The sequence below is a fragment of the Taudactylus pleione genome, unplaced genomic scaffold, assembly GCF_031769625.1.
Source record: "Taudactylus pleione unplaced genomic scaffold, aTauple2 ptg001003l, whole genome shotgun sequence".
Lineage (NCBI taxonomy): Eukaryota > Metazoa > Chordata > Amphibia > Anura > Myobatrachidae > Taudactylus > Taudactylus pleione.
The window spans coordinates 241,680-493,997 of NW_028285404.1; the positions used below are offsets into that span (position 1 = coordinate 241,680).

The 252,318-nt window shown below is 46.2% G+C and overlaps 4 protein-coding genes and 1 pseudogene across 5 annotated transcripts; all 5 read left to right on the forward strand.

Moving 5' to 3' along the window:
- The first annotated feature begins 1,965 nt into the window (after positions 1–1,965).
- Positions 1,966–18,335, forward strand: LOC148454340 (uncharacterized; annotated as a pseudogene). The gene is made up of 5 exons (XR_015874814.1): positions 1,966–2,128; positions 9,470–9,629; positions 10,278–10,469; positions 11,407–11,530; positions 16,700–18,335. The product of XR_015874814.1 is annotated as an uncharacterized LOC148454340 (transcript).
- Positions 18,336–27,676: 9,341 nt separating this feature from the next.
- LOC148454341 (gastrula zinc finger protein XlCGF66.1-like) lies at positions 27,677–34,156 on the forward strand. The gene is given in 7 exon segments (XM_088461011.1): positions 27,677–27,770; positions 29,518–29,614; positions 29,720–29,840; positions 29,843–29,883; positions 31,787–31,975; positions 33,243–33,366; positions 34,152–34,156. Coding segments are annotated over 5 exon segments (393 nt in total). The 5' UTR covers positions 27,677–27,770; positions 29,518–29,614; positions 29,720–29,806.
- LOC148454342 (uncharacterized) lies at positions 33,502–48,915 on the forward strand. The gene is made up of 3 exons (XM_088461016.1): positions 33,502–33,580; positions 34,152–34,242; positions 43,038–48,915. Exons 2-3 carry the CDS (start codon positions 34,182–34,184, stop codon positions 45,974–45,976), a joined length of 3,000 nt encoding a protein of 999 aa, XP_088317142.1. The 5' UTR covers positions 33,502–33,580; positions 34,152–34,181; the 3' UTR covers positions 45,977–48,915.
- Positions 48,916–80,286: 31,371 nt separating this feature from the next.
- On the forward strand, positions 80,287–148,539 carry LOC148454343 (uncharacterized). Its single transcript, XM_088461012.1, is given in 14 exon segments — positions 80,287–80,386; positions 82,759–82,905; positions 83,544–83,735; positions 84,337–84,460; positions 84,577–84,674; positions 85,011–85,101; positions 105,355–107,515; positions 108,242–108,413; positions 125,762–125,887; positions 135,402–135,491; positions 135,654–135,744; positions 141,698–143,023; positions 143,026–143,046; positions 143,049–148,539. Coding segments are annotated over 13 exon segments (4,722 nt in total). The 5' UTR covers positions 80,287–80,386; positions 82,759–82,836; the 3' UTR covers positions 143,210–148,539.
- A 2,557-nt stretch (positions 148,540–151,096) lies between these two features.
- LOC148454344 (uncharacterized) lies at positions 151,097–216,073 on the forward strand. Its single transcript, XM_088461013.1, is given in 21 exon segments — positions 151,097–151,192; positions 154,335–154,498; positions 154,626–154,817; positions 155,689–155,812; positions 155,931–156,028; positions 156,191–156,278; positions 171,445–172,991; positions 188,785–188,827; positions 198,735–198,934; positions 199,495–199,649; positions 200,470–200,590; positions 200,668–200,728; positions 202,237–203,192; positions 203,991–204,249; positions 208,295–208,579; positions 208,990–209,342; positions 209,485–209,593; positions 209,772–210,038; positions 210,242–210,456; positions 213,730–214,323; positions 214,326–216,073. Coding segments are annotated over 20 exon segments (6,726 nt in total). The 5' UTR covers positions 151,097–151,192; positions 154,335–154,405; the 3' UTR covers positions 215,292–216,073.
- The last annotated feature ends 36,245 nt before the right edge of the window (positions 216,074–252,318 follow it).

Here is a 252,318-nt window from a genome sequence, read left to right on the forward strand (position 1 = left end):
TTAACTGTTTTTATGCTTTTTCCCAAAAAATACAGATCCAAAACACAAAACCCAGAACCCAAAACACAGAAGGGTGGTTTTGGCAAAACCAAGCCAGATCCAAAACACAAAGAAAGATCCAGATCCAAAACACGAAAAGTGGCCGATGCACACCCCTACAAAAAACAAGCTAACCCATATCTATACCACTGTCGCGCTGCCTCCTGCCAGCCGCAGAGCCTCCCACAGAGCGCACGGACACCATGGAGCATAAGATTATATGCATGCTGTGCTCTCCTCTCACAACCAGTCGCTGCCCGGGTGACCCCGCCTATCACCTGCTCTCAGAGGCTCCGCCCCCATGCCTGCCCTCAGGGGGAAGAGGATCTAGTGTGCACCATTGTGCTGGTCGCATATCGGGCAGGAGGCGGGCAGACTCCTTTATGTGCCGCAGTGATGCCGGTTTGTTTTACCACTTGGGGCCGTATTCAATTTGGAGCAAAAAGCCGAAATCGGCGAAAAAGTTTTGCCGATGACGTAATTTTGCCAGGCAGAAAAGTATCGCCGTATTCAATTTAAAAGACTTTCCGCCTAGGCGGAAAGTCAATGCAATATAATAGACGAAAAAGTTTCACTTATGAATAGCAGGCGAAAAAAAGTGCAGAATTGGGGTTTTGGCGTGCAACGTTGCGGGAACCCCTGTGCAGCCTTCAGTCAGTCCCCCAAAGGTAAACTGCGTCCAAAATGTAATTACAATGACTTAAGAACACCCCAAAAATTTACTTTAATTTTGGGGGCGAAAAAAAAAAAAGTTGGGGGACACAGTTAAAAACTAGCAAACTAGACTCCAGGGAGGTCCCCAAGTATGCCCCAGGTGTTTTTTTTTATTGCGGGTGTTTGCGGCAGGTGGATTATTCACGTTTTTTAAACTTTACATTAGCAACTTTAAAATATGCTGCCCCCCATTTTCAAGTACCCAAAATTTGCTGGGATAAGTTATATCCAGCGAAAAAACCTCCAAAATACTATTCTTCACCACTTATGCAAAAACGTTATTTAGCAGCTATTGAGCCCGTTTTAAAAACACCAAATACCTTCAGCAATCCAAATCGGGGGGTACCATAGTGAACCCCCATGTCAGAGCATCTTTTGGGGGGTATCAGGCTGATTTCCCCAAATCTGACAGGACTTTTCGCTTGTTTCAGTTTCGCTGGGTCCCGTTTTTGCATCCTTTCAAATTGAGTACGGGGATACGCGGGGACGCGCGCGATACTTTTCCGCCTGCAAAACACGCAAAGTAGGGGAAAAGTCCGGGAGGCGAAAAAGTATCACGGGTACGAATTAAATTGAATTACGGGCCTTTGCCAACAGGAAAGTTTGTGTCTCTGCGTTACTACATAATAACCTATAATAAGAGAGAGAGACAGCGAGAGCTGCAGCACATAACACATACATACATGCATGAGATGTGCTGTACTGTGGGGCTGCTCTGTACTCACTAACAGGAACATTCCCAATGATAACATATATGATGGCAGCTTAGGTGACAGCTGTGTATAACACAGAGACCTCTTATCACATCCTATCTCTGTCACATAGCTCCTGTTATTACACCAGGGGAAGCCAGCCCAGCTGCTGGGGAACTACACATCCCAGCATGCCCTGCCACACTACTGCTGTTATAGAGCATGCTGGGATGTGTAGTTCCTCAGCAGATGGAGTGCCACAGGTCACCTGCCCCCTGGTGTAGAGATCAGACAGACACTGACCACAACACAGATACATTACACACATCACCAGCAGGAGAGGATCATGGGTAATATTGTATTCTCATAACAGCCAATCAGCAGCCACACAGACGTCTTATACAATAAATGCAGCAAAAGAGAAAATGTTGGTCACGTGATGTCTCCTGTGCAGGCGCCATTTTGTGTAAGACCACTTATGTTTCACAGTGACTGATGGTCTTCAGGAAAATGTCCGAAATCTGAGCCGGATTAGGTGTTTTATTTTGGTTGATGCTAGATCCTACCACTAGTGTTTAGATTTAGGTCCTCCTACATGTCTGATAGCAAATGTACACAGACAGCTTTACTTACGACCCTGAGAGAGACCCCATCACCTGGATTTAGGAGCTCAGTATTAACAGGTGTAGTACCAATGTGACCTGTGTATAGTGATCAGCGTGTGGTACGTGTGACCTGTGTATAGTGATCAGTGTGTGGTACGTGTGACCTGTGTATAGTGATCAGCGTGTGGTACGTGTGACCTGTGCGTTGATCAGTGTGTGTTACGTGTGACCTGTGTATAGTGATCAGTGTGTGGTACGTGTGACCTGTGTATAGTGATCAGCGTGTGGTACGTGTGACCTGTGCGTTGATCATTGTGTGTTATGTGTGACCTGTGTATAGTGATCAGCGTGTGGTACATGTGACCTGTGTATAGTGATAAGCGTGCGGTACGTGTGACCTGTGTATAGTGATCAGCGTGCGGTACGTGTGACCTGTGTGCAGCGATCAGCGTGAGATACGGGTGACCTGTGTATAGTGATCAGCGTGAGATACGGGTGATCTGTGTATAGTGATCAGCGTGCGGTACGTGTGACCTGTGTATAGTGATCATCATGAGATATGGGTGACCTGTGTATAGTGATCAGCGTGCGGTACGTGTGACCTGTGTATAGTGATCAGCGTGTGGTACGTGTGACCTGTGTATAGTGATCAGCGTGTGGTACGTGTGACCTGTGTATAGTGACCAGCGTGTGGTACGTGTTACCTGCATGCAGCGATCATCGTGAGGTACGCGTGACTGTGTAGTGATCAGCACGTGGGACATGTAGGGCACAAGTGTGTAGTAATTAACGTGTCCGTATAACGCTAAGCCGCACTGCCAATTCCAACCATAATACAGTCCTGCAAGCGGCCACCCACTAATACTTATTTGTACAGCCCTGATATGACAATGTCAGCAGCGCTAACCATGAATGTTGTGTATAACAATTACTATTGGCCCCTGACCCATATATGCCACTGTGTGCCCCTTTATGCCACACTGATTGTGTCTGACGCACTGTAGCTGGTGCTAAATGCACACAAGCAGCTTTGCTATTCCCTCCTTGCTATTATGGTAATGCAGCAGGATACGTCATGCCTTCTGCATGCATTATTGATCCGAGCTGCCTCCACGGACGCAGCATCGGATAATCTGCGTGATCTTTGGCCGGCTGAGTGACCATGGGGTAACACAGGCCGGCCATCGCATATGTCCAAAAGAGGCCAGGAAATATCCGTAGGCCGACTGAGATTCTGGCCTCTTCCCTCCACTGACATGCCCCACACAGGGCACACAGGATGGGTCCGGCGCAGATTCCCAAATATCAGGTATCTGCTTTCAGCAGCGCATGTCTGAATGTGGCCCAGAGACCGTTACTAACTGTACTGTCACTGTAAGACTGTTACCAAGTGTGTCAGTGATCGGTGATAGCTATAGGGAGATCATGACCATGTATGTTACACTCTGGCCTGTATTCAATTTGGAGCGAAAAGTGGGTGGCGTGCCCGCGTATTCCCGTATTCAATTTGAAATTGTCGAAAAACGGGACCCCGACGAATTCGTAATCAGCTAAAAAGTCCTGTTATTTTTGGGGAAATCAGTCTGGCACCCCCCAAAAGATGCTCTGACATGGGGGGTAACTTTGGGGACCCCCGAATAGCCCTGCTAAAGGTATGTGGGGTCTTTAAATGGTCTCGATAGTTGCTGTTTTGCGTTTTTAAGACGGTGGTGAAGAATAGCATTTAGGAAGTTATATTTTACAAAATAAGTAGTCCGATCAAATTTGGGGTACATGAAAATGGGTGCTAGCATATTTTTAAGTGGCTAATGTGAATTTTGATAAAACGTAAAAAATTCACCTGCGTCAACCGCCTGCAATAAAAAAAAACCCTGGGGCATACTTGGGGACCCCCCCCCCCCGAGTCTATTTTGCTAGTGTAGAGGTTTGTCCCCCAACTTTGTTTTTTTTTCGCCCCCAAAACTAAAGTACATTTTTGGGGCCTTCTAAGGTACTTTTTAAAAATTTTTTTGACACAGATCACCTTTAGGGGACTGTCCAAGGGATGCAGGGAGGTTTTTGGAAGTCTGCACCCCAAAACCCCAATTCTGCACTTTTTCTCGCCACCTATTCCTAAGTGATACTTTTTCGCCGGGTCGGATGCATTGACTTTTCGCACCGGCGAAAAGTCGGCCAAATTGAATACAGGGAAAAGTGGAATGACGTCATCAGTGAAAACGTTTAGCTGAGAACGGCTTTTCACTCCAAATTTAATACGGCCCTATATGTGTCAGTCATTATAACAAAGCCTAACAGCCAATAAAACACTAGTAACAGTGATAACTATAGGGAGATCATGACCATGTATGTTGCACTATATGTGTCAGTCATTATAACAAAGCCTAACAGCCAATAATACACTAGTAACAGTGATAACTATAGTGAGATCATGACCATGTATGTTGCACTATATGTGTCAGTCATAACAAAGCCTAACAGCTAATAATAAACTAGTAACAAGGAAATGATACAATGTAGCACATTAGGAAAGGGGACAATGGAGGAAACTGACACCTCTGTGGTTACTGAGCACCATATATGTAATCGGCACAATAATCACAGAACTAATCCAGCTACATGTATGCTACCTATGTAATACAATGTCTAATTGTTACATGTGAGTCTACAGTTGTAACCATGTGAGGCTGAGGGCCATATTTATCGCAATACACATTTTTAATGCGGATGTCATCAATCATTTTTGCCTACACTTGCAAAACGAAACTGTATATTTTCCCTGGAATTTAGCATTATACTCTTACCTGGAACACGGGCTTCGATAAGAGACCGTTGTGGCGAAAAGCTGGAAACAGAGGAATAGCGTCCAAATTCATCCCTTGTACTGTTAGCTGATGGAGAACGATTGTAAGTGTTGCTCTCCACTAAAATATACTATATAGTAGCCTATAGGCCAAGCTCTGGAAAGCAAAACTTGGTAAATCCTACAGCATAGCATCGCCCATAGACAGCTGCTGTGCAGACGGAAAATGGAGGAAACGCTGAGATATCTGCTGCGGCTGCTCTTTCTTAAATCCCTGATATTTTTAATATTTGCTGATAGTCACTGAAAACGCCCTTTCCACGATATCCCGCAATCATCCTTTAATAAGTAGAAGTGTACAATAACAGCAACAATATGGATGAAAATGACTTAATAAGCAGATGGAGCAGCATTCCTTGCACAGTGAGGCAAATAACAGGAGCCTCCACCGAATAAAAGCTCAGTGTTCATGTTATTGATCAAATATTTATTTCTCGATATAATAACAAATGTTTTAATGATATGTAATCTATTATCTGTAACCTCAGTGCATAATCCTTAAAAAGCAGACCTGAACTAATAAAATTTCTCTGTCGTCCTATCTGGGGGACATTGCAGATTGTGGGGGAGGCTGAGTAGTATGCACTAAATAGTTAAACTATTGGAGTTTAACCCCCGCCCCTCCCCTCTAAGCCCTCCCATGTCCTCCAGCTAGCCAGAATTTTTGTTTTTTTTATGGAGAGGCATGTAGATTCTAGGTAGGAGATTTTGGTTTTAGCTCTAATAATTTTTTCCCTATATTGGATGCCTGAAACCTCTTCTGGGATCAGGCTTTGGGTAGCAGGTGTTAGGTCAGTGCCAACCGCCGGCGTCTGTCTCAACCGCCACAGCCCCCTCCAAGCTCCCTGAATACGCCTGCCCTCTGTCCACCAGGGGATCCTTGGGGGGGCACATGGCCAGTCATTTCCAAGGCTGTATGGCCATGGCATGCAGTGCAGATGGCCAGGTCCTTGGGGATAGGTGCCAGTCTGCTCCTGTTCCAGGACATCTGAGGTATCCTGTGTTGTGTGTATATTCTGGATTTTGTGGACTGTGCCGGTTCTTTGTCACCTCACAGAACCGTGTCAGGCAGGTTACCTCGCTGTGAGCGGTGCACTCTCCCCTGGCCTCAGAAGTGGGTGGTATTGGTTCCTACACATCAACCAGGGTTACAGGGTTTTACTCAAATTATTTTCTGGTGCAGCAACTGGCTGGATGTTTTTATCCCATTCTAAACCTGAAATGGCTAAATCCTCACCTACGGATGCAGAAATTCAAGGTGGATTATTTGCGTTCCTTCATAGTTTCCATGGATGGGGAGGAATTCCTCGCATCACTTGTCATCAAAGATGCCTATCATTTTCCCCTCTGGGAACAGGACCATGAGCTTCTTCAGTTTGCTATTGGGTCCCTCTATTTCGAGTGTCGGGCCCTGCCATTTGGTCTACACCAAGGTCATGGCCCTGTTATTAAACAAGGGGATCACTGTCATTTCTTGGACAACTTGTTGTTCAAGGCGTCTTCCGTGACACTGCTCAGCCGTCATCTGCAGCTGGTGTTGTCGACCTTGGAGTAACACGATTGGATTCTCAACTTTTCTAAATTCAATCTGGTTCCAGTCCAAAGGATGGTATTCCTGGGGCTTCTGGGCCTAATTCAGAGCCGCTCGAACGATGTGTATGCACACAGCAATGCTTTAGCACGTCCAGTATTTCTTAGAGAGCAAACAGAACACACAGTGGGCTTATGCGAGCGTCCATGATGATGGTCGCAATGGTCAAGACCATCGCGACCATCGGGCTTGCGACGAGACCCTTGCGGTAGGGTCTCGGTGACCGCAAGCCCTGGAGTGATTTTGGCTCTATCAGAGCCAAAATCACTCCCACTGACATCACTAGTGATGTCAGTGGGGCCGGACCCAGACGGTAGGCGTTCCCATGGGAACGCCTCCGTCTGGCAGCCACGCCCCCGGCACACCCACCAAAGGGGGCGTGCTGTCACTCACCATCGACAGCACGCCCCCATTGGTGCGAGACCCATAACGACGGCTACCCCGTCGTTATTCGGGTCTCGCGCATGCGCACGACGGAGCTCCCTCCGTCGTGCGCATGCGCACTAGGGCACCATCGACCCGCTTGCGAGTGCTCAGCGCTCGCGTACGAGTCTGAATCAGGCCCTGTGTATGCAGACACCCACCGACCTGTTTTAAGACTTGTACACATCATGTCCAGGAAGTGTATGCAACCATCGGTACATCGGGTAACATCGGATGCTATCGCAGCGCTTGAAGTTGACCATACCGAGCCGCAAGCACTGCGAGAACTTCAGTTTAAAAACAAGCCAGGTGACGTGTACTATGATGCTGTCTTACAATTACGTACACCTGTAAACCGCCGCTGAGATGCTCAGGCACGCCTGTGTTTGCACCTCCACTCCCCCGTTTTTAATGGCCAGCCCCTGTTACCACTTACAAACGGCTTCCCCTGTCGCTCACTCTGCTGGGCTGTCTATGTGCAGCGAGCGAATGCATTGTGAACTTTCGCTAAGGTATGCACATGCGCACAATGTATACACTGCATACCATCGGCAGCAGTGAGAGTATGCATCTTAGCGAGCGGGTCTGAATCAGGCCCTCTGTTCGACAAGTCGTGTCGGCGTGTCTTACTTCCAGAAGACAAGATTCTGGCCCTGCAATCTTTGCTGCGGTCTGTTTCGCACCCGCACCGGGTTTTCCAAACTGCGGTGTATACAGTTTCTTGGGAAGATGGTAGCTGTCTTCAATGGGTCCCCTTTGCTCGTTGCCATACCTGGGCTCTCTTCAGCGTCATAACCTGTGGCATTGGAAGAAATCAGATCCTCGCCTGGACATACAGTTATTCCGTCTGTCACTTGCGACCAGTCCTTGGTGTATTGGCCTCACTCCCCCAACCTGTGCAAGGGTTGTCAATTCTTGATCTGGGATTGGCAATGGTCACGACAGATGCCAGTTTCTTGGGCTGGGGTGCGGTAACCTGGTGTTCCAGGTCCTAGTCCTCTCTGTCCATCAGTATGCTAGAACTTTGGGCTGCCTTGGAATGTCTTGTCTCTGGCTCAGTGGATTCTGCGTTGCAAGCCTTTCCTGTTCAGTAGTCTTTAGGCCATGGCAGAGACTGCCAGAATCATACGGTGTTCCAGACATTTCTGCCGTACTCATTCCGAGTATGGACATTTGGGAAACCGACATTCTCAGTCATTGCAAGGTCCCTCCAGACGACTGGCTCCAAACTGAACAGAAAGCTACCATGTTACTGTGTGCAGGCTAAGGATCCTCACTTGGCATTAGTGGACACTCTGACCACCAGTGGTCTATTTATCTGGACTACCTGTTCCCACCCATCTCCATGCTGCTGTAAGTGATCCACCGCATGAAGAGGGAGAAGGCCTGTGTTCTATTCATTGCACTAGACTGGCAGTGGAGGGCATTGTATGTGGATCTTCTGACTCTGCTGGTCGTCCTTCTGATTTTGTTAGCCCTCTCCCCTTCTTGGATGTTGTCCGGATGTTGAAGTTTTATGTGGATAGGACTGCGTTGGTTCGGAAGTCCTACAGTCTCTTAGTCTTCTATGACACTCTCCAGTGGGGCTGGCCTGCCTCAAAACAGTCCTCGCTTGATCACTACTGCTACTTAGCAGACTTATCTTTGGGTAAGCCTGTGCCTGAACCTATTCAAGCACATTCTACTCAGACTGTGAGTGCCTCTTGGGCGGCGTGACTGGGTGTCTTGGTTGAAAAGCTGTGCAGGGCGGCTTCTTGGTCCTCTGTGCACATCTTCACCAAATGTTATTGCTTCCTATATGTTTGTGGCTATAGATACCAGTTTTGGGCATAAGGTTTTCTGCACTGCTAGGCCGGTGCATGACCCCCCTCACGAGGCTTGGTTTGGGAAGACCCACAGTCTACAGTGTCCCTAGATAGGACATAAGAGGAATGAGGATTTTTTTTGTTCTTATAGTAAAATCAGTTCCTCTAAATCGATCTTGGGGACACTGCATTGCTTTTTTAGTTGGTTGTTGTGTTGGTTGTGCCTGTTGCACGTTGTGTTCTCTTTAGGCTTTGTTAGATAAATAACTTGAGGACGTGGGATGAAGTTTCAGCTCCAATACATTATATTTTTTAGTGCTACTCCCTCAGCCTCCCCTCTAAACCCACAATCTGCAGTAATCACCAGATGGACCCAGGGGAATTGATTTTACGGTAGGTACAAAAAAATTCCTCTTTTTATATTGGAAAGATCTCACTCCTCGGTGCGTTGCCACACAATAACTTTTTTTTTTTGTCAATTTAAACTCTGCGCAAGTTTGGCAGCAGCACATCCAACCAAACAGTAACTACGTCAGGAAATAAGTGGGGACTGGATTAACGGAGAAACAAGAATGTAAGTAATAGATATGGCGATACAACAGCGATGCCTGCGACTGTGAATCGCATTAATGTGTGCGTTCAGCTCTAAAGCTTGAAGAGTGCGAAAAGTGAACTTGTATGCAAAATTGTGTGTTACATGTGTACTCTGTGGTGTTTATAATAATTATATTTATTCCTAGGTAGCTGAGCTGTGAGGAACCGGGGCGTCTCTACTAACAATCACGTAACGGTGACATCTGTCCTGTATAAGTCATGGATTCACCGGACAAGGACAGGAGCCACATGACTGAGAGGATATTAAATTTCACCCTGAATATCATCTACCTGCTGACTGGGGAGGTGAGGGAGTCTGGGAGTGTCACAGTGACATCACTATTATCTCTATTACTAACACAGGGACCTGACTGGAGAGGTGATGGAGTCTGGGAGTGTCACAGTGACATCACTATTATCTCTATTACTAACACGGGGACCTGACTGGGGAGGTGAGGGAGTCTGGGAGTGTCACAGTGACATCACTCTTATCTCTATTACTAACACAGGGACCTGACTGGGGAGGTGATGGAGTCTGGGAGTGTCACAGTGACATCACTCTTATCTCTATTACTAACACAGGGACCTGACTGGGGAGGTGAGGGGGACTGGGAGTGTCACAGTGACATCACTCTTATCTCTATTACTAACACAGGGACCTGACTGGGGAGGTGAGGGAGTCTGGGAGTGTCACAGTGACATCACTATTATCTCTATTACTAACACAGGGACCTGACTGGGGAGGTGATGGAGTCTGGGAGTGTCACAGTGACATCACTATTATCTCTATTACTAACACAGGGACCTGACTGGGGAGGTGAGGGAGTCTGGGAGTGTCACAGTGACATCACTATTATCTCTATTACTTATACAGAGACATTACTGGAGAGATGGGTGATTTTAGGAAAGTCACAATCTAGCCACATTTATATGTTAATGTCTCTCAATATACAGGATTACACAGTAGTGAAGAAGACATCTGGGGAGTATGGGTCACCCTGCAGACATCCCCATGTGTCAGGAGAACTGAGCAGGTCCCAGAGCCTCACCACGATGCCTCCACCTCACTCACTGATACATAAGAGACACAATGACCAGAAGATCCTGGAACTCACCAACAAGATCATTCAGCTGCTGACTGGAGAGGTGACTGCTGGGAATGGGACATTATACAGTAACACCAGGGGATGTATCTGGGTGATGACTGGAGAGGTGACTGCTGGGAATGGGACATTATACAGTAACACCAGGGGATGTGTCTGGGTGATGACTGGAGAGGTGATTGCTGGGAATGGGACATTATACAGTAACACCAGGGGATGTGTCTGGGTGATGACTGGAGAGGTGACTGCTGGGAATGGGACATTATACAGTAACACCAGGGGATGTGTCTGGGTGATGACTGGAGAGGTGACTGCTGGGAATGGGACATTATACAGTAACACCAGGGGATGTGTCTGGGTGATGACTGGAGAGGTGACTGCTGGGAATGGGACATTATACAGTAACACCAGGGGATGTGTCTGGGTGATGACTGGAGAGGTGACTGCTGGGAATGGGACATTATACAGTAACACCAGGGGATGTGTCTGGGTGATGACTGGAGAGGTGACTGCTGGGAATGGGACATTATACAGTAACACCAGGGGATGTGTCTGGGTGATGTCTGGAGAGGTGACTGCTGGGAATGGGACATTATACAGTAACACCAGGGGATGTGTCTGGGTGATGACTGGAGAGGTGACTGCTGGGAATGGGGCATTATACAGTAACACCAGGGGATGTGTCTGGGTGATGACTGGAGAGGTGACTGCTGGGAATGGGACATTATACAGTAACACCAGGGGATGTGTCTGGGTGATGACTGGAGAGGTGACTGCTGGGAATGGGGCATTATACAGTAACACCAGGGGATGTGTCTGGGTGATGACTGGAGAGGTGACTGCTGGGAATGGGACATTATACAGTAACACCAGGGGATGTGTCTGGGTGATGACTGGAGAGGTGACTGCTGGGAATGGGACATTATACAGTAACACCAGGGGATGTGTCTGGGTGATGACTGTATCATTGTGTGTGTCAGGTCCCTATAAGGAGTGAGGATGTCACTGTCTATTTCTCCATGGAGGAGTGGGAGTATATAGAAGGACACAGGGGTCTGTACAGGGAGGCGATGATGGAGAATCACCAGCCGCTTACATCACTGGGTAAGAGACCCTCATATATTATAAAGGAGATTGTGCAGCTAATACTTAGATCCTCAGATCACCATGCTCTATGCCAACGTTTTCCTTGGGTGATAGGTCACCACTATTGGTCTTGGGAGCAGCAGAAACTCATTCTCTGGAGTGACTAATCACGCTCCACCATGTGGCAGTCTGATGGACAAATCTGGTGTTGGCAGCTGCCAGGAAAATGCTTCACGCATGAATGTGTACTGCCATCTGTGCAGTTTAGTAGAGAGGAAAAGTGGTCTTGAGCTTTTTTTTTTCAATGATATTCAAGATAATTGTTTGCTGAGTCCCCACCTTTGTGTCAACCGTTTGGGGAACCACATTCCGGCTGCTCAGATCCTTATCCCCTTCCTCTCCTGCTAGACTCTGTCCCGTCTCCCTAACAGACAGAGCCTTGGTACATGCGGCCCGGCTCCCATTGTGCATGCATGTTGGAGACGGGACAGACCCTAGCAAGTATTATATATTAATAAGCTGCTATAAATACAGGATAGTTTAAAAAGTCTGTGAATCATAAATTGTACTATGAAACATCTTCACTTTACTAATTGGATGTTAGATTGCGGAGACCTTTGTGTAGTAATTATTGTAATTTTTTTTCTTCTTCCTACTTCATGGCAGCCATTACTCTGAGATTACATCCCTTTCCCCTAGTATTAGGAAGCTTTTTTCCCTATAGGGTCCGCCCACTTTGGGTATAGAGGTCCCCTCCCCCAATCCCTCCTCAGTCTTTTACCTGTCTCTTAGTTAGAGAGAGTTTAGGAAGTTTGTTGTTTTGGGGACTTAACCTCCTTTTATAGATTATTAATAAAGAATGGCAAAGTGTTGATAAACGTCTGTTAAAAGAATCGATAGGATGTATCCTCTGAAGGATGGAGAATTCTTGTCCTGGTGTACTATTCCTAAAGGTGATGCAGCTGTTGCTGAGGTTGTTTCGGAAACTACTATCCTTTTGGAGGATGGAGCACGGATGAAAGAATTGAAAGCTCTTTAAAGAAATTGCATAGCTCGGTAGCAGTGTCCCTGAAGTCTGGTATCGCCGTAGCGTCAGTATCCAGAACCTTGAGACTACGTGCAACTTGTATGTATCCGGATCTAGAAGACAAAATTTCAAGGAATTATATACAGAGGAGTATTTCTATTATGAGTAAAGCTATTGAATATCTGTGCGAAGCTTCGCTTGATATGATAGTTCTCTGCAGAATCTTTGAAGGCAGGTGTGAAGTCAAGAAGAGCTTGATGGCTGCGCTCTTGGGCAGCCGATATACATTCAAAAAAATTGGAAACAATTTTATTAAAAATGACGGGAAGCAATTCTGTAAAATTACTAGAGATGTGCAGGCTCGGATTAGTTCGGATTTTTCCGCCAAATTCAGATTTTTCCCGCCAACAATTGGGTCTCAGAAAGAGGTAAAACGTCATCTTTCATGGACAAGCCTCATCTTTCTTGGACATTTGTCCATGAAAGATGATGTTTTGCCTCTTTCTGAGACACAATTTTTGGCGGGAATATCCAAACTAATCCGAGCCTGCACATCTCTAAAAATTATCTCAGGATAAACGAAGTAGGTATCCTATGCCATCTGCGAAGCAGCAGTATAAAAGAGCCAGAAGTTATAAAGCTGGGTGGCAAAACAGTGGCAGATACTTTTCAGGGATGACGAGACAATACTTTCGCCAATCCTACAGGAGAGGCAATCGGAGACCATGACTACTACAGGATCCCGACACGTGCCTGAAGGGGGTAGACTTCTGGAATTCACCAGTCAGTGGAAGAAGTCTGTTAGAAACTGTTGGGTTCTGGAAGTAGTGTCACAGAGATACAGGATAGAGTTTTTAGAAACACAAATTTGTGAAATCAAGGGTTCCAGGGTCAGCTTTGGAGGTCAAAGTTTTAGAAGCGAGCAAAGGAAAATTGATCCGCTCGAAAGCTGTGGAAGTTGTCTCTTGGTCGGAAGAGGAGAATGATTTGTTTTGGTAGAAAATGCTACAGGAGGATTCTGAACCATTTTGGATCTCAGACAATTGAACAAATGTGTGAGAGTAAAACAATTTAATATGGAAACCCTGATATCCATTTTGATATGTATAAGACAAAACAATTTCCTATCAGTAGAGCTAAAGGATGCCTATTTTCACATTCAGGTATGCAGCAAATATCGAAAGTTTCTAAGAAGCTGCATTCAAGGATAACATCTCCAATGTACTTGCCTACCTTTCAGTTTGGCTAAGTCTCCAAGAACATTTACAAAGGTGCCGTTAAATTATTTCTTGCCTGAGAACACAAGGTATAGCAGTATGGCCATTTCTAGATGATCTACTAATTGCCAGAAGTTCAAGAGAAATAGTGAGAGAAGCCGTGCACAGAACCATAAAGTTTCAGCAGTATCACAGCTGGATAATAAATTGGGAATATAGTCATCTAATCCTGTCACAGCATACAATTTCTAGGTGTGCAGATAGACACTCGAAAAAACAATATAGCACTGTCAGGAGAGAGATGTGCAAAGATCAGAAAACTGGCTTAGCAGAATACTGTTACGTCTAGGGCTAAGCCTATTGGGAATGATGTCATCTACCATAGATATAATGCTGTAAGCAAGGTGGAGACTGAGAAAGTTACAGTGGAGCCTATTTCAGTACAGCAGGAAAGGGTTTCCTCTATATTTTTTTGATAAATATACATCAAGACGCAAGAGATTCTCTAAGTTGGTAGATAAGTACAAAAATAAACTCCAGAACAACATCATTGTCAGAAACCCAGTATTTGGTTCTAACTACCGACTCAAGTTCGATGGATGGGGAGCACAGCTATTGGCACAAATCTACAAGGAATCTGGAATGCCAAAGAAAGGTTGATGTCCCCAAATCAGAAGGAGATGTGGGCGATTTGGAATGCTATAAAGGTTTTCCAAGATCACTTAAAAGGGAAACATCTGAAGGTATTTTCAGACGATCTAGCATTAGTGGCATATCTGAATCGTCAAGGTGGTAACAGAAGTTGAGTCCTAATGGAAGAAGTGTCAATTCTGAAATGGGCAGAAGAACATCTCTGTTTTCTGTCAGCCATTCATGTACCAGGGAAGGACAATGTCGTTGCAGATATCCTCAGCAGACACAAAGTGCTACCAGGAGAATGGGAACTGAATGCCTAGGTTTTCCAGAGTAGAGTGATGAGGTTTGGTCATCCACAGATAGGTCTGAAGGCGACTCATCAGAACACAAAGGTACCACGCTTTATCTCCAGATACCACATACCGCAAACAAGCGGAATGGACTCTTTCTCTCTACCATGGAAGTTCAAACTGGGATATGTGTTCCCACCATTTCCAATGACTTCTCATATACTAAAAAAAGATCAAAGAAAAATGAGTAGAGGTGATAATAGTGCTTCCTTTTTGACCAAAAAAAAGTGGTTCCCGACAGTAGTGAGAATGGCAGTGGAAGATCTATTGGACCTTGCCAGTCATGCCAGGTCTGTTACATCAAGGGCTGTTGTTACATCCGAATCTTCAAAGTCTTCATTTAACGGTGTGACAATTGAATGGGAACTACTAAGACAGAAGGGATTGTTTGAACAAGTGGTACAATTTCTTATGCAAGCAATAAAGAGAGCATATTTGGATATCTATTATAGAATTTGGAAAACATTTATATTTTGGTCTGGCAACTTCAACCATTAAGGCACAAATAGCAGCATTAAGTATTTTATTGGATGTAAGATTATCAGAGAAGAATCTTGTAAAAATGTTCTGCCAAGCAATGAAAAGAATACGACCTAAAGTGAGTTCGGCCTTAGCCCCGTAGGATTTGAGCCTTATACTGAATGCATTAATGGTAACTCTGTTCAAACCATTACATGAAATTCTGATAAAGCTACTGACTTGGAAAGTGGTCTTCCTAACCACTATCACTTCAGCAAGAAGAATTGGTAAACTTCAAGCATTATGGGCAGAAGAGCCTTCTTTAAATATCCTACCAGATAAGATTGTCCTCAGGACAAATCCATGTTTCTTGCCAAAAGTGCTATCAACAATTCATCTAAACCAAGAAATTACTTTGCTTTCATTTTTTCTGCAACCAAAAAATGAGAAAGAACAGAGACTGTATATGTTAGTGCGGGGGATTTCTGTCTAGACAGAATGAAAGAATTTTGGAAAACTAAACATCGGTTTGTCCTGCACACAGGTGTAAGGAAAGGTGGTGCACCCATGAAACAGACCATCGCATTATGGATCAAACAATTGATTACATTTGTGTATAAAGAAAATGGGCATAAAGGTCCAAAGAATTTGAAGGCACACTCGACCAGGGCAATGGCGACTTCATGGGCAAAGAAGGCTGAAGTATCGGTGAAAGACATCCGTGCAGCAGCTACCTGGTCATCTGTTCATACCTTCTCAAGGCATTATGCTTTGGATGTGTCAGAAGCCCTTTTTATAGTTCATGTTCTCCGTGGGGCAGTGGCTTGGATAAATTCAGTCATTTAAGCATGATATGTTGCTGTTGACTATTTTTTCCCCTCATATATAATATTAGGGATGTGCAGGCTCGGATTAGTTTGGATATTGCCGCCAAGTTCTGATTTTTCCCGCCAAAAATCGGGTCTCAGAAAGAGGCAAAACGTCATCTTTCATGGATAAACATCATCATTCCTGGACAAAAGTCCATGAAAGATGATGTTTGTCCATGAAAGATGACGTTTTGGCTTTTTCTGAGACCCGATTTTTGGCGGGAAAGTCCGAACCTGCACATCCCTAATTTAATTTAATATATATATATATATATATAATGCTTTGGTATATCTCAGAGTAATGGCTGCCATGAAGTAGGATGAAGAAAACAGCAAATTCTAATTTACTGATAATTTTGTTTCTTAGAAATACTTCATGGCAGCCTATAAATTAACCTCCCTAATGTGTTTTTTCCCTAAAAGGTGAGGAGACACTCAAAAGACTGAGGAGGGATAGGGGGAGGGGACCTATATACCCAAAGTGGCGAACCCTGTAGGGAAAAAATTTCCTGTCTAATACTAGGGGAAAGGCATGTGATCTCAGAGTAATAGCTGCCATGAAGTATTTAGAAGAAACAAAATTATCGGTACGTTATAATTTGCTGTTTTTATTAACTTTTTTCCTACAGATGGACCCAATAGTGGGAATCCCTCGGAGGAACATCTAATTTTCCCTGCAGTCTGTGAAACAGAAGATAATGACATCACACGAGATTCCCCAGGAGAAAACCCCATTACCCCAAATATACACCCAGTACTGCACAGTGCAGATACATCATCTGGTCCCTCTGTGCATGAGGAGTGTTCTCCTGAAAGCTCAAACACTGTTACACATAGCACAGCTCATAGAGGTTCAATAGGAGAAGAACACATTGCACAGAGTACAGAATATATCAGACCCCAGCCAACTCACACAGGGAAGAAGCAATTTCCATGTTCTGAGTGTGGGAAATGTTTTAACAAGAGATCAAATTATCTTGCCCATCAGAGAGCGCACAGTGGTGAGAAGCCATTCTCCTGTTCTGATTGCGGAAAATGTTTTACCAGGAAATCCACTCTTGTTGATCATCGAAGGCGTCACTTGGACGACAAGCCTTTTTCGTGTTCTGAGTGTGGGAAATGTTTTGTACGCAAATCTGCTCTTGTCAGTCATCAGAGATCTCACACGGATGAGAAGCCATATGTGTGCTTGGAGTGTGGGAAATGTTTTACACACAGACAATCTCTTAACATTCATCGAAGACTTCACACAGAGGAGAAGCCGTTTTCGTGTTCTGAGTGTGGGAAATGTTTTAAAAGCAAACCATATCTTGTTAGACATCAGAGAAGTCACACAGGTGAGAAGCCCTTTAGATGTTCTGAGTGCGGGAAATGGTTTAAACAGAGATCAAAGGTTCTTGAGCATCAGAGACGTCACACAGGTGAGAAGCCATTTTCATGTTCTAAGTGTGGGAAATGTTTTACATGGAAATCAGGTCTCGTTCATCATCAGAAGAATCGCACAATTGGGAAGCCATTTTCATGTTCTGAGTGCAGGAAATGTTTTCAACAGAAATCAAATGTTCCTGTCCATTAGAGAACTCACACGGGTGGGAAACCATACTCCTGTTCTGAGCGTGGGAAATGTTTCACATCTATATCCACTCTACATAACCATCGAAGACTTCACATAGACGACAGTTCTTTTCCTTGTTCTTAATGCAGGAAATGTTTTACACGCAAATCACCTCTTGTCAATCATCTGAGAACTCACACCGGTGAGTTTTTTTTTTCTGTGCACTGAGTGTGGGAAAGGTTTTACACACGGAGCAACTCTTAATAATCATCGAAGACTTCACACAGAGGAGAAGCCTTTTACGTGTTCTGAGTGCAGTAAATGTTTTAAAAGCAATGTTGTTACCCATCAGAGGAGCCACACTGGTGAGAAGCCATTTCCATGTTCTGAGTGTGGGAAATCTTATACATTCATAGCTAATATTTATAAACATCAAAAATACTCACAGATGGGAGAAATTGTTTTTGGTTCCTGAATGAGGGCAATGTTTCAGGCAGAAATAAAATGTTATTAGTACAAAGCTAATTCATGAACGTTTTGTGTTTGGAAATGGAAAGTGTTTCTCCTGCCACACACTCTTCATTGACCTCTCCTCCCCGAGCTTTTTTGCTATATAAATGTTTGCTAGTTAAATGCACTACTGTGTCTATGTATTACTGTTCTAGTTTATGTATTCTTCCATTTTTATCATTACTCCTATGCACTGTCACTGCACTCCACAATACAAGTCACTTTGTATGGCGGAGTGCGGTTTTTGGATTTGCTGCTCCCAAATGACACAAAAGAATGCAGGAGTTACAGTTATCAATTTGTTAACTAAGGATATATTTCTAGTAGCTAATAACAGGCCGTAAGACGCAAAATCTGACAGAACTACAAGTGCCAGCAAGTCTTCCAGGCTGGCATTCTACTTGGATACATAAAAACCCAGGAGATGCAACATATATATACTAGCTGATGTGTCTGTTTTCACCCGGGTAGACCTTTACATATTTTCATTTCCTTCATGCCATCATAAGTTATTTTATGCCTCTGGTGTATAGGACCATGCTAGTATAGAGATTAAGTGTGTTAAACCTCAAAGACGAACTTGAACAGTTGCCCAGCTGTCACCAGTTTGCATAAACCACCATAAGAAAAGGGTTAAGACATGTCAAGGAGGTACTCAGCGGAGTTGGTGTAGTCCCCCTTGGTGTCATGGTACTCCATGGAGAAGTCCTCCCTAGCCATTAACTTAGGGTCATACATGAGGTAAGAGAGGGGCCGGAACCGGCAGACTCCGGCTGCGTCTTCTGTGATGGGGACAAGGGTGTGAGGCACCATCTCCGCTTTAACATTCAAAAACTCAGTACCATGTTTAAGAAAAAGAAAGATCCAAATACAAGGCAAGTGAAGTATCCAAATGGAAAAAACCTAGTCAGTGTTAAGTCCTTAGCGCTGGCGACTCCAGAGGTGGAGCTGCAGTGCAGTCTAATATTCAAATAGTGAAGCCACACCAACTGCCACCCCAAATGCTGCCAAACATCACTGGCAGTTGGTGTGGTTCCCCTATGAGTATCGGACTGTGTTGCAGCCCCACCTCTAAAGCTGCTATTCTGCTTTGTCACCCAGACACCTCAGTCGAGAGGAAACATTTTACCACGTCACCCCCTTAAGGGGTTGAATTTCGATAAAACCCTGCTTACGGGATGGTTACGTCATGGAAGGAATATACTCCGGACACTGCACAGGGGGAGGAAAGATTTGGCCCTTTTCACCTCCTTAGGAGTCAAACTTCGAAAAATCCCTGATTAGTGGGCACCTACGTCATGGAAGGAATATACTCCCTGAATTACATGTTTTTAGGTCCACAGGTTTTGGCTGGGTGTTGATGAGTCTGTGTGTGTGTATACTCTGTAAAGCAGTGTCTTTTAATAGCAGCATACTCAGGCTTAGGCCTAGAGACATAGGCACATAACATAAATAGCAAACACAAAAAGACCCAGCACTCTTCGTGCCTAGCAGTCAGCAGTGGCTTGCAGCCACAATTGGCCATGCTCTCCCAGAATAGCCCTTGGTTCCTGGCACTACAACACAGCACAAGGCCTACTAAACTGGCCGCTAGTCAGCATCAGTGCCCAGAGCAGTGGGTTTGTGAGAGTTTTAAATGCTTCCTCTGCTGCTCAGTGATGAGTTGCAGCTGGGCCTGTGCAACCCAGAAAACCCAGAGTTCCAAACTACTATTGCAGCTGCAGAATGTGCCGGTCTTGTTTTCCTCTCCCTTTAACATTCAAAAACTCAGTTGCCATGTTTAAGACCATTGCAATCCAACCAGAATGTGGGCAATTCAGGTGCGAGACAATCCTCTCACCACAATATATGTATGTATATATGTAATGTACTGTATATATAGACAATGAAAAGCCATGGCACTCACAGGTCTTGTTTAGTCAGAAAAATACAAGTGACATTACCCTCTTGTCAACATTTCAGTTTTAATTTTTGTCCTGACGAAAGTTAATTAAAACTGAAACGTTGACAGGAGGGATTATTGGTGTAGTGTCACTTGTATTTTTCTGACTAAACAAGACCTGTGAGCGCTGTGGCTTTTCATTGTCTGCATACCCCATTATCGAGGGCACTCGGGCACCTACTAACAGTACAGGAGTTCCAGCCATTTGTTGCATATTATATATATTGTGATATCTTGGGGTAATTAGCTCGGCAGAGGGTGGGTTGGTGCAGTGTTTAGGTGCTTAATGAGGGTCCACACACAGCTTTCAAGCAAAACAAATGAGATGGTGCTTTAATTCCAGCAGGGAAAACAGGTACAACACAAGGAACAGAAAATAATAAACAACCTAGCCCCTGTGTAGGGCGTCTAACTCACTTCTTGAGCCCTCTCTAATGTGGTGCAGCTAGTCTGCCAACAAAGTCTCTGCCTACTTCTTGCAGGACTATCGCCGGCTCCAGCCTGGCTTGGCTTGGCTGCCACAGCTACACAAATAAAGTCAGTCCTGGTGGCCTTCCCTGTATCATACAGATATAGGCCCTGGCTTGCTCAGCCTGCAGTTTCACTGCTTTAATGTCACACAGTCTGAGAGTTTGTTGTCCCCCCTTGCCTCCTGCAAGGTCCAGACACAGGCCTCCTGGCCCCCAATGGCTCGCTCAGCTTCACTGGGCTCTCTGGCTGCCACAATCCCACATAGACTGTTTCGCACGGCAGTCTGACTGGTCTGCCTTCTCCTCACCCCACACCTGAGCTCTATCTACAAGGCAGCAATCAGGCATCTTCCCATAATGTTTTTCTAGTCTGTGTGGGCGGATCTCCCCTGCCCCACACAGAACTTGCTGCTCACCAGTGCCACCTCTGGTGATACTGCCACAATATATTGTCCCAAAACTGCCGGAACTCCAATGAAAATAATTACATCTGGCCCCGGTACCCTTTGTCAAGGTAGCATATACAAATCCAATGGAAAAGACAGGCACTCGGAGACACGATACATGATGCAAATTAAGTATATTTAAACTTCAGCGTTTCAGGGCATCGGCCCTTTTGTCAGGACACACTTGAATCACGACAACACGGAATGTACACTTAACCACAATAATACCCGAAGGACATGTAACGGCAGCCAGCCACATCCAGCCATGTGTAGCAGACATCCACGAGACACACACTTCTGGGTCCCGCCTGCATGCGTTGCCAGGCAACTGCCTAGTTTGCGGTCCAACAAGGAAGGGCTCCCCTGTCCAGCTCCACAAACGGCCAGCAGACATGACCACTAACATGCAAAACCAACAAATAATACATACAAAAAATAAGAAAAAAGTATTAAACAAGAATAATGTACCCCTGCGATATACATACCTTAAGCATATACAACATAATTACAACAGTCTACCTATAACGATGGCTAGCTGGAGTCCTAAAAAAGGGAAGAAGGAAGTTATAGCAAACTGTTCCAATTCATTTTTTCATTCAGACCTCTTGGGGAAACACAATCCAACCTAAAAATCCAATGAGCTTCAAGCAAAAGAAGAGCCTTGGGTCGATTTCCTTCTCTAGGGGACTTTCATATATTTTAATGCAGAGAGAGGATGTCCACAGGTCTTAAAGTGCTTGGCTACTGGCTGATCAATATCTCTACCTGTAATAGCCAGATTAATCGCCGACCTGTGCAATGCCATCCTATGATGAAATTTACATGAGGTCTGGCCAACGTAATGTAGACCACACGGACACCAGATAATGTACACCACAAATACAGAAGTACAAGTCAATACATGGCAGATAGAGTAACTCCTATCTATATGAGGGTGTCACTAGCTGACACTTGATACTTGCAAGTGGTGCAGTTATAGCAACTGTAACATCCTGGTGGCTTCATGTATACATTGGATTTGTATATATACAATGTTTCAGGGCATACAGTATATATGTCATGATCCGGTGGAAGTGTTCCTCTGTGGAGGACGGTGAGCCGGGGGGTTCGAGTGACTAAGGACGTGATTGAACTAGGTCTCCTAGTTGCGGCCGAACCCAAATTTGGCTAGACCTGCCCAGTGGCGCGGAGTCTAACTCACTTGGTGGTTTTCTCCAGTGACTCCTCCATGTGGGATTTGGTTTTCGCCGCACCAAGTGAGCAGGTCGCAGCCCTCTGGACAGGTACTTGGGAGTGGCAGAAGACCGGAACTATATTTAATGATGTAAATGCTAGGACACTGTAGAGATCCTAATAACAGGCTTGCATGGGAATACTGAAAAATGTACTGAGAAAACCAGGTGCCGATTTGCATAGACAAGACAGAGCAGAGTGAACACAGGCATATACTGGGAATGCTAAGAGATGCAGCTGGGAGCTAATTAGTAATAGCAGGTAATCTGACACTTCAGTAACACAGGGAAATTGCAGAAGAACTGGCAGAACATAACAAGACACACAGGCATGGAAACATACAAGACAGCAGTACTGGGAGAGAACTAAGTCTCAGACAGAAAATAGCATGGAAGCTAATGCAGGAATACTAGAGAACTGTAAGTGGGCTGAAGCAACACTCTGAAGGAAAAACACAGAGCAACACTAGTGAGAATCACAAGTCACTGGAACAGCAAAGTTGAACAGCAGTAACTGTTCCTGGGGTCAGACTTAAATAGCCCTCAGTAGCTGATCATTGGATCAGAGGATCAGCTGAGTGACCACAGGACTACCATTGGGAGAGACTAGTCAGGTGATATGAACCAACATGGCTGCGCCCATGCCCGGCACCCCGGAAACCAGGACGCATGCACAGAAGCCCTAGTTGACCCCAGGGAGAATACTCAGTCACCACTCACCCCCACTCCCAGCATCTGGACACCTAAGCCCAAGGACGCCAGCACAGAGGTGAGTAGCGGCCGATCCCAGGCCGCATCCTGACAAAATATAATAATGGCTGATTGAAATAATGAGACTGATTTTTTTCTATTTAGAATCAGATGACTCCACAGGATCTGAACGTTTTTTAATACATTTTTTGCAGAGTTTCAACGATTCACAGACGTGCAGGAGACGGTTTTGTGACATCACTTTTAGTGTCGCAGCTGTGGCAGTTTTCACTTCATCACCTGTTGAGAACTTCTTTCTGTGCAATTGTATTTTCAGGGTTGGAAATGACCAGAAATCACTGGGCGATACGTTTGGGCTATATAGAGGGTGTTCGAGTGCTGTCCCAGTAATTTCAGTCAATGCTGCCAATGCAACAGCAGCAACATGTGGTCAGGCATTGTCTTGGAGCAAAAAACACTATCTTCATCCAATGTGGTCTTTTCTTCCTCATGGCTCCACACAATTGGGATTTCAGTATGTTTGCATAGTAGTCACCATTATTTGTCTGTCCATGGGAGAACCCAGTGCTGTAGGATCATACCGTGCACATCAAAGAACAGCAGAAGCAGGAGTTTACACGTGGAAGGAATCACACAGAAGTTTTTGGGGAGGAGGCAAATTTGCGTGTTTCCATACACTGTTGTTTGGGTTTGGTGATCATAATGACGAATCCACGATTCATCACACGTCTCAATCATTGTCAGGAAAACGAGTATCCTCTCCGACATTCAAACGGTGTTCTTGCACGATTTAACTGATTGTTGCATCTGCTTTTCTGTGCTAAAGATATATGATAGCCCAGCCAGACCGCGGTGGAAAGGTGCGCTGGGCAGCGGGGAGGGGCCGGCTGTTAGACAGGGAAGGCTGCCTCCCTTGGCCAGCGTTTAATCCCCGGGGCGCTGGAGCGTCCCGGACTGTCCGCGTTGTTTGTACTTGATGGAATATTCTTTTAAAAACAAGAAATCTTCAGGGGCTGTTTTTACAGCCCCACTGCGTGTTAGTGACCCGACTCTGGCCGGGTACCCAAAGAAACTGAGGTGCCTCTGGCCCGGGGGTGGGGTATAGGAGAGAGGCCCAATGCATCCTGGGAAGAAAAATGAACTGCGTGGTGCCCGGAAGACTCCCATCATCATCATCTATACCCCCAAGGTCACCCTGTGGACCCTATGGACTTCGTAGAAAGAGAGATAACAAAGGTATGTTCTTACCATATCTCTCATTTTTGCCTCTCGGGCATATAATGTGTTCCGTATGATATATCCGATCCACATCAAAATTATATATCGTTCAATTAATCGCGTAGTATCTACCCATCTTTAGATACCCTCCATAATGATTAATAAGGCAACTCGAAAATTTTCAATTATCTTCATTAGTCCAATAATTACATGGCATTATTGCTTGTTAATAAAAAATACTCAAATTACCCCAAAGAAACTCTTTTTGTTAATTCATACATCCCAAATTTAATTAAACTATTTGATAAAAAAAAATTATTTTTTTTAAATGATTTTTCCAGTTTTCATTTAGTGTGTAGTTACGCAAATGAAATGAAATTTGTATTTTTTTTTTTACTTATAAAAAAAACACACAAATCAGACATTTAATGCATTTTTAAAGAACAATATATTTTTTGGGGGACAATAAACATTAATACCCAATTTTTTTATATATATTTTTGTAGGGTACAGGCTGTTTCCCATTTAAAAAAAAAATAAAAAATTCCTGTGGTTTTTTTTTCCAAACATATTTATTGTAAGACTGCAAAACATACATTATAATGCATATAAAATAAAATAGCTGAGTTTCACAGGTACACATAAAATACATTGATCTACAAAGATATTATGACAAATACATGACATTACCACAATTATGTAACACGATGTTACCCAAGACACATAATATAAATTCCACCACATAATGTCGGAAGAAATTTTCAATATATCTGACAAAAGAAAAAAGGAAAAATTTTTTTGTTCTATATCCTCTCTTTTAAATCCCGAGTCATATTTCCCGTGGGTTTTTAAAGTGAAAATAACTGCAACCATTTTTCTTCTTCAATTGGATTTCTTTTCAGTTAGATACCACGATTATCGGTAGTGTGGTAATGAAATATATATTGCAGTGACCGTGGAAATTTCTAATACAAAATTTGTGCTCTCAGTTGAATATGCCCCTGTGACTTCTCATCTGTCTTTCTGCCAATTCCTCCTGGGAGAAAAACTGATCCTGAGCCTCCCTTAATGAAATAATAAAATAAATAAAAGTTCGGGAGACTTGCCCACTTTTCTGGGCGTCCGGGAACGCCACACGATTTTCGGGAGTCTCCCGGTCATTCCCTGAGAGTAGGCAGGTATGACTAAGGGCCTGATTCAGAGCCGTACGCTATTTGCGGACGGTCATTCTGAAAAAGGGGCTGGCTATTTAAATGAAGTGCTCGCTCTTTGCGGTCTGTTGACGCCTCTATGTCTGAACGAGCGAACAAAACCTGCGGCTGCTATTTTGAGAAAAACGCCCCCTGGCCGCTCGCATCATACGTCATCTCAGGTATTTATTAGATTAATCGAGTACATCGAGCGGCGTCTGAACTGCTCGCTATTCTTGTGGTAGCATTTTCCTACCGCAATCATGCGAGCAGTTCTGGCTAAAAGACAACCAAGTGACGTGGTCAATGACGCTGCTTTGTTAATTATGCACTCCCATTAAACGCCCGTTTTGACCGTTTGGCACGCCTGCATTCGGGATTTCCACTCCCCCGTTTTCAAGCACCTTCCCCTGTTACCACCCACAAATGCCTCATCCTGTCACTCAAATTAGCAGGCATTCTCTATTTTGCGAGCACATGAATTTCGACCGCACTGACTGGTTCGCGCATGCGTATTACGACCCATACGCATGCGCAGTTGTGCGAACATCGCTCGGAACGAACGAGCGGCTCTGAATAAGGCCCTAAATGAGGTGCAGACCTTTTCTGGGTATTTGTTACCTATTATCCTTAATGGTAAATTTACTAAGGTGGGAATTTTTAGAAGTGAGTTTTAGAAGTGATGTTGCCCATAGCAACCAATCACATTCTAGCTATTATCTTCTAGAAGGTGCTAGTTACATGTTAGGTACAATTTGGTTGCTATGGGCAACATCACTTCTAAAACTCACTTCTAAAACCTCTCACTTTAGTAAAGTTACCCCCTAGTCTCAGTTATGTGCTGGTGGACAGGGTTTATCTCTCGCTGTGGCGTCAGTATATTTTACGATAGGCTAAACCAGAGCTAGCGGCTGCCAATCACATGGATCATAAATAATTTGATTTGGTCCTGGATCCCCAACTACCCACAATGGCCATGATAGCACAGTAATTTGCATTGGGATAAATGGAAGATAAAACATAGATTGTACTGTTTACTTAAGTGAATAACAGGTTTAAATAGTGAAAAACCAAGCTACCCCACATTTAATCCATTGTCGCAGAGCCTCCCACAGAGCGCACGGACACCGCAGAGCATCAGATTATACTGTATGCATGCTGTGGTCTCCTCTCTCACCATCAGTCACTGTCTGGGTGACCCCACTTAGCATCTGCCCTCAGAAGCTCCGCTCCCCATGCCCGACCAACGCCTGCCCTCAGGGAGAAGAGGATCTACTGCGTACGATTGCGCAGACCGCAGATTTGGCGGGAGGTGGACGCACTGACTGTCAGTAGTGTTGAGGCTCCGCCCCCATGTTATTTATTGACGCTGCCCATCTGGGATTAAAGGTCAGTTTTTTCAATTCCTGGACTGTCTGGAGGAATCCCGGACAGATGGTAACCCTAGCCCCGCTCCCTGCTGTAAGGTGCCGAGAGCCACGATGACATGAATGTGGCTCCACATCCCCATCGGAGAGAGTTCTACCCCCCACAGGACTCCCCCAGAGAGGCTGTTACAGACGTCGGCATGTATGACACATCTCCCTCCCTTACACATAACCGTGTCCCCTTCTCCTCCTGTATGTGCCGCAGTGACGCCGGTTTGTTTTACAACTTGGCCAACAGGAAAGTTTGTGTCTCTGCGTTACTACATAATAACCTATAATAAGAGAGAGAGACAGCGAGAGCTGCAGCACATAACACATACATACATGCATGAGATGTGCTGTACTGTGGGGCTGCTCTGTACTCACTAACAGGAACATTCCCAATGATAACATATATGATGGCAGCTTAGGTGACAGCTGTGTATAACACAGAGACCTCTTATCACATCCTATCTCTGTCACATAGCTCCTGTTATTACACCAGGGGCAGGAGAACTACACATCCCAGCATGCCCTGCCACAGTGCTGCTGTTATAGAGCATGCTGGGATGTGTAGTTCCTCAGCAGCTGGAGTGCCACAGGTCACCTGCCCCCTGGTGTAGAGATCAGACAGACACTGACCACAACACAGATACATTACACACATCATCAGCAGAAGAGGATCATGGGTAATGTTGTTTACTCATAACAGCCAATCAGCAGCCATACAGACGTCTTATACAATAAATGCGGCAGAAGAGTAAATTTTGGTCACGTGATGTCTCCTGTGCAGGCGCCATTTTGTGTAAGACCGATCATGTTTCACAGTGACTGATGGTCTTCAGGAAAATGTCCGTAATCAGAGCAAATGTATACATTTTATTTCACTGCTAGTGTTTAGATTTAAGTCCTCCTCCATCTGATAGCACATGTACACACACTACATAAACATCTTTAGTCTTTGCTTCCGACCCTGAGAGAGACCACCAGCATCTGGATTTAGGAGCTCAGTATTATCAGGTGCAGTATCAATGTGACCTGTGTATAGTGATCAGTGTGTGTTATGTGTGACCTGTGTATAGTGATCAGTGTGTGTTACATGTGACCTGTGTATAGTGATCAGCGTGTGGTACGTGTGATCTGTGTATAGTGATCAGCGTGTGGTACGTGTGACCTGTGTATAGTGATCAGCGTGTGGTACGTGTGATCTGTGTATAGTGATCAGCGTGTGGTACGTGTGATCTGTGTATAGTGATCAGCGTGTGGTACGTGTGACCTGTGTATAGTGATCAGCGTGTGGTACGTGTGATCTGTGTATAGTGATCAGCGTGTGGTACGTGTGATCTGTGTATAGTGATCAGCGTGTGGTACGTGTGACCTGTGTATAGTGATCAGCGTGTGGTACGTGTGATCTGTGTATAGTGATCAGCGTGTGGTACGTGTGACCTGTGTATAGTGATCAGCGTGTGGTATGTGTGATCTGTGTATAGTGATCAGTGTGTGTTACATGTGACCTGTGTATAGTGATCAGTGTGTGTTATGTGTGACCTGTGTATAGTGATCAGCGCGTGGTACGTGTGACCTGTGTATAGTGATCAGTGTGTGTTACATGTGACCTGTGTATAGTGATCAGCGTGTGGTATGTGTGACCTGTGTATAGTGATCAGCGTGTGGTACGTGTGACCTGTGTATAGTGATCAGTATACAGAGCCATAACTAGACTTTTTGGTGCCCTGGGACAGCAGCAGCATTGGTGGTATGCGTTTGGCATCCCGGCTGAGGGGATGCCGATGCTTACAATATCGGAATCAGAATACCGGCGCCATCATCCCGACCGCCGGGATGCCGAAGGTATGTAGCTGGGTGGGAGGCAGGGTTAGGTTTAGGGTTATGCACTAAGGCTGGAGGGTTAGGTTTAGGGTGCGGGGAGGGTGAGGTTGGGTTCAGGCACCAGGGATGGTGGGGTAGGGAGAGTGGGAGGGTTAGCATCTTGACCACCTAGTGTCGGTCTGTTAACCCTGTCGGTATCCAGGCGTCGGGATTCTGACTGCCTCGATCCCCTCTGTCGGTATTACAATTTTAGCATTGGCGCCTCCCTCATTTTCTGAATAGGGACATAAGACGTGTGGCCTCATGGAGAAAGGCCATGACGAATCTGATTTATCCCGTACGATGATGAAGGGGAACCGATCCCATTGTATCACTGTTATCCAGGTGTCACTGCTAAATACAGTGTGAATGAAATGGCTGCAGTGATGATACACAGTAATTATACAGTATAACGCACCAGCTGTAGATGTAGGAGAGCGCTGGTGAAGCTGCAGCTGGATTTGTCCATCAGACCAGCCGTGCACAAGCCTGGAGCCGGCAGTGTAGGTCACTGACTGACAGTATAGAAACAGCGCTGCTTGTAGGGTATATGCAGCAACTATCAGTGGTGGGAGATCTGTGTATGTACCCTGCGCTGGCACCTGAACTCAGTGACCAGGGTACTGGAGGTGTGCTGATAACACCTGGGTCGGGAAGTGGTGACTGTGTTCATTTACAAAGCTTTTATTCATAAGAAGCCTGCACAGATCAGAGTGATCTGTACAATGCTGCTCCCAAATTCACCTCCCTCGGACTGGTCTGTTTTTTTAGTTTTAGTCTATTTAAATTTGATTTACTGATAGTAAATGAGGGGATTCTGCAGTGGTCTATGTGACAATATCAATTTTGTTCGATTTTGCTAGGGATTTGATTTTATATTCGATTTTGTCTTCAGTAGATCTCTGATACAGAAAAATCAAATGAAAATCACCTACAAATAAACCAAAAACACTGATGCTTCAACCGAATAAAAGCTCCGCTTCAAATTGTGAACTGTGCGTAAAATCTATAGATCCGTCCGCAAAACGTACATCCATGCCAAATAGTCTGTTACATGTATACTCTGTGGTGTCTATAATAATTCTTATATTTATTCCTAGGTAGCTGAGCTGTGAGAAACCGGAGAGTCTTACTAACAATCACATAACGGTGACACCTGTCCTGTATAAGTCATAGATTCACAGAGGATGGACAAGGACAGGAGTCACATGACTGAGAGGATATAAACATCACTCTGGAGATTATCTACCTGCTGACTGGGGAGGTGAGGGAGTCTGGGACTGTCACAGTGATATCACTATTATCTCTATTACTAACACAGGGACCTGACTGGGGAGGTGAGGGAGTGTGGGACTGTCACAGTGACATTACTCTTATCTCTATTACTAACACAGGGACCTGACTGGGGAGGTGAGGGAGTCTGGGAGTGTCACAGTGACATCACTCTTATCTCTAGTACTAACACAGGGACCTGACTGGGGAGGTGAGGGAGTCTGGGAGTGTCACAGTGACATCACTATTATCTCTATTACTAACACAGGGACCTGACTGGGGAGGTGAGGGAGTCTGGGAGTGTCACAGTGACATCACTATTATCTCTATTACTAACACAGGGACCTGACTGGGGAGGTGAGGGAGTCTGGGAGTGTCACAGTGACATCACTATTATCTCTAGTACTAACACAGGGACCTGACTGGGGAGGTGAGGGAGTCTGGGAGTGTCACAGTGACATCACTATTATCTCTATTACTAACACAGGGACCTGACTGGGGAGGTGAGGGAGTCTGGGACTGTCACAGTGACATCACTCTTATCTCTATTACTAACACAGGGACCTGACTGGGGAGGTGAGGGAGTCTGGGAGTGTCACAGTGACATCACTATTATCTCTAGTACTAACACAGGGACCTGACTGGGGAGGTGAGGGAGTCTGGGAGTGTCACAGTGACATCACTATTATCTCTATTACTAACACAGGGACCTGACTGGGGAGGTGAGGGAGTCTGGGAGTGTCACAGTGACATCACTATTATCTCTATTACTAACACAGGGACCTGACTGGGGAGGTGAGGGAGGAGGAGAGGGAGTCTGGGAGTGTCACAGTGACATCACTATTATCTCTATTACTAACACAGGGACCTGACTGGGGAGGTGAGGGAGTCTGGGAGTGTCACAGTGACATCACTATTATCTCTATTACTAACACAGGGACCTGACTGGGGAGGTGAGGGGGTCTGGGAGTGTCACAGTGACATCACTATTTATCTCTATTACTAACACAGGGACCTGACTGGGGAGGTGAGGGAGTCTGGGAGTGTCACAGTGACATCACTATTATCTCTATTACTAACACAGGGACCTGACTGGGGAGGTGAGGGAGTCTGGGAGTGTCACAGTGACATCACTATTATCTCTATTACTAACACAGGGACCTGACTGGGGAGGTGAGGGAGTCTGGGGGTGTCACAGTGACATCACTATTATCTCTATTACTAACACAGGGACCTGACTGGGGAGGTGAGGGAGTCTGGGAGTGTCACAGTGACATCACTATTATCTCTATTACTAACACAGGGACCTGACTGGGGAGGTGAGGGGGTCTGGGAGTGTCACAGTGACATCACTATTTATCTCTATTACTAACACAGGGACCTGACTGGGGAGGTGAGGGAGTCTGGGAGTGTCACAGTGACATCACTATTATCTCTATTACTAACACAGGGACCTGACTGGGGAGGTGAGGGAGTCTGGGAGTGTCACAGTGACATCACTATTATCTCTATTACTAACACAGGGACCTGACTGGGGAGGTGAGGGAGTCTGGGAGTGTCACAGTGACATCACTATTATCTCTATTACTAACACAGGGACCTGACTGGGGAGGTGAGGGAGTCTGGGAGTGTCACAGTGACATCACTATTATCTCTATTACTAACACAGGGACCTGACTGGGGAGGTGAGGGAGTCTGGGAGTGTCCCAGTGACATCACTCTTATCTCTATTACTAACACAGGGACCTGACTGGGGAGGTGAGGGAGTCTGGGAGTGTCACAGTGACATCACTATTATCTCTATTACTAACACAGGGACCTGACTGGGGAGGTGAGGGAGTATGGGAGTGTCACAATCTATTCATAATTGTAGATTAATGTCTTTCAATACACAGGATTGCACTGTAATGAGAACAGCTGCTGAGCTTGTGACACCTGAAACCAGTTACCTTGTATCAGGAGGACTGAGCAGGACCCAGAGCCCCATCACGGTGCCTCCACCTCACTCACTGATACATGAGAGACACAATGACCAGAAGATCCTGGAACTCACCAACAAGATCATTCAGCTGCTGACTGGAGAGGTGACTGCTGGGAATGGGACATTATACAGTAACACCAGGGGATGTGTCTGGGTGATGACTGGAGAGGTGACTGCTGGGAATGGGACATTATACAGTAACACCAGGGGATGTGTCTGGCTGATGACTGGAGAGGTGACTGCTGGGAATGGGACATTATACAGTAACACCAGGGGATGTGTCTGGGTGATGACCGGAGAGGTGACTGCTGGGAATGGGACATTATACAGTAACATCGGGGGATGTGTCTGGGTGATGACTGGAGAGGTGACTGCTGGGAATGGGACATTATACAGTAACACCAGGGGATGTGTCTGGGTGATGACTGGAGAGGTGGCTGCTGGGAATGGGACATTATACAGTAACACCAGGGGATGTGTCTGGGTGATGACCGGAGAGGTGACTGCTGGGAATGGGACATTATACAGTAACATCGGGGGATGTGTCTGGGTGATGACCGGAGAGGTGACTGCTGGGAATGGGACATTATACAGTAACACCAGGGGATGTGTCTGGGTGATGACCGGAGAGGTGACTGCTGGGAATGGGACATTATACAGTAACACCAGGGGATGTGTCTGGGTGATGACCGGAGAGGTGACTGCTGGGAATGGGACATTATACAGTAACACCAGGGGATGTGTCTGGGTGATGACCGGAGAGGTGACTGCTGGGAATGGGACATTATACAGTAACACCAGGGGATGTGTCTGGGTGATGACCGGAGAGGTGGCTGCTGGGAATGGGACATTATACAGTAACACCAGGGGATGTGTCTGGGTGATGACCGGAGAGGTGACTGCTGGGAATGGGACATTATACAGTAACACCAGGGGATGTGTCTGGGTGATGACTGGAGAGGTGACTGCTGGGAATGGGACATTATACAGTAACACCAGGGAATGTGTCTGGGTGATGACCGGAGAGGTGACTGCTGGGAATGGGACATTATACAGTAACATCGGGGGATGTGTCTGGGTGATGACCGGAGAGGTGACTGCTGGGAATGGGACATTATACAGTAACATCGGGGGATGTGTCTGGGTGATGACCGGAGAGGTGACTGCTGGGAATGGGACATTATACAGTAACACCAGGGGATGTGTCTGGGTGATGACTGGAGAGGTGGCTGCTGGGAATGGGACATTATACAGTAACACCAGGGGATGTGTCTGGGTGATGACTGGAGAGGTGGCTGCTGGGAATGGGACATTATACAGTAACACCAGGGGATGTGTCTGGGTGATGACTGTATCATTGTGTGTGTCAGGTTCGTATAAGGTGTGAGGACGTCACTGTCTATTTCTCCATGGAGGAGTGGGAGTATATAGAAGGACACAGGGGTCTGTACAAGGACGTGATGATGGAGAATCACCGGCCCCTCACATCACTGGGTAAGAGGAGACTGTCATTTATTGTAATGGGGAGAGCAGCTATGGGGCCACCTATATACACATCATCTGATGATCACATATATACAGTGTAATCAGTCACTGTGTGTCTCCTACAGATGGGGCCAGTAACAGGAATACCCCAGAGAGATGTCCCCGTCCTCTTTATTCCCAGGATGATACAGAGGAGAATCACAGTGTCCCACAGGAGGATCAGGTAGGTGGGATTCAAGGGGGGTTCCGGACTATAGACAGACAGTAATTAGTTAGACAAGGATAAAAGTTCGATACAGACAAAAGTCAGACACAGACTAAAGTTAGACATGTAAAAAGTTCGACAGGTACAAAAGGTCGACAGGGTAAAAAGTTTGACATGAAAATGGTCAACACATTTTTTTTTTAGGGTTAGGCACCAGGAGGGAGGGTTAGAGTGAAGATTAGGGCTAAAAAAAATAAAAATAAAAAAAATAAAATCGACTATTTTTGTGTCGACCTTTTTTTACATGTCTAACTTTAGTGTGTCTGACTTTTGTCTGTGTCGAACTTTTATCCTTGTCTAACTATTAACCGTCTAACATCTGGGGTCTATCTAGACATTGTCTTACTAATTACTGTCTGTCTATTATACCACACCTATTCAGGGAGTTGCCCAATACCAAAGTGACGCTACAGTATATGACCTGTAGGATAGCTGTGCGGATCTCATACACTGATGTCTTCTGTTTACTCTGAATTAGATCCGTCATTATTATATGTGTGTTATTTGTATTTTCTTGTGGGATAATCAGGTTGAAGAACTTATTAAAGTAGAAGAAGAGATGTATGTGATGGGTGATCAGCAGTGTAAGGAGGAGGAAATCCCTACAGCTATCAGCACAGGTGAGTAATAATCACTAAGTACAGAACAGTCACATATTCTCCTTGTTCTGTCACTACAGCACTCTCTTATCCTACACCCTCCTCTGTCACTACAGCACTCTCTTATCCTACACCCTCCTCTGTCACTACAGCACTCTCTTATCCTACACCCTCCTCTGTCACTACAGCAATCTCTTATCCTACACCCTCCTCTGTCACTACAGCACTCTCTTATCCTACACCTTCCTCTGTCACTACAGCACTCTCTTATCCTACACCCTCCTCTGTCACTACAGCGCTCTCTTATCCTACACCTTCCTCTGTCACTACAGCGCTCTCTTATCCTACACCTTCCTCTGTCACTACAGCGCTCTCTTATCCTACACCTTCCTCTGTCACTACAGCCATCTCTTATCATACACCCTCCTCTGTCACTACAGCCATCTCTTATCCTACACCTTCCTCTGTCACTACAGCACTCTCTTATCCTACACCCTTCTCTGTCACTACAGCCATCTCTTATCCTACACCTTCCTCTGTCACTACAGATTAATGAGGGAAATGTTATCTGCCTAGTGGGATAGTCAGTAGCAATCAGCCCCTATTATACTCCTGCTCTCCCCCCTCACATCATGTCACTGTGTGTTACCAGCCCAGAGATCTGACCAGTCTCCTCCCCACACTCTCTGGTGTATCTCATACATCAGGATGCATCAGCCCCAATTATACTCCTGCTCTCCCCCTCACATCATGTCACTGTGTGTTACCAGCCCAGAGATCTGACCAGTCTCCTCCCCACACTCTCTGGTGTATCTCATACATCAGGAGCCATCAGCCCCTATTATACTCCTGCTCTCCCCCTCACATCCTGTCACTGTGTGTTACCAGCCCAGAGATCTGACCAGAAATATAACGGGGAGCGCTGCTAATTGGTCAAATTACGCTCACATTGTTCAAACAATTCTCAGATATTTTATTAATACACCAAAAATATGGCTATAAATTATTAAGAGTTGACAATATAATGAGATATACCCCTAAAAATTACCAATTCAAAATACGACAAACATACATACAATATTGGCTCAATCAGGTTAGTATAATACATTTATCTGAACTGTTAATTGTTCTTGTATCCAAACAACCAATATAATAGCTACCAATTAATTATAAAATAAAACTCCACAATTCTCTAAAAAGACATTGGTAAATACACATACAGGCTTTAAGTGCTAGTGCATATGTCTCCGTATTAGGCTGAAGAAAACACACAATCACATCTCCACCTGTCTGGTGACAAGGGGGTAAATTTACTAAAGTGAGAGTTTATAAAATGGTGATGTTGCCCATAGTAACCAATCAGATTCTACTTAACATGTAACTAGCACCTTCTACAAGATAATAGCTAGAATCTGATTGGGTGCTATGTGCAACATCTCAAGTTCTGAAAACTCTCACTTTAGTAAATTTACCCCTAGATGTCCATTTGTTATGGATTAATTCTTGTTTGAACGGATAAAACTTGTTCAGGAAATCTCTATAGAGTGCTTTTCTGCTGCTCCTTGGATAAGAGATGGTGATCCTTCTTCTCCCTTGTAATGCACTTGTTGACCGAGGAGTCACAAATAGATTGAAACAATGTTTTCACTGACCGTTTTCAAACTTGGATCACCTACCTTTTAGAGGGCAGTTAGTCTGCTCCTTCCTATTCGGTGTATCGATGTTAATTACACCAGTGGTTTGGTACAGATAGTCCAATCTATCAGCCCACTCTGTGGTTGTAGCCCACTTTAGTGGGATAGTAACTCAGTCCTCCAGTGACCTCTATGTCAATCAATATGATCATACTCATTAGGAGCTTTGTATAGCAGATTTTTTTTTTCCCTTTCAGCGGCAGCGCACTTGTAACGCATTTCCCCGCCTCTCTACGAGTCTCAGCGTTACAACTCCCACAAGTGTGTTGCTTTTATACTGTGCCTACCAGATTAGCGCAAAATGCTGATCTGTACTCCGGCTGTCCTGAGGTTGAGCCAGTGTCTCCAAGCTCAAGCCCTCTGCCCTCTACCAAGCACAAGACTGATCCATAGTAAGTGGCCAGTGGAGGATTTTCAGCCATCAACCTGGAGGTGTTGCAGCAGGGTAACCACTAATATCAAGAACCAAGCGCTTCCAGGTGCCGGTGTAGGAGCCTGGTGGAAGAAGCTGTTTGAGGTGCTGGTGTAGGAGCCTGGTGGAAGAATCTGTTTGAGGTGACGGTGTAGGAACCTGGTGGAGGAAGCTGTTTGAGGTGACGGTGTAGGAGCCTGGTGGTGACAGCGAATCCTCTCTGTACAAAGTAGTCGGAGGCGTCAGTAACAGGTGGTTGCTGAGGGAGCAAATCCATATGCCGCATGAGTGACAAAGTAACCCACTTCAGTTACTCAGGAATAAGTAAACCTCCCTGGAATCTGTATCAGCCAGCGGAATAAGGCTGTCTGGTTATACTTACCATAGTCTTGGCATTGTCTATAGATCATAGGACTTGGAGTATATGTGGGCTTATCTTTTGTTCCCTTCCTGCCTGTAAAATCTGAATATTGCATCTTCCAGATGGCTACTTCTGCATGCTTCGGCTCCAATTCATCCGAGACTCCAACTATCTGTGGTTGCTCACTCCGTGGAACCACATTGGGCCCAGGGTTTAACTCGCTTGGTCCAGTAGTTGGTTTAATTGTATTCCTTAATTTAGAAAAACTGCTGATCATTCTTCCAGGTGTTCAAGGGATGCACTGTTTGGAGAAGCGTTGGCACCAAGGTATACTTCAGTCCTGGGAGAGTTCCAATTCAGAGGCTTCCTCTCAGGTGAAGGACGATCTTTTAGAAGGTATCGGGTGTGGACGTTTCTTATGTGACCTGAGGAGGATTCTAGGCTGAACTACTGGGAGAAGGGCTCTGATACGGTACTTCACATTCTGACTTGCTTCTGTTCGTCGGCCATATCCAGCAATCTGCCTCTGGTTTGGGTGAGGTGGCTGTGGATGTTTGTTCTTTTCCAAGGTCTCTGCTTCGGCAGTTGCGGCTCGCTGGGATTTCTGGTGTAGGTTCTGACATGCTGATGTGGAGTCTAAATGATCCTTGGTGGCTTTTCCATTTGCTGGGGATCTCCTCTTGGGGCTGAAATTGAACAAAATCATTGCCCTGACCACAGGGGAAAAAGTCCCTTCACTTCTGTGCTTCAGACAAGCATTTTGCATGAGCGGTTGTCCCTACACACAGGTCATCCTATGGTGGTTACCAGTCCTTGTCTTTGATGTTTTGAGAATGCCTGTTTTCAGACATCTTCCGAATCCTGGGTAAGTGGTGTCCTATCTGTAGGTTACAGAATAATCTTTTTCGGTCTTGCTCCTCAGAGGGTGGTTGCTGGCATCTCATAAAAAGCTCTCAACGGGGGGATGTGCAGACTCTTATTTCTGTGGGTGTTGTGATCTCAGTACCCACAGACCAACAGCGATCGGTTTTATTCAAATCTGAATGGCTCTGTGATACCCATTCTCAATTTGAAGTTCCTGATTGCACTTTTATGATGGAGTCTCTCCGCTTGCTTATTCTCGGGATGGAGGCAGAGGAGTTCTTGGTATCCTTGGACATTAGGGATGCTTATCTCCACATTCCCACTTGGGATCCTCACCCATTCCTGCTGCAGTTTGCGATTCGATCTGCTCATTACCATATCAGAACTCTACCCTTTGACCTTTCAACAGTTTCTTGTGTCGTTACAAGGGTGATGGCGGTCGTGGTGGCAAACCACCTCTTTCAGGGTGTCACCATTGTTTCATATATAAATGTCCTTCTCATCAAGGCCCTTTCCTTTGGAGATTCTTCATTGCAGAAGATTATTTTCCTAGGCATGCTATTTTACACCTTTTTGGACAGGAGTGTGACCATCCAATCGCTGATTCATCTGGACTTACAGTGTAGGGCAGTTTCCATCCACCTCTGCATGCATCTCTTGGCAAAACTTGTGTCCTCCCATGAAGCAGTCCAGATGGTTCCATTCTCTCGAGCTCCAGTTGGAAAAGTTTTCCAAATTAGACTGCACACATCTCTACCTGTCCCTGATCATCCATGGCTCCCTTCAGACTCGTCTGTCCCTCCTTTGGAGGCTGGATTCCAGACATCTTAGTGTAGCTTGCCCCTTCGTCATTTGGTGACCATGATTGCCAGTCTCCGGGGCTGGAGGACTGTGGTTCTTCAGGTCCACATACAGGGAGTTTGGTCTTTCTGGGAGTAGGTTCCTGTCCATCAATGAGGTTCATGGGTGCAACCATGTTGTCTTTGATAGGGTAAGTACTAACCTCCAGTCTCTACCTGCTGCTGCGCTCACATGACTGTCTCCTCCTATCCCTGACAAAAGCACCCTATTTAAACCAGCACCTGAGACCAACGTGGTTCTTTATTCCCCCGTGATCTCACTAGTGAGTAATTACTACCTTCGATCCATTGCTGAACCTGCGCTGCTAACCGCTGGGTTCCTGCAAGTTGCTGCTTCTGAGTCTGCTCCATCTACTCTGCAGTTTTGTGCTGTGTCCAGCTTTCAGTCTTCACGTTTCCAGCCTGTGTGTCCAGCCCTGGTTCCAGTCTGGTTCTAGCCTGTGGTTATACTCTAACTAGCTGCTGTTCTCACCGGTCCCATTCTGGCTCAAGACTGTGGTTCCACTTTGGCAAGCTGGGAGACTGATTCATCGTGAGGTGCTAATTGGATTGCAAAATAAATTCGCAATGCGAATTTGAAGTGAAAATAGCAACTTGCACCTCGCCATTCGCACCTAATAGGAGTGACCCTTTAGACTCTTGAATTCAAGGTAATCTGGGATGAAGAGGCTCTCAAGCCTGTTTTCTGGCAAGGCTGTGCTGTGTGTCTGGAGCAGGACTGGAGACTATGTGCAGGAAGCTTGGTGGTTTAATTAGATACCTACGCATGGTGTAGGAAGGAACTGAAACTGAACAATGATAACTAAGACCTCAGGAGATATGCAGGATACGTGTGAGATAGCTGGCAAGAACTATGATCTAGGATAGTAAAAAAAGAGAATAGACTCAGGAATGCAGACCGGGCTGGGACCGGTAATGTGGAACCAGAATACTGGATTGGAACAGGAATGCACGCTACGCTGTCTAAGCAGGAAAAACTGAGTAGGCTGCAGAATTTTGTGACCCAAGTTGGTGGCTGAAAAATCAACATTGCACTGGCAACTGGCTGGTGCTCAAGGAAGTCCTTTTATTAATCATTGCTGACTCCTGCTCAGCTGACTGCACCATCAAATCGGAAGTGTCATGCAGACTGGCTGGGATGGAGCAGGTGACTGAATCTAACATGGTGGCACCCTTGCGTCGTTACTTGGGGGAACTCTGCCATGTAGACAGACTGTAGCACACTGCAGGGAAACCTGAGGCCAGCAGAGCCTGCGGACTTCATGGACAGCTGGGAGAGACAGAGAAGAAACAAGTAGCATGGCCTAAGAGCCCGGTGCATGACAACTCTATGAGCTCATTTCCATCTGTAACCGAGTAGACCTTCGATGTAGAGAAAGAGTATTAGAAAAAGGTAAACCAGAACGTTCCAAAGTTCGTCATCCTCCTACTTCTCATGCAGAATTAATCAAGATGAACTGATGCAATTGGGTAGATCCCGCCTCTCCCCAAAATAGAGGGTTTGCAGGATCAGCTCAAAAATTGCGTGTACTATGCTGCTCCTGAACATCTTATTCAAGCTTGCCCTCACAAACCAGGAAACACCACCTCCTTACCAATTATGAAGAGGTTGGGTTTGGAGTGGTACTATGCTCCCCACTAAAAAGATTGTATATTTTATGTGACGCTGAAAATTGGACAGGATTCTGTATATGTCTCTCTGCAATTAACTGACTCCGGAGCTGCTGGCAACTTTCTCACCCCTAAATTGACCAATCAAGTAGTCATTCTTATAAAGATGTCCTCACCAATCTTCCTGGTTACAGTGGATGGCAGCAGAGTTCCTGGGGTACTGTTAACCATCAATCCATTCCAGTCACACTCCAAGTTTGGGTGCTACATTCAGAGTCAATAGACTTTTTAGTCTTTCCCTGGCTACAGCATCATAATCCAAGTATAGACTGGTCTACACCCTAAGTCCTTTCTTGGGGTTCCAAGACTTGTCTACAATCTGTGGTTCCTCATTGTATTACCTCCAAAGAAGGTCACCTTCTTCCACTGCCTTACAGACTGTTTCAAGATGTATTTTCAAAAGATTCATCTGAAAACGTTACATCACGCCATGAATGGGATTGTCACATTGACTTGCTCCCAGGGAAGATACCTCCTTGTGGGAGAGTGTACCAACTCTGTCCCTGAAACGCAAGCCATGTCTTAGTAGATCTGTGAGAATCTGCAGCGTGCTTTTATTCATTCCTCATCACCAGCTGGAACGGGCTTATTTTCAAGAAGAAAGATGGATGCATATGCCCCTGTATCGATTACAGTCGCCTTAACGAGATCACAATTAAATGTCGTTACCCACTTCCTTTGATTATAGAACTGTTTGTTTGATCGTGTTAAAGGAGCTACCATCTTTTCCAAACTCGATCTCCAGGGAGCTTACAGCTGATCTAACTTCCCATTGGAAACACGTAAAGGAGGTTTTTCTACGTCTTAGAAAAAATAAACTCTTCTGTAAACTTGAAAAGTGCACTTTTGAGGTCTCTTCCATTCCATTCCTGAGCTACCTAATTTCTGGTACAGACTTCTGCATGGATTCTGCAAAAGTCCAGACAATTATTGATGGGCCTCAACCAAACACTTTGAAGTCAGTACAACACTTCCTAGGGTTATCTAACTATTACAGAAAGCTTATCCAGAACTATTCAACCATTGTAACACCTCTCACTGGTCTCACAAAGAAAGGTGCTAACACAGAGGAGGCTTTTTCGGTTTTCCAGAACCTCAAAAAGGACTTCACCTCCGCTCCAATTCTACATCACCTTATGTTGGCAGCACCATTCTTCCTAGAAGTGGATGCATCCTCCGTAGGAGTACTACTCTCACAAAAAGCCAAGGATGGTCAGTGGCATCCATGTGGATTTTCTAGGAAATTCCTTCCTGTTGAGAGAGACTATGCCTTAGGTGACAAGGAGCTACTCATCATGAAACGTGACTTGGACGAATTGCAGTATCTACCAGAGGGTACTCTGTTTCTCGTCACCATTTACAGTAGATGTTTCTGATCAGTGTATCTTAAACATGCTCAATCCTTGAAGCTCGGCAGACATTGTTTTCCTCTCATTTTAATCTACATGCTACATTCTGTCCTGGTGCAAAGAATCAAAACTCTGACTCTTTATCTCGCTTCATACAAGAGGATGACAGTTTGCCTGAGTCTTGACCTATCACCGACCCAAATATGCATCTCCATCACCAAGACCAATAAAGTCCCTCCTAAGGGAAAGACTTTTGTCCCTGATGAACTTCAGGAGAAGCTTCTCCAATGGTCTCATTGCTCAAAGTTTGCAGGTCATGCGGGTACTCATAAGACTCTGTCTCTCACCCATAGAGATTACTGGTGGGCAACCATGTCGCAGGATGTCCAACAGTTTAGACTCAGTAAAACCTCCTAGTGTGTCCTAGTCCCATCTCATTGCGATTTAAGACACATTTTCAGCAAATAAAAAAAATCCCCAATGCTAGAAGAGTTGCACGGGGCCTGGCGGCTCACTTGCGCCAGGCATTTCGAACCATGTGGCATATTGAGGCTAGAGGACACATCTGTATCTTTCACACCTCTATGTATTCTTTTGGTTTCCCTTATATGCTTCTTATAAAAGAGATCTTAAAAAGTTTATAAAGCCGGGTCTCGGCTATAGCCATGGTTCTGTTAATTAGGTTTAGTAGCAACTCTGATATTAATTGACCTTCCCCGACTTCTCCTAACTCATTGCTGGGATAGGCCTCATGTTCCACAGATGCAGTGTTTATATTTGCAGAAGTTCCTCTCACATACACCGATTCAGTCTCTCAGCGATCATCGCAATAGTATGAACTCGATATGACATCCTGGTACCTTAACCTGGGGTAGAAGAGGGCGTGTTACTATGGAGATGCGCTATTGTTACTTTTTTTTTTTTAACAGAGAATTATCCCCTGACCTCTGGCTGCCCTCCAAGAGGAGCATCGCAGGAACCCTCTAGTACTGGGAACCATTAAGGACAAACAAAGTAATAAACCCTACACTAAATATATAGAACCACCTCAATTCACACAGTAAAAAAAGACTTCAAAGCGAATGGGGATTAGAGGTTGCTGTAAAGGTTCAGACGCATGCAGGGAGAACTAAACAGGCACACAGAGGTAGCATCGTATGGGAGCGTCACCGATAGCGGCTGTGTATAGAGGTGCTCACCTGATGACATAGGAGGCCATACTCAGACAGAGACTCTGCACCTGGCATAGGGCTGGTACAAGTATGGTTGGTGTGACTAAAGAGGCACCAGACAGTGATGCAGTGTGTATAGAGGCTGCGAGTGGGCAATCTCAGTCCTTGCACATTGGGACGCACAGAGTCCTTGCACATTGGGATGCACAGACGTGCACCTGGGAAGGGCTGTGTGATGGCATAAAGTCACTGGTGCAACTGCTGCAAAATAGGCAAAGACTGTCACAGCTGGCTCAGAATCAGGTCCTATATATCTTCCCATGGGGGGGTTATTTGTTCCCATTTGTTTTCTCAACTGAATGAGGAGTTAATGCTGTGGAATGAATTGTACAATTACATTTTATGATTCTAACCTCTATATTTTTACCCACAGAACAATTTACAGATCCGACTACTTATACTAAGGAGGAATCAGTCTCATGTGATGGAGGAGACCTCACACACACTGACAATTATACTCCCACAGATCATACACAGTATACATCTACTCATACTAAGGAGGAATCAGTCTCATGTGATGGAGGAAATCTCACACACACTGACATGTATACACCCACATATCATACACAGTATACATCTACTCATACTAAGGAGGAATCAGTCTCATGTGATGGAGGAGACCTCACACACACTGACATGTATACACCCACATATCATACACAGTATACATCTACTCATACTAAGGAGGAATCAGTCTCATGTGATGGAGGAGACCTCACACACACTGACATGTATACACCCACATATCATACACAGTATACATCTACTCATACTAAGGAGGAATCAGTCTCATGTGATGGAGGAGACCTCACACACACTGACAATTATACTCCCACATATCATACACAGTATATATCTACTCATACTAAGGAGGAATCGGTCTCATGTGATGGAGGAGACCTCACACACACTGACATGTATACACCCTCATATGATACACAGTATACATCTACTCATACTAAGGAGGCATCAGTCTCATGTGATGGAGGAAATCTCACACACACTGACAATTATACTCCCACAGATCATACACAGTATACATCTACTCATACTAAGGAGGAATCAGTCTCATGTGATGGAGGAGACCTCACACACACTGACATGTATACACCCACATATCATACACAGTATACATCTACTCATACTAAGGAGGAATCAGTCTCATGTGATGGAGGAGACCTCACACACACTGACATGTATACACCCACATATCATACACAGTATACATCTACTCATACTAAGGAGGAATCAGTCTCATGTGATGGAGGAGACCTCACACACACTGACATGTATACACCCACATATCATACACAGTATACATCTACTCATACTAAGGAGGAATCAGTCTCATGTGATGGAGGAGACCTCACACACACTGACAATTATACTCCCACATATCATACACAGTATATATCTACTCATACTAAGGAGGAATCGGTCTCATGTGATGGAGGAGACCTCACACACACTGACATGTATACACCCACATATGATACACAGTATACATCTACTCATACTAAGGAGGCATCAGTCTCATGTGAAGGAGGAAATCTCACACACACTGACAATTATACTCCCACAGATCATACACAGTATACATCTACTCATACTAAGGAGGAATCAGTCTCATGTGATGGAGGAGACCTCACACACACTGACATGTATACTCCCACATATCATACACAGTATACATCTACTCATACTAAGGAGGCATCAGTCTCATGTGATGGAGGAAATCTCACACACACTGACAATTATACTCCCACAGATCATACACAGTATACATCTACTCATACTAAAAGCAACTGCAGCCCAAATACGTCTTGCTCTGGATGTGAAAAAAGTTTTATTCCAGAACTTGTTTTACATCATACAGGAGAGAGACCATATCCCTGCTCAGAATGTGGGAAATGTTTTATAAAAAAGTCACACCTTGTTAGGCATCAGATGAGTCACACAGGAGAATACAAATATTCATGCTCTGAATGTGGGAAAGGTTTTACATATAAATCAGAACTTTCTCAACATCAGAGAAGTCACACAGGGGAGAGGCCATATTCTTGCTCGGAATGTGGAAAAAGGTTTAGAAATAAATCACACCTTGTTGTACATCAGAGAAATCATACAGGGGAGAGTCCATATCCCTGCTCTGAATGTGGGAGGGGGTTTGCTAGTAAATCAGGACTTGTTATACATAAGAGAAGTCACACAGGAGAGAGACCATATCCCTGCTCTGAATGTGGGAAATGTTTTAAACAAAAGTTTGAACTTGTTAGACATCAGATGAGTCACACAGGAGAATACAAATATTCATGTTCTGAATGTGGGAAAGGATTTGCTAGTAATTCCGTACTTGTTAAACATCAGAGAAGTCACACAGGTGAGAGGCCGTATTTTTGCTCTGAATGTGGAAAAGGGTTCAGAAAGAAATCGCGCCTTGTTGTACATCAGAGAAGTCACACAGGAGAGAGACCATATCCCTGCTCTGAATGTGGGAAATGTTTTAAACAAAAGTTTGAACTTGTTAGACATCAGATGAGTCACACAGGAGAATACAAATATTCATGTTCTGAATGTGGGAAAGGGTTTGCTCGTAATTCCGTACTTGTTAAACATCAGAGAAGTCATACAGGTGAGAGACCATATTCTTGCTCAGAATGTGGGAAAGAGTTTACAAATAATGCACAGCTTATTGTACATCAGAGAAGTCACACAGGTGAGAGACCATATTCTTGCTCAGAATGTGGGAAAGGGTTTACAAATAATTCACAGTTTGTTGTACATCAGAGAAGTCACACAGTTGAGAGACCATATTGTTGCTCAGAATGTGGGAAAGGGTTTATAGTCAAATCAAAACTTGTTGTACATCAGAGAAGTCACACAGGAGAGAGACCATATTCCTGCTCTGAATGTGGGAAGGGGTGTAAAAATAATTCACAACTTGTTGTACATCAGAGAATTCATACAGGAGAGAGACCGTATTCCTGCTCTGAGTGTGGAAAAGGGTTTTCAACTAATGCACAACTTGTTAGACATCAGAGAATTCATACAGGAGAGAGACCGTATTCTTGCTCTGAGTGTGGGAAAGGGTTTTCAACTAATGCACAACTTGTTAGACATCAGAGAAGTCATACAGGTGAGAGACTTTGCTCTGAATGTGGAAAAGAGTTTAGACGTAAATCAGATCTTGTTGTACATCAGAGAAGTCACACAGGAGAGAGAACGTATTCCTGCTCTGAATGTGGGAAATGTTTTGCACTTAAATCAAGTCTTGTTAGACATCAGAGACATCACACGGGAGAGCAAACGTAGCTTTACAATGGAAGGCATGGCTGCGGGAATGTTCTATGGGAGAAAATCACCAACATTCAATCCAATTCTCTTCCATAAGAAATTACCTTTAAAACATTTCATTGGGTATTGGAGTCAATCCCGTTCCCCGTGCATTCTTGGTGGAGGGATTCGGTTATGTTCTCAATGTCCGTCTGCCTCGGGCGGCTTCTGCTGCTTGTCCATGTGATCGCTCTTGTAAGAAATTTCATTATTTTTGAAACTGCTGTCATGAGACTGTTACATTCATGTTTTCTGCCCCAATTCAAAATACCTAATTAATCCTGCTCAGTATGTTGTTCCTGTGTCAGTTCTTTACTACATCAACCTGGTGCTCATTTGCTATTGGGATTTCTTGTTTACCTGACCTTTTGGCTTGTCTCCTTTTCCTGATCATTCACTTAAGCCCTTCACCACTGTTTCTCCTGACTATTGTACCTGACCTGCCTGACCGTTACCGAACTGGGAGCACTGACACTTCTTGCTGGCTTCTGTCTTACCTGCATGTCACTTGCAGCAAAGCCGGTACTGAAGACCAGTGGGCACGTGAGGCTTCAGGCCTCTGCCCCAGTGTGAACCAATCCTAGCTGACCGTATAGAATCTGCAACTTCCTAGCATGTGAGTGACAGTATTGCAGTCATTCACCTTTCCCTGTCCAGTTTCCCAATTTTATGATAAATTCTGATATAATATATTTGAAGGTCATCTCATCATTCATGTTCAGAACTGAGATGCCATTGCTGTTGCTAGTCTTCTCCCCCCTCACTTCTTCAGCTCTCTCATTGGACTTCCTCTCCCACCAACATATGGATATTTCATCAGCCTCGTCTTCTCCCATCTCCAAACTATCCAACTGGCTCTTCTAATCTGTGATCGCAATTTCCTTTGACTCAACCTGTCCCGTCTCTAGACACCCACCTCACATAGAGCTATTTTTCTTGACCCTGCCATGTTTTCTTCCTTTTTTCTATCTCTAGAATTTATTGCCTTCTCTGTCTTCTTCGAAAAACACTCACCTATATCATAGACACCTGTGCTTCTGCCACCATCTTTGGCCAATAACACTTAGAACACCAGACCTAACACGCCCTGCTGTCCTATTACCTGGAATTGTCCTTCTGCATTGGTGGATTGCTGCTGCTGCAGGAAATATTGTGTATTATTAGTGCTGGCTTTATATACTGTAGGGTCACTCTTTTGTTGTACAGCCCTATACTCTCTCTCAGTACTTTGTCTCATTCCTGTACAGTTTTCCGAAACTAGTTTCCTCTTTATCACATTCATGTTCCCCTGTCACCTAACAGTCCATGAGTCTTGGCATCTACTCCCCCTTACCCCAGCTCACATGTTACTCTGCCTTCCCCACTCACCTCTAGCTTAGTAGTGGTAATCCCATAAGAAGCTAAGACCATTGGTCTTTATGATCCGATCGTCTCACTGTTATATACTAATGTAAATGTCTACAGTAGCCAAACACTTGTCATACAGGAATCACTCTCACCTTGAAGACGTGATCCCTCCAGACCAGTCAGAATGTAATAACTCAGATTACTGCCAAAGATCACAGTCACAGCTAAGGCCTCTGACACTGTGGAGTGGAATTATATTTGGTAAGTGATACACTGGTGGGACCTTGGCCCACTTTCTGTATTGTATACAATTACTATATGTTACACCATGGCAACTGCCCATACTGGCACTTCAGCCTTGGTAGCGTCGCTGACTCAGACATTGTGGGCCTGATTCCCAGTTAGATACAGACGCAGTCGCCCATCTGAGACTATATGCGAATGTTGCTACCAGGTCCTTCCCTGGTGTCTGTCTGTCCATGTGACTGTGCAAGGAATGAGATGCCCACTTTCAGCATAAGTATACACAGTGTAATACTCCCTGGTGCTTATTAAGTTTTTACCATCGGTCTCACCATCCAAACGTGCACCAACACTATGACAGGGGCAGATTTCCCATCTGAATATGGCCGCCCCCAATGTGATTTGAGCATTTGTGGATGCAAATACTTCAGCGACACACTCGCCGTACTCGCATAAGAGGAACCATCTCCGTGCATCTGTTTATCCATCTTCCAGTCACCGCCCAGGAAACCCCAGCACTTTCCAAGACATTTCTCATACTGCGCATCTCAATCACAGCTGTTCCTTAGTGTGTACACTATAACACATGGGCATGTGGTTCTGAATCAGGCAGTGTGTGTGTTTGAGGGAAGGCGGACATAGTAATAGAGGATGACCTGTTCCTATATATAGAGATGGGGGTGAGAATCTGACACTTTATGATCTTTTCTAAGAATATATATATTTTTTTTTGCTAACTTGAAATGGTGGCATCAATGGGCCAATCTCTGTACTTTTACCAAAAGGCAAAAATGAAAACTGTCCAGAATATAGTTTTCATATTTCTGTAATGTGTGTGATCAGTATATATGTATATGTGTGTTCAGTTGCAATCACCCATGTATACAATAGTCACACCTTGGACAATATCTCACCACTGTCTGGTGACTGACACTGTAACAATGTGATGATATCGATATTTGGTCTGTCAGTTATTGATTGATGTGGTCCTCAGATTTCCAGGCACACACACTACTTGTCCTGAGTTAGGACAGTCCTGTTAGAGACCAGGACCGGCGTACACAACTTCTTGTTCCCATGGCTGGAGTCTATAAAGCTCTTACAGGTCTTAATATAAATATGAAAACATGGTTAAAAAAATTTACTATTTATTGACACTGTTAAAGGATATGAGGCTGTATTATAGTGAAGCAAATATACTGACCATTTAATGGAAATGTATAACTAATATCAATAAACTACTTGTACAGGTTGAACCAAGAAAAATAATTGTTTTCCTATAATTAAATTCCTAAGAGTCATGATATACATAATAATAAAGACTTGTGTGTTACAGTTTGCATGTAGATTTGTCTTCATTTCAGATACCTTTTAATTTAACATACAGTAAATAACATTCCTTTTTACATAAGATAAATTAACATAATTATTGCATCTTTCATAACTATATAACTACTGTGTTGTATATGTATGTACATAACTATGTATAACTACTGTGTTGTATATGTATGTACATAACTGTACATGATGAGGATGTAATAGTTCCATGTGTGCGGTCATGGCAAGGGAGATTTGTTAAGTGTGGGAAGGGAAAAAGAGGATAAAAGGAGAGTTATGGTAAAATTACCCTTGTTAACTCTCTTTTTTCGAAGCCCATAGGGTCCACAGGGAGACAATGGGGTGTAGGTGGGACTTGGTGGACCAGACACCAATAGCAAAGCTTTTCAATCCCAGCATGCTTCGGCCCTTCCCCCTATACCTCGCCCGCAGCCTGAGGGCAACTCAGTTTTGTTAACAAGCCCAAGGCAGGAGCAGGATAGGAGAGAAGGAAGACGGGTACACTGAAGAATCACCCTCTCACACAGAGAAGGAAACAAGTGACCAAGAGAATAAACCAATAGAAGTCAGGGCAGGTGCCCTGTGGACTTCGAAGAAAAAGAGTTAACCAAGGTAAGTTTTACCATAACTCTCCTTCTGTAGGGTCCATACGGCTCCACAGGGAGACATTGGGGTTTTCCCAAAGCAGTTGTTCAAGGGCGGGGATGCACCTGAGAGAAGAACCCAGCACTCGAAGGAAGCATCATGAGGTGAATGTAACAAAGGCATAGAACCTAAGAAAGGTGTGAAAAGAGGACCATGTAGCCGCCTTGCATAGTTGTTCAGCAGAGGCGCCACATTGGGCTGCCCGCAGAGTGATTAGAATTAGTAGATACTGAAGCCGGCACAAGAAGTCCAGTCTGTGTGTAAGCCTATGAGATAGACATGCGAATTCATCTGGCCAAAGTCTGTTAGCTGGCCATCCCTTCTCATGGAATCCATAGAGGATGAAGAGGGAGTCAGATTTCCTGATGGAGCTAGTACAGTCCACGTAGATCTTCAGAGCACAGACCACATCCAAAGAGGCCTCACCAGCCGAGAGGTCTTTTGATAGAAAGGCCGGAACCACAATTTTCTCTAAAAGGTGGAAACGAGAAACCACCTTTGGAAGGAAGCCAGGGGGCGTTCTAAGAACAGCCCTGTCCGCATGAAAGATTAGAAATGGGGAATGACAGGAAAGCACCCCTAAATCAGATACCATACAGGCAGATGCTATAGCCAGAAGAAACAGTCTTCGCAGTGAGCCATTTGACATCTACTGAATCCAGGGGTTTGAATGGAGGTTCCTGAAGTGCGTGGAGAACCACTGACAAATCCCACGGAGCCATTGGAGGGACAAAGGGGGATTGTATACGTACAACACCTTGCAGGAAGGTGTGACATCTGGTAGAGGAGCAATTCTGCACTGGAACCAGATGGAGAGAGCATAGGTGTGCACTTTCAGAGATGCTAGGCGGAGTCCAAGATCCAGTCCAGCCTGAAGAAAGACAAGTATCTAGAAACCTTAAAAACTTGAGGGTTTTAGTTTCTGGGAGTACACCACTGGAAATATGTATGCCATATCCGGTGATAAATTCTGGCCGAGGCCGGTTTATGTGCCCTGAGCATGGTCTGGACCACAGAGCTAGAAAATCCCTTAGCCCTTAGGATGGATGTCTCAAGAGCCAAGCCATTGAAGACAGGCGGGCCATGTAGACAGGGACCCTGAGACAACAGGTCTAGTTGAGGAAGTTGAAGAGGAACATCTATGGAGAGACTTTGAAGGTCAGAATACCAATGGCATCTGGGCCAAGCCGGAGCTACCAACAGGACTGTGCCTCCTTCCTGTTTGAACTTCCGAAGAACCTGAGGAAGGAATATTGGAGGGAATAGGTACACCAAATGGAAGGTCCACTTCACAGATAATGCGTCCACAAAGGTCGCGTTGTGATCCCTTGTCCTGGCTCCATACAGGAAGTTTGTGGTTGTGTCTTGAAGCCAAGAGGTCCACATTCGGTAGACCCCATTTTTCCACGAGGAGTTAAAAGACTTCTGGATGTAGAGCCCACTCTCCTGCATGCATGTCATGATGGCTGAGGAAATTCGCTTCCCAATTGAGAATTCCTGGGATGAACACGGCAAAGATAGCTGGGAGATGGCATTCGGCTCATGTGAGAATGTAAGACACTTCTGCCATTGCTGTCCAACTTCGAGTGCTTCCTTGGTGATTGAGGTAGGCCACTAACATGGTGTAGTCGGACTGTACTTGTGCTGGCCTGCCCTGAAGAATATCCTGAGTCAGAGTGAAAGCTCTGTAGATGGCTCGGAGTTCCAGGACGTTGATTGGTAAGACTCGGCTGGAGTCCTGCAGCCTTGGAAGAAGTGCCAGCCGGTCACTGCGCCCCACCTGTGGAGGCTTGCATCTTTGGTAAGGAGTGCCCAGTCTGAGATCCAAAAGGGGCGTCCCTTGTCTAAGTGAGGCGTCTGAAGCCCCCAGGCTAGGGACAGGCGAACCTATGGTGAGAAGCCCATCATATGGGATCTCAGCAGATGGAGCAGCCCGTTCCACCTGGAGAGGATCAGGTGTTGTAAGGGCCTGTAGTGTCGAAGGTGGACACCATGAATCCCAGGGTCTGCATTGAAGAGTGAATTGACACTCAGTGACTGTGTAGTAGTCTGCTGTTAGGAAGATTCTCTGAACCTGAGAGTCCAGGAGGGCTCCCAGATGTACCATTCTTTGAGAAGGTGTCAAGGAAGACTTCTTCCAGTTGATCAGCCAACCGTGCATTTGTAGAAAGGCAATGGTTCCCTGTAGATGGTGGTGAATTTCTGGGTGCTGGCTAACAGCAAGAGATCTTATAGTATGAAGTATGGGAGCAGTCTGATCCCTTGACGACGAAGATAGGCCACCATTACTGCCATGATCTTAGTAAAGACCTGAGGAGCCGTTGAAAGGCCAAAAGGCAGAGCCTGAAATTGGTGTAGTATAGCAAAGCGGAGATATTGTTAATGAGATTGCGCTATAGGTACATGTAGGTAAGTAACATTTAAGAAAAAGAACCTGGCGCTAATTGAATGATAAAAAATGAATAAATATATATTTATTCATCAAAGAATCAGTGTGCTTGTGGTTGCACACAAACAAACACCTGTAAACCAGGTGTTCCACAATAACAGAAAAAAACCCTTGCGCTAATTGATAAATAAACTGGTACAGAAAATATAAAAAATTTAAAAATAAACACATTTATTATCACAAATCGGTCAATAATCTAAAATGGCACATATACATCAATCTCCCAATAATACGGATAACAGTTTGTTTAAAAAAACAATATAACCTCAGGATCCAAATATTATGAATATAAGTCACCCATAGTTTTATTATTTTCACACCACTCTTAAGGGGGGTATCCACTAGACTATTAAGTTGAACGATAACGATCGTTCAATCGTTTGCAAATCGCTTGCAAAAGTGTCTAAAACGACCAGCGATGCGCGTGCCCGCTGGTTGTTTAGACATCTATCATCTTTCAAACATGCTGGTCAACCTGACTATATCGTCAGGTTCAGCATGTCTCCAGATGATTGATGAGCCTGCACTGAACGTCTGCTCGTTCAGTGCAGGCTCATCACACGACTGACAAACGACTGAACAATTACAATGTCGAAATTGTGCAGTCGCTTACAGATCTTGTAGTGGATACCCCCCTTTAAGCTTTAAATAATAAATAAAGACACGACAACTGTATAAATTACAATAAAGAGGTCACAGCCAAATTTATTAATAACGAATTAGAATCAGAATTAAGCCTGGTGGTGAAAAAAGCAGTGCTCCCTCGGTCTACAGCCCATATAAGGATTTATTTACCAAAAATGGGGTGGAGTTTCCACCCCGTGCACAAACCATCCTGGGTAGGACCACTTCCCCTTAACTAGCCCAATGCTGGTCCCTCCTTAGGATGGAGACCTGGTCCTCTCATAAAGTAATGACCGACTCACCTCTCTCAAAGGGGGAATGCTAGCCAAGATCTGGTGCGCTAAATTGAGTCGCCGATGAGCACTGCTTTCCGCCACACAAACGTGGACTCTGACCACGTCACGCCACCAATACCCTAGAAACACCCCTGCTACACCAAACACGACAATGGCTATGACAAATAACTAGACCCTCCTCCGTCAGGTGAACCCCATCTGGCCTATTCAAATGCTCCTCATAACGAAGACGCGGGTGCCTCACAACAAACCCATTTAAACCAATTACAAACCTGGACACTGCAGCATTCAACTTTCTCCTGATCCGATCTAAAGCTGGCCCACTGTGTGTACCACGCCAAAACCTGCGCGAAATGACCTCTGACCAACAGAGCTTAACGTGTGGCCAATGTTCAGCAATTACCTTCATATCCCGCTTAATTGCAATAATCAACTCCACTCCTTTTCCAGGTACCCAGATCCATTACCACCTAAATGTACCACTAAACAATCCGGGACCCCCCACTTACTCTCTAATTGCCAAAGAAGGACCAAAAGACCACTCCATTTAAACCCTCTTAACCCGATCCAGCGGATTCTGCAAGGACCTGACCTGGGACAAGGGTGTCTGCTAGCCCAGAAAACAAAAGAATGTCCTACAATCCACACCCGACAATCTCTTCCCAAAAAAACTGTAAATGCGAAAATTTCTAACAAAGCATTAGTAACGTATAATCATTAACAGATAACCAAGGCAAAAGTTATTTGGGTGACCCAGATGGAGGTGAACGACACCAAACCTCTATTTCCTTTTTGAGGACAAAAGTGAAAAGAACTCCAAATCCCCCCTAGCGGTGGGTGGCATAAGGCCCTGGGTTTCCCAAAGAACAAACTCGCAGGGAGCACCGCTACTTCTGTAGTTTGTCGCTTCTTAAATAACTTTTGAACGCAGAAGACTTCCACCTGCCTAAAAGTTTAATCGACTCAGAGAGAACAACCTGACTCTGCCGCACATGTTGCCACCCCTTTTCTGAATGAATGAGTGCCGTACAGCTCAACTGGCAAGCCCAGAGCTATAATGGCAATTATTGAAAACGACCTTGGCCCACTTTCTGTATTGTATACAATTACTATATGTTACACCATGGCAACTGCCCATACTGGCACTTCAGCCTTGGTAGCGTCGCTGACTCAGACATTGTGGGCCTGATTCCCAGTTAGATACAGACGCAGTCGCCCATCTGAGACTATATGCGAATGTTGCTACCAGGTCCTTCCCTGGTGTCTGTCTGTCCATGTGACTGTGCAAGGAATGAGATGCCCACTTTCAGCATAAGTATACACAGTGTAATACTCCCTGGTGCTTATTAAGTTTTTACCATCGGTCTCACCATCCAAACGTGCACCAACACTATGACAGGGGCAGATTTCCCATCTGAATATGGCCGCCCCCAATGTGATTTGAGCATTTGTGGATGCAAATACTTCAGCGACACACTCGCCGTACTCGCATAAGAGGAACCATCTCCGTGCATCTGTTTATCCATCTTCCAGTCACCGCCCAGGAAACCCCAGCACTTTCCAAGACATTTCTCATACTGCGCATCTCAATCACAGCTGTTCCTTAGTGTGTACACTATAACACATGGGCATGTGGTTCTGAATCAGGCAGTGTGTGTGTTTGAGGGAAGGCGGACATAGTAATAGAGGATGACCTGTTCCTATATATAGAGATGGGGGTGAGAATCTGACACTTTATGATCTTTTCTAAGAATATATATTTTTTTTTTTGCTAACTTGAAACGGTGGCATCAATGGGCCAATCTCTGTACTTTTACCAAAAGGCAAAAATGAAAACTGTCCAGAATATAGTTTTCATATTTCTGTAATGTGTGTGATCAGTATATATGTATATGTGTGTTCAGTTGCAATCACCCATGTATACAATAGTCACACCTTGGACAATATCTCACCACTGTCTGGTGACTGACACTGTAACAATGTGATGATATCGATATTTGGTCTGTCAGTTATTGATTGATGTGGTCCTCAGATTTCCAGGCACACACACTACTTGTCCTGAGTTAGGACAGTCCTGTTAGAGACCAGGACCGGCGTACACAACTTCTTGTTCCCATGGCTGGAGTCTATAAAGCTCTTACAGGTCTTAATATAAATATGAAAACATGGTTAAAAAAATTTACTATTTATTGACACTGTTAAAGGATATGAGGCTGTATTATAGTGAAGCAAATATACTGACCATTTAATGGAAATGTATAACTAATATCAATAAACTACTTGTACAGGTTGAACCAAGAAAAATAATTGTTTTCCTATAATTAAATTCCTAAGAGTCATGATATACATAATAATAAAGACTTGTGTGTTACAGTTTGCATGTAGATTTGTCTTCATTTCAGATACCTTTTAATTTAACATACAGTAAATAACATTCCTTTTTACATAAGATAAATTAACATAATTATTGCATCTTTCATAACTATATAACTACTGTGTTGTATATGTATGTACATAACTATGTATAACTACTGTGTTGTATATGTATGTACATAACTGTACATGATGAGGATGTAATAGTTCCATGTGTGCGGTCATGGCAAGGGAGATTTGTTAAGTGTGGGAAGGGAAAAAGAGGATAAAAGGAGAGTTATGGTAAAATTACCCTTGTTAACTCTCTTTTTTCGAAGCCCATAGGGTCCACAGGGAGACAATGGGGTGTAGGTGGGACTTGGTGGACCAGACACCAATAGCAAAGCTTTTCAATCCCAGCATGCTTCGGCCCTTCCCCCTATACCTCGCCCGCAGCCTGAGGGCAACTCAGTTTTGTTAACAAGCCCAAGGCAGGAGCAGGATAGGAGAGAAGGAAGACGGGTACACTGAAGAATCACCCTCTCACACAGAGAAGGAAACAAGTGACCAAGAGAATAAACCAATAGAAGTCAGGGCAGGTGCCCTGTGGACTTCGAAGAAAAAGAGTTAACCAAGGTAAGTTTTACCATAACTCTCCTTCTGTAGGGTCCATACGGCTCCACAGGGAGACATTGGGGTTTTCCCAAAGCAGTTGTTCAAGGGCGGGGATGCACCTGAGAGAAGAACCCAGCACTCGAAGGAAGCATCATGAGGTGAATGTAACAAAGGCATAGAACCTAAGAAAGGTGTGAAAAGAGGACCATGTAGCCGCCTTGCATAGTTGTTCAGCAGAGGCGCCACATTGGGCTGCCCGCAGAGTGATTAGAATTAGTAGATACTGAAGCCGGCACAAGAAGTCCAGTCTGTGTGTAAGCCTATGAGATAGACATGCGAATTCATCTGGCCAAAGTCTGTTAGCTGGCCATCCCTTCTCATGGAATCCATAGAGGATGAAGAGGGAGTCAGATTTCCTGATGGAGCTAGTACAGTCCACGTAGATCTTCAGAGCACAGACCACATCCAAAGAGGCCTCACCAGCCGAGAGGTCTTTTGATAGAAAGGCCGGAACCACAATTTTCTCTAAAAGGTGGAAACGAGAAACCACCTTTGGAAGGAAGCCAGGGGGCGTTCTAAGAACAGCCCTGTCCGCATGAAAGATTAGAAATGGGGAATGACAGGAAAGCACCCCTAAATCAGATACCATACAGGCAGATGCTATAGCCAGAAGAAACAGTCTTCGCAGTGAGCCATTTGACATCTACTGAATCCAGGGGTTTGAATGGAGGTTCCTGAAGTGCGTGGAGAACCACTGACAAATCCCACGGAGCCATTGGAGGGACAAAGGGGGATTGTATACGTACAACACCTTGCAGGAAGGTGTGACATCTGGTAGAGGAGCAATTCTGCACTGGAACCAGATGGAGAGAGCATAGGTGTGCACTTTCAGAGATGCTAGGCGGAGTCCAAGATCCAGTCCAGCCTGAAGAAAGACAAGTATCTAGAAACCTTAAAAACTTGAGGGTTTTAGTTTCTGGGAGTACACCACTGGAAATATGTATGCCATATCCGGTGATAAATTCTGGCCGAGGCCGGTTTATGTGCCCTGAGCATGGTCTGGACCACAGAGCTAGAAAATCCCTTAGCCCTTAGGATGGATGTCTCAAGAGCCAAGCCATTGAAGACAGGCGGGCCATGTAGACAGGGACCCTGAGACAACAGGTCTAGTTGAGGAAGTTGAAGAGGAACATCTATGGAGAGACTTTGAAGGTCAGAATACCAATGGCATCTGGGCCAAGCCGGAGCTACCAACAGGACTGTGCCTCCTTCCTGTTTGAACTTCCGAAGAACCTGAGGAAGGAATATTGGAGGGAATAGGTACACCAAATGGAAGGTCCACTTCACAGATAATGCGTCCACAAAGGTCGCGTTGTGATCCCTTGTCCTGGCTCCATACAGGAAGTTTGTGGTTGTGTCTTGAAGCCAAGAGGTCCACATTCGGTAGACCCCATTTTTCCACGAGGAGTTAAAAGACTTCTGGATGTAGAGCCCACTCTCCTGCATGCATGTCATGATGGCTGAGGAAATTCGCTTCCCAATTGAGAATTCCTGGGATGAACACGGCAAAGATAGCTGGGAGATGGCATTCGGCTCATGTGAGAATGTAAGACACTTCTGCCATTGCTGTCCAACTTCGAGTGCTTCCTTGGTGATTGAGGTAGGCCACTAACATGGTGTAGTCGGACTGTACTTGTGCTGGCCTGCCCTGAAGAATATCCTGAGTCAGAGTGAAAGCTCTGTAGATGGCTCGGAGTTCCAGGACGTTGATTGGTAAGACTCGGCTGGAGTCCTGCAGCCTTGGAAGAAGTGCCAGCCGGTCACTGCGCCCCACCTGTGGAGGCTTGCATCTTTGGTAAGGAGTGCCCAGTCTGAGATCCAAAAGGGGCGTCCCTTGTCTAAGTGAGGCGTCTGAAGCCCCCAGGCTAGGGACAGGCGAACCTATGGTGAGAAGCCCATCATATGGGATCTCAGCAGATGGAGCAGCCCGTTCCACCTGGAGAGGATCAGGTGTTGTAAGGGCCTGTAGTGTCGAAGGTGGACACCATGAATCCCAGGGTCTGCATTGAAGAGTGAATTGACACTCAGTGACTGTGTAGTAGTCTGCTGTTAGGAAGATTCTCTGAACCTGAGAGTCCAGGAGGGCTCCCAGATGTACCATTCTTTGAGAAGGTGTCAAGGAAGACTTCTTCCAGTTGATCAGCCAACCGTGCATTTGTAGAAAGGCAATGGTTCCCTGTAGATGGTGGTGAATTTCTGGGTGCTGGCTAACAGCAAGAGATCTTATAGTATGAAGTATGGGAGCAGTCTGATCCCTTGACGACGAAGATAGGCCACCATTACTGCCATGATCTTAGTAAAGACCTGAGGAGCCGTTGAAAGGCCAAAAGGCAGAGCCTGAAATTGGTGTAGTATAGCAAAGCGGAGATATTGTTAATGAGATTGCGCTATAGGTACATGTAGGTAAGTAACATTTAAGAAAAAGAACCTGGCGCTAATTGAATGATAAAAAATGAATAAATATATATTTATTCATCAAAGAATCAGTGTGCTTGTGGTTGCACACAAACAAACACCTGTAAACCAGGTGTTCCACAATAACAGAAAAAAACCCTTGCGCTAATTGATAAATAAACTGGTACAGAAAATATAAAAAATTTAAAAATAAACACATTTATTATCACAAATCGGTCAATAATCTAAAATGGCACATATACATCAATCTCCCAATAATACGGATAACAGTTTGTTTAAAAAAACAATATAACCTCAGGATCCAAATATTATGAATATAAGTCACCCATAGTTTTATTATTTTCACACCACTCTTAAGGGGGGTATCCACTAGACTATTAAGTTGAACGATAACGATCGTTCAATCGTTTGCAAATCGCTTGCAAAAGTGTCTAAAACGACCAGCGATGCGCGTGCCCGCTGGTTGTTTAGACATCTATCATCTTTCAAACATGCTGGTCAACCTGACTATATCGTCAGGTTCAGCATGTCTCCAGATGATTGATGAGCCTGCACTGAACGTCTGCTCGTTCAGTGCAGGCTCATCACACGACTGACAAACGACTGAACAATTACAATGTCGAAATTGTGCAGTCGCTTACAGATCTTGTAGTGGATACCCCCCTTTAAGCTTTAAATAATAAATAAAGACACGACAACTGTATAAATTACAATAAAGAGGTCACAGCCAAATTTATTAATAACGAATTAGAATCAGAATTAAGCCTGGTGGTGAAAAAAGCAGTGCTCCCTCGGTCTACAGCCCATATAAGGATTTATTTACCAAAAATGGGGTGGAGTTTCCACCCCGTGCACAAACCATCCTGGGTAGGACCACTTCCCCTTAACTAGCCCAATGCTGGTCCCTCCTTAGGATGGAGACCTGGTCCTCTCATAAAGTAATGACCGACTCACCTCTCTCAAAGGGGGAATGCTAGCCAAGATCTGGTGCGCTAAATTGAGTCGCCGATGAGCACTGCTTTCCGCCACACAAACGTGGACTCTGACCACGTCACGCCACCAATACCCTAGAAACACCCCTGCTACACCAAACACGACAATGGCTATGACAAATAACTAGACCCTCCTCCGTCAGGTGAACCCCATCTGGCCTATTCAAATGCTCCTCATAACGAAGACGCGGGTGCCTCACAACAAACCCATTTAAACCAATTACAAACCTGGACACTGCAGCATTCAACTTTCTCCTGATCCGATCTAAAGCTGGCCCACTGTGTGTACCACGCCAAAACCTGCGCGAAATGACCTCTGACCAACAGAGCTTAACGTGTGGCCAATGTTCAGCAATTACCTTCATATCCCGCTTAATTGCAATAATCAACTCCACTCCTTTTCCAGGTACCCAGATCCATTACCACCTAAATGTACCACTAAACAATCCGGGACCCCCCACTTACTCTCTAATTGCCAAAGAAGGACCAAAAGACCACTCCATTTAAACCCTCTTAACCCGATCCAGCGGATTCTGCAAGGACCTGACCTGGGACAAGGGTGTCTGCTAGCCCAGAAAACAAAAGAATGTCCTACAATCCACACCCGACAATCTCTTCCCAAAAAAACTGTAAATGCGAAAATTTCTAACAAAGCATTAGTAACGTATAATCATTAACAGATAACCAAGGCAAAAGTTATTTGGGTGACCCAGATGGAGGTGAACGACACCAAACCTCTATTTCCTTTTTGAGGACAAAAGTGAAAAGAACTCCAAATCCCCCCTAGCGGTGGGTGGCATAAGGCCCTGGGTTTCCCAAAGAACAAACTCGCAGGGAGCACCGCTACTTCTGTAGTTTGTCGCTTCTTAAATAACTTTTGAACGCAGAAGACTTCCACCTGCCTAAAAGTTTAATCGACTCAGAGAGAACAACCTGACTCTGCCGCACATGTTGCCACCCCTTTTCTGAATGAATGAGTGCCGTACAGCTCAACTGGCAAGCCCAGAGCTATAATGGCAATTATTGAAAACGACCTTGGCCCACTTTCTGTATTGTATACAATTACTATATGTTACACCATGGCAACTGCCCATACTGGCACTTCAGCCTTGGTAGCGTCGCTGACTCAGACATTGTGGGCCTGATTCCCAGTTAGATACAGACGCAGTCGCCCATCTGAGACTATATGCGAATGTTGCTACCAGGTCCTTCCCTGGTGTCTGTCTGTCCATGTGACTGTGCAAGGAATGAGATGCCCACTTTCAGCATAAGTATACACAGTGTAATACTCCCTGGTGCTTATTAAGTTTTTACCATCGGTCTCACCATCCAAACGTGCACCAACACTATGACAGGGGCAGATTTCCCATCTGAATATGGCCGCCCCCAATGTGATTTGAGCATTTGTGGATGCAAATACTTCAGCGACACACTCGCCGTACTCGCATAAGAGGAACCATCTCCGTGCATCTGTTTATCCATCTTCCAGTCACCGCCCAGGAAACCCCAGCACTTTCCAAGACATTTCTCATACTGCGCATCTCAATCACAGCTGTTCCTTAGTGTGTACACTATAACACATGGGCATGTGGTTCTGAATCAGGCAGTGTGTGTGTTTGAGGGAAGGCGGACATAGTAATAGAGGATGACCTGTTCCTATATATAGAGATGGGGGTGAGAATCTGACACTTTATGATCTTTTCTAAGAATATATATATTTTTTTTTGCTAACTTGAAACGGTGGCATCAATGGGCCAATCTCTGTACTTTTACCAAAAGGCAAAAATGAAAACTGTCCAGAATATAGTTTTCATATTTCTGTAATGTGTGTGATCAGTATATATGTATATGTGTGTTCAGTTGCAATCACCCATGTATACAATAGTCACACCTTGGACAATATCTCACCACTGTCTGGTGACTGACACTGTAACAATGTGATGATATCGATATTTGGTCTGTCAGTTATTGATTGATGTGGTCCTCAGATTTCCAGGCACACACACTACTTGTCCTGAGTTAGGACAGTCCTGTTAGAGACCAGGACCGGCGTACACAACTTCTTGTTCCCATGGCTGGAGTCTATAAAGCTCTTACAGGTCTTAATATAAATATGAAAACATGGTTAAAAAAATTTACTATTTATTGACACTGTTAAAGGATATGAGGCTGTATTATAGTGAAGCAAATATACTGACCATTTAATGGAAATGTATAACTAATATCAATAAACTACTTGTACAGGTTGAACCAAGAAAAATAATTGTTTTCCTATAATTAAATTCCTAAGAGTCATGATATACATAATAATAAAGACTTGTGTGTTACAGTTTGCATGTAGATTTGTCTTCATTTCAGATACCTTTTAATTTAACATACAGTAAATAACATTCCTTTTTACATAAGATAAATTAACATAATTATTGCATCTTTCATAACTATATAACTACTGTGTTGTATATGTATGTACATAACTATGTATAACTACTGTGTTGTATATGTATGTACATAACTGTACATGATGAGGATGTAATAGTTCCATGTGTGCGGTCATGGCAAGGGAGATTTGTTAAGTGTGGGAAGGGAAAAAGAGGATAAAAGGAGAGTTATGGTAAAATTACCCTTGTTAACTCTCTTTTTTCGAAGCCCATAGGGTCCACAGGGAGACAATGGGGTGTAGGTGGGACTTGGTGGACCAGACACCAATAGCAAAGCTTTTCAATCCCAGCATGCTTCGGCCCTTCCCCCTATACCTCGCCCGCAGCCTGAGGGCAACTCAGTTTTGTTAACAAGCCCAAGGCAGGAGCAGGATAGGAGAGAAGGAAGACGGGTACACTGAAGAATCACCCTCTCACACAGAGAAGGAAACAAGTGACCAAGAGAATAAACCAATAGAAGTCAGGGCAGGTGCCCTGTGGACTTCGAAGAAAAAGAGTTAACCAAGGTAAGTTTTACCATAACTCTCCTTCTGTAGGGTCCATACGGCTCCACAGGGAGACATTGGGGTTTTCCCAAAGCAGTTGTTCAAGGGCGGGGATGCACCTGAGAGAAGAACCCAGCACTCGAAGGAAGCATCATGAGGTGAATGTAACAAAGGCATAGAACCTAAGAAAGGTGTGAAAAGAGGACCATGTAGCCGCCTTGCATAGTTGTTCAGCAGAGGCGCCACATTGGGCTGCCCGCAGAGTGATTAGAATTAGTAGATACTGAAGCCGGCACAAGAAGTCCAGTCTGTGTGTAAGCCTATGAGATAGACATGCGAATTCATCTGGCCAAAGTCTGTTAGCTGGCCATCCCTTCTCATGGAATCCATAGAGGATGAAGAGGGAGTCAGATTTCCTGATGGAGCTAGTACAGTCCACGTAGATCTTCAGAGCACAGACCACATCCAAAGAGGCCTCACCAGCTGAGAGGTCTTTTGATAGAAAGGCCGGAACCACAATTTTCTCTAAAAGGTGGAAACGAGAAACCACCTTTGGAAGGAAGCCAGGGGGCGTTCTAAGAACAGCCCTGTCCGCATGAAAGATTAGAAATGGGGAATGACAGGAAAGCACCCCTAAATCAGATACCATACAGGCAGATGCTATAGCCAGAAGAAACAGTCTTCGCAGTGAGCCATTTGACATCTACTGAATCCAGGGGTTTGAATGGAGGTTCCTGAAGTGCGTGGAGAACCACTGACAAATCCCACGGAGCCATTGGAGGGACAAAGGGGGATTGTATACGTACAACACCTTGCAGGAAGGTGTGACATCTGGTAGAGGAGCAATTCTGCACTGGAACCAGATGGAGAGAGCATAGGTGTGCACTTTCAGAGATGCTAGGCGGAGTCCAAGATCCAGTCCAGCCTGAAGAAAGACAAGTATCTAGAAACCTTAAAAACTTGAGGGTTTTAGTTTCTGGGAGTACACCACTGGAAATATGTATGCCATATCCGGTGATAAATTCTGGCCGAGGCCGGTTTATGTGCCCTGAGCATGGTCTGGACCACAGAGCTAGAAAATCCCTTAGCCCTTAGGATGGATGTCTCAAGAGCCAAGCCATTGAAGACAGGCGGGCCATGTAGACAGGGACCCTGAGACAACAGGTCTAGTTGAGGAAGTTGAAGAGGAACATCTATGGAGAGACTTTGAAGGTCAGAATACCAATGGCATCTGGGCCAAGCCGGAGCTACCAACAGGACTGTGCCTCCTTCCTGTTTGAACTTCCGAAGAACCTGAGGAAGGAATATTGGAGGGAATAGGTACACCAAATGGAAGGTCCACTTCACAGATAATGCGTCCACAAAGGTCGCGTTGTGATCCCTTGTCCTGGCTCCATACAGGAAGTTTGTGGTTGTGTCTTGAAGCCAAGAGGTCCACATTCGGTAGACCCCATTTTTCCACGAGGAGTTAAAAGACTTCTGGATGTAGAGCCCACTCTCCTGCATGCATGTCATGATGGCTGAGGAAATTCGCTTCCCAATTGAGAATTCCTGGGATGAACACGGCAAAGATAGCTGGGAGATGGCATTCGGCTCATGTGAGAATGTAAGACACTTCTGCCATTGCTGTCCAACTTCGAGTGCTTCCTTGGTGATTGAGGTAGGCCACTAACATGGTGTAGTCGGACTGTACTTGTGCTGGCCTGCCCTGAAGAATATCCTGAGTCAGAGTGAAAGCTCTGTAGATGGCTCGGAGTTCCAGGACGTTGATTGGTAAGACTCGGCTGGAGTCCTGCAGCCTTGGAAGAAGTGCCAGCCGGTCACTGCGCCCCACCTGTGGAGGCTTGCATCTTTGGTAAGGAGTGCCCAGTCTGAGATCCAAAAGGGGCGTCCCTTGTCTAAGTGAGGCGTCTGAAGCCCCCAGGCTAGGGACAGGCGAACCTATGGTGAGAAGCCCATCATATGGGATCTCAGCAGATGGAGCAGCCCGTTCCACCTGGAGAGGATCAGGTGTTGTAAGGGCCTGTAGTGTCGAAGGTGGACACCATGAATCCCAGGGTCTGCATTGAAGAGTGAATTGACACTCAGTGACTGTGTAGTAGTCTGCTGTTAGGAAGATTCTCTGAACCTGAGAGTCCAGGAGGGCTCCCAGATGTACCATTCTTTGAGAAGGTGTCAAGGAAGACTTCTTCCAGTTGATCAGCCAACCGTGCATTTGTAGAAAGGCAATGGTTCCCTGTAGATGGTGGTGAATTTCTGGGTGCTGGCTAACAGCAAGAGATCTTATAGTATGAAGTATGGGAGCAGTCTGATCCCTTGACGACGAAGATAGGCCACCATTACTGCCATGATCTTAGTAAAGACCTGAGGAGCCGTTGAAAGGCCAAAAGGCAGAGCCTGAAATTGGTGTAGTATAGCAAAGCGGAGATATTGTTAATGAGATTGCGCTATAGGTACATGTAGGTAAGTAACATTTAAGAAAAAGAACCTGGCGCTAATTGAATGATAAAAAATGAATAAATATATATTTATTCATCAAAGAATCAGTGTGCTTGTGGTTGCACACAAACAAACACCTGTAAACCAGGTGTTCCACAATAACAGAAAAAAACCCTTGCGCTAATTGATAAATAAACTGGTACAGAAAATATAAAAAATTTAAAAATAAACACATTTATTATCACAAATCGGTCAATAATCTAAAATGGCACATATACATCAATCTCCCAATAATATGGATAACAGTTTGTTTAAAAAAACAATATAACCTCAGGATCCAAATATTATGAATATAAGTCACCCATAGTTTTATTATTTTCACACCACTCTTAAGGGGGGTATCCACTAGACTATTAAGTTGAACGATAACGATCGTTCAATCGTTTGCAAATCGCTTGCAAAAGTGTCTAAAACGACCAGCGATGCGCGTGCCCGCTGGTTGTTTAGACATCTATCATCTTTCAAACATGCTGGTCAACCTGACTATATCGTCAGGTTCAGCATGTCTCCAGATGATTGATGAGCCTGCACTGAACGTCTGCTCGTTCAGTGCAGGCTCATCACACGACTGACAAACGACTGAACAATTACAATGTCGAAATTGTGCAGTCGCTTACAGATCTTGTAGTGGATACCCCCCTTTAAGCTTTAAATAATAAATAAAGACACGACAACTGTATAAATTACAATAAAGAGGTCACAGCCAAATTTATTAATAACGAATTAGAATCAGAATTAAGCCTGGTGGTGAAAAAAGCAGTGCTCCCTCGGTCTACAGCCCATATAAGGATTTATTTACCAAAAATGGGGTGGAGTTTCCACCCCGTGCGCAAACCATCCTGGGTAGGACCACTTCCCCTTAACTAGCCCAATGCTGGTCCCTCCTTAGGATGGAGACCTGGTCCTCTCATAAAGTAATGACCGACTCACCTCTCTCAAAGGGGGAATGCTAGCCAAGATCTGGTGCGCTAAATTGAGTCGCCGATGAGCACTGCTTTCCGCCACACAAACGTGGACTCTGACCACGTCACGCCACCAATACCCTAGAAACACCCCTGCTACACCAAACACGACAATGGCTATGACAAATAACTAGACCCTCCTCCGTCAGGTGAACCCCATCTGGCCTATTCAAATGCTCCTCATAACGAAGACGCGGGTGCCTCACAACAAACCCATTTAAACCAATTACAAACCTGGACACTGCAGCATTCAACTTTCTCCTGATCCGATCTAAAGCTGGCCCACTGTGTGTACCACGCCAAAACCTGCGCGAAATGACCTCTGACCAACAGAGCTTAACGTGTGGCCAATGTTCAGCAATTACCTTCATATCCCGCTTAATTGCAATAATCAACTCCACTCCTTTTCCAGGTACCCAGATCCATTACCACCTAAATGTACCACTAAACAATCCGGGACCCCCCACTTACTCTCTAATTGCCAAAGAAGGACCAAAAGACCACTCCATTTAAACCCTCTTAACCCGATCCAGCGGATTCTGCAAGGACCTGACCTGGGACAAGGGTGTCTGCTAGCCCAGAAAACAAAAGAATGTCCTACAATCCACACCCGACAATCTCTTCCCAAAAAAACTGTAAATGCGAAAATTTCTAACAAAGCATTAGTAACGTATAATCATTAACAGATAACCAAGGCAAAAGTTATTTGGGTGACCCAGATGGAGGTGAACGACACCAAACCTCTATTTCCTTTTTGAGGACAAAAGTGAAAAGAACTCCAAATCCCCCCTAGCGGTGGGTGGCATAAGGCCCTGGGTTTCCCAAAGAACAAACTCGCAGGGAGCACCGCTACTTCTGTAGTTTGTCGCTTCTTAAATAACTTTTGAACGCAGAAGACTTCCACCTGCCTAAAAGTTTAATCGACTCAGAGAGAACAACCTGACTCTGCCGCACATGTTGCCACCCCTTTTCTGAATGAATGAGTGCCGTACAGCTCAACTGGCAAGCCCAGAGCTATAATGGCAATTATTGAAAACGCTTGTGAACTGGAACCTAGATAGTGGATAAAGATCTGCATGCGCTAACCATTGTACCACTCCCTTAGGCCTGCGTTGGCTGTAAATGCCAGCCAAAGCTACTGGGCATATGCTCGGCTCCGGATGCGACGGGACAGAGATCCAACGCCCCCTCCCCAACTGAGTCTGTCTTTGATCTATGTATTATTAAAAGAATCAAATTCGATTTAACTATAACATCTAAAAGAATACCTGTATTAATGGACTTCTTATTAACTTCTGTTAACTCCACCACCCTTAAAGCCCCCAAAAATGCTAAGGCAGAAGCCAAACTAAACAAACTGGCCTCAAAATCATCTTTCACTATGCCGTATACTGCTACTTCCAAATCCTTTAGTATACCTGTGTCAATAGGCCTACGAGAATCACCCGACCTCATTTGTTCCTTTGCCCATCCCTTCAGTGCTTTAGAGATAATAGAAGACTTGGTTGGATCCACCAAACTATTTAAACGAGCAAAATAAGAAATTCCTGCTTAAGCGCCGGACAATAGACGCCTTTGAATGGCCGCTCTCGTGCCAACGCCAGACAAGCTCCAACATAACATCCTGAATGCTCTTACCCTCTTCTTTGCCTGCAATGAAGGCCTGCCATTGGTTCCAAGCTGCTGAATAGGATCTCAAAGTACCAGGAGCAAGTGCCCTCAAAGCGAGTCCTACAATGCCGGCCTTATGATCTGCCAAACATAATCAGGACAAGACAAACCGTGAACCGCCGCTGTAGGCGCAAACGCTCTAAATCTCTCCCATTGAAAATGAGATAACGCATCCGCAATCTCATTCTCAACTCCAGGAACATGTTTAGCTGTAAAATCCATATTACTAGACAGACAAACAAAAACCAAATGCCTGAGTAGCCTTATCACCTGCTGGCAAACCGACCATTGATCATTGATGGCCTGCACCACCCACAGGTTATCGCACCAAAATATGATTCTACGATTGCTAAGCTTTAAAGCCCAAATCTCCACCGCTACCACAATGGGAAACAGTTACAAAAGAAGTAAATTGCCCATCAAAGCCTCAACTCGCCATGACTCCGGCCAAGCTTCCGCGCACCACTCCCCTTCAAAGAACGCACCGAAGCCCAATGACCCTGATGCATCCGTATACAACTGCAGGTCAGCATTGGCCATTAGCGGTGGCAGCCAAATACGAACCCCATTAAATTTGCGTGAAAAACCTCAACCAAACCCTAAAATCGTCTTTTTTTTTTTTTTTTGAAAAACAATTTTTATTGAACTCAAAGAGGTCACGACAAGGACAATAATATCTAGTATTACATTCACAGCAAAAATTATGGTTGGCTAATACAATACAAGTTGGTTATACAGTCAAGATTGTATATTTGCCCTGTTCCTCATGAATTCTAATTTTATTTTATTCAAAATTTATATAGTTTAACTAAGCACCTTTTAACTGAGTCCAATTAAAGAAATTGGTGAAAAGAAAAAGGAGTCATCCACATTTATAGTGCGTTCAGGATATATTTTGTGATAGTAACCATGTGGTGTTTTCAAACACCTTTGTAATCTGCTCATAAGTCTGAGTGGGTAGATAGTTGAGGTAAGTTTCCCATTTGTTATAGAATCTAACAACACCTTTTTCAATATCATACATCGCCGTACGTCTGTCATAACAGAGTATATTAAGCAATTCCAATCTAAGCATTTCTAAAGAAGGAGCTACCCTAGATATCCATTTCTGCAGAATTAGGGCCTGATTCAGACCCGGTCACAAGCGCTGTGCGCTCGCAACCGGGTCGATGGTGGGCCAGTGCGCATGCACGCGACGGAGCCGGCTCCGTCGTGCGCATGCGCGAGACCCGGATAGCGACGGGCACTCCGTCGCTCCGGGTCTCGCAACAAAGGGGGCAAGCTGTCGATGTTGAGTACCAGCTCGCCCCCTTTGGTGGGCGGGCCGGGGGGGTGGCTGCCCAAACGGAGGCGTTCCCATGGTAACGCCTCCGTTTGGGGGTGGCCCCACTGACATCACGAGTGATGTCAGTGGGAGAGATTTCGGCTCTGTTAGAGCCGAAATCTCTCTGGGGCTTGACCCTACCACAAGGGTCTCGTCGCAAGCCCGATGGTCAAGACCATCGCGACCATCTTCCTGGCCGCTCGCTATAGCTGTGGGTGGTCACCCACAGCTATGCGAGTGGCCAGGAGGCCGTTCTAAAAAACAAGAAGGCCGGCCCTGATTCAGAGCGAGCGCTCTGTCAGACCGTCCGGCTCTGAATCAGGTCCTTATTTTCTTTGCTAGAGTAACCATTACAGTAAGAAAAGGTAACATTGAAGGGGGAATAAGTGTTGGCGACCAAGAGGTAACATCAGCAAAAAGGAAAGCTTCCCAAGAAAATGGTAATCTAACTCTAGCAATCTGAGTAATAAAAGTGTGTATTTTATACCAAAACTTCTTTATTTTAGGACACTGACAAATATTATGTAAAAAATTTGCTGAGGTTGCATGACATTTTGGGCAGTTTCTCGGTTCACCTGGGAGCATATGACTTCGCTGTGCTTGGGAAATATACGCTCTATTCAAAAACTTAATAGGAGTTTCCTGCAGTTTAGCCGAGCTGAGCCATTTCATAGTAGACGGGAATAAAGTCATAAATCGTTCTGGAAAGTTGAAATCTGGAAAATCCTGTTGCCAAGATGACCAGACTCGTTTCCATAAACCCAGTACATTATTAGATAGCAAATCATTGTATAAGTATTTAAGTTTATACTTGTTGCTAGAGACCAAAGTGTAAAGAGAATATAGAGGGGAAGGGGTAGATGGAGCTAGTAGTGATGTATATGAACCAGAAGGTATTTTGCTGTTGATATAATGTCTAGTTTGTAGGTATAAAAAAAATTGTGAGTTAGGAATATCATAAATATAATTCACTTGTTGGAAGGAATAAAGATTGCCTCCGGGGTCAAAAATGTTTCTGATAGCCGCAATCCCTTTTTGTTTCCACGACCTGTAATGGGATATTGGAAGGGGCGGTGGGAAATCTGGGTTACCCCAGAGATGTACTGTATGTATTTAGTAAGACGTGGGTTTGAGCCCAGACGTTTGTTTTTAGCGGACCAGGCTTTATAGGTGTCCATAAATAAAATGTTGTGGGTGATTCCTATAGGAAGCCTTGCGAGAGGACTATGCAAAAGGGCCGCTGGAGAAAAGGGAGAGAACAATGCCTCCTCCAATTGAAGATTAGTAAAATGGGATTGCGTCAGGAACCAGTCGGAGATGTATCTGAACACTGCTGCATATGAATAGGTCTGGATATCCAGTAGACCTAGGCCTCCTCTGTCTTTATTGTATAGCAGCCTATTTCTGGCTATTCTTAAAATCGTCTTTCATTTCCACGGACAGGCGAATCATGTAATGGGGCTTTTTTACACCCGCCGATGCTCGCTCCAACCTGCGATAAAATACCTTGCCCATTGGAATGACTCGTCTACACGCGAAGTTAAGTAAACCCAGTAAAGTAGGCAGCTGCTTCAAAGAGACCTTTTTAGCTGAAACCAAACTTAACAATAAATCACGAAGTTTCTGCACCTTACACACAGAGTAATCTGCACAGGCCCAAATCGGTGTTGACCTCAATACCCAGATAAGACAATCTAGTAATCGGCCCTTCCGTCTTTTTCCCAGCGATGGGGACTCCCAACACCGAGAAGAAAGCCTGAACCGAAAAAAGCAGCTCACTGCAAACATCACTATTACTTGGCCCTATTAGTAAAAAGTTGTCTAAGTAATGTGCGACACCTGACTGATTAGTACCCGCCTGAATACACCACTGTAAGAAGGAGCTAAAACACTCAAAAATGGAGCATGATATAGAACAGCCCATAGGTAGACATTTGTCTACATAGTATGAACTTCCCACCTTAAAACCCATATAACGAAAGGAATGAGGATGCAGGGGAAGCAACCTAAAAGCAGACTCAATATCTATCTTGGCTAACAAAGCCCCTTTCCCAAAACCCTGCACGATACTAAGGGCATCCTCGAATGACCGGTAAGCGACCCTGCAATCCGCTGAATCTAAAGCATCATTCACCGAACCATCCTCCGGGTAAGCCAGGTGCTGAATTAACCTGAATTTTCCAGGCTCCTTCTTTGGTACCACACCAAGAGGTGAAATACAAAGGTTAGACAATGGAGGTGAGGTAAAAGGACCACACATTCTACCCAATCTGACCTCCGAATTTATTTTCTCTGCTACCACCTCTGGTAAATCCCTAGCTGACTTCAAGTTTCTTTTGGCTACCACTAAAACCGGTCGAACTAAAGGCAGCCTAAAACCTTCTTTTAAACCCTGAAATAAAAATTCCGCCTCCTCCATAAGAGGATAACGGTTTAACCATCGCTCTAAAATGTCAACATTAATTGGAGACGTAGCTTTACTTAGAATTAGGGCGCTGGTCTCCTTTCCCCCCTGCGTTACCACCGCAGGGGGGAAAGGATTTGTGGTTGCAATGGCTGATGCCCCAACCCATAACTGAAATAAGCGGAACAATAGAAGCCCGGTGCGGGCATACCGCCCTGAACAAAATGTAATGCCTGCATCCAGCCTGACTACCTGCTGCAGCTAATAGAGGGGGGATCATGGGAGAGACAAAACCAGTAAATTGTGGCACAACTAGCCTGCGCAAGGAACCCCCACCCAGTAAAGAATGATGGCTGCCTAACTGCCCGACTGATTGGCCCCTGGCACACTGCTCATAGGGGATAAGTTTAAACCCCCAGCTCTTAGAACCGTGGGGGGGAATCTGAGGTTAAAACCTCCTCAGTGACAGAAAATGGCGCCCGTGACTTGGTGGCCGGGGCTTGCCGCCGGGGCTGTCACCTCCGGCGGTGAACAGTGAGGCCCGCGAGCGGGGAGTGCCTGTACCACCCGCCAATCCCCTAGCCAGCCAAGCCTACAGGCTGGAAGGAGAAGGGGACGGCGGGGGATGCCTGGGACTCTATGCAGCTGTTGCAGCCACAACGGCTGACGGGGCGGGGGCCGGCGTGAGCTGCTGACAGGCGCACACCACGGGTGTCAGATGAAGCAGCGGAGATCAGTAGGGGTCTCGCTGCTTCAACAAAGCGGTGGGGGGGGGCACTGCGCCGAGGACGGGGCATGGCTATCAATGAAAAGGAAAGAAAAGATGAAGGTAAGCTGACAGCAGAAAAAAAAAAAAATGGGGGGGAGGAAAAGGGGTGAAATATGAAGAATGAAAGGAAAAAAGGGGGGAAAAGTGAAGTAAAAAAGGAGGGGCAATGTACAAGTAGCTTAGCAAAGAAATATAGGGACAGACAAAAGAAAAAACACCACACAGTATATCAGCAGACGCAGGAGCTCATTCAGACCCGCTCGCTAGATGCGATCCCTCGCTCCGAGCGTATGGAAATTCGGCTAAGTGACATCAAGGCAGCCGCTCTCGGGGCAAGTCATAAGCACTCCCACTTTATTTTGGCGAGCGATCACTTTTTGTTTGTAGACGCCCACCAGCCTGTCTAAAGGCGCCCACTTGTGCACATCATCTCCAGGAAGTGCATGAAACCATTGGTACATCGAGCAGCTTCGGATGCGATCGCAGCGCTTGAGGTTGACTATACCCTGCCGCAAGCACTGCGAGCACCTCAGTGTGAAATTCCACCAAGTGACGAGTACTATGACACTGCCTGTTAAGTATGCACGGCTCTGAAACGGCGTTGCAAAACTCAGGCACGCCTGTGTTCGCACCACCACTCCCCCGTTAGTAGTGCCCGGCCCCTGTTACCACCCACAAACGGACTCTCCTGTCACTCATTCAGATGGGCTGTCTATGCTGGGTGAGCGAGCCCTTCCAGACCACTCGCAGTGGTTCACGCACGCGCATTGGGATGAATACGCAGATTGGAAATATCGGGCGCGGACGAGCGAGCGGCCGCTTACGAGTGGGTCTGAATCAGGTCCACAGTGTACTTATCAGACCGGATCACAATCAGGAAAGAGGAAGCTAAACCCTTCCTCCAGCCTTTAAATAGTACTGCTAAACCCCACCTAACTAGTCTTGCTCCAATAAAAAACAGTGGCCCTGATTCAGAGCCGGACGCTCTTTCAGAGCACTCGTTCTGAATCAGGGCGGGTTTTTTTTTTGTGTTTCGGCCTCCTGGCCGCTCGCATAGCTGTGGGTGACCCACAGCTTTTGCGAGCGGCTAGGTGATGGTCGCGATGGTCTCGACCATCGGGGCTTGCAACGAGACCCTTGTGGTAGGTCTCGTTCCTGCAAGCCCCAGTGAGCTTCCGGCTCTAAATAGAGACAGAAGCTCGCCACTGACATCACTGGTGATGTCATTGGTGCCTCCCACAAATGGCAGACATTCCTTCGGGAACGCCTCCGTTTGTGTAGCCACCCCCCCTGCCCGCCTCCAAAACAGGGCGAACTGTCAATCACAATCGACAGTCGTCCCGTTTTAGTGCGAGACCCATAGAGACGGAGCGCCCGTCGCTGGCCGGGTCTCGCGCATGCGCACGCCGGAGGCGGCGCATGCGCAGGGGTAAAACAACGACCCGCTTGCGAGCGCATAGCGCTGGCGAGCGGGTCTGAATCAGCCCCACTGTGCTTCTATCCTCTCAAGCTTATACAAGCATTTGAGTATTTTAGTTGTAGGAGGTGGATATGCATAAAAATGTATTAAAAAAAATGAATAAAAAAATATATAATGGCAAATGATCACTGTGCCCACACTGACAAACTCTTAGCAATATTACAAATGTCCTTTCCTTTGGATAGTAGAGTTTTTAGACTTTACGCGGATGCTGGCTGCAATTGATTAAGGACAAATGTCCGACATGTATCTCCAAATAATCCGTATTAAGGGACCCGTGTTGATGTAATTAGTAGGTCTCCTCTTTGCGTGATCCGCCCGTTCCCTCTAACACAGTTTGAGGGAGGAATATATTCGGGGAAGGAAAATGTCTTAACTCTAAACATGGGACCTTCCGAGCTCGTACCTGTCCAGTAAGAGTATCCTTAGGGGGCAGCAATGTAATCTCTGCCCCAAACCCTCCTTGTGCGGATCACGTCTGGCAAATGCAAATAAGCGTCTGTGTCTCCAGAGCTCCCAGGAACAGCCGCACATACACATACATGTATCCTCCAAGCTATACACGTCGTATTACACATACATGTATCCTCCAAGCCATACACGTTTCGTTACACATACATGTATCCTCCAAGCTATACACGTCGTGTTACACATACATCTATCCTCCAAGCTATACACGTCGTGTTACACATACATCTATCCTCCAAGCTCATACACGTTGTGTTACACATACATCTATCCTCCAAGCTATACATGGTGTGTTACACATACATGTATCCTCCAAGCCATACACGGTGTGTTACACATACATCTATCCTCCAAGCCATACACGTTGTGTTACACATACATCTATCCTCCAAGCTATACACGGTGTGTTACACATACATCTATCCTCCAAGCTATACATGGTGTGTTACACATACATCTATCCTCCAAGCTATACACGTTGTGTTACACATACATCTATCCTCCAAGCTATACACGGTGAGTTACACATACATCTATCCTCCAAGCTATACACGGTGTGTTACACATACATCTATCCTCCAAGCCAAACACGTCGTGTTACACATACATCTATCCTCCAAGCTATACACGGTGTGTTACACATACATCTATCCTCCAAGCCATACACGGTGTGTTACACATACATCTATCCTCCAAGCCATACATGTCGTGTTACACATACATCTATCCTCCAAGCCATACACGGTGTGTTACACATACATCTATCCTCCAAGCCATACACGGTGTGTTACACATACATCTATCCTCCAAGCCATACACGGTGTGTTACACATACATCTATCCTCCAAGCCATACACTGTGTGTTACACATACATCTATCCTCCAAGCCATACACGGTGTGTTACACATACATCTATCCTCCATGCGTTACATGTTGTGTTACGCATACATCTATCCTCCAAGAGATACAAGTTGTGTTACACATACATCTGTCCTGCAAGCTATACACGTTGTGTTACACATACATCTATCCTCCAAGCGATACAAGTTGCGTTACACATATATCTATCCTCCAAGCGATACACGTTGCGTTACACATCTATCCTCCAAGCGATACACGTTGTGTTACACATACATCTATCCTCCAATCCATACACGTTGTTACACATACATCTATCCTCCAAGCTATACACGTTGTGTTACACATACATCTACCCTCCGAGCTATACACGTTGTGTTACACATACATCTATCCTCCAAGCTATACACGTTGTGTTACGCATACATCTATCCTCCAAGCGATACACTTTGCGTTACACATACATCTATCCTCCAATCCATACACGTTGTGTTACACATACATCTATCCTCCAAGCTATACACGTTGTGTTACGCATACATCTATCCTCCAAGTGATACACGTTGTGTTACACATACATCTATCCTCCAAGTGATACACGTTGTGTTACACATACATCTATCCTCCAAGCGATACACATACATGTATCCTCCAAGCGATACACTTTGCGTTACACATACATCTATCCTCCAATCCATACACGTTGTGTTACACATACATCTATCCTCCAAGCGATACACGTTGTGTTACACATACATCTATCCTCCAATCCATACACGTTGTGTTACACATACATCTATCCTCCAAGCTATACACGTTGTGTTACACATACATCTATCCTCCAAGCGATACAAGTTGTGTTACACATACATCTATCCTCCAAGCGATACAAGTTGTGTTACACATACATCTATCCTCCAAGCGATACAAGTTGTGTTACACATACATCTATCCTCCAAGCTATACACATACATGTATCCTCCAAGCGATACACTTTGCGTTACACATACATCTATCCTCCAATCCATACACGTTGTGTTACACATACATCTATCCTCCAAGCGATACACGTTGTGTTACACATACATCTATCCTCCAATCCATACACGTTGTGTTACACATACATCTATCCTCCAAGCTATACACGTCGTGTTACACATACATCTATCCTCCATACGATACATGTTGTGTTACGCATACATCTATCCTCCAAGTGATACAAGTTGTGTTACACATACATCTATCCTCCAAGCCATACACGTTGCGTTACACATACATCTATCCTCCAAGCCATACACGTTGCGTTACACATACATCTATCCTCCAAGCCATACACATTGCGTTACACATACATCTATCCTCCATCTATACACGTTGTTACACATACATCTATCCTCCAAGCCATACACGTTGCGTTACACATACATCTATCCTCCAAGCGATACAAGTTGCGTTACACATACATCTATCCTCCATGCGATACATGTTGTGTTACGCATACATCTATCCTCCAAGCGATACAAGTTGTGTTACACATAATGCGACTTGTTAGTCTTTTCGTGCAACTTTTTCCCACTAAAAAGCGTCTTATTTGCAAAGCGATGCGAATAGGGCAGTAAATATCTGCATGCGAAATGCTACGTTCAGTATCAGTGGCTGAGAGATATGATTTCTAGACTTTCTGGAGGAATCTTAGATGGGTGGCAACCTTGGCCCTGCTGTAAGATGCTGTGAAACACGATGATATGAACGCGGCAATATGTCCCTTTGGAGCGGGTGTCCCTCTGGAAGTCCCTCAGATAGGCTTTTAGAGACATCAGAAAGTATGACACAGCTCCGTCCCTTAGAGTGGGTACATTTGCTTGATCTGGTATTCACTCACCTTTGTGATATTTCTGCCTACTCTAATTCCCCATACCCCTCTCTGACCATCACCTTCTCTCTTTTAACATATCCCTCTCTCCTTCCCCTCCTCTACCTCCGAAAACCACCATCACTAAGCATAACATTGAAGCTATCGACACTGCTTTCTTTTCTTCCCTACTGTCACGACCAAGGTTTCTCGGCATGGTGGTCGAAGGTTAATACCTGTGAGGTCGCTGTGGCGGGGGCGTCTGGCGGTGGCGCTGGTGTTTGGCTATGGGTATTGGGTGCGTGTGGTTCTGTGTGGGCACATTGTCACTCTGGGCTGGTGAGGCCTGGCGGTGCTTCCGTTCCATCCGGCATGGGCGCCGCCATCTTGCCTCCGGCCATGTGATTCAGTTGTCCAGTCCTGGTGGGTCATGTGCTCTCTCCGGGCCAGTCAAGGTGCGGCACTTGGTATTTAGGGAGGTCCATAGCCTCCCTTCATTGCCAGTGCAACGTGTTTCTCAGCGACAGCTGAGAGTTCCTGTGCTCGTTACCTGCCTCCTTGGAAATGCTACCTAGCCTGTTTATCTTGCCTGCTCCACCTGGTCGCTCGCATAAGCTGTGGGTGGTAACCCACAGCTATGCGAGCGGCCAAGAGGCCGCAACAAAAAAAAACAGCACCCGCCCTGATTCAGAGCGAGTGCTCGCTTTTTGCGAGCGCCTCTGAATCAGGGCCTCTGTACGGAAATTTGCTTCGATTTGGACTCGAGTACGTGCTTACTTGGAGAAAGCGTCCTCCCGCTACAAACATCAGGCAGATAAAAGGCGTAGGAAGGTGCCACGCATGCAAGTTGGAGACCAAGTCTGGTTGTCCACCCGGAACCTACGGCTTAAAGTACCTTCGATGAAGTTTGCCCCACGTTTCATCGGGCCCTTCTCCATCATAGAAATCATCAACCCAGTGGCTTATCGCCTTCAGTTGCCTCCTTATCTGAAAGTACCCAACTCTTTTCATATTTCCTTACTTAAACCCCTGGTACTGAACAAGTTCCACAGAGTCCTTCCTGTTCCCCCTCGTATCCAGACTGAAAGGGGCGTGGAGTTTGAGGTCTCCCAGGTGCTGGATTCTTAGCTTCGCAGAGGACCTTTGCAGTACCTGTTAGACTGGAGGGTGCACTTCAGTGCTATACCTGGACTATTTCTTTTGCCATATCCATGTCTTACTAAGTCACTCATTAAAAGTTCCACATTTTCATTTAAATCTGCTTCTGTGTCTGCTCCTGTCACCACCCCAACAAACACAGAACCTCACACACTGTCCCTTCTGCATTCAAGCATTCCCTTGTCTCTCCCATTCTTAAAAAACCTACCCTTGATCCTAACATTCTCTCTAACTACCGACCCATCTCTCTCCTCCCTTTTATCTCCAAACTCCTTGAGCGTATTGTTTACAACCACCTTACCACCTTTCTTTCCTCCCACTCTCTTCTTGGCCCTTTTCAGTCTGGCTTCCGTTCTCTCCACTCCATTGAAACTGCACTCACAAAAGTCAGTAATGACCTCCTCGCTGCCAAATCCAGGGGCCACTACTCCCTGCTCAATCTCCTTGACCTCTCTGCTGATTTTGACAGTGGACCACCATCTCCAGCTGCATATCCTTCACTCCCTTGGTCTATGTGACACTGCCCTCTCCTGGCTGTCCTCCTACCTCTCTGACCGATCCTTCTCTCTTTCCTCTCATGACTCCTCCACCCCCCCACAGCCTCTTACAGTAGGTGTTCCCCAAGGTTCTGTTCTTGGACCTCTCCTATTCTCTCTCTATATGTCCTCTCTTGGTAAAATCATCCGCTCTTCTGATCTCCATTATCATCTCTATGCTGATGATACTCAGATCTACTTTTCCTCATCTCATCTTTTCCCCTCTCTACTGACTCATATCTCCAACTGTCTCTCTGCTATCTCTTCCTGGATGTCCCAGTGATTTCTCACACTTAATATGTCTAAGACTGAGCTGATAGTCTTCCCACCCTCCCACATAACCTAATTTCCCACTATTTCTTTATCAATTGATGGCATAACTATCTCATCTTGTCCCAAAGTGCATTGTCTTGGAGTCATCCTGGTCTCTTCCCTCTCCTTCAAACCACATATTCAGAGCCTCTCACAGTCCTGTCATTTCCATCTCAGGAATATTTCCAAGATCAGACCCTTTCTCACCCAGGATGCCACTAAAACCCTCATACATTCACTGGTCATCTCCAGATTGGACTACTGTAACCTCCTCCTATCTGGCCTCCCCAAATCCCTTCTCTCTCCTCTCCAGTCTGTGCTCAATGCTGCTGCTCGGCTCATCTTCCTCTCCAAATGCTCTACATCTGCCTCCCCTCCCCTACAAGTCCTACACTGGCTCCCTTTCAGAACCCAATTCAAGGTTCTCACACTCACTTACAAAGCCCTCACCCATTCCTCTCCCATTTACATCTCTGATCGCATCTCCCTTCACTCTCCTGTCCGCTCTCTTTGTTCACTTAATACACACCGCATTTCATGCCAAGTGATTACTTCCTCCTACTCCCGCTTCCAAGATTTTGAGAAACTTCCTCCCTCCCCCATCCGACTCTGCACCTCTCTACAATCATTCAAACGAGCTCTTAAGACCCACTCCTTCATTAAAGCCTTCCAGCTCTCATCCTAACTTGCTGCTACATCTTCCTTCCTCCCCACCTACCTCATCTGTGTCACACGTAATGGCTGCCCCTCCCTTATAGAATGTAATCTCTTTCGAGCAGGGCCCTCTACCCTCTTATGCTTCTCCCTACTGTATTTTCATTAATCTCTTACTCCTCACTAGGGCAACTAACACTTGGCTGCTTATGTGGGTGTAAAGGTCGCTAATATAGCAATGTTTATTATCCATGTCCATGCCCTGCTTTGTATTATATAAGTCGCTGGTTACTTGTTTATATACTTTGTAAGGCGCAGTGACGCCGGTTTGTTTTACCACTTGGCCAACAGGAAAGTTTGTGTCTCTGCGTTACTACATAATAACCTATAATAAGAGATAGAGACAGCGAGAGCTGCAGCACATAACACATACATTCATGCATGAGATGTGCTGTACTGTGGGGCTGCTCTGTACTCACTAACAGGAACATTCCCAATGATAACATATATGATGGCAGCTTAGGTGACAGCTGTGTATAACACAGAGACCTCTTATCACATCCTATCTCTGTGTCATAGCTCCTGTTATTACACCAGGGGAAGCCACCCCAGCTGCTGGGGAACTACACATCCCAGCATGCCCTGCCACAGTGCTGCTATTATAGGGCATGCTGGGATGTGTAGTTCCTCAGCAGCTGGAGTGCCACAGGCCACCTGCCCCCTGGTATAGAGATCAGACAGACACTGACCACAACACAGATACATTACACACATCACCAGCAGGAGAGGATCATGGGTAATATTGTATTCTCATAACAGCCAATCAGCAGCCACACAGACGTCTTATACAATGAATGGGGCACAAAAGTTATTTCTGGTCACGTGATGTCTCCTGTGCAGGCGCCATTTTGTGTAAGACCGATCATTTTGCACAGTGACTGATGGTCTTCAGGAAAATGTCTGTAGCATGATCAATATAGACATTAAAACACACTACCTCTAGTGTTCACAACTTCACATGTACGCCCTCCTCCATGTCTGATAGCAAATGTTCACATACAGCTTTATACCTACTACGACCCTGAGAGAGACCCCATTAGCCAGACCAGCAGCAGCTGCATTTAGGAGCTCAGTATTATCAGGTGCAGTACCAATGTGACCTGTGTGTAGTGTTTAATGTATGTTATGTGTGACCTGTGTGTAGTGATTAATGTATGTTATGTGTGACCTGTGTGTAGTGATTAATGTATGTTATGTGTGACCTGTGTGTAGTGATTAATGTATGTTATGTGTGACCTGTGTGTAGTGATTAATGTATGTTATGTGTGACCTGCGTGTAGTGATTAATGTATGTTATGTGTGACCTGTGTGTAGTGATTAATGTATGTTATGTGTGACCTGTGTGTAGTGATTAATGTATGTTATGTGTGACCTGTGTGTAGTGTTTAATGTATGTTATGTGTGACCTGTGTGTAGTGATTAATGTATGTTATGTGTGACCTGTGTGTAGTGTTTAATGTATGTTATGTGTGACCTGTGTGTAGTGATTAATGTATGTTATGTGTGACCTGTGTGTAGTGATTAATGTATGTTATGTGTGACCTGCGTGTAGTGATTAATGTATGTTATGTGTGACCTGTGTGTAGTGATTAATGTATGTTATGTGTGACCTGTGTGTAGTGATTAATGTATGTTATGTGTGACCTGTGTGTAGTGATTAATGTATGTTATGTGTGACCTGTGTGTAGTGTTTAATGTATGTTATGTGTGACCTGTGTGTAGTGATTAATGTATGTTATGTGTGACCTGTGTGTAGTGTTTAATGTATGTTATGTGTGACCTGTGTGTAGTGATTAATGTATGTTATGTGTGACCTGTGTGTAGTGATTAATGTATGTTATGTGTGACCTGTGTGTAGTGTTTAATGTATGTTATGTGTGACCTGTGTGTAGTGATTAATGTATGTTATGTGTGACCTGCGTGTAGTGATTAATGTATGTTATGTGTGACCTGTGTACAGAGCTGTAACTAGACTTTTTGGTGTCCTGGGCCAGAAAGAGCATTGGACCCCCACTCATTTTCTGTATAGGGACATAAGACGTGTGGCCTCATGGAGAAAGGCCATGACGAATCTGATTTATCCCGTACGATGATGAAGGGGAACCGATCCCATTGTATCACTGTTATCCAGGTGTCACTGCTAAATACAGTGTGAATGAAATGGCTGCAGTGATGATACACAGTAATTATACAGTATAACGCACCAGCTGTAGATGTAGGAGAGCGCTGGTGAAGCTGCAGCTGGATTTGTCCATCAGACCAGCCGTGCACAAGCCTGGAGCCGGCAGTGTAGGTCACTGACTGACAGTATAGAAACAGCGCTGCTTGTAGGGTATATGCAGCAACTATCAGTGGTGGGAGATCTGTGTATGTACCCTGCGCTGGCACCTGAACTCAGTGACCAGGGTACTGGAGGTGTGCTGATAACACCTGGGTCGGGAAGAGGTGACTGTGTTCAGCGCTGCCATCAGACTTTGTGGGGCAGATAGCTCCATGTGTAAGGTGTTTGACTGCCATGTGAGAGGTGATAGGTTCAAGTCCCGGGTATGACAGTATTTTGAAATGTGTTTGTTAATAAATAAAAGAGGATGTGACTGAACGTGCTCGGGGAAGTGACCAGATGGAGGGGAAATCGGCCAGGGAAGAGATAGTGGATATAAACATATAATTAACAAGCCCAAACAGCTCCCCCTGCCCTGGCACAAGTCGCACCACCCTAGTTACAGCCCTGTCTGTGTATAGTGATTAGACTGTTTTAGTGGGTCGACGCACCCTGCTGTGTGCCCTCTTGCTTTGGCATTACCACCATGGATGGTTCTTGGTTTTCTATGCTTTATGGAAAATAGGGAGAACCCCACGCCAATTTTCCCCAATTTTACGTGACCGGACCAGGCTGCAAGGTTCAGGGCTTGTTATAGATTTAGGACGGGACCTCACACCTTGTTTTTAATGTTTATCATTTACAAAGCTTTTAAACCTAAGCAACCTGCACAGATCAGAGTGATCTGTACAGTGCTGCTCCTAAAATCACCTCCCTCAGGCAGGGCTGTTTACTTTTTAGTTTTTGTAGTCGATTTAATTTGATTTTCCGTCCGAGTGATAGTAAATGAGGGGACACTGTAGTGGTCTATGTGAAAGTATCAGTTTTGTTTGATTTTGGTAGGGATTTGGTCTTATAGTTTGACTTCAGAAGATCTCTGAATTAAAATATCAAATGAAAATCACCTACAAATAAACCAAAAACATCAAAATCAACCTTTAGTAAATATAACCCTAAACATGAGTCTACAATTGTAACCGTGTGATACTGAGAGCCCTATTTATCACAATCCTCTCGAAATTGTGAACTGATGCAAAAAATCAAAAGATCTGTTCGCAAAACGGACATCCATTCCAATATTCTGTTACATGTTTACCCTGTGGTGTTTATAATAATTCTTATATTTATTCCTAGGTAGCTGAGCTGTGAGGTACCGGAGAGTCTTTACTAATAATCACATAACGGTGACACCCGTCCCATAGATCACCGAGGATGGATGAGGACAGGAGTCACATGATATTAAACATCACCCTGGAGATTATCTACCTGCTGACTGGGGAGGTGAGGGAGTCTGGGAGTGTCACAGTGACATCACTATTATCTCTATTACTAACACAGGGACCTGACTGGGGAGGTGAGGGAGTCTGGGAGAGTCACAGTGACATCACTATTATCTCTATTACTAACACAGGGACCTGACTGGGGAGGTGAGGGAGTCTGGGAGAGTCACAGTGACATCACTATTATCTCTATTACTAACACAGGAACCTGACTGGGGAGGTGAGGGAGTCTGGGAGTGTCACAGTGACATCACTATTATCTCTATTACTAACACAGGAACCTGACTGGGGAGGTGAGGGAGTCTGGGAGTGTCACAGTGACATCACTATTATCTCTATTACTAAAACAGGGACCTGACTGGGGAGGTGAGGGAGTCTGGGAGTGTCACAGTGACATCACTATTATCTCTATTACTAACACAGGAACCTGACTGGGGAGGTGAGGGAGTCTGGGAGTGTCACAGTGACATCACTATTATCTCTATTACTAACACAGGAACCTGACTGGGGAGGTGAGGGAGTCTGGGAGTGTCACAGTGACATCACTCTTATCTCTATTACTAACACAGGGACCTGACTGGGGAGATGGGTAACTCTTGGAATGTCACAGTCTATACATTAAAGTCTCTCAATATACAGGATTACACAGTAGTGAAGAAGACATCTGGAGAGTGTGAGACACCCAGTAGCCGCCCCTGTGTGTCAGGAGGACTGAGCAGGACCCAGAGCCCCATCACGGTGCCTCCACCTCACTCACTGATACATGAGAGACACAATGACCAGAAGATCCTGGAACTCACCAACAAGATCATTCAGCTGCTGACTGGAGAGGTGACTGCTGGGAATGGGACATTATACAGTAACACCAGGGGATGTGTCTGGGTGATGACTGGGGAGGTGACTGCTGGGAATGGGACATTATACACCAGGGGATGTGTCTGGGTGATGACTGGGGAGGTGACTGCTGGGAATGGGACATTATACAGTAACACCAGGGGATGTGTCTGGGTGATGACTGGAGAGGTGACTGCTGGGAATGGGACATTATACAGTAACACCAGGGGACGTGTCTGGGTGATGACTGGGGAGGTGACTGCTGGGAATGGGACATTATACAGTAACACCAGGGGACGTGTCTGGGTGATGACTGGGGAGGTGACTGCTGGGAATGGGACATTATACAGTAACACCAGGGGACGTGTCTGGGTGATGACTGGGGAGGTGACTGCTGGGAATGGGACATTATACAGTAACACCAGGGGACGTGTCTAGGTGATGACTGGAGAGGTGACTGCTGGGAATGGGACATTATACAGTAACACCAGGGGATGTGTCTGAGTGATGACTGGAGAGGTGACTGCTGGGAATGGGACATTATACAGTAACACCAGGGGATGTGTCTGGGTGATGACTGTATCATTGTGTGTGTCAGGTTCCTATAAGGTGTGAGGACGTCACTGTCTATTTCTCCATGGAGGAGTGGGAGTATATAGAAGGACACAGGGGTCTGTACAAGGACGTGATGATGGAGAATCACCGGCCCCTCACATCACTGGGTAAGAGGAGACTGTCATGTATTGTAATGGGGAGAGCAGCTATGGGGCCACCTATATACACATCATCTGATAATCACATATATACAGTGTAATCAGTCACTGTGTGTCTCCTACAGATGGGGCCAGTAACAGGAATACCCCAGAGAGATGTCCCTGTCCTCTTTATTCCCAGGATCATACAGAGGAGAATCACAGTGTCCCACAGGAGGATCAGGTAGGTGGGATTGTGGGTCTCGCCAAATAACTATGTGACTGCCACTATATGATTTGCAGAGTATCTTATACACTGTTATGTCTCTGTTTAATGTGAACTAATTTGATTCAGATTTGTTATTTTTATGTCATGGCTAATTAGGGTGATGACCTGAATTACTTTAAGATAGAAGATATAGGTGGGATTCAGGGAGTTGCCCAATACCAAAGTGACGCTACAGTATATGACCTGTAGGATAGCTGTGCGGGTCTCATACACTGATGTCTTCTGTTTACTCTGAATTAGATCCGTCATTATTATATGTGTGTTATTTGTATTTTCTTGTGGGATATTTAGGTTGAAGAACTTATTAAAGTAGAAGAAGAGACGTATGTGATGGGTGATCAGCAGTGTAAGGAGGAGGAAATCCCTACAGATATCAGCACAGGTGAGTAATAATCACTAAGTACAGAACAGTCACATATTCTCCTTGTTCTATCACTACAGCACTCTCTTATCCTACACCCTCCTCTGTCACTACAGCCCTCTCTTATCCTACACCCTCCTCTGTCACTACAGCACTCTCTTATCCTACACCCTCCTCTGTCACTACAGCCATCTCTTATCCTACACCCTCCTCTGTCACTACAGCCATCTCTTATCCTACACCCTCCTCTGTCACTACAGCACTCTCTTATCCTACACCCTCCTCTGTCACTACAGCACTCTCTTATCCTACACCCTCCTCTGTCACTACAGCACTCTCTTATCCTACACCCTCCTCTGTCACTACAGCACTCTCTTATACTACACCCTCCTCTGTCACTACAGTAATCTCTTATCCTACACCCTCCTCTGTCACTACAGCACTCTCTTATCCTACACCCTCCTCTGTCACTACAGCCATCTCTTATCCTACACCCTCCTCTGTCACTACAGCCATCTTTTATCCTACACCCACCTCTGTCACTACAGCCATCTCTTATCCTACACCCTCCTCTGTCACTACAGTAATCTCTTATCCTACACCCACCTCTGTCACTACAGCAATCTCTTATCCTACACTCTCCTCTGTCACTACAGTAATCTCTTATCCTACACCCTCCTCTGTCACTACAGTCATCTCTTATTCTACACCCTCCTCTGTCACTACAGCACTCTCTTATCCTACACCCTCCTCTGTCACTACAGCACTCTCTTATCCTACACCCTCCTCTGTCACTACAGCACTCTCTTATCCTACACCCTCCTCTGTCACTACAGCACTCTCTTATCCTACACCCTCCTCTGTCACTACAGCCATCTCTTATCCTACACCCTCCTCTGTCACTACAGCACTCTCTTATCCTACACCCTCCTCTGTCACTACAGCCATCTCTTATCCTACACCCTCCTCTGTCACTACAGCCATCTCTTATCCTACACCCTCCTCTGTCACTACAGCCATCTCTTATCCTACACCCACCTCTGTCACTACAGCCATCTCTTATCCTACACCCTCCTCTGTCACTACAGTAATCTCTTATCCTACACCCTCCTCTGTCACTACAGCCATCTCTTATCCTACACCCTCCTCTGTCACTACAGCCATCTCTTATTCTACACCCTCCTCTGTCACTACAGCCATCTCTTATCCTACACCCACCTCTGTCACTACAGCAATCTCTTATCCTACACTCTCCTCTGTCACTACAGTAATCTCTTATCCTACACCCTCCTCTGTCACTACAGCCATCTCTTATTCTACACCCTCCTCTGTCACTACAGCCATCTCTTATCCTACACCCACCTCTGTCACTACAGCAATCTCTTATCCTACACTCTCCTCTGTCACTACAGTAATCTCTTATCCTACACTCTCCTCTGTCACTACAGTAATCTCTTATCCTACACCCTCCTCTGTCACTACAGCACTCTCTTATCCTACACCCTCCTCTGTCACTACAGCACTCTCTTATCCTACACCCTCCTCTGTCACTACAGTAATCTCTTATCCTACACCCTCCTCTGTCACTACAGCCATCTCTTATCCTACACCCACCTCTGTCACTACAGCAATCTCTTATCCTACACCTTCCTCTGTCACTACAGCACTCTCTTATCCTACACTCTCCTCTGTCACTACAGCACTCTCTTATCCTACACCCTCCTCTGTCACTACAGCCATCTCTTATCCTACGCTCTCCTCTGTCACTACAGCCATCTCTTATCCTACGCTCTCCTCTGTCACTACAGCCATCTCTTATCCTACACTCTCCTCTGTCACTACAGCCATCTCTTATCCTACACCCTCCTCTGTCACTACAGACTAATGAGGACAAAGTATCTGCCCAGTGGGGGGAGTCACGAGCCATCAGCCCCTATTATACTCCTGCTCTCCCCCTCACATCATGTCACTGTGTGTTACCAGCCTTAGTGTTTGTCATTCATCACTACAAGAGACATAATTCTGACCCATGAGCATTGGGAAGAGACTGTCTCACTTCTTCTTCAGGGTCCATAGGATCTACTTTGGAGTTATATAGCTGGAGAAAGCCATTGCACCAAACAGCTTACCGCTTTAAAGCTCCCAGCATGCACTGGTCCTCTTCCGTATATACCCCACCCACAGCCATTCAGTTTTTCTACTTCAGGGTCCACAGGGTGACCTTTGGGTCTAGGTGATGCAGAGTCATCTGGGCACCTTATGCAGTAAATTTTTCTCCCAGGATGCACTGCTATGCGGGGGGGGGCTGATTAAAAGCCCCTGAAGAATTTTTATTATTTTTAAACTAATTTGTTTTCAAGTGTGGACAGCGCGGACAGTCCAGGGGACGTCCACGGTGCCGCTCCGTCACCCCGCCGGCGGCGAGACACCGGTACGGATCCAGGGATCTCAGCGGGCCTCCAGGGTCTTGGCTAGCAGGATCTCCAGAGGATCCCTGGACAGCGGCCAGGCGCTACGGGACTAAGTTAAGTTAAAAAATGGGAAAAAATTGTTTAAAACTAGGGAAATAGGTTCAGGGCTATTCTGCAAGTATGCGGCAGGTGTATTCTAGAATAGATTTATAGCGGCAGGTGCACAATTGCAGAATTTTTAAAAACTTACTTTAGGGACATCAAAATATGCTAGTACCCATTTTCATGTACCCCAAATTTGATGGGACCACTTAAAAAAAACGAAAAAAATAACATAAGTGCTCTTCTGCAACACTTCTTCAATGTCGGCAAAAAAACACCTGCCGCAGCTTTTTGTGTCCTCGACTTTCATTTGCAGGCTACAACGGGGGTACCTATAGTGATCCCCCATGTTTTTACAGCTTTAGGGGGGTCCTACAATTTTTTCAAGGAAAATTTTGGTTTTTTTACGCAAATCCCACTTCGCAGGTTCCCGTTTTCGGATACTTTATCCCAGGAAAATCTCTGATGTGGAGCGAAAAGTCCAGCACAGATTTTTCGCTCCCATATTGAATACCCCTCTAAGTCTGTGTAGTTGTTCAGTAAGTGCCATAAAGTGCCTTGTATGTGACTGCATGCTAGCGCTGTCTGTCTGAGTTTCACTTTCTTCTGTCAGCCATTTTACTTTCCCTGTCTCTTTTTTTTTTTTTTTCTCACTGAGCTTTAATACAAGTGTTGTCAGGGTGCAGCCTCACAGTCTGTTATTCTGTGTGGTGGGTCACATACAGCATATTGGTAACCTCTTCACCATGTCTGGTAGTGCGAGTGCTATGCCAAATTTGGCTCCCGTCCGGCAGTTATGTAAAAAGTGTACAGCGGGATTAGGGGTGGGAGACATGGCCCTTGAGGGTTTATGTTTGAAGTGTTATGCTCCTCCAGGTCCCTCTACGGTCTCTGCCACTCCGCAGGAGCCCCCTTAGGCCTGCTTTGCATAAGCACTTACGGCCATTGCGGGATGTTTAACTGCCCCTCGTTTTCCCCGCTAGGGTTCAACCAGCAGCAGATTATGCCCTCTCGGAGCCTGCTTCAACCGGGCTGTACCCATGCAGGTGTTATCCCCTCTGTCGGTTAATACGATTCCCACTGCGTTCCAGAGTGTGGCTGAGGTGCGGCAGGGGGAGGCATCCCAAAGTAGACCGGCTAAGAAATGTTTGCAGTCGACTCAATATACTCTGTATGATGATGACGATATGTCATCTGATGATGGGGTACTCCTGGATGAATCTGACTCTTGAGTCCTCAACACGTGAGGTAGAGTCCAAGTCAAAAATATATATATTCCGGGTCTGATACAAGCTGTCCGGGCAACTTTGGTCATAGAGGAGGACGAACCTCCAGCACATACTGTAAGTCCAAACATGCATATTTCGAGGACATAAAGACGGCGGCGGCTATATTTCCTTTGTCTGACCAGCTGGTGGAACACCTGGAGGTGGCTTGGAAAACACCTGTAAAGTGCAGAAGCGTTTGGCCTATACCGAGGACTATTTACTAAATGGGAAAATTAGCCGGCGGTGGATTCCCATGTAACGTGCTTGGTTAATAGCACAACACTCCCTATGCCTTCCATGTCGTCCCTGAAGGATACTACAGATAGTGGAGGTTTGCCTGAAATCCATTTATTCCCTTTCAGGTGCCGCGTGCAGACCAGCCATGGCTATCTGCTGGGTGGCTCGGGCTATAGGCAAACACCCTGGAAAAGTCCTTGTCTTCAGATGCGACCAGGGAGCAGTTGAATCCTGTGGGCAACCTACGAGGTTCAGCTACCTTTTATTAACGAGGCTGCCTTGGATGTCAGCTTGTTGAATGCTAGGATTTCCACTGTGGCCATTGCGGCTCGCCGCTCTCTGTGGCTTCGCTCTTGGAGGTCAGATGCAGACTCCCAAGAAGGGCTTGGAGTGTTTGCCTTATAATGAAATCAATATCTCAAAAGAAATGAGAAAACAGAATGTCCTTTATAGGCGCACAAATACAAATAACGCATAAAATATAACCTTTATTGGTATATATTAAAACCTTATTATGTGAAATATAGTTAAAATAATATAGATAGAAGAAATAGTGAAAAAAGATAGAATGTGAAATAAAATATCAAGGCACTTGACTCACTGGGTGCTGCTATTCATATTATTACTATGATATTAGAGAATCTATGTCTCTTTTATATAGTAGTAAATCATAGACCTTATAAGCCTTCACAATAAATAATCGTTACTCAATATGTCTTATATTAATGTATATTCTGAAACATACCATAATATGTATTATAGTTGAATATATGTAACTTATATAGACTTAGTGATTATACCAGCTCAATTACACTACTATATATTCAATCAATACAATACATGGATTCCTTGTTTCAATATAAGATACATAATGGTAACCATAATAATCACATGTGATTATACTACGCTTTATGTTAATTACCAGCCATCTCCATTGTATCTCGTGTTGTGTAATTAGCTGGAGATCAGGTGCAGGTTACAATATAACTGAATGTTGCTACATAATTGCTAAACCTGTCAAAGGCTCAGAGGAGATACGTGACTACTTGTTATCTTATAATCATAAAGATTAGTATCTTACCGCTACACCTGTAATGAGTAGTTGAGAGACCTGATATATCAGTAATACAGGAGTTTAGTTTCTAACGGAGAACATCAATTAACCATTAAGCAATATAGTATGATCAACATTTACTCTGACCGGTTATCTTATATCCTCAGAAATTCTATATAATACCCTAATACGATCATTTCAGATCTCTAATTAGCTTATTTAGGTTCTACCCAAAGGACCCCAATACACAGTGTGTATTAGCATAGCTAGGAAGGAGTTGAATATAATACGCAGTAACTATAATTAATGTTCACAACTGTTCAACCGCAACACATGGAAATATGGTTACCATTATGTATCTTATATTGAAACAAGGAATCCGTGTATTGTATTGATTGAATATATAGTAGTGTAATTGAGCTGGTATAATCACTAAGTCTATATAAGTTACATATATTCAACTATAATACATATTATGGTATGTTTCAGAATATACATTAATATAAGACATATTGAGTAACGATTATTTATTGTGAAGGCTTATAAGGTCTATGATTTACTACTATATAAAAGAGACATAGATTCTCTAATATCATAGTAATAATATGAATAGCAGCACCCAGTGAGTCAAGTGCCTTGATATTTTATTTCACATTCTATCTTTTTTCACTATTTCTTCTATCTATATTATTTTAACTATATTTCACATAATAAGGTTTTAATATATACCAATAAAGGTTATATTTTATGCGTTATTTGTATTTGTGCGCCTATAAAGGACATTCTGTTTTCTCATTTCTTTTGAGATATTGATTTGGTTCTATTGGTTTGTGTCCCAGGCAGCACCCCCAGACAATTAAAATGTGTGTGAAATAGTCAATTGGGGTTTCATCATAATAGTTAGTGCAGTGGTTCCCCTCCCCTTTCCCGTCAAAACTGAATTTGCCTTATAATGGTAAGGTCCTGTTTGGCCCTGATTTAGAAAAAAATTGTGGATACATTGGCAGCGGCTAAGTCGGCTTGTCTGCCTTCTGCTCCTGCTCCCTCGGGGTCTAGGACTTCGTCCTTTTGGACTTATCGAACACCAGGTAAGGTTAGAACTCAGTCCTTTCCTAGGCCGTCAACCACCAAGAAAAATACCAAGCCTAAGAAACAGGCTTGGAGTGCGAGACGTCCGGCTGCTAAGCCTGACGACAAGCCCTCAGCCTGACGGAGCGCGCCTCCCCATCACAGGGTGGGAGGACGACTTCAGTTCGCCCAATGCTGGTGTAAGACTACCACAGACACCTGGATGAGAGAAGTGGTCTCTCAGGGGTATGTCCTCTTTAGCTATTCAGGAGGCAGTACAGTCCTTGCTTCAGGCAGGGGTCATTGTGCCGGTCCCGTTGTCCCAGAGGGGAACAGGTTATTATTGCCTTTTTCTGGTTCAAAAACCGAACGGATCCCACCGACCTATCCTCAATCTTCTGTCCCTGAACAAATTCCTCAGGGTGCCTTGGTTCGGGATGGAAACCCTACGCTCAATCATACTGGCTATGGAACCTGGGGATTTTATGGTGTCACTGGATATTCAGTATGCATACCTGCATATTCCGATTGCTTCAGCTCACTAGCATTTTCTCAGGTTTGCTGTGTCACAACAACATTTCCAGTTTCAGGCTCTACCGTATGGCCTCTCTTCTGCACCTCGGGTGTTTACAAAAATTATGGCGGTAATGGCAGCCCATCTGCGGCTGAAGGGGTTCTGCCTGTTACCATACCTGGACGACCTCTTACTGTTACCAGGGTCTCCAGAGGTACTTCACCACCACCTATAGCTGACAATATTTGTGCTACAGATGCATGGGCGGCTGATCAATTGGAGAAAGTCCTCCCTGATCCCGTCTCAAAGGTTTCTCTGTTGGATTCACAACAGCAGAGGATTTTTCTGACTGCAGACAAGATCTCCACTTTGCAAACGCGAGTGCGCAGATGCCTCCACAGTCGCCGAGTGTCCATACACTCAGCAATGCAGTTACTGGGATCCATGGTGGCGACATTCGACATGGTGGAATATGCCCAGTTTCATTCCTGGCCTCTGCAGAAATTGATCCTCTCCAGGTGGGACGGATTACCCCATCAGATAAGGTCACAAACGATGGTGCTCTCTCCGGAGTTGCGTCTTTCCCTGATTGGTGGCTGCAGTTGGTCCACCTCACCAGGGGGCGCCCCTTTTGGATTCCGGACTGGGTCCTTCTGATGATGGATGCCAGTCTCCGGGGTTGGGGCGCAGTAACAGGTCCACACTCAGGGACGGTAGACAGCAGAGGAGTCTGCTCTACCAATCAACATATTGGAACTTCGGGCATTTTTCAGGGCCCTGCAACAAGCCAGACTCGTACTTCATGGAAAACTCGTACAAGTTCAGTCAGACAACGCCACGACCATGGCTTACATAAACCATCAAGGAGGGACTCGAAGTCCGGCGGCAATGTCGGAGGTGTCACGCATCCTGACATGGGTGGAAGGCCATCTACCAGCCATATCGGCTGTGTTCATTCCAGGAGTTCTCAGTTGGGAAGCGGACTTCCTCAGCTGTCACGACGTGCATCCCGGGGAATGGTCTCTTCACCAAGAAGTGTTTCAGCTCCTAGTGGACAGGTGGGGCTTTCCGAATGTGGACCTCATGGCCTCTCGACAAAATCACAAACTGCCACTGTACGGGTCCAGGACAAGGGACGCCAAGGCTCTCTTGGTAGACGATCTGTCTCTCAAGTGGACCTTCCAGTTTGCGTACCCTCCAATCTCCCTCGAGTACTTCGGAAGTTCAAACATGAAGGAGGCACTGTCCTCCTGGTGGCTCAAACGTGGCCCAGACGTCACTAGTACTCAGATCTTCAGAGTCTCTCCATCGATACTCTGCTACTGTTGCTTCAACGTCCGGACCTGTTGTCTCAAGGTCCTTGCCTTTACCCAGACCTGGGTCATCCTGTCTTTGACGGCGTGGCTCTGAGACATCCCTGAGACATCTTGAGACAAGGTCCAAGGGTTTTTCCGGCTCTGTGGTTAACACCTTGTTCAGAGCAAGAAAACCTGCCTCTGCCAGGATTTACCACAGGGTGTGACATACCTACTTTGAATGATGTCGTCCCAGAGGTTACGACCCCCAGGTGTTTTTTCAGATATCCAGAGTTTTGGCTTTCTTGCAGGTGGGTTTGGACCTTGGTCTTCACTGAAGGTGCATGTGTCTGCCCTTTCAGTGTGGTTCCAGCGAAGGATCGCTCCTCTTCCTGATATCCACACTTTCCTACAGGGGGTCCTTCGCATTCAGCCTCCCTTTGTCCCTCCTGTGGCGCTTTGGGATTTGGCTATGGTTCTTATTGCCCTCTGTTTGAACCCCTGGACTCTGATTTCAAATGGCTTACTGCTAAGACAGGTTTTTCTTCTGGCTATTGCATCTGCCAGAAGGGTGTCAGATTTGGGGGCTCTCTTGTCGTTCCCCATTTCTGTTTTTTCACCAGGACAGGGCGGTGCTTCAGACTCGCCCTGGTTTCCTTCCTAAGGTGGTCTCTAGTTTCCACATTAATGTGGAAATTATTGTGCTGGCCTTTACTTCCCCAGACCTCTTGACAGGTGAAGGCCTCATTGGATGTGGTACGTGCTCTCAGGATTTATGTGGACCGTACCAGTTCCCTTCGGAAGTCAGACTCCTTGTTTGTTCTTTATGGTTTCCACAAGGGTTGGCCAGCCAATAAACAAACTTTGGCTAGATGGCTTTGCATGACTGTCTCTGAGGCTTACACTCATCCAGTGCTGCTCGTCGTGGCACCTCGGCTGTTTAGCTTTGTAAGGTGGCCACGTGATCTTCTGTCCAGACCTTTCTAAGGTATTATGCATTTGATACCTTGGCCTCTCGGGATGCTTCCTTCGGGTGGCAGATTCTTCTCTCTGCCCAGGAGCGTCCCTACGGTACTGCTTTGGGACATCCCCAAGTTCACCCTGTGGACCCCTATGGACCCTGAAGTAGAAAATGAGAGACATGGTAAGTACTTACCTTTGTTATCTCTCTTTCTACGAAGTCCATAGTGTCCACAGGGCACCTGCCCTGACGCACCTGTGCATCAGATGGGCTTCTCTCTGGTCACCGGTTTTCCGTCGCCTTCGGTGTGAGAACGTGATTCTTGTGTGTTCCAGACTTTCTTCTCTCTCTCTTATCCTCCTCCGGCCTTTGACTTGCTACAAAACTGAGGTGCCTCTGGCCCGGGGGCGGGCTATAGAGGGAGACCCAAGTGCATCCTGCGTAAGGTGCCCGGATGACTCTGCATCACCTGTACCCCAAGGTCACCCTGTGGACCCTATGGACTTCGTAGAAAGAGAAATAACAAATGTAAGTTCTTACCTTATCTCTAATTTTTTTGTTTGGTGCGCGGCAAGTATCCAGACGCACCTGGTTAACAGCGGGACTGCCTAGGCAGTCCCAGGCTTTTCTTTTTTGATTTACCTTTTAGTTTTTTGAACTTCTGAGTTGAGCGGTACTAAGCCACGAATAGGACGCAAGTACTGCGACTCCATCTACCGATGCCGAAACGCCAGTACCGCTATATATGCCCTGGGGATTTTGGAGGGCCCTAGCGCGGCTTAGCTAGCGGTCTCGCTGGGGTCCAGACTGCGATCGGATTCACGGAGATGGCAGGTAAGCGAATCCTCGTGAGGGGAATCATGCGCAACGTAGTCCAGACCTTCGTTGTAGGAGACGCACCAGAGACAGCTGCGGGTTAAGGCCTCGTGTAACGTGGACTCGCTAAGGCGCCCGGGGCCATATCGTCTGTCGCCGGGGATGGGTAGTAGATGCACTAGAGCGCACTAGTTAGCATCTACTACTACCGTCAAAATCGCAGCTAAGGGGAGATAGGCGCACCCCCGGCCGCTCCTACCCAGACACAACTTCCGGTTACGGATTCCCGCCTCTGGGTTGCTACTTCTGACCACCTCGTGTGTGAGACGCTTGCAGTAAGCAGTTGTGCGTACTGCTGCAGGCTGGATGTCTCAGAGCTCTGGTCTGTCTCCCTGTATACCTTTCCTCTGGGTCTGGTATTAGCGCTCTATATCCTGCCAATACCCCGGCGGGGCTGGTCAGTTGATTCAGAGTCAATTTGCAATAGCAATGTTTGTATTTATGCATTGTATGTGACTTTCATGCTAGCTGCTGTGTATATATACACTGTCTTTGTTTCAAACTGTCAGTTATATCTATCACTGTATTTCTCATCATCCCTCTGAAAAAGTGTGTGGGGTTTTCCATATGTGAAGAGGGTCACCTTGCTTTTATACTGTACACCTTATACTTATCACGCATTTGTCACGTCTGAGGGTAAAGGTGAGAAGGGTGAGCCTCCGGTGCTCAAGTGATGTAAATCCTGTTTGGCAGGCCTGTCTGAGCAGGATTTTGTGCAAGATGGATTGTGTAGTGCCTGTTGTAAACAGCCACCTTTTCTATCTTGTACACCTGCACCAGCACAAGAACCACCCTGGGTGGCGTCCTGGTCTTGGGTTTTGCCGCGTTTGGTGGACAAGGCCGCAGCATTGTGTGCTCCTGCCACAATATTGCCTCCTACTATGGGATACCCACAGCAGTTGCATCCTTTTATGTATATGTCCCCCATGAATCTCTGTTGGTTTGATTCTTCTGCTCACTCTAGTCAGAATATGCTGCAGTCTATAGCCCCTCAGTAGGTGGTGCAGGCGAATAGACCAGTGAATGTAGCAAATGGGAAGTTCCTCCATCAGTAGATGCTCATGTGACTAGATTGATCAAGAGCTCTACATTACCCATTCCTGCAGCATCCTCTTTGAAAGAGGATGCAGATAGAAAACTTGATAACTATTTAAAATCAGTATTTTCATTATCTGGGGCTATCACCAGGCCAGCTATGGCTGTAGCCTGGGTAGCCAAGGCTATGGAAGAATGGATGAAGTCTCTGGAGGAGAGCATGCCTAATGCTACCAGAGAACAGCTAACTTCCCTCTGTTAGATGCGAGAAGCAGTTATTTATATGGGGGAAGCGGTCATTGACGCATGTATCTTAGCTTCTAGGGTATTGGCAGCTTCAGTTGCAGCTCAAAGAACCCTTTGGCCAAAAACCTGGAAGGTGGATACAGGTTCCAAGAAAGCCCTGGAATCCTTGCCTTTTGTTGGGAAGGTACTGTTTGGACCAGAGCTGGATGACATAGTGTCTTCTCTGGCAACATCTAAATCTGCTGGGTTGCCATCTACAACTACTCCTAAATATAGGCAGTCGTCAGCTCGGTCCTTTCGACCACAGAGTAGGGCAAAGGGACAGTCTTCTTCTAGACAGGATAATTCCCACAGGAAATGGCAGACCAAGAAATCCTGGTCAACCAAGCGTCCTGCTTCCAAGCCGGACGGTAAGCCCACTGCCTGATGGGGCAGGCCTCCCCCTGGGGGGGTCCCAGGGCTGGAGGCCGTCTCCTACAGTTTTCTCAGGCCTGGCATCAGACCACGACAGATGCCTGGGTTCGAGAGGTGGTCTCTCAAAGTTATGCCATCAGGTTCCTGAGGCATCCTCCTCAAAGGTTTGATGGTACAACCCTGCCTTAGGCCCGGTCCGGTCCTCGACCTTCCGGGAGTCTATTGGGGCCCTCCTGAGGTCAGGAGTCATAATCTCCGTTCCTGTGACGCAACAGGGAAGGGGTTATTATTCAGCTTTGTTTTTGATTCAGAAACCAAATGGGTCACATCGCCCTATCCTGAATCTGAAGTCTCTCAACAGATTCATCTATGTTCCCAAATTCCGTATGGAAACCCTGTGGCCAATTATGCTGGCAATGGAGCCTGGAGATTTTATGATCTCCCTGGACATATAGGATGCATATATGCATGTTCCGATTGCACGATCCCACCAAAGATTTCTGAGATTGGCGGTAGATCAGCAACATTACCAATTTCAGGCTCTACTCTTCGAGCTGGCACAGCCCCTCGGTTATTTACCAAAATAATGGCAGTGATGACGGCTCATCTCAGATGACAAGGGGTCAGGATACTGCCATATTTGGACAACCTCCTGATAGCACAATTGCAGGAGTTGTTACAATGTCATCTTCAGATGGCCATTGTCTACTTACAAGAGCATGACTGGATAATTAATGGAAAAAGTCCTCTTTCTCCAACTCAGCGGATGGTGCACTTGGGGGCGCTGCTGGACTCTCTGGGCCAGAGGATTCTCCTACCATAGGACAAGATTGCAGAACTACAGTCTCGTGTGCGCAGTCTACTTTGTAACAGAGTGTCATTTCACCTGGCAATGCAGGTGCTGGGCTCCATGGTATCCTCATTCGATATGGTGGCTTATGCCCAGTTCCACTCCAGGTCCCTGCAGCAATGGATTCTGTCTCGTTGGGATGGTCAGTATCATCTGATAAAGTCGGATAAAGTCTCAGGTGATCCGCTTCTCGCCAGAGGTTCGGCTCTCCCTCGTTTGGTGGCTGGAGACAACTCCATTTAGACAAAGGTCGTCCGTTCTGGGTCCCAGATTGGGTACTCCTCACCACAGATGCAAGTTTGCGAGGGTGGGGAGCGGTGACAGGGCATCGCACCTTTTAGGGAAGGTGGACGACTCAGGAAAGTCACCTACAGATAAATATCTTGTAGCTTCGTGCAGTGCACAGAGCGCTCAGTCTGTCGCAGGACCTTCTTCATGGCAGGCCTGTCCAGGTACAGTCCAACAACGCGAGCACAGTGGCCTACATCAACCATCAGGTAGGCACACGAAGTCCGCAGCCATGAGGGAAGTGGCGATCATTCTGCTGTGGGCAGAATGCCATCTTCCGGCAATCTCTGCAATATTCATCCCAGGAGTCCTCAACTGGGAAGCAGACTTTCTAAGTTGTCAGGACCTACACGCCGGAGAATGGGCTCTTCATCCAGGCTTCTTTCAACTCCTGGTGGACAGTTGGGGACTACCAGACGTAGACCTCATGGCATCACGCCACAACCACAAGGTCCACAGGTGCGGCTCCAGAATGAGGGACCCCTCAGCCGCCTTCGTGGACACTCTGGCGTTGAGGTGGAACTTCAGGTTGGCATACCTGTTGCCTCCGATCTCCCTCCTCCAAAGAGTCGTCAGAAAGTTCAAGCAGTAAGGTTGGAAAGTTAATACTAATAGTTTCTGCCTGGCCCAGGAGACATTGGTTCACCGATCTGACATGTCTATCCATAGACAGGCCACTTCCACTGCCTCTACGACTGGATTTGCTAGTGCAGGGTCCCTGCCTATATCCGGAGTTATCTTGGTTGGCTTTGACGGCGTGGCTATTGATTCTTCCGTCTTAAAGGCCAAAAGTTTCTCTGCTTCTGTGATCCAGACAATGATGAGGTCAAGGAAGCCTGCTTCAGCCCGCATCTATCACAGGATTTGGCATTCATATTTACGTTGGTGTTCCCAAACAAAATATGACCCTAAGGTTTTCAGGGTTTCAAGAGTACTTGCTTTTCTGCAGGCTGGATTAGACAAGGGTCTTCGCCTGGCTACCTTTTTAAGGGTTCAGGTTTCTGCTTTGTCTGTTTTGTTCCAGCGCAGAATTGCTTCCCTGGCAGATGTAAAAACATTTTTGCAGGGGGTTCTCCGACTGCAACCTCCGTTTGTCCCTCCAGTAGCACCATGGGATTTATCCTTGGTTCTCAGGGCGCTGCAAGCTCCCCCCTTTGAACCCTTGGATAAGGTGGACTTAAGATGGTTGACAGTGAAGACACTTTTTCTCCTCGCTATCTCCTCCACTCGAAGAGTTTCAGACTTGGCAGCACTGTCCTGTTGCTCTCCATATTTGATTTTTCATCATAGAGCTGTCCTCCGTACTAGGGCGGGTTACCTTCCGAAGGTGGTATCCCGTTTCCATATGAATGAGGAAATTGAAGCCCCGGCTTTTGAGTCTTCAAACCTGTCTACAGGCTTCCCTAGATGTGGTTCGAGCCCTTCGTATCTACGTTGATCGTACCAGCTCCATCAGGAAATCAGATTCTCTCTTCGTGTTATATGGGTTTCACAAACGAGGCTGGCCAGCAAACAAACAGACTTTGGCTCGCTGGCTGCATATGACTATAGCTCAGGTCTATATACATATCCCTGTTCCTAACAAGGTGACAGCACATTCTGCAAGGCAGCCACATGGTCTTCCATCCATACTTTTATCAAATTCTATGCATTTAATACTTTTGCCTCCCAGGATGCTTCCTTTGGGCCGCGGATTCTCCTCTCTGCTCAGGAGCGTCCCCATCCTTAAGGGAACTGCTTTAGGGCATCCCCAAGGTAGATCCTGTAGACCCTATGGACCCTGAGGAAGAAAATTAAAGTTATGGTATAACATGCCCCAGTTAACGCTTTTTCTACAAGGTCCATAGGGTCCACGGGGCAGCCACCCTGATGCACCTGGCCTCAGTTGGGATCTGTTCTTTGCCTTTTTGTATCACTGATTCCCTCTTCATATTTTGAGTGTGTTTCTTGTGTACATTGTACTTCCTTCTCCTCTTTACGTCTCTTGCCGTTAGGCTTGTTTACAAACTGAATGCCTGTGGCTGGGTGTGGAATATATAGGGAGGAGGACTGGTGCATGCTGGGAGCTTCAAAGCTGTAAGCTGTTTGCTGCAATGGATCTCTCCAACTACATGACCCCAAGGTAGATCCTGTGGACCTTGAAGAAAAAGAGTTAACTGAGGTATGTCATACCATAATTCTAATTTTCCCAAGATCCTCCTGACATCACATGTGACATTACCCATGGACCTCTCTGTGCACTCATAGTAGTAATATCTGTACAAGAAATACTTAAATACATATAAGGATTTTCCTGATCTGGTCTGAGCTAAGCTATATACTAGCACTAATGTATGTTATAAATATGTAATCTCATGTTAAAGGTATGAGGTATGTAATCTCATGTTAAAGACTTGGAGCTGTGAGGAATGGAGTCAGGCTGTGTGAGAAATTATAACTTTCCTGACTCAATAGTGCATTGAACAGGGTTTATTCAGACCATGGCTAATACTAGTAAATGGGGACAACGTCTTACTGTCCAGAAAAGCGAAGATATATGGTAACTTATTAGAGCCCTCCCTCCCTCTGGACCCCATTTTTGACCAGGGGGAACAGGCTGGAGCAGACCTGGAAGTTTTCTAGTTGGGGATACAGATATAACATCCCCCACTCCTAGGCTTCCATCTTCCTGCTAAGGGCTGCGCTTTCTTACCAGGCAGCCTCATGTACAGAGGGGAGAACATTACCCTCTGTCCACTGGCCACCATGTTAAACCTCTGCAGGGGAATACACATGTACAATGAAATCATCACCATGCCTTGGTTAACGGGCATGGTCAGAACTGTACAAAATAAGGGCTCTGAGAGCTCAGATGTGTAGATCCTATGAACATCTAGAGGAGCGGATCATCTTCCAAGAACATCTGAATGATGTGATATTTCTTGTACCTCAGCTAGGAATAAAATGTCTCTTTAAATAAATTTTACAGGAGGAAATAAAGCTCTTCCTACCTCAAAAGATGCCTGTATATGCTTTTATACTGTGCCTACCAGCTTAGCGCAAAATGCTGATCTGTACTCCGGCTGTCCTGAGGTTGAGCCAGTGTCTACAAGCTCAAACCCTCTGCCTTCTACCAAGCACAACACTGATCCACAGTAAAAGGCCAGTGGAGGATTTTCAGCCATCAACCTGGAGGTGTTGCAGCAGAGTAACCACTCATACCAAGAAGCAAACCTTTCCAGGTGGCGGTGTAGGAATCTGTTTGAGGTGACGGTGTAGGAGCCTGGTGGAGGAATCTGTTTGAGGTGACCTGGTGATTGCAGCGAGTCCCCCCTGTACAAAGTAGTCAGAGGCAGAGGAGTTCTTGGTATTCATGGACATATGTTTATCTCAACATTCCCACTTGGGATACTCACCAATTCCTGCTCCACTTAGCAGTTCAATATGCTTATTACCATTTTAGGGCTCTACCCTTTGACCTCTCAACAGTTCCTTGTGTCTTTACAATGGTGATGGTGGTCATGGTGGCACACCACCGCTTTCTGGGTGTCACCATTGTTTCATATATGAACGTCCTTCTTATCAAGGCCCTTTCCTTGGAGATTTTTTGTTCGGTTGACATATCGGGTCTTGATCTCACGTGAATGGATTATCAATTTTAAGAAATACAATCTTGCACCATTGCAGAGGATGATTTTCCTAGGCATGCTATTTTATACCTTTTGTCTCTCTGCCCCAAGGACAGGAGTATGGCCATCCAATCGCTGATTCATCTGGACATACACTGTAGGGCAGTTTCCATCCATCTCTGCATGCATCTCTTGGGAAAACTTGTGTCCTCCATGAAGCAGTTCAGTTCAGATGGTACCATTCCCTTGAGCTCCAGTCGAAAGTTTTCCAAATTAGACGGCACACGTCTCTACCTGTCTCTAATCATCCATATCTCCCCTCAGACTTGTCTGTCCCTCCTTTTGGAGGCTGGATTCCAGACCATGAATGCCAGTCTCCGGAGCTGGAGAACTGTTGTTCTTCAGGTCCACATACAGGGGGTTTGGTCTCTCTGGGAGTAGGTACTTGTCCTTCAATGAGGTTCGTTGGTGCAACCATGTTGTCTTTGATAGGGTGAGTACTAACCTCCATTCTCTACCTGCTGCGTTCACATGACTGCCTCCTCCTATCCCTTACAAAAGCATCCTATTTAAGCCTGCACCTGAGATCAACACATTATCGGAACAATGTGGTTCTTTATTCCCCTGTGATCTCACTCTCTAGTGAGTAAGCCCTTCTGACTGCTGGGTTCCTGCAAGCTGCTGGTTCTGAGTCTGCTTCATCTACTCTGCAGTGTTGTGCTGTGTCCAGCTTCCAGTCTTCACCTTTCCAGCCTGTGTGTCCAGCACCGGTTCCAGTCTGGTTCTAGCCTGCGGTTCTACTCTGGCTAGCTGCTGTTCTCACCGGTCTCAGTCCGGTTCAAGCCTGCGGTTCCACTCCGTCGAAGGTACTATTACCACGGGTCCCATTCCGGTTAATGGCATCGCTTAATAATTCGGCTACTGTGCCGAATTATCTGGTCCCATTTTTCAACCAGTGCACAATCCATTTCCAGTTACAACCTACGCATTTTCCTTCTGCATACACTAAGACTGCATACATATTTTCTCTGCTAACCGGACAAGCCTTAGCTTGGGCTTTGCCACTATGGTAAATGTCTCACCCTATTCTATTCGATATTAAGAAGTCCCTTTCTATGTTAAAAACATTTTTTTGACGAGCCAATGAGGTCTACTTTTCCTGCTGCTGATATCATTAATGTATGCCAAGGTCACCAGACTGTAGTACAGTATGTTGTTAATTTTCAGACTCTCTTGAATTCAAGGTATCCTGGGATATAGAGGCTCTCAAATCTGTTTTCTGGCAAGGCTGTGCTGTGTGTCTGGAGTAGGACTGGAGACTGTGCAGGAAGCTTGGTGGCTTAATTAGATTCATACGCATGGAGTAGGAAGGAACTAAAACTAAACCATGATAACTAAGAACTCAGGAGATAGGCAGGATAAGCGTGAGATAGCTGTCAGGAACTATGATCTAGGGAAGTAAAAAATAGAGAATAGACTCAGGAATGCAGACCGGGCTGGGACCGGTAATGTGGAACCGGAATGCTGGCTACACTGTCTAAGCAGGAACAACTGAGTAGGCTGCAGACTTTTGTGACCCAGGTTGGTGTCTGAAGAATCAACATTGCACCGGCAACTGGCTGGTGCTCCAGGAAGTCCTTTTTATAGGGATTGCTGACTCCCGATTTGATGGTGCAGTCAGCTGAGCAGAAGCATCATGCAGACTGGCTGAGATGGAGCAGGTGACCAAGATAGCAGCACCCTTGTGCTGGTACTTGGGGAAACTCTTGCGTGCAGACAGACTGTGCAGCACACTGCAGGTAAACCTAAGGCCAGCAGAGCATGAAAACTTCATAGACAGCTGGGAGAGACAAGTAGCATAGCCTAAGAGCCCGGTGCATGACAATTGGATGACCTAATTTCTATATAGTCGTTAATAGTCGTTCCCGAGGCTTCCAGTCGGATTGTTTTTAGTCTTTCCCTGGCTACTGCATCATAATCCAAATATAGACTGGTCTACACACCAACTCCTTTCTTGGGGTTCCCAGTGTTCATCGAGTTGTCTACAATCTGTAGTTCCTCATTGTATTAACTCCAAATAAGGTCCCCTTCTTCCACTGCCTTACAGACAGTTTCAAGATGTATTTTCAAAAGAGTCAGCTGAAACGTCACACCTCACCATGAATGGGATTGTCACATTGACTTGCTCCCAGGCAAGATCCCTCCTTGTGGGGAGTGTGCCCACTCTGTCCCTGAAACGCAAGCCATGTCTGAGTAGATCTGTGAGAATCTGAAACGTGGTTTTATTAATTCCTCCTAATCACCAGCTGGAGCGGACATCTTTTTTAAGAAGAAAGATGGATGCATATACCCATGTATCGATTACCGTCACTTTAACGCGATCACAATCAATAGTAGTTACCCACTTCCTTTGATTATAGAACTGTTTGATCATGTTAAAGGAGCTATCATCTTCTCCAAACTCGATCTCTGGGTAGCTTACAGCTGATCTAACTTCCCATTGTAAACACGTAAAGGAGGTTTTTCTACGTCTTTGAAAAAATAAACTCTTCTGTAAACTTGAAAATTGCACTTTTGAGGTCTTTTCCATTCCATTCCTGGGCTACCTAATTTCTGGTACAGACTTGTGCATGGATTCTGCAAAATTCAAGACAATTATTGATTGGCCTCAACCAAACTCTTTGAAGTCAGTGCAATGCTTCCTAGGGTTTGCTAACTATTACAGAAAGTTTATCCAGAACTATTCAACCATTGTCACATAGTCTCTGGTCTCACAGAGGTGCTAGAAAGGCGCTAACCCTCGCACATAGTCAGAGGAGACCTTTTTAGTTTTCCAGAATCTCAAACCTCCGCCCCAATTCTACATCAGCCAGATTTGGCAGCAAAATTCTTCCTAGAAGTGGATGCATTCCCCGTAGGAGTACTAGCGGTACTCTCACAAAAGCCAAAGATGGTCAGTGGCATCCATGTGGATTTTTTCTAGGAAATTCCTTCCTGCTGAGAGAGACTATGCAATAGGTGACAAGGAGCTACTCATAATGAAACTTTCCTTGGACAAATGCAGTATCTACTAGAGGGTGCTCCAGTTTCCCGTCACCATTTACACTGATGACAAAAATCTACTGTATCTTAAACCTGCTCAATCCTTGAATCCTTGCCAAGCTTGGTGGCCATTGTTTTTGTCTTGCTCCATTCGAGAGGATGACAGTTTGCCTGAGTCTTGACCTAACATTGACCCAAATAAGCATCTCCATCACCAAGACCAATAAAGTCCCTCTATGGGAAAGACTTTTGTGTCTGATAAACTTCAGAAGAAGCTTCTCCAATGGTCTTATTGCCCAAACTTTGCAGGTCATGCGGGTACTCATAAGACTCACATCTGTAGAGATTACTGGTGGCCAGTGGCCATCCATGTGTTAGGATGCCCACCAGTTTAGACTCTTAAATCGCAATGAGATGTGACTAGTTACACACAAGGAGAATTTACAGACACATTTTCAGCAAAAAAATAAAAAAATATATATTTATGCCAATGCTAGAAGAGTTGCACGAGGCCTGGCGGCTCACTTGCACCAGGCATTTTGCACCGCGTGGCATATTGAGGCTAGAGGACACATCTGTATATTTCACCCCTCTATGTATTCTATTTGTTATCCTTATTTGCTTCCTATAAAAGAGATCTTGAAAAGTCTATAAAACCGGGTATGAACTATAGCCATGGTTATATGGTTGGTGTGACTAAAGACGCACCAGACGGTGATGCAGCGTGTATAGAGGCTGCGAGTGGGCGATCTCAGTCCTTGCACATTGGGACGCACAGACGTGCACCAGGGATGGGCTGTGTGATGGCATAAAGTCACTGATTCAACTGCGGCAAAATAGGCAAAGACTGTCACAGCTGCGTCTGGCTCTGAATCAGGTCCTATATATCTTCCCAGGGGGGGTTATCTTTTACCATTTGTTTTCTCAATTGAATGAGGAGTTACTGCTGTGGAATGAATTAGACAATTATATTTTATGACTCTAACCTCTGTATTTTATCCACAGAACAATCTACAGATCTGACTACTTATACTAAGGAGGAATCCGTCTCATGTGATGGAGGAGACCTCACACACACTGACATGTATACACCCACATATCATACACAGTATACATCTACTCATACTAAGGAGGAACCAGTCTCATGTGATGAAGAAGACCTCACCAACAATGACAATTATACTCCCACATATCATACACAGTATACATCTACTCATACTAAGGAGGAATCAGTCTCATGTGATGGAGAAGACCTCACAGACAATGACACTTATACACCCACAGATCATACACAGTATACATCTACTCATACTAAAAGCAACTGCACTTCAAATACTTCCTACTCTGCATGTGGAAAAGGTCTTATTCCAGAACTTGTTCTACATCATACAGGGGAGAGGCCATATTCTTCCTTGGAGTGTAAAAAAGGGCTTAGAAAGAAAGCGGACCTTGCTGTACATCAGAGAAGTCACACAAGAGAGAGACCATATTCTTGTTCGGAATGTGGGAAAGGGTTTTCTAGTAATTCCCTACTTGTTAAACATCAGAGAAGTCACATAAGAGAGATGCCACATTCTTGCTCAGAGTGTGGGAAAGGGTTTAGAAAAAAATCGGAACTTGCTGTACATCAGAGAAGTCACACAAGTGAGAGACCATATTCTTGCTCAGAATGTGGGAAAGGGTTTGCTAGTAAATCCGTACTTCTTAACCATCAGATGAGTCACACAGGAGAATACAAATATTCATGCTCTGAATGTGGAAAAGGTTTTACATATAAATCAGTACTTTCTCGACATGAAAGAAGTCACACAGGAGAGAGGTCGTATTCATGCTCAGAATGTGGGAAAGGGTTTGCTAGTAATTCCGTACTTGTTAAACATCAGATGAGTCACACAGGAGAATACAAATATTCATGCTCTGAATGTGGGAAAGGTTTTACATATAAATCAGTACTTTCTCGACATGAAAGAAGTCACACAGGAGAGAGGCCGTATTCATGCTCAGAATGTGGGAGAGGGTTTAGAAAAAAATCACACCTTGCTGTACATCAGAGAAGTCACACAAGAGAGAGACCATATTCTTGTTCGGAATGTGGGAAAGGGTTTTCTAGTAATTCCCTACTTGTTAAACATCAGAGAAGTCACATAAGAGAGATGCCACATTCTTGCTCAGAATGTGGGAGAGGGTTTAGAAAAAAATCACACCTTGCTGTACATCAGAGAAGTCACACAAGAGAGAGACCATATTCTTGTTCGGAATGTGGGAAAGGGTTTTCTAGTAATTCCCTACTTGTTAAACATCAGAGAAGTCACATAAGAGAGATGCCACATTCTTGCTCAGAGTGTGGGAAAGGGTTTAGAAAAAAATCGGAACTTGCTGTACATCAGAGAAGTCACACAGGTGAGAGACCATATTCTTGCTCAGAATGTGGGAAAGGGTTTGCTAGTAAATCCGTACTTCTTAAACATCAGATGAGTCACACAGGAGAATACAAATATTCATGCTCTGAATGTGGGAAAGGTTTTACATGTAAACCAGTACTTTCTCGACATCAAAGGATTCACACAGGAGAGAAGCCATATTCTTGCTCAGAATGTGGGAAAGGGTATGAAAGTAATGCAGACCTTGTTGTACATCAGAGAAGTCACACAGGTGAGAGACCATATTCTTGCTCGGAATGTGGGAAAGGGTTTGCTAGTAATTTCATACTTGTTAAACATCAGAGAAGTCACACAGGTGAAAGACCATATTCTTGTTTAGAATGTGGGAAATGTTTTAAACAAAAGTGGACACTTGTTAGGCATCAGATAAGTCACACAGGAGCATACAAACATTCATGCTCTGAATGTGGGAAATGTTTTACATGTAAATCAATACTTTCTGAACATCAGAGAAGTCACACAGGTGAGAGGCCATTTTCTTGCACGGAATGTGGGAAAAGGTTTAGAAACAAATCAAAACTTGTTATACATCAGAGAAGTCACACAGGTGAGAGGCCGTATTCTTGCCCAGAATGTGGGAAAGGGTTTCTAATTAATTCACACCTTGTTGTACATCGGAGAATTCATACAGGAGAGAGACCATATTCTTGCTCTGAATGTGGAAAAGGGTTTATTAGTAAATCTTGTATTGCTAGACATCAGAAAAGTCACACAGGAGAGCGACCGTAGCTTTACATTGGAAGGACTGGCTGGGGGAAATGTTCTATGGGAAAAAAATCACCAACATTCATGCCTATCCAATTCTCTTCCATAAGAAATTACCTTTAAAACATTTCATATTGGAATCAACCCCGTTCCCCGTGCATTCATGGTGGAGGGATTCAGTTATGTTCTCCATGGCCGTCTGCCTCGGGCAGCTTCTGCTGCTTGTCCATGTGATCCCTCTTGTGAGAAATGTCATTATTTTTGAAACTGCGGACATGAGACTGTTACATTTATGTTTTCTGCCGCAATTCAAAATACCTATTTAATCCTACTCAGTATGTTGTTCCAGTATCAGTTCTTTACTACATCATCCTGGTGCTCATTTGCTATTGGGATTTCTTGCTTACCTGACCTATTGGCTTGGCTCCTTTTCCTGATCATTCACTTAAGACCTTCACCACGGTTTCTCCTGACTATTGGACCTGACCTTCCCGACCGTTACCGAACTGGGAGCACTGACACTTCTTGCTGGCTTCTGTCTTACCTGCATGTCACTTGCAGCGAATCCGGTACTGAAGACCAGTGGGCACGTGAGGCTTCAGGCCTCTGCCCCAGTGTGAACCAATCCTAGCTGACAGTATAGAATCTGTAACTTCCTAGCATGTGAGTGACAGTATTGCAGTCATTCACCTTTCCCTGTCCAGTTTCCCAATATCATGATCATTTCTGATGTAATGTATTTGTAGGTCATCTCAACACTCCCGTTGCCAACTGAGATGCCATTGCTGCTGCTATTCTTCTCCCCCTCACTTCTTCAGCTCTCTCATTGGAATTCCTCTTCCACCAAGAAATGGAGATTTCATCAGCCTCGTCTTCTCCCATCTCTGCTCCAAACTATCCAACTGGCTCTTCTACTCTGTGATCGCAATTTCCTTTGACTCAACCTGTCCCGTCTCTAGACACCACCTTACATAGAGCTATTTTTCTTGACCTTGCCATGCTTTCTTCCCTTTTTCTATCTGTAGAATTTATTGCCTTCTCTGTCTTCTTCCAAAAACACTCACCTATATCTTAAGACACCTGTGCTCCTGCCACCATCTTTGGCCAACAACACTTAGAACACCAGATCTCACACGCCATGCTGTCCTATTACCTGCAAAAGTGCTTCTACATTGGTGGATTGCTGCTGCAGGAAATATTGTGTATTATTAGTGCTGGCTTTATATACTGTAGGGTCACTCTTTTGTTGTACAGCCCTACACTCGCTCTCTCAGTACTTTCTCATTCCTGTACAGTTTTCAGAAACTAGTTTCCTCTTTGCCACATTCATGTCCCTCTGTCACCTAACAGTCCATGAGTCTTGGCATCTACTCCCCCTTACCCCAGCTCACATGTTAGTCTGCCTTCCCCACTCACCTCTAGCTTAGTAGTGGTAATTCCATAAGAAACTAAGGCCCTCATTCAGAGCCGTACGCTCTGAGCAGAGCGCACGCTCTGAATGAGGGCCGGGCTCCATTTTCATGGAGCGTCCTCCTGGACGCTCGTATAGCTGTGGGTCACCACCCACAGGCTATACGAGCGTGCATTGTAATGGCCGCGATGGTCGAGACCATCGCGACCATCGAAATTGCGAGTCGGAGCCTGCGGTTGAGGTTTTCAACCGCAAGCTCCGGAGTGATTTTGGCTCTATCAGAGCCAAAATCACTCCCACTGACATCACTAGTGATGTCAGTGGGCCGGCTTCTGACGGGAGGCGTTCCCGTGGGAACGCCCCCGTCAGGAAGGCACGCCCCCGGCACGCCCACCAAAGGGGGCGTGCTGTCAATCAACATTGACAGCACGCCCCCTTTGATCGGACACAACGAGCGAAGGACTTTCCTTCGCTCGTCGCGTCTGGCGCATGCGCACGACGGAGCTCCCTCCGTCGTGCGCATGCTCAGTCCATAACATCGACCCACTTGCGAGCGGACAGCCGCTCGCGAGTGGGTCTGAATCAGGCCCTAAGACCATTGGTCTTTATGATCCGATCATCTCACTGTTATATACTAATGTTAATGTCTACAGTAGCCAAACACTTGTCATACAGGAATCACTGTCACCTAGAAGACGTGATCCCTCCAGACCAGTCAGAATATAATAACACAAATTACTGCCAAAGATCACAGTCACAGCTTAAGGCCTCTGTACGTGATACACTGGTGGGACCTTGGCTCACTCTATTGTATACAATTACTATATGTTACACCATGGCAACTGCCTATACTGGCACTTTTATATTCAGCCTTGGTAGCGGCACATGTCACGGCTGACTCAGACATTGTGGGGCTGATTCACAGGTGGGTGCAGACAGTCACCCATCTGAGACTATATGCAAATGTCGCTACCAGGTACTTAACTGGTGTATATCTATCCATGTGACTGTGCAATGACTGAGGTGCCCACTTTCAGCATCTATATACACACTGTAATACTCCCTGGTGTATATCTGTCCATGTGTGACTGTGCAAGGACTGAGGTGCCCACATTCAGCATCTGTATACACACTGTAATGTAATACTCCCTGGTGTATATCTGTCCATGTGTGACTGTGCAAGGACTGAGGATCCCACTTTCAGCATCTGTATACACACTGTAATACTCCCTGGTGTATATCTGTCCATGTGTGACTGTGCAAGGACTGAGGATCCCACTTTCAGCATCTGTATACACACTGTAATACTCCCTGGTGTATATCTGTCCATGTGACTGTGCAAGGACTGAGGTGCCCACTTTCAGCATCTGTATACACACTGTAATACTCCCTAGGTCATTTTTAGATCCCACCATCGGTCTCCCCATCCAAACGTGTACCAGCCCTATGACCGGTGCAGATTGATCCTCCAATGAGATTTGAGCATCTATGGATGCAAATACTTCAGCAACACAACCGCAGTACTTCCATAAGAGGAACCATCTCTGTGCATCTGTTTATACATCTTCCAGTCACCGCCCAGGAAACCCCAGCACGTTCCAAGACATTTCTCATATTGCGCATCTCAATCACAGCTGTTCCTTAGTGCGTACACTATAATACATGGGCGTGTGGCTCTGAATCAGGCCGTGTGTGTGAGGAAAGGGGGACACATTAATTTATGATGACATGTTCCTATTTATAGAGTGAGGGTGAGATTCCAGCTTTTTCTGATCCTTTGTAATAATCTTTATTTGCTGACTAGAAACAGCTCCATCAATGGGCCAATCCCTGTGCCTGTACCTAAAGGGAAAAATAACAGTGTTTTTGGATTTCTGTAATTTGTGTGATATGTATGTGTGTGTTCAGTTGCACTCACCCAATGTATACCATAGTCACACCTTGGACAATATCTCACCACTGGTGACTGACACTGTAACAATGTGATGATACAGATATTTGGTCTGTCAGTTATTGATTGATGTGGTCCTCAGATTTCCAGGCACACACACTATTTATCCTGAGCTAGGACAGTCCTGTTAGAGACCGGGACCGGCGTACACAACTTCCTGGTTACCATGGCTGGAGACTATAAAGCTCTTACAGGCCTTAATATAAATATGAAAACATGGTTAAATTTTTTTACTATTTATTGACACTGTTAAAGGATATGAGGCTGTATTATAGTGCAGCAAATATACTGATGACCATTTAATGGAAATGTATAACTAATATCAATAAACCACTTGTACAGGTTGAACCAAGAAATATAATTGTTTTCCTATAATGAAATTCCTAAGAGTCATGATATACATAATAATAAAGACTTGTGTGTTACAGTTTGCATGTAGATTTTTTTTCATTTAAGATACCTTTTAATTCGTGTTAACATACAGTAAATCACATTCCTTTTTAGATAACGGTAAGATAAATTAACATAATTATTGCATCTTTCATAACTGTATAACTACTGTGTTATATGTATGTACATTACTATGTATAACTACTGTGGTGTATATGTATGTACATAACTGTATAGCTACTGTGGTGTATATGTATGTACATAAGTGTATAATGAGGATGTAATGGTTCCATGTGTTTGCGGTCATGGCAAGGGAGACTTATTATGTGTGGGAAGGGAAAAAAGAGGATAAAAGGAGAGTTATGGTAAAATGACCCTTGTTAACTCTCTTTTTTCGAAGCCCATAGGGTCCACAGGGAGACAATGGGGTGTAGGTGGGACTTGGTGGACCAGACACCAATAGCAAAGCTTTTCAATCCCAGCATGCTTCGGCCCTTCCTCCTATACCTCGCCTGCAGCCTGATGGCAACTCAGTTTTGCTAACAAGCCCAAGGCAGGAGCAGGACAGGAGAGAAGGACGACAGGTACACTGGAATCACACTCTCACACAGAAGGAAACAAGTGACCAAGAGAATAAACCCATAGAAGTCAGGACGGGTGCCCTGTGGACCCTATGGACTTCAAAGAAAAAGTTAACCAAGGTAAGTTTTACCATAACTTTCTTCAGGGTCCATACGGCTCCCCAGGGAGACATTGGGGTTGTCCCAAATCAGTTCAAGGGCAGGGATGCTCTTGAGAGGAGAACCTAGCACCCAAAGGAAGCATCCTAAGAATGTGAATGTATCAAAGGCATAGAACCTAAGAAAGGTGTGGACAGAGGACCATGTAGCCTCCTTGCATAGTTGTACAGCAGACGTGCCACATTGGGCTGCCCACGAGGGACCCACAGAGGCTAGAATGAGTAGATACTGAAGCAAGCACAGGAAGTCGAGTCTGTGTGTAAGCCTATGAGATAGTCATGCAAATTCATCTGGCCAAAGTCTGTTAGCTGGTCATCCCTTCTCATGGAATCTATAGAGGATGAAGAGGGAGTCAGATATCCTGATGGAACTAGTATGGTCCATGTAGATCTTCAGAGCACAGACCACATCCAAAGAGGCCTCACCATAAGAGAGGTCAGTTGATTGAAAGGCTGGAAACACAATTTCCTCATTAAGGTGGAAATGAGAAAACACCCTTGGAAGGAAGCTAGGGTGCGTTCTAAGAACAGCCCTGTCTGCATGAAAGATTAGAAATGGGGAGAGACAGGAAAGTACCCCTAAATCAGATACCCTACAGGCAGATGCTATAGCCAGAAGAAACAGTCTTCGCAGTGAGCCATTTGACATCTACTGAATCCAGGGGTTCGAATGGAGGTTCCTCAAGTGCATGGAGAACCACTGACACCCCACGGAGCCACAGGAGGGACAAAGGGGGATTGTATACGTAGAACATCTTGCAGGAAGGTGTGAACAATCTGGTAGAGGAGCAATTATGAGCTGGAACCAGATTGAGAGCAGAGGTGTGCACTTTCAGAGATGCTAGGCGGATTCCAAGATCCAGTCCAGCCTGAAGAAAGGCAAGTATCTAGAAACGTTAAAATCTTGAGGGTCTTAGTTTCTAGGAGTACACCACTGGAAATATGCCATATACGGTGATAAATTCTGTCCGAGGCCAGTTCACGTGCCCTGAGCATGGTCTGGACCACAGAGCTAGAAAATCCCTTAGCCCTTAGGATGGATGTCTCAAGAGCCAAGCCATTGAAGACAGGTGGGCCATGCAGACAGGGACCCTAAGACAACAGGTCCAGTCATAGAGGAAGTTGAAGAAGAATGTCTATGGACAGACTTTGAAGGTTAGAATACCAATGGCATCTGGGCCACACCGGAGCTACCAACAGGACTGTGCCTCCTACCTGTTTGAACTTCTGAAGAATCCGAAGAAGGGATATTGGAGGGAATAGGTACAGCAAATGCAAGTCCACTTCACAGATAATGCGTCCACAAAGGTCGCATTGTGATCCCTCTTCCTGGCTCCATACAAGAAGTTTGTGGTTGTGTCTTGAAGCCATGAGGTCCACATTCGGTAGACCCCATTTGTCCACCAGGAGTTAAGACTTCTGGATGTAGAGACCACTCCTGCATGCATATCATGACGGCTGAGGAAATTTGCTTCCCAATTGAGAATTCCTGGGATGAACACTGCAAAGATAGCTGGGAGGTTGTAGAAGGTGGATTCCAACATGTGTGATCACTAAGGGTAAATGATTACACTAATCAAGCACATAGCTGCTGGTTTGAAAAGGGTCTCTAATGAGTTATATGCCACTCTTTGAAAAAGCCACCATCGTTGGTGCGAAACGCATCAGGGATATCTGTGCACCCTAAGATCAAGTCTGTGACACCTGTATGTGTGCTGCTGCTGCCGGAAGCTCTGGATGCTTATTTGCTTTTGCCAGACGTGATCCGCACAAGGAGGGTTTGAGGCAGAGATTACATTGCTGCCCCCTAAGTATACTCTTACTGGACAGTTACGAGCTGGGAAGGTCCCCTGTTTAGAGTTTAGACATTTTCCTTCCCCGGATATATTCCTCCCTCAAACTGTGTTAGAGGGAATGGGTGGATCACGCAAAGAGGAGACATACTAATTACATCAACACAGGTCCCTTAATACGGATTATTCGGAGATACATGTCGGACATTTGTCCTTAATCAATTGCAGCCAGAATCCACGTAAACTCTAAAAACTCTACTATCCAAAGGAAAGGACATTTTTTTAATATTGCTAAGACTTTTTCAGTGTGGGCACAGTGATCATTTGCCATTATATATTTTTTTTATTAATTTTTTTTAAATACATTTTTATGCATATCCACCTCCTACATCCTGTATTAATAATATTTTGTCGAAACTGGATTATTGGCTGAGACAAGATCAGTTTAAAATTGAATCGCAGCGACGCCATTTTGCGAAATGGCCGCCTAAGCGCCATTTTAGATAAACTCACACTTTAGTACATGTGGTGATAATACTATTAACATCATGCGAATGCATTTGTGACCATCGCCATAAGTTAGGGCGATTCACCAAAAGCCTATTTCATGACTTTACGTATTATAAAGGATATATTTCAGAAATGGCTTTACAGTATGTCAAAATTGGATTGCATTAGATGAATAGAGCAGATGGCCACGTGACAACTAGCCGGTGTGGATAAGCTTCCTGGATAGTGTCTGTTCTCACTACAGGTGGCCTGGCTCGAATACACACCTTACATTAGCAAGCTTCCTGCAATGAAATGACTTCAAAGACTAGAGTGTTATCTTAGGTCTGTCTCTTGTAGCTGGGCTATTTCCATTCACACAAGAGACTGGGAGAATAAAGAGTTTTTCTTTTGAAGCCTGGGAAAGGTGGGGGCCTGCTAACGGGGCATGTGGAACTATCAGGCTCAGCATGTCACATTGCTAGATGTTCACTTAGTGAGATTTAAGTGCATCATTTCCCATACACACATTACTATGCACAATTGCGCTGTTAACTAGTCGCATACTAGCGAATGCATAGGACTTTGTATGCGCACGCATCTGCCGCAAGTTAACTAGCGTCCTTATATCAAACCCCAAATACTCACACATTACATATTCACACATAAGGTTTAATAAGCTTTAAAGTATAAGATTTAAGTTGGTTCAGTTAGTTTAAATGCTGTGAAATAAAGATATTTGATAACTAAGGTTTTATACATGCTAAGAGAGCCGTGTTTGGTTTCGTACTGATGCATACTCTTTCAACAGAATTCCGGTACTATTGTTGTGGAGATCGCATCATGCATTCTCAACTTATGGACCGCAGAGACTACAAGCAACAAAATGTATATTTTATGAACAACTGTTAGGATGCAGCATGGGGGCGGGAGGGAAGAGACCCCCAGTTGTTAGAGGCTGGGTGGGTCTATTTGAACCAGCCTGTTAAATGCTCTGTAACAGATGCTTCTCCCCTGGGAACCAATGATATCAGCAACAAACTTCTCTATTGTCCTGTCTATTCTGGGGGGGTATAAACGTGTGCTCAAACACTGGGTCTTAGTCTTCATGCTGAATGCTGACGGACGAGGGGGATATCTAACATCTGGACCAGAGGCGCTGCGTATGTATACTGTACTTGGGTCTGTATAATTCCTTTGCGCTAAATTGTACACAGATCATAGCGTGTAACTGACTGTACTTTTACTTGAATAATACTTTGTGCTTTGGAACCACATGTTCTGAGTCTGGAGTCTCTATTTATTGTATGACTGCGTACGCAAATTAGCGTCATCCTTAGAGGTTTATAGGAAGGATTTTAGAAGATACAGGCAGGGTTATATAGAGGTTCAAATATAGCGTCCTTAATTTGGATCCTGAGGTTATATTGTTTTTTAAACTACTAATTGTTATACATCAATCTCCCAATAATATGGATATGTGCCATTTTAGATTATTGACCGATCAATGAAATTTATTCGAGTGTATTTGTGATAATAAATGTGTTTTATTTATTTAGAAATTTTTGATACTTTCTGTACTAGTTTATCAATTAGTGCAAGGGTTTTTTTCTGTTGTTACATGTTGGTAAGTGTCCTCAATGTCCAGAGACACCATAAAGTCCCCAGGCTCCAGAGCCAGGACAATAGAGCGGAGGATTTCCATACAACACCTGGGCACCCTGATAAACTTGTTCAGAGACTTGTGAGAGGATAGGCCGATGAGACCTGTTGAGCTTCTGCACCAAGAAAATGGTAGAATAATAGCCCTGTGAGGGGTACAGAATTATTACTCCTGAGAGCAGTAAGGACTGAATGGCCTTATGGAGCAGCAGGGCCCTACTTCGGTCAGATAGAGGTCCTGTGCAAAAGAACTGCTTGGAGGGTCGCCTCAGGAAGGAGAAAGCGTATCCGTGGGTGATCATTTTTCTCTTACCCAGGCATCTAATGTGGTCTAAAGCCAGAACTAGGCGAATTGAAGAAGTTGGCCTCCCACCCTGGGAGCCCCCAGGGAGAGGCCCATCTTGTTAGTCTGGTGGCTTGTTTTCAGATTTGGTAGGTGGACGTCTAGTAGCCCAGGTCTGTTTGGTCCTAGGCTTGGAGGCCTTAGTTGATGCCTAATGCCTTGGAATGGACTGACCTTTTAGCTTTTCCTTGAGGATGAAAGTATGACATCTGAGGCTTCGCATTATATATAGAGGGCAGGACTGCCATCTTGGAAGCTGCTAAGGTAGTCACAATTTTGTGCCAAACAGAATATCCCCACAATAAGGCAGAGACTCCAATGGCTTTTTAGAGTCCGAATCTGCCTTCCATGAGCGGAGCCAAACAATACGTCGGGCTACCATAGAAGTGACAGATGCCTTGAAAGCTAGGTGAGCTGTAGCCAGAGCTGTTTTACCTAAATAGGAGGCTGCATCTCTAATGTGAAATATGTAAGACAGCTGTTTCCTCAAAGCTTCAGAGAGAAATGTGTATTCTAGGGCCAACTCAATGGCTTTTGCCACCCAGGCCGTAGCCCTGGAGCCAAACAATACGTCGGGCTACCATAGAAGTGACAGATGCCTTGAAAGCTAGGTGAGCCGTAGCCAGAGCTGTTTTACCTAAATAGGAGGCTGCATCTCTAATGTGAGATATGTAAGACAGCTGTTTCCTCAAAGCTTCAGAGAGAAATGTGTATTCTAGGGCCAACTCTCAATGGCTTTTGCCACCCAGGCCGTAGCCCTGGCAGGACAAGTAATAGCTCCTGTAAGAGAGTATATAGTTTATAAACCAGCTTCAATCCTTCTATCCGTAGTCTCCTATATGGAGGTTGTAATATGGATAGGTAAGGTAGCATTCTTGACCAGACGTCATGTGGGAATCCACTGATAGGGGAACTTCCCATTTAGTGCAATCAGTAGCGGGAAGAGATTAAAAGGAACCTAAATGTTTAGGCAACTGAAATCTTTTACTGGGCATATTCCATGCCTCACTCATATGATCAGATAGCTGATCAGAGTGGGGAAACTCTGGTAAAACTACCTTTTGTCATTTAAAGAGTGGCTGTTTTGCATTAGGAGCAGGTTCTGTCTCTTCTATTTGGAGAATAGATTTTACAGCTCTCACAAGTGCAGGTGTATTCAATTTAGAGGGGGGTTCCTCATCTCCCAAGGGGAACAAAGAGTTAACAAAGGAATGTTATACCATAACTCTAATTTTCTTCAGGGTCCACAGTAAATAACTAAGTTATAGACGGAAGACCAAGTGGCTGCCTTGCACAGCTGTTCAGCCATGGTGCCATGTCTAACCGCCCATAATAGTCCCATAGTTGAATGTGCTGTCACCTTGTTGGGACAGGGAGCTCAGCCTGTGTATTGACCCGAGAAATAGTCATACACAGCCAGCGAGCCAAAGTCTGTTTGTTTGCTGGCCAGTCTCATTTGTGAAATCCATATAACACAAAGAGCGAATCCGATTTCCTGATGGATCTGGTACTATCCACGTAGATACGAAGGGCTCGAACCACATCCAAGGAAGCTTCACCTGTAGAAAAGTCTGAAGACTGAAAGGCTGGGACTACAATTTATATGGAAATGGGAAACCACCTCCAGAAGGTTACCCACCTTAGACATCTCTATTTTGATGAAAAATCAAATATGGAGAGCAACATGACAGTGCTGCCAAGTCATAAACTCTGCGAGCTGAAGAAATAGTGAGGGGAAAAAGTGTCTTCGCTGTCAGCCATCACAAGTCCAATGTATTCAAGGGTTCAAAGGAAGGAGATGGCAGTGCCCTGAGAACCAAGGATGATTAGCCAATGGAGACATTGGAGGGAGAAATGGAGGTTGCAGCTGAAGAACCCCCTGTAAGAATGTTCTAACATCCAGGCAAAGGGGCAATACTGGGTTGGAACCAAACTGACAATGCAAAAACCTGGACTCTCAAGGTAGCCAGGCGAAGACCTAAGTCTAATCCAGCCTGAAGAAAAGCAAGTACTCTTGAGACCTTGAAAACCTTTGGATCATATTTTCTGTGAAAACACCAAAGGAAAAATGAATGCCAAATTCTTTGATAGATGTGGGTGGAAGCAAGCTTCCTTGCCCTCAGCATCGTCTGGATCACAGAGGTAGAAAAACCCTTGGCCTTTAAGACGGAAGACTCAAGACCCATGCCGTCAAAGCCAGCCAAGGTAAATCCTGATATAGGCAGGGGCCCTGCACTAGCAGATCCAGCCGTAGAGGCAGTGGAAGTGGACTGTCTATTGATAGACCTGTCAGATCTGAAAACCAATGCCTCCTGGGCCAGGCAGGAGCTATTAGTATTAATCTGCTGCTTTCCTGCTTGAACTGTCTGATGACTCTTGTGAGGAGGGAGATTGGAGGAAACAGGTATGCCAACCTGAAGTCCCACCTCACCACCAGAGCGTCGACGAAGGCAGATGAGGGATCCCTTGTTCTGGACCTGTACCTGGGGACCTTGTGGTTGTGATGTGATGACATGAGGTCTACATCCAGTAATCCCCACTTGTCCACCAAGAGTTGAAAACATGTCTGGATGAAGAGCCCATTCTCTGGCGTGTATGTCCTGGTGACTTATAAAGTCTGCTTCCCAGTTGAGTACACCCGGGATGAATATTGCTGAGATTGTTGGAAGATGACATTCTGCCCACAGCAGAATCATTGCCACTTCCTTCATGGCTGCCAGACTTCGTGTGCCTCCTTGATGCTTGATGTAGGCCACTGCTGACGTGTTGTTGGACTGAACCTGGACAGGCCTGCCATGTAGGAGGTCCTGCGCCAGTATGAGCACTCTGTGCTCTGCACGAAGCTCCAAGATATTTATTGGTAGGTGACTTTCCAGAACCGTCCACCATCCCTGACAGGTGTGGTGACCTGTCACTGCTGCCCATCCTTGCAGACTTGCATCCGTGGTGAGAAGTACCCAACCTGGGACCCTTGTTTAAATGAGTCGTCTCCAGCCACCAGGCGAGGGTGAGCTGAACCTCTGGCGAGATGCGAATCATCTGAGACTTTATTCGATGATACTGAACATCCCAATGAGCCAGGATCCAAAGTTGCAGGGACCTGGAGTGGAACTGGGCATAAGCCACCATGTCGAAAGTGGATACCATGGAGCCCAGCATCTGCATTACCAAGTGAACTGACACTCTTTGCTTGCAGAGTAGACTGTACACACGAGATTGTAGTGCCACAATCTTGTCTTCTGGTAGAAGAATCCTCTGTCCCAGAGAGTCCAGCATCACCCCCAAGCTGAGTTGGAGAAAGAGAAGACTGTTTCCAATTGATTATCCAACCATGCTCTTGTAAACAGACAATGGTCATCTGCAGATGACTTTGTAACATCTCCTGAGATTGTGCTAATATCAGGAGGTTGTCCAGATATGGCAGTATCCTCACTCTTTGTCGTCTGAGATAAGTTTTCATGACTGCCACTATCTTGGTAAATACCCGAGGGGCTGTAGCTAGACTGAAGGGTAGAGTCTGAAATTGGTAATGTTGCTGATCTACCTCCGAAAAGCTTGGTGGGATCGTGCAATCAGAATATGCAGATATGCATCCTGTATGTCCAGTGAGACCATAAAATCTCCAGGCTCCATCACCAGCATAATTGACCACAGAGTTTCCATATGGAGTTTGGGCACCTTGATGAATCTGTCGAGAGACTTCAGATTTAAGATAGGGTGATGCAACCCTTTGAGTTTTTTAATCAAAAATAAATTTGAATAATAACCCTTTCCCTGTTGCGTCACAGGAACGGGGACTATGACTCCCGATTCCAGGAGGGCCCCAACAGACTCCCAGTAGGCCGAACTTCTGACAGGGTCTGAAGGAAGGGTTGTGCCAACAAACCTCTGAGGGGGATGCCTGAGGAACATGATGGCATAACCATGAGAGACCAGCTCTGGCACCCAGGAATCCATGGTTGCCAGGCCTGGGCGAACTGCAGAAGTCAGCCTCCAACCCTGAGATCCCCAGGGGGAGGCCTGCCCAGTCAGACCATGGGCTTACCATCTGGTTTAGAAGCAGGATGTTTGGTTGACCAAGATTTATTGGCCTGCGAATTCCTGTGGGAATGACTCTGTCTAGAGGAAAACTGTTTCTTTTTCCTACCCTGTGGGCGAAAGGACTGAGATGATGACTGCCTAAATTTAGGGGTAGTCGTAGATGGCAATTCATCTGACTTTGGTGTTGCCAGAGAAGTCATTATGTCATCCAGCTCTGATCCAAACAGTACTTTCCCTGCAAAAGGCAAAGACTCCAGAGCCTTCCAGGTTTTTAGCCAAAGGGATCTTCGAGCTGCCACCCAGTTTGCCGAAACCCTAGAGGCCAGGATACCTGCGTCATTGACTGCCTCCCCCATATACACAGCTGCTTCTCGCATCTGGCCGAGAAGAGACTGCAGCTTTATGGTCGCATCAGACATAGTATCTACCAGACATGAGCATCTATCATTGGGGGAACTTCCTATTGGTTACACACACCAAGTGGAAATGGGTACCGAGAGGTTATATTCCTTGTAGCATGGAAATGCTTACTAGGTTTACCCCATGCTTCCAGACATGAGATTCATCAGTTGCTCAGATTGAGGGAAATAATCCTTAGCCACCTTCTGACGTCTAAAGATCGGAGTCTTAGATGTCAGTGAAGCCTCCTCTTCCTCTATACTGAGGACAGATCTAACCGCTCTCACCAGAGAGGGGACATCCACAAAGGACTGATGGTCTTCTTCCACTGAGTAAGACCCAGAACTCTTGAGTATCAGAGTCTGATGAGGAGGCCGAGTCAGACTCCTTAGGCAATTACTGGTGTGAACCTCTTATGCCCCTGCTTTACCACCACTGGTTTCTCTACCTGCTGAGAGGCTGTAGATGGCAGTATACTCTGATTAGAGTGAGCAGCAGAATTAACCCAACGGGAATTCATGGGGGGCATATATATGGAAAGATGCAAATGCTGTGAACACCCCATAGCATGAGGCACCACAGCAGGAACCCGTGCTTCTGCGGCTTTATCCACTAAGTGTGACAAAACCTATGACCAGGAGACCATCCAGGGTGTCTCTAGTGCTGGTGCAGGTGTACCAGATAGCACAGGTAGCTGATAAGACAGGCCTGTCACAGGACTTACATGACCTAAGCACTGGGGGCTCAACCTTCTCACCTATACCTTTAGACATGACAAATGTATAAATGTATAAATGCAATGTGACTTTTATCAAAGAAAAACGATATGGACTCTGAATCAACTAGCCAGCCCCACCAGGGTAATTGTAGGATATAGAGAGCTATATACCAGACCCAAGGGAGAGGTATACAGGGAGACAGACCAAACCTCTGAGACCAACAGCTTCAGCAGTACACACACAAACGCTAACTGCGAGCGTTTCATACACGAGGTGGTCAGATATAGTAAACCAGACGTGAGAATCCGTAACCGGAAGTTTACATTTGGGGGGAGGAGCGGTCGGGGGAGCACCTATCTCCACTAGGCTGCGATTTTGATTGCCGGGTACGCTGACCTCACAGTAGTCAGACGTTGACTAGTGCGCTTTTAGTGCATCTTACTATCCATTCACGGCGACAGACGATATGGTCCTGGCCGCCTCAAGGAGGACACGTTACACAAGGCCTTCACCCACAGCCGCCTCCGATTCGTCTCTACACCAGAGGCTAGGACTACAGCGCGCAATTTCCCGTGAGGAATCGCTTACCTATGATCCGACTGCAGTCCAGACCTCAGCAAAAGCCGCTAGCTAAGCCACACCGAGGCCTGCCTAAAACCTCAGGGCATAGAGTGGTACTGGTACTGGCGGAGGTAGAAGGCACATGCATCATTATTGGTACCTGGCACCGCTAAAGCTAAGCTAAATCATAAAAGACAAAAGCTTGGGACTGCCTAGGCAGTCCCGCTGTATAACAGAGCAGTGTATATAGGGAGGAGGACCAGTGCATGCTGGGAGCTCCAAAGCTGTAGCTGTTTGGTGCATTGGATCGTTCCAACTACATACACCAAGGTAGTTCCTGTGGACCCTATGGACCCTGAAGAAGAAAAGCTGGATAAGATGGTCAGAGCACTGATCTGGTGCAGCAACATATGGCTGAGGAGGTCAGAAGCCAATTCCTGCACCTGTAACTAGGAGGCTTAGGTGGTTAGTAAATCATTCCGAGACCCGTAACGACTTGCTAAGTGAACCATTCTAGAACACAGAATGGCTGGCTAACATATTAATTGAATCATTCCTTCATGAGTCGGCTGGCTAAGGTCAGAATACCATTTTGGCACCCATAATGGCTGGCTAAGGTAGTCAGAGCACCGTTTTGTGGCCATAACGGTTGGCTAAGATGGTCAGAGACCTACCCAGCATCAGAATAGCTAAGGGTCAGAGCACTGTTCCAGCAACAAAATGGCTAGCTAAGATGGTCAGAACACTGTTCTGCTACCGTAAGAGCTAAAATGGTCAGAGCAAAACCACTAAGGTGGCCAGAGAACCATTCCGGCACCCAAACAGCTGGCTAAGGTGGTAAATTAACTTTTCCAGAACCCAGTATGAGTTGCTAATGTACACAGTGAACTATTCCAGTACCCGCTTGTCACGACCAGCCGGCCGATTCTCCAGATACCTCAATCTTAGAATTGCCACCAGTGATTTATGGTTACATCAGCACATGCGGCTAATCTAACACGGTACTGCCACCACCAACGAAGTTCACGGGAGTCGTTAGGTTCTCCCCTTAAATCTCAATATTGCACACTCACTTACATATAGGTATGTAGCTTTGACCTCACAGGCTCGTGAATTCGTCAAGGACACGGACAATACACTGGATTAAGAATATTTAATCCGAAAAATATTTCCAAGGTTATTGATTACAGAAAAAGGTAGTACAACTATGGACAATACAAATAAATCACAAATAAGTTTCAGAAAATAAAAGGAATTAAAATGATAGAAAACCCAGAGTCTTTACACTTCTTACACCCTGTTGTGAAGGAGACACATGAAGCATCGGGTCCAGGCCAGTCGTCAGGACTCTCCTTAGGCACAAGAACCCTTATCATTGAGGGAGAAGCACAGTTATACCCTCACAGCTGCACTAGCCCCCACCTTTGGGGTTTTTAACTTTTTCCTTGCTGTACACTGGACATAAAGAAATCGGACACCCTTTCCACATAATTGTCTATAGGAAGTAGGGGTCTTGAGACAGGGTGGATGGGATCTTAGAAACCAGTAAGCAGGTAACATACCATACATTCCTGTCATCTCCCTCCTAAAGGAGTTTATATCCCTTGACCAGGTCTGACCATCTTCATTAAGGATGTATCTCTCCCCAAACTCTATGGCCTGTAGAGATAAGAGATGGTTATCTGGATGCCTGGTTCCAGGGAGACAAATCTCCCCCAAGCCTTGTATTCCTACAGGTCAAATACAGGACACCGCCTGAAAACCATTTTGATACACACATATATATATATATATATTTACATTCACATGACATCATTCCTGGCGATTATTCTTGAGATAAACGCCACACCGCTGGTTACGGTGGTCAGTGCACCATTCCGGCACCAGGAACTGGCTACCTAAGATGTTAGTAAATCATTCCAGCACCAATAATGGCGTGCTAAGTTGGTCATTGAAGCATTCCGGCCCCTAGATCGGCTGGCTAAGTTGGTCTAAATACCATTCAGACACCCTAAATGGCTAGCCAAGGAGGTCAGAGAACCGTTCCAGAATGGCTGACTATGTTGGCAATTGATAAGATTATGGCAGTAATGGTGACACTTTTTTGTCGAAAGGGGTGATGGTTATTCCATACCTGGACAACCTGCTGATAAACATGAAGTCCATCCCATTTCTCCAGTCCCATATCCAATTCACAATAGAGACCCTGGAGCACATGGCTCGGTGATGAATTACCTCAAGTCCCACAAGAGTTCAAGGTGAAATAACTTTTATATGCCAAGGTCACCAAGGGTACTCTACAGTGCTTACCCTTAAAGATGGATGATGTCACAAAACCCCTCACATGGCATGGTTAATGTGCTCATCGGGTCCCTTCCGCATTGACGGCACCATTCCACTTCTCTATAGGGGCAGGCACATCATACTTTCGTGGTTTTAGTCTCATGCTGCGTACACGCAGCGATTTTGCTGGCAGATTTGAAATCGTTCACTGATTGTTCAGTTTTTGGCCCCTGCCAACCGCTGAACGATTAGCGATGCGTGGGCACGTATGGGCGATAGTGATATCGCCCATCGTCCCTGCATGCTTGACAACCTGCTCGATATCGAGCAGATTATGCTATAGGGACCCGCGATTCGTGATTTTGGGTGGCATGTTGGTGGTGTGTTGGATGATCTGTATAGATTATCCAACACACCAGGCACAGTGCGGAGTGATCAGCCAGTGATATCGCATCGTTGGCTGATCGCTTCGTGTGTACGGAGCATAAGAGTCATGTAACTGCTGACATCACAGAGCCAGGCTGTTCAAACAAGCTATTCCAATTTAAACTCCAAAATGGCTGCAGGAAGCTGCCAGGTACTCGGCTCACAACGGTGCTCCAGCTACTTTGTGACTTATGATTGTGTATGTTCAAGTGTGTGATCCTGCTAGTTCCCGACTACTCTCTGCATTACAACTGTAACCTCGGTTTATGACTATTTATGATTCCATTATCCCTGTGGCTTACCCATTAACTCCAGTGTACCAAACCCCAGACAGGAGCAGCAACAGCTCAGCCGTGAAGCTGTCAGCTACACGAGGTCATCACAAAACAGGACCACCAAGTGTCGAAAAGCGTAGGGTATAGAATTGCCTGTACCTGGTTGCAATACTACGGAATTCCAAACCGCCTCTGCATAAGAACTGCTCATTGAAAGATGTATTGGGTTTACACGGCCCAGAATCTGTGCACAAGCCTAAGATCACCATGCGCTATGCCAAACGTTTCCCTTGGGTTAGAGGTCACCACTTTTAGCCTCGAAAGCAGTGAAAACTCGTTCTCTGGAGTGTAATCACGCTTCACCATCTGGCATTATGATGGACAAATCTGGTTTTAGTAGATGCCAGGAAAATGCTTCCCGCACTAATGCATACTGTCATCTGTGCAACTTAGTAGAGGAGCTATCATTTTGTTTCATGATTTTCAATGACATTTAAGAGTCTGCTCCCACCTTTGTGGCAACAGTTTAGGGAACCACGTTCCGGCAGCTCAGATCTTTATCCTCCTGTCGTGCTAGGTTAGGGACTGTCCCATCTCCCTAGCAGACAGCCGTTAGGACATGCACTCCGGATCTCACTGTGAATGCATGTTGGAGACGGGACAGACCCTAGCAGATTATTATATATTAATATTCTGCTATAAATACAGGATAAAACATATTAACTTTGCTAATTGGATGTGTAGTAGTTATTGTCATTTTTTAATTTATTTTTACTCCCATCAGATGGACTCAATAGCAGGAATACCTCTGAGGAACATCTCATCTTATCTCCAGGGTGTGAAACAGAAGATAATGACATCACAGGAGATTCTCCAAGAGAAATTTAGCACTTATGGTATCTTGATGGACGTCAGAATACCGGCGTTGGCATCCCAGCTGCCGGGATCTCGAACGTTCGGACGGCGGTCAGTATATGCGCTTAGCCGGGGATGGGGAGGTTAGGATTAGGCACCCCTGGGGGGAGATTAGGGTTAAGGTGCATACACATAGTACGATCTGTACCACCAACGACATGAAAGATATCTATCAGTGAGTCATCCTGCCACATCTCTGAACAGGCAAAGTTGACGATATCGTCCAAGTTGGCCTGCATGCATGGACGATGAAAGATATCTTTATCGTCCATGCGGGAACACGCATCGTTGGTCATTGACAGGTTGGTAAGTACATAAAAAGGAATGATATGAACGATAATGATATCGTTATCATTCATATCCTTTAGTTTTATCGCTCCGTGTGTACGCACCTTTAGGCACCACCCGGTGGAGTTAGGCTACATGGACGGGGGAGGATAGTGTTAGTCACCCCCCCGGGAGGCTTAACTTTAGGGTGCAGGAAGAGGGGGTTAGGCACCATTGGGGGGTGGTTAGAGTTTGGCCCCCCCCGGGGAGGGTTAGGCTATGGGGAGGGGAGGGTTAGGCACCACCAGGGGAAGGTTATGGTTAGGCACCCCCTCGGGAGGGTTAGGTTTAGTGTGTGGGGAGGGGGGGTTAGGCACCATCAGGGGGAGGTTAGGGTTAGGCACCCCCAGTTGAGGTTAGGGTTAGACACCACTAAGGGAGGGTTAGGAGGTATAGGGGAGGGTTAGGGTACTTATCTGCCCCTGTCGCAATTCTCCACCCTTCAGGCTTTCACCGTTGGTATTTGAACGGGCGGCTGAAATCAGCCGCTGGCATCTCATACCGATTCCCACATAGATGACAGACCTTTTTATTGTTTTGAGTAGAGAAATGTGTTACACGCAAATCACCTCTTGTCCGTCACCTGAGAACTCACGCCGGTGATACGCCATTTTTGTGCTATGCATCTGTTAAATTTACCCCTATGACCCATGATTTTATCTGTGTGTATAACTGTCTTTCTGCCAACTCCTCCTGAGCCTTCCTTATTACATAACATAAATAAAGGTAGATAGAATCTGTGACTTACAGTCAGGTCCATAAATATTGGGACATTGACAGAATTTTCATATTTTGTCCTCTATTCACCACCACAATGGCTTTGAAATGAAACAAACAAGATGTGATTTAACTGCAGACTTTCAGATTTAATTTGAGGGTAATTACATCCAAATCAGGTGAACGGTGTAGGAATTACAACGGTTTCTATATGTGCCTCCCACTTTTTAAGGAGCCAAAAGTGATGGGACAAACTAAACAATCCTAAATCTAACTTTCACTTTTTAATACTTTGTTGCAAATCCTTTGCAGGCAATTACAGCCTGAAGTCTGGAACGCATAGACATCACCAGACGCTGGGTTTCATCCCTGGTGATGCTCTGCCAGGCCTCTACTGCAAATGTCTTCAGTTCCTGCTTGTTCTTGGGGCATTTTCCCTTCAGTTTTGTCTTCATCAAATGAAATGCATGCTCAATCCAATCGGATTCAGGTCAGGGGATTGACTTGGCCATTGCATAACATTACACTTTTTAGCCTTAAAAAACTCTTTGGTTGCTTTTGCAGTATGCTTCGGGTCATTGTCCATCTGCGCTGTGAAGCGCCGTCCAATGAGTTCTGAAGCATTTGACTGAATATGAGCATATAATATTGCCCGAAACACTTCAGAATTCATTCTGCTGTTTTTGTCAGCAGTCACATAATCAATAAATACAAGGGGACCAGTTCCATTGGCAGCCATACATGCCCACGCCATGACACTACCACCACCATGCTTCACTGATGAGGTGCTATGTTTTGGATCATGAGCAGTTCCTTTCCTTCTCCATACTCTTCTCTTCCCATCACTCTGGTACAAGTTGATCTTTGTCTCATCTGTCCATGGGATGTTGTTCCAGAACTGTAATGCTTTTTTAGATGGTCTTCCTGTTTTTGAGGCTCACCAATGGTTTACATCTTGTGGTGAACCCTCTATATTCACTCTTGTGAAGTCTTCTCTTGATTGTTGACTTTGACACATATACACCTACCTCCTGGAGAGTGTTCTTGATTTGGCCAACTGTTGTGAAGGGGTTTTTCTTCACCAGGGAAATAATTCTTCTGTCATCCACCACAGTTGTTTTCCGTGGTCTTCCGGGTCTTTAAGTGTTGCTGAGCTCTCCGGTGCGTTCTTTCTTTTTAAGAATGTTCCAAACAGTTGATTTGGTTACACCTAATGTTTTTGCTATCTCTCTGATGGGTTTGTTATGATTTTTCAGCCTAATGATGGCTTGCTTCACTGATAGTGACAGCTCTTTGGATCTCATATTGAGAGTCGACAGCAACTGATTCCAAATGCAAATGCCACACCTAGAATCAACTCCAGACCTTTTAACTGCTTAATTGATAATGAAATAACGAGGGAATAGCCCACACCTGTCCATGAAATAGCTTTTGAGTTGATAGTCCCATTACTTTTGGCCCCTTAAAAAGTGGGAGGCACATATAGAAACCGTTGTAATTTCTACACCGTTCACCTGATTTGGATGTAATTACCCTCAAATTAAAACTGAAAGTCTGCAGTTAAAGCACATCTTGTTTGTTTCATTTCAAAGCCATTGTGGTGGTGAATAGAGGCCAAAATATGAAAATTCTGTCAATGTCCCAATATTTATGGACCTGATGTATGTACTATATGTTATATGAGCCTGTAACAGGTCATGATGGGGAGATATTTGCTGATAAAACCTATAGGACCAGCAAGTCTGCAAAGGCAGTTTTCTACCCTGTGTTGCTCATGGCCCAAAATTAGGAAGACATGATACCGTGCCCCTGAGGAGGTGCACTAAGGGCCTGATTTACTAAGGATCGCAACTGTAACAGTGATTGTTGCGTGCTGTGCATGTGTATGTATCGCAGTGCACTAAGGCATCACTGTGATCACGTAGACCACGCAGAGCCATCGCAGAGTGAGTGACAGGCAGTGAGTGTTTGGGGGCGGTGATGGGGGAGTGGTCAGAGAAACGCAGCTATACACGTTGTGTTACACATACATCTATCCTCCAAACTATACACGTTGTGTTACACATACATCTATCCTCCAAGTGCTACACGTTGTGTTACACATACATCTATCCTCCAAGCTATACACGTTGTGTTACACATACATCTATCCTCCAAGCTCATACACGTTGTCTTACACATACATCTATCCTCCAAGCTATACACGTTGTGTTACACATACATCTATCCTCCAAACTATACACGTTGTGTTACACATACATCTATCCTCCAAGCTATACACGGTGTGTTACACATACATCTATCCTCCAAGCGATACAAGTTGTGTTACACATACATCTATCCTCCAAGCCATATACGTTGTGTTACACATACATCTATCCTCCAAGCTATATATGTTGTGTTACACATACATCTATCCTCCAAGCTATATATGTTGTGTTACACATACATCTATCCTCCAAGCCATACACGGTGTGTTACACATAATGAGTGAGCGCCATGTGACTTGATAGTACCGAGCATCTTTACGTGCAATTTTTGTCCTTTAAAATGCGCCTTATTTGCAAAGCGATGTGAAAAGGACACACAAGATTTTGCTGGTTAAACTGATTACTGCATGTGAAATGCTACATTACAGAGTCAGCGGCCGTGAGACTGTAACGTAGCATTTCTCATGCAGATACAGCCGCACACAGAATATAGGCATGCCGTGTATCATTTTACTCAGCATAAGCTGCTTGTGTGTCCAATTTGCTTTGCGAAATAAGACGAAGGGCTGTATAACGTACAAGGGGGCTAATTGTATGCGGACACATCTGTACATAGAGACTAAGGAGCTTATTCAGACCCAGTCGTTAGCTCTACAAGCTCGCAACTGGGTCGATGTTGCTCCAGTGTGCATGCGCGAGACCTGGCTAACGATGGGTGATCCGTCGTTAGGGGTCTCGTAGCAGACGGGGCGAGCTGTCGATGTTGAGTGACAGCTCGCTCCGTTTGCTGGGCGAGCTGGGGGCGTGCCCGGCCAAACGGAGGCGTTCCTGTCGGAGGAGGAAACGGGCGGCCCCACTGACATCATCAGTGGTGTCAGTGGGGAGCTTCCTGCTCAAACAGAGCAGGAAGCTCCCTGGGGCTTAAGGTTGATGAGACCCTACCTTAGGGTCTCGTTGTAAGCCCCGATGGTCACGTTGGTCTTGACCATCGCGACCATCACCCTTAGCGGTCGTTAGAGCTGTGGGTGTTAACCCACCGCCTAACGACCGACATGGAGGCGGCCGTTCAGGATGCAAGCGGCCGCCCTGTTTCAGAACGACCGCTTGCATCCTACGACCGCCTCTGAATGAGGCCCTAAATGAGGAGCAGACTGTTGCTGGGGATGTGTAGGATATTACAGTACAGTGGTCCCCAAATTTCCATGAATCACGGTGTACTAGAGTATCAGCATCTCTTCATGGCGCCCCCGAGACCAAAAGTTTATTATTGGGAAATGTATCACAAATGATTAAATGAAGAGTAATTGTGGTTACCTGTCATCCTTAGTCTCAGTTATGTGCTGGGGGACAGGGTCGCGCTCCTGTTTGTCCGTATATTTTATGATTGGCAGCCACTAGCTCTGGTCTAGCCTATCACATGGATCATTAATAATTCTATTTGCTCCGGCATCACCAACCCGTGGCCCTCCTGCAAGTGCCCCGTGGCAACCATTTTGGGAAACACTGCCATAGTAGTTATTCCCCAAATGGCCATGATAGCACAGTAATTTCCATTGGAATAAAAGGAGGATATAAAACAGATAAATTAAAAGATTAAATAGTAAAAAAAAAAAAAAGCTAACCCGTATCTATTCCATTGTCGCGCTGCCTCCTACCAGCCGCAGAGCCTCCCACAGAGTGCACGGACACCGCAGAGCATCAGATTCAATGCATTCTGTGGTCTCCTCTCTCACCATCAGTCACTGCATGGGTTACCCTGACCCCTGCCTAGTGCCTACCCTCAGAAGCTCCGCCCCATGCCTCACCAGTGCCTACCCTCAGAAGCTCCACCCCCATGCCTCACCAGTGCTTACCCTCAGAAGGTCCACCCCAATGCCTCACCAGTGCTCACCCTCAGAAGCTCCACCCCCATGCCTCACCAGTGCCTACCCTCAGAAGCTCCACCCCATGCCTCACCAGTGCTTACCCTCAGAAGCCGGGCTCTCTCCCCCATTCTATAACATGCGGCAACCTGATGACATCGTCAGGTTGGCCTGCATGTTAACCCGATGAACGATGATGACGAACGACCCGCGGGAACGAGCGTCGTCGTTATCGTTCATCATTTTTGTGTTAAAAATGGACGATAAAGTGGACGACTGAACGATAACGATATCGTTCAGTCGTCCACTTTAATCGCCCAGTGTATACGCACCATTAGAGTGACATATCGTACACATCATCTCATGCGCTACTGCTCACTCCCTCCCGCATACAGCTGCATGTGGCCATGACCGATATAGTGCGCGATCATACACACTATATCATTCAGTGTGTATGGCTGACCGACATATCATCCCGTCAGTCATGATACATATCGTTCTGATGTGTACCCGGTCTTAAAGGTCCTCCAGACAGATCTTCTAGTTTCTGGAGGAATCCCGGACGGGTGGTGAACCTACCCCAACTCCCTGCTGTAAGATGCCGAGAGCCACGATGACCTGAACATGGCACCACGTCCCCATTGGAGAGGGTCTCCCCCCTACAGGATTCCCCCAGAGGGGCTGTTACAGACGTCGCCATGTATGACACAGCTCCCTCCCTTACACATAACCGTGTCCCCTTCTCCTCCTGTATGTGCCGCAGTGACGCCGGTTTGTGTTACCACTTGGCCAACAGGAAAGTTTGTGTCTCTGCGTTACTACATAATAACCTATAATAAGAGAGAGAGACAGCGAGAGCTACAGCACATAACACATACATACATGCATGAGATGTGCTGTACTGTGGGGCTGCTCTGTACTCACTAACAGGAACATTCCCAATGATAACATATATGATGGCAGCTTAGGTGACAGCTGTGTATAACACAGAGACCTCTTATCACATCCTATCTCTGTCACATAGCTCCTGTTATTATTACACCAGGGGCAGCCAGCCCAGCTGCTGGGGAACTACACATCCCTGCATGCCCTGCCACACTACTGCTGTTATAGAGCATGCTGGGATGTGTAGTTCCTCAGCAGCTGGAGTGCCACAGGCCACCTGCCCCCTGGTATAGAGATCAGACAGACACTGACCACAACACAGATACATTACACACATCACCAGCAGGAGAGGATCATGGGTAATATTGTATTCTCATAACAGCCAATCAGCAGCCACACAGACATCTTATACAATGAATGCGGCAGAAGAGTTACTTATGATCACGTGATGTCGCCTGTGCAGGCGCCATTTTGTGTAAGACCGCTCATGTTTCACAGTGACTGATGGTCTTCAGGAAAATGTCCGTCATATGATCAAATATTTACTTGAAAATACACTACCTCTAGTTTTCAAATGTAAGCCCTCCTCCTCCATGTCTGAAAGCAAATATTCACAGCATACAACTTCCCCTACGACTCTAGACTACGACCCTGAGAGAGACCCCATCACCCAGACCACCAGGACCTGCATTTAGGAGCTCAGTATTATCAGGTGTAGTACCAGTATGACCTGTGTATAGTGATCAATGTATGTTTTTTCTGACCTGTGTATAGTGATCAGCGCGTGATCCGTGTGACCTGTGTATATGGATCAGCGTGTGGTACGTGTGACGTGTATAGTGATCAGTGTGTGTTATGTGTGACCTGTGTATAGTGATCAGCGTGTGGTACGTGTGACCTGTGTATAGTGATCAGCGTGTGGTACGTGTGACCTGTGTATAGTGATCAGTGTGTGTTATGTGTGACCTGTGTATAGTGATCAGCGTGTGGTATGTGTGACCTGTGTATAGTGATCAGCGTGTGGTATGTGTGACCTGTGTATAGTGATCAGTGTGTGTTATGTGTGACCTGTGTATAGTGATCAGCGTGTGGTATGTGTGACCTGTGTATAGTGATCAGCGTGTGGTATGTGTGACCTGTGTATAGTGATCAGCGTGTGGTACGTGTGACCTGTGTATAGTGATTAGTGTCTGGTACGTGTGACCTGTGTATAGTGATCAGCGTGTGGTACGTGTGACCCGTGTATAGTGATCAGCGTGTGGTACGTGTGACCCATGTATAGTGATTAGTGTACCCGCTAGTCTGTTTTAGCGGGTCGACTTACCCTGCTGTGTGTCCTCTTGCTTTGGCATTACCACCATGGATGGTACTTGGTTTTCCATGCTGAATGGAAAATAGGGGGAACCCCACGCCAATTTTCCCCAATTTTCCGTTACCAGACCAGGCTGCAAGGTTCAGGGCTTGTTATAGATTTAGGAAGGGACCTCACACCTTGTTTTTAATGTTTATCATTTACAAAGCTTTTAAACCTAAGCAACCTGCACAGATCAGAGTGATCTGTACAGTGCTGCTCCCAAAATCACCTCCCTCAGACAGGTCTGGTTACTTTTTTAGTTTTTGTAGTCGATTTTGAAAAAAATCTAATGATAATCAGCTACAAACACACCAAAATTGACCTTTAGTAAATATACACCTAAACGTGAGTTTACATTTGTAACCGTGTGAAACTGAAAGCCCTAATTAGAACTGCGAAAAATCAAAAGATCCGTCCACAAAACGTACATCCATACCAGATAGTCTGTTACATGTGTACCCTGTGGTGTCTATAATAATTCTTATATTTATTCCTAGGTAGCTGAGCTGTGAGGAACCGGAGAGTCTTTACTAACAATCACGTGACGGTGACACCCGTCCTGTATGAGTCATGGATTCACAGAGGATGGACAAGGACAGGAGTCACATTACTGAGAGGCTATTACATATCACCCTGGAGATTATCTACCTGCTGACTGGGGAGGTGAGGGAGTCTGGGAGTGTCACAGTGACATCACTATTATCTCTATTACTAACACAGGGACCTGACTGGGGAGGTGAGGGAGTCTGGGAGTGTCACAGTGACATCACTATTATCTCTATTACTAACACAGGGACCTGACTGGGGAGGTGAGGGAGTCTGGGAGTGTTAGAGTGACATCACTATTATCTCTATTACTAACACAGGGACCTGACTGGGGAGGTGAGGGAGTCTGGGAGTGTCACAGTGACATCATAATTATCTCTATTACTAACACAGGGACCTGACTGGGGAGGTGAGGGAGTCTGGGAGTGTCACAGTGACATCACTCTTAACTCTATTAGTGTTCACTTTAGGTCCATCACCGAGCAGGGTGCTAGACCTAAATAAAGGGCACTCCTGTGCACAACCGTGGGTGCTTGTCTGGCACCTACGGACATGCCGGGCTTACCCCTAGCGCTGCTGTTATAGTGAATAGCAGTGGCCGCTACTCCGCAGTTTTCCCCACCCACCGGACGCTATGACCCATGGGTGCGAACGGCACCGCTAAGAGGGCCAGGGCGCAATCAGCCCTTTAGAGACAAGGCACGAAGTAGCGCCCCGCTGAAACAGCCTGGCGGGAGCGCTATCTATTACTAAAACAGGAACCTGACTGGGAAGATGGGTAATTCTTGGAATGTCACAGTCTATACATTAATGTCTCTCAATATACAGGATTACACAGTAGTGAAGAAGACATCTGGAGAGTGTGTGACACCCAGCAGCCGCCCCCGTGTGTCCGAAGGACTGAGCAGGACCCAGAGCCCCATCACGGTGCCTCCACCTCACTCACTGATACATGAGAGACACAATGACCAGAAGATCCTGGAACTCACCAACAAGATCATTCAGCTGCTGACTGGAGAGGTGACTGCTGGGAATGGGACATTATACAGTAACACCAGGGGATGTGTCTTTGGGATGACTGGAGAGGTGACTGCTGGGAATGGGACATTATACAGTAACACCAGGGGATGTGTCTGGGTGATGACTGGAGAGGTGACTGCTGGGAATGGGACATTATACAGTAACACCAGGGGATGTGTCTGGGTGATGACTGGAGAGGTGACTGCTGGGAATGGGACATTATACAGTAACACCAGGGGATGTGTCTGGGTGATGACTGGAGAGGTGACTGCTGGGAATGGGACATTATACAGTAACACCAGGGGATGTGTCTGGGTGATGACTGTATCATTGTGTGTGTCAGGTTCCTATAAGGTGTGAGGACGTCACTGTCTATTTCTCCATGGAGGAGTGGGAGTATATAGAAGGACACAGGGGTCTGTACAAGGACGTGATGATGGAGAATCACCGGCCCCTCACATCACTGGGTAAGAGGAGACTGTCATGTATTGTAATGGGGAGAGCAGCTATGGGGCCACCTATAACATCATCTGATAATCACATATATACAGTGTAATCAGTCACTGTGTGTCTCCTACAGATGGAGCCAGTAACAGGAATACCCCAGAGAGATGTCCCCGTCCTCTTTATTCCCAGGATCATACAGAGGAGAACCACAGTGTCCCCCAGGAGGGTCAGGTAGGTGGGATTCAGGGAGTTGCCCAATACCAAAGTGACGCTACAGTATATGATCTGTAGGACAGCTGTGCGGGTCTCATACACTGATGTCTTCTGTTTACTCTGAATTCAATCCGTCATTATTATATGTGTGTTATTTGTATTGTCTTGTGGGATAATCAGGTTGAAGAACTTATTAAAGTAGAAGAGGAGACGTATGTGATGGGTGATCAGCAGTGTAAGGAGGAGGAAATCCCTACAGATATCAGCACAGGTGAGTAATAATCACTAAGTACAGAACAGTCACATATTCTCCTTGTTCTGTCACTACAGCACTCTCTTATCCTACACCCTCCTCTGTCACTACAGCACTCTTTTATCCTACACTCTCCTCTGTCACTACAGCACTCTCTTATCCTACACCCTCCTCTGTCACTACAGCCATCTCTTATCCTACACCCTCCTCTGTCACTACAGCACTCTCTTATCCTACACCCTCCTCTCTCACTACAGCACTCTCTTATCCTACACCCTCCTCTGTCACTACAGCAATCTCTTATCCTACACCCTCCTCTGTCACTACAGCAATCTCTTATCCTACACCCTCCTCTGTCACTACAGTAATATCTTATCCTACACCCTCCTCTGTCACTACAGCAATCTCTTATCCTACACCCTCCTCTGTCACTACAGCACTCTCTTATCCTACACCCTCCTCTCTCACTACAGCACTCTCTTATCCTACACCCTCCTCTGTCACTACAGCAATCTCTTATCCTACACCCTCCTCTGTCACTACAGCAATCTCTTATCCTACACCCACCTCTGTCACTACAGCCATCTCTTATCCTACACCCTCCTCTGTCACTACAGCACTCTCTTATCCTACACCCTCCTCTGTCACTACAGCAATCTCTTATCCTACACCTTCCTCTGTCACTACAGCAATCTCTTTTCGTACACCCTCCTCTGTCACTACAGCAATCTCTTTTCCTACACCTTCCTCTGTCACTACAGCAATCTCTTATCCTACACCCTTCTCTGTCACTACAGCACTCTCTTATCCTACACCCTCCTCTGTCACTACAGCAATCTCTTATCCTACACCTTCCTCTGTCACTACAGCCATCTCTTATCCTACACCCTCCTCTGTCACTACAGCAGTCTCTTATCCTACACCTTCCTCTGTCACTACAGCAATCTCTTATCCTACACCCTTCTCTGTCACTACAGCACTCTCTTATCCTACACCCTCCTCTGTCACTACAGCAATCTCTTATCCTACACCCTCCTCTGTCACTACAGCAATCTCTTATCCTACACCCTCCTCTGTCACTACAGCCATCTCTTATCCTACACCCTCCTCTGTCACTACAGCACTCTCTTATCCTACACCCTCCTCTGTCACTACAGCAATCTCTTATCCTACACCTTCCTCTGTCACTACAGCAATCTCTTTTCCTACACCTTCCTCTGTCACTACAGCACTCTCTTATCCTACACCCTCCTCTATCACTACAGCACTCTCTTATCCTACACCCTCCTCTGTCACTACAGCACTCTCTTATCCTACACCCTCCTCTGTTACTACAGCACTCTCTTATCCTACACCCTCCTCTGTCACTACAGCACTCTCTTATCCTACACCTTCCTCTGTCACTACAGCACTCTCTTATCCTACACCCTCCTCTGTCACTACAGCACTCTCTTATCCTACACCTTCCTCTGTCACTACAGCAATCTCTTATCCTACACCTTCCTCTGTCACTACAGCAATCTCTTATCCTACACCTTCCTCTGTCACTACAGCAATCTCTTATCCTACACCTTCCTCTGTCACTACAGCCATCTCTTATCCTACACCCTCCTCTGTCACTACAGCACTCTCTTATCCTACACCCTCCTCTGTCACCACAGCAATCTCTTATCCTACACTCTCCTCTGTCACTACAGCACTCTCTTATCCTACACCCTCTTCTGTCACTACAGACAGATCCTCCTGACATCACCACATGTGACATAACCCATGGTCCTCCTTGTGTGCTCCTAATTGTAATATCTGTGCATGAAATTCTCAGTGAGGATTCTCCTGATATGGTCTGAGCTAAGCTATATACTAGTACTTATGTATGGTATAAATATGTAATGCCATGTAAAAGTTACAGGTGTGTGCTAGTAATTGGGGACAATTTCTTACTCTGCAGAAAAGGGAAGATATATGGTAATTTATTAGACCTCGGGGAGTGGAGGCTTCTCATCCACAGATCTTGCTAGAACCTACACGCTCCTTGGCTTCTAATACTCTAAAGGTGCATACACACGTAACGATTTTGTAACCAACGATTTTCTGTCAGATTTTCTTTCAGATTTTCCCTTGAAAAAGTGAACGATTTTTCGAAATGTAATGAACAATTTTTTGAATGATGAACGAATAATGTTCCTTCCCTTAATGAAAATCGTCATGTTGGACAGCCTGACGATAAACAATAACTTCAAACGGCAGTGTGCATTTGTGATTATCGTTCATCGTTATAACTTCTAAATTGAACAATTTTTTTGAACGATTTAACGATCACAACGTTGTTATCGACAAATCGTTCAAAAAAATCGTTACGTGTGTATGCACCTTTACTGTGGCTGGGGACCTGTCCCGCATGAGAGTGAAATTGCTTTCTCAGAGTCTGGATGTCTGTTCTCTGGAGCCCATTTTTGACCAGGGGGAACAGGCTGGGGCAGACCTAGTGGATGTTTTCTAGTTGTGGGATACAGAGATAACATCCCCCACTCCTAGACTTCCAGCTTCCTGTTAAGGCTAAGGGCTGCACTTTCTTGCCAGGCAGCCTCATGCACAGAAGGGAGAACATTACCCTCTGTCCACTGAGAACCATGTTGAACCTCTGCAGGAGGATACATGTGCACAGTACAAGCATCACCAATCCTTGGTTAAAGGGCCTGTGTCAGAACTGTACAATAAAAGGGCTCTGAGAGCCCAAATCTCTAGATCCTTTGAACATCTAGAGGAGCTTATCATCTGAACTTCCAAGAACTGGTCCATAGCAGGTGGCCAGTGGAGGATTTTCAGCCATCAACCTGGAGGTGTTGCAGCAGGGTAACAACACACACATACCAAGAAGCAAGCGGTTCCAGGTGTCAGTGTGGGAGCTTGGTGGAGGAATCGGTTTAAGGTGACGGTGCTAGGAGCCTGGTGGTGGGAGCGAGTTCCCCCTGTACAAAGCAGTTGGAGGTGTCGGTAACAGGCGGTTGCTGACGGAGTGAATCCCTATACCACATGTGTGACAAAGTAACCCACTTGAGTTACTCAGAAATAAGTAAACCTCCCTGTAATCTGTTCCAGCCGGCGGAATAAGGCCCATCTGGTCATATTTGTCTATGGTTTAATTTTATTTATGGTTTAAATTTATTGGCATTGTCTATGGTTTAAATTTATTCTTTAATTTAGAGAAACTTTTGACCATTCTTCCAGGTGTTCGAGGGACACACTGTTTGGAGAAGCTTCGGCGGTTGCAGCTCACTGGGCTCTTTGGTTGAGGTTCTGACATGCTGATGATGTGGAGTCTAAATGATCCTTGGTGGGTTTTCCATTTGCTGGGGATGTCCTCTTTGGACTGAAATTTAAGCTCTTCTTGGTATCCATGGACATTTGTTTATTTCCACATTCCCACTTGGGATCCTCACTAATTCCTGCTCCAATTAGCGGTTTAATATGCTCATTACCATTTCAGGACTCTACCCTTTGACCTCTCAACAGTTCCTTGTGTCTTTACAAGGGTGATGGTGGTCATGGTGGCACACCACCACTTTCTGGGTGTCTCCATTGTTTCATATATGAACGTCCTTCTTATCAAGGCCCTTTCCGTGGAGATTTTTTGTTCGGTTGACATATCGGGTCTTGATCTCACGTGAATGGATTATCAATTTTAAGAAATACAGTCTTGCACCATTGCAGAGGATGGTTTTCCTAGGCATGCTATTTTACACTTTTTGTCTCTCCGCCCTAAGGACAGGAGTGTGACCATCCAATCACTGATTCAACTGGACCTACAGTGTAGGGCAGTTTCCATCCATCTCTGCATGCATCTCTTGGGAAAACGTGTCCTCCATGAAGCAGTCCAGATGGTTCCATTCCCTCGAGGTCCAGTTGGAATAGTTTTCCAAATTGGACTGCACACATCTCTACCCGTCCCTGATCATCCATGTCTCCCCTCAGACTCGTCTGTCCCTCCTTTGGAGGCTGGACTTCAGACATCTCAGTGCAGCTTGCCCCTTCGTCATTTGAAACTGGATTCTGTTGACCATGAATGCCAGTCTCCGGGGCTGGAGAGCTGGTTCTTCAGGTCCACATACAGGGACTTTGGTCTCTCTTGGAGTAGGTCCCTACCCATCAATGAGGTTCATGGGCACAACCATGTTGTCTTTGATCAGGTGAGTACTAACCTCCAGTCTCTACCTGCTACTGCGTTCACATGACTGCCTCCTCTTATCCCTGACAAAAGCACCCTATTTAACCAAGCACCTGACCAACACACTTTGGGAACAAAGTGGTTCTTTATTCCCCCATGATCTGACTTACTAGTGAGGAATTACAACCTCCGATCCATTGCTGAACCTGCGCTGCTGACCGCTGGGTTCCTGCAAGCCGCTGCTTCTGAGTATGCTCCATCTACTCTGCAGTATTGTGCTGTGTCTAGCTTCCAGTCTTCACCTTTCCAGCCTGTGTTCTGCACAGGTTCCAGGGAAAAATCCAGGCAATTATTGATTGGCCTCAACCAAGCACTTTGAAGTCAGTACAATGCTTCCTAGGGTTCGCTAACTATTGCAGAAAGCCTATCCAGATTTAATCAACCATTGTAACACCTCTCACTGGTCTAACAAAGAAAGGTGCTAACCCAGAGGAGGCCTTTTCAGTTTTCCAGTACCTCAAAAAGGACTTCACCTCCGCTCTACTTCTACATTACTTTAATTTGGCAGTACCAATCTTCCTAGAAGTGGATGCGTCCTCCGTAGAAGTACTAGCAATTCTCTCACAAAAAGCCAAGGATGGACAGTGGCATCCATGTGGATTTTTTTCTAGGGAACTCCTTCCTGCTGAGAGAGTATGCAATAGGTGACAAGGAGCTACTCATCATGAAACTTGCCTTGGACAAATTTGAGTATCTACTAGAGGGTGCTTAGTTTCCCGTCACCATTTACTCTGATCAGAACAATCTACTGTATCTTAAACCTACTCAATCCTTGAAGCTCAGCAGACATTGTTCCTCTCATTTTAAAATACATGTTACATTCTGTCCTGGTGCAAAGAATCAAAAATCTGACTCTTTTTATCTCGCTTCATTCAAGAGGATGACAGTTTGCCGGAGCCTTGACCTATCATTGACCCAAATATGCATCTCCATCACCAAGACCAATAAAGTCCCTCCTAAGGGAAAGACTTTTGTCCCTGATGAACTTCAGGAGAAGCTTCTCCAATGGTCTCATTGCTCAAGGTTTGCAGGTCATGCGGGTTCTCATAAGTCTCTGTCTCTCACCCATAGAGATTACTAGTGGGCAACCATGTCGTAGGATGTCCAACAGTTTAGACTCCGTAAAGTCTCCTTGTGTGTCCTAGTCACATCTCATTGCGATTTAAGACACCATTTTCAGCCAAAAAAAAAGATCCCCAATGCTAGAAGAGTTGCACGGGACCTGGCTCACTTGCGCCAGCCATTTCGCACAATGTGGCATATTGAGGCTAGTTGTGAGGACACATCTGTATCTGTACGCATGCAGGGAGAACTAAACAGAGGTAGCGTTGTATGAGAGTGTCACTGATAGCAGCTGTGTATAGAGGTGCTCACCTGATCACATAGGAGGCCATACTCAGACAGAGACTCTGCACCTGGCATAGGGCTGGTACAAGTATGGTTGGTGTGACTAAAGACGCACCAGACAGTGATGCTGCGAGTGGGCGATCTCAGTCCTTGCACATTGGGACGCACAGACGTGCACCAGGGAAGGGCTGTGTGATGGCATAAAGTCACTGGTTCAACTGCGGCAAAATAGGCAAAGACTGTCACAGCTGCATCTGGCTCGGAATCAGGTCCTATATATCTTCTTGTGGGGGGGGGTTATTTGTTCCTGGTCTTTCTCAATTGAATGAGGAGTGCCTGCTCTGGAGTGAACTGGACAATTATATTTTATGACTTTAACCTCTTTATTTTTACCAACAGAACAATCTACAGATCCGACTACTTATACTAAGGAGGAATCAGTCTCATGTGATGGAGGAGACCTCACACATACTGACATGTATACACCCACATATCATACACAGTATACATCTACTCATACTAAGGAGGAATCAGTCTCATGTGATGAAGGAGACCTCACACACACTGACATGTATACACCTACAGATCATACACTGTATACATCTACTCATACTAAGGAGGAATCAGTCTCATGTGATGGAGGAGACCTCACACACACTGACAATTATACCCCCACATATCATACACAGTATACATCTACTCATACTAAGGAGAAATCAGTCTCATGTGATGGAGGAGACCTCACACACACTGACATGTATACACCTACAGATCATACACTGTATACATCTACTCATACTAAGGAGGATTCAGTCTCATGTGATGGAGGAGACCTCACACACACTGACAATTATACCCCCACATATCATACACAGTATACATCTACTCATACTAAGGAGGCATCAGTCTCATGTGATGGAGGAGACCTCACACACACTGACATGTATACACCCACAGATCATACACTGTATACATCTACTCATACTAAAAGCAACTGCAGTCCAAATACGTCCTGCTCTGGATGTGGAAAATGTTTTACTCCAGAACTTGTTCTACATCATACAGGGGAGAGGCCGTATTCTTCCTTGGAATGTGGAAAATGGGTTAGAAAGAAATCACACCTTGTTGTACATCAGAGAAGTCACACAGCAGAGAGACCATATTCTTGCTTAGAATGTGGGAAATGTTTTAAACAAAAGTCACAACTTGTTAGACATCAGATGATTCACACAGGAGCATCCAGATATTCCTGCTCTGAATGTGGGAAAGGTTTTACATATAAATCAGACCTTTCTCGGCATCAGAGAAGTCACACAGGTGAGAGACCATATTCTTGCTCAGAGTGTGGGAAAGGGTATAGAAGTAATGCACACCTAGTTATACATCAGAGAAGTCACACAGGTGAGAGGCCATATTGCTGCTCGGAATGTGGGAGAAGGTTTGCTAGTAATTCAGAACTTGTTAGACATCAGAGAAGTCATACAGGGGATAAGCCGTATTCTTGCTCGGAATGTGGGAAATGTTTTAAACAAAAGTCACAACTTGTTAGGCATCAGATGAGTCACACAGGAGCATCCAAATATTCCTGCACTGAGTGTGGGAAATGTTTTACATGTAGATCACAACTTTCTCAACACCAGAGAATACACACAGGAGAGAGACCATATTCCTGCTCTGAATGTGGGAAATGTTTTGCAACTAATGTAGAACTTGTTAGACATCAGAGATTCATTCAGATGAAAAACCATATTTTGCTCTGAATGTGGAAAAGGGTTTAGAAGTAAATCAGACCTTGTTGTACATCAGAGAAGTCACACAGAAGAGAGACCATATTCCTGCTCTGAATGTGGGAGATGTTTTGCACTTAAATCTTGTCTTGTTATACATCAGAGACGTCGCACGGTAGAATGACTATCGCTTTACATTGGAAGGCATGGCTGGGGGAATGTTCTGTGGGAGAAAATAACCAACATTCATGTCTACCCAATCCTTTTCCAGAAGAAATTACCTTTAAAACATTTTATTGGGTATTGGAGTCAACCCCGTTCCCCGTGCATTCTAGGTGGAGGGATTTAGCTATGTTCTCCATGACCGTCTGCCTCGGGCGGCTTCTGCTGCTTGTCCATGTGATCCCTCTTGTGAGAAATGTCATTATTTTTGAAACTGCGGACATGAGATTGTTACATTCATGTTTTCTGCCCCAATTCAAAAGACCCAATTAATCCTACTCAGTGCTCAGTATGTTGTTCCAGTATCAGTTCTTTACTACAGCATTCTTGTGCTCATTTGCTATTGGAATTTCTTGTTTACCTGACCTTTGGCTTGTCTCCTTTTCCTGATTATTCACTTAAACCCTTCACCACTGTTTCTCCTGACTATTGTACCTGACCTGCCTGACCGTTACCGAACTGGGAGCACTGACACTTCTTGCTGGCTTCTGTCTTACCTGCATGTCACTTGCAGCAAAGCTGGTACTGAAGACCAGTGGACACGTGAGGCTTCAGGCCTCTTTCCCAGTTAGAACCAATCCTAGCTGACAGTATAGAATCTGCAACTTCCTAGCATGTGAGTGACATTATTGCAGTTATTCATCTTTCCCTGTCCAGTTTCCCAATTTCATGACAATTTCTGATATAATATATTTGTAGGTCATCTGAACGTTCATTGGCAACTGAGATGCCATTGCTGCTGCTATTCTTCTCCCCCTCACTCCTTCAGTGCTCTCATTGATCTTCCTCTCCCACCAAGAAATGGAGATTTCATCAGCCTCGTCTTCTCCCATCTCTGCTCCAAATTGTCTATCTGGCTCTTCTACTCTTTCATCGCAATTTCCTTTGGCTCAACCTGTCCCCATCTCCAGACGCCCACCTCCTATGCGTACTAAGTAGATAATTCTCTTCACCCTGCCATGTTTTCTCTCTCTCTCTCTCTCCCCCCCCCGTACAGTTGTCCAAAACTTGTTTGCTCTTTGCCACATTCATTTTCACCCTGTTTCCTAACAACACTTGTGTCCTGACCAGTCCATGAGTCTTTCCATCTACAGCCATGGCCAAAAGTTTTGAGAATGACACAAGTATTGGTTTTCGCAAAGTCTGCTGCTCCAGTGTTTATGAAGGCAATCTGCATATTGTCATGAAGAGTGATCAGATGAATTGCAATTAATTACAAAGTCCCTCTTTGCCAAGACAATGAGCTTAGGGCCCGATTCAGACCAGTTCGCTAAGCTGCATTCGCATGCAGTCGTCAGGGGGCCGAGTATGCAAATCCCGCGATCGCACGGCATGACATCAGGATGCCCACTATGTCTTGGCATACGGCGGTAGTGCGATCGCAAGCCAGTCTAATGACTCCTACTTGCCCTTCGCAGCACACTTCATCTCTAGGAAGTGTACTGAACAGTCGGTTACATCAAACCATCGGAGGCATACGCAGAGCTTATGGAAGACCCTACTGCAAGCACTGCGAATGCCTCAGTCAAAAATAAAGCCAGGTGACGTGTACAATGACGCTCCACTTTAATTATGCATGCCCAAAGAACGCCGATTTGACACTCAGACACGCCTGCGTTCGCACCGCCACTCCCCCGTTTTCCTAGACCTTCCCGTGTCACCACCCACAAATGGCACATTCTGTCACTCAAGTAGTGGGCCGTCTGTGTACTTCCAGCGATCGCTTCCCGATTGCATTAGACTGGCTCGCGCATGCGCAGACGAGCAACAATTGGCCATAGCGTGCAAACTCAGCCCAGCGAACGGGTCTGAATCGGGATCTTAATCCCAAAAACCTTTCCACTGCATTTAAGCCCTGCCACAAAGGAACCAGCTGACATCGTGACAGGTGAGCGTGTTGACGAGGACAAGGCTGGAGATCACTGTGTCATGCTGATTCAGTTAGAATAACAGACTTGTAGCTTTAAAAGGAGGGTGGTACTTGAAATCATTGTTCTTCATCTGTTAACCATGGTTACCTGCAAGGAAACAAGTGCAGTCATTCTTGCTTTGCACAAAAAGGGCTGCACAGACAAGGATATTTCTGCTAGTAAGATTGCACCTAAATCAACCATTTACCGGATCATCAAGAACTTCAAGGAGGTTCAATAGTTGTGAAGGAGGCTTCAGGGCACCCAAGAACGTACAGCAAGCTCCAGGACTGTCTCTTAAAGTTGATTCAGCTGTGGGATCAGGGCACCACCAGTGCAGAGCTTGCTCAGGAATGGTAGCAGGCAGGTGTGAGTGCATCTGCATGTATAATGAGGCGAACACTTTTGGAAGATGGCCTGGTGTCAAGAAGGGCAGCAAAGAAGCCACTTGTCTCCAGGAGGAACATCAGGGACAGACTGATATTCTCCTAAAGGTACAGGGATTGGACTGCTGAGGACTGGGGTAAAGTTATTTTCTCTGATGAATCCCCTTTCAGATTGTTTGGGGCATCTGGAAAAATGCTTGTCTGGAGAAGGAAAGGTAAGTGCTACCATCAGTTCTGTGTCATGCCAACAGTAAAGCATCATGAGATCTTTCATGTGTGGGGTTGCTTCTCAGCCACGTGAGTGGGATCACTCACAATTTTGCTTAAGAACACAGAAGAATGGTACCAATACATCCTCCAAGAGCAACTTCTCCCAACCATCCAAGAACATTTTGGTGAGGAACATTGCTTTTTCCAGCATGATGGAGCACTTAGCCATAAGGCAAAAGTATTAACTAACTGGCTCGGGGAACAAAACATTGCAATTTTGGGTCCATGGCCAGGAAACTCCCCAGACCTTAATCCCATTAAGAACGTGTGGTCAATCCTCAGGAGGCGGTTGGACAAACAAAAACCCACAAATTCTGACATACTCCAAGCACTGATTAGGCAAGAATGGATGGCCATCAGTCAGTAGGTGGCCCAGAAGTTGAGTGACAGCATGCCAGGGTGAACTGCAGAGGTCTTGAAAAAGAAGGGTCAACACTGCAAATTTTGGATCTTTGCATAAACAATGTAATTGTCAGTAAGCCTTTGATACTTATGAAAAGCTTGTAATATTACCTCAGTACACCATAGTAACATCTGACAAAAAGGTCTAAAAACACTGAATCAGTAAACTTTGTGAAAACCAATTCTTGTGTCATTCTCAAAACTTTTGGCCATGGCTGTACTACTCTTTGCTCCAGCTCACATGTTACACTGTCTTCCCCACTCACTTCTATCTTAGTAGTGGTAATCCCATAAAAAACTATTGTACTTTGTGAATCCTCTCGTCTCACTGTTATATACTAATGTAAATGTGTACAGTAGCCAAACACTTGTCATACAGGAATCACTGTCACCTAGAAGACGTGATCCCTCCATACCAGTCAGAATATAATAACTCGGATTACTGCCAAAGATCACAGTCACAGCTAAGGCCTCTGTACGTGATACGCTGATGGTACCTTGGCTCACTCTATTGTATACAATTACTATATGTTACACCATGGTAACTGCCCATACTGGCACTTTCATATTCAGCCTTGGTAGCGGCACATGTCACGGCTGACTCAGACATTGTTGGGCTGATTCACAGGTGGGTGCAGACACAGTCGCCCATCTGAGACTAGGGACCTGATTCAGACCTGCTCGCTAAGGCGCGATCGCGCTTTCTGAGCGATTTTCACCCATCTGCACATGCATATAATTCGCAGTGCGCGTGCGCAAGCCATTCGTTGCGATCTGATTTTGGTTCCTTGTAAGCCACTATCAGGTCGCTACTTTGAGTGACAGCGCTGTTTGTGGGTGGTAACAGGGAGGGTGCTTGTGAATGGGGCAGTGGATGTGCGAACGCTGGCGTGTCAGGCCGCCAAAACGCTGTTTAAAGGGCGTGCATAATTAGCAAAGTAGCGTCATTGTACACGTCACCTGAATGTATTTTAGCCAGCGCTGATCGCTGTGCTTGCGGCAGGCTAAGGCAACCCCAAGGGCTGCGAGCAGCTCCGATGGCTCACGATGGTTCCGATTAATCCTACATTTCCCGGAGATGACGTGTGTTGACCCGAAGCATACTGCAAAAGCAACCAAAGAGTTTTTTAAGGCTAAAAAGTGGAATGTTATGCAATGGCCAAGTCAATCCCCTGACCTGAATCCGATTGAGCATGCATTCCACTTGATGAAGACAAAACTGAAGGGAAAATGCCCCAAGAACAAGCAGGAACTGAAGACATTTGCAGTAGAGGCCTGGCAGAGCATCACCAGGGATGAAACCCAGCGTCTGGTGATGTCTATGCGTTCCAGACTTCAGGCTGTAATTGCCTGCAAAGGATTTGCAACAAAGTATTAAAAAGTGAAAGTTAGATTTAGGATTGTTTAATTTGTCCCATTACTTTTGGCCCCTTAAAAAGTGGGAGGCACATATAGAAACCGTTGTAATTCCTACACCGTTCACCTGATTTGGATGCAATTACCCTCCAATTAAATCTGAAAGTCTGCAGTTAAATCACATGTTTCATTTCAAAGCCATTGTGGTGGTGAATAGAGGCCAAAATATGAAAATTCTGTCAATGTCCCAATATTTATGCACCTGACTGTATATGTGTGTGATCAGTATATATGTATATGTGTGTTCAGTTGCACTCACCCAGTGTATACAATAGTCACACCTTGGACAATATCTCACCACTCTCTGGTGACTGACACTGTAACAATGTGATGATATAGATATTTGGTCTGTCAGTTATTGATTGATGTGGTCCTCAGATTTCCAGGCACACACACTACTTATCCTGAGCTAGGACAGTCCTGTTAGAGACCAGGACCGGCGTACACAACTTCTTGTTCCCATGGCTGGAGACTATAAAGCTCTTACAGGTCTTAATATAAATATGAAAACATGGTTAAAAAAATATATATTTATTGACAATGTTACAGGATATGAGGCTGTATTATAGTGAAGCAAATATACTAATGACCATTTAATGGAAATGTATAACTAATATCAATAAACCACTTGTACAGGTTGAACCAAGAAATTATTGTTTTCTTATAAATTCCTAAGAGTCATGATATACATAATAATAAAGACTTGTGTTTTAAAGTTTGCATGTAGATTTGTCTTCGTTTAAGATACTTTTTAACTCGTTAAAATACAGTAAATAACATTCCTTTATAGGTAACACAGATAAATTAACACATAATTACATTGTATCTTTCATAACCAAGTATAAAGCTGCATACACACACGATTTTCTGAACGATTATCAGATTTTTTAAAGTGTAATGAACGATTTTTTTTTAAACTACAAGCGATTTTTGCATATTCCCTTAATGAAAATCATTGAGTTGGTCAGTCTGACTGAACTACAAACGTGAATGATAATCGTTCATCGTTTTAACTTAGAAAGTGAATGATTTTTTTCAACGATTGAACGATAAACGATATCGTTAACGATAATCGTTCAAAAAATCGTGTGTGTATGCACCTTTTCTACTGTGGTGTATATGTATGTACATAAGTACATGATGAGGATGTAATGGTTCCATGTGTTTGCGGTCATGGCAAGGGAGACTTGTTATGTGTGGGAAGGGGAAAATAAAAAAGTTATGGTAAAACGTACCCGTGTTAACTTTTTTTTTTTTTTTAAGTTTATAGGGTCCAGGGGCAGGCAGGGCCGGAGGGCAGGGTGCCATTGGCTCCCCGGGCCGGTAAAGTATTAGTGGTCCAGGGCCTTCCGCAGCCATGCTCTGCATATACATAGCCGGAGCAGGCAGTGGAAGGCTATCAGCTGGGGCTGGTCCTCTCTGCTCCATCGGACGTCATACCTCTTGCTCCGCTTCCTGTTCTCCGTGTTGAGTGCACGTCACCCAGGGCCCCCCTCTCGCAGCGGGCACCTCGGCCATTGATAATTGCAGTTGCAGTCACGGTGCAGTTCGAAGGAGGGTCACACGGAGGCGGGGCTACACGGCAGTCAGAGGCCAGGCCAGCAGCAGCATGGGGGAGAGGAGGGGACAGAGTATAGACGGTGAGTATACTGTACCCTTCCTGGCAGTAAGGTGATAGAGAGGAGTCGGGGGGAGGTTCTGTGACTGTGTATGTATAAGTGTGTGTATGTACAGTGCATCCGGAAAGTATTCACAGCGCTTCACTTTTTCCACATTTTGTTATGTTACACCCTTATTCCAAAATGGAATACATTAATTTTTGTCCTCAAAATTCTACACACAATACCCCATAATGACTGATACTAGATGATTATTAATGATGCCCTGATAAGCCAGAGGTCACCATTTCTTTATCACATCACTGTACTTGCTCTCGTGTTGGTTGTCATTAGATTCGGTCATACACTCAAAGCCCATCACAAGTGGGGATCCGGTCTACGGATCTACAGTAATAAGGTCGACAATGTCTAGACAGACACCACATGTTAGATAGTCAGTATGTCAACTGGAACAAAAGGTCGACACACTAAAAGTCGACATGTAAGAAAGTCGGCGTGCAAATGGTCAACATTGTCAAAAAGGTCGACACCACAAAAAAATTGTTGTAATGTGTTTTGATTTTCTTTTTTTTTTAAGGGTTAGGGTTAGGCACTTATCCCGACGGTTAGGAATAGGCACCAGGAGAGAGGGAATCAAGTGAAATTGACCTGCATGTTCAGTTGATGGAGGAGACGATCAAACGACCAGCGGGAGCGCGCATCGTACATCGTTAGAAACAATTACTGCACGATTTGCAAACGATGTTTGAATGATTATCGAATGATTTTATCATTATCGTTCAATCGTTCAACTTTATCGTCTAGTGGATACCCCCCTTTAGGTACTTACCAGAGGGCTAGGCACCAGGAGGGATAGTTAGGTTTAGGCACTTACCGGAGGTTTAGGCACCAGGAGGGAGGGTTAGGTGTCAAACTTTTGTACCTGTCGACTGTCTTACCTGTTGACTTTTTGTCCCTGTCGACCTATTGACTGCCTACCATATGGTGTCTTATCTGGACATTGTCAACCTTTTCACTGTAGATCTTGCAATCCACACCCTCACACGTGGTGATGATCCTCTGGGCAATATTGTGAAACTAATTGGGGAAGTGGTTGTTCATTCCAGAGGTAAAGCTGAGGGAAGCTGTCAGACGCGGTAATGAATGTCCTTCATACGTTGTGAGTGCGCAGTAACATAAGGACACATTGCAAGGTGATGTCCATACTCGTTACTAGCCACCACTTCATACAAAACATCCTTGTGTGCAAGGTTTAAAGCTGGCCACACATGTAAAGATTTTCTGTCCAACCATCCAACTAGTTGATTGCTTGGAATGAAAATCTGGTAACGTATGGGAGTAACTGATGATCAGCAATTTGCTCCTAAATGCTAGAAAACAGATGAAAATGGCGTCAGACAGGTTTGTTACATGTTTGATCTAAACAATTTGTTCAAACAACAGTTTTTGTCCATTTTCCGGCATTTGGGAGCAAATTGCTGATTGTCATTTACTTTCATCCCTGACCAGATTTTCATTCCAACCAATCAACTAGTTGGCTGGTTGGACAGATAATCTTTAGATGTGTGGCCAGCTTTACTTCTGATCGCGCACCTACCCTCCAACATGACCCCTTCCGCTCCATACAAAATACTCTGCTCCTGGACTTCTCTCTTAATTATTGCAGCCACCTGTGGTGAAACACCTGTCTCATCATTAACTTGCTCAACACAGACATGTGGCTGCAATCATTAATTAGGTGGGAAGTCTAAGAGCAGAACATTTTGTACTGGGTGGAAAAGGTCATGTAGGAGGGTAGGTCACGTGATGCATCTAGTGTTCAAATGTAAGCCCTCCTCCTCCTTCATGTCTCTTACCAAATGTTCACATACAACTTTACCTACAAGTCTACAACCCTGAGAGAGACCACCAGCAGCTGCATTTAGGAGCTCAGTATTATCAGGTGCAGTACCAATGTGACCTGTGTATAGTGATCAGCGCACGGTACGTGTGACCGGTGTATAGCGATTAGCGTGTGTGACCTGTGTATAGTGGTCAGCGTGTAGTACGTGTGACCTGTGTATAGTGATTAGCGTGTGGTACGTGTGTCCTGTGTATAGTGATTAGCGTGTGGTACGTGTGACCTGTGTATAGTGATCAGCGCGTGGTACGTGTGACCTGTGTATAGTGATCAGCGTGTGGTACGTGTGACCTGTGTATAGTGATTAGCGTGTGGTATGTGTGACCTGTGTATAGTGATTAGCGTGTGACCTGTGTATAGTGATTAGCGTGTGGTACGTGTGACCTGTGTATAGTGATTTACGTGTGACCTGTGTATAGTGATCAGCGCATGGTACGTGTGACCTGTGTATAGTGATCAGCGTGTGGTACGTGTGACCTGTGTATAGTGATTAGCGTGTGGTATGTGTGACCTGTGTATAGTGATCAGCGTGTGGTATGTGTGACCTGTGTATAGTGATCAGCGTGTGGTACGTGTGACCTGTGTATAGTGATCAGCGTGTGGTACGTGTGACCTGTGTGTAGTGATCAGCGTGTGACCTGTGTATAGTGATCAGCGTGTGACCTGTGTATAGTGATCAGCGTGTGACCTGTGTATAGTGATCAGCGTGTGGTACGTGTGACCTGTGTATAGTGATCAGCGTGTGGTACGTGTGACCTGTGTATAGTGATCAGCGTGTGGTACGTGTGACCTGTGTATAGTGATCAGCGTGTGGTACGTGTGACCTGTGTATAGTGATTAGTGTACCTGCTAGGCTGTTTTAGTTTGCGCTGCTCCCTGCCTGCTTTTAAAATGCTACAATGCGCCCTTCCGTTATGGTGGTGCCCCGCTGAAACATCCGTGCCCACCCGCAGTCTCCCGCAGGGGGGAAAGTTCTGGTGAAACAATCACCAGCGAGTGAATAGATGCCATGTGCTGCTTCTCCCAATATCACCTCAGGCAGCTCTTTATTTTGGGATTTGAATGTCAGTTTTTTTTGTAGTTGATTTTATTTTGATTTTCTATCTGACTGTTAGTAAATATGGTGTATCTGGTCCTGATTCGGCATAGATCGCAAGCCTGCGTTCACACACACCCATCCGTGGCGAGATTGTGCTAATGTATACGTTTCATGGCCGTTGCAGCACAGGATGTAGACACCCAGCACTACATAATGCTGAACCCTAACCCTCTTCTCATGTCCGTACTGATGTGTAATATAATGCAAAATAATCGGTAACATCGGAGCTTCACGCAGAGCAGTGGTAGACCTGACCCTGCTGCAGAAGTTGCTAAACTTCCTACACGCCGAGGGACGCCACGCTGTGTATACAACGGCATTGGAACGCCCTGTCACGTCTGCGTTTTGCTAACCACCCCCAGATGCCATTTCCTGTCAATCTCCGATGGTTCTGCGTTCTCACTGATATCACATTCCCGTGAGCAGTTCGCGTACTCGCCGTGCAACGCAGACCGCAAACATCGGCCAACTGCGTGCAAACACAGACTTGCGTTCCTTGCTGAAAGTATCGATGTTCTATTTTTGTTGGGATTCGGTTTGATATTCGGTTTTATAGTCTATATTGACTTCAGGAAAATCTCTTAGTTGTATAATTGAATGATAATCACCTACAAATACACCAAGATCGACCTTTAGTAAATATACCCCTAGATGTGAGTCTACAATTGTGACCGTGTGAGACTGAGGACCTCATTCAGAGTCGGTCGTTGCGGCCACTCGGTCGTACGCCACCGATGTTCGCTAAACTGTGCATGTGTAAAGTTCGCAATGCGCGTGCGCAAACTAGCTGCTATGATCAGAAATTTCTCTCTCCTTGAACACAGCCAGGGCGGTAGTTTGAGTGACAGAATGAGGCGTTTGTGGGTGGTAAAAGGGGAAGGTGCTTGAAAACGGGGGAGTGGAGATCTGAACGCAGGCGTGCCTAATTGTGCGAACGGCGTTTTATGGGAGTGCATAATTAACAAAGTAGTGTCATGGCACACGTGACATGGGAGGTCTGTACACTGACTAGATCGTAGTGCTTAAGAGAGGGTATGGTCAGCCTTAAGCTCTACGACCAGTTTTGATGGTTACCGATGGTCTCGATTAATCCTCATATGGCTGGAGATGACGTGTAATGCGTACGACAAGGGGGCGTATTTTTTGTCTTACGGCCGCATCCTCCCCTTGGTCGGCCAGCTAACGATCCGATCTTAAGGACGCAACTTGCGAGTGCATCATTTGCATATCCGGCCCCTTTTCCCTTACGACAATGCGGCCGCAACGACCGACTCTGAATGAGGTCCTAAGAGCCCTATTTATCACATTCCATTCTGTACACAGTGAGGTAACAAATGACAGATGCTTCAACCGAATAAAAGCTCCGCTCCAAAGCGTCTCTATCAATAACTCAAAAGATCCGTCCGCAAAACGGACTTTAATGCAAAATTGTCTGTAATGTGTATTCTGTGGTGTTCAGTGGCAAAACTAGCAGCGGTGCAGTCGGTGGCTTGTATCGAGGCCTGCTGTGGTACAGGGGCCCATAGCCGCCGCTGCACCCACCGCTAGTGTCCCCCTGGCCCCACAAGTGTAGGGCAGACTGCAGTGAGAGCGGTCAGCACTACACAGTACGGCGGCTGTGTATTTGTTATAGCAGCCAATGAGAGTCAAACAGACTCTCATGACTGCTGCGTCCATGGAGGGAGCCGGCTGGAGCTCACTCATGAGCTCTGCCTTCCGGCTCCCCCCGCAGCGGGTGGTGGGAGAGACGTCATGATGTCTCTCCCATGGTGCAGAAGAGCGGGCCGGGAGGAGCAGACAGCGACAGGAGCGGGGATTCAGGTAAGTTGTGTTGTTTTTGTGTGCGTGTAAGGGGGCATGGGAACTGACACTGGCACAGGGGGGGCGCTACTGGGGGCTCTGTATAGGGGGGGTGGCCACTAGGGGCACTGTATAGGTAGGACTGCTTCTGGGGGAACTGCGTAGTGGGAACCGCTACTGGGGGCACTGTATATGGGGGCCCAAAGCATATTCTTGCACCTGGGCCCACCACTCTCTAGTTCCACCACTGCTGGTGTTTATAATAATTCTTCTATTTATTCCTAGGTAGCTGAGCTGTGAGGAACCGGAGAGTCTTTACTAACAATCGCGTAAAGGTGACACATCCTGTATAAGTCATGGATTCGCAGAGAATGGACAAGGACAGGAGTCACATGACAGAGAGGATATTACATATCACCCTGGAGATCATATACCAGCTGACTGGGGAGGTGAGGGAGTCTGGGAGTGTCACAGTGACATCACTATTATCTCTATTACTAACACAGGGACCTGACTGGGGAGATGGGTAATTCTTGGAATGTCGCAGTCTATAGAAAAATGTCTCTAAACATACAGGATTACACAGTAGTGAAGAAGACATCTGGTGAGTGTGAGACACCCAGAAGCCATCCCTGTGTGTCTGGAGGACTCAGTAGGACACAGAGCCCCATCACGGTGCCTCCACCTCACTCACTGATACATGAGAGACACAATGACCAGAAGATCCTGGAGCTCACCAACAAGATCATTCAGCTGCTGACTGGAGAGGTGACTGCTGGGAATGGGACATTATACAGTAACACCGGGGGATGTGTCTGGGTGATGACTGGAGAGGTGACTGCTGGGAACGGGACATTATACAGTAACACCAGGGGATGTGTCTGGGTGATGACTGGAGAGGTGACTGCTGGGAATGGGACATTATACAGTAACACCAGGGGATGTGTCTGGGTGATGACTGGAGAGGTGACTGCTGGGAATGGGACATTATACAGTAACACCAGGGGATGTGTCTGGGTGATGACTGGGGAGGTGACTGCTGGGAATGGGACATTATACAGTAACACCAGGGGATGTGTCTGGGTGATGACTGGGGAGGTGACTGCTGGGAACGGGACATTATACAGTAACACCAGGGGATGTGTCTGAGTGATGACTGGAGAGGTGACTGCTGGGAACGGGACATTATACAGTAACACCAGGGGATGTGTCTGGGTGATGACTGGAGAGGTGACTGCTGGGAATGGGACATTATACAGTAACACCAGGGGATGTGTCTGGGTGATGACTGGGGAGGTGACTGCTGGGAATGGGACATTATACAGTAACACCAGGGGATGTGTCTGGGTGATGACTGGGGAGGTGACTGCTGGGAATGGGACATTATACGGTAACACCAGGGGATGTGTCTGAGTGATGACTGGAGAGGTGACTGCTGGGAACGGGACATTATACAGTAACACCAGGGGATGTGTCTGGGTGATGACTGGAGAGGTGACTGCTGGGAATGGGACATTATACAGTAACACCAGGGGATGTGTCTGGGTGATGACTGGAGAGGTGACTGCTGGGAATGGGACATTATACAGTAACACCAGGGGATGTGTCTGGGTGATGACTGTATCATTGTGTGTGTCAGGTTCCTATAAGGTGTGAGGACGTCACTGTCTATTTCTCCATGGAGGAGTGGGAGTATATAGAAGGACACAGGGGTCTGTACAAGGACGTGATGGTGGAGAATCACCGGCCCCTCACATCACTGGGTAAGAGGAGACTGTCATTTATTGTAATGGGGAGAGCAGCTATGGGGCCACCTATATACACACATCATCTGATAATCACATATATACAGTGTAATCAGTCACTGTGTGTCTCCTACAGATGGGGCCAGTAACAGGAATACCCCAGAGAGATGTCCCCGTCCTCTTTATTCCCAGGATGATACAGAGGAGAATCACAGTGTCCCACAGGAGGATCAGGTAGGTGGGATTCAGGGAGTTGCCCAATACCAAAGTTATGCTACAGTATATGATCTGTAGGACAGCTGTGCGGGTCTCATACACTGATGTCTTCTGTTTACTCTGAATTCAATCCGTCATTATTATATGTGTGTTATTTGTATTGTCTTGTGGGCTATTCAGGTTGAAGAACATATGAAAGTAGAAGAGACTTATGTGATGGGTGATCAGCAGTGTAAGGAGGAGGAAATCCCTACAGCTATCAGCACAGGTGAGTAATAATCACTAAGTACATAACAGTGAGGAGAGTCTGGGAGTGTCACTGTGACATCACTACTATCTGTTACCACATAGAAAAAAAAGAGAGAGACCAGATGCACCATACAACCATTAATAATTATACATAATATACAAGGTTTTTGGCATAAATTTGGCCAAATTATGAGCTTACTCACCAGCGTCAAGATATTTCTTTTAAAATAAATTCCTTCTTTAGGGTCGATAGGGCTCCACAGGGAGACCTTGGGTGTAGGCGAGACTTGGAAGATCGGACACCACACAGTTAAAGCTTTTGCAATCCCAGGATGCAACGGTTCTTCCCCCGATACCCCGCCCTTGAGCCTGAGGCCAATCAGTTTTGTTGGTGTCCGGCAGGAGCTGGTTCACTGCTATCACAGTGGGTTGCCTTATGCAACTCCACAGCATAGCTTGCTAGGCGGCCCCGTGGAAGACCCCAGACTGCAACTAGGAAGCAGGGGACAGGTAAGGCGGGGTTACCGCTTTTGGTGGCCCGCAGATGGGCAGTCTTCCCGCCGGTCTCAGGGGACAGACCAGAGGCGCTGAGGGTGAACATCGGCTTCGTCCGCGTGATCCACTACACCACCAGGGTACATATGGAGTTGGGAATCCAGCGTCCCAGTGGTTAACAATCAGCATGGGGAGGTCAGCTTTCTATTACAGCGGCCCCTCCCCATAGCTCAGGGCACCATTCCTCTGAGGTCTGGCTTCTCTGTGCTGCTCTCACCCTCTGACCACGCCCCCTCAGAGGTCTCTGGCGGCCATCTTCTACAGGCTCAGCCACAGCTCTCTCAGGGAAACGCAGGGTCCGGTCCCCCTACATACCTTTCCCTGTAGACAGGTTATGTAGCACTATAGCCTACCAGCCTTTAAGGACATTTTTCGGCTACTGCATATGTATTTCTGCATTGTATGTGACTTATGCTAGCGCTGTCTGTCTATATATTCTCTCTATACTGTCAGCATATATCTTTCCCTTTTTCTCATCTTTGCCCTAACACACAGGTGCATTCAGGGTTTTCTGTACCTCAGATTTCTTGGATTTGTGAAGGATGTCACATACTGTTGGTTACTACACTGTGCCATATTTTGTGCTGTCCGATCCTGCAGCTTGCCCAGGCATAAGACAGGATCAGTATATTGCATTTCCACTTTTATATCATATACCTAGTAGTTGCATATTACTCAGTGCCATATTGTGTGCTATACTACTCGACAATGTGTAGCAGAGGTAAGAGTAGCAAGCAGGCATCTGCTCTTATGCAAAGTATGTGCTGCAGGCTTAAATGAGGAGGATTTAATACAGGATGGGCTATATGCCAGGTGTTATACCCCACCAGGCCAATCAGATCCCCCAATCCCAGCTGAGGAGCCCCCCATGGCTTCCTTTTCTCAGGTGTTGACTACTATTGCGGACCGTTTTGCAGTCCCGGCAGTAATTCCCCCTCAAATTGCCTCAACAGTTATAGGCAATACAGGTACCTCCTGTGCCTCTACGGGTAGACATGCTCTCTACATCAGTACAGAGTTTAGCGGATACCTCTACAGCCTTTCAAAATATGTTGCAAGGTGAGAAGCCCCTACACAGTAAGACTACTAAGTGTTCTGTGCTATCTTCACAGTCTACACAGCTCTCAGATTCTGAGGTATCACCTGAAGATGCTGATCTCTCTAACACTGAGAGATTCAGTGCCTGATTCAGACGCGCTCGCAAGCGGATCGATGGTGGCCCAGTGCGCATGCTGGCTCCGTCGTGAGCATGTGCGAGACCCGGATAGCGATGGCCAAACCGTCGCTCCGGGTCTCGTACCAAAGGGGGCGTGCTGTCGATGTTGAGTGACAGCACGCCCCCTTTGGTGGGCGGGCCGGGGGCGTGGCTGCCCAGACGAAGGCGTTCCCATGGGAACGCCTACCGTCTGGAGCCGGCCCCACTGACATCACAAGTGATGTCAGTGGGAGTGCTTTTGGCTCTGTTAGAGCCAAAAGCACTCTGGGGCTTGCGGCAACAAGACCCTACCACAAGGGTCTCGTCGCAAGCCCGATGATCGCGATGGTCTTGACCATCGCTACCATCATCATGGCCGCTCGCATAAGCTGTGGGTGGTCACCCACAGCTATGCGAGCGGCCAAGAGGCTGCAAAAAACCCCCCCAAAAAACGCCCTGCTTCAGAGCGGGCGCTCGTTCAGAGCGTCCGGCTCTGAATCAGGCCCTCATTCCAAACTTAATATATCGGCTTTAGTCCTGGCTGTTGGATCTATTCTTCAAATAGAGGAGGATGAGCCAGCCCCTAAAACAAAGCATCCACTATTTAAATGACAAAAAGTGGCTTCTGCAATATTTCCTCTCTCAAATCAACTAACGGAGCACATGGCAGCGGCTTGGCAGATACCTGGTAAGAGGATTCGGCTCCAAAAACGCCTGACCATCCATTTCCTACAGCTCATTGTGCAAAGTTACGAGATTGATTAAAAGCTCCACATTACCTATCCCTACAGCATCCTCGTTAAAGAATCCTACGTAGCTATTGCTCGCCCGACCATGGCTATTGCCTGGGTGGCTTAAGCAATTGAGAGCTGGGCAGACACTCTGGAAGAGTCTCTTCCCTCAGAGGCTTCTAGGGATCAAATGTCCTATATAGCTCACATATATATTGGTGAAGCTACTTTGGATGCTAGTCTCCTAGCCTCTAGAACTTCGCCCACATTTGGCTGCGGTCATGGAAGGCGCATACAGACTCTAAGAAGGCCTTAGAGGCATTACTTTACAATGGAGAAATCTTGTTTGGCCCTGACATAGATAGGACTGTGGCCACACTGGCAGCATCAAAAACTGTCTTTCTACTATCAGCAGCTTCTGCAAAGCCTTGGACAACGTCCTTCAGGACCTTTCGTCCTCAGGGCAAACCTTAAGGGTTAGTCCTTTCCTAGACAATCTGCTTCCACTAGGGCCACAAAGCGTAGGACCAAGCAGACCTGGGCCACTAGATGTCCTGCTTCAAAATCTGAGGACAAGCCTTCAACCTGATGGGGCGGGCGTCCCCCTGGGGTCACCAGAGTAGGAGGCTGACTTCTTTAGTTTGCCCAGGAATGGCATCAGACCACGGTCGAATGGGTAAGAAAAGTGGTCTCACGGCTATGTCCTCTCATTTCTAAGATGGCCACCCCACCAATTTTTCTACACAGGCCCTCTATCAGACCCGAACAAGGCTCTGCTGAGCCAGAAAGCCATTCAGTCCTTGCTACAAGCAGGGGTAATGGTTCCAGTCCTGCTGTCACAGCGAGGGAATGGTTATTATTCTACCCTGTTTCTGTACCTATAGAGCCCTCTCATCAGCGATCTCTCTGGTTTGCTGTACTACAGCAACATTTCCAATTTCAGGCTCTACCCTTTGGACTTTCTACAGCTCCACAGGTCTTTACCAAAATGATGGCGGTCATAGTGGCCCACCTGCTCTGTCAGGGAATCAGAGTGCTGCCATACCTAGATGACCTCTTGCTCTTAGCAAGCTCCCCAGAGGTTCTTCAACGCCATCTTCAGGTAACCATTGCCTTCCTGCAAAGTCACAGCTGATTAATCAACTGGATGAAGTCCTCCCTGAATCCTTCAGAGGATGGTCCATCTGGGAGCTCTTTTGGATTCTCAGGGTTAGAGAATCTCACTGACTGCAGACAAGATCTCCACACTCCAAATTCGTGTGTGCAAATTCCTACGCAGCCGCTGAGTGTCAGTCCACTAAGCAACACTGATCCATAGTAAGTGGCCAGTGAAGGATTTTTCAGGCATCGGCTAGGTGTTGCAGTAGGGTAACCACACATACCAAGAACCAAGTGGTTCCATGTGCTGGTGTAGGAGCCTGGTCAACTAATTGATTTGAGCTGATGGTGTAGGAGTCTGGTGGAGATATCAGTTTGAGGTGATGGTGTAGGAGCTGACTGGCTTGCTAGTGTTACGACCCTAGCTAGTTTTTCACTTTTTGCCTTGAAACTTACCCCTGCCAACTGTCCCATGGATCTGTATGTGTAATTCACTTGGGAGATCTGTCCTGATCATGCTGGCTGCAACACTTCTGTGTATGCATTTGGACTGTGCTCTCCTTTCCACATTGCTTATTCACCTGGGTCCTTTCCTGTCTGTGAACACTGCTAGTCTTGATTGGAATTGCAGGTGTAGTTCTGACTCTCAGTACTGCAGATATGTTTGCTCCCTCTGCATATTGTGCCCTCCACCACTCAGAGTGCTACTGCCAGACCACCTGACTGTATCCACCAATTCCTGCGAGACCCAGGGTATAAACATCCTCCTCTGATAGCATTCAGGGCCTGAGCATCTCGTTACTTCCTGCGGTGTACAGATTGTGCTATAGCTGTCTCTCTGTGTACAAGTGTATCCCAGGCTCCTGCTGGCAGCAACCCCTGGTGCATCTGGAAATCCTGCTGGTTCCCAGACCAGTTCATCTAGTAATTTTGCTAAGAACTATTCCTGGCATATCCAGAAATCCTGCTGGTTCCCAGACCAGTTCATTCAGCAATCCTGCTAATAGCTATACCTGGCGCATCTGGAAATCCTGCTGGTTCCTAGACCAGTTCAATTAGCAATCCTGCTAATAGTTATACCTGGCGCATCTGGAAATCCTACTGGTTCACAGTCCAATTCAGCAAGTCTATCTACTGGTTCTCAGTCCAATTCTGCAAGATTACCTACTGGTACCCCGTCCCGCTTGGCAAGCCTTCCTGTCAGTCCCAGTCCGGTTCCTCCAAGTTTACTACTGGTTCACTCAAACGTTACAAGTTTCCGGTTCCTGTCATTTATCATCAAAGGCAGTTCTCACTGCCATACAATTAATATGCAAATAGAGCTATTTACATAATCCATGGTTCCAGTTAAGCCGGCCTTTGCTGAATCCAGTTCAATACCTAGGTCGGGTAACTCTCAAGCACCAATCGTGACAGCTAGATCACTGATGGTCAGCAGAAGCTCTAATGGAGTGAGCTTTCTGATCTCTGCAGAGTCAATCACTACTTCTACTCATCCCAAAAAGACTGTGGCCCCACCAATTGGGTGGCCCTGGGCAGTATTCCCTCTGTATTTCCTGTGGCAGAGAGCCTTTTGTTGCCATTATGGTGGTTTCTCAGCAATGGGAAACGCCTGAAGAAATTGAGCTTTCCTTGGCAGAAATTGTTTTAAGTTGGTATTCAGTGTGCATATAGGAGATCATGCAGTACAGAAGCCACCTCTTTGCGTTGGAATAATATGTCATCTTCATACAACAGAGGTTTAACCAGATAACACATATTAATAGAACTTTTGGGGCAAACAATCCAGAAAAATGCCATCGACTATGTCTTGCCAGTGCTTTCTGTATATGTTTCTCCAACACCAGCCCCCTTGCGTTTCTCCACCAGCCCCCTTGCATTTCTCCAACACCTGCCCTTTTGCATTTCTCCAACACCAGGACCCATGCTCCCACATCGCTCCTGTGTTTCTCCAGATCAACCCCCTGCGTCTCTCCAGCTTGTTCTCTTGCATCTCTCCGCTGCCTTCTACCATGCTTCTATCTAGAGCGACCCTCCTGCTCCTCTTTAGTGCCATCCTCCTGCACCTCTCTAGCGCCATCCTCCTGCACCTCTCTAGCGCCATCCTCCTGCACTTCTCTAGCGCCATCCTCCTGCACCTCTCTAACGCCATCCTCCCACATGTCTCCTATGTGTCTCTCCAGGGTCATTTCTCTCCTATGCATCTATCCAGGGTCAGCCCCCCCCCTGCATTTCTCGAGACACCACCCTACATCTCTCCAGCTCACCCACCTGTGTCTCTCCAGCTCACCCCCCTGTGTCTCTCCAGCTCATGCTATTTCTGCACAGTGCCCCACCTGTGTGTCTCCAGCCACTTTTTACCTAGTCTTCTGCATAGTGCTTGGTGGCCTGTGCTTCTCTTTCTGGCAGCGCCTCGGCATCCTGATGTCATATATGTTACACCGAACAAAGAAGTCCAAGGAGCCTCTGGGACCTGCGGGGGACATGCTCTGACACACTTTCACAACCTGCACCATCTATTGATGTGGGGTGAGCACTCTGTGGGACTCCTCTGTGAAGAGCAGCCCGTTGCCTAGCTTGGACAATCACTGCAGGGCCGAGGCAGAACTAGTTCCACCATGTTTCAGCCCACTTTAACCCCTGCTCACAGCCACTTCTAACAGTATGAAAGGGCATATACATAAAGCAGTCATGCAATAGAAGGTCTTTTGTTGCAATTATCTGCACTTCCCAAGTAACCCCCCCCCCCCCCCCTTGTTATATTGCTTGGTTACGTAAATTGCCCAATAAGGGTTTTCTTGGCATTTTTATAAAATAAACTAAAATCTGATTGCCAGTCATGTTCATACACAGAAACCATAGAGCTTCTCCATTATGGGAGCAACACTTCCTGTTTAATCCTCACCACTAATCCAGTATCGGAGCCATAGGAGGGACCCACAAGGCTCCCAAGGGCTTCCAAACACTCTGCAGCGCCCCCTAGTGTCTGATACCACTGCACTTATTGGTAAAGATGACACAATAAATGGCTGTGCCAATAACATATGATGGAGGAGAGGTGATTGCCAGAAAATGGTGTGATGGGTCCTTATTTTTTTATACCAAAGATACAGGAAGGTTCTCCTTCAAAAAGGCTATAGCCCAGGTCAGGGACTGGGGTTTAAAATTGTCCTGAGCATTTTTCCCATGAACACACGGATGGGAGAAAGGGGGTGTGGCCCTGCATCAATGGGGCGTGGCCAATGCGACAAGTCACAACCCATCTAAACATGCCGGCCAAGCAGAGCGCCAGGAGGTAGAGTTGTTGAAAAGTTTATTGCATCAGCTGAGTATGCTAGAAGCACCAGAGCAGAGAGTGACACCCCAGGCAGGATAGAGGAACTGCACATATTTTGGTAGGTGCAGGGTGCTAGAATGAAGACCCAATTAACACATAACCAGAGCACAGACTTAATGATGTATCCTTGAATGTCCAGAGTTGTACAATCTTTCAAGGCTAAAGTAAAACAAAAGCACATCCTTGAATATAGGACAAAAGTCACATGACTGTTATCAACGCATGATAAGTTCCTTTATATGTTAAGAACATTTTTTGTCAAAATTAAAACATTTATGATAAACCTTCCCTGTTAACCACCATATTCTCTCACATGTATTCCACACACCGCTATCTAAGGCCTTATAGTGTAATTATGTGGTTTCACTTGGGACTTGGCACCAACTATTCCTTCATCAAGCATTAACCAAAGTAATACATGAATTTAGAATCTTACCTCACATTCAGTCCCTAAAGGCTGATCCAACACATTCAGAATTCCGGAACGGCCGACACCAACACATTCAGAATTCCGGAACGGCCGACACCAACACATTCAGAATTCCGGAACGGCCGACACCAACACATTCAGAATTCCGGAACGGCCGACACCAACACATTCAGAATTCCGGAACGGCCGACACCAACACATTCAGAAATCCGGAACGGCCGACACCAACACATTCAGAAATCCGGAACGGCCGACACCAACACATTCAGAAATCCGGAACGGCCGACACCAACACATTCAGAAATCCGGAACGGCCGACACCAACACATTCAGAAATCCGGAACGGCCGACACCAACACATTCAGAAATCCGGAACGGCCGACACCAACACATTCAGAAATCCGGAACGGCCGACACCAACACATTCAGAAATCCGGAACGGCCGACACCAACACATTCAGAATTCCGGAACGGCCGACACCAACACATTCAGAATTCCGGAACGACTGATCCAACACATTCATTCATAAGATGGTCAACAAGCTTATAACAGTCGTTTGAATAATTTAAACAATATCTCTTTTTTCTATTTATTTAATGTCCAGTGAAGAATTAGAAAATAAAAAAATACTTTTTCAATTCTTGAACAGAAACTAAGTAAAATACAACATAATACAAAAGAAAACATTTATAGTTATCATTTCAGCAGTATGCCATGCTAACAGTTCTATCCTCCGTCTTCTTCTGAGCCCATAGTTCCAATATTTATACCTTTTCTACAGATGATGTCCTCATGTGTGGATCCATGGGAAAGTCACCCTGACAGATCTATGTACCATGGGAAGGTAACCATCTGTGGATCCATAGGAAGATGACCTTAACATAGATCCATGTACTGTACGTGTCTTACTTCACTTGGCATATGTCCATTTTATTTTTCTAAAGGGCCCTTGTCCTTGGACCTTGGTGACCATTATAACTTATAATTTCATAAGTTTCTGGGAGCAAGTTTAAATAACTTTCTTGGACTTAGATAAGATACATGATATTTTAGTCTATATTTTCCTATTCTTCAATATCTATCCTTATGTTACCACATTCCTAGCCATAAATGTTTTTATTAATATGTAATCAGTATATGTATTCCTAGTACATAGTAGCATATGTATAAAACATATATTTTAACTTTAACACCAGTTATTATCTTACTTAAAAAAAAAATATATATATATATGATAGATAGAAAAGGGGGAATTGACTTTGGTCGACAATTCCGCATATTGTGTACAAAAGTGTTGTTATGGTGTATTCCAACCATGAGGTTTTTTTTATAAAACCGTTATGTGCAAAAAGTGCTTTTAGATAAAGTGCTTAGTTGTGTTTGAATAATTTAACATAAAATCAGTGCAATAAAAAGTGTAAATACCAATATAACATTAAAAGGTATACAGTTTATTCCGACTCCGGCCGGAGTTGGGTCACCCTTCGCGCGGGGGAGCTTTATTTTATTTTAAGAGTTTTAATTAATTTTATTAATTTTTTTACTAATCTTCAGAGCAGCAGCATCAGATTGTCCATTGGACGTCCAAGCTGCCGCTTCTACACCCCGCCGGCACTGCGACGCCAGTACAGATCTGGGTATCGCAGCGGGACCTCAGAGTCTATACTAGCCGGACTCTGGAGGAATCCCTAGGCTGCTGCCGGATTGCCGGAGATGAGGTAAGTCGCTGGTCAGCGCTTGCGGTGACCGGCGTGTGCATGCAGCCTTCTGCCTCTGGGGACAGACCGGAGGCGCTAGCAGTGGTGGCGGCCTCCCTCCCCCCCCTCCGGAGGAATACTAGACCCCCAGGGATACATTGTGGAAGCGGGGGTTAATTGATAGCCTTCCCTGCCTAGTGGCTCCTCCCCTCAGCTCAGCGCGCCTTTCCGCTCTGGTCTGGCAATGCTGAGCTGCATTCCTCCTGCGGCCACTCCTGCTCTGAGGTCTCCGGCGGCCATCTTCCCTGGCAGCATCGTAGATCTCTCAGGCAGCGTGCGGACCGGTCCCCCTGTGTACCTCTCCCCTGGTAGGACAGCGTACACAGCACTATAGCCCTCCCAGACACTGAATCTGAGCAGGTTGATTGTAGTGACAAGGTGCAGTGAGTATTAACTTTCTGCATTGTATGTGACTTTTGTTAGTGCTGACTGTCTGTGCTTTATTTCTACTTACTGTCAGTCTATACCTATCCCTTTCCTTCTCCTACAGACCTTGCAGGTGTGCGGGGGAGGGGCATTTCTTGGATCTCACTTCTATAAATTCATGTATTTGTGAGGTCGGTCACATACAGTTGTGTGCTACATGGTGCCATATTTATGGGCTTGTGTGCTGCATGCTTGTGGGTGCGCCAAGACTAAATTGAGCTTCCCTGTTTATTTTATTATTATTTATTACCAGTTATTTTATATAGCGCGCACACATTCCGCAGTGCTTTACAGAGAATATTTGGCCATTCACATGTCCCTGCCCCAGTGGAGCTTACACTCTACATTCCTACAACAAGCTCACACACATACACACTATGGTCAATTTTGTGGGGAGCCAATTAACCTACCAGTATATTTTTGGAGTGTGGGAGGAAACCCACGCACAGGGAGAATATACAAACTCCACACAGTTAGGCCCATAGTGGGAATCGAACCCATGACCTCAGTGCTGTGAGGCAGTAACGCTAACCATTACACCGTCTGTGCTGTCATGTTGTGTTGATATATATATATATCTGTATATATATATTTTATCATGTCTGATGAGGAAGTTGAGTGCTCTGTGGCACCCACTCTGCTCTCCTGCAGACGACGCGCTGCAGGGGGAATATGGAGGATTTATCACAGGATGGGCTGTATGTGAGGTGCCGTCAGTTACCTGGTCCCTCTAACCCCCCAACTTCGGAACAGGATCCTCCTTGGGCGGTGTTTTCTCAGGTGCTGGCTTCCATTGTGGACCATCTGGCAGTCCCGACTGCTCTCCCCATAGGGGGTTACCCCAAACAGCCATCCCCCTTCTCTGGGTATACCACAATTATTGCAGTCTCCCCCTGGGCCTCAGACTTTTAATCCATATATGGGGTCACCTATGTTTATTCAGTCTGCTCCGGTGACGCAGCAGTCCGTCATTCCCTCCCAGGGTCTCCCGCAGACGGGTCAACCACCATGGGTGTATGTGTTCTCCAGTTCAGTCCAGAGTTTGGCGTCCTCCTCTTCAGCCTTTCAAAATATGTTAAAGTGTGACAAGCCTCAAAAGGCATCTAAACGCACTGTTATGTCATCCCAGTCTGCGCAACTATCAGACTCTGATGCGTCAGGGGAATTGCCTGAGGACTCTGACTCGAATTCCCCCGTCGGGGAAGTGGAGACGAAATCTTCCATTAATGTGCCAGCATTGGTGAGGGCGGTGCGGTCCATTCTTGATATAGAGGATGACGCCCTGGCCCCTAAGTCCAAGTATCCAAATTTTAAGCAGGCAAAAGCGACTTTGGCTGTTTTTCCTTTATCTGACCAACTGACTGATCATATGGCGGAGGCCTGGCAGTCGCCTAGTAAGAGGTTCCAGTCGCAGAAATGTTTAGCATCTAGTTATCCGTTTCCTGCAAGTCATTGCAAAAAGTGGGAAATCCCGCCTGTGGTGGATTCTCATGTTACTCGCTTAATCAAGACTGCTACCTTGCCTATGCCTTCCATTTCATCCCTAAAGGATCCCACAGACAGGAAAGTGGAGACTTGTTTAAAATCCATTTATTCTCTCTCTCAGGGGCAGTGGCCCGTCCGTCCATGGCCATCTCTTGGGTGGCTAAAGCCATTGAGAGGTGGGCCAATGTACTGGAAGATACTTTTCCTGAGGAAGCTCCGGAGGTTCAGAGAGCTTAAGTGGGACAGATGAGGGATGCCGCTTCCTATATTGGAGAAGTGTCTTTGGATGCCTGCCTTCTGACTTACAGAGTTTCGGCGGCAACGGTCTCTGCTCGCCGGTCTTTGTGGCTCCGTTCTTGGAGAGCGGATGCGAATTCCAAGAAGGGCCTGGAGGCCTTACCCTTTAATGGGGAGAATTTGTTCGGTCCTGACCTGGACAAAATTGTTGATACCCTGGCAAAGTCTAAGTCTGCATTTCTGCCATCAGCAGCTGCGCCTTCTAAGGCTAGGACCTCGGCCTTTCGCACTCAGGGAAAGTTCAAAGGTCAATCTTTCCCAAGGCAGTTGTCAACCAAGGCTGCCCCTAAACCAAAGAAGCAAGCCTGGAGCACTAGACTACCTGCTTCCAAGCCATAGGATAAGCCTTCACCCTGATGGGACGAGCCTCTCTCTGGGGGATCCCAGAGTGGGAGGCTGACTTCTTCAATTCGCCCAGTGCTGGTGCAATACCACCACGGCTGCTTAGGTATGAGAAGTTGTCTCTCAGGGGTACGCCATTTCCTTCCGTCACAGACTTCCCCCCCAACAGTTCTTCTGCACGAGTCTTTATCAGGACAAGACCAAGGCCTTGCAGAATCAGGAAGTCATAGATTCCTCGCTGAAAGCAGGGGTCTTTGTTCCTGTTCCGCTTTCTCAACGCAGGAAGTGTTACTACCCTTCTGTTTCTGGTTCCGAAACCCAATGGGTCTCATCGGCCTATCCTCAATCTGAAATCGCTGAACAAGTTTCTCAGAGTGCCCACATTCAGGATAGAAACTTTGAATTCCATCATTCTGGCTATGGAACCGGGGGATTATATGGTCTCCCTGGACATCCAGGACGCCTACCTCCATGTTCCTATAGCACCTTCACACCAACGGTATCTCCGGTTTGCTATAGGCCAACTTCACTTCCAATTTCAGGCTCTGCCCTTTGGCCTTTCCACGGCTCCAAGGGTGTTCACCAAAATTATGGCTGTCATGGCTGCCCATCTGCGCAGCCAGGGTATAAGGCTTTGGCCGTATCTAGATGACCTCCTATTGCTGGCAGGCTCTCCGGAGGTACTTCTACAACACCTGCACCTGACGATCACTTGTCTGCAAGCGCATGGGTGGCTTATAAACTGGAAGAAGTCCTCCCTAATTCCGTCACAGATAATGGTTCATTTGGGAGCCCTTCTGGACTCTCATCAGCAAAGGATCTTTCTGACTCCAGAAAAGATTTCCTCCCTACAACTTTGAGTGAGCAGTTGTCTGAAGAGTTTCCAGGTGTCAGTTCACTCGGCAATGAGAGTTCTGCGGTCAATAGTGTCAGCATTCGACATGGTGGAGTATGCCCAGTTTCATTCCAGGCCCCTGCAGGGGCTGATTCTATCCAAATGGAACGGGTTGCCACACCGGATCAGGACTCAGATGCTGGTGTTGTCTCCAGAGGTGCACCTGTCATTTGCTTGGTGGCTTCAGACATCACATCTCACCAAGGGTCGCCCCTTTTGGATCCCGGAGTGGGTTCTGCTCATGACAGATGCCAGTCTCCTGGATTGGGGTGCAGTGACGGGTCCACTTTCACTTCAGGGCCGTTGGACGGTGGAAGAAGCGGTTCTACCCATCAACATTCTGGAACTTCGGGCCATGTACAGGGCCTTCCAGTTGTCTGGTCACGCTCTTCAAGGAAGGGCAGTGCAAGTTCAGTCCGACAACGCCACCAAGGTGGCGTACATCAACCGTCAAGGGGGAACTCGCAGTCGAGCAGCAATGTCGGAGGTGTCACGCATCCTATCTTGGGCGGAGTGCCACCTTCCAGCCATCTCGGCAGTCTTCATTCCAGGAGTCCTCAATTGGGAAGCGGACTTCCTCAGCCGTCACGACGTGCATCCCGAGGAATGGTCGCTTCACCCAGAGGTATTTCAACTACTCATGGACAGGTGGGGACTTCCGGAGGTGGACCTCCATGGTCTCCTTTCACAATCACAAGCTACCTGTGTACGGGTTCAGGACTAGAAACGCCGGTGCAAGCCTGGTGGACGCGCTGTCAGTGAAATGGACATTTCAGCTGGCGTATCTATTCCCTCCGATATCCCTGCTGCCTCGGGTCCTTCGGAAATTCAAACAGGATGGCGGCACGCTTCAGCTGGTGGCTCCAGCTTGGCCCAGATGTCCTTGGTACTCCAATCTTCGGAGCCTTTCCATCGACGCTCCGTTCCTTCTGCCTCAACGTCTGGACCTGTTGTCTCAGGGGCCCTGTCTTTACCCGGATCTGGGTCATCTGTCTTTGATGGCGTGGCTCTTGAGACATCCATCTTAAGGTCCCGGGTTTTTTTTTCCAGCTCTGTCATCAGCATGATGCTTCAGGCACGCAAGCTGGCTTCCGCAAGGATTTACCACAGAGTGTGGCATACTTATTTTCAGTGGTGTGAGTCTAGAAAGTACAATCCACAGGCGTTTCGTTTTTCTAGGGCTTTGCCATTCCTTCAGTCTGGTTTGGAACTATGCTTACACTTAGTGCAGACACATGAACTTTCAAAGAAGCTATCTGTGTGGTTCCAGCGTAGGATTGCTACTCTGCCAGATGACCTTTTTCCAGGGGGTTCTCAGGATTCAGCCTCCCTTTCTTCCCCCTGTGGCTCCTTGGGATTTGGCGGTAGTGCTTCGGGCCCTACAGGATCCTTCACTTGAACATCTTGCATCGGTGGAACTCAAATGGTTGACGGTTAAAACTGTTTTTCTACTGGCAATTGCTTCAGCCAGAAGGGTATCAAGATTGGGAGCGCTCTCCTGTCATCCTACTTTCTGATTTTTCACCAGGATAGGGCAGTGCTTCGCACTTGCCCGGGTTTTCTACCTGAAGTGGTTTCTAAGTTCCACATTAATCAGGAAATTGTTGTGCCGGCATTTCAGTCAGCTGATCTCTCAGCTGGTGAGGCTTCTTTAGATGTGGTCTCCGTGCTCTCAAAGTTTATGTGGACCGGACTAGTTCCATTCGGAAGTTGGATTCCTTGTTCGTCCTCTTTGGTTTTCACAAGAGAGGTTGGCCTGCCGGCAAACAAACTTTGGCCCCTTGGCTTTGTTTGGTTATTTGTGAGGCTTATGCACAGGAGGGTTTGCCTGTTCCGACCTCTGTTAAGGCTCATTCTACTCAGTCTGTGGGTCCCTCGAGGGCTGGCCGTGGCCTTGGCTGTTCAGCTGTGTAAGGCAGCCACGTGGTCTTCCATCCAGACCTTTCTGAGGTTCTATGCTTTTGACACCTTCGCCGGATTCTCCTTTCAGCACAGGAGCGTCCCTGCCCTTAGTTGTACTGCTTTGGGACATCCCCAAGGTCAACCCTGTGGACCCTGAAGTAGAAAACAAGAGATACGGTAAGAACTTACCTTTTGGTATCTGTTTCTACGAAGTCCATAGGGTCCACAGAGCGCCCGCCCTGACGCACCTGGCTTCATTTGGGCTATGTGGCTGGTCACCGATTTTCCGTCTCTTTCTGTGAGTATGGTTATTGTGTGTTCCAGTCTTCCTTCTCTCTGATTTTTTTTCTCCTCCGGCCTTGGCTTCTTACAAACTGAGGTGCCTGTGGCTCGGGGGCGGGGTATAGAGGATGTACCCAGTGCATCCTGGGAGCAGCAAAAGCTTTAACTGTGTGGTGCCCGTGGATCCAGATCCAGCTATACCCCAAGGTCAACCCTGTGGATCCTATGGACTTTATAGAAACAGAGATAACAAAGGTAAATTCTTACCATATCTCTTTTATTTTCCTATTTATAAACTGGTAGTGTCTGTAGGAGTACTGAAGAGTAAGGCGACTTGGAATCAGGTCCTATATATCTTCCCCCGGGTGGGGGTTATTTTTTCCTGTTTTTTTCTCATTTGAGGTAATTGGACAGTTACATTTTCTGACTCTGACCTCTGTTTTTACCCACAGAATGTTCTAAAGATCCATCTACTCATATTATGGAGGAATCAGTCTCATGTGATGGAGGAGACCTCACCGACAATGACAATTATACACCCACATGTCATACTCAGTATACATCTACTCATACTAAGGAGGAATCAGTCTCATGTGATGGAGGAGACCTCGCACACACTGACATGTATACACCCACATATACACAGTATACACCTACTCATACTAAGGAGGAATCAGTCTCATGTGATGGAGGAGACCTCACACACACTGATTATTATACACCCACAGATCATACACAGTATACACCTACTCATACTAAGGAGGAATCAGTCTCATGTGATGGAGGAGACCTCGCACACACTGACATGTATACACCCACATATCATACACAGTATAGATGTACTCATACTAAGGAGGAATCAGTCTCATGTGATGGAGACCTCACAGACACTGTCATGTATACACCCACAGATCATATACCATATACATCTACTCATACTAAGGAGGAATCAGTCTCATGTGATAGAGGAGATCTCACACACACTGACATGTATACACCCACATATCATACACAGTATACATCTACTCATACTAAGGAGGAATCAGTCTCATGTGATGGAGGAGACCTCACAGACACTGTCATATATACACCCACATATCATACACAGTATACATCTACTCATACTAAGGAGGAATCAGTCTCATGTGATGAAGACCTCACACACACTGACATGTATACACCCACATATCATACACAGTATACATCTACTCATACTAAGGAGGAATCAGTCTCATGTGATGGAGGAGACCTCACAGACACTGTCATATATACACCCACATATCATACACAGTATACATCTACTCATACTAAGGAGGAATCAGTCTCATGTGATGGAGACCTCACACACACTGACATGTATACACCCACAGATCATATACCGTATACATCTATTCATGTTAAAAGTAACTGTATTCCAGATATGTCCTGCTCTGGAAGTGGAAAATGTTTTATTCTTAATTCAGAACTTGTACATCAGAGAAAAAATACAGGAAAGAGACCTTATTCTTGTTTAGAATGTGGGAAAGGCTATAGCAGTAATTCAGATCTTGTTAAACATCAGAGTATACATACAGATGGGAGACCATATTGTTGCTTGGAATGTGGGAAATGTTTTAAACAAAAGTGGATACTAGTTAGGCATCAGATAAGTCACACAGGAGAATACAAATATTCATGCGCTGAATGTGGAAAATGGTTTACATGTAAATCAGTACTTGTTAGACATCAGAGAACTCACACAGGAGAGAGACCATATTCTTGCTCGGAATGTGGAAAAGGGTTTACAACTAATGCAGATCTCATTAAACATCAGAGAATTCATACAGGAGAGAGACCATATCCCTGCTCGGAATGTGGGAAATGTTTTATATGTAATTATCATCTTATTAGACATCAGAAAAGTCACACGGGAGAGAAACCATATTCATGCACTGAATGTGGGAAAAGATTTACCTATAATTCCCTACTTGTTAAACATCAGAGAAGTCACACAAGAGTATACCCATGATCATGCTGTGACTGTGAGGAGAGGGTGTTATAGTAATCAGAACTTGGTGTATATAAGAGAAGTCACACAGTATACCCATGATCATGCTGTGACTGTGAGGAGAGGACGTTATAGTAATCAGAACTTGCTGTATATAAGAGAAGTCACACAATATAGCCATGATCATGCTGTGACTGTGAGGAGAGGGTGTTATAGTAATCAGAACTTGCTGTATGTAAGAGAAATCACACAGTATACCCATGATCATGCTGTGACTGTGAGGAGAGGACGTTATAGTAATCAGAACTTGCTGTATATAAGAGAAGTCACTCAGTATAACCATGATCATGCTGTGACTGTGAGGAGAGGACGTTATAGTAATCAGAACTTGCTGTATATAAGAGAAGTCACACAGTATAGCCATGATCATGCTGTGACTGTGAGGAGAGGACGTTATAGTAATCAGAACTTGCTGTATATAAGAGAAGTCACACAGTATAGCCATGATCATGCTGTGAATGTGAGGAGAGGGTGTTCTAGTAATCAGAACTTGCTGTATATAAGAGAAGTCACACAATATAGCCATGATCATGCTGTGACTGTGAGGAGAGGACGTTCTAGTAATCAGAGCTTGCTGTATATAAGAGAAGTCACACAGTATACCCATGATCATGCTGTGACTGTGAGGAGAGGATGTTCTAGTAATCAGAGCTTGCTGTATATAAGAGAAGTCACACAGTATACCCATGATCATGCTGTGACTGTGAGGAGAGGGCATTATAGTAATCAGAACTTGCTGTATATAAGAGAAGTCACACAGTATACCCATGATCATGCTGTGACTGTGAGGTGAGGACATTATAGTAATCAGAACATTCTGTATATAAGAGAAGTCACACAGTATACCCATGATCATGCTGTGACTGTGAGGAGAGGACGTTATAGTAATCAGAACTTGCTGTATATAAGAGAAGCCATATAGTATAGCCATGATCATGCTGTGACTGTGAGGAGAGGACTTTATAGTAATCAGAACTTGCTGTATATAAGAGAAGTCACACAGTATACCCATGATCATGCTGTGACTGTGAGGAGAGGACGTTATAGTAATCAGAACTTGCTGTATATAAGAGAAGTCACACAGTATAGCCATGATCATGCTGTGACTGTGAGGAGAGGACGTTATAGTAATCAGAACTTGCTGTATATAAGAGTAGTCACACAGTATACCCATGATCATGCTGTGACTGTGAGGAGAGGACGTTATAGTAATCCGAACTTGCTGTATATAAGAGAAGTCACACAGTATAGCCATGATCATGCTGTGACTGTGAGGAGAGGACGTTATAGTAATCAGAACTTGCTGTATATAAGAGAAGTCACACAGTATAGCCATGATCATGCTGTGACTGTGAGGAGAGAACGTTATAGTAATCAGAACTTGCTGTATATAAGAGAAGTCACACAGTATACCCATGATCATGCTGTGACTGTGAGGAGAGGGTGTTATAGTAATCAGAACTTGCTGTATATAAGAGAAGTCACACAGTATACCCATAATCACGCTGTGACTGTGAGGAGAGGACGTTCTAGTAATCAGAACTTGCTGTATATAAGAGAAGTCACACAGTATACCCATGATCATGCTGTGACTGTGAGGAGAGGACGTTATAGTAATCAGAACTTGCTGTATATAAGAGAAGTCACACAGTATAGCCATGATCATGCTGTGACTGTGAGGAGAGAACGTTATAGTAATCAGAACTTGCTGTATATAAGAGAAGTCACACAGTATACCCATGATCATGCTGTGACTGTGAGGAGAGGGTGTTATAGTAATCAGAACTTGCTGTATATAAGAGAAGTCACACAATATAGCCATGATCATGCTGTGACTGTGAGGAGAGGACGTTATAGTAATCAGAGCTTGCTGTATATAAGAGAAGTCACACAGTATACCCATGATCATGCTGTGACTGTGAGGAGAGGATGTTATAGTAATCAGAACTTGCTGTATATAAGAGAAGTCACACAGTATACCCATAATCATGCTGTGACTGTGAGGAGAGGACGTTCTAGTAATCAGAACTTGCTGTATATAAGAGAAGCCATATAGTATAGCCATGATCATGCTGTGACTGTGAGGAGAGGGTGTTATAGTAATCAGAACTTGCTGTATATAAGAGAAACCATATAGTATAGCCATGATCATGCTGTGACCGTGAGGAGAGGGTGTTATAGTAATCAGAACTTGCTGTATATAAGAAGTCACACAGTATAGCCATGATCATGCTCTGACTGTGAGGAGAGAACGTTATAGTAATCAGAACTTGCTGTATATAAGAGAAGTCACACAATATAGCCATGATAATGCTGTGACTGTGAGGAGAGGACGTTCTAGTAATCAGAGCTTGCTGTATATAAGAGAAGTCACACAGTATAGCCATGATCATGCTGTGACTGTGAGGAGAGGACGTTCTAGTAATCAGAGCTTGCTGTATATAAGAGAAGTCACACAGTATACCCATGATCATGCTGTGACTGTGAGGAGAGGGCGTTATAGTAATCAGAACTTGCTGTATATAAGAGAAGTCACACAGTATACCCATGATCATGCTGTGACTGTGAGGTGAGGACGTTATAGTAATCAGAACTTGCTGTATATAAGAGAAGTCACACAGTATACCCATGATCATGCTGTGACTGTGAGGAGAGGGTGTTATAGTAATCAGAACTTGCTGTATATAAGAGAAGTCACACAGTATACCCATGATCATGCTGTGACTGTGAGGGGAGGACGTTATAGTAATCAGAACTTGCTGTATATAAGAGAAGTCACACAGTATACCCATGATCATGCTGTGACTGTGAGGAGAGGACGTTATAGTAATCAGAACTTGCTGTATATAAGAGAAGTCACACAGTATACCCATGATCATGCTGTGACTGTGAGGGGAGGACGTTATAGTAATCAGAACTTGCTGTATATAAGAGAAGTCACACAGTATACCCATGATCATGCTGTGACTGTGAGGAGAGGACATTATAGTAATCAGAACTTGCTGTATATAAGAGAAGTCACATAGTATACCCATGATCATGCTGTGACTGTGAGGAGAGGACGTTATAGTAATCAGAACTTGCTGTATATAAGAGAAGTCACACAGTATACCCATGATCATGCTGTGAGGGGAGGACGTTATAGTAATCAGAACTTGCTGTATATAAGAGAAGTCACATAGTATACCCATGATCACGCTGTGACTGTGAGGAGAGGACATTATAGTAATCAGAACTTGCTGTATATAAGAGAAGTCACACAGTATACCCATGATCATGCTGTGACTGTGAGGGGAGGACGTTATAGTAATCAGAACTTGCTGTATATAAGAGAAGTCACACAGTATACCCATGATCATGCTGTGACTGTGAGGAGAGGGTGTTATAGTAATCAGAACTTGCTGTATATAAGAGAAGTCACACAGTATACCCATGATCATGCTGTGACTGTGAGGAGAGGACGTTATAGTAATCAGAACTTGCTGTATATAAGAGAAGTCACACAGTATAGCCATGATCATGCTGTGACTGTGAGGAGAGGACGTTATAGTAATCAGAACTTGCTGTATATAAGAGAAGTCACACAGTATACCCATGATCATGCTGTGACTGTGAGGAGAGGACATTATAGTAATCAGAACTTGCTGTATATAAGAGAAGTCACACAGTATACCCATGATCATGCTGTGACTGTGAGGAGAGGGTGTTATAGTAATCAGAACTTGCTGTATATAAGAGAAGTCACACAGTATACCCATGATCATGCTGTGACTGTGAGGAGAGGACGTTATAGTAATCAGAACTTGCTGTATATAAGAGAAGTCACACAGTATACCCATGATCATGCTGTGACTGTGAGGAGAGGACATTATAGTAATCAGAACTTGCTGTATATAAGAGAAGTCACGCAGGAAATGTTTAAAAACAAAATTCAAAAACATGTTACACATCAGAGAAATGACATGGAAACATACCCATATTCATTCTCTGTGTGGGAAATGTAGATGTTTATGTTCTGTGCTGTGGAATATGTGTATAATAATAATAACTGATAATAAACTGCACCAAACCTGGAGTGTGGTTCTCTTACTTGAAGTTTACGCCTTAGACTCACAGCATAAAACTAGAACCTCGCGTTATGGTACCAGCTTTATAGGTTCCCTGTGTTTGTGGGGTTCCCCTTCTACAACCTCTTGTTAATCGGTTGTCTTCCAGTCCTCCTCCTCCTCCCGCTATTACTCAACACCAATAGGAAATTAAAGTCTAATCAGATTTTGCATTTCCGCTTATACAGGAGAGGAGAACAATTGCTTGTAGACTGCAAAGCGTATGGCCAGGAGATGTTCATGGGTGAAAACCACCAACATTCATGTCTGTTCAGTTCTCAAACTCTTCCATAAAAATGCCTTTATCTCCTATTGGGGTGTTTGGGGTCTACCCATAGGACAGAGAATAATGCCGCAAGCTGCACCGGGTCTTGGATCTTACTTGCTGAGTCCTATTCCCGATGCATTCTCAGTGGACAGCATGATCATGGGTATACTGTGTGACTTCTCTTATATACAGCAAGTTCTGATTACTATAATGTCCTCCCCTCACAGTCACAGCATGATCATGGGTATACTGTGTGACTTCTCTTATATACAGCAAGTTCTGATTACTATAACGTCCTCTCCTCACAGCATGATCATGGGTATACTGCGTGACTTCTCTTATATACAGCAAGTTCTGATTACTATAACGTCCTCTCCTCACAGTCACAGCATGATCATGGGTATACTGTGTGACTTCTCTTATATACAGCAAGTTCTGATTACTATAATGTCCTCTCCTCACAGTCACAGCATGATCATGGGTATACTATGTGACTTCTCTTATATACAGCAAGTTCTGATTACTATAACGTCCTCTCCTCACAGTCACAGCATGATCATGGGTATACTGTGTGACTTCTCTTATATACAGCAAGTTCTGATTACTATAACGTCCTCTCCTCACAGTCATAGCATGATCATGGGTATACTGTGTGACTTCTCTGACACTGTGTGACTCTATGACACGGGCAACATCTGCTGTATATGGATGTGCGCCCCCTAGTGAGAACACTTTGAAATTCCAGTCTTTTTAAAACTGAGCTCATGAGACAGCTAAATTCATGTTTTCTGCTCAATTCCAAATACCTAACCTATTCCATCCTACCGAGCTTTCAGTACGGTGCCAGAGCATTAGTTCTCCTTTACTAGTGTCCTTGTGATCATTTACTATGTGGATTTCCTATTTACCTGACCTTTAACTTATCCCGTTCTAATCCTTCACCTCAGTGTGTCCTGACTATTGTACCTTACCTGGCTGACTGTTACTGAACCCGGTGCCCTACACTACAAGCTGGCTCCTGTCTTACCCGCATGTCAGACTAACTATTAGTGGAAAAACCACAAGGAGATTCCCGACACTATAATAATATAGTAACATTGAAATGGCAGCAAGTGATAGGAGTTTGTGCTGGAAACTCTTATGAGAAAATAAAAAATAAACCAGGAACAGTTTCCACTGCGCTGTGTGTGTCATAGTATTCTGTATTAGAGATTCCTATGAACAAGTCTGCTCTGCAATGCACGTTGCCAAGGCTCAATGTTATTTAAAAATGCAATCTTACTTCTTATCAAGCTAAACATACCTGCTTTAATATGCAATGAAGCACAATATAGCAGTACTGCATAACTAAGTCTATAAAAGTGTATATCCTTAGCCGTATAGTTAGGGAATAAAGTCCCAATGATAGCTTTCCAATTCTTATCTATAGAATTAACTTGCCTCCAACAGTTACTCATGTGTAGATGACAGGTTAGAGCACTACAACGTCTCCTGAAGGAGGGATCTGGCTGAAGTTACCATCCCAGCTATGATGATACTGACCCTAGTTATGCAATGAGGCAGTGAGCAAATGTCCTGCAATTGGTTGACGGCAGGAACGGAGAGATGAAAGGGTAATTATTGTGCTCTTGTACTCAGATGACTCAGAGGTCTGGCAAACTGTTACAGTGCAGCAGCCTGTAACCACAAAAGGTAGTCTCCGGAACCTACACGTTGTAGAGCTGATAGCGTCAGGAGTCAAGCAGGTGTGTAGAGCAGGTAAGTGTAGTGTGCAAGTGGTGATTTCAATGCGTTTCGTCTCCTGGATGCCGGAGACCTTCTCAAGATGTCATCACCACTTGCTAGAGTGAGTGCGGGTCTTTGATTGTGTAATAAAACATTTGATTTGTGTTTATTGTGGAATTTTTTATTTATATTTTTTCCACAGTGGGCGTACCGGTGTCAATTCTACAAGTGCTGCAAGGCAGGATTGCTGGTATCTGTAGTCCCACTGTGAAAAACACCCACCGCCTCCACGGATGCAGGGAAGAGCCCTGGACTTGTTAATGCTCGGGAGGGGAACACATGTTTTTTGGGTAGGTGGATCCCCACTTTCCGAGGATTGTCAGCCCTAGGCTGACCAGTTTGGGGGCTGGTTTAATGATTTGACAGGAAGACCCCACGCTGTGTCTTCTTGTTGTGGCATTACCACCCTAACTGGTTCAGTCTGGTTCTGGTTAATGGAAAACGCAGGTTTCCTTCCGATTCTTCATGAACAGACCAGGCTGGAAGGTCCAGGACTTGGTATGGATGGGTAAGGTGGTCATAGTACTTCTACACTGCTGGCTAGGTTGTCAGAGTGGTGGTGTAATGTTCATACACCTGTACCACCCCTCTTTGTCAGGCTATCATTTATACCATTCTGCTCTCTCATACCCCTGCAATGCCAAGCTGTGCCCCATCGCTACTCTGCAATGCCAGCCTGTGCTGTTGGCAAGTATGACTTCATCACTGACTCCACTATACTCATCACTGACCCTTCATACCCTGCACTACTTCCTCACACTACATCACTGACCCCTGCTACACCCTCCCCTACATCACTGACCCCACTATACCCATCACTGACCCTTTATACCCTGTACTACTTCCTCACACTACATCACTGACCCCTCCTACACCCTCCCCTACACTACAGCACTGACCCCACTATACCCATCACTGACCCTTCATACCCTGTACTACTGCCTCACACTACATCACTGACCCCTCCTACACCCTCCCCTACACCACTGATCCTTCATACCCTGCACTACACTACATCACTGACCCCTCCTACACCCTCCCCTACACTACAGCACTGACCCCACTATACCCATCACTGACCCTTCATACCCTGTACTACTGCCTCTCACTACATCACTGACCCCTCCTACACCCTCCCCTACACTACAGCACTGACCCCACTATACCCATCACTGACCCTTCATACCCTGTACTACTGCCTCACACTACATCATTGACCCCTCCTACACCCTCCCCTACATCACTGACCCTTCATACCCTGTACTACTGCCTCACACTACAGCACTGACCCCTGCTACACCCTCCCCTACAGCACTGACCCCACTATACCCATCACTGACCCTTCATACCCTGTACTACTGCCTCACACTACATCACTGACCCCTCCTACACCCTCCCCTACACTACAGCACTGACCCCACTACATCCATCACTGACCCTTCATACCCTGTACTACTTCCTCACACTACATCACTGATCCCTCCTACACTACATCCCCTTCATACCCTGCACTACTTCCTCAGACTACATCACTAACCTTACTATACCCTGCACTCCATCAGTCCTTTAATACCCTGTACTGCTTCCCCACACTACATCAATGACCCCACTATACCCTGCACTACATCACTGACCCCACTATACCCTGCACTACATCACTGACCCCACTATACCCTGCACTACTTCCCCACACTACATCACAGACCCCTCAATAGGACAGTGGTAACAGCTCCGGAACTGCGGTAATAAGTGGTTACTGGTCTCAGGAGCTAAGAGGAGTACAGCTTTCCTCAACTGTATGGATCATACCCAGTGCAGCAAGATGCTACAGTAAAAGCGCATCTCAGCTATCAGCGGCTGTCTTGTCCCTTAAGAAGCCATGTTGTTGGAGACTGCAGAGTAGCGCACTCCACTTCTAACAGGGGAGACATTTATTGTTAGAAGCTGAGCCGCACACAAGTGGTTGTGCAGTACTGTCCATCGCAAATGCAGGAGGAGGTGAGATGTCTGTAGGAAACAGATACCTACTTGCTGCATCTGCCATCACAGCACTGTTACCGAGGTTGCAGCCTGGGATTAACATCGTGGCCGATGGTGGTGATGGCTGCTTCTTTGGCTAGGCTGCAGTAGCTGAAGCTTACCGCAGCCTGGCTGTGTCCTGTCAGCTGCGAGGCCAGGAAATCTGGTTCCACAGATACAGATGCTGGCCTCCTCACTCCCGGAAAATGGAGGCAACACGCCCCCATCTCCAGGAACGGTGGCCAGCCACGCCCCCGCTTCTCTCCCCAAATGCCGCAGCATGTCAATCATGTAGCGGCTTGAGGGGGTCTGCAAGCAAAATCACAGGACCGTGTCCCCCACATGCGCTGACCCCAGAACATCGGAGATGTGCAGTAACCATCGGGTTAGAGTACATCTCTGAATCATGCCCTAAGAGTGCACAGTAACAGCAGAGAAAGCAGAGGCGGGATTGGCTGGGGAGTATGGGGTAGTGTCTTACACAGGCTGGTAGATATATTCTCGCCAATGCCGTAATGTCTCACAGACTGTAACATGTGGGATACTGGAAAGTTATCTTATGGTCCTGGGCAACCATCACTCCTACATAGAGACTAAGTGGTATATTTACTAAAGGTTCATTTTAATCGATCTTCATCAATGAAAATCAATAAAAAACCATCAACATCAATGTTGGGTTTCTGGGGATAAATCACACATTTACTAGTTTCCCAACGCCCATGGTTTTCAGCAATTTTATATCCTTCTTCCTGGGGATTTGCTAGAATACCATAGTTCCCACACTGACCCCGATAGCATAAATCTCTCAGCGATTTGCATTGGGAAAAAAGGAGGATATTAAATAGAATGTACAGTTCACTGATATAAATAGCAAGTGTACATAGTGATAAAACCTAGCTAACCTGTATCTATCCCATTGTCACACTGCCTGTATGTGTTACACATACACATAGGTATAGACAAAACATTTGTTTGTTTGCTCATCTGGCACCTGGGACAGCTGCTGTATGTACTGAGAGTACCGGCAGTTTTGGAATATATATATTATATATATATCTGCCCTGGGAGCATCAGATTCTATACATCCTGGGTTCTTCTCTCTCACCCCCACTTGCTGCCTGGGGGACCCCGCCTAGCGCCTGCCCTCAGAAGCTCCGCCCCCATGCCCGGCCAGCGCCTGCTCTCAGGGGCAAGAGGATCTAGTGCGTACAATTGCGCTGGCGGGAGTTGGGTGCACTGACTGTCAGTAGTATTGTGGTGCCGCCCCCAGGAGATGGTGTAGAGATCAGACAGACACTGACCACAACACAGATCCATTACACACACATCACCAGCAGGAGAGGATCATGGGTAATACTGTTATCTCACAACAGCCAATCAGCAGCCACATAGCGTCTATTACAATGAATGCGGCAGAGGAGTTACTTCTGGTCACGTGATGTCTCCTGTGCAGGCGCCATTATGTGTGAGACCGCTCATGTTTCACAGTGACTGTTGGTCTTCAGGAAAATGTCCGTAAAAAGAGCAAATTTATTCATGTTATTACACTACCTCTAGTGTTTAGATTTAAGTCCTCCATATCTGATAGCAAAAAAAAAACCACATGGGTAATGTCTAAATCCCCTTCACGGAGAGGACCCTGACGTCATCAGCCAGTGTCCCAGCGTCACATGTACACACACTATACAAACGTCTTTACTTCCGACCCTGAGAGAGACCATCAGCACCTGGATTTAGTATTATCAGGTGCAGTACCAATGTGACCTGTGTATAGTGATCAGCGTGTGGTACGTGTGACCTGTGTATAGTGATCAGTATACAGAGCCATAACTAGACTTTTTGGTGCCCTGGGACAGCAGCATCATTGGTGGTATGCGTTTGTCATTCCGGCGGAGGGGATGCTGATGCTTACAATATCGGCGTCAGAATACCGGCGCCATCATCCCGACCGCCGGGGCGCCGAAGGTATGTAGCGGGGTGGGAGGGAAGGTTAGCTTTAGGGGTTAGGCTTAGGCACAAGGGGGAGGGTTATTGTTAGGTACTAAGGGGGGAGGGTTAGGTTCAGGCACCAGGGAGGGAGGGTTATGATTATGGTAGGGAGAGTGGGAGGGTTAGCATACTCACCACCTAGTGTCGGTATGTTAACCCTGTCGGGATCCAGGCGTCGGGATTCTGACTGCCTGGATCCCCTCTGTCGCTATTACATACCAATTTTAGCATTGGTGCGTCCCTCCTCATTTTCCGAATTGGGACAAAGGACGCGCACTTGAAAAAGGGTGTGGCCTCATGGAGAAAGGCCATGACAAATCTGATTTATCCCGTACGATGATGAAGGGGAACCGATCCCATTGTATCACTGTTATCCAGGTGTCACTGCTAAATACAGTGTGAATGAAATGGCTGCAGTGATGATACACAGTAATTATACAGTATAACGCACCAGCTGTAGATGTAGGAGAGCGCTGGTGAAGCTGCAGCTGGATTTGTCCATCAGACCAGCCGTGCACAAGCCTGGAGCCGGCAGTGTAGGTCACTGACTGACGGTATAGAAACAGCGCTGCTTGTAGGGTATATGCAGCAACTATCAGTGGTGGGAGATCTGTGTATGTACCCTGCGCTGGCACCTGAACTCAGTGACCAGGGTACTGGAGGTGTGCTGATAACAGCTGGGTCGGGAAGAGGTGACTGTGTTCAGCGCTGCCATCAGACTTTGTGGGGCAGATAGCTCCATGTGTAAGGTGTCTGACTGCCATGTGAGAGGTGATAGGTTCAAGTCCCGGGTATGACAGTATTTTGAAATGTGTTTGTTAATAAATAAAAGAGGATGTGACTGAACGTGCTCGGGGAAGTGACCAGATGGAGGGGAAATCGGCCAGGGAAAAGAGAGTGGTGGCCAAGAGATGCCGAGGATAAAAGAAAGCTACAAGTGAGAGTGATTATAAACATATAATTAACAGGCCCAAACAGCGCCCCCTGTTCTGCGGTGCCCTGTGCCGTGGCGCAAGTCGCACCACCCTAGTTACAGCCCTGCCTGTGTATAGTGATTAGTGTTCCTGGTAGACGGTTTTAGCGGGCCGACGTGCCCTGCTGTTTGTCCTCCTGCTCTGGTGTTACTACCATGGATGGTTCAATGGTAGTGGAAATTAGGAGGAGTTCCACGACCGTTTTCCCCTATTTTCCGTGACCAGGCCAGGCTGCAAGGTTCAGGGCTTGTTACAGATTTAGGAAGGGACCCCACGTCTTTTACACTTAAGCCGCGTATCCACTACGCAATATTAATGAGCGATTACACAATTTTAACACCATAATGTCGGAAACGGCCAGCGTTGCGTGCTCCCGCTGGTCGTTTCCGGCAGCAATGATTGATCCCTGAACATGCCCAATCTGACTGATCCCAATCTGACTGATCGTTCAGTGTCGGCACTGCAGGGGATGTGGAACGACGGTACGATTACGATGTCATAACGACATCGTACGATGTCGATGTACGGTCTTTCTTTTGTTGTGTAGTGGATACATGGCATTACATAGCTTTTAACCATAAGTAGCCTGCACAGATCAGAGTGACCTGTGCAGTGCTTCTCCCAAAATCCCCTCCCTCAGGCAGGTCTGTTATTTTTTTATTAGTTTTTGTAGTTGATTTTCATTCTGACTGATAGTAAATGAGAGGACACTGTAGTGGTCTATGTGAAAGTATCAATTTTGGCAGGTATTTGGTTTTATATTGACTTCAGTAGATCTCTGAATTAAAAAATCAAATGAAAATCACCTACAAATAAACCAAAAACAGCAACAAATGACAGATACTTCAACCGAATAAAAGCTCCGCTTGAAATTGTGAACTGCGAAAAATCAAAAGATCCGTCCACAAAACGTACATCCATACCAGATAGTCTGTTACATGTGTACTCTGTGGTGTCTATAATAATTCTTATATTTATTCCTAGGTAGCTGAGCTGTGAGGAACCGGAGAGTCTTTACTAACAACCACGTGATGGTGACACCTGTCCTGTATGAGTCATGGATTCACAGAGGATGGACAAGGACAGGAGTCACATGACTGAGAGGATATTACATATCACCCTGGAGATTATCTACCTGCTGACTGGGGAGGTGAGTGAGTCTGGGAGTGTCACAGTGACATCACTATTATCTCTATTACTAACACAGGGACCTGACTGGGGAGGTGAGTGAGTCTGGGAGTGTCACAGTGACATCACTATTATCTCTATTACTAACACAAGGACCTGACTGGGGAGGTGAGGGAGTCTGGGAGTGTCAGTGACATCTTTATTATCTCTATTACTAACACAGGGACCTGACTGGGGAGGTGAGGGAGTCTGGGAGTGTCACAGTGATATCACTATTATCTCTATTACTAACACAGGGACCTGACTGGGGAGGTGAGGGAGTCTGGGAGCGTCACAGTGACATCACTATTATCTCTATTACTAACACAGGGACCTGACTGGGGAGGTGAGGGAGTCTGGGAGTGTCACAGTGACATCACTCTTCTTTCTATTAGTGTTCACTCTAGGTCCGGTGCCGGGCAGGGCTCTGGATCTAAAGAAAGGGCACTCCTGCGTGCGCCCAAAGAGCGGGTGTGGCCAGAGAAAAGGGGGCCTATCGCCCCCTTTTCCTAACTCTTGGTGACATGCCCGGCACCTACAGGCATGCCGGGCTCCCCCTAGTGCTGCTGTGATAGTGAATAGATGCCGGGCGCATGCGACTGGCATCCATTCACCGACTGTGACCGCTACACCGTAGTTTGCTCCACCCACTGGACGCTGCGACCCGGGGTGGGAACGACTCCCGCAGGCTGTTTTAGTGGAGCACCGCTAGGACGGCCAGGGCGCATCCAGCCCTTTAGAAACCGGGCACGGCGTGGCTCCCTGCTGAAACAGCCTAGTGGGAATGGTATCTATTACTAACACAGGGACCTGACTGGGGAGGTGAGGGAGTCTGGGAGTGTCACAGTGACATCACTATTATCTCTATTACTAACACAGGGACCTGACTGGGGAGGTGAGGGAGTCTGGGAGCGTCACAGTGACATCACTATTATCTCTATTACTAACACAGGGACCTGACTGGGGAGGTGAGGGAGTCTGGGAGTGTCACAGTGACATCACTCTTCTTTCTATTAGTGTTCACTCTAGGTCCGGTGCCGGGCAGGGCTCTGGATCTAAAGAAAGGGCACTCCTGCGTGCGCCCAAAGAGCGGGTGTGGCCAGAGAAAAGGGGGCCTATCGCCCCCTTTTCCTAACTCTTGGTGACATGCCCGGCACCTACAGGCATGCCGGGCTCCCCCTAGTGCTGCTGTGATAGTGAATAGATGCCGGGCGCATGCGACTGGCATCCATTCACCGACTGTGACCGCTACACCGTAGTTTGCTCCACCCACTGGACGCTGCGACCCGGGGTGGGAACGACTCCCGCAGGCTGTTTTAGTGGAGCACCGCTAGGACGGCCAGGGCGCATCCAGCCCTTTAGAAACCGGGCACGGCGTGGCTCCCTGCTGAAACAGCCTAGTGGGAATGGTATCTATTACTAACACAGGGACCTGACTGGGGAGGTGAGGGAGTCTGGGAGTGTCACAGTGACATCACTATTATCTCTATTACTAACACAGGGACCTGACTGGGGAGGTGAGGGAGTCTGGGAGTGTCACAGTCTATTCATAATTGTAGATTAATGTCTCTCAACCCACAGGATTGCACTGTAATGAGAACAGCTGCTGAGCTTGTGACACCTGAGACCAGTTACCTTGTGTCAGGAGGACAGAGCAGGACCCAGAGCCCCATCCCGGTGCCTCCACCTCACTCACTGATACATGAGAGACACAATGACCAGAAGATTCTGGAACTCACCAACAAGATCATTCAGCTGCTGACTGGAGAGGTGACTGCTGGGAATGGGACATTATACGGTAACACCAGGGGATGTGTCTGGGTGATGACTGGAGAGGTGGCTGCTGGGAATGGGACATTATACAGTAACACCAGGGGATGTGTCTGGGTGATGACTGGAGAGGTGACTGCTGGGAATGGGACGTTATACGGTAACACCAGGGGATGTGTCTGGGTGATGACTGGAGAGGTGACTGCTGGGAATGGGACATTATACAGTAACACCAGGGGATGTGTCTGGGTGATGACTGGAGAGGTGACTGCTGGGAATGGGACATTATACAGTAACACCGGGGGACGTGTCTGGGTGATGACTGGAGAGGTGACTGCTGGGAATGGGACATTATACAGTAACACCAGGGGACGTGTCTGGGTGATGACTGGAGAGGTGACTGCTGGGAATGGGACATTATACAGTAACACCAGGGGACGTGTCTGGGTGATGACTGGAAAGGTGACTGCTGGGAATGGGACATTATACAGTAACACCGGGGGATGTGTCTGGGTGATGACTGGAGAGGTGACTGCTGGGAATGGGACATTATACAGTAACACCAGGGGATGTGTCTGGGTGATGACTGGAAAGGTGACTGCTGGGAATGGGACATTATACAGTAACACCGGGGGATGTGTCTGGGTGATGACTGGAGAGGTGACTGCTGGGAATGGGACATTATACAGTAACACCAGGGGATGTGTCTGGGTGATGACTGGAGAGGTGACTGCTGGGAATGGGACGTTATACAGTAACACCAGGGGATGTGACTGGGTGATGACTGTATCATTGTGTGTGTCAGGTTCCTATAAGGTGTGAGGACGTCACTGTCTATTTCTCCATGGAGGAGTGGGAGTATATAGAAGGACACGGGTCTGTACAAGGATGTGATGATGGAGAATCACCGGCCCCTCACATCACTGGGTAAGAGGAGACTGTCATGTATTGTAATGGGGAGAGCAGCTATGGGGCCACCTATATACACATCATCTGATAATCATATATATACAGTGTCATCAGTCACTGTGTGTCTCCTACAGATGGGGCCAGTAACAGGAATACCCCAGAGAGATGTCCCCGTCCTCTTTATTCCCAGGATGATACAGAGGAGAATCACAGTGTCCCACAGGAGGGTCAGGTAGGTCGGATTCAGGGAGTTGCCCAATACCAAAGTGACGCTACAGTATACGATCTTTAGGAACAGGGCCGCAACTAGGGTAGTACGACCAGTGCCATGGCAGGGCACCGCAGGGCAAGGGGGCTCTGTTTGGGCCTGTCAATTTTCCTGTTTATTATCATTCTCACTTGTAGCTTCCTCTTCTTTTATCCCCAGCATCTCCTGGCCTCCTCTATCGCTTATATAAAAAAATTCCTGCACAGGCAGCCAAGAAGGCTATTTTGTGGGGGACTCCCCTATCAATTCCCTGGCCCTTCCCCATGAGGCCATGCCCCTTTTTTGAGTGCACTATCTTATGTCCCTATTTAAAAAATGATGGGGGGGGGGGGGGGCTGCAGGGGGCACCAATGTTCTCTCTGGCACAGGGCACCAAAAAGTCTAGTTACGGCTCTGTGTAGGACAGCTGTGCGGAGGTCTTCTGTTTACTCTGAATTAGATCAGTCATTATTATATGTGTGTTATTTATATTGTCTTGTGGGATATTCAGGTTGAAGAACTTATTAAAGTAGAAGAGGAGACGTATGTGATGGGTGATCAGCAGTGTAAGGAGGAGGAAATCCCTACAGCTATCAGCACAGGTGAGTAATAATCACTAAGTACAGAACAGTCACATATTCTCCTTGTTCTGTCACTACAGCACTCTCTTATCCTACACCCTCCTCTGTCACTACAGCCATCTCTTATCCTACATCTTCCTCTGTCACTACAGCCCTCTCTTATCCTACACCCTCCTCTGTCACTACAGCCATCTCTTATCCTACACCCTCCTCTGTCACTACAGCAATCTCTTATCCTACACCCTCCTCTGTCACTACAGCACTCTCTTATCCTACACCCTCCTCTGTCACTACAGCAATCTCTTATCCTACACCCTCCTCTGTCACTACAGCCATCTCTTGTCCTACACCCTCCTCTGTCACTACAGCACTCTCTTATCCTACACCCTCCTCTGTCACTACAGCAATCTCTTATCCTACACCCTCCTCTGTCACTACAGCACTCTCTTATCCTACACCCTCCTCTGTCACTACAGCAATCTCTTATCCTACACCCTCCTCTGTCACTACAGCACTCTCTTATCCTACACCCTCCTCTGTCACTACAGCCATCTCTTGTCCTACACCCTCCTCTGTCACTACAGCACTCTCTTATCCTACACCCTCCTCTGTCACTACACCCTCCTCTGTCACTACAGCACTCTCTTATCCTACACCCTCCTCTGTCACTACAGCCATCTCTTATCCTACATCTTCCTCTGTCACTACAGCACTCTCTTATCCTACACCCTCCTCTGTCACTACGGCACTCTCTTATCCTACATCCTCCTCTGTCACTACAGCCCTCTCTTATCCTACACCCTCCTCTGTCACTACAGTCATCTCTTATCCTACACCCTCCTCTGTCACTACAGCCATCTCTTATCCTACACCCTCCTCTGTCACTACAGCACTCTCTTATCCTACACCCTCCTCTGTCACTACAGCACTCTCTTATCCTACACCCTCCTCTGTCACTACAGCATTCTCTTATCCTACACCCTCCTCTGTCACTACAGCATTCTCTTGTCCTACACCCTCCTCTGTCACTACAGCACTCTCTTATCCTACACCCTCCTCTGTCACTACAGCACTCTTGTCCTACACCCTCCTCTGTCACTACAGCACTCTCTTGTCCTACACCCTCCTCTGTCACTACAGCCATCTCTTATCCTACACCCTCCTCTGTCACTACAGCCATCTCTTATCCTACACCCTCCTCTGTCACTACAGCAATCTCTTATCCTACACCCTCCTCTGTCACTACAGCTCTCTCTTATCCTACACCCTCCTCTGTCACTACCGCACTCTCTTATCCTACACCCTCATCTGTCACTACAGCACTCTCTTATCCTACACCCTCCTCTGTCACTACAGCACTCTCTTATCCTACATCCTCCTCTGTCACTACAGCCCTCTCTTATCCTACACCCTCCTCTGTCACTACAGCCATCTCTTATCCTACACCCTCCTCTGTCACTACAGCACTCTCTTATCCTACACCCTCCTCTGTCACTACAGCCATCTCTTGTCCTACACTCTCCTCTGTCACTACAGCACTCTCTTATCCTACACCCTCCTCTGTCACTACAGCACTCTCTTATCCTACACCCTCCTCTGTCACTACAGCACTCTCTTATCCTACACCCTCCTCTGTCACTACAGCACTCTCTTATCCTACACCCTCCTCTGTCACTACAGCACTCTCTTATCCTACACCCTCCTCTGTCACTACAGCATTCTCTTGTCCTACACCCTCCTCTGTCACTACAGCACTCTCTTATCCTACACCCTCCTCTGTCACTACAGCACTCTCTTGTCCTACACCCTCCTCTGTCACTACAGCACTCTCTTATCCTACACCCTCCTCTGTCACTACAGCACTCTCTTATCCTACACCCTCCTCTGTCACTACAGCACTCTCTTATCCTACACCCTCCTCTGTTACTACAGCACTCTCTTATCCTACACCCTCCTCTGTTACTACAGCACTCTCTTATCCTACACCCTCCTCTGTCACTACAGCACTCTCTTATCCTACACCCTCCTCTGTCACTACAGCAGTCTCTTGTCCTACACCCTCCTCTGTCACTACAGCACTCTCTTATCCTACACCCTCCTCTGTCACTACAGCACTCTCTTATCCTACACCCTCCTCTGTCACTACAGCACTCTCTTATCCTACACCCTCCTCTGTCACTACAGCCATCTCTTATCCTACACCCTCCTCTGTCACTACAGCACTCTCTTATCCTACACCCTCCTCTGTCACTACAGCACTCTCTTATCCTACACCCTCCTCTGTCACTACAGCACTCTCTTATCCTACACCCTCCTCTGTCACTACAGCATTCTCTTGTCCTACACCTTCCTCTGTCACTACAGCACTCTCTTATCCTACACCCTCCTCTGTCACTACAGCATTCTCTTGTCCTACACCCTGACCGGCCTCCTCCCCCACACTATCTGGTGTTTGTTATACATCAGTACAAGAGACATAATTATGAGCAATGGGAAGAGACTTTGTCTCTTTTCCCAAGACCCTCTTGACCTCATCACATGTGACTTTACCCATGGTCCTACCTGTGCTCTCTTAATAGTAATTACTTCTATGGGTTCCATAGGGTCCACAGAAATTACCTTGGGATATATAGTTGGACAGCGTCCAATGCACCTAACAGCAAATTTTTGGAGCTCCCAGCATGCACTGGACCTCCTCCCTATATACCCCGTCGTGCCACAGGCATTGAGTTTTTTTGTTTGATGCGCGGCAAGACGCACCTGTTATACAGTGGGACTGCCTAGGCAGTCCCAGGCTTTTATGATTTACCTTAGTATTGAACTTCAGAGTTTAGCGGTACCAGGCGCTGTGGATGACGCTTGCACTGCGACTCCTCCTACCACCGCCGACGCCAAAACACCAGCACCGCTATATGCCCCGAGGTTTTCGTCCGGCCTCCGCCTGCTTAGCTAGCAACTTTTGCTGAGGTCCAGGACTGCAGTCGGGTCACGAAGAAGTCAGATAAGCAATTTCTTTCCGGGAATCGTGCATAAAGCAGTCCGCGCCTCCGGTGTAGAGACGCATCGGAGGCGGCTGCGGGTGAAGGTTTCCTGTAGCATTTCCTCGCTAAGGCGGCCAGGGCACATAGTCTATCATCAGGGACAGGGGGGAAAGACGCACTAGTAAGCGTCTTACTACCATGAGGACAGCGAACCCGGCCATCAACATCGCAGCCTAGGGGAGATGGGCACACCCCCAGCCTCTCCTCCCCCCTTCCCTAGCCCCCCCCACCACCGATCACAAACTTCTGGGTATGGATTCCGGCGTCTGCCATGCTATAATTGATCACTTCATGGTGAGACACTCGCAGTTAGCGTTTCTGTGTGTACTGCTGAAGTTGTTGGTCTCAGAGGTTTGGTCTGTCTCTCTATATACCTCTCCCTCGGTTTTGGTATATAGCTCACTCTATATTCTTCATATAGAGTGAGCTATATTCATAGCTGAGACCATATTCATAGCATGTGCATCCTTCTATGTATATGCTCCCCATGAATTCTTGTTGGGTTAATTCTACTACTCACTCTAGTCAGAGTATACTGCCATCTACAGCCTCTCAGCAGGTAGAGAAACCAGCGGTGGTAAAGCAGGGGCTTAAGAGAGGTTCACAGCAGTCGTTGCCTAAGGAGTCTGACTTGGCCTCCTCATCAGACTCTGATACTCAGAGTTCTGGGTCTTACTCAATGGAAGAAGACCATCAGTCCTTTGTGGATGTCCCTTCTCTGGTGAGAGCGGTTAGATCTGTCCTCAGTATAAAGGAAGAGGAGGCTTCACTGACATCTAAGACTCCGATCTTTAGACGTCAGAAGGTGGCTAAGGATTATTTCCCTCTGTCTGGGCAATTGACGAAAACTCATGTTTGATGCATGGGATACTCCTAGTAAGCATTTCCATGCTACAAGGAATATAGCCTCTCGATACCCATTTGCACCAGGTGAGTGTGACAAATGGGAGGTTCCCCCAATGATAGACGCTCATGTGACAAGACTGACCAGGAGCGCTACGTTACCTATTCCTGCAGCTTCCTCCTTTAAAGGAGGTTACAGATAGAAAACTTGACTTTCTACCTCAGGGTCCTTAGGGATCCACAGGGATACCTTGGGGTATAGGTCTTGGCTCCACAGCCATGGGCACCACAGAGTTAAAGATGTCCTCCCAGGATGCACTGAGCCCCCTCCTATACCCCGCCCCCAGGCCAAGGCACCTCTGTTTTCAGTAGGTGCCCGGCCGGGAGCCGGTCATCGTAGAGGGGGGCTGTGTATAACAGCCCCTGAAGATCATCTAAGAGCGGTAGCATAGGACTGTCCAGCGGACGTCCATGCTACCGCTCCGACACCCCCGCCGGCGCCGACCACCGGTAGTGATCCGGGGAGCTCGGCGGGCTCTTGGGGGTTCCTGCTAGCGGAACCTCCGGGGGCCTGGGACTGTGACCGGACCTACGGGGGGCAGCAGGTAAGCAGCGGGCGTCTGCGGTAGGCGCCCGCTGAATCACGGTCCGGCGTCTCCAGGGCTGGGGGCTCCCTGGGGACGGCAGTATAGTGGATACGGGGCTGGAGTGTTGCGGAACACGCTCCAGCATCCCGGGGGGTTAATGGCCTGCCAGGGGAGGATGCCTTCCCTGTAGTGCACAGGAGGCTCCTCCCCATCACTGCTCTCTGCCGCCTAACGCTGAGGTTTTGGCGGGCTGAGGCAGTGATCCTCCTCAGGCCAGCCTCCCTTCATCCTCCGGCGGCCATTTTATGTGACAGACGCTGTGGTAACAGGGTTTGGAGCCTGGGGTGCCCCTTACATACCTCTCCTCCCAGTATAAGGTCAGCGTATGTAGCGCTATCACTGCCAGGCTGTATGTGACTTTATGCTAGCGCTGTGTGCCTGATCTTTCTCCTGTCAGCCATTTTAGCTATCCCTATTTCTTCCTCCTGACCAGCCCTCTCAGTGCCAGTACTGTCAGGGTAGGAATTTACCTCACAGTTTTAGATTATTTCTGTGAGAGGAGTGTCACATACCACTATGTCCAGTGAGGACTCTGTTAAAGGAGCACCTCTCCTATTTTCCTGCTCCAGATGTAAAGCAGGTGTGGGGGAGGGGGCGGTACTCCAGGATGGGTTATGTGCTGCATGTTTGGCTGTACCCAGCACCTCTCAGGAACCACCTTGGGCTTGTTTTGCACAAGCCCTGACTGTTCTTGTAAATAGGCTTGCAGCCCCTCCTACGTTTCCACAATTGGGGTTTGCACAGCAGGCGGTAGTCCCGCCTCCTGTTCTGGGAGTTCCGGGACCGATAGTAATGCAGTGCCCCCCGCAACAGGTCCTTAATCAGGCTGACCCAGGTTTGTCTGATTCTGGGGTGCGGAGCACACAGCAGGATCAATCCAGGCCTGCTAAAAGACCGTTATTGTCATATCCATCCGCTCAGGATGATGAGGATGACGGGTCGTCTGATGAGGGCGAAATTGTAGATTTTTCGGACACTGACACTCCTCAAGCAGAGGCTAAGTCTAGTATTTACATTCCAGGCCTCATACGGGCAGTCCGTGCGGCCATGGTAATTACTGACGACAACTTACCTGCAGCGCCTACTCATGCTTATTTTAAAGAGGTTAAAGGAGCTGCAGCAGTTTTCCCTCTATCTGGTCAGCTAGTTGATCACATGGAGGAGGCCTGAAAATCTCCAGGAAAAAGATTTCAACCGCACAAGCGTCTGGCACGTACTTATCCCTTTGCGGAAGACTACTTCACTAAATGGGAGTCTCCTCCTCAGGTGGATTCTCACGTTACGCGCTTAGTAAAGAGCGCAACTTTGCCTATGCCGTCTATGTCTTCTCTGACGGATACTACAGACCGTAAGCTGGAGGTGTGTCTTAAGTCCATCTATTCCCTTGCTGGAGGAGCATCTAGACCAGCTATGGCTGTCTGCTGGGCGGCCCAGGCTATGGAAAGGTGGGCGGACGCTTTGGAGACATCATTCGCTTCTGAGGCTACCAGCGAACAGGTTATGTTAGTGGGTAACCTTCGGGATTCCGCTACGTACATTAACGAAGCAGCTTTGGATTTGAGCCTGCTTACTTCTAGGGTTTCTGCGGCGGCTGTGGCCGCTCGACGCTCCTTGTGGTTACGTTCGTGGAGGGCGGACGCTGAATCCAAGAAAGGCTTGGAATGCTTACCCTACAATGGACAGGTCCTGTTTGGACCAGCCTTGGACAAAATAGTAGACACGTTGGCGGCTGCCAAATCTGCGTGTCTACCCTCAGCCCCGACTCCGTCTGGGTCTAAAAATCCTTTCGGCCCTATCGCCCTCCGGGAAAACCTAGGGTTCAGTCCTTTCCGAGACCTTCAGGTCCCAAAAAGACCACTAAGACCAAGAAGCAAGCTTGGAGTACCAGATGTCCAGCTGCCAAGCCGGACGACAAACCCTCAGCCTGACGGGTTGGGCCTCCCCTTGGGGGATCCGAGGGTGGGAGGCCGACTTCTGCAATATGCCCAGTGTTGGTTCAAAACCACCACAGACACTTGGGTACGGGAGGTGGTATCTCAAGGATATGCCCTCTCCTTCCTCAGAAGGCCTCCTCATCAGTTCTTTGTAACAGCAGGTCCTTCAGATCCAACGAAGGCTCTAGCGATCCAAGAGTCGGTGCGTTCTATGCTTCAAATGGGGGTAATAGAACCTGTTCCGTTATCCCTGAGAGGGACCGGATATTACTCCAACCTTTTTCTGGTTCAAAAACCAAATGGATCATACCGACCTATACTCAACCTCAAGTCCCTGAACAAGTTTTCAAGGGTCCCTCGATTCCGGATGGAGACTCTGCGTTCTATTGTTTTAGCTATGCAGCCTGGGGATTTTATGGTGTCCCTGGATATTCAGGATGCTTACCTGCATATCCCCATTGCCAGGGTTCATCAGCGTTACCTCAGATTTACAGTATAGGACCTCCATTACCAGTTTCAGGCCCTACCGTTTGGCCTTTCCACGGCTCCTCGGGTGTTCACAAAAGTAATGGCGGCCATGGCGGCACACCTGCGGTTGCAGGGAGTTCGCCTGTTACCTTACTTGGACGACCTTCTGTTGTTGGCAGGGTCGCCACAAGTCCTTTGCAGCCATCTACAACTGACAATATCGGTATTGCAGGCTCACGGCTGGATAGTGAATTGGAAGAAGTCCTCTCTAATTCCTTCTCAGAGAATGGTCCATCTCGGGGCATTGTTGGACTCTCAGCAACAGAGGATCTTTTTGACGGAGGAAAAGATAGCCCTGTTGCAGTCCAAGATACGCAATGTTCTAAGCAGTCGCCGAGTGTCTCTTCTCTCGGCGATGAAGTTACTGGGATCCATGGTGTCAACGTTCGACATGGTGGAGTATGCCCAGTTCCACTCCAGGACTCTACAAATGTTGATCCTGTCCAGATGGGACAGAAATCCCCGTCGAATAAAGACGCGCAGGTTCAGTCAGACAACGCCACCACGGTGGCTTACCCAAATCGTCAGGGAGGAACTCGAAGCCAAGCGGCTCTAAAGGAGGTGTCCCGCATTCTGACTTGGGCAGAAGGCAATCTGCCGGCCATTTCGGCCGTCTTCATTCCGGGTGTGCTGAACTGGGAGGCGGACTTCCTCAGCCGCCACGATGTACACCCGGGGGAATGATCTCTTCACCAGGAGGTGTTCCAACTCCTGGTGGACAAGTGGGGTCTTCCTGAAATAGACCTCATGGCCTCCAGACACAACCGCAAGCTGTGGGCGTACGGATCCCGAACAAGAGACACGGGAGCTCTCCTGGTGGACGCTCTGTCGGCACGGTGGAACTTCCAATTCGCGTACCTGTTTCCTCCATTCTCCCTGCTGCCTCGAGTAATTCGAAAGTTCAGGCAGGAAGGAGGCAAGATCCTGCTGGTAGCCCCTGCGTGGCCCAGAAGGAGTTGGTACTCGGATCTCCAGTGTCTATCCATCAACACTCCTTGGCTGTTACCTCAGAGGCCGGACCTATTGTCTCAGGGTCCTTGTCTCTACCCGGACCTGAGTCGGCTATCTTTGACGGCGTGGCTCTTGAGGCTTCCCTCTTGAGGTCCAAGGGTTTTTATAGAGCGGTGGTCAATACCATGTTACATGCTCGTAAGCCGGCTCCAGCTAGAATTTACCACAGGGTGTGGCATACCTATTTTGAGTGGTGTCGCCCTAAAGCGTACGATCCTCGCGAGTTTAGAATATCGAGAGTGTTGGCTTTCCTTCAGGCAGGCTTGGATTTAGGTCTACGCCTTGCTTCACTGAAGGTGCATGTTTCTGCCCTGTCGGTTTTGTTTCAACAAAGGATTGCCACGCAGCCTGATATCCGTACCTTTATGCAGGGTGTCCTTCGCATCCAGCCTCCCTATGTCCATCCGGTAGCTCCATGGGATCTGGCTGTGGTCCTGAAGGCGCTACAGGATCCTCCATTTGAACCTCTGGGTTCTGTGGATCTGAAATGGCTTACGGCAAAAACAGTGTTCCTTCTGGCTATTGCTTCAGCCTGAAGGGTGTCGGATTTGGGGGCTCTTTCGTGTCGTCCCCCATTTCTAATTTTTCATTCGGACAGGGCGGTACTTTGTACCCGCCCGAATTCCTTCCTAAAGTAGTGTCTAGTTTCCACATTAACGAGGAAATTGTGGTCCCAGCCTTTAATTCATCTGATCTCTCAGCTGGTGAGGCTTCTTTGGATGTGGTACGGGCTCTGCGGATTTACGTGGACCATACCAGTTCTTTGAGAAAATCGGACTCTTTGTTCGTCCTATATGGATTTCATAGGAGGGGTTGGCCTGCCAATAAACAGACTTTGGCACGCTGGATCTGCATGGCGATCTCTGAGGCATACACTCACGAGGGACTCCCAGTGCCACCCTCTGTGAAAGCTCATTCTACAAGATCTGTGGGACCTTCGTGGGCAGCTCGACGTGGCGCCTCAGCTCTTCAGCTTTGTAAGGTGGCCACGTGGTCCTCTGTCCATACTTTCGTCAAGCATTACGCCTTTGACACATTTGCTTCTCAGGATGCTTCCTTCGGGCGGCGGATTCTCCTCTCGGCACAGGAGCGTCCCCTCCCTTGAAGGATACTGCTTTGGGACATCCCCAAGGTATCCCTGTGGATCCCTAAGGACCCTGAGGTAGAAAACAGGAGATATGGTAAGAACTTACCTTTGTTATGTCCGTTTCTACGAAGTCCTTAGGGTCCACAGGGCGCCCGCCCTGACGCCCTGTGCTTCCGTAGGGGGTTGTTCTGGTCACCAGTTTCTGTCTCCCTTTTCTATGAGAATGTGAATCTTGTGTGTTCCAGACTTTCTTCTTCCTTTTTCCTCTCTCCCGGCCTATGGCTTGACACTAAAACAGAGGTGCCTTGGCCTGGGGGCGGGGTATAGGAGGGGGCCCAGTGCATCCTGGGAGGACATCTTTAACTCTGTGGTGCCCATGGCTGTGGAGCCAAGACCTATACCCCAAGGTATCCCTGTGGACCCTAAGGACTTCGTAGAAACGGAGATAACAAAGGTAAGTTCTTACCATATCTCCTGTTATTACTTGAAATCATTCATTATCTGGAGCTATCACCAAACCAGTTATGGCTGTAGCCTGGGTAGCCAAAGCTATGGAGGATTGGACAAAGTCTCTGGAGGATACTATTCCTGATGCATCCAGAGAACAGCAGTCTCTTCTCAGCCAGATGTGAGAAGCAGCTGTGTATATGGGGGAAGCGGTTATTGACGCAGGTATCCTGGCTTCTATGGTCTCGGCTAACTCTGTTGCAGCCCGAAGATCCCTTTGACTAAAGACCTGGAGGGCAGATACAGGGTCTAAAAAAGCCCTGGAATATTTGCCTTTTGCAGGGAAGGTACTGTTTGGACCAGAGCTAGATGACTTATTGACTTCTTTGGCAACACGAAGTTGGCTGAATTGTCTACTTCTAAGAAGCAGTCGTCTTGTCCACAGAGTAGGCAAAGAGACAGTCCTCCGCCAGACAGTAATTCTCACAGGAAACCGCAGGCCTAGAAATCTTGGTCAGCCAAGCGCTCGGCCAAGTCAGATGGTAAGCCTACTGTCTGATGGAGTGGGCCTCCCCTGGAGAGCGTCAGGGTTGGAGGCCCACTGTTGCAGTTCACCCAGGTCTGGAATCGGACAACTACCTTTGCCTGGGTGCGAGAGCTAGTCTCTCATGGTTATGCCATCACATTCCTGAGGCATCCCCCTCAGAGGTTTGTGGGCACAACCCTTCCTGCAGACCGGGTCAGAGCTTCGGCCTACCAGGAGTCTATTGGGGCCCTCCTGGAATCAGGAGTCATAGTCCTTTTCCCTGTGATGCAACAGGGAAAGGGTTATTGTTCAAATTAATTTCTCTTTCGTCTGGGCCGGGGAACACTGGACCATGGGTTGTAGGTGGGAAAGTGTGGATTTGGCACTAAACACTGAAACCTATAACTCCTCCCCTCTGCAACCCCTGACTTCAGTGTAAATTTAGTGCCTGTGGAGATAGGCACGTTGTGCAGGGGGTTAGTTTAGGGATTTTTTCCTTTATTTTTATATATATATATTTTTTTTACTATAGGTGCACAGCTGGACTGAGCCCTTTTCACACTTCGGTCTCTGAAGAGACCGTCTGGGCCCGGGGATAGCGCGCTGTTGTACCTGATAGAGATGCAGGCAGTCATCGTGGTCCTAGGATGGCGGCGCCATCTTGCCGGGCTTCTTGTCAGCGGCTCCTTTGGGGAAAGTGTAGACTACAGAACACCCGCAGTTGTGCGCGGGTCAGTCCAAATGCTTTCCCCATGGAGGGGAGTAGCACTTGAGGGAGAAGCCTTAGGGCTTGCTCAGTATAGCGGGGGGAAGAGCCATGGACTGCTGGTCCCCCCTGCTCTCCAGCAGCAGAATGGAGACTCCAGGAAGCTGTGTGGGCTGTTCCTGTCTTTATAGTGTGACAAGCCTGGCCATCATGGAGGGAGGACAGAGAAATCTCAAGCTCCTTTCCCTCTGCGGGGTGCAGCGAAGTCATTTTCAGTTATTGTTAAGTCTTTTCTGTGCCTATTTGGGAGTGTTTGCATATTCATTGCCGCATGTGACATATTTATTTGTGTTTCTGGGCTGCCTGCTGCGGTAGGGTAGCGTAGGAAGAGGGGGGCTCAAATGACGGACAAAAAGTCCACCAAGGGCCAAAACCCCACTATGGCTATATTTTTTACATGTGCCCAGTGTCAGGTTAAATTACCATGTGGACAACTGGATGCAGGGGCATTGTGTGTGGACTGTCAGCTGGGGCCTTCATGTGCGCAGCCAGGAGGGGGAGCCACTCCGGTTACGGAGGAACCTGCGTAGGCTCAGGTTATGAACCGTTCGCTCTCTGACTTGGTGATGTTGCTCCGCCAGAAAGAGGAACTAGCTGAAGCAGCGCCAGTCCCTATTTTTTCTTCACCGCCCACAGTAGCGGGGGTTTGTCGTCAGGGCCCTGATCCGCCTTGGGTCCGCACCATGGAGCGCACAGCGGCGGGATTTGATAAGGTGTCCTCCTATATGGAGCGCTTCTTTGAGGATCCTAAACTCCGCACTGCACATGAGTCTTCCTCCATCCAGGGGGCAGTTAGAGGGGTCAGTTCCCGAGGAGGAGGGGGAACTTCAAGTAGAGGAGGTTCTGCCCAAAGAGGAAGGTTCAGAGTCCACGTCAAGTCAAGGCATGGAGGACCTTATTAAGGCGGTCTTTGGACTGTCTGGACCTTGACGCCTCAGCAACGGCGGAGGCGTAAGAGGGATATTTGTTTTTCGGCTTCTCAGGAACTCGTGGATCTCGTTGAAGAAGCCTGGAAGACCCTGGACAAGAAGTATGCTACTCCTCGTAAGTTTGCAACCCTTTATCCTTTTCCACAGGAACAGGTCACTAAATGGGAGCTGCCTCCGAGAGTGGATGCGGCCGTGGCTCTGCCGGTCCTTTAAGCATCCGCTGGATAAAAAAATTAGAAGGATGCCTTAGGAGTAATTTTATGGGTGCCGGGGTTGTTGTTCGCCCATTGTTGGCATCTGCATGGGTCTCTCGAGCCATGGAGAAGTGGGCTGACAAATTAGTGGCAGGCCTTTTCCGGTGACTCATCCAGAGAGGAGTTGCTGGAACTGGCGGAACAGATTCATGCGGCAGCAGACTACGTGTGTGAGTCCGCACAAGATGGAGCGCAGATTTCCTCTAGAGCAGGCCTGGCCAACCTGTGGCTCTCCTGCTGTTGTGAAACTACAAATCCCAGCATGCTCTGCCACAGTTTTGCTATTAGGGAAAGCTAAAACAATGGCAGGGCATGCTGGGATTTGTAGTTTCACAACATCTGGAGATCCATAGGTTGACCAGGCCTGCTCTAGAGTCTCAGCTACGGCAGTGGCGGCACGCAGAGCACTTTGGCAACGCGCCTGGGAGGCAGATGCCGAATCTAAACGCACTTTGGAATCTCTCCCTTTTGGCGGATTCATCCTGTTCGGCTCTGAGTTTGATACTATCATATCCCAGGTGACAGGAGGAAAGAGCACTTTCCTGCCTATGGTGCCCCAGAAGCAAAAAGGCTCACGATTCCGGGTCTTCCGTTCTTCCTTTCGATGGGGGGGGACCGGTTAGAAGTCAGACAGCCCTAGGTCACTTTCCCCAGCAGGGGTTCTGCGCTACGGGGTAGATTCTCCGGTACATTCAGGCGCCCGGGAAGCCGAGTACCTGACAGGATCTCAGCCCATCCAGACTCGGAGAAGGAAGGTGGGGGGCCGTCTCCTCCTTTTCCGAGACCAGTGGGTAGCTTCAGGAACGGATGCCTGGGTAAGGGGCGTTGTCTCCCGAGGTTTTGTGATTGACCTAAGGGGTCCACCGCCGCAATGTTTCTTCACCACAGCATTGCCCAAGGAGCCGGAGAAGAGACTGGCCTTAAACCAGGCTATCGGTTCCCTCTGTTCAGAGGGGGTTATAGCTCCAGTTCCACAGTCTCAACAAGGGCGGTGTTTTCGCTCCAACCTGTTCCTGGTCCGAAAGCCCAACGGCACTTATCGGCTGATTTTAAATCTGCGAGCCTTGAATGCCAGCCTATGAGTGGATCGGTTCCGTATGGAATCGCTCCGGTCGGTGATCCAGGGTATGTCGGCAAACGAGTTTTTGGCATCTCCCGACGTCAGAGACTCATATCTCCACATACCGATTTGGGCGGGGCATCATTCTCTACTCAGTTTCACAGCTGGGAGAGCTCATTACCAGTTCCAGCCTCTGCCTTTTGGACTGGCCACAGCTCCGCAGGTCTTCACAAAGATCATGGCAGCAATGGCGAGTCTGCTGCATTCCGAGGGGATAACGATTGTGCCCTACTTGGACGATTTTACTAGTGAAGGCGGATTCGGCTGCCCAACTTCAGCTCCACCTGTATCACACGGTTCAGGTGTTACAGTTTCACGGGTGGACACTGAATCTCGAGAAGAGTCACCTCACGCCATGCCAACATCTGATGTTTCTGGGGGTGATCTTCGATACAGCACTGCAAAGAGTTTTCTTGCCCGAGTCCAAAGCCCGGGCCCTTCAGGACCTAGTCAGGGAAGTGCTGTCTGCCCCTCACCCATCCGTCTGGCTGGGGATGAAGTTACTGGGTACAATGGTCTTTACCTTCGAGACCATCCAGTACGGCCGCTCCCATTCTCGAATCCTCCAGTGGGAGATTCTCCGGAATTGGAACGGCCGCTTGGACGACCTCTCCTCTCAGCTGCTGGTTTTGTCAGACAGCACTCGCCCGTCACTTCGTTGGTGGCTGATTTACGGAGAACCTCTGTCTCCAGGGGACGTGGTCGTCATCGGAGATAGGGTTTTCTATAAATGTGCTGGAGCTCCGGTCCATTTATCTGGCCCTGTGCAGGGCCCAGGCCCTCCTGGCCGGTCAGTAAGGATCCAATCAGACAATGCCACGGCAGTGGCGTATGTAAACCACCAGGGCGGAACCAAAAGCGCGCTTGCCATGGCAGAGGCAAGTCTCATTCTCACTTGGGCGGAGACGTTTGTCCCGGCAATTTCAGCGGTTTTCATACCGGGCATAGAGAATTGGGAGGCAGACTACCTGAGCAGAACCACTTTCCTGCCCGGGGAGTGGTCTCTCCACCCGGAGGTTTTCCAGCAATTGGTCCAGAGGTGGGGGCTGCCGGAGGTGGACCTGATGGTGTCTCGCCACAATTGCAAAGTCGCTCAATTTTGTGCGAGGTCCACAGTTCCTTGGGCATTCGCAGTGGATACCTTGACAGTTCCCTGGAACTTCAGTCTGGCCTACATCTTTCCTCCAATTCCCATGTTACCGAGAGTACTCCGTCGAGTCAGGGAGCAGTAGGTTTCAGTCATCCTAGTGGCTCCAAACTTGTCGAGACGGTCGTGGTACGCTGCGGTCCTCAGGCTACCCGCAGGCCCAGGTTGGCGTCTTCCGCTGCGACCAGATCTTCTTCGACAGGGGCTATTCTGTCACAAGGACCTACCTCAGTTGGCTTTAACGGCCTGTTTGTTGAGAATAAGCTTTTAAAGGCTAATGGGTTTTCTCCAGTCATCAGGACCATGCTCTGGGCACGTTAGCGGGTTTCTGCACAGAACTATCACAGAGTTTGGAAAACTTATATCGTGGTGCGAGCGGCACGGAGTGCATGCTGCCCAGTTCCTCCTTCCAAGGCTGTTTGCGCTTCTGCAAGGTGGTTTACAAGCCGGCTTACGGCTTCAATCTTTGAAAGTACAGATTTCGTCTCTGTCCATTTATTTTCAGCAACGTCTGGGGTGCAGACATTTTTACAGGGGGTTTTGCGAGTGCAGCCTCCGTTTCATCCACCAGTAGCACCATGGGATTTGCCCCTGGTTCTGTCTGCTCTTAAATAGGCTCTGTTTGAGCCTTTGGAATCCATGGACCTTCGGTTCGTCATGTGGAAAGTGGTTTTCCTTATGGCCATTGCCTCGGATTGGCGGGTCTCTGAGTTGGGGGGCCTCGTCTTGCAAACCACCGTTTCTTGTTTTCCATGACGACAGGGCTGTTCTCAGAACGGTTTCTTTTCAACCGAAAGTGGTTTCATCTTTCCACTTGAACCAGGAAATTGTTTTTCCTGTTTTCTCACTTTCGCAGTCGTCAGGGGACCAGGTCGATCTGTCACTGTTGGATGTTGTCTTAGCCCTGCGAATTTACATAGACAGAACTTCGGACTTACATTGGACGGACTCTCTATTGGTCCTCTACGATGCCCGCAAACGTGGCTGGCCTGCCACGAAGCAGACCATTGCAAGATGGCTCCGCTCAGTGATCTCCAAAGGCTTATTCTGGTGCAGGGCGCCCGGCACCAGCCAAGTTGTTGGCTCATTCCACTCGGGCTGTGGCGGCCTCCTGGGTGGCGTGTCACGGGGCCTCAGCTGAACAAGTTTGTCACGCAGCCACCTGGTTCTCTGTCCACATGTTTGCGCGGTTGTACAGGTTTCATGTTTTTTCCTCCGGGGACGCCCATTTTGGACGTACAGTTCTCTGGTCAGGCAACCTGAGCGTTCCCTCCCCTGGGGGCGGCTTTTGAATGCTCCATGGTCCAGTGTCCCCCAGCCCAGACGAAAGAGAAAAGCAGAATTTTGGTACTTACCGATGAATCCTTTTCTCTGAGTCAGGCTGGGGGACACTGCCTTCCCTCCCTCACACTCAGTCGTATTGAGTATGAGTTATGATTTAGGTCCTAAAGAACCGTCAGTTTCGTTATTTTCAGTGTGACAGTGTCACTGAGTATTTCTTCTCCTTACTAGGCACTTTTGAAGTTGTACTGAAGTCAGGGGTTACAGAGGGGAGGAGTTATAGATTTCAGTGTTTAGTGCCAAATCCACACCTTCCCACCTACAACCCATGGTCCAGTGTCCCCCAGTTTGACTCAGAGAAAAGGATTCAATGGTAAGTACAAAAAATCCTCTTTTTTGATTCAGAAACCCAATGGGTTGCACCGCCCTATCCTGAATCTGAAGTCTCTCAACAGATTCATTAAGGTGCCCAAATTCTGTATGGAAACCCTACTGTCAATTATGCTGGCGATGGAGCCTGGAGACTTCATGGACTCCCTGAACATACAAGATGCATATCTGCATGTCCCGATAGCAAGATCCCACCAAGGTTGGCGGTAGATCAGCAACATTACCAATTTCAGGCTCTACCCTTAGGTCTAACCACAGTCCCATGGGTATTTACCAAGGTAATGGCAGTCATGACGGCTCATCTCATAAGAACAAAGAGTCAGGATACTGCCATATCTAGACTACCTCCTGATATTGGAACAATCTCAGGAGATGTTACAATGTCATCTACGGATGACCATTGTCTGCTTACAGCAGCAAGGCTGAGTAATCAATTGGAAAAAGTCCTTTCTTTCTCCAGCTCAGCAGATGGTGCACTTGGGGGTGCTGCTGGACTCCCTGGGACAGAGGATTCTTCTTTCAGAGGCCAAGATTGTAGCACTACAGATTTGTGTGCACAATCTACTCTGCAAGCCAACAGTGTCAGTTGACTTGGCAACGCAGATACTGGGCTCCACGGTAGCCACATTCAACATGGTGGCTTAAGCCCAGTTCCACTCCAGGTCTCTACAGCAATGGATCCTGTCCCAGTGGGATGGTCAGTATCATCCGATAAAGTCTCAGATGATTTGCATCTCACCAGAGGTTCGGCTCTCCCTCGCTTGGAGGCTGGAGACAACGCACCTAAACAATGGTTGTCCGTTATGGATCCCAGAATGGGTACGTCTCACCACGGACGCAAGTCTGCGAGGATGGGGAGCTGTGACAGGTCATCACACTTTTCAGGGAAGGTGGACTGTTCAGGAAAGGCACCTGCCAATAAATATATTGGAACTTCGGGCGGTGCACAAAGCACTCATACTGGCACAGGACCTCCTGCAGGGCAGGCCTGTCCAGGTTCAGTCCGACAATGCGACAGCGGTAGCCTACCTCAATCATCAGGGAGGCACACAAAGTCCCGTAGCCATGAAGAAAGTGGAGAAGATTCTGCTGTGGGCAGAATGCCATCTTCCAGCAATCTTTGCAATATTCACTTCAGGGGTCCTCAACCGGGAAGCGGACTTCCTAAGTCGCCAGAACATTCACCCCGGAGAATGGGCTCTTCATCCGGAAGTGTTTCAACTCCTGGTGGACAGGTGGGGAATACCAGAGGTAGATCTTATGGTGTCACATCACAACCACAAGGTCCCCAGGTACGGGTCCAGAACAGGGGACCCTTCAGGTGCCTTCGTGGATGCTCTGGCGGTGAGGTGGAACTTCAGGTTGACATACCGGTTTCCTCCAATCTCCCTCCTCTCGAGTCATCAAAGTTCAAGCAGGAAGGTGGCAGGATGATACTAATAACTCCTGCCTGGCCCAGGAGGCATTGGTTCTCCGATCTGACACGTCTATCCATAGACAGTCCACTTCCATTGCCTCTATGGCCGGATCTGCTAATGCAGGGTCCCTGCCTATACCAGGATTTACCTTGGCTGGCTTTGATGGCATGGCTCTTGAGTCTTCCGTCTTAGAAGCCAGGGGTTTTTCCTCCTCTGATTCAGACGATTGTTAAGGGCAAGGAAGCCTGCTTCCGCCCGCATCTATCACAGAATTTGGCATTCATATTTTCTTTGGTGTTCCCACAGAAAATATGATCCTAAGACATTCAAGGTGTCAAGAGTACTTGCTTTCCTTCAGGCTGGACTAGATTTAGGTCTTCACATGGCTACCTTGAGAGTCCAAGTTTCTGCTTTGACAGTTTGATTTCAACGCAAGATTGCCCCTTTGCCGGATGTTAGAACATTCTTACAGGGGGTTCTTCAGCTCCATCAGGAAATTGGATACTCTTTTTGTGTTATGTTTTTCACAAACGAGGTTAGCCAGCAAACAAACTTTGGCTCGCTGGCTTCGTATTACCATTTCTTAGGTCTATATACATATCCCTGTTACTAACAAAGTGACAGCACATTCCACTCAGTCTGTTGGACCATCGTGGTCGGTAAGACATGGTGCCTCGGCTGAACAGCTTTGCAAGGCGACCACTTGATCTTCCGTTAATACGCTTATCAAATTTTATGCTTGTGATGCCTCCCAGGATGCTTCCTTTGGGCGGCGGATTCTCCTCTCTACGCAGGAGCATCCTCACCCTTAAGGGAACTGCTTTAGGACTTCACCAAGGTAATTCCTGTGGACCCTATGGAATCCGAAGAAGAAATCAAGAGTTATGGTGTAACATACCTTTTGATAAGGCACCTGGCCTCGGTCAGGATCTGTTCTTTAGCCTTTTTTTTTTCACAGATTCCCTCTTCGCTTGTTGAGTGTTTTTTGTGTACATTGTACTGCCTTGCCCACGTTCCATCTCTTGCCGATAGGCTTGTTTACAAACTGAATGCCTGTGGCTGAGGGTGGGGTATATAGGGAGCAGGACCGGTGCATGCTGGAAGAGGGGAGAACATTACCCTCTGTCCAATGCAACAATACCCTCTGTCCAATGTAACAATGCCGAACCTCTGCATGAGGATACACATGCACAGTGCAAGCATCATCATCCCTTGGTTAAAGGGCCTGGGGCTGGATTACCTCTACTGTATCCTGTGTCAGAACTGTACAAAACAACGGCTCTAAGAGCACAAATGTGTAGATCCTATGAACATTTAGACGAGTGTATCATCTGAACTTCCAAGAACATCTGAGTGATGTGGTATTTCTTGTACTTCAACTAGGATTAAAATGTCTTTTTAAATACATTTTTACTGGAGCCTGTATATGCTTTTATACTGTGCACAATACGCTGATCTGTACTTCACCTATCCTGAGGTTGAGCCAGTGTTTCCAAGCTCAAGCCCTCTGCCCTCTACCAAGCACAACATTGATCCATAGTAAATGGCCAGTGGAGGATTTTCAGCCATCAACCTGGAGGTGTTGCAGCAGGGTGACCACTCATACCAAGAAGCAAGCGTTTCCAGGTGACAGTGTAGGAGCCTGGTGGAAGAATCTGTTTGAGGTGACGGTGTAGGAGCCTGATGGTGACAGCAAGTCCCCCCCCTGCAAAGATGTCGGAGGCGTCAGTAACAGGCGGTTGCTGGTGGAGCTAATCTCTATGCGACATAATAAGTAAACCTCCCCGCAATGTGTACCAGCCAGCGGAGTATGGCCATCTAGTCACACTTGCCATAGACTTGGCATTGTATATAGATCATAGGACTTGGAGTAGAGTGGGCTTATCTTATGTTCCCTTCTCGCCTTTAAAATCTGAATATTGAAACTTCCAGATGGCTACTTCTGCATGCTTTGGCTCCAATTCACCCGAGACCCCTACTATCTGTGGTTGCTCACTCCGTGGAACCACCTTGGGCCCAGGGCTTAACTCACTTGGTCCAGTATTTGGTTTAATTTTATTCCTTATTTTAGAAAATTTTCTGACCATTCTTCCAGGTGTTCAAGAGACGCACTGTTTGGAGAAGCGTCGGCACCCAGGTATACTTCAGTCCTGGAAGGGTTCCAATTCAGAGGCTTCCTCTCAGACGGAGGATGATCATTTAGAAGGAATCAGGTGTGGATCTTTCTTATTTGACTCAGGAGGTGTCTCCAAGAGGAAGGTTAAGCAGCCGGTTACTTTTCCTGCTTCTCCACATTTGGAAGAGATCCTATCCAGGGCCTGGTCCCATCCAGATTTTAAGTTCAAGATATCTAGGCGTATGTTATCTCTCTAACTGTTCCTGGCTGGAAATAGATCAAAGTGGGAATCCCCACCACTGATAGTCCCCTCCATCGCTAGACTGTCCAAGGAGACACCAATTCCACTTTGAAGAACATCTATGTGGCGGTTGGGGCTTCTATTTGCCCTATCTTTGTTTCCACCTGGGGAAACAAGGAGGTTGAATAATAGGCTGAACTACTGAGAGAAGGGCTCTGATACGGTACCTCACATTCTGACTTGCTTCTGTTAGTCGATAATATACAGGAATCTGCCTCTGGTTTGTGTGAGGTGGCAATGAATGCAAGTTTATTCTGTTCCAAGGTCTCTGCTTCAGCACTTGAGGCTCGCTGGGCTCTCTGGTTGAGGTTCTGACAGGCTGATGTGGAGTCTAAATGATCCCTGGTAGCTTTTCCATTTACTGGGGATATCCTCTTCGGACTGAAATTGAACAAGATCATTGCCATGACCATGGGAAAAGAGCTCCTTTCTTCCTTCTCCAATTCCCAAGGCAAAGAGTCAATCAGGCCTTTTTGGTCTCCAGTAAGTCACAGTTTACAGTTCCAGAGGACATCCCTCCTTCCAGGGGAGGCAGATCTATGGGCCTTCAAACCTGATCAGGCCGCAGAAATGAGGTCTGAGCTTCAGACAAGCCTACCACATAACCGGTTGTCTCCACACACAGGTCATCCTATGGTGGTTGCCTGTCCCTGTATTTTATGTTTTGAGGATGCCTGGTTTCGGACATCTTCCGATTGCTCGGTGAGTGGTGTCCTATGTGTGGGTTGCAGGATAAACCTTTTCGGTCTTGCTCCTCAGAGGGGGTTGCTGACATCTCATCAAAAGCTTCTCTCTTTACGGGGGGATTTGCATACTCTAATCTCTGCGGGTGTTGTGATTCCAGTACCCACAGATCAACAGCGATGGGTTTTATTCAAATCTGTTTGTGGTCCCACAACCGAATGGCTCTGTGATACCCATTCTCAATTTGAAGTTCCTGAATGCTTTTTTATGTATTTTATGATGGATTCTCTCCGCTTAATTATTCTCGGGATGGAGGCAGAGGAGTTCTTTGTATCCATGGACATATGTTTATCTCCACATTCCCACTTGGGATCATCACCAATTCCTGCTCCAGTTAGCGGTTAGCTTATTACCATTTCAGGGCTCTACCCTTTGACCTTTCAACAGTTCCTTTTGTCTTTACAATGGTGATGGTGGTCATGGTGGCACACCACCGCTTTCTGGGTATCACCATTGTTTCATATATGAACGTCCTGCTCATCAAGGCCCTTTCCTTGGAGATTCTTCATTCTCCTGTTCGGTTAACATATCGGGTCTTGATCTCACGTGAATGGATTGTCAATTTTAAGAAATATAATCTTGTACGATTGCAGAAGATGATTTTCATAGTCATGCTGTTTTACACCTTTTGGTCTTTCTGCCTCAAGGACAGGAGTATGGCCATCCAATCGCTGATTCATCTGGACATACAGTGTAGGGCAGTTTCCATCCATCACTACATGCATCTCTTGGGAAAACTTTTGTTCTCCATGAAGCAGTTCAGATGGTTCCATTCCCGTGAGCTCCAGTCCAAACTGTTTTCCAAATTGGACGGCACACATCTCTACCTGTCCCTGATCATCCATGTCTCCCCTCAGACTCGTCTGTCCTTCCTCTGGAGGCTGGATTCCAGACATCTCGGTGCAGCTTGCCCCTTCGTCATTTGAAACTGGATTCTGTTGACCATGAAAGCCAGTCTCCAGGCCTGGAGGACTGGTTCTTCAGGCCCACATACAGGGGCTTGGTCTCTCTGGGAGTAGGTCCCTACCCATCAATGAGGTTAATAGGTGCAACCAATGTTGTCTTTCATCAGGTGAGTACTAACCTCTAGTCTCTACCTGCTGCTGTGCTCACATGACTGCCTCCTCCTATCCCTGACAAGAGCACCCTATTTAAGCATGCACCTGAGATCAATTCATTGTCGGAACAATGTGGTTCTTTATTCCACCATGATCTCACTACTAGTGAGTAATTACTACCTCCGATCCATTGCTGAACCTGCACTGCTGACCGCTGGGTACCTGCAAGCCGCTATCTGAGTCTGCTCCATCTACTCCTCAGTGTTGTGCTGTGTCCAGCTTCCAGTCTTCAGCTTTCCAGACTGTGTCCAGCACCAGTTCCAGTCTGGTTCTAGCCTGCGGTTTTACTCTGGCTAGCTGCTGTTCTCACTGGTTCCATTCTGGCTAAAGACTGTGGTTCCACTTTGGCAAGCTGCTGTTCTCACCGGTCTCAGTCTGGTTCAAGCCTGCGGTTCCACTCTGTCGAAGGTACTGTTACCCCCGGTCCCATTCCGGTTAATGGCATCGCTAATAATTTGGCTACTGTGCTGTTACATCTGGTCCCATTCCTGTTCAAGTCCCAGAGTGTAGAGGGTTTCTCAACCAATGCACAATCCATTTCGAGTTACAACCTAAGCATTTTCTTTCTGCACGCACTAAGACTGCATTCATATTTTCTCTGCTAACCAGACAAGCCTTAGCTTGGACTTTGCCACTATGGGAAAAGTCTCATCCTACTCTATTCGATATCAAGAAGTTCCTTTCTACATTCAAAATGCTTTTTGGACGAGCCAGGGAGATCTATTTTGCCGCTGCAGTTATCCTTCATGTATGCCAAGGTCACCAGACTGTTGTACAGTAAGTTGTTAACTTTCAGACTCTAGACTGTGCTGTGTGGCTGGAGCTCGACTGGAGACTTATGTGCAGGAAGCTTGGCGGCTTAATTAGATTCCTATGCATGCAGTAAGAAGGAACTGAAACTAAACCGTGATAACTGAAAATACATACCCACGGAGCGATCAGATAACTATATCACTTTCTGATCGTCCTGTGCCCTCCCTTGTGTGCTAGATGATCGATATTGATCATCCAGCACACAACCAACTTACCAGCAACTATAGCGACCCTCGTTCAATGATCGCGGGTCCCTATAGTAACCTGCTCAATATCGATCAGCTTGGCCAACATGCACGGGCGATGGACGATATCGCTATCTTCTATACATGCCCACGCATTGCTGGTCGTTGATGGGTTGGTAAGGGCCAAAAAATTAATGATTTCAACGATAGCGATATGAATGATATCGTTCAAATCGTTCATTTATATCGCTCCTTGTGTACGTAGCTTAAGAACTCGGGAGATATGCAGGAACAACTGAGTAGGCTGCAGACTTTTGTGACCCAGGCTGGTGTCTGAAGAATCCACATTGCACCGGCAACTGGCTGGTGCTCCAGGAAGTCCTTTTCATAGGGATTGCTGACTCCCGATTTGATGGTGTGGTCAGCTGAGTAGAAGCGTCATGCAGACTGGCTGAGATGGAGCAGGTGACCAAGATGGCAGCACCCTTGTGCTGGTACTTGCGGGAACTGTTGTGTGTACACAGACTGTGCAGCACACTGCAGAGAAACCTAAGGCCAGCAGAGAATGCAAACTTCATGGACAGCCGGGAGAGACAGCAAAGAGTCAAGTAGCATAGCCTAAGAGCCCAGTGCATGACAATTGGATGAGCTCATTTCCATCTGTAACCGAGTAGAGAAAGGGTAAAGGAAAAAGGTAAACCAGAATGTTCCAAAGTTCATCCTCATACTTCTCGTGCAAAAGAAAGGGTTCGCAGGATCAGCTTCAAACTTTGCCTGTACTGTGCTGCTCCTGAGCATCTTATTCAAGCTTGCCCTCACAAGCCAGGAAATGCAACCTCCTGACCAATTATGAAGAGGCAGGGTTCGGAGTGGTACTAGGGTGCACACAAAAAAGCTGAAATTTGTACAGGATTCTGTATATGCCTCTGCATTAATTGACTCTGGAGCTTCTGGCAACTTTTTCACCACTAAATTGGACAACCATCTAGCCAATCTTATAAAAATGTCCTCACCTATCTTCCTGGGTACGGTGGATGGCAGCAGAGTTCCTGGGGTACTATTAACCATCAATCCATACCAATCACACTCCAAGTTGGGGTGCTACATTCAGAGTCAATAGACTTTTTAGTCATTCCCGAGGCTTCCAGTCGGATTGTTTGTCTTCCTCTGGCTACAGCATCATAATCCAAATATAGACTGGTCTACACCACAAGTCCTTTCTTGGGGTTCACAGTGTTCCAAGACTTGTCTACAATCTGTAGTTCCCCATTGTAAGGCAGTAGAAGGGGACCTTCTTTGGAGGTAATGCAGAGAGTTTCAAGATGTATTTTCAAAAGATTCAGCTGAAACGTTGCACCGCGCCATGAATGGCATTGTCATATTGACTTGCTCCCAAGCAGGATACCTCCTTGTGGGAGAGTGTGTACCCACTATGTCCCTGAAACACAAGCCATGTCTGAGTAGATCTGTGAGAATCTGGAGTGTGGTTTTATTAATTCCTTCGCATCACCAGCTGGAGCGGGCTTCTTTTTTAAGAAGAAAGATGGATGCATATGCCCATGTATCGATTACAGTCGCCTTAACGAGATCACAATCAAAAGTAGTTACCCACTTCCTTTGATTATAGAACTGTTTGATCGTGTTAAAAGAGCTACCATCTTCTCCAAAGTCGATCTCCGGGTAGCTTACAGCTGATCTAACTTCTCATTGGAAACACGTAAAGGAGGTTTTTCTACGTCTTTGAAAAAATAAACTCTTCTGTAAACTTGAAAAGTGCACTTTTGAGGTCTCTTCTTGACTGGGAGTAACGGAAGTGGCTAAACAGAGGCACACAGAGGTAACGTCGTATGGGAGTGTCACTGATAGCAGCTGTGTATAGAGGTGCTCACCTGATCACATAGGAGGCCATACTCAGACAGAGACTCTGCACCTGGCATAGGGCTGGTACAAGTATGGTTGGTGTGACTAAAGACGCACCAGACAGTGATGCAGTGTGTATAGAGGCTGCGAGTGGGCGATCTCAGTCCTTGCACATTGGGACGCACAGACGTGCACCAGGGAAGGGCTGTGTGATGGCATAAAGTCACTGGTGCAACTGCTGCAAAATAGGCAAAGCCTGTCACAGCTGCGTCTGGCTCTGAATCCGGTCCTATATATTATTCCCGGGGGGGGGTTCCCATTTTTTTTCTCAATTGAATGAGGAGTTAATGCTGTGGAATGAATTGTACAATTAAATTTTATGACTCTAACCTCTGTATTTTATCCACTGAACGATCTACAGATCCGACTACTTATACTAAGGAGGAATCAGTCTCATGTGATGGAGGAGACCTCACACACACTGACATGTCTACACCCACATATCATACACAGTATGCATCTACTCATACTAAGGAGGAATCAGTCTCATGTGATGGAGGAGACCTCACACACACTGACCTGTATACACCCACATATCATACACAGTATACATGTACTCATACTAAGGAGGAATCAGTCTCATGTGATGGAGGAGACCTCACACACACTGACATGTATACACCCACATATCATACACAGTATACATCTACTCCTACTAAGGAGGAATCAGTCTCATGTGATGGAGGAGACCTCACACACACTGACATGTATACACCCACATATCATACACCGTATACATCTACTCATACTAAGGAGGAATCAGTCTCATGTGATGGAGGAGACCTCAAACACACTGACATGTATACACCCACAGATCATACACAGTATACATCTACTCATACTAAGGAGGAATCAGTCTCATGTGATGGAGGAGACCTCACACACATTGACACTTATACACACATCTCACCAACAATGTACATCAGAGAAGTCATATAGGAGAGAGGCCGTATTCTTGCTCAGAATGTGGGAAAGGGTTTAAAAAGAAATCATACCTTGTTATACATCAGAGAAGTCACATAGGAGAGAGACCATATTCTTGCTCGGAATGTGGGAAAGGGTTTTCTAGTAGTTCCATACTTGTTAAACATCAGAGAAGTCACACAGGTGAGAGGCCGTATTCTTGTTTAGAATGTGGGAAATGTTTTAAACAAAAGTTTCAACTTGTTAGGCATCAGATAGTTCACACTGGAGCCAACAAACATTCATGCTCTGAATGTGGGAAAGGCTTTGCATATAAATCTGTACTTTCTCGACATCAGAGAAGTCACACAGAAGAGAGGTCATATTCTTGCTCAGAATGTGGGAAAGGGTATGAAAGTAATGCAGGCCTTGTTGTACATCAGAGAAGTCACACAGGTGATAGACCATATTCTTGCTCGGAATGTGGGAAAGGGTTTGCTAGTAATTCTGTACTTGTTAAACATCAGAGAAGTCACACAGGTGAGAGGCCACATTCTTGCTCAGAATGTGGGAAAGGGTTTACAAATAATTCACATCTTATTGTACATCAGAGAATTCACACAGGTGAGCGGCCGTATTCTTGCTCTGAATGTGGAAAAGGGTTTAGAAGTAAATCAGAACTTGTTAGACATCAGAGAATACATACAGGTGAGAGACCATATTCTTGCTCTGAATGTGGAAAGGGGTTTACAAATAATTCACGTCTTATTGTACATCAGAGAAGTCATACAGGTGAGAGGCCATATTCTTGCTCTGAATGTGGAAAAGGGTTTATTAGTAAATATTGTCTTGTTAGACATCAGAGACGTCACACAGGTGAGAGGCCGTATTCTTGCTCTGAATATGGGAAATGTTTTGCACTTAAATCAGGTGTTGTTATACATCAGAGACGTCACACGGTAGAATGACCGTAGCTTTACAATGGAAGGCATGGCTGGGGGGAATGTTCTATGGGGGAAAATCACCAACATTCATGTCTATCCAATTCTATTCCATAAGAAATTTACCTTTAAAACATTTCATTGGGTATTAGAGTCAACCCCATTGACAGAGAATACTGTAACAAGCTGCACCGTGTCCTGGATGCTACTTGCCATGTCCGATGTCAGGCATGCTATGGTCCCAGTACATTCTCAGTGGAGGGTTTCCGTTATGTGCTCCATGACCGTCTGCCTCGGGCAGCTTCTGCTGCTTGTCCATGTGATTCCTCTTATTTTTGAAACTGCAGTCATGAGACTGTTACATTCATGTTTTCTGCCCCAATTAAAAATACCTATTTAATCCCGCTCAGTACTTAGTACCACGGTTTCTCCTGACCATTGTACGTTACCGAACTGGGAGCACTGACACTTCTTGCTGGCTTATGATGTCATACATAACTAGACTACAAAACACCAAGTAACACATGGTCCATCCCGAGCACATAAAACACATAGATGTTCCTCCTCTAACCCTGTCCTCAGACACTTGGCTATATCTGTATGCCTCTGGTCACCATTATCCTTTGTGCAGTGTCAGACTAGGACAGGACATGCCCACTGGGCAATAAAAGGGTAGGGGCCCACTTCCTGCTGTCATGGCATTGAAGGGGCATGGCCATCTGCCAGAGAAGGTGTGACCAGCCAATATGAATATCGTTCCTTTCCTACGTGTAATAAGTGACTATCTCTGACTGATTCTGGATTCTCAATCTGCTGCTTGATTTAAGAATGGATCTAGTTCTGCAGATTATTTCCAGTTTGTAATGTGTTATCTGTATTATAATATGCAAACTATTAAAGATAATGATGTTTATTATATCCTGTAACCTCATGATTTTGTTTTTCTCTCTTTTTGTACCCTGAATAAACCTTAAATAAAAGGATAATAAAATAAATTCTACATGTATATCGGTTTAACATGTTAGTCAGTGAGGCCAAAAATTGTACCTTGAAACATTTAGAATGTCAGAACTTGATTGGAGTTTGGATCCGGAGTGGACACAGGAGTAGTACGTGGGGCCGTTTGCTGGTATTGAAAAAAATGCCGGCCTTAATGGGGTGTGTTTCATGAATGGAGGCAGGTGCAGGAGGTACAAACTGTGGCAACCGAGGGAGGTAAGGTATGTCGGACAGTGGAGCCGGAGCTGGAGGTGTCAAAGGACACAGAACCCTCAGGGACGACAGGACCCTCTATAGGGCAGGCGACTGGAGCATGCAATCCAGACAGGAGTCAGAAGTGGAACGAGCTGGAACACGGACTGAGAGTTAGCAGGCTCACCACGACAGACTGCAGCAATACAAACAAGGGAGCTCAGGAACTAGCACACAGTTAAGCTGTGTAAAACGTTGCACTGGCAACTAAAGAGCCACTTGACCACTCTTTAATACCCTCAGGTAGTGCAGGATAGGTTGCTAGCCCTCCAGCCCAAGCTGTAAGCTGAATGGTCCAATTTAGACATGTGACCTGGATCCAAGATGGCGACGCCCAGTGGTCAGCAGCACTGCTCAGGAATGCACAGCCTGCTGTTCAGCCAGCCACTACACCCGATCTCCAGGATCACCTCCAGAATCCAGGATACCTGCAGAAAGGACCATGCCAGATCGCCCTGAGAGGTAAGGTCCACGCCGCTCGTGAGCCTGCGGTCCTGGTCGTGACAGTACCCCCTCCTTTAGGAATGGCCACCGGACAGCTTTTAGGTTTCCCTGGATTTTTAGAATGGAAATCACGGATCAGACGAGGAGCCTGGACATCTTCTGCTTTCACCCAAGATCGTTCCTCAGGACCGTAGCCTTTCCAGTCAAGAAGGTATTGTAGTTGACCATAATGGAACCTGGAGTCCAAAATTAGATTAACCTCGAATTCTACTCCTCTGTCTGAATTTTAAGAGACGAGGGTAAGGATTTGAAGAATTGGTTGAGAATTAAGGGTTTCAGCAGGGAAATATGGAAGAAGTTAGGAATTTTAAGGTATGGAGGAAGTTTTAACTTGTAGGCCACAGGATTGATGACATCGGTGATCGGGAAAGGACCAATGAAGCGAGTGAACTTCATGGACGGAACCCTGAGTTGCAAATTGCGGGTAGACAACCATACTTGATCTCCCACCTTAAGACTTGGAACTGCTCTTTTTCTGTCAACCCCCGAGTTTGTATCAGTGAGATGCTTTCTGAAGAGAGGAATGCACTAGAGTCCAGATTTTAGAAAAACCTTGTAAGGTTGTAGTCACGGCTGGAACATCGAAGATTTGTAAGTCTTTAAACTCAGGTACTCTGGGGTGCAGGCCGTAGACGACAAAGAATGGAGTTTGTCCAGTGGAAGTGTGGTAGGAGCTATTGTGTGCGAATTCCACCCATGGAAGGGAATCGGACCAGTTATCTTGAGATGAAGTCATAAAAATCCTGAGGAAGGTCTCTAAGTCCTGATTCATTCTCTCGGTGGATCCGTTGGTTTGGGGATGGTATGCTGTAGAGAATTTTAATTTAACCTGGAGCACGGAACATAAGGATCTCCAAAATTTGGCCACAAACTTGACTCCACGGTCCGAAACGATCTCTGCAGGAAGTCCGTGTAGACGAAATATATGAAGAACGAAAAGTTTAGCTAATTCAGAGGCTATGGGTAATTCTTTCGATGGAATTTAATGTACCATTTTTGAGAAGCGGTCAATGACTACCCAGCTAGTGGAGAAGCCATTATAGATGGGTAAATCAGTAACAATGTCCATTGATAAATGAGACCAGGGTCGAGTTGGAGTGGAGAGTGGCATGAGAGCTCCTGCGGGAGGTTGTTTGGATGTTTTATGCTGGGCGCATAAGGTACAGGAAGAAATTAATTCAGAAACTTTGGACTTCATTGCGGGCCACCAGTAGAATCGTCGTAGAAATTCCAGGGTCTTGCGAATGCCGGTATACCCAGCAAAACGAGATGCATGTGAGTAATTTACTAAGGGTAGGAGCAACAAAGGTTCTCCCAGGAGGTGGCTGGATCTGGATGGCGGCAAATATTTTGGATTCTAGGACCGTGGTCTCTTTTAAAGCTTCAGAGGGTCCCGGAGGAAAAGGAGCGGGAGAGAGCATCTGCCTTCTGATTTAGAGAACCTGGACGAAAGGTTAGGACGAAATTAAATCTGGAGAAGAATATCGCCCATATGGCTAAATGAGGACTGAGACACTGGATGTTTTTTAAGAACAGTAAGTTCCGATGATCAGTGTAGACAGTAATGGGAAATTGGGCTCCTTCGAGGAGGTATCGCCATTCAGTAAAGGCTGCTTTAACTGCCAGTAATTATTGTTCCCCGATTGGATAATTGCTCTCTGCAGGTGAGAATTTTTTAGAGAAGTATCCACAAGGATGAATTTTGTTAACTTCGAATTTTTGTGATAAGACCGCTCCCATAGCTACGGACGATGCGTCTACTTCCACAAAGAAATGACGATTGATGTCGGGCTGTCTCAGGATGGGTGCAGAGATGAATGCCTGTTTCAGCATCTGGAAGGCCGTTTCAGCTTCAGGGAGCCACTGTGAGGGGTTAGCACCTTTACGAGTCAATGCCGAAATTGGCGCCACTAGGGTAGAAAAGCCTTTTATAAACCTTTTGTAGTAATTCGCGAACCCTAAGAATCTCTGTACAGCTTTTAATGAGTTAGGTCGGGACCAATCCAGAATGGCTTGCACTTTCTTGGAATCCATCTCCAATCCAGATCCGAAGATGACATATCCTAGAAACGGAATGGAGGGTACTTCAAATACACAATTTTCCAGCTTGCAATACAAATGATTCTCCCTTAGGCATAATAGGACCTCCTTCACATGTATACGATGTTGAGAGAGGGAAGAGGAAAAGATCAGGATATCGTCCAAGTATACCACCACTGACACATACAGTAGATATCTGAAAATTTTGTTTACGAAGTTCTGGAAAACCGCAGGTGCATTGCAGAGTCCGAACGGCATTACCAGGTACTCAAAATGTCCGTCTCTGGTCTTGAAGGCGGTTTTCCATTCGTTGCCCGAACAAATTCTTATGAGGTTGTACGCCCCCCGTAGATCCAATTTGGTAAACACTGTAGCGCCTTTGACACAGTCAAATAATTCAGTGATGAGAGGCAACGGATATCTATTTTTCAATAGTGATGTCATTAAGGCCCCGATAATCGATACAGGGTCGGAGGCCCATCCTTTTTAGACACGAAAAAGAAGCCAGCGCCTGCGGGGGAAGAGGAAGGGTGAATAAACCCCGTTTGGAGGTTTTCTTTAATATATTTGGACATTGCTTGGGTCTCAGGCAATGACAGCGGGTATATCCGACCACGAGGAGGAGTCTTGCCTGGAATTAGGTCAATGGGACAATCCCAGTCTCGGTGTGGAGGTAATGTGTCAGTCCCGATTTTACAAAAAAGACATAATAGACGGGAACCTGTGAAGTTTCAGAGATTTGAACCTTTTTAATGGGTTTAATACATGGCAGCCAAGAAACATAACAGGAATTACCCCAGGACAGAACTTGCATGGAGCTCCAATCCATATGGGGGTTATGCTTGCATAACCACAGGTATCCCAGAATAACTCCATGGGAAGCCTTGGGAATAACTAAAAAGGAAATGAGTTTGGTATGAAGGGCCCCAACACGAACAGGGTGGGTTTGTAGGGATACTGTGCTGTTGACAATTTGCCATCTACTGCCGATAAGGTGATGGTCCGGCTGAGAGGTCTGACAGGAATCTGAAGTTCTTGAGCCAGGTCAGCGGCAATGAAGTTTTCTGCTGCTCCTGAATCAAAGAGAGAAGGAATAGTTTGAGATCCTTGTTTTAATTCCAATAGAATAGACAAAGTCATAACTCCTAACCTGGTGTCTCTGGGGCCAGTTAGGAATGAGGGTTTCCCGGATGCCGGGAACAGGTGGCAACCAAATGACCCGTCTCTCCACAATACATGCATAAGTTCTCGCGGCGGCGTCTTTGCCGTTCTTCCATAGAGAGTTGGGCTCGATTGATCCGCATGGGTTCATCACCCGAGACTTCAGTTAAAAGAGTAACCGGAGGATTAGGGGCATGGAGTCGGAACCGGTCTCCCCTGTTCTTTTCTGCCTGCCTCTCACGATAATGTAGGTCTATCTTATTACAGAGGGAAATCATCTCATCTAGTTTGTCGGAATGTCCCGCATGGCAAGATCTTTCAATTGATCAGAGAGACCGTTCCAAAATGCAGAGACCAGGGCCTCCTCATTCCTCTTTAGTTCTGAGGTCAAGGTTTGAAATTGTATAATGTATTGGCTGACTGGGCGACTTCCTTGACGGAGACGCATAATTTCAGTGGAGGCAGATGTGTGTTTCATGAATGGAGGCAGGTGCAGGAGGTACAAACTGGCAACCGAGGGAGGTAAGGTATGTCGGACACTGGAGCTGGAGGTGTCCAAGGACACAGAACCCTCAGGGACGACAGGACCCTCTATAGGGCAGGCGACTGGAGCACGTAATCCGGACAGGAGTCAGAGGTGGAACGAGCTGGAACACGGACTGAGGGTTAGCAGGCTCACCACGACAGACTGCAGCAATACAAGCAAGGGAGCTCAGGAACTAGCATACAGCTAAGCTGTGTAAAATGTTGCACTGGCAACTAAAGAGCCTCTTGACCACTCTTTAATACCCTCAGGTAGTGCAGGATAGGTTGCTAGCCCTCCAGCCCAAGCTGTAAGCTGATTGGTCCAATTTAGACATGTGACCTGGATCCAAGATGGCGACGCCCAGTGGTCAGTAGCACTGCTCAGGAGTGCACAGCTTGCACTTGACCAGGATCACCTCCAGAAGCCAGAATACCTGCAGGAAGGACCATGCCAGAGCGCCCTGAGAGGTAAGGTCCGCGCCGCTCGTGAACCTGCGGTCCTGGTCGTGACATAGAATTTTTATCATTGGATGTTGTTTGGGGGTATTACAATATAGTCATTAGTGTAACAGTAAGTTATTCATGTTCCCAATCAGTAGTTTTATTCCCAGCAGATGGACATAACCGCAGGAGAACATCAGAGGGACATCTCTTGTTATCTCCAGAGTGTGTAACAGAAGATGACATCAACTGTGATTCTCCAGGAGAAAACACCCAAATATACATCCAGGAGTTCACAGTGCAAACATAATCTTCTGCCTCTAATCATGAGGAACGTTCCCCTGATAGTCCATATATTGTTACATGTTGTAAAGGTCAGAGAGGAGATAAATGTTCCCTACCTGAACATGGTAATGGTTTTACCCATAATTCATCAGGGAACTGAAACGTGTAAGAATGAATTCCTATGTTTTGAGTGTGAGAAATGTTTTTCAGATAAACATGACCTTACTAATCTTCAGAGAACTCACACAGAGTAGATGCCATTTCCATGTCCTGAGAGTGAGAAACATTTTACCCAGGACATCTCAATAGACATCTGAGAACTCACACAGTAGAGAAGTCATGTCCTTGTGTGGGAAACATTTTACACAGAAATATAATTTTCAAAACCATCAGGTCAGTCACACAGGAGAGAAGCCATTTCCATGGCTGGAGTGTGGGGAATGCATTCACCAGTTTGGCACATAATCACGGGTGAGAACCCATTTTAATGTTCTGAGTGGGAATAATTTCTCATGAAAGAGATTGGAGAAATTGGACATGTTCGGTACAGACAGAAGATAGAATGGCTGGCTAAAGTGGTCAGTACACCATATGGGCAACCAAACTGCTTTCTACGGTGGTCAGAGCACCGTTTCAGCACCGTAATGGCTGGTATATGTGGGTAGAGCACTATTCCAGCAAAAAAAGGAGGGACGTGGGGAACAGAAAAGAGGAGAGGGCAAAATGGGTACAGACAGAAGAGGTAATCAGACCACTGCTCCGATGCCAGAATGACTGGTTAAGGTGGTCAGAGCACCTTTCCAGTGCCAGAACGGCTGGCCACGTTGTCAGAGCACTGATATGGTGCAGTAGCAGCTGGTGAAGGTGGTCAGCACCATTCCAGTGCTGAAAGAGCGGCCAAGGTGATCAGTGAACCATTATGGCACCCAGCATGGCTGGATAAGATGGTCAGAGCACTGGTTTGGTGCAGGAAAATGTGGCTGAGGTGGTCAGAGCACAATTCCAGCATCTGTGGGAGGCTAAGGTGGTTAGTAAATCATTCTGGGACCTGTAACGGCTTGCTAAGGTGGTCAGTGAAACATTACAAAACACAAAATGCTTGGCTAACGTATTCAGTGATCCATTCCTGCATGAGTCAGCTGGATAAGGTCAGAATACCGTTTTGGCACCCATAATGGCTGGCTAAGGTGGCCAGAGCACCATTCCAGCACCTGGTATGGCTGGCTAGGGAGGTTAGCAAACCATTCCAGCACACAGGAGGGCTAACATATTCAATGAACCATGGAAATGGTTGGCTAAGGTGGTTAGAGCACTGTCATGGTGCTGGCTTAGGTGGTCAGAGTGCTTTAGCACCTGGAATGGTGGCTAACGTATTGAGGGACCCATTCCAGCACATGATACAGCTGGCTAAGGTAGTCAGAGCACTCAAAATCCATAGCTAATGTAGTCACACCATCGTTTTGTGGCCATAACGGTGGGCTTGGATGGTCAGAGCACCTATCCAGCACCAGAATAGCTAAGGGTCAGAGCACTGTTCCAGCAACAAAATGGCTAGCTAAGATGGTCAGAACACTGTTCTGATACTGTAAGAGCTAATATGGTCAGAGCACCATTTTGGCACCCAAAACCATTAAGGTGGCCAGAGAACCATTCCGGCACCCAAACAGCTGGCTAAGGTGGTAAATTAACTTTTCCGGAACCCTATATGAGTTGTTAATGTATACAGTGAACTATGCCACTACCTGGAACGGCCGGTTAAGGTGGTCAGTGCACCATTCCGACAGCAGGAACTGGCTAGCTAAGATGTTAGTAAATCATTCCAGCACCCTTAATGGCTTGCTAAGTTGGTCACTAAACCATTCTGGCCCCTGGATCGGCTGGCTCGGATGGTCTAAATACTATTCACACACCCTAATTGGCTGGCCAAAGAGGTCAGACAGCCATTCCAGAATGGCTGGCTATGTTGGTAAATGATAAGATTATGGCAGTGATGGCGATACTTTTTTGTCGAAAGGGATGATGGTTATTCCATACCTGGACAACCTGCTAATAAACATCCAATTTCTCCAGTCCCATATCTAATTCACAATAGAGACCCTGGAGCACATGGCTCAGTGATAAATCACATCAAGTCCCACAAGAGCTCAAGGTGAAACAAATTTTATATGCCAAGGTCTCCAAGGGTTCTCGACAGTTCTTACCCCTAAAGATGGATGTCACAAAACCCCACACATGTCATGGTTAGTGTGCTCTTCGGGTCCTTTCCGCATTGATGGTGCCATTCCACTTCTCTGTATGGACAGGCACATCACACTTTTGTGGTTTTAGTCTAAGAGTCATGTGACAGCCAAGCTGTTCAAACAAGCTATCCCAATTTAAACTCAAAAATGGCTGCAGAAAGCTGCCAGGTACTTGGCTCACAAGGGTGCTTCAGCTACTTTGTGACTTATGATTGTGTATGTTCAAGTGTGTGATCATGGTAGTTCCTGACCTCTCGGCATTACAACTGTAACTGTAACTCCGTGTTATGATATAGGCTCTGTTTATGAGTGTTTATGATTCCATTATACCTGTGTCAAACCCATGAACTCCAGTGTACCAGACCCAGACAGGAGCAGCAACAGCTTAGCTATGACAGCTACACGAGGTCACAAAACAGGACCACCAAGTGATGAAAAACCTAGGGTATAGAATTGTCTGTACCTGGTTGCAACACTCACTACGGAATTCCAAACCGCCTCTGCATAAGAACTGGTAATTGAAAGATTCATGTATTGGGTTTACACGGCCCAGAATCTGCGCACAAGCCTAAGATCACCATGTGCTATGCCAAACGTTTCCCTTGGGTTAGAGGTCACCACTATTGGTCTCGGGAGCAGTGAAAACTCTTTCTCTGGAGTGACTATCATGCGCCACCATCTGGCAGTATAATGGACAAATCTGGTGTTTGTAGATGCCAGGAAAATGGCTAATGCATACTGTCATCTGTGCAGCTTAGTAGAGGAGCTACCATTTTTTTTTCAGGATTTTCAATGACATTCAAAAGTCTGCTCCCACCTTTGTGGCAATAGTTTAGGGAACCACGTTCCAGCAGCTCAGATCCTTATTCTCTTCCTCTCCTGCTAGACTAGGGACTATCCCATCTCCCGAGCAGCCAGCAGACTCACTGTGCATGCATGTTGGAGACGGGACAGACCCTAGCACAGGGACGCAACTAGGGGGGCTAGAGGTGCACGTGCAGGGGGTGAAAAAAGCCTGACTCATGGTGGCTTGGGGGCTGCAAATTTAGAAAATGGCCATTAAAAAATGGCTGCCGCCAAAGAGGAGACAAATGCTAGAGGCACTTACTGGACCTCTAGTGTCTGTCTCCTCCTTGGCAGTGGCCATTTTTGCATGGCCGTTTTAAGCAGATTCCATGCGGACTAGCCGTCCGCATGGACTCTGCTGAAAACGGCCATCCAGAAATGGCCACCGCCAAGGAGGAGACAGATGCTAGAGGTCCTACTGGGCCTCTAGTGTCTGTTAGGCCAGCGCAATGCACACAGCATTCCCGGAAGTGCCGGGAACACTGGCGCTGCCGGGAGAAGATGCTGAGAGCTGTATCTCCCGTGAAATCCCCTGGCAACGAGCATAAACCCCCCTGGCAACGAGCATGAAACCCCATGGCAAGGAGTATGAAACCCCCTGGCAATGAGAATGTAACCCCTGGCAAAAGGCATAAACCCCATGGCAATGAGCATGTAACCCCTGGCCACGAGTATAAACCCCCTGGCAACGAGCATGAAAACCCTGGCAATGAGCATGGAACCCCTGGTAATGAGCATAAATCCCCTGACAACAAGCATGAAACCCCATGGCAATGAGCGTAAACCCCATGGCAATGAGCATAAACCCCATGGCAATGAGCATGTAACCCCTGGCAATGAGCATGAAACCCCATGGCAACGAGCATGTAACCCCTGGCAATGAGCATAAACTCCATGGCAACGAGCATGGAAATAGTAATGAGCATAAAACCCCTGACAACGAGCAGGTAATTTTAAAATAATTAGAAGCCTTACTGTGGGGCATAAAATGGTGTCGGGCAAATATGTAAGTGGCACTTTGGTAATAGGCATTACAGTGTGTGGCATAATGTGTAATGGGCATTATGGTGTGTGGAATAATGTAAGTCACTATACCAGGGATGTCTGAGTAGTGCACTGTCTTATGGAGGAGCAAGGACAAAATTCAGGTACAGGAAGGGAGGGGGCGCAAAATTGCTGCCTTGCACCGGGTGACAGATATCCTAGTTTCGGCCCTGCCTAGCAGATTATAATATATTAATATTCTGCTATAAATACAGGATAAAACATATTAACTCCACTAATTGGATGAGTAGTAGTTATTGTCATTTTTTTATTTAGTTTTTATTCCCAGCAGATGGACCCAATAGTGGGAATACCTCGGAGGAACATCTCATTTTATCTCCAGGGTGTGAAATAGAAGATAATGACATTACACGAGATTCTCCAGGAGAGAACCCCATTACCCCAAATATACACCCAGTACTGCACAATGCAGATACATCATCTGGTCCCTCATGAGGAGTGTTCTCCTGATACATAATACACTGTTACACATAGCACAGCTCATACAGGTTCCATAGGAGAGGAATGCATTGCACAGAAAACAATATCTATTATATATCAGTCTGCTCATCCAGGTGAGGAGCCATTTTCATGTTCTGTTTGTGGGAAACATTTTACACAGAAAGCAGCGCTGGTTTTACAGCAGAGATGTCACACGGGAGAAGCCATTCTCATGTTCTAAGTGTGGGAAATGTTTTACATGGAAATTAGGGGGTAAATTTACTAAGAATTGTGTCTCGTGGAGATTGCCCGAGTAGAAACTCGATTTACATCATTGAAGCTCGGGTGATTTTTGCCTGTCGAACTCTCAAATTTACCAAGAATCGTGATTTGATGAAATCGTGTTTTCCGATGGTGTATGTGATCTAGCTTTCTCTGCCGAGCATAAACAGTCCCAGACTCCTGTGCCAGTCCTCATTCAAAAAATACCAGGGGAAAAAATTAGCAGGGTTCCCCAGTATTTTAGGAACCAGCACTGGGCTCTCAGAGCCAGTTCTGGTTTTAAAAATAGGGGAAAAAATGGTTTGTTGTTACCTCAAGGTATAAACCAGCACTAGACTCAAATCTATCCGGGGTGTAATGCCACAGCCAGGGGAACCTTTCACCGGATCTCCTCGGCCAAAGCATTATCGCCCTAATTCAGGGATCTCAGAAAATGGCAGGTTTCTGTCATTAACCGGACCCGCCAGCCAATCAGAGGCCTGTCTACATTTAGCGGACACTGATTGGCTGTGTCCCATGTGGCTGTCAATCAACAGCTGACTGTAGAGTGGCTTCTGATTGGCTGGCATGCCTGGTGAATGACAGAAACCTGCCGGTCTCTGTCATTCACCGGGGAACAGATACATGTGTTAACACATGCATCTCTACATGTCCAAAATGTTCTGCGTACCTTGTTTTTTTGTTTTGACTAGACCCCTTGAGCCTACTGGAGAAGGGGACATGGCGACGCCAGGAATTAGGTGAGTATTGGATTTTTTTTCACAGGTAAACTGGGATTCCTACTGCACAAGGGGACAGAACATCTTGCAGAAAGTATGTGAGTGTGTTAGGTCTGTAATAACATTTTTCTTTCTACGATGTGTGTGTCATATCGTTATTTTACTATATTTTTACAGTGGGGCTACAGGTGCAGGCCACCTGCTGGCACTTATAGTTCTACAAGTGCCAAAGTGCAGGCATGCTTTCACCTGTAGTTCCACTGTAAGAAGCAATAGTAACAATCTAATCTTCACACTAGGGTGCAGGGTAGAGCCCCAGGCTTCAGCATAAGACTGGGGTGCTTAGGAGAGGGGAAACTCCTTTATTGGGGGATCCCTACCTCCCCTGAGATCCCTGGCTTGGGCTGATAATTCTTTGGCTGGGGAGACCTGGTGAAAGGGTCCCCAGGCTGTGGCATTACACCCCGGCTAGGTTTTAGTCCTAATGTTGGTTTTAAAAATAGGGGTAACCCCACGCCATTCTTTACTCTTATTTTTAAAACCAGGACTGGCTCTGGTAGCCCAGTGCAGGTTCATAAAATACAGGGAACCCGGCACATTTTTTCCGCATATTTTTAGAACCAGGACCGGCTCAGGAGTCTGGGGCTGGTTATGTTTTTTTTTGGGGGGGGACCCTATGTTTTTTTTTTACATTAACACTTTAGACAGTAATTATAGGCAGAAACATGCACGGATCACATTGATCTGTGTATGTTTCTGCCAAACTCGCAGCTCAGGGGGTGGTCTATATAAAACTTCTATCTATTCTATTGAGTTTGCTAAAATTACACCCGTTATTATAATCGTGATCCTTGGTATAAACTCTCGATTTGTATTCCTGGCTATGAAAAGTACTTAAGAGTTTGGCGATGGTGTATTTATTTCTATTTAATCATCGTTTCTCACCCGAGTTTGCCTTTAGTAAATTTGCAAGTTTAAAACAATAGGCAAACACACCCGATATTGCCATCTCCATCAGACACTAGTAAATGAACCCCTAGGTCTTAGGCTATTTCAGTGGTGCACCTTGCCTTGCCCTATTTCTAAAGGGCAGAAAGCACCCTGCCCTCCGGCGCAGCGCCCCGCTGAAACAGCCTGCATGTTCTGTCCCTTCTTCCGGGCTGCAGTGTCCCGCAGGTGGGGAAAACAGCGGTGCAGCAGTCACCGACGGTGAATGGATGCTGGGCGCTTGACCGGCATCCATTCACAGTGACCGCAGTGCTTCGGGGCTACCCGGCATGTTCATAAGTGCCCCCAAGAGTGATGAAAGGGGACGGATCATAAAGACATGCCCCCTTTTCCTTGGCCACGCCACCTTTTATGGCACACGCAGAAGTGCCCTTTCTCTAGGTCTGGCGCAGAAATGAAATGTTCTGGCCCATCAGGGAAGTCACACGGGTGGGAAGCCATACTCCTGCTGGGTGTGGGAAATGTTTTACATCTATATTCACTCATCATAACCATGGAAGACGTCACATAGATGATAGCCATTTTCTTGTTCTTAATGCGGGAACTATTTTACACCCCTTGTCAGTCACCTGAGAACTCACGCCGGTGAGACGCCATGTTTGTGCTATGGGTGCAGGAAAGGTTTTACATGCCCCTATGACCCATCATTTTATCTGTGTGTCTAACTGTCTTTCTGCCAACTCCTCCTGAGCCTTATTACATAACAAAAATAAAGGTAGATAGAATCTGTGGCTTATGTACTATATGTTATATGAGCCTGTAACAGGTCATGATGGGGAGATGTTTGCTGATAAAACCTATAGGACCAACAGGATTAATTCGGAGGACATGACACCATGCCATTGAGGAGGCGCACTAAGGGCCTGATTCACTAAGGATCCCAACTGCAACAGCGCTCACAGTTGGCTGATTGTTGCATACTGTGTATGTGTATGTATCGCAGTGCACTAAGGCATCACTGTGATCACGGAGACCACGCAGAGCCATCGCAGAGTGATTGACAGACAGTGAGTGTTTGGGGGCGGTGATGGGGGAGTGGTCGGAGAAAAACAGGCGTGTCTGACCGCGCATAAATTATCCAGTGCGATTGGATACGCAGCTTGAGCCATCACTGTGCAGTGACTAAGGTCAGGGCTGCTATAATTCTGCGTGAGGAACCGATGTTACCAATGTTTATGAAGGTTTGTAAGGTATTACAGATGTGAGATAGTGTTAGTGGGAGGCAGTGGGTGTCTGTATGCTGGCAGTGTGATAACAATCAGTATATATTCACAGCAGACCTGCGTGCGATTACAGAGCTGCGATCACAGTAACGATCCATGATGAATAAGTCTCTCAGACTGCGCGCTAACAGCAGAGAAAGCAGAGGAGGGATTGGCTGGGGAGTATGGGGGAGTGTCTTACATATGTCACTATACACTTTCTCTCCAATGCCGTAATGTCTCACAGACTGTAACATGTGGAATACTGCAAAGTTATCTTATGGTCCTGGGCAACCATCACTCCCACATACGTCTCCACATACATCTATCCTCCAAGCTATACACGTTGCGTTACACATACATCTATCCTCCAAGTGATACACGTTGTGTTACACATACATCTATCCTCCAAGCGATACACGTTGTGTTACACATACATCTATCCTCCAAGCGATACACGTTGTGTTACACATACATCTATCCTCCAAGCTATACACGGTGTGTTACACATACATCTATCCTCCAAGCCATACATGGTGTGTTACACATACATCTATCCTCCAAGCTATACACGGTGTGTTACACATACATCTATCCTCCAAGCCATACACGGTGTGTTACACATACATCTATCCTCCAAGCTATACACGGTGTGTTACACATACATCTATCCTCCAAGCTATACACGGTGTGTTACACATACATCTATCCTCCAAGACATACACGTTGTGTTACACATACATCTATCCTCCAAGCTATACACGTTGTGTTACACATACATCTATCCTCCAAGTGATACACGTTGTGTTACACATACATCTATCCTCCAAGCGATACACGTTGTGTTACACATACATCTATCCTCCAAGCGATACACGTTGTGTTACACATACATCTATCCTCCAAGCTATACACGGTGTGTTACACATACATCTATCCTCCAAGACATACACGTTGTGTTACACATACAACTATCCTTCAAGCTGTACACGTTGTGTTACACATACAACTATCCTCCAAGCGATACACGTTATGTTACACATACATCTATCCTCCAAGCTATATACGTTGTGTTACACATACATCTATCCTCCAAGACATACACGTTGTGTTACACATACATCTATCCTCCAAGCTATACACGTTATGTTACACATACATCTATCCTCCAAGTGATACACGTTGTGTTACACATACATCTATCCTCCAAGCGATACACGTTATGTTACACATACATCTATCCTCCAAGCGATACACGTTGTGTTACACATACATCTATCCTCCAAGCTATACACGGTGTGTTACACATACATCTATCCTCCAAGACATACACGTTGTGTTACACATACAACTATCCTTCAAGCTGTACACATTGTGTTACACATACATCTATCCTCCAAGCTATACACGTTGTGTTACACATACATCTATCCTCCAAGCTGTACACGTTGTGTTACACATACATCTATCCTCCAAGCTATACACGTTGTGTTACACATACAACTATCCTTCAAGCTGTACACATTGTGTTACACATACATCTATCCTCCAAGTGATACACGTTGTGTTACACATACATCTATCCTCCAAGTGATACACGTTGTGTTACACATACATCTATCCTCCAAGTGATACACGTTGTGTTACACATACATCTATCCTCCAAGTGATACACGTTGTGTTACACATACATCTATCCTCCAAGTGAAACACGTTGTGTTACACATACATCTATCCTCCAAGTGATACACGTTGTGCTACACATACATCTATCCTCCAAGCTATACATGTTGTGTTACACATACATCTATCCTCCAAGTGATACACGTTGTGTTACACATACATCTATCCTCCAATCTATACACGTTGTGTTACACAAACATCTATCCTCCAAGCTATACATGTTGTGTTACACATACATCTATCCTCCAAGCCACACACATTGTGTTACACATACATCTATCCTCCAAGATATATACGTTGTGTTACACATACATCTATCCTCCAAACTATACACGTTGTGTTACACATACAACTATCCTCCAAGTGATACATGTTGTGCTACACATACATCTATCCTCCAAGTGATACACGTTGTGTTACACATACATCACATACATCTATCCTCCAAACTATACACGTTGCGTTACACATACATCTATCCTCCAAGCTATACACGTTGCGTTACACATACATCTATCCTCCAAGCTATATACGTTGTGTTACACATACATCTATCCTCCAAGCTATACACGTTGCGTTACACATACATCTATCCTCCAAGCTATATACGTTGTGTTACACATACATCTATCCTCCAAGCTATATACGTTGTGTTACACATACATCTATCCTCCAAGCTATACACGTTGTGTTACACATACATCTTTCCTCCAAGCTATACACGGTGTGTTACACATACATCTGTCCTCCGAGCTATACACGTTGTGTTACACATACATCTGTCCTCCGAGCTATACACGTTGTGTTACACATACATCTGTCCTCCAGCTATACACGTTGTGTTACACATACATCTATCCTCCAAGCTATACACGTTGTGTTACACATACATCTATCCTCCAAGCGATACACGTTGTGTTACACATACAGTACATCTATCCTCCAAGCGATACACATTGTGTTACACATACATCTATCCTCCAAGCGATACACGTTGTGTTACACATACAGTACATCTATCCTCCAAGCTATATACGTTGTGTTACACATACATCTATCCTCCAAGCTATATACGTTGTGTTACACATACATCTATCCTCCAAGCTATACACGTTGTGTTACACATACATCTGTCCTCCGAGCTATACACGGTGTGTTACACATACATCTGTCCTCCGAGCTATACACGTTGTGTTACACATACATCTGTCCTCCGAGCTATACACGGTGTGTTACACATACATCTATCCTCCAAGCTATACACGTTGTGTTACACATACATCTGTCCTCCGAGCTATACACGTTGTGTTACACATACATCTGTCCTCCAGCTATACACGTTGTGTTACACATACATCTATCCTCTGAGCTATACACGTCGTGTTACACATACATCTATCCTCCAAGTGATACACGTTGTTTTCCACATACATCTATCCTCCAAGCTACACTTGTTGTGTTACACATACATCTATCCTCCAAGCGATACACGTTGTATTACACACACATCTATCCTTCAAGCAATACACGTTGTGTTACACATACATCTATCCTCCAAGTGATACACGTTGTGTTACACATACATCTATCCTCCAAGTGATACACGTTGTGTTACACATACATCTATCCTCCAAGTGATACACGTTGTGTTACAGATACATCTATCCTCCAATTGATACACGTTGTGTTCCACATACATCTATCCTCCAAGCTACACACGTTGTGTTACACATACATCTACCCTCCAAGCTGTACACATTGTGTTACACATACATCTATCCTCCAAGCTACACACGTTGTGTTACACATACATCTCTCCTCCAAGCTACACACATTGTGTTACACATACATCTATCCTCCAAGCTATACACGTTGTGTTACACATACATCTCTCCTCCAAACTATACACGTTGTGTTACATATACATCTACCCTCCAAGCTATACACGTTACGTTACACATACATCTATCCTCCAAGCGATACACGTCGCGTTACACATACATCTATCCTCCAAGCCATACACGTCGCGTTACACATACATCTATCCTCCAAGCCATACACGTCGCGTTACACATACATCTATCCTCCAAGCGATACACGTCGCGTTACACATACATCTATCCTCCAAGCCATACACGTCGCGTTACACATACATCTATCCTCCAAGCCATACACGTCGCATTACACATACATCTATCCTCCAAGCCATAGACGTCGTGTTACACATACATCTATCCTCCAAGCTATTCATGTTGTGTTACACTTAAATCTATCCTCCAAGCCATACACGTTGTGTTAAGCTGCATACACACGATTTTTTGAACGATTATCGTTAAACGATATCGTTTGAAAAAATTGTTCAGTTTCTGAGTCAAACGATGAACAGTAATCATTCATGCGCGTTCACGTTTGTAGTTCAGTCAGACTTGTCAACTCAACGATTTTCATTAAGGGAAATGCAAAAATTGTTTGTAGTTCAAAAAAATCGTTCATTACACTTTAAAAAATCTGACAGATAATCTGACAGAAAATAGTTCATAAAATCGTTGGTAACAAAATCGTGTGTGTATGCAGCTTAACACATACATCTATCCTCCGTGCGCTACTAATTGCGTTACACATAATGAGAGCCATGTGACTTGATAGTGCCGAGCAACTTTTTTCCTCTAAAATTCGTCTTATTTGCAAAGCGATGCATATAAAACACACAAGGTTTTGCTGATTAAACTGATAACTGCATGCGAAATGCTACATTACAGTGTCAGCGGCTGAAACGTAGCATTTTACATGCAGTTACAGCCGTTGTCTCACACAGAATATAGGCATGCCGCGTAACTAGAGGAGTAGTGTGGAAACATGGCACCCAGAGAAAGTGTATGTCTTAGTGCCCCCCCTGTACTGAACTGTGCCAGTGGGGTATGGCCAGCCTGTGGGGGAATACTGAAGTGAAGAAAAAAACAGCAGACAGTGGTAGTATCACGCTGGGCATTGAGGTCCCATTGGGGGAGTAGAATGCTTTGGTGATACATGATCTGACATTAAGGGATAGCTCCTTTGGCCCTGCTTTATTTATGTATAGCATCTAGGATCTGACTTCTGCTCCTTTGAATCATTGTTATTAGTCAATAGAGGAAATTGTATTATATATTCTGATCATTTAACTTACATTGACAGAATACATGTGCTATAGTGAAAATCCACAGGGTGCACAGCTTATTACTGCAATTACTGCCACAAGCAGCTGTCACTGGAGTGGGAACATCTATGGGAAGCTCCATTCTTAACTAGGGGCCTGATTCAGAGCTGAACGCTCTGACCAGAGCGCTCGCTCTGAATCAGGGCCCTCCTCCATGAAAATGGAGCGGCCTCCTGGCCGATCGCATAGCTGTGGGTGACCACCCACAGCATATGCGAGCGTCCATGATGATGGTTGCGATGGTCTTGACCATCGCGACCATCGGGCTTGCGACGGAGACCCTGCGGTAGGGTCTCGCTGCCGCAAGCCCTGGAGTGATTTTGGCTCTATCAGAGCCAAAATCACTCCCACTGACATCACTAGTGATGTCAGTGGGGCCGGCTTCAGACGGTAGGCGTTCCCATGGGAACGCCTCCGTCTGGCAGGCACGACCCCGGCACGCCCACCAAAGGGGGCGTGCTGTCAATCAACATCGACAGCACGCCCCCGGGTCTCGCGCATGCGCATGACGGAGCTCCCTCCGTCGTGCGCATGCGCAGTGGGGGAACATTGACCTGCTTGCGAGCGTCCTGCGCTCGCGAGCGGGTCTAAATGACCCCCTATGCTCCTACTTTGCAAATTTACATTGCACCTATATTAATGTGAGTACTACTGATCATGTTCTGTCTATAACCATTATTGTTATTTCAGGTCCCCTAATATTATTCTTTCAAATAGACCTTCAAATAACACTGGGCCTGATTCAGAGCCGGACGCTATTTGCGCTCGCTCGTTCAGAAAAAAGGGGTGGCTATTCAAATGAACCGTTCGCTCTTTGCGGTCTGTTCACGCCTCTAGGTCTGAACGAGCGAACAAAACTTGCGGTCGTTTTTTGGAAAACTACGCCCCCTGGCCGCTCGCATCCTACGTCATGTCCGCTATTTATTAGATTAATCGAGTACATCGACCAGCGTATGAACTGCTCGCTATTCTTGTGGTTGGTTTTTCCTACCACAATCTTGCGAGCAGTTCTGGCTAAAAAAAAACCCAGTGACGTGGTCAGTGACGCTGCTGTATTAATTATGCACACCCATAAAACGCCCGTTTTGACCTTTAAGCACGCCTGCGTTCGGATCTCCACTCCCCATTTTCAAGCACCTTCCCCTGTTACCACCCACATACGCCTCCTCATGTCACTCAAAATAGCAGGCATTCGCTATTTAGCGAACAAACGATTTTCGGCCGCACTGACTGGTTCGCGCATGCGTATTACAATCCGTACGCATGCGCAGTTGTGCAAACATCGCTCGGAGCGAACGAGCGGCCGCTTACGAGCGGCTCTGAATCAGGCCCTCTGTGTGGTCATGCCTGGGAACACCTCCATTACTTTAACCACTTAACTGACAAATTCTTTTTCCAAAAACCACTCCAAAATTGTCGGTTTCTTTTATGATTGAATTAGGTCAAGAACATCATTTTAAACTTATCCATCACTATTTTATTTGAAAAAAATATTTAAAACACAGTATACCATAAAAAGAGCTCCGCCAGTCTTTATTGTACAATGTCAGAAACATAAAGAAAACATAAATATAAATCCTAGCCCTGTCGGGGCACTAACTTCACAGGTAGTTCCCTCACTACCAGAACCTGGCAGGGCCTAATACCCTCGCCAGCAACAAAGCACAGCACAACACTCACAGATAGGTTTTCCAAGTGTCTCTGAGTAAACTCCCTGTCTGCTCTCCCAGGTGAGACAATCAGCCCTCAACACACTAGGCTTATATTGGCCACTCTCAGGTGGAAAACTAACAAGCCTGATACCAGGCTGCGAGAACCAAAACCTGGAGTGGCCGTGGGTGGAGCCCTCCCTCTCACCCACAACCCCCAGGTCCCAAACCGGCTTTTCAAAAAGCCGAAACTCAAGCCTGCTACACTGCAGACTTTCTCCTGGGGGTTTAAAACACAAAAGACAGGAATCTGGGACAAATGTACCTGCCACAGACCACTTTACCAGTGATCCTATCACATATCCCCCCCCTTTGTTTCGACCTGTGGGGCGGAACAACTGAAGCCCCCAAACAATGAACGCGTGACAACGCGTCAGCATTGGCCAGCTGGCTTCCTGGCCTGTGTTCCACTGAAAATGTAAAAGTTTGTAACGCCAAGAACCATCTTGTAATTCTCGCATTACTGTCCTTATTTTCAGACATCTACTTCAGAGGGGCATGGTCAGTGATCAATTTGAACTTTCTTCCGACCAAGTAGTACCTGAGAGCCTCTAACGCCCACTTTATGGCCAACGCCTCCTTCTCCACTTTGGCATAGTTTCTCTCATGTACATTAAACTTTCTGTTCCTCACCCTCCTTGTTCTGGGACAGGACCGCTCCTATACCTACTTCTGATGCATCGGTTTGTACTATGAATTCCCTTTCAAAATTAGGAGTCATCAGGACTGGTTGGGAACACAACGCTACTTTCAACTCCTGAAAAGCTTTCTCTGCCTCAGGACTCCATTCTACCATGACTTTTTGTTTGCCTTTGGTCAGGTCAGTCAGTGGGACTGCCATGGTGGCAAAGTTGGGTATAAACCTCCTGTAGTACCCCGTAATTCCCAAGAAGGCTCTCACCTGCTTCTTATTCAGAGGCCGTGGCCAGTTTTGTATGGCATCAACTTTATTGAGCTGAGGCTTTATCAGGCCTCTGCCAATGGTGTATCCCAGATATTTTACTTCCTCCATGCCTAGACAACACTTTTTTGGGTTGGCTGTCAAACCTGCCTTATAGATGGAGTCCAACACTGCTTGCACCCTGGGTAAGTGAGACTGCCAATCAGGACTATGAACGACCACGTCATCCATATAAGCAGCCGCATACCGTCTATGGGGCCTTAGAATCCTGTCCATCATTCTTTGGAAGGTAGCAGGTGCCCCATGTAGCCCGAAAAAAAAAGCTGTCTTTTGTTTGGCGCTCTCGGTTAACGGTACTTGCCAATACCCTTTGGTTAGGTCAAGAGTGGTTAAATACCTTGCCGTCCCTAGTCTCTCAATCAGTTCATCCACTCTTGGCATCGGGTAAGCATCGAATTTTGAAACACTGTTCAACTTTCGGAAGTCATTGCAGAAACGCACACTCCCGTCGGGCTTTGGAATCAACACAATGGGACTTGACCATTCACTATGTGATTCTTCAATAACCCCTAACTCTAGCATATTTTTCATTTCTTTCGACACCGATTCTCTTTGTCATTCTGGTAACCTATAGGGCTTTAGATTAACTTTAACCCCTGGGTCAGTGATGATGTCATGTTTAATGACCGAGGTTTTCCCAGGTACGTCAGAGAACAGCACCCTATTTCTAATCAGAAACTCCTTGACCTCTTGTTGTTGAATTGCCGACAGGGTTTTTGCCACTGTCACTTCGGGAACTAAGGGCCCTGGACTTACTGGAGGATCTCGGACGGCCGACAGTACCGTTCTATCTTTCCAGGGCTTTAACAGATTTATATGGTATATCTGTTCCGGCTTTCTTTTCCCCGGCTGGTAAACTTTGTAATTGACCTGCCCCACTCTTTCTAAGATTTCAAAGGGCCCTTGCCATTTAGCCAAAAGTTTATTTTCCACAGTGGGAACCAATACTAACACTCTGTCCCCAGGAGCAAAGCTGCGTAACCGAGCATTGCGGTTGTATACCCTCTGCTGTGCCTGTTGAGCCTGTTCCAGGTGCTCTCTCACTATCGGCACTACCGCAGCAATTCTCTCCTGCATTCGAGAAACATACTCAATCACCGTTTTGTAAGGACTAGACTGCCCCTCCCATGTCTCTTTGGCAATGTCTAGTAACCCCCTTGGGTGTCTCCCATACAACAAGTCGAAGGGTGAAAACCCGGTGGAGGACTGGGGAACTTCTCTTATGGCCAACAATAAATACGGCAATAAGTAGTCCCAATCCCTACCATCCTTGTCGACCACTTTCCTAAGCATGTGTTTTAACGTCTTGTTAAACCTCTCGACCAGCCCATCGGTTTGGGGGTGATAAACCGAAGTTCTTAACTGTTCGATTTTGAACAGGCGGCATAACTCTTTCATGACTTTGGACATAAACGGTGTACCCTGGTCAGTTAGTATCTCCTTAGGTATACCCAGCCTGCTAAAGACATGAACTAGCTCTCTGGCAATGGTCTTGGTTAACGTATTGCGCAACGGGATCGCTTCCGGGTACCTGGTAGCATAATCCATTATGACCAGAATATACTGGTGTCCCCTGGCAGACTTCATTAAGGGTCCAACCAAATCCATCGCTATTCTTTCAAACGGCACCTCTATGATAGGCAATGGAACTAGTGGACCCTTAAAATGTGGCCTGGGAGCATGATACTGACACTCAGGGCAGGATGCGCAAAAGTCAGATACCTCTTTATGAAGCCCGGGCCAGAAAAACCTCTGCATCATTCGCTCAGTGGTTTTCTCTACCCCTAGATGGCCTGCCGTTATATGACCATGGGCCAGATCCAACACTGTTCTTCTGTAGGCTTTGGGAACTATTAGTTGTTCCACAACATCTTCCCCCTTCTTAGTCACCTGATATAACAAATCCTGACACATTGCCATGTGGGGATAGGACAAAGGACTATCAGGGTCTACGGGTTTACCATCAACTACTTTTACATTCTCCCTGGCTTTTACCAAAGTAGGGTCATTCAACTGCTCGACGGCAAAGACCTCTCTTCTTACCTCTAAATCAGGCAGACGATCACCTAGCCCAACAACACTTCCCACCTCAATGGGAGGCACATCAGTTGGCGGGCCACCGTCACGTTCCGCATTCTCTAGTTCGCCAACCATAGTAGAAAAAGGGAATAACTCTGACTCAGAAGAAACTCCCTCCTCCACTACATCGACAACCTTCTCAAATGGATCGGGGTTGTTCACCTCTGGAACAAAACGGCTTTCCCACAACTTCCAGAAGTGAGCAAAGTCTCTCCCCAATATTGCATCATACATCAGACCATGCACCAAACCTACAGAAACTATAGCAAAACCACATGGTGTCTCAATGTTCACCTCGGCAGTAACATAATATCGAGTATCCCCATGTATGCAGGTCACACCAACAGTTTTCCCCTTATGCCTCAAGGGGTTCACCAGCTCAGCTTTTATAAGTGTCACCAAGCTACCAGAGTCTAACAGTGCCTCTACTCGGTTGCCATCTACTGTGAGTACACACATGTGCTTATCAGTCTCAGCCTGCCGGTCAGCCGTACAGGCTATCTGTGCAAAGAAAGACCCCTGCGGTAGACATGAGCAGTATCACATTGCATAGGTTCAGTTGTAAGTGCACAATTAGCGGCAATATGGCCGAAGCCACCACATCGCAAACACTGAGTCATATTAATGTATAGTCGTTTACGGGGCAAGAACCTTCCTGGCCTGGCAGGCCTGTCTCCAGGTTCTACACCCTCAGTCTTAGGTACATTCCACCGCCCAGCACCCTTCTCCCCTGGAACAGTCTTACCAGTGTCTCTGGGAGTTCGCCGGTGCGCCATCGGGGCTCAGTGGGGCATACTCATCAGCTCCTCAGCCGCCACGTACCTCTCCACCAGCTCGACCAACTGGTCCGCGGACTTAGGGTCTGCATGGCTCACCCACTTGCGCAGAGTCACAGGTAATGATCGCAGGTACCGGTCCATCACGACCCTTTCCACGATCTGTGGTCCCGTCAGCGTCTCAGGCTGTAGCCATTTTGAGGACAGATGGACGAGGTCATGCATCTGTGAACGTGGAGGCTTGTCCTTATGGAACTCCCAGCGGTGGACCTGTTGGGCACGAACAAAGGTGGTGACTCCCAAGCGAGTTAGGATCTCCTGTTTTAGTTTTTTATAGTCCTTGGCATCAGCCAGGCATAAGTCGAAATATGCTTTTTGTGGCTCCCCAGACAAAAAAGGTACCACCAGACTTGCCCACTGCTCCTGGGGCCAACTCTCCCTTTCGGCCGTTCTTTCAAATGCGGCGAGATAGGCCTCCACATCATCGCCCGAAGTCATCTTTTGGAGGAAGTGACTGGCTCGTACGGAGTGAGTGGTGGTGGGAGGACCAGTATTAACATCTCTGGGCCGGGCGACCAGGTGCTGTAACACCTCTTTTATGGCCTGGCAGGTTTCCTCGATGGCGACCTGTTGTTGCCTCTGGGCTGTCTCCAAGGCCAACAGTTGCACCCTGGTGGATTCCTGCTGCGCCCTGGTAGATTCCTGCTGAGCCCAGGTAGATTCCTGCTGAAGTTTGTTCGTCTCCTGCTGAGCTTGGAGCAAGGCCTTAATAATGTCCTCCATTTTGTCCTGGGGTGTAGGTTGGAAGCTGAACCTTGCCTCTCTGAGCATTGGCTGACGCCTCCTCTATGGGACTCCAAGGACACAGTGTTATTTCCACACTCACAAATTGGGTGTCTGTCCCTTTAATTTTTAAATGGAACGTTTTCCTCTCGTCGCAACTTCAGTGTGTGTGGGTGCCCGCATTCTCCACCATATTGTGACACAGTTAGGTTAGGGGGTCCCTCTCCTGGGTAGAGGACTCCTTCCTTACACACACACACAGCAGCAGGGAAGCAGCACACCAGTCTGGATGCAAGTACAAGCTGGTCGGCGCCAGTCTTTATTGTACAATGTCAGAAACATAAAGAAAACATAAATATAAATCCTAGCCCTGTCGGGGCACTAACTTCACAGGTAGTTCCCTCACTACCAGAACCTGGCAGGGCCTAATACCCTCGCCAGCAACAAAGCACAGCACAACGCTCACAGATAGGTTTTCCAAGTGTCTCTGAGCAAACTCCCTGTCTGCTCTCCCAGGTGAGACAATCAGCCCTCAACACACTAGGCTTATATTGGCCACTCTCAGGTGAAAAACTAACAAGCCTGATACCAGGCTGCGAGAACCAAAACCTGGAGTGGCCGTGGGTGGAGCCCTCCCTCTCCTCTCACCCACAACCCCCAGGTCCCAAACCGGCTTTTCAAAAAGCCGAAACTCAAGCCTGCTACACTGCAGACTTTCTCCTGGGGGTTTAAAACACATAAGACAGGAATCTGGGACAAATGTACCTGCCACAGACCACTTTACCAGTGATCCTATCACATATCCCCCCCCTTTGTTTCGACATGTGGGGCGGAACAACTGAAGCCCCCAAACAATGAACGCGTGACAACGCGTCAGCATTGGCCAGCTGGCTTCCTGGCCTGTGTTCCACTGAAAATGTAAAAGTTTGTAACGCCAAGAACCATCTTGTAATTCTCGCATTACTGTCCTTATTTTCAGACATCCACTTCAGAGGGGCATGGTCAGTGATCAATTTGAACTTTCTTCCGACCAAGTAGTACCTGAGAGCCTCTAACGCCCACTTTATGGCCAACGCCTCCTTCTCCACTGTGGCATAGTTTCTCTCATGTACATTAAACTTTCTGCTAAGATAGAAAATAGGGTGTTCCTCACCCTCCTTGTTCTGGGACAGGACCGCTCCTATACCTACTTCTGATGCATCGGTTTGTACTATGAATTCCCTTTCAAAATTAGGAGTCATCAGGACTGGTTGGGAACACAACGCTACTTTCAACTCCTGAAAAGCTTTCTCTGCCTCAGGACTCCATTCTACCATGACTTTTTGTTTGCCTTTGGTCAGGTCAGTCAGTGGGACAGGTTTTCCAAGTGTCTCTGAGCAAACTCCCTGTCTGCTCTCCCAGGTGAGACAATCAGCCCTCAACACACTAGGCTTATATTGGCCACTCTCAGGTGAAAAACTAACAAGCCTGATACCAGGCTGCGAGAACCAAAACCTGGAGTGGCCGTGGGTGGAGCCCTCCCTCTCCTCTCACCCACAACCCCCAGGTCCCAAACCGGCTTTTCAAAAAGCCGAAACTCAAGCCTGCTACACTGCAGACTTTCTCCTGGGGGTTTAAAACACAAAAGACAGGAATCTGGGACAAATGTACCTGCCACAGACCACTTTACCAGTGATCCTATCACAATATATATATATATATATATATTATGACCCTTATGAAAACAGGCATCATTGGGGAGGAGGAGGAGCTGAGGCCAGAGGGAGTGTGCGAGGCGCTGCTAGGCTGCTTGGGTACATGGAAGCAGCAACCAAAGCCGTGGCTGCTGCTTCCTGTACATAACAGTGATCACTATTGTGATCACTGTAGTTCCAGAGCTGCAGCGGGAGGGTGTCCCGCTAGCGGTCCGGATACATCGCAGCAGCGGCGGCTACCAGAGTTGCCGCTACTGCTTTTTACTGAAGGGGGTGAGGCCGGCTGCCCGATCACTGATGGCCACAGTGATCTGGTCACAGCAGCAGCTGTGGCTACATGAGCCACGGCTGCTGCTTCTATGGGAGGGGGATTGCCGACGGGGCCCGATCACTGTGGCCAGCAGTGATCGGGACACGCGGGAGAGGCAGCCACACTTGCAGAGGGACCAAAAGCAGGGGCTGACTGGCAACTTTCAGGCTGGGGGGCAAACCCAAGTGAGTGGCCCCGGGTTTTCTCTCAATAAGAAAAAGTGACAAAAAATTATAGTGGAGCAGTCATAACTTATTTACGAACAACACATACACAGTACAATAGAAATTACATTGCTGAATTCTAACCTGCGAGGTGAACCACACGAGGTGCTCACTCTACCAGCAGCCTTCTCCATCCCTAGTTTGTCTCAGCCTCATGCATTCTAATTGGTGGAAATCCCCACCACTGTGACTGGTGGATGAAAAGAGCCTTCCACCAATCAGCATGGCCGTACGGAATCATCATGTACATGCTGCGGCCAGAAGAGACAGCCAGAAGATGGTGATCAGTTGCTCCAATCAGAGCTGTTTTATGTTTTGGGGGGGTCCAGGGCACTTAAGCTGGGGGGCCCTAGATGGCAACATATGGAACACGGGGATCAAGTCCTTGTGTGCCAGCTTTGGGCACATTAATGAAAAAGTTGCATGGCCACAAAGCACGTCCCCATTTCATTTCATGCTTGGGGCATGCACATCACTTCCCTATAGGCTAGGCTGCACTCTCTACCTTTCCTCCAGCCTACAGGGGTGACAGCACCCAAAAAACAGGACTGTCGCACCTCAGTCATGATGGTTGAGGGGTATGCACGCATGCACTGTATATGTACTGTTTTACACATACGCAGGCACGCACATATACATTTACAAACGTACTGTAGTACACATATACACACACACATACTGTATATAGTCATATACATTTACATACGTACTGTAGTACACATATACACACACACATACTGTATATAGTCATATACATTTACATACGTACTGTAGTACACATATACACACACACATACTGTATATAGTCATATACATTTACAAACGTACTGTAGTACACATATACACACACACATACTGTATATAGTCATATACATTTACAAACGCACTGTAGTACACATATACACACACACATACTGTATATAGTCATACATTTACATACGTACTGTAGTACACATATACACACACACATACTGTATATAGTCATATACATTACATACGTACTGTAGTACACATATACACACACATACTGTATATAGTCATATACATTACATACGTACTGTAGTACACATATACACACACACATACATACTGTATATAGTCATATACATTTACATACGTACTGTAGTACACATATACACACACACATACTGTATATAGTCATATACATTTACATACGTACTGTAGTACACATATACACACACACATACTGTATATAGTCATATACATTTACATACGTACTGTAGTACACATATACACACACACATACTGTATATAGTCATATACATTTACAAACGTACTGTAGTACACATATACACACACATACTGTATATAGTCATATACATTTACATACGTACTGTAGTACACATACACACACACATACTGTATATAGTCATATACATTTACATACGTACTGTAGTACACATATACACACACACATACTGTATATAGTCATATACATTTACATACGTACTGTAGTACACATAATATACACACACACATACTGTATATAGTCATATACATTTACATACGTACTGTAGTACACATAATATACACACACATACTGTATATAGTCATATACATTTACAAATGTACTGTAGTACACATATACACACACATACTGTATATAGTCATATACATTACATACGTACTGTAGTACACATATACACACACACATACTGTATATAGTCATATACATTACATACGTACTGTAGTACACATATACACACACACATACTGTATATAGTCATATACATTTACATACGTACTGTAGTACACATATACACACACACATACTGTATATAGTCATATACATTTACATACGTACTGTAGTACACATATACACACACACATACTGTATATAGTCATATACATTTACAAACGTACTGTAGTACACATATACACACACACATACTGTATATAGTTATATACATTTACATACGTACTGTAGTACACATACACACACATACTGTATATAGTCATATACATTTACATACGTACTGTAGTACACATATACACACACACACATACTGTATATAGTCATATACATTTACAAACGTACTGTAGTACACATATACACACACACATACTGTATATAGTCATATACATTTACATACGTACTGTAGTACACATATACACACACACATACTGTATATAGTCGCATACATTTACATACGTACTGTAGTACACATATACATACACATATAGGGCCTGAGTCAGACCCGCTCGTGAGCGCTATGCGCTCTCAAGCAGGTTGATGGTGGCCCAGTGCGCATGACGGAGCCGGCTCCGTCGTGCGCATGCGCGAGACCCGGATAGCGACGGGCAAACTGTCGCTCCGGGTCTTGTAACAAAGGGGGCGTGCTGTCGATGTTGAGTGACAGCACGCCCCCTTTGGAGGGCGGGCCAGGGGAGTGGCCCAAATGGAGGCATTCCCATGTGAACGCCTCCGTTTGGGGGCGGCCCCACTGACATCACGAGTGATGTCAGTGGGAGAGATTTCGGCTCTGTGAGAGCCGAAATCTCTCTGGGGCTTGCGGCAACGAGAGCCTACCACAAGGGTCTCGTCGCAAGCCCGATGGTCGCGATGGTCTTGACCATCGTGACCATCTTCCTGGCCGCTTGCTATAGCTGTGGGTGGTCACCAACAGCTATGCGAGTGGCCAGGAGGCCGCTCTAAAAAACAAGAAGGCCGGCCCTGATTCAGAGCGAGCGCTCTGTCAGAGCGTCTGGCTCTGAATCAGGGCCATAGTCACATACATTTACATACGTACTGTAGTACACACATACACACACATATATAGTTACATACGTACTGTAGTACACATATACACACACATATATAGTTACATACGTACTGTAGTACACACATACAGTTACATACGTGCTGTAATACACATATACACACACATATATAGTTACATACATTTACATACGTACTGTAGTACACACATACACACACATATATAGTTACATACATTTACATACGTACTGTAGTACACATATACACACACATATAGTCACATACGTACTGTAGTACACATATACACACACATATATAGTCACATATAGTTACATACGTACTGTAGTACACATATACACACACATATAGTCACATATAGTTACATACGTACTGTTGTACACATAGCCACACACATATAGTCACATATAGTTACATACGTACTGTTGTACACATATACACACACACATATAGCCACACATACATCAGGCTTGCCGACATTTAGCTCCCACCTTCTGGGAGGGTGCTTTCGGGCTTACACAGCGGGAGGCGTGATGCTGTCAAAGGAGGCGGGGCCCACAACTCACGCATCATTGGGGCAGAGCATGGGGGTGTGACAGCGTGATCGTGTCATCGCGGCTCTGTCCCCTCTTCACATTACAGACATTAATGGCATTGTGCAGCAGGGTACGGAGCCACGATGACGCGATTCAGCGTGAATCGCATCACCGCCTCCCCGCTCCTGGGGTTTATACTTTCAACTGCGGAGGGGGGTGCGGACACATCACTGGGGGCCAGGAGGCTTGCCTGCCTTCCCAAGGGGCCGGGAGCGGCACCAGATTTTCGGGAGGCTCCTGGCCGAATCGGGAGGGTAGACAAGTATGAATACATAGGGCGGTATTCAATTGTTTTAGCGGTCCGGTTCTCCCGTCTAAAGTGACGGGTGATCGCGGGGCGCTATTCAATTGTTACTACTTTTCGTGCTGATCGCGCCCAAAGTGGTCGGGTTTAGTCGCGTAAATCGGCTTCCCCCGATCAAAGTGCTGGATGTGATCACGAAAAGTGCCGTTTGGGCGTCCATACAGGACACTTTTCACCCATTTCAGCTGGAACAACCCTGGAGCTGCAAGCTGAAATGGCGCACTGGCAGCTGATCGCGCCCGACAGGAGCAACAATTGAATCGATCCGTCGGGCGCGAAGGGGGCTGGAATCAATTGAATTCCGCCCATACTGTCACACAGATATGCAGTAACACACTTTTACTCATGTATACTGTCACACATATATATGTATACAGTCACATTTATTCATACAAAATTATCACACACATATACACATAGTCATCACATAGTCACACATACATACTGTCATCACCGTCACACACACATACAAACAGGCATCACATAGTCACACATACCTACATACATGCATACAAGCATACATACAGTCATCACATAGTCACACACACATACATACAGTCACATACACATATATGCATACATACAGGCATCACAGTCACACATACATACAGTTACATACATACAGTCATCACATAGTCACATATACATACAGTTACATACATACAGTCATCACATATTCACATATACATACAGTTACATACATAGTACATACAGTCATCACATAGTCACGACCATCGCGGCCATCAAACTGCACGCTCGTATAGGCTGTGGATGGTGACCCACAGCTATACGAGCGTCCAGGAGGACGCTCCATAATTATGGAGGGCGGCCCTCATTCAGTGCGTACGGCTCTGAATGAGGGCCATAGTCACATATACATGCATAGTTGTATACATACATACACACATACATAGAGTCATCACATAGTCACATATACATACAGTTACATACATACAGTCATCACATATTCACATATACATGCATAGTTGTATACATACATACACACATACATACAGTCATCACATAGTCACATACACATACAGTTACATACATACAGTCATCACAGTCACATATACATACAGTTACGTACATACAGTCATCACATAGTCACATATACATACAGTTACATACATACAGTCATCACATATACATACAGTTACATACATACAGTCATCACATATTCACATATACATACAGTTACATACATACATACAGACATCACATAGTCACATATACATACAGTTACATACATACAGTCATCATATATTCACATATACATTCATAGTTGTATACATACATACACACATACATACAGTCATCACATAGTCACATACACATACAGTTACATACATACAGTCATCACATAGTCACATATACATACAGTCATCACATATTCACATATACATGCATAGTTGTATACATACATACATACACACATACATACAGTCATCACATAGTCACATACACATGCAGTTACATACATACAGTCATCACATAGTCACATACACATGCAGTTACATACATACAGTCATCACATAGTCACATATACATACAGTAACATCATACTTGCCTACTTTTGAAACCTAGCTTGAGGGAAATTATAAATGGTAGTAGAATGTGGAGCATGAAGTGTCGGTGAGGGGGCGTGACCAGCTCCGCCCAAAGGGCGTGGTTAGATCCACCTATTAGCACATCTATTGCCACCCGGGTGTGTCCTGCAGTGATAGGTGAATACTGTAGTACTATATTATTACCAGTTAATTATATAGCATGCAGTTTGAAGCTAAAAACTAAATTTCAAAATCTACCTTATAATGACTTTTATTCCATGAATTTCATGCAATAGGTTGGATTTGTGTATTTATATGTTTTAAGGTTAACATGTGTCCTTGCTGGTCACAATTTGTAGGTTGTGGGTCCTGCTGGGCATAGTGTGTATATGTGAGAATGTCTAGGGACTGAATATTCTGGGAACAATATTGTTTATTGCATTGCAATGGGCACAATCAACATCAAGTTATTGTTGGGCACAGGCTGCATGTACAATATAATAAAATGGAAATATATATATTTAATATAGGCAGGCTATCACAGTAAATTCCTCTAAGGGCCCTTCTGCTGCAAGAAGGTGGAAATGAGAGGGTGTGTGACATAATGGGATACATTACCACCTTGTCACAGACCCTCTCTTTTCCACCTCCTTGCAGCAGAGCAGTCATTGCTGAACTGACTATTAGGGACAACTAACAATACTGCAAGAGTTTATTATGTTGTAATCGGCTATTTAACACCACATACAGCAAGTAAGACTATACGGTATAGAGGGAAGAGCCACCTAGCAGAGAAGAGCAGTAACTAGCCAGCCCTCATTCTCCCGAGTCCCTATAGTACTTACATTTCGTTTTTAATAGAGCTTGTACTCGTGTGAGGAGACACGCTACTGCCGCTTGTCGCTGGCACCAGGATCCGACGGGGAGGTAACTTCATGCTGGGCTAGGCAGCCACCGCTATCCACTATCTTGCGGTGGTCGGCCTATTCAGTGAAATTATGTCACGCGGCTTGACATCCCCAAACTGGGTCCCGCCCCTGTCGCATCCATACTCGCACATGCGCAGTCTGGATTTTCTACGGGGCCGTATGGAAAGCGGGGGATTCTGTTTGCTTTCCGGGGTAGCGGGAGCTCCCACATTAAGTCGGGAGGCTCCCGCGGAAATCGGGAGGGTAGGAAAGTATGAGTTACATACATACAGTCATCACATAGTCACATATACATACACACATACATACAGTCATCACATAGTCACATATACATACAGTTACATACATACAGTCATCACATAGTCACATATACATATAGTTACATACATACAGTCATCACATAGTCACATATACATACACACATACATGCAGTCATCACATAGTCACATATACATACACACATACATGCAGTCATCACATAGTCACATATACATGCATAGTTGTATACATACATACACACATACATACAGTCATCACATAGTCACATACAGTTACATACGTACAGTCATCACATAGTCACATATACATACAGTTACATACATACAGTCATCCCATAGTCACATATACATACATACAGTCATCACATAGTCACATATACATACAGTTACATACATACAGTCATCACAGTCACATATACATGCATAGTTGTATACATACATACACACATACATACAGTCATCACATAGGCCCTGATTCAGAGCCGGACGCTCTGACCCGAGCGCTCGCTCTGAATCAGGGCCCACCTCCATAAATATGGAGCGTCCTCCTGGACGCTCGTATAGCTGTGGGTCACCACCCAAAGCATATACGAGCGTGCAGGATGATGGTCGCGATGGAGCAAAAGCCTGCGGTTGAGTTTTTCAACCGCTAGGCCAGGAGTGATTTTGGCTCTATCAGAGCCAAAATCACTCCCACTGACATCACTAGTGATGTCAGTGGGGCCGGCTTCTGACGGTAGGCGTTCCCTTGGGAACGCCTCTGTCTGGCAGGCACGCCCACCAAAGGGGGCGTGCTGTCAATCAACATCGACAGCACGCCCCCTTTGATCAGACACTACGAGCGAAGGAAAGTCCTTCGCTCGTCGCATCTCACGCATGCGCACGACGGAGCTCCCTCCGTCGTGCGCATGCGCAGTGCAGACCATCGACCCACATATACATACAGTTACATACATACAGTCATCACATAGTCACATATACATACACACATACATACAGTCATCACATAGTCACATACAGTTACATACATACAGTCATCACATATTCACATATACATGCATAGTTGTATACATACATACATACACACAGTCATCACATAGTCACATATACATACACACATACATACAGTCATCACATAGTCACATACATGCATACATACAGGCATCACAGTCACAAATACATACAATCATACACTTGTCACATATATACATTATGACATTAGTGTTCTCCCTCCCACTTACATTAAACTCTACCACTGTGACGTTACTGGCTGCAGCTCCTCCATGCTCTGATTGCCCTCTCCCATCATGCTGCTCCTGGCCCTGCTCCAGTGCCGTGTAGCTCCGCCCCCTACTAGGACTCCGCCTCCAGCATTCATTTCTTCAGTTTAACTCAGAATCAGATGATCGCTGCGCTTGACTTTAGTTTATCTGCGATCAAGGGCTGGGGGGAGGCTTCTGCGAAAGGGAGTGCACGGGGGCACTTATCACCTATCCCCTGTGCCCCCTACTTAATCCGGCTCTGGCTCCATTATGTGAGTAACACAAATGGAGCGGGTGGCCCAGCAACATCCTCTGCCTGTCTCCAGCCATTCTATCAGCGTTCGGCTGCAGGCAGATGGCGGCCCCCAAGGACTGATATAGTAGCGGCCCGGGGGGCAGCTGGCACCCTGCCCCCCGGCCCAGCCCACCACTGACCAGAAGGTCCCTCTGATGTAGACAGCTGCGGGAATCTTAGCTTGCCACAGCCGCCTAGTGGGCATTTCTGACTGGTCGTATCAGATACGACCATATCAGGGAAAGCCCAGCCTGGTGTGTTCGTATCTGATATGACCATGCCAGGTTAGTGGTTAAATAGCAAAGCAGTGACTCTTTTTAAACTCACACCTTATCATTGAAATTTAAGATTTTACCTCAGATGTGTAACTATTAAGTCCATTGAAGCACAATGAATAAATGAAGGAGAGAAGGAGGGAGGGGATCAAAGAGGAGAGGGGAGAGGAAAGTGCTGATCAGAGAGGGGAGGTGGCAGAGGCCAATAAAAAAGGAGAAAGGAATGGCAAAGCCAATCAGAAAGGGCCAGTGAGTAATGCCAATAAGAAAAGGAGAGGGGAGGGGCAAAGAGTTGGTGACAGAAGCCAATAAGAAAGGAGTGCACTGGGGCAAAGAGCCGATCACAGAGTAGAGAGGGGAGGGAATTAAAGAGGTGAGAAGTGAATGTAATCAATCTGACAGGCAAGAGGAGCTGACAGAAGATGATCACAGAGGAGGGAGGCCCAGAGGGGAGACAATCTGGGCAGCTTGAGGAGCATGAAATGTAGAAACGGATCTCAGATGTGTAACTTATTTATGATATAGAGCCAACAAACCGAGATAAAACTGACATGTGGCCGTCATACTGTGCAGCGCCCCATGAATTCCGGAACCCTGGATGGCGCCCTCTGTCCATTTTGGTGCCCGGAGCTCATGTTCCACTAAAACCACCCTCGTTACACCCCTGCGTGTAGCATTTTACTCAGCATAAGCTGCTTGTGTGTCCAATTTGCTTTGCAAAATAAGACGAAGGGCTGTATAACGTACAAGGGGGCTAGATGTATGCGGACACATCTGTACATAGAGACTAAGGAGCTTATTCAGACCCGGTCGTTAGCTCTACGAGCTCACAACTGGGTCGATGTTGCTCGAGTGTGCATGCGCGAGTCCCGGCTAATGACGGGTGATCCGTTGTTAGTGGTCTCGTAGCAGACGGGGCGAGCTGTCAATGCTGAGTGACAGCTCGCTCTGTTTGCTGGGTGGGCCAGGGGCGTGCCCGGACAAACAGAGGCGTTCCTGTCGGAGGAGGAAACGGGCGGCCCCACTGACATCATCAGTGATGTCAGTGGGGAGCTTCCTGCTCAAACAGAGCAGGAAGCTCCCTGGGGCTTAAGGTTGATGAGACCCTACCTTAGGGTCTCGTTGTAAGCCCCGATGGTCACGATGGTCTTGACCATCGCGACCATCACCCTTAGCGGTCGTTAGAGCTGTGGGTGTTAACCCACTGCCTAATGACCGACATGGAGGCGGCCGTTCAGGATGCAAGCGGCCGCCCTGTTTCAGAACGACCGCTTGCATCCTACGACCGCCTCTGAATGAGGCCCTAAATGAGGAGCAGACTGTTGCTGGGGATGTGTAGGATACCAAAGTACAGTGGTCCCCAAACTTCCATGAATCGCGATGCACTAGAGTATCAGCATCTC

What these genes read in the sequence shown, in the direction of transcription:
- LOC148454342 (XM_088461016.1), top strand. Translation starts at nt 34,182, where the DNA reads ATGTATGTGATGGGTGATCAGCAGTGTAAGGAGGAGGAAATCCCTACA. An exon ending in CCCTACAGCTATCAGCACAG is followed by an intron (nt 34,243 to 43,037) that starts GTGAGTAATAAT and finishes TTTTACCCACAG; the next exon opens with AACAATTTACAGATCCGACT.